The following is a 234,704-nucleotide window of genomic DNA, read 5'->3' on the forward strand; positions in this document are numbered from 1 at the left end:
GTATTTGTAATAATTCACAAGGATCAAAATACTGATCTACAATTTTGTGAGCCCAGTTTTCACACTTTGACAAGTAATAGGACTATATAAAAAGGTTGAGTCACTTTAGCATACACCGAAGAGGATTAAGGCGAAAGCCTTGGCACTCAAAATACATTAGTTAAATTACTTGTCATTCTCATTCGAATGCATTTTCTGTTACTTGTTTTCTCCTGCCAAAGACCATGGGTTCAAGTGCCTTAATTAACTCGACCTTAATTATGGTGTCTTGGTTAACTTTGCCCTAATTAATGCCAGCGGTCATGGGTTCAACTTTCACCAAAGGTTGAGGGTACAAGTGCCGAAATTAATTATCTTAATTAGCAGTGCCTTAATAAACTTCACCCTAACTCAACATCAAATGCCGTGGGCTCAACTCCCACCAAAGGTCAAGGGTGCAAGTGTCTTAATTACCTGTACCTTAATCAACTTCACCCTAATTAACATGAAATGTCATGGGTTCGAATGACTTAATTAACTCTATCTTAACTTCGCCTTAACGCCAAAGGTAGTGGGTTCGACTCACGACCTTCACCATGTCAATTCGAATCCAACTTAGAAATGTGGCCGGTTTGCCTATATCTCCATGTTGGGTCGTGGGTTCAAGTGCCTCAACATTGCCTTAATTACCACAAAAGGTCATGTGTTTGAATCCCACCAAAGGTCGAGGGTTCCACTCTCGACCTTTCCAATGTCAATTGGAATCCTACTTGGAGATATGGCTGGTTCACCCACATCTCCAAGTGAGTTCGACTCCCCTCAAAGGTTGTGGGTTAGAGTGCCCCGATTAATTCTACCCTAATGAACTGTTGTGCCTTAATTCGCTTTGCCCTATTTAGCACCAAAGATCATGGGTTCAAGCCCCAATTTTGGTGCCATTGAATTTTGGTGCCATGCTGCTGGACGTCGAATTTTTCGACCCATGAGCCATTTAAGGATTTTGCCCTTATAAGAAAGTTACCTCACGAGTTTTGCAATCTACATTTTGACATTTACATGTTTACACGTTAACAAAACATTTCGAACAAGGTCACCAGCTACTTGCCGACAATGGTGGTAACTGTGGTGTTGGTGTGCCTCAGCAGATGTACCACTGAGGACAAATCAAATGCAAACAGTAGAGCATGTGGCCAAAGAATGACTAAAGGTACAGTGCATGTTGTCGTCCAATTATCGTAGTAAGGTGAGCGCTGCTGACCTTACTACGATAAACGTCAACTGTATTTTGTTCAAAAGTTGGTTTCTCATCTCTGCGTGGCAGTGCCCTTCCCACCTGGCAGTACACTGTTATGGTGGCTAGCACCATCGCTGCATCTGTAGCCTGTATAGCTAGCATGCACCCAGTTTCCTAACGTCCGTTGCTTTGCTTTTGTTACCACCATCAAAGCTGCCAGTGTCTGATCATAAATTGAATAGCACCAAAAATGTATTGCACTGCAGGAGCAACAACAGTGCTAGCCACCTTAATGGTAATCGCAGATAGGAACGACACTGCAATGGCAGGGTGAAGATACAAGCTTCAAACAAAATACAGGTGATGTAACCGCACTAGGACAAGCAGCCCCGCATTCCGCATTGAAACCACATTCGCCTGCATGTGTACAATGATACCTGGCCAACACCGCGCGCTGTGTGCCCAGTTATGCTGTGGCCACACGCTCTGCTGTTCACATTTCATTTGTATTCGATAGTACTCTGCTGTTGCACTTGTAGGTATGCAGCTCATTATAGCGTGGATAAGAAAGATCCATTAGATGTTCTATGAACCTCCTGTATCCGTAAAAGGAACATCTATTAGAGGTCACTTATGTCCAGCTGAGACATCCTTTCAACGTTACAGCAACATGATCTGGATGGGACTTGGATTATTCACAGTACGTATGGTGAGACGAGGTTTAGGCAGCCAGCCTCTTCTTTATTCTCCTGAGTGAGAGCCCCACCACCAGGCCCCAAAACGGTGATGATGAGTATGTACAGGTGAGAATATGAAGCGTATGAATAATGCTCACACTAATTTCCCCGCGCGCGCAAGCGGCCAGCCAGGCCGCGACTTAGCCAGGAGGGAAACACCGAACGAATAGTTTTAGGCGTGAAACATGAACGATCTCTGAACTGACATCTCTTCGGACAACGATGGTCCGAAGAAACGTCTACGGGAGTAACGCCATAGTTCACGGGGGATGTTTGGCCATTAATAATGTAGGTTCCAAGGAAGCGGGATTAAAACTTCTCACACAAACCGGGTGTCCGAATGGGGGTCCAAAGGAGCACTTCCTCTCCAGGACGAAAAGAGACGTCGCGACGAGAGATGTCGTAACGTTGCATGTGATCTAGCTGACTGACTTCTGTGTTGAAGCGAGCACGTTGACGGCATTCTTCAAGTCTCGAGACGAACCGTTCGAGTATACTGACCGAGGTGTTAGTTGGGGCATTGAAGAAAACGGCGTCGATGGTGAATGTCGGTGAACGGCCATAAGCTAAGTAGAAAGTTGAGTACCCCGTAGTTCGTTGGATAGCGGTGTTGTAAGCAAAAGTCACGAAAGGTAAAAGTTTGTCCCAGTTGTCGTGGTTTGGCCCGATATACATTGATATCATATCTACTATTAGTGTGCAATGAAATCACTCGGTTAAGCCATTTGTTTGTGGGTGATATGCGGATGTCGTCTTATGAACTGCGCCACAAGCTCCGAGTACTTCTGCGAGCATTGTTGACATGAAAGTCTTGCCACGGTCGCTTAACAGTACACGAGGTGCACCATGGCGCAGCACAATGGCATCCAGAAAGAAGGTGGCAATGTCGGAGGCCAAATTAGAGCGTAGAGAGCGGTCTCTGCGTAACGTGTAAGCTGGTCAACAGCTGTCACGATCCATCGAAGACCTGCCAGCGTTATGGGCCTATGAATAATGCTCGCAGTATTTGTAATGTTGTTTGGCAAAATATGGATATGTATAGGATGCAGGCAATGCCTAAAACGGGATGTTCTATGGACATCTATGGGTCATCAATGGTTCACTAGGTAGAAGTTTCAGAGAGAGGGCGCATGTCTAAACATCCTCTCAGAGCTTGACACACGGCAAGGAGAGCGAGACAGGGAGACAGCCCGAGCGTGCGCCAACAGATGAGTGGCCACGGCTGAAAACGCGAGAAATGTCATGAAGATACCCAGCCTTTGTTCTTGCTATGGGAGCGCGACTCTGTTAAAAAGTTCGAGAAACACCGGCGGAGGCTATAAAAGCGCCATACTGGGATCAGAGAGCGGATCAGAGAGATCAGACCGCGCCAGTGAAGAGATGTGACGCGCAGCCCGACCATCTGCAGAAGAAGAGGGGATTCCTCGACAAGCTGGCCGAGGAGTTTCTCGGTCGTCTGCATTTCCAAAAGTTCCTTCTTCGAGATTTGCCGTGAGCTACGCCGAGGACGTCTGGCTCACGACCAACACGGGTTAATACGAGTGGACACTTGGTGCTCCTATTCACTTTGTACTGTACGTGTTGAACTCTTAGTGCTTGTCCATTATTTTTCAGAGTTTCGTCAACATTCGTCTGAATTTCATTGTGATGAGTCTAGCGGAAGTGCGCATGTGTGAACGCAACTAGCTTATTTGAAGAATATATTTTGTTGAGTTTTGACAACTCTGGGCTCGGACTTGGTCTTTGGACAACAACCGGCATTCGCTGGCGCACCAGAAAGCCTCTCATTAATTGTCCATGCTTTCGTGGGGTTATTTTCGGAGGCTAATTCGGCTTTGGAATTTGGCCCGGCATTGGCCTCGTTCACGAGGAGGGTGACAGTCCTTCAAGGCGTAAGCTGCGATGGTAGAGAACGTTGTTGCGGAGCATGAACATGCACAGTGTGGGCTCCGAAAGTCCAGAATTGAGATGATCGATGAGAATGTGTAAGCAGTCATCACGCCGTCGTTCAGTGCAGATGTCGTGCACATCAGAAATGGCCAGGACGCAAGAGATGGTGTCTTGCACATCATAGTCAGGGCGGTTGACAGGATGGCAAGAGAGGCAGTCGGCGTCCTTGAGCAGCTTGACTTGTAAAAACAGCAAATGAATATTCTTGGAGCCATAGCACCCATCTACCCAATCGTCAAGTGGGGTCTTTAAGTGAGGAGAGCCAGCACAAGGCGTGGTGATCGGTAACCGTGAAAAATGTGCAGCCGTACAAGTAGGGGCAGAATTTGGCAACTGCCCAAACTAACGCCAGGCACTCCCATTCGGTAATTGAAAAATTTCTCTCAGTGGGTGGCAGAAGGCGGCTGGCGTATGCAATTACACACTCTGCATTACACTGCCACTGAACAGGTACAGCCCCAATTCCACGGCCACTGGCGTCCATGTGAAGTTCAGTGGCAGCAGATGGATCATAATGAGCCAGCAATGGGGGAGCAGTGAGCAAGCGCACGCGGAGAAGGCTTTGGTTTGAGCAAGGTCCCATGTGAGAGCAACGTCCTTCTTAAATAAGTTGGTGAGTGGGCGAGCGGTTTCAGCGAAATTCTCGATAAAACGACGGAAATACGACTACAGCTCAACAAAGTTTCTTATGTTTACGGCGGAAGACGGAACAGGAAAATTCTGGACAGTGCAAACCTTTTCATGGTCAGGTTGAACGCCAGTGGCACTGACAAGATGGCCAAGAACAGTAATTTGACGACATCCTAAGTGGCACTTGGACGAGTTAAATGCAGGCCAGCGCGTCGGAAAACAGGAAGAATAGCCAATAGACACGTTAGATGCCTCGTGAAAGTTGGTGAAAAGACTATGACATTGTCTAGATAACATAGACAAGTGGACCACTTATAGCCAGGAAGCAAGGAGTCCATCATTCTTAAGAAGGTTGCCGGAGCATTACAAAGGCCAAAAGACATAACCTTGAATTGGTAGAGGCCATCAGATGTTACGAAAGCAGTTTTCTCACAGTCCAAGTCATCTACTGAGATTTGCCAATAGCCTGATCTGAGGTCTATCGATGAAAAGAACTTGGCTCCGTGCAAGCAGTCCAAGGCATCATCAATCCACGGCAAGAGGGAGACATCCTTGCATGTGACTTTGTTGAGGTGTCTGTAATCCACACAAAAGTGCTAACTGCCGTCCTTCTTGACAAAGACAACAGGGGATGCCCACGAACTGCAAGATGGCTCGATAATGCCTTTAGTCAACATCTTATCGACTTCTCTTTGTATCACTTGTTGTTCAACATGTGAAACACGGTACAGCTGGCGGCGTATGGGATTGGCATCTCCAGTATAAATACGATGGGTGACCACCGATGTCTGGGCTAAAGGGCGGCCATCAAGGTAAAAATGTTGCAAGTTTCCAGAGACGAAGGAGGTCAGCAGCTTGTGCCGGAAGATCAAGTGCAATCATCTTGCTATCGTCTGTGAGTCGGTGAATCGGAGGTCCGTGTAGAAGGCGACGAAATTTCGGCATCTAAAGCCAATATCTTACAATCGTTCAAAGGCAAGATGTCGCCCAAAGACATGCCTCTGGAAGGAATTTCAGTCGAGCAGTTAAAATTAAGGAGAGGGAGCGAAGTCCGATTGCCTGCAACAGTGAGCACGATATGGGGAACGGGCAAATTTCTTTGAAGCGCAGTATGTCAGCAGTGTGACATAGTACATAAACGCCGTCAGGAACAGATGGGAACGACAGTAGAGTGACGTAGGTAGTGGCTTGAGGTGACAGGCAGATGTCTTCGAAGAGCAGAACTGGTTTTCTGAATGGTGGACTATAGCAGCCATGGGGCAGTTCAAGCTGAATGACCCCAGACACGCAATCAAAGAGGGCTGAATGTGACAATAAAAAGTCTAAGCCAAGTGTAACATCGTAAGGGCATTGTTCCAAAACAGCAAACAAAACAGTCGTTAGGTGCTCCGCGATGTCAATGAGAGTGGTGCACAAACCAAGCACAGTAGGCGTTTTTCCGTCGACAACGCAGAGGCTGCATGATGCAGCAGGTGTGAGAACTTTGTTCAGGCATCGGCACAATGGGACACTCATCATGAATACGTGCATGCCAGCATCAATGAGTGCTGGGACACTGACGCCATCGGCTAAAATGTCTGTCGAGTTCTGTTTGGTCGGCAAAGTGATCAGAGGGTTGTGCGGTCGAGTCCTCAATGCAGTGTCACCTTTGGGAGCTACATCGCTTAGTTTTCGGGAGACGGGCGTTGGGGCTGCATCGGGGATGGTAGGCGACGAGCTTGCGGTGATAGGGATGATGGTCGACGAGCTGGTGGCGAACAGAACAGGTGACATCAGAATGACGACAAGGGACTGTTCCAAGGAGCATGAGCATCATTGTTTGACTCTTGTGGTGTCAATGGAGGCTGGTAACGACTCTCACTCTGTTCGGGGCAATAATAACTGGTGAATGGCAGACGCAAAGGGGAGGGTACAGTACAATTGTTACAATGGCAAGCAATGTGACCGCTACGCCGGCAGGCGAAAAAGATTGGCCGATCAACTGCGGTTTGCCACTTGGCAGGATTTCGGTAGCACTCAGGATACCGTGGACCAGTCAATGCACCTGGCGCATGAGACAGCTGTGAAGCAGCAATGGCACATACAGAATGAACTCCAAGATTAGCGAGTTTTTCGCGGACTTTTGCCTGCACAAATTATGCAGTAGGCAAGTTGTTTGGCTCACTGGGGTGGGCAAAAAGGGACTGCAGGACCCAGGGCTTCAAGTTCTCACTGCACTATCCACGTCAGGTCATCTGATGATGATGGTCACTGCACTCCTGGCCTGTCATCATATGAGGATGTCGCAGCTGTGTTCGGCAGATGTGCAAACGGTGTTGCAATGCAGTGCCTGCTCAAGGCGTTGAAACTCTTTAATGATGTCCTGTACTGTCTGAATTTTTGCACATGAGCAGGCTGGAAGTATCGTAAGCAATCCCCTTCAGCACATGCCCAACCTTGTCTGACTCAGCCATGTCGCTGTCGACCTTACGGCACAGAGCCAGCAGGTCCTGGATGTGAGACGCATGATTCTGTGGACGTCTGGGCGCAAGTCGCTAGTTCTTTCTTAGCGCTCTTCCACCCGACGAGACAGCCGAACAAGTCCCTCAGCTTCTGTTTACACGTGTCCCAGTCGTTAAGCTATTCCTCATGGTTGTCATACCACACCTTCACCGTGCCTTGTAGGTAGAACAAGTTAGCCAACATAATCATCGGATCCCATTTGTTGTGGGCACCTACACGCCCATAAATGGCGGTCCAGTCTTCCACATCGAGGTGGTCAGAGCCGCAGAACGTTCCTGGAACGTTCCATTTGTTGTGGGCACCTACATGCCCATACATGGTGGACCAGTCTTCCACGTCGAGGTGGTCAGTGCCGTAGAACATTCCTGGATCATGGAACGGTTGAGCATCCTGGATCCTGGATCATGGCTGAGCACGCACAATCCTCGGGGTTGTAGGCGTTGATGTGGACTGCACTATGTCAGGTCCTGATTCGTCCGTCAGGTTGTCCAGACTGAGGTGACGACAACTGTGGAACTCCGTTGTTTCTCGTGGGCACCCCGCACCTCCACCAATTTGTTACGTTGCAGAAGTCACATATAAAGATGTATTTACAATATTTACAAGAGAGACGATGCATAAACAAGATGGCTGTCAAGACCGATTCCACTTCCACATGTCAAATCGTCTTCTTCTGACTGGTGCCACACTTGTTTGCGCCATAGCAATACGCTACCCATAAAACTGAGCCTTACTTTGAGCAATATTCTAGCAGGTTGCTATCGCTGTCAGTGCTTCGCTTTTCGGGTAGAACTGCGACTTATTTTACTATATGTCTGTGCCAAATTATGGATACCTACAGAAGTGCGTGTTCAGAAAACCTGCGCCCATCTTCACATTTCTTAAAATTTAAGTCATACTTTACATAATCCATCAGATATAGCACAAAAAAATGAGCACAAAATCTGTAGCAACGAGGCATTTAAAATAAGTACTAACACGTAGGCAGCCTGCAGTTGGATCTTTGACATCATATAATGATGCACTTACTTTTGGTTGCTGAACGTGTTGAATACGTTAAACAAGCCCAGTAGAACTTAATATAACTTGGCTAGTGGAACGGTTTGCTAGCAGTCTTTACCATTAGTAATAAAGGCGCAAACCAAATCAAAGACGATTGTGCACTGCACAACATACAAACCCCAACAACAGATAAAGCCAACAGACAAAAAAGCCAAGGAAAGCATCGGGGAAATTAGATGTGGTTGAAATTGGAATGTAGAAATTAATAAAGAAAAGGGAAATTGAGTAGACGAAAAGATAACTTGTCGCCAGTGGGAGCCAAACCCACAAACTCCGCATTACGCATGCATGGCACTATCAATTGTGCTACAGCAACAGATGTCTACTTGTCCACTGACATGGGTATTTATGTTTAGTAAATCTAGCCCAAGGAGTGTTAGCCAGCACCACTCAGAGCCATGGTGGGCAGACGGGGAACATTTCTCTTGTCCGATGGCGTCACGTAACACCTAATCATAGGAGAGCAGGCAACCGACTAATAAGCCCTCCTATGCTATCTGATGACATCAATGTTGCCAGATTTGAGACCCTCGCTATGAATAAACAAGAGAAGTGGTGGAATCGAGGGGCTCAATTTTATTAATTATAACCAGATAAAGCCAACAGACAATGAAGCCAAGGAAAGCATTGGGGAAGTTAGCTGTGGTTGAAATTGGAATGTAAAATGTGGAATGCCCGCAAAAGAATGCACATCAAATTGTGCTTTGACAAACACGTCCATGGCACACAAGGGCTTGTGAATGTCACTCACACAGAGTGCAGCTGCAACAGCAGCAATGAAAACGGCAAATGCGAATAAAGTTTACAGGCTTCGTGTGCATTAACATGGACATTTCTTCTGAAAAAAGCAATGTAATATTCAAATGCATTTCAGAAAAAAGGATGAGATCCCTGGTAAGCTTTGCCCTGACAGACCACCAATCTGGGCAACTTTTCTACATATGCTTTGGCACTCACTGAAGGTCACATACTGATGGTAACTGTTGTGCCCTTGAAGTGAACCCAAAATTTGCAACAACAATCACCTGCAAATCAACCAATTGGGTTTTGGTGTTTTACGTGTCTAGACCCAAAACTTTTGCTACGGGTGAGAACACAGGGGGGTATTGCCTCACCACCTACCTCATGATAGCAGCACAGCCAGGCTATAGGAAAAAAAATTATGCCACAAATCCAATTCCGTTCCTTTGTAAAAAGTACTAACAGCCTTTTGATTTAGTGGCATTAGTTTTTAGCAAGATTTGGGGACCTAGGTATGTCAGTGTTCATTCAATTCTGTAAAATCTGTGAAAAATATGCAGATACTATTACTTCAGCTCTAAAGGCTCAAGCAATGATAAATGGTGGTGGAGCCTTTCTCTTGCTGGGGCCACACAGTGACATTCTGAGCTAATGCACTTCACGCACAATTGATATCGGTGATATCAGGAGCGTAGCTGCCGAATGTGCAGCACTGGCTTCAGTGCTCAAAATGCCCTTACTGCTTCAAAGTGTGCACTGGTCTTTAATTCATCCATTCATTGAAATGGCGAATGTCATTCTTGCGCAGCAGTCTACGGAGTGCACACAGCTGGTAAACAGCCTCGGAGAACATTCTACTAAACACTGACTGTATTGTCCAGAGCCAATTTTATTCCTGCAGAGGAATAATGTTCTGCTTTGTCAACACCAGAGGACTGTGTGTTTTTGCTGCACTTGTTACGAGTAAAATATCAGACATTATTTCAAACTATGACAGCAAATCGAGTTCACAATGACTTGCACTAACATCATGAATACATGCCCACGAAAGTTCCCAGTAAGCAGTCATCACAAAAAAAAATATCACAGTTTCGCCATAAGGGCGAAGCTATGAATGTGATACCAACATGTTAGAATATTACATGAAGTGTAAGACTTGTAGCTGTAGTGGCAGTCTGAATTGAAGTAAACGTAAGCTGACTAAGTAAAAACGAGCTGTTGTGCTAGGTGTCCTCTGTTTGAATCCTGCCATCGAACAATTTCATTTATGTTTATTAATTAAAGCCAACGTCTTTCTTAGTGACTTGACTACCACTTTCCCATATCGGGTATGTTTCAACCCTCTTTCCTGGGCCAACTGCGAAAGTAGTGCACAAACTTGCCAATAAAACCACAACATTTTCAGGTTTGAGCTCTGTTATTGTTTCACACCTTTAGTATTGCCATGGGGATGAGAGTAGCTAAAAGGCATAGAAAATAGTATTTTAAAAATTAGGGGGTTTTACGTGCCAAAACCACTTTCTGATAATGAGGCACGCCGTAGTGGAGGACTCTGGAAATTTCGACCACCTGGGGTTCTTTAGCGTGCACCTAAATCTAAGTACACGGGTGTTTTCGCATTTCGGAAATGGTATTTACAAAATATATACAGAGAGAGATGGCTGCAGGCTAGAAGGCAGAACAACAACACGAGCGCTACTCTGATCTTCGTCTTCACCGTCTTTCTGGCGCATTCTTCCATACTCAGCAGGATGCGTGCTTCAGTGCGCGGGAATAACGCGTAACATAGAACCCCCGCCAGCGAGAGTGCCGTCTCGGTGCTTAAGTAGTAGGATCGTGTCCGGCAACATAAAGCTTAAGTCGGGAGACGTGCACGATATCAGTGGCAGACGCGGCAGATGATCAAATGTCCAATGGAGCAATCTCGTACGTGACATCAGTGATTTGGCGTAGGACCTAGTAAGGCCCGAAGTAGCGGGAAAGAAGCTTGGAGGACAAGCCAACGTGGCGGCACGGCATCCAGAGGAGGACCAAACAGCCCAGAGAGTAATTAACGACTCTGTAATGACAATCGTAGTGGGCCTTCTGGGACAGCTGGGAGGCAGAAATACGATCCCTTGCAATCTGGCGGGCCATTGCGGTCCGAGAAGATGCATTGCGGGTGCAGTCTGTAACAGGGTGCACAGGTGATGTGAAAAGAGTCTCGAAGGGCAATGTGGGATGGCGGCCAAACAAGGGATGAAAGGGGGGAAAGCCAGCGGTGTCATGGCGTGACGAGTTGTAGGCAAAGGTCACATAAGGCGAGGTGCTGTCCCAATCACAGTGGTCTGCAGAAACGTACATGGAGAGCACTGTGGTCAGCGTGTGGTTGAAGTGCTCGGTAAGCCTATTGGTTTGCAGATGGTATGCAGTGGTTAGCTTGTGACGTATGGAACATGAACGAAGAATGTCGTCGACGACCTGGGACAGAAATGAGCAACCATGGTCGGTCAGCAGCTGTCGAGGAGCGCCGTGGTGAAGAATAACGTCGTAAAGGAGAAAGTCCGCAACGTCAGTGGCACAGCTTGTCAGCAGTGCCTGCATGATAGCATATCGTGTCGCGTAGTCCGTAGCTATGGCAATCCACTTCTTCCCAGTCAGAGATGTTGGGAATGGCCCGATAAGATCGAGGCCGACGCGGTAGAACGGGACACCAGGAATGTTTATAGGCTGAAGAGGACCGGTTGGCGACAAGGATGGATGCTTGTGGAGTTGGCAGGATTCACAAGCAGAAACGTATTGGCGCACAGAACGGTGGAGGCCTGGCAAGAAGAACTGATGCCGAATGCGATCGTATGTGCGAGTTGCTCCGAGATGTCCAGCGGTTGGGGCGTCATGAAGCTGTTCGAGAAGAGTGGAACGGAGTGTTTCGGGAACAACCAGGAGAAGCTCCGGGCCATCGGAGCTGGTGTTGCGTCTGTATAAGACTCCGTCACGAAGCATGAATAATTGTAGGGACGAAGCAGAGTGATGAGAGTGGAGACAGTGGATGATGGACTGCAAATAGGCATCGCGGAGCTGTTCGCTGCGTATGTCAGTTAAATCAGATATCGCTAAGACACAGGCGTCCGACTCATGCACTGACAAGTCGGGAGGATTCACTGGATGACGGGAGAGGCAGTCCGCATCCTAATGCAGTCTGCCAAACTTGTAAGTGATTTCAAAGCTGTATTCTTGCAGTTTCAGTGCCCAGCGACCAAGTCGTCCAGTCGGATCTTTGAGGGAAGACAACCAGCAAAGCGCATGGTGGTCTGTGATGACCGAAAAGGTGCAGCCGAACAAGTATGGTTGAAACTTGCCTAGAGCCCAAACTAGTGCGAGGCACTCGAGCTCAGTGATTGAAAATTTGCACTCTGAAGAGGAAAGAGGGCGACTGGCACAGGCGATGACGCGGTCTTGTCCTTGTTGCTGCTGGGTGAGGACAGCACCGAGGCCATGTTCACTGGCGTCGGTGCAAAGTTCAGTGGGGGCTTATGGGTCAAAATGGGCCAAGATGGGTGGTGACGTAAGTAAAGTCGTCAGCGTGTGAGATGCAGTGGCCTGTTCAGGACCCCAAGAAAACGACGTTTTCTTCGTCAAGAGTTGCGTGAGTGGACGGGCAACATAGGCAAAGTTCTTGACAAAACATCGAAAATAGAAGCACAAGCCGACAAAGCTCCGTACATCTTTAGTGGAACGTGGCATAGGGAAGTCTTCGACAACGCAAATCTTTTCTGGGTCAGGTTGCACACCTTCAGCACTCACAAGGTGGCCAAGCACAGTGATTTCGCAGCGGCCAAAATGGCATTTGGCAGAGTTGAGCTAAAGGCCTGCTTGCCTGAAAACTTCAAGAACTGCCGACAAGCGCCTAAGGTGGCTTTCAAATGTCGTTGAGAAGACAATGACATTGTCAAGGTAACAGAGGCATGTTGACCATTTGTGTCCAAATGTGGCTAGGGCATTACACAGTCCAAAGGGCATTACCTTAAACTGGTAAAGTCCATCGGGTGTAACAAATGCAGTCTTTTCACGGTCTTGATCATCGATGGATATCTGCCAGTATCCAGACCTCAGGTGGATAGAATAGATGTAGGCAGAGCCATGTAGACAGTCGAGAGCATCATCGATCTGCGGCAGAGGGCGAACGTTATTGCGCGTTACTTTGTTTAAATGACGGTAGTCTACGTAGAAGCGCCAGCTGCCATCTTTCTTCTTGAGTAGGACGACCGGTGATGCCCCTGGACTTGCATGAAGGTTCAATGACGTTGGTGAGCATCTTGTCAACTTCATGCTGTATCACTTCTCACTTGGCATAGGACACGCGATAAGGACGTAATCTGATTGAGGTGGCATAGCCAGTATTGATCTTATGAGTGACCACACATGTCTGTCCTGAAGGACGGTCATTAAAGTCAAAGATATCGCTGTAGGACTTCAATAAGCACTGCATATCGGTTGTCTGAGCAGGCAGGAGGTCAGACGCTATCATTTTGTATATATCACCGTTGAAGAGATTGTATGAGGAAGGAGAAGGGGCAGAGGACAAAGAAGTGTCGGTGATGAATGCAGAAATGGAACACTCATCAATAAAAGAGATGTGGGCTAGATTCATGCCACCTGGGATAAGTTGCGTGCATCAGCTAAAGTTCAATATGGGTAGAGACATTCGATTATTCGTAACTCTAGTAAGGGTGTGAGGAAGAGCGACATTTTTGGCGAATAATGCGTCAATGATCGGGGTCAAGATGTGATAGCCATTGGGAATGGTAGAAAAAGACTGCAAGTTCACATATATATAACGGCTTGAGGAAGTAGACAAATGTAATCCACTGAGCACAAGCGCAGTTCACGTGCGTGAGGAGCTTCATGGTAGCACGGTAGGTCTGGCTGAAGCAAGCTGGTTCCACAGTCAGTAAGGGCAGAATGGGCAGACAGAAAGTCAATACCGAGGATGAGTTCATGGGAGCATTTCTCGAGCACAGCAAGTAGTGCACTTGTGGATTGGTCAGCAACACTTATTTGAGCGGAGCACATCCTCTGGGAGCTGCATCGTGTAGTTTTCCCGAGAGAGTCATTCAATCGGCGACGTGGAGCGGCGGAATTGGGGCGAACGAGATGATTGGCGAAGAGACAACAGTGAACGGGACAGGTGACCACCTGGGGATTGTGAACGCCGATACGGCATGGAGGGAGCGTCATCGCCGGTGTCTTGGGGAGGCTCGTGGTAGGGCTGAAATCGGCGATGATCCATGACGGTTTGACGGTTTTATCCATGGGGCGCTTGATACCAATACCATCGGCTGCAACAATGGCGGGCCACATGTCCAATACGACGGCAGTTGACGCAAATGGGATAATCATCAGCAGTCCTCCACTCGGCTGGATTGCGAGTACGGAATGGCGGCCTTTGAACTTGGGCATGCGAAAGTGAGGAACAGAGGTCGATTGGCTGGTAATGGTGTATCCACACGACGGCCGGCTCCGCAAAAATCAGCTCCGAGGACGGTCAATCCGCGGCTCGTCCGGCTGCAAAGCGCGTCCAGACGATGGACGGGGTGAGCAGACGACCACGCCAGAAAAATAAACATGGCGGCACTGCCCGAAGTGGCTGCCATCCGCCTCGAACGTATCAACTCGTCGTCGTTCACTGCGTGGCCCGGAAGTTTCAAACTGATGCTTGTATTTGCTTTACATTTGTGTCCAGAAGCTTCGACAGCAAAGTATTCGTGATGCTTGGGCACCGTTTCCAAAAGCCATACTCAGATTCTCGGCTTGCAGTCTTAAAGTGGCTGTATTGGTTGAACATGGCCTCAAAGAATTTGCGGCTGCCCGAGCATATCTCAGTGGCCATTAGTTACAAATGCTTGCTTGTTTCTACTCTCTCTAAATAGCACCATCAGTGTAATGAAGACTGGGTCGTATTTGTTTTTCGCTCTGAATGAACATGGAGATCGAAAGGAAACGACAGTTGGCCGCAATGGCTGTTGTTTTGTCCGAATTGGATAACGAGTACTGGTTTAATCGAAAGAGGTATTGTTGGCATATGGACTATATCGCCAAGAAGCACCTGGGTATGCAAAACCACTTGTAACAAGAAATGTTGGTCAGTGACGTTGAGGAATACCGGAGGCTGCTTCGAGTGACAAGGGAGCAGCTTCTTCAGTTGCTGTCGCGTGTCATCGTATAGGAAGGCAGGACACCGTGATGTGGCGAGCAGTACCAGCAAAACAACGCCGCTTCAAGCAAAGGCCTCACATCTGTGCATTGTCGGCAGACTTATAGAGCATCCTAGGCTAAATCCACAGCATTCGATCACCAGAATCCGGATGCGAAAAATAGCTCGGCATTTTTCGTCCATGGGGGTCGCGGATGATGCGCGGACAGCATGAATCCATGACGTGTAGTCACGTGATGTGCCGTCCGTCGCGGGAAATACGGATTTAGTCCGTCGTGTGGATCCACCATAAGGAACTGCGACGCACACAGAGTCCAGGCCAGCATTGGAGAGCTCCTGATGAACGACAGCTTGGACTAGTGCACCATCTGGGAGCTATCGTCACAGGTAGACCCGCATGTAGAAGCAGGAGACACAGCCTCAAGTTCGCATCGGATGAATCTTCTTCACGTGTTCTACGGTGAGCGGTGCCGATGGCTCAGGTACATCTTCACACGACCACGTTGCTGCTGTGTTCGGAATTGAGCGAAATGATGGGCAATGCGCTGACTTTTGGCGGCCTCAAAGCACTTGCACTCTTGGATGATGGCATTGACAGTGTCACAGTCTTTGCAGATTACAAGATTGAAGGCATCATCTGCTATGCTCTTTAACACGTGGCCCACTTTCTCGGACTCCGTCATGCCATCATCGGCTTTGCAGCAAAGGGCAAGCACGTCCTATACGTAAGTCAGGTATGACTCTGTCACTGTCTGCGCATGAGATGCCAGCTCCTTTTTTGCTGCTGCCTTTCTACCTGCAGACTTGCCGAACAGGGAATGCATCGTTTCCTTGCATGCATCCCAGCTCCCAATTTCGTCTTCGTTATTCTCAAACCACACCTTCACTGTTCCTTTGAGGCAAAATAATATGTTTGCCAACATGATCGGCTCATCCCAGTGATTGTTCTTACTTGCATGCTCGTACAGGGTAGCAAGTCCTCGATGCCGACGTTGCCAGTCCCGCAGAATGTGCCTGGGTCGTTTAGCTGAGCCAGGACAATTGTTGTCATTGCAGTCTCCTCGGTGGGCGCCATTGTGGAGAAAGCCAAACGTTGGCCACTGCGGAGCTTCGTTGTACCATGTGGGTACAACGGAGCACCTCCCACCAAAATGCCATGGGGATGAGAGTAGCCAAAAGGGAAAGGAAATTGTGTTTATAAAATATATCTCCTACCTCCCACCAAAATGCCACGGGGATGAGAGTAGCCAAAAGAGAAAGGAAATTGTATTTACAAAATACATACAGAGAGAGACGGCTGCAGGCTAGATGGCAGAATAACAACATGAGTGCTACTCTGATCGTCGTCTTCACCGTCTTTCTGGCACATTCTTCCATGCTCAGCAGGATGTGTGCTTCAGTGTGTGGGAATAGCACGCAACAGTATTTAAGTCTGAGAAGATTTTCTATAAAAGGCATGCGCTATTGGTGCTTTGTTTCATGGCTGCCATGCTCAAAAGTCTGAGGAACAATTTTGTCAAGAATGCAAGACCTGGACCCACCGTGGTTGCTTAGTGGCTATGGTGTTGGGCTGCTAAGCACGAGTTCATGGGATTGAATCCCGGTCACGGCGGCCGCATTTCGATGGGGGCGAAATGCGAAAACACCCGTGTACTTAGATTTAGGTGCACGTTAAAGAACCCCAGGTGGTCCAAATTTCCAGAGTCCCCCACTATGGCGTGCCTCATAATCAGATCGTGGTTTCGGCATGTAAAACCCCATAATTTAGTTTAATGCAAGACCAGGTATGAGCAACTTTAGTGATAGAATGGTGTGGCAATATAACCCACATATACCGCATGTCATGTGACATGGCATGGAATATTGCATACATGTACCTATAGTCGGGTAAAACTTTAAAAAAGGGGGGGTGTTTGCTCCTCCAAGGCGGATGCACACGAGCCTCAACCAATGGGCACGCACTCTAGACTGACGTCATGAGCCGGACGGCCGGTGACCCTGTCGATGGAGAAGATGGCCGCACGCGCTTCGAACTGGGCCGGGTCGCTTTAGTCGTGTGCGTCTGCTTTCGTCAGAGTTAATTCCCAAACTGTTTGTGGTGGTCTATCATGCTGGAAATAATCTTGCGAGCTTATGATGCACCATTTGTGCCACGTGTGTTTATTCTGAGCCGTAATCCGGTGACAAAAGATTGCAGTGAGCATCGCTGACGTTATGCTATGCGAACTGGTGAGACTGTAGGCTTGCAAAAAAAGAAGAAAAAAACTTGGAGGAACGGGAAAAAAAGCTATCACATTTCTGAAAATTAGTTTGTGAAAACACAAAAGCAAAAAAATATAAATCTGCTATTTAGAACCAAGAGTTTCTTTAAAAATATTAATGAAGCTTTTTTTGTATCTTTCCTCCCTCAATCTTGTTCGTGCCCCAGGTTTGTAATGGTTTCGATAAACGCAGATTTTTTTTTTTTTTTTTAAAGTGCTTGTTAAATAGCAACCGATTCATCTTAAGCTCGGAAAAAGTGTAGTAAATCTGCCGTGTACATGTAAACCAGTGCAAAAGCCATGCAGAGCTGCTCTTTCATCTTTTGTCCCTTGCAATGAAGCTAAAAAGCAGACAATGTGCAGCATTGCAGAAGACACGGGGTTATTTTTCTCTCACAATCCAGCATGTGCTGTAGCATTCCAATCACGAGAGCTCTATCAAAACGGTAATCAAAATACGAAAGTCTTTATTTATACTGAAAATTACCCGTTTTAGAAGCACGAATTTTCGAGCGGGACTACTTTAGTCGCGGAGGCAATAGGCTGTCGCACTCCAATCATCTGGGCGGGGCCTCCACTTTTTTCTAAATTTGTACCCAACTATAAACATAAGAAACATCACAGCGACGGCAAAGGCGAAAATTCACTTGGCGTGTCCATATAATTGCTATCGCAATAAAATTTTCATTCATACACACTTAAGTGTGCAGTCAGAAATCGGCAATGCAAAAAGAAGCTCAGAGTGCAACCTGGGCAGTGTCTCCTTCAAATTCCAGGCTGTGAGGCCTGTTCACAAAAAAAATTATTTTTTTCATGAGTTGAGCGCTTCAAAAACTTCTGTGGGCATGTATACAGGTCACCCCTATGCCTTTTCAGAAAAGAGCAGAAGCACATCGTATAGCTCAGCTACTCACAGATGTAAACATGTGCGAAAGCTTGAAATTACTAAAAGGAAGGCCAGCTGCCACACTAGTTCAGTTGGTAGAACAATGCATGTACTGTTCTACCAATTGAACTTACTCTATTACTGCTGTACCAATTATGGGTTAACTGTGCAACTACATACTGTTCTCCTTACTTCTTTCAATGTATACCTCTATTTTATTTATAAAAGCAAAAGCTTTAACTGCCTGATTGACAAAGAGCACATTAAACATTTATTTCTGCTTTCCCCAGTCAACATACAAGTAGTTTTAAAAAAGGACACAGTATGTTTTACTAATATTTAATGCAATAAAATGTTATAAACGGATAAGAGATAAACACAAACAACCCAGGACCAAGAATGTTGGCCTGTTTTGCAGAAGTTGGAAGCGACATCATTAAAAAAAATTCACAGGCTGTTTTCACATTGTAAAAAAATCTACCGAGACCACTTGTGCTTGGTGAAAACTCTGATCACAGCTCCTCCCTCCATTGTGGCTCTTCTTGCAAAGTCTTTTGTGTAATTGGAATTTTCCCTTGGAAGATAAGTTGATCTTCTGGTGACAGGCCCTCTCCTGCAAAAAGAATTAAGTTCTGTTCTACAGGGAGTTATATATACATATATATATACTTTTTTTTTTTCAGGACAGTTAGGTGTTGCAAACAATGGTTAATAATTCAATACTAATGCAAGTAAAAGACAAGCATAAAGACATTTGTCACTGTCCTTTAATACCTTAACCATCAAGAGACTTGTTTGACCACACACAGATCTTGATCTCAGACAGTGAATTAATGATAACTTATCTTTATGAATGAGAGGTATCACCTGGAATTTAATCCAAGGAAAATCAGATCAATTTCACTTGTATTCACATGCACATACGTGCCCTCCGACTGTTGGCAACATTCATGCCTTGCATATCTGAACACCGATCATTGTTTCTCATAAAATAAAACTAATAATAGCGCAAATGATCTAAACTCGATGAGATGCAGTACTAAAGCATATTTCAGTGGTCCAACACAATTAACATGCGTGCAGGTGTGCAACATTGCATAAGTTAATTTAAATAACTAGTGGTCAGTGGAAACCGGAAAATAAATTAGTCGATGTGAAAACTTCACTCTTTTCGCACTCATGCCACCGTTCACCAGGCCCCTGCACAAATAAAGTCAACGTCCGATTTTTCAAATCAAACTCCCTAAGGGCTGGGCTACAAAAATGTTCAAAAAATCAGGCAATCCGAAAAAAAAAAAAATGAATGCATGCCTTTTACGACCCGCAAGAGCTCAAATCGCCGCAGGGAAGTCCGAAATAGCTTTGAAGGCCTGCCAGTACACTTACTAGTCGCATCGGTGCTCGTACTGTGACAAAGGATGGCGGGTGCACGCACGACTGTGTCCCGTGACAGTACGCCCCTTCCATTTCTGGTATGTTTCACCACAATACAATGCAAATGCTTCGCCGCGTTACACCGCTTTCTTGCAGCGGAGCACATATTTGGAAACCGGCATTATGCAACACTTGAATCTTGCTGTGCTTTCCGCGCTTCGAAGCCATCGGCGACGTTGACAACGGCGAGTGCTTTCATGAAAAAACAGCGCTGAACAAATGAAAGCTTGGTAGCGAACATCGAAGCAGCTAGGCCTAGCGTTAGCAGTGTGTTCAATGGGGCTGGTTGGTTCATCTTTAGAATAAAAACAGGATCAGCGCTACACAGGACGAGCGAGTAAAGAGCACAGGACAGAACGCTGACTAGCAACCAAACGCTTTATTTGCAGAAGCAGCATATAAAGACATCATTAAATGTGACATAACAGAAAAAGAAGGATAAGAAGGATAAGCGCCAGACAAGGAGATAATCCAGTTCTGTTTTTACTCTGCCGCAGTAGTGGCTACGGCTGCCAGTGGATCGGTGAGCGAGAGCGCTGGTTCGAGGCTACGAGATAATCAAAATGACGGCGCTGGCGGATTTCGCACCTGCGGTCACGGCAAAGCGTCCGGAAAATCGGACAGTGAAGGTTTTCAGCGTCCAAAATTTCACAAATTGGCTCTATGGGGTCCGCAGCAGTGCCCCGAAGGCGCTCCAATTATTCGGTATGTCCGAAAAATTGGTGGCTGATTGTATATCTAAGCACACGACTTGTCAACTTCAAGCGGCCCACCCATGGGCCTGCCTTCGAGCTGCAAAGACTGGAATGGCCTTTCCCATGACATCACTGCCATCAGACGCCCACATTTTATAATGGACACCTGTTTCTAATACAGTCAAACAAACGATCGTTATAACGAACCGGGATATAACGAAGTAGGTGAAATTCCCCTTGAATTTCCTTTCAAGATTCATAGTGCAGCTCATGCAATAATGGCTATAACAAAGCAATAGATATAATGAAGTAATTCATTATAAAGAGATTTTACTGTACTTACTTTTATGCGGGTTGACAAGTTCCAGGACTCATGTTCATACTCTGTTACTGCTAACAACAGAAAAGTGTTTAGCATGTCGGGCTAAAGCTATGATATTGTCGCACCAGTACTCCATGAAGAAGAGGACAACATGAGTAAGCAGGAGCGTTTTGTCAAGGCGCAGTAAAGAAGTCGAAGTTCCGCTCAGTGTTAAAAAGGCAACTCGCTGCTGTGCCTCCTGAATAGCGCTCTACGACCCGTTTTTGACATTATGACATTGGTAGAGGTGCTGGAGCCTGCAACCCCATGCGAGCAACCCCTGTTTGGAACCTTACACCCAGTTCTGAAGCTTCACCTCTCGTAACGACTTCAGTGCACCGTTTCAGTCAGCGCCTGCTCAACCTGAGCCCAGACTTCCCTCCTGTTGCGACTCCCACCAGCATGGCTACATCATCAGTGCTTCTTCCTCCTTCACAAACGGTGGCTAGCCTTTCCCAGGTGACTCTTGAACACCCTCACGTCCCCGAAATATTCCACGGCGATGCTTTTGAAGATGTCAAGGACTGGCTTGACCAGTATGAACGTGTCGCTCTCATAAATCACTGGAATGACCAACAAAATCTTGCCCATGCTTATTTTGCACTAGAAAATAGAGCTCATACATGGTATGCGAACAGGGAAGCGAGCTTCCAAACGTGAAGAAATTTTTGTGAACAGCTCCTCGATACATTCTCGAGCTCAGACTGGCGCAATTACGTGCAACAGCTTATTGAGGCTCCAGTACAGAAACCCAATGAAACCATCACCATGTATGCAGAAGATATGGCCCATCTATTTCGCCGAGGTGACCCCGATATGACCGAGGCAAAGAAAGTGCGTCATCTGATGCGGGGAGTTAAGGAACCACTCTTTGCCGGTCTTGTACGAAACCCACCAACAACGGTCGACGAATTCATCAAGGAAGCAACTGTCATCGAGCGGGCACTTCAGCAACGTAGCCGCCACTTCGACCGCCAGCCCAACAACACGCCAATCAGCTCCACAGCTCAGATAATTGACCACACTGCCTTACGTGTCATGATTAGAGACATCCTGCGTGAAGAGCTGCGGGCCCTCGGCATTCCTCCTACAGAGTCGCCGGTCGTTTCTGCTGCTGAAGTTGTGCACCAGGAGTTGCAGCAAGCCTTCTCCTCACCAGCCCCATGTCCAGCAACACATTCGCCAACCTATGCCAACATGGTCTGACGTCCTTCCCCTTCGCCGCCATTAACGCCATTTCAGCCACGGCTTGTTCCCGTGCCGTGATGGCAATGGGAGTCCATGAGACCTCTAGTTTGCTATACCGACTTATGGCGTGCATCGCCATCGACCATCGACCACTCTGCTTCCACTGCGCCGAACCAGGTCACATTGCCTGTTACTGCCCCCATGCAGATGCTAGAGCCAACTCCTTTTCGCCTGCCGCTTCTCAGCACTTCGATGACCGTCGCACCCCGAACAGTGATCAGTTGTCACCCCGCCAAGCAGCTTCATCACACTGTCGTTGGCAGTCCCCATCACCTGTACGTTACACTTCCCCAAACCACCAGACTTTCACCACTGACATCGGCAGCGGTGGTCGCTCCCCTAGTCCACGCAGGGAAAACTGACGGCAGTAACCTCCGGGGGGAAGGTTGCTTTGTATTGAGATACCAAAAATACTCGCCACGCTCTCAACGAAGACGAGATGACGACGACAAATGCTAATGCCGACCAAGACAACACGACAATGACAAATACTCACGCCGACGAAGACAACATGACGATGACGAATACTCATGTCGACGACGTTGCCCGTACCGATCTCAGCATTCTGGTGGATGGACATCACGTCACCGCACTTGCTGACACTGGCGCAGACTTCTTGGTTATGCGGCAAGAGCTGGCCAACCGCATTAGGAAAGTGAAGACAGCATGGACAGGGTCCCACATAAGAAGTGCTGGGCATCAGCTAATGACACTAACAAAAACATGCACCACCCGAATTCCCCTCGGTGATTCCAGCTTCGTTGCCACTTTTGTCATTCTCCCTGACTGCTGCAAAGACCTCATCTTAGGGATGGATTTTCTGCGAGATCACGGTGCAGTTATAAACATTCCGGAACATATGGTGACGTTTTCTGCCAGCCCATATGGTGACACGATAAATGATGGGACACACGAGCGTTTGCGAATCACCGACGATGTGACCCTTCAGCCACGATCCTGCTGCCTTGTCTCTGTATCATGCAAGAAACCCTACCACGGGGAGGTGATTGCAGAGCATATTGTTGCATTATTGCTCACGCAAGGCCTTTCCATTGCTAGAGGCGCACTCGACATGACTCATGGGCATGTGGAAGTCCTTTTCACGAACTTCAGCAACCAACGCCGTCACATCCAGAAGGTTACCACAATTGAATATTGCAACGACATCACCCAAGTGAAAGATTGTTTTTCTCTACAAGAAATGATCGTGCTGCCCTCGCCACCTTTGTCTGTCGACGTTAGCTCCACCCTGTCACCTTCAGAGTGGCAGCGCCTATTAGAGCTAATACACCAGTTCGAAGATTGCTTTTCGACTACGTCAAAGGTCAAACAAACACCACTGACCAAGCACCATATCAGCACAGCCGATTCGACAAAACCCCTACTGTGTAGCTCCAAAGGAGCGTGAAGAGATTCAAAAACAAATGAAGGAGATGCTCGAGGGTGGTGTGAAACAGCCTTCAAAAAGTCCCTGGGCGTCACCCATGGTATTAGTCCAAAAGAAAGATGGCAGTTTGCGATTCTGAATTAAGCCAGGTAACAAAGAAAGACGTCTACCCGCTGCCATGCATCGACGATTCGCTGGACAGGCTGCGGCATGCATGTTATTTTTCATCAATGGACCTACGAAGCGGGTATTGGCAGATCGAGGTAGATGAGAGGGATCGTGAGAAAACTGCCTTCGTGACCCCCGACGGTCTTTAGGAATTTAAGGTCCTTCCTTTCAGTTTGTTCTCAGTGCGTGGTACTTTTCAGTGTCTAATGGACACTGTACTATCAGGTCTGAAGTGGCAAACGTGCTTGGTCTATCTAGACAACGTCATAGTGTTCTCAGCTACATTTGAGGAGCCTCTAAGCCGGTTATCACTGTTCTCCAAGCCATACGCTCGGCTGGCCTGACATTAAAGCCAGAGAAATGTCATTTGGTTTCAGTGAACTGTGCTTCCTCAGCCAAGTCGTCAGTCACGAGGGTGTACGACCTCATCCAGCTAAAATAGGCGCTGTGGCCGAATTCCCCACACCGTCTGACAAGAAGGCAGTGAGGCGCTTTTTGGGGCTGTGCGCCTATTACCGACGCTTTATTGCAAACTTTTCATGTATTGTGGCGCTGTTAACATGCCTGACATGCAGCGCTGTTAACATGCCTGACACGCAACAATGTTCCCTTTCTATGGGGAAAAATGAGCAAGTAGCATTTAGCGAACTATGCCAACGCCTGCAAACGTCTTCTGTTCTTGCGCACTTCGACCAACATGCTCCTACAGCACTTCACACTGATGCGAGCAATGTTGGTCTGGATACCGTACTGGTGCAGTGGCAAGACGGCTCCGAAAAAGTAATTGCCTACGCTAGCCGATCTCTCTCTCCTACGGAGGAAAACTACTCGACTACCGAGAAGGAATGCCTTGCCGTGGTGTGGGCGGTTATCAAATTTCGCTCGTATTTGTACGGCCGTTCATTCAAGGTTGTCAGCGATCATCATTCTCTTTGTTGGCTGACTAATCTGAAAGATCCATCTGGCCATCTGGCGTGCTGGAGTCTTAGGCTTCAGGAGTTCGACATGACCATAATTTACAAATCAGGGAAGAGGCACGCCGACTGCCTCTCGTGGTCACTCGTCGAGTCCGCAGGTACCGATGACATGGACCTGGACACTGCATTTTTGGGCGTCGTCGATGCGGTCACCATTTCACAGCAGTAGCGCCACTACCCATAGTTGCTCCCACTCATTAATTTCTTGGAAGGCGGAAGTAAAAACGTTCTGCGACACTATGCCAGGGAACTGCCATCGTTTGCCTCATGAACGATGTTCTCTATAAGAAAAATTTTTCTGCCAGTGGCAGCACGTACCTGCTTGTCGTACCGGCATCACTTCGAAAAGAAATAATAAACGCATGCTATGATGAAACCACCGCAGGTCATCTAGGTTGCACGATAACATTGTCCCGACTCTGACGGAAGTATTACTGGCAGAAGCTACCCGCTGCTGTAAAGCATCACGTGCAAACATGTGCGGACTGCCAAAGTGGCTCCCGGCAAGCTCGCAGGTCTCTTACATCCGGTCGAGGTACCAGGCCAGCCATTCGCACAAGCTGGAATGGATTTCCTGGGCCCATTTCCAACTTCTACAGCTGGCAATAGATGGATTACCACCACCGATTACCTGACGCGCTGCACGGAGACGAAAGTGACACAGCGGGGCACAGCAGTTGAAGCAGCTCATTTTTTCGTTGAAAACATCGTCCTTAGGCACGGCGCCCCGAAAGTAGTCATCACAGACAGGGGAACTGCCTTCACTGCCGAACTACCTGACTCGCTTCTCAGACTCAGTGGTACAAGCCACCGGAAAACAACCGCTTATCATCCCCAGACGAACAGACTAACTAAGCGTCTTCATAAGACCCTCGCAGACATGCAATGCATCTATGTCAATGTAGAACATATGAACTGGGATCAGAGTTTGCCTTACGTAACATTCGCCTACAATATCACTCGACAAGTAACTACTGGAATGACACCGTTCAGCTTGGTCCACGGTTGCGAAGTCACGACAACACTGGATGCCATGCTGACGATTGAGTTTGACGACCTACCTACCAACGTTGACTAATTTACTCAGCGCACCGAAGAAGCCAGACAGCTTGCCCACGTACGTATCTGCATTCAGCAAGACCATGATGCGAAACAGTATGATCTTCGACACAGGTCCGTTTTCTACACTCCCGGAGACAAAGTATGGGTCTGGATACCCATACGCCGTCATAGAGTCTGCGAAAAGCTCCTAAGACGGTACTTTGGGCCGTACAAAGTAATCCGCCGCCTGAGCGACGTGAATTACGAGGTCGTTCCCAACAGTCACAATAGCTCCAGCCGCCGCAAGCACTTATCGGAAGTGGTGCATGTGGTACGGATGAAGCCATACCTGTTCACCTAACCTTTGCCTTTTTTTTTTTGTTCTCGTCGTTTATTTGTATGTGTGTGTGTGTGTGAGACTCTGTTCTGTTGTACTCTGTCAGATTGTCTCGTTGTCCCAATTGAATTGTGCATGGGTACAATGCTTCCTTCGAAGGGACGCAAATGCCGGGCCAGTACTCCATGAAGAGGAGGACAACGCGAGTAGGCATGAGCGTTTTGTCAAGGCGCAGTGAAGAAGAAGAAGTCGCAGTTGCGCTCGGTGTTAAAAAGGCGACCCGCCGCTAAGCCTTCTGAATAGTAGCGCTCTACGACCCCTGTTTTTGACGTTGCGACAATGTTCCTCTTTTGTGGGCAATGTAAAACTTTGGTAAAAATAGTATCTCTGTTTTTATAAACAGTGGTAATCAAAAGCACATGAATTCCCACATTAGACAAAGAGCAAACATCAAGTTTTGCTGTAAGATAGGGAGATCCAACCAAGATTTTCGAATTTATGAGAACATTTACCACAAGAATGCCTTATTTCATGGCCATGCATTTTAATGATGTGTCCAATTTCACGAGGGACATGAAGATGTTTGTGATGACCCAAGAAATGGATGCCTGTCAACCAGTCACAAGTTTTCGAGCACGATACTTAAAGAGGTTCTTTTTTTTTTCGAACCCTCTTTTATTCCAATAATTTTCTGATCCCCTTGGAGTTTGAATTAACAAGGTTCCACTGTCATACTGACAGTCATGTGTCCCCATGTTCACCAATATGCTGATAAATCTGGTACCGCTAGTCACCGCTTCATGAAAAAGCATTCTAATGAACACAAGGCACTGCAGATGCAACAATAAGCTAGCTATGTGTGTAAAACATTGCAAAAAGCCGTGATTCTGGCTTTGAAGCTAAAGCAATGTTCAACAATCAGTAGAAATGCTAGGCCTGATTGCACAGGCAACTTGACACCTTCCATAATAAAAGGGTCTGTGCACACATACAGCACGTTTATTGCCCTGCTGAAATCAGTGGTGCCAACACCCATTTTGTCCATTTCATGCCCATGCAGGCATCAGCAGCAAAGTGCCAGCTGGTACAAAAATGTAGCCACAGAGACTTGCATGCAATTCTCAAACCTTGGATCTCAAACGAGGATCACGTTTTGCACTTTCTTTTCAAGTGGGTTCATTTTTTAATATATATTGCACACTGATAGTTAACTAGGCTGCTTCGTACATATAAAATCTAAGATAGCGCATTATCATGTGACAGTTTACAATTTTGCATATTGAAGCTTGCTTGCTGCTACATAAAAGAATACTATATATATATTTACAAGTGAAAAATATTTTGAAGATGCTGCTCCTTTCGAACTTTCTGTTCTGCTTAAGACATGCTTCACCCTATAGTTTTTTTCTGTGTTTTTTGTATTGCAATAGCAATGATACAAACACTCCAGGCTCATTTACTTCATCGCCATACTATCCCAAGTAAAGTGCAAGGAGAATGAGCGGCAGCAGCATATGCTGATGGCTACATGATGCTGTGCGAGGGTGAGCTGAGAAGGACAATGGCTTGAAGCACACAGTCTTCCCAGATGCCCAATGTTGGAGGTCATGTGATCGAGCCCGCATTGCTCCACGGTTGAGGAAGCTAGAGGGAGAGAGCGCACCCCTTCAGGAGATGTACTCTCTCCTCCTCTAGCCTGACATTGGCTGCCTGCATATCCAAGTGCATATGCAGCCCATGGACGGTATGTTAAAGGCTATCTGCTGCGGGTGAAGGGTGAGCATGCAAGGGGGAACCAAGATGGCTGGAGACTTCATGCGCGCTGTCTTCTTGCACGCCTAGTGTTGGAAGTTACATTATCCGAGCTTTGGAGACGCAGCACATTTGAAATGGTGAAGCAAGCGGGAGCATGGAACGTTCGCTTTGGGACATGCACGAACACTCCCGCTGCCAGAATTCCTCATCCCACCAGCATTGTGACAGCAAGTGCTCATGGTCATCAAGTGAGATCTGTTCATGTTTCCTGGTGCGCGCATGACACAACGCTTGTTTAGTTAGTAAGCAAATCTGACTCTAATTTAATGGGATAGAAAACTACAAACCTTACTTCATGTATTTGTCTAATACTTTGCTATCGCTGTCAATGCTTCACCTTTGGGCAAAACTATGACTTTTTGACCTCTGTAAACTGATCTTATCTCTGCACTGTAAACTGCACTGTCAGTTGTTTCTCGTTTGCTTATTTTTGCTTGTTTCTTCAGACTACTAGCTTAAATTACTCCAACCCCTTTGCAATACCTAGGCCCTGCATGCACTCCCTTGAGTAAAAGTATACCGACCAGAGATTTCGCGATAAAGCCGATTTTCTCCTCCACCTGTGAATGTAACTTGAAATTGAGGACTGCACTCCGAACTTTGTATCGCGTGCTTTCCAGTGCACTCCTCAGTTTCACTTTGTTCATCTTAATTAAATTAAAATTACCTAGTTTTTTTTTTTCAATAAGCTTGTAATCCATACAATTTTGCTCACAGGCGTACAGTAAATCAATAAACATCACCTTTAGAAAAACACCACTCAACTTCAGCTTAAATTTCATTATTTGTACACCCTAGTTCTAACCCATCAATGCTGGAGCCACTGCAAATTTTCTGTTCCTGTCTATTGTGCTACCATAACATAATGACATGGCCAGATGCTTTCCATACAGCCGCATAATGTGCACTTAAAGGGCCTCTCACCAGGCCCCATAGCAAATCTTGGTTATACACTGGAAGTTGTTACGTGTTAGCCTCTAGGGACCATTCTGCCGCAAAAGCTTTTCAAGTCGGCTCATTAATAGCCGAGATAGAAATATTTCAGTGCCGTGAGCACATGATTTCAGCAGGTGGGCTCCAATGCATAGTGAGACTCCCTTTCCACTCGCCCCATCTAGCCTTCGCAAGTGAAATTCCTTCCCTGCGTTTCCCCACGTCGAGCCTCGAGGATCGCGTGACACATACGGCACGGGCGTCCCCTTCACTTGTTGTTTTCTCCTTGCTTTTTTTTTTTTTGGCATTGCGTGTGAGCTGTTATCGTATCGCGTAGCGCACAATTTTGCACACTGTGCACAAGGACACATGACTAGCGGTATAATTCAGTGCTACACAATTACTGCGGCAGAACAAGCGGACTGCAGAGCATGATCACGGCACCAGAACACGGTAGAAAATGGCATAATTTCAGTACCTGCGCACGTGACCGCACGACCGTGGGAACAAGCAGATGAAGCGGAAGTACATCTCCATTGCTTCAGTGCGAAGTAAAGCAAAAAACATGCAGACATTCCATTTGAGTGTTTTATTATTTCTCTAAACTTCAATTCGTTAATTCAAGCAACAGATCACAGAAATAACAGATGGTGCCTTGATACCACGAGCATCACCACGAGCGACGTCACACTGTGGACTCTAGTATGTAGGCGCACGTACGCAGCTACGTCACCCTCCGGCTTGGAGCGCGGCGGCCGCAAGAAGAAGGAAAAACGGCGTTCGGTTTGAAATTTCAGATTTTGCCGCGGCGCGTAGCGATGTAATACTTTGTAGACGTGATCATTATCACGCAATGTATGCTCTGCACTTGTAAGCTCAAAATGGCCAGACCTGGTGAGGGGCCGTTTAAGTTTTAGTGCCGGTCTGTCCGAGGCTGATAGCACTTTCATACATCAATAATGCCGACTTACAAAAGCAACTCAACAAATAAAGTTGCAGTATGTACCAGTCTAGAGCAAGAGGCTTGTGTCTTCAAGGTACTGCATCCATACTGTAACACTACACAATAACTACACAGCTAAAAGACCGAAAAGATTTTGACAAATGCAGAAATGTGAGCAACACAGCCCAGTGTCTCACCGATTCCTGCTTTTGCAAAGCGGTCCTCAAGGTCACGGATGTGCTCATCACCATCATTGTATTCCACACCTTTCATGGCCCCCTTCTTGCGACACAGCTCGATGAGTCTAAAATTAGAAAGGGTAGTAAATAAAATGTGACTACTACAGCTGGAATAGAAAAAGAGCAGAGACTATGGCTTTCATTGGCTGCTGAATGCAGATAAGTGAAAAGTTACTTTCATCTTGAAGACATGCAGCTGTATTACATAAACAAGCTACACAGACAATTTGTTGCTATATAAACTGTGAAGTGCACAGTGTGCACATATTGCATACCACCTGCTAAAATGGGAAGAGCCAGAATGCACATTTTTAATTTTCCTGAGCTGCCTTCTGCTACATGCCGATGAAAACAAAACTTTAGAAGGGTGCTGGGGCTTTCACCGGTTGATTTGTGTACCTGTGTCCATATTGAGTGCGCGTCAATTGTGCATTTCATGGATCGCGAAACATTATTAGTGGCTTCTTCGGGGCAGCATGTCATTTCTGGAAACCATGTAGCACTCACCGATGACTGGGTGAGCAGGCCTGAGTGCGCTGCTCTGCAAACAGTGTGGCCAATAAAGGCAGGCTGAATTCCGTTTGTCGTTTCTGATTTCTGCACTTGAAGCTTGCTTTTTGTATTCTTTTTACTCATTATTTAGACATTTCTCATATTCAAGAAATCGAGCACAGCCTTCTGCATCAGATTTATCAAAGCTGTGCACTCGTTTACATCGATATCTACAGCCGCAGATCATTGTTAGCGTCAAATATTGTGAAAAAGGTGCATCGCTGATATGAAATAATTTCGGAACGTACCAGAACATAGACATCTACGCAAATGTGCCGTGTTGTTCCACCCAGAGCAATGTGAGCTGCCGAACCATTTAAGCAACGGCAACTGTGATCCAGATACATATATTACAAGCCATTAATTTATTACCGATTTTCACTTTTCTTTAACTCCATCATACTTACAGTTTGCGCGTGCCATAAAACATTACAGTCTACGATCATTACAACGGGCCTGCGTACAACAGACTTTAGAATATAAAGGACCATATTTAAATCCTAGTTTGCTTTACCTGTGAATACTTTGTTTAGCGCAAAACAACAGACACAAGAAAGACGACCCCCCCTCCACCCCCCACCCCCCCATGACAAGGCGCTACTCTCAACTGACATCATTTTATTGCGTCACTCCTTTACAGACCGCTGAAACTAGAGGAACATGCTCAGTGAGCACCATGTGGTGAAATAACCAACATCCGATCACAAGAGCGCACTCATGCGACAGAATCCAAAAAACCATATTCAGCACTGTACAAGGTTAAAGAAGGCACACTAATGCACTGTGACCCCAATGACTGAATGAAGAATGCTTCCGATAACTCTCGGGCGGTGGTGTCACAGCTCTTTTTCAAAATCGCCGGATCGCAAAACATGGGTTCGCACTTGCGTATTTTACAATGCTGAGCCAGATGGGAACCTGTGCCTGTTGGTATGGATCGCTCATGTTCTCTAAGGCGCTCGTTAACACAGCAGCCTGACTGCCCTAGATACACTTTGCCACATGACAAGGGGATCTTATATACCACACGGACGCTGCAATCTACAAACTTCGCGTGGTTCTTTTCACAATCTGGTTTTTTACTTGTTTTAGAAATACAGCTGCACAACATTGATAGTTTCTGAGGAGCAGAAAACACTACCGGAATTTGGTATCTAGCGGTGACATTCTTTAGATTGTGAGCCACTCTATGGCAATACGGCACAACTTCAGGCCTCTTCTTTTGTGTAATACACTTACTTTTGTGCCGCTTCCCTTTCAGTTACTGAAGCAATATCTCCGAGATTGACGTCACCACCACACTTGGGTAACCAGCAGCCTGCAGCCTATTTAACTGTGCAATGAAACTCAGGTTCGCAGAGTGATGACAAGATTTTATTAACGAAGATTCTAGACACATCAAAGCAATGGCGCGTTTCACAATCTTTGAGTGCGCAGATGCGCAAGGTAAAAAGTTCCTTACGTGCACATGGCGAGTACATCCAACAGGCATGGCCTGTTTGTAAGGATAGCTGCAAATCTAAAAACTGGAGTTTACCGTCCCTAGATAGCTCACGTGTGAAAGTTAAACCTTTGCCATTTTCATTGAACAGAGCTAAAATGTCAGCTACCGTAACGGAGCATTCATAACGGAGAGAACATGAGCGATCCATACCAACAGGCACAGGTTCCCATTTGGATCAGCATTGCAAAATATGCAAGTGCAAACCCATGTTTCGTGATACCACGATATTCAAAAAGAGCTGTGACACCACCGCCCGAGAGTTATCGGAAGCATTCTTCATTCAGTCATTGGGGTCACAGTGCATTAGTGTGCCTTCCTCAACCTTGTACAGTGCTGAATATGGTTTTTTGGATTCTGTCACATGAGTGCGCTCTTGTGATCGGATGTTGGTGGTTCCACCCCATGGTGCTCACTGCGCATGTTCCTCTAGTTTCAGCTGTCTATAAAGGAGTGACGCAATAAAATGATGTCAGTTGAGAGTAGCACCTTGTCCTGGTCGTCTTTCTTGTGTCTGTTGTTTTGCGCTAAACAAAGTATTCATGGATTCGCACCAACTAGCCCGCCAACGCATTGTGTTTACTCTACCTATTTTATTAATGCAACGAAGTTCGCTTTTAACGGACCGCGCTACAACGAGCTATTAGCTGCCGCAGACGAAATTAGCGGCCATTTTTTTTTTCCAGAAATTGGGCGTATAAAACGTCCTTTTGCCATTCTGACACAGGCTGACAACTTACCTGCTGTTGTCAGCCGACGATTGCGGCTTAATATCGTGCATGCAAGGGTGGAAGGCGGGGGGCGGTAGCGCGCCGTCTTCACTCGCACACAAGGCACGGGTGGGAGGTGAGGGAGAGGGGGGGCATTCTACTCCAGCAATACTCCGGAGGTTGTTGCTTAAGGCGCGGCCACGTGGGTGCCATATCTTGAAAGCAATCGCGATGTGGACAAAGTACCCCCAGTACTGGTAGCTTTGTATGCTCTGTGCTTTCAACGTTTAGTTCACCTTGTAGCAAGAGACAGCACAAAGATCAATTCACTTGCTGCTGCTGCCATGCTTCCTCACTCCAACGTTTCGATAGCGACTTTCCGCAGTCATTGAGTGCAATGTGAATTGCTATCACAATCAACACTTTGCCTTTCGGGCAAAACTGCAACTTTCTTTGTTTGTTTTTTACTTTAGACGTTCGTTACTCACTCTTCGCAATAATGTTGTTAGACATCGCGATCAAAGTTTCGGAAGTGAGGCGTTTTGGATATTACAGACTTCGGATAAAACAGACATTTTTTATTGGATTATCAGGGTCTGTTGTGATGAGAGTCGACTGCATTAGACAAAAGTGTGCTCACATATGCGCTCATTTATAGGCAGTGTTCTCTCATGAAAACGTGGATGGCATCACTGACACTATTGGTATAACTTAGCGAGACGGTTGTTTGTGCTGCTATAAACCGAATGTACCGGTTCTCGTTTGCCGCATAGTTAAACAGTGCATCTCTGGTATTGAGAAATGTGTAGGCATAACAACACATACAGACCCACCCATCTGCATACTGAATGCGACTGGCAGCCTACGGGTACGGTGACGTACAGATCTTGGCACAGCGGTTTGCCTCCGCTTGCCGCTTATTGTGTACGCGCCGTACGAAGTGAAGTGTAGTTGATTTCAAATCGCTAAGTTTAGAACTGAACTATAAAAGCAGTTTCCTTCATCCTAACTGCTTACTTTTCGGTTCAGGTTCAGGAGGGACGGGGGGCAACTTCCTGGCTCACGGCCACGCATGCGACCCTTCCAAAACGTTTCAAGACTAATCCGCTAGGACACGGCACATGCGTCGTTGCACTATGAAAAAGGTGGATTTTTAAACAGTGCAGAGGAAATCACATTTTTTTTCAGCAACTAATGGCAATATACATCAGTAAATGTGTGATAATCACTGATTAACAAGGTTTGCTCATAAACTGAATTAGTTTAGAGTCCTTGTTGCAAATGCAGATGCATGTCCCCCTATTAGAAATCCTGATAGTACCTGCACCAGTTTCAAGATATTTGTCCTCAAACTCTGCAACAAAATACACTGGTAATACACTTAGCTTTGTCTTGCACTATGCAAGAGGCGGCAAACATAAATGGGCAAGGCAAAGCAGTTCTTCGCAAGCTTGGAGACAGATGTCAAGGAAATGGTAGTAGTTTTGGGATTCCCACTAATGTACTATACTCATGGAATGAAATGCGTAAATTTATGGCTAACTAATATATGTACTTTAGTTTCTACCGTCTTGAATTGGTGTTACACCAGTATAATTTGGGCTTGTATGCTTACATTAAGGTTCCTACTTGCACCTTTAGCAAACAGATGTATAGCAATGTCACACTGCACTTTTAACTGGATTCTGGGGTTTTACATTCTAAGGCTAAGTGCTAAGTTCTTAGTGCAATCTAAATCTAAGTGCTAAAAATGCCCCGATAATAACTTACGTGGGAGATTACTGAAGCTGATCTCATAGCAAGAGCTGGCAGCACGTGTCTTAGCACACCATCTTTGTGCCTATCTTCACAGGAAGTAAGATTTCTTGATCAGTTTTACTGTGACTCTGTTTAATCAGTTTAATCTGTGACTCATGATGGTGTAGTCTTCAATCGGTGTGACGTTTTGTGAAGTGTGACGACGTTGCTTGATGCTTTCTTGTGGCTATATGTTTAGTGCAACCTGCCAATAAGAGCAGTTAGAAGTCAGGGCTCTGTTCCTTTTTATGGCCTGCTCAGCTTGTCTCTTCCTTTCGATGTTGTGCTGTACCAGTTTTTGAATGCAATAGCAACTCGCCCAATCTTCAACCCTATGGGGTTTTACAAACCAAAACCACGATTTTATTATGATGCAATTTGTAATGGGGGACTATGGATTAATTTTGACGATCAGGGGATCTTTAACGTGCCCTGAATGCATGGATCATGGCTGTTTTTGCATTTTGCCCCAATCAATCCACTGTGACAGCCAGGATACATATGTCATAATTGCCCTTATTTGGTGTTCTACTTGAAACACTTCTGTCATGTTTCATACTGTGAGTTCAGTTACATGCCTTCAGCTCTAACCACCTGCAATTCCAGAATTGCAAGCTGTGCCCTAAAAATGACTGAAAAAAATTAATTTGTAAATTTGCTTAATTATTCAGTTAAAATTTACCTAGTCAGTTAAAGGGTCCATCTACCAATCGGAACAGGTGTTTCAATTGTGCTGGGAATGAGAAGATTGAGTGCTATATTGACGGAAGTGAGCATGCTTGCATTCCATAGCCAGGCTCTAAAGCAGTCCAAGAATGACATGTGGCACCACTTGACAGTGAAACAGTGCAACCAATCCGTGTAACCTCACATAACCAAAAAACCAAGGTAACCTTTTTATGCAAATTAGGGGGGAGGACATACCTTTACTAGTACAAATATGAATAATGCCCACCATTCGTCATAAATACACGTAGCCCACAAAAGAGAATTGAAATAAGGTGTACCTCACAGGTACACCTGTGAGATACACCTCTGCTTTACTTGGCAAACAAGGAACCACATCAAATGGACTCGCGCATGACAGAGGCACAGGAAGAACACTGCCAAGAACAAGTAAACAAGCGAACGTGTAAAATAAAGATTTCTAGTAGCGTTTTTTGAATGAGCTCTGGAAAAATTATAGAGAAAAATGTATATATGTTTGCGGAACAATCACAGTTCTTTTGGATTCCTCGTTTACTGCTCTGCCAATTTGAGTGCCAAAACCGACTCGTGTTGTTACTTGGGAAGTTGCGTAACGATGCGTGGTCACCAGTCCCATACAAACGCGTGGAGCGCAGGACGCTGTGGTTCTATATGTACTGCACCCACCGCAGAAGGTTAGAAAAACACTCGCATTAGCACAGCAGAGAAGTGGCTATGTCAAGCGGCTCGACTGATAACTGTAGAAGCGTCATTCAAAACACACGGAATTATTCTCCACTTCCAGCGGCCATTTTCTCTACTTCCTTTTTAAAGAAAGAGATGTTGATCCCTAAATATTTTCGCAAATGGTTAAATTTGCTAATTTTCGCTTTTCCTTCCTGTTTGGCTGTTGCCTTGGCTCTCTCCCTTAGTAGATCGCTTAATTTCTGAACTCCTTGCGACTCTTGTTTCCAGTTGCCAATTTTGCATGAAAAGTGCTGTACAATTAGGGAAAAGCCAAACGAGGTAACAGGTGACAGCCATATTACTTATGGTTTTATTGGTTATTGCAGGGTCTGATGATGGGCGCTGTTTCGCATCACTTTATTTTCCACCTTATCGAACCCATATCGTGGGTATATGGTTCCGAGGATCTGCGAGTGTCACGGCAAGCCATCACTCTATGAAATAATGAAGCACAAGGAAAAGTTCAACGCGACTGGCATTTTCTCCAGCCGCAACTCGTTCCATGAGCATACAGACCAGCTGGCTACGAACCGAATCCCCTTCCCGGTCCCTGGATCAGTCTAAGCAAAGAAGGTTAAACTAACAAAGCAACAGCGATGCGCATGATCGTTGAATAGATGGTGACAACTGAACTCATCTCGATTTAGTCATGCGGGCACCGAATTGATGAGAAAACTAGCCTTCACACCCCAGGAGATGCCGATAGCTACCGCCATGAATTGACAACCATTGCACTCTGTGAAGATGGAATGGCAGTGAGAGCTGACGACAGTCAAAGCTGTCAAACGAAAAGCAAAGTGCTTCACCTCCGCCGTGGGTCAGCCCGACGGTAGTGCAACGCCGAGCCGACCCGCAGGCAAAGGTGAAGCAGACATTAAGCACTGCCCATACGCGGGCCGATGCCAAATATAGTGCAATACCAGGCCCACCTGCAGCGGAGGTGAAGCAAGCAATGAGCACTCCGCATACATGGGCCCATCCCAAAGATTTCGAAGGGCGTGTTACAGGTTCCCAAGCCCACATGGATGATGCGCAGCTGAGCTTGGACCCTCTTTTTGCACTATCACCAGGATCGGCTCACATGATGATTTTTTTTGTTGACGGATGCCAAAAAAACTATGTAAGGTTAGTCATATACAGCTTTCAATGTAAAACGCAGCAAGATGTTGACCACCGAATAGATTGATTTGTCAGCACTTTAGGAGTGTGCGTGAGGAGTGGTGGCATGGGCTGGGAGGGGAGGGGGGGGGGGGGGGGGGCCTGGGTTGCCTGGGCCAGTCCATGGTGATTTTCTTTATGTGCAGTGAGGCTCCCCACAACAGAGGGAGAATGGGTCTGTGGGCCGCCTCTGTAGCAGCTACACAGCTGTGTGGCCAATCAGCAACTCGGAGTGGCTGCAATGGCTAACTATGACAGTTGCCACCTCTGCACTACCAGCCAGCATTGCTAGTTCTTACAGAGAAAAACCTGTGGCATAGCACTAGCAGGATAATGCAAAAAGTGCTGCAGGGGAAATTTCACCGACTTGCACAAAATTCTACAGTGCCATGCAACTGCCACACCAGCAAAACTACCGTCTACTTGGGCCTCCTCCCATGTAGCTTATGCTCAACAGCGCTAGAGGCCAGCACTGCAGCATGTTTCCTACTGGAGCATGGACTGTGCTCATAATAACTTGGAAAATTGACAGAAGGCACTGCAATGAAAATAACAGAATACATACCTTTTCCAGCAGTGATCAGACCTCAGAGTGTATGGGTTGCCAACAATGATCAGCAGAGCTTTTGCTCTCGTGACAGCTACATTGAACCTCTGCAATTTTGTTTTAAAGAAAGGGGGGGGGGGGGGAGGCATTTGTAGAAGCAAGAACATATTGACAAGATATTTCATGCATAAGAAAAACCAAGCAAACCTTGCGATTCTTCAAAAAACCTAGGCGGTGCCTAAAATCATTCTGCAGAAGATTGCTATCACTCCGAACTGTTGAGATGATCATGACTAGCCTTTCTTGGCCTTGGAATTCTTCCGTAGAGCCCACAGTTACTCCATCAATTCCACGTTTTTCCAACACAGATCTGATTTTTAAGACCTGCAAATGATAAAGCACAAGGATATATACACACAACTTCCCACACAATGAATAAACAAACCTGAAAAAAAATTTTTACATAGATGAAAACATGATGACATTCTTATGAGTGAAGCCTAAGTATTACTACCAATGAAAACAACCATGTGAAGCCAAGGAAAGCATAGAGAAATTAAATGTTAACTGCTTTTATTTGTTGAAATGGCAAATATAATTATAACTTACTACACACGGCCCAGTGTCCAATATTCTACACATGGCACATGGCTAGTAAGCAAATGTTTCAAAGTTTATACAGCCGATAAAACTACAATTCTTATTTCTTGTATAGCTGCCTCCTAATTTGCTATTGTAATCGATGCTTCACCTTTCGGGCAAAACTGCAACTTTTTTTTATTTATCGCAACTTTAGTGCATTGGGAGTAAATCTGAGTTTTTTTCCGAATGAGAGAAAGTTGTATTTCTGTATGAAAGAAAGATGCACGGTACTGCAAAGGACTTTTCTTTTTTTTAGGTCACAGCAAACAGGTGTGAGTTACAATCGAGAGCGTTTTTTTTTTTTCGTTTTTTTTCCTCCTTTTTTTTCAGTCGCAGAAAACAGGTGCACATTACAATCGAGGGCGCATTAGAATCGAGTAAATGCAGTACCAAAGGGTTATTTAGCATTGAGTACTGACTGGTACACAAAACAGTCGTTAATGAAACCATGTCTTGTCCCACATGCACAAATATTATGCACAAGGACTGCATCTACAGGATGCGAATAACTGGAAGAGCTAAGGTGCAGTAAAGCATTCACAACATGTCTCACTCAGATACTGCAGAAGTTCTTCAGCTTCTTTTCACCCGCTCTCATCATACCGGCACAGCCACAGTACACATAATGATCCAACTCTTGCCTGCTTTCGGTAGGGGGACACGATGCCAATATCCTTTCCTTTTATCTGGACACCAAGGCCACTTTTCCCTTGCAGCAGAGAGACCACGTAGTTGACGACCACCTTAATTTCCTCAGGATTGAAGTATGATGGGCACGAAGATTCCCTAAGATCTCGACCCAACACACTGTGGAAGATGAGTGGGCAGCCTTTACGAGGCAGCTCCTCCCAGTTGACCATGCTGTGTGTGATCACCTCATCCCCGTACACCTGTAGAGCAAAATGAATTGTCGGCACATGCTGGGAGTAGAAGAGTACTAAATTTCACAATTACTACTTTCAAAAAAGTATCACAGGATGTTCCACAGTTATTTCTTGCTGTGCTCCGACAAACACATTGCAAACCTTTCTAAAATAAACAATCATGCAGCAATTCCTCAGCAGCACATTTATGCAGCTACAGTCGAACCTAGCTAAATCAAACTCGCAAAAAAATGCCTATCAGTTCGGTATAGAGCATAATTCGATATAAGCCTGCTATATAATTGGATGTCATAAAAGCACATACCATTTATAAAATCACTTTATTGATGAAACTAGCGTAGTTTCGCATGAAATAGTCCTGCATTTTCTTCTGCTTGGACAATTTCACTGCCTGCAATGCACACACTTCTCCTCATTGTCTAAAGAGTCGGAGCAGCTGAGGCCGCAACCTTCCACATTCGTACAGATGCACCATGTGGGCAAAGGACCATCGCTGCTTTTCTCATTGTGCCCACTTTCACTTTCACTCGGTACGATGTCGGCAATGTAGTCTTCGTTTTCAGGCTCTCCAGTAGTCACGACACCATCATCTGCACTTGCAAACTCGTCCACCGTTGATTGATCAACAGCTTCCGGAAATTCTGACAGCTTGCTCCAAACTTCGGCAACACCAGCAACGGCTTCGTCACATTCATCAGAATTTACAGTCATCACCAAGCATGCGGAAGCTGGCACGGCTGAAGAAATTTCGGATGAACCACTTGTAGACGGCCGCGGATACGCGTCGGGCGCCATGGGCACCAGGTCATGAGTTTGGCCGTTTTAGCCCTAATCTCTCCCTTATTCTTCAAAGTCGTGCTGAAAGTGTTCCTCGGACTCTTGCATGCTGCGGGGACTTCTCACCGTGTGGACCCGATTTATGATTTTGAGCTTCACAACGAAAGGCGAATTCTGCCGCTTCATCATGGCAACACTGCGGGAGAAGGCACACAAGGGGCACACACAATGAACCAGAACAGCAGCATGACAACTCGCACTTTCGCCATCTTGCACAACGAGGGCACAAGAGCCTCTGATTGGCTGTCTGATCAAGCGCTGCGGGCGGGCCAGGATCATTTTTTGCAGGGGGAGTGTCGACCGCTCGCTCGAGACAGTGCGGTCAAGGTAGGGAGAGCGATTAGATGGAGCTGCGCCGTCGGGTTTCCCCACCACCACGAGGGAAAGCCAACTTCTGGGAGCACTTTTCCGTCGCTTGACGTTCAATATATCGGGAGTCGCTGCTATTTTTGTTCGATGAAAGTGTAATTTTTGCTATACATACTTATTGTAACTATACAGTGTCCAGAAATTGTTCAATATACAGAATCATTCTATGTAAACGGGTTTGATATAGTCGGGCTCAATTGTGCTGCCTACAGGCAATAAGAAGTGAGCCATCAACACATGTGCTGGCTATTACAATAACTCATTCACTATTCATTTCAAGAAGGCTGACCACAGTTATCACCAGAGGTGGACGAATATTCGAAGTCTCAAATACGAATCGAATATTACGCACAAACTGTTAGTATTCGAAACAGAACTATTAGGTATTTTCGAATATTTGAAACTTGGTAAATATTTTGCAACAAGTAGCATTTTTATTTATTTATATTTATTTGATAAATACTGCCAGCCTTCAGAGAAGGCCGTGGGCAGGAGTGGACAGTACATATGAAGAAATGATCAAAAATAAGAAGACAAGAACACATTGCACAAGGCTCACACCACGCACTGAAAAGCAGCGAAAGACCAATAGTTTGCACGTCGCTTGCATACAAACCCGTGCTACAAATATAAAATTGTGCACTGATATATTGACAGAGTGCCTGACAAGGAAAAATTAGATAAGAAGACGGACCATTCAAGCTGCCCATGCGCGTCGCACGATATGACAAACTGCTTTAATTCATCACTTATCGAAGCACTTTGCGGGAGAACCATAGCACATGTCGCGAGATGATAAGTGTTGCTGAAGATCGAAGGCTGATGGAAGAATTATAATGCACATAAGAATGACTGTATGGTGGGTTTCTCGACAACGGGTGCACTGAGCTGGTTCCATTCTCGGATAGTTCGCAGAAAAAATGAATTACTGAAGCAATCGGTTCTGCAGGCGAATTCTTGAACTTTTTTCGAGTGATTTTCTCGTGTGGACCGGCGAGTCACCTGTTGAATGTACAATTCCTTATTGATACGCAGGTTATCATGATATATTAAATACATATATTTCAACCTATCACGATTACATCTTAGTTGAAGTGTTTCTAAATTACCGTATTTACTCGATTCTAAGCACCCCCTTTTTTTAACGATCGTGATGCCCAAAGTGAGGGGGGGTGCTTAGATTCGAAAAATCTAGGATTACCCTCCCTCCCTCTTTTCGCTGCGACATCACGATGAGACAGGTGCGAGAAACAACATTTTATTTTGCAAACATTCAAAAGAAAAATCGGTGCACACAGTGAACCCACCGCTTGTGTCGGATGCTCATTTACTATCACTGCCACTCGTGTCCGTAGCACCGCTTGAACCGCCGCTCTCATTATCCCACAGCAGGTCGACTTCCGTTCCGTCGAAGTGGTTTGTGATCGAGCAGTTCTTAAATGATTTGACTACAATGTTCACTTGGACCCGCTTCCAATCGTCCGAAATCCACATTGCGATGGTTGATGGGGACGGCTTCTGTAGCTTTCGCCATACATCCGTACAGTCCAGCTGTACGGCGTACTCGCGCCGTGGAGGCCGTGCCACCTCGGGACTCCGACGACTCCGGCTCGATGACAAAGTGAGCAAGCGCACTTGGCGGCCTTGGCTACGCGCGCTTCCTAACAAATAGGGGGGTGCTTAGATTCGCATGCAAACTTTTTTCCCAACTTTCACGCGAAAGTAAAGGGGGGGGTGCTTAGAATCGGGGGGTGCTTAGAATCGCGAAAATACGGTAGCTTTTTCTAGCAGTTGAGTCGGAGATGTATGCCAGCTGTATGAATTAAAGACGAATCTTACTGATTTTCTTTGGACAATTTCGAGTTTTCTTATACTAACATCAGTAAATGGGTCCCATAAGACGGAAGCATATTCAAGAATCAGCCTAATAAATGTTTTATATGCCAGTAACTTTATTTCTTCTGTCGATTGACGTAGGGAACGTTTCAGATACCCAAGCTTCTTCATGGCCTTTTTTTTTGTATGTAGTTAGTAAGTGTGTTCCACCTGAGATCAGACGTGATCATGACACCCAAGTATTTATAACTCTCTACTGAAGAAAGACTGCGGCCATTTATTGAATATTGGAAGTGTAGGGGAATCTGTTTTCTTGTTATTGTCATTGATACCGTTTTCTTCTCCTTTACCTTCATTTGCCACTCAGAACACTAACGGTCCATTTTAGATAGAGATAAATTTAGAAGAGCCTGGTCATTTGGACACTGAATTACATTATACAATATACAATCGTCAGCAAAAAACTTAGTTTTCACTGGTATGCCTTGAGTAATGTCATTAATAAAAATTAAAAAGAACAGTGGTCCCAGGATGGAGCCCTGCGGTATGCCTGACAAAACTGGGGCCGGACTGGAACTATAATGCTGTCGATGGAAACACTCTGCTGTCACAATGAAAGATATGCTTCTATCCAGAATATTAATGTAGTGGTCTTGAATATTGATTTCATTTTCACAAGCAGTTTAGGATGGGACACGCGATCAAAGGCTTTCTCGAAATCCAAGAGTATAATGTCTACCTGGCTTTGCTTATCTAATGATGCGGCAAAATCATGAATGGTTTCGAGCAATTGTGTTACCGTTGACAGGTTCTTGTGAAAACCATGCTGTCTGGAATCGATCAGGTTGTTATTTTCAAGAAACTCCGATATATGTTTCAAGTGTTTTCACACATGTGCATAAAATGGAAATAGGCTGGTATATCGCAATATGTGATGGATTTTGTGATTTAGGAACGGGGACAATTCTGCCATACTTCCAATCATGTGGAAGTTCCACTCGCTTTAAGGATTCTTTAAATATTATGGTTAAATATTTCGAGCACCATTCGGCATACCTAATGAGGAAGGCATTCGGTATGCCGTCTATTCCAGGGGATTTTTTGCTGTCCACTTTCAAAAGAAGCGAGAAAATGCCTTCCTCAGTTATTGATACGTCACCTATAGCAGGGCATTCGTGAGGTAGTGCAAAGTGTGGCTGATTGCCGTCATCTTTTGTGAACACTGAACAGAAGTAATCATTGAATGAACTCGCAATGGCAAATGGATCCGTAACAGGTCTGCCATCAATACATAGATTCGATATCATACTCTTTTTTTGTTTGAAATGACGCCAAAATTTTGCCGGGGACGAAAGAAGAAAGTTTTTCATAGTTACACTGTGATAATGCTCCTTAGCCTTTTTGATAGTGTGTTTTAACTGTCTGCACATGTCGCAAAGTTTTTGCACAGTATCTTCAGAGGGACTATGACGAAGTTTCTTTCAGATCTTTTTCGTCTTTCAACCCAAGCGTACAATGTCTTTAGTCATCCATGGGTTTGAGCATTGCACACACTTCACTCGGAATGGTACGAAATCTTGTATGCACCTTAAAACAAGGTTTCTGAAGAAAAGCCACAAATCATCAACGGAAATTTTCCCAGACTCAGATAGGACAACAAATTGTGAAAACGAGATATCAAGCTGGTCCAATATACTCACATCATCAGAACGCGTAAAAATCGGAACCATAGATGCTCGTTTCTTGCTTTTCTTTATACAATTCAAATCTACATATAAACTTACTACTTATGATCGCATATACCTTCAAGAACATACGTTTTCGGACTGCGATTAAGGATACCATGGCTGACAAGAAAAAGATCTAAAATAGACATGGTTTCTGCTTGTATCCGTGTTGGTTCGGTAACTAATTGTGTTAGGTCATGGAAAAGGATCATATCAACAAAAGGCTCAGCAGTGCTGCATAAGGGGTCGGGGAATTTACTGTTCCAGTTTATGGACGGTACATTAAAGGGACACTAAACGGAAACAATAAATCAGTTTAGACTAATAAAGCATTGTTTGAGAACCCTGCAGGCAGTCATTTCAAGAAAATAGTTTGAATATTAGATGAGAAAATGAAGGTTCAAGTATCAGTATTTGAATTTCGCGCCGGAACGCCAGCGCCGGTACGTCAGCGTGACGTCAGGGATTCCAAAGTTTGTTTTCGCATTTGGGCCGCGTTGGCTGAATAAAGGTTCCCGAAACTTGGCATGTTTAATATTTGGTTCCTTTAGAACACAATGTAGTCAATCTGTACCGCTATATATAATTAGTAGGCCCTAGAAGATGCCATCAAAATCCATGACGTCACAGCCCCCAGGTGCGGGAACTTAAGTAGGCGTCGCCACCCGTATTTCGTTCTTGCGCTTTTTCTGGCTTACCGAACGTCTTATCGTTGTAAGAGTGGTGTTTTTGGTGTTGTAGAACGGTGATTTACTGATGCAGAAGAAATCACTTTTCACTTTAGTGTCCCTTTAAAATCTTTTACGTTACAATCAGAGATGTTTTTCTTGCAACTAACCATTCCACATAAGTTTACGGCACAGAATTCCTTCAGCAGCTTGTTTCCTTCTTTTATCACCTTTCGGCAACCATTCATTGAGCCTTGTTGTAAGGCTCTATTCCATACAGCAGCCATTCAATCTTGAAAGCTTGTTTGTAACCAAGCTCTAAAAATTTTATGAGGCCATTTGTGCAGTTTTTAATATTTAGTGATCTTGTTTAAAACTGATTCTGTGTCCCTGATAGTAAGCAGATATTTTTTGCACTTAGCAGTACTGGGTGCCGTACCCGAATCTATATGGCACAAGCATCTGCAGTTGACTATTTGATATTTGATTCAATATTTGATACTCATTATTTACATTCTAAAAAATTGCCATTCGCCCACCTCTAGCTATCACACATAGTTATGGCCCATGCAGTTAAAAAAATGTAGCAGTTAAGCTTTGATATAACAAAGTCAATAAAATCAGCAATTTACATCGCTGTATCAAAATTTCGTTATATTGAAGTTGGATCTTTTATACAAATAAGTACAGTCACCAACAAATTTTTCTTGCATGGAAGGGGCTGTAATGTTTTCTGAATTATTGGTGAATCGGTAAAAAACTAGTTCAAAGGCGATAAAATTTTTGTGAATTTGAGAATTGGCGACTAAAGGTACAGTTTTATGCCATGTTGATGATATCTTCACATCGGCAGTGCGAAGTGAAACTTTGACATCCACTCTACTGCCACAACTGGTACTGTCTGCTGCAATGGGATGACACTATCATTAGGAGGGCAGACAGAGTGGAACAATTACTTCAGCTGCCTCTCGCTTCAATGCATCTCAAAAACTCGAGATTACATCACCTCCAGCACCAAAGGCACATGAAGATAGGGCACAAGAAGCCACAACCATCCCAGCTCGCCCAACCTTTGCACCCACTACAGATTACCTTCCACTTAATGCACATGGGTCGCATACCACACTGACAGCCTTGGGGCCGAGCTAGAAGAGGTGGCGGCAGTGCACAAGAAGCCACAACCATCCCAGCTCGCCCACCCTTTGCACCCACTACAGATGACCTTCCACGAGGGCATATGGGTCGCATACTGCGCTGACAGCCTTGGGGCCGGGCTAGAAGATGTGGCGGCTAGAGGAGAATAGAATGGGAGGCACTCACCTGCCTCCCATTCCTGCCCCCCCCCCCCCCCCCCCCCCCCGTTCCTCCTTACCACATGCTTGATCAAGTTACCCTTCCGATTCTGTGCAGGGCTGCAAAGAAGGTACCGACTCACAGAAAATTATACATACGTCAGTAGTTGAATACCACAAATACTAAAATATCTTTAAAATGGCACCGCCAATAACTATGCTAAAGAATGTGTGACTGGATACTATCCTAGCCTTCTTTCTGATCTGACATGCTTCTTGAGCAAGCTATGTGCCATGATGGTAGGAGGAATACTAATCTGCAGCACAAAAAGAAAAAGATCAAACGGAGGCAGTACATTCAAATATCTGCTTAAGAGAATTGCAACAAAAACGCAAAACCGGCGTACGGAGAACCGATTGGATCAGCTACATCTGTGGCTATGGCCACTCCATGGATTTCCAGGATGATGCTAATCATGGCCGACAACAGCTTGCTTTATGTTTTGGTTTTAGTTTTGCTGCCAAGGCAGCACTAACGAAAAGAGGCTTTCATTCTTATATTTTATTTGGTGCAGGCACAGGACAATTTCCCGCTAAAATGCCATTTTGGAACAGGATGGCACCAAGACCACCCTTGGCATAATTTGGCCCAGCTGTTCCACCACTGTATGATGCATTGATCAATGCAACATAAAGTGAAGCGGCAACTTTTGCAAACACCAGTTGTACACAACAAAAGACCACACTGGTTGTAGAGTGACTTCAGAGAGAAAGACCTTCCTTAAATTATATACCTCAAGATATACCTAAAAAGATATTTTCTACAGCAAAGTACAGCAAGGCATAAAACTTGTTCAAAGTCATTTGCGAGAACCTTGAAAGACTTTTTCTATCTAGAGTTAACTTAGAGGCAACACATTTTCAAGACTTAAGTTTTCTCTGGGGAAGGGAAGCAAGGAACAATAAATGCACAAAATAATGTACAGCATGCTTATTGAATAATTTAAGCCCAAGCAAACACAGAGATATAAACAAAGGCTTAGAACTCGCAAGACATTCTACAATGCTATTCGATACTCCACAGTAGCAAAACCAAAAATTTACACCAACTCATTAAGGCACTTGTGTTTCTATCTGTGTGTAGAATCCCAATATACACCCCTCTATCAGAAATCAATAAGTGGCATATAGTATGTCCAAGAACAATGTTGATCACAGGCAGCACTGAATGTATTATCTTTATGTACCGTAATATATGCACCCCTTGGGACATGTTCTTGTCACATAGCAATAATTGCGATCTGTCTTGCTTTCGTTTCCTTCCTTGAAAATTTTGCATTTGCTACTTTCCTGTCAAGAATACTGTGTCATGCTGATAAGTCCTCCAAGTAGAAACCAATGTATGGCTGCAAAATTTGTCCACGTGGCTCTACGGTAATGAACTAGAGTTAAACACTAAAAAAACTAAGTACATTATATTCCGCGCTCGTAACAAATGTATAAAACAAGAAATACTTATCGAATTTCGCAATGAATCTATCGAACGTGTAGCAACACATAAATTTCTTGGTGTCATATTTCACGAGCATTTTGACTGGTCACCTCACATTGAAAAAGTTCGCACTGGTATATCTAGGTCCATTGGTATCGTGTATAAAATAAAGAACCTTTTGCCTATCTGGCTAAAGAAACAACTATACTACACACTGGTACATTCGCGTTTCCACTATTGTCTTCTTGTCTGGGGCACAGCACCTAAAACAAGCATAGAAAACATATATTTATTACAAAAGAAACTTTTGCGCCCAATAGATAATGCACCATACCTTAGCCACACTGCCACACTGTTTAGAAAACATCAACTGCTTACACTGTGGAATGTTATAAACAAAAAGATAGTGTTAGCTAGTTACCTACAAATGCATTCCGATCCTACGGCTTTTTTTCATCAGTATCTAATGAAAACACACACCTACAACACCCGGCACATATGTTACATTAAGGAAAAAATACGTACGAACTACGGCACCCAGAAACTTAGCTACAGAATTTCCAGTTTTTTTAAACGATCACCATCCTGCTGTAAACATTATCCAGGAAGTAAATCATTCAAATCTTTCAAAAATAACATCACTATGTATCTATTGTCACTGCAGGCATGACCACTCCTTTTGTTTTGTTTTTTCTGTTGTTTCTTACAGCATTTTTCCCAATTGTACATAAATGTTCAATATGAAATAACTCCCGTTTCAATGTTACCAACCACTCTGTATTTCCATCTCGTTCAGTGTTTATTTTATGCGCTGAATGTCTTGTGCTCTCAAATGGGAGAAAGAAGGGCGCAGACTCCTTGTCGGGCATCCACTTGCCTTTTGGTCTGCGCCCTAGGCAACTGTACTATACGTTGTCTGAATAAACTCTTTGACTTTGACTTTGATAACATGCATGCTGTTTGTGACCTGCAAGTACCGTGCGCACAGCGCTAGAGAAAGAAAGATACGCAAATAGATTATTATTGCTGTGTGACAAAAAGTACTCCCCAAAGGGTGTAACTGTTTTTAGAGTGCAATTATAGCTGTTTAATGCACACCAGATTGAGTAAGACAATGTCAAATTTTTCAGACTTCATGAGGACTGTAAAAATGTCCGAAAAATTGGGCAGTCCAAAAAAACAAATGCATGTCTTATACTGTCATAGTGGCTTGAAAAGTTTATTATTTAGCTTTTGTATGGCTTTCCATTTGTGCACGATGTCTGCTTAAATTTCAGCTAAGGTCGTTTCATCATTGTACACTAAGCAGCATCATCAGCGCTCACGTCAATTCGGAGCTCATCGGCAGCACAGGTGCTGGCTTTTCATTTTCGGTTTCAGAGTTGTTCGAATCCACCGTCACTTGATGGATGATTTTATCGTCAGATGATTCCGCAGAGGTCGTGCTCATTGTCAGCGTAGGCAAATCGTTCAGATGTTACCTCAGTGGAAATCACAACACCAGTCATGGACAGGTTGAACCCAATGCCATAGAAGGGGAGTGATCGGTCATGCTGTAGTTATCTTCGGACGAGATTGTCGTCTCAATACTAAGTGTGAAGTCTGCATGACAAAAACAGTTGCGAAGTGTTTTTTCACAGCCTTCCAAGCACCTGAAAGCATGCCAACAGCAAACCTGAGGTCAACATAAGTTTTGCTACTTCCAAGAAGATCACCTTATTATAGAGGAAATCCAAAATTGTCTGCTCGTAAATGGCAAACTTCTTGCTCATGTGAGCTTGTGAGCGGCCGATCTCAACTTGCTTGATGATGGCAGCTTTTTTTTTTCGTCATCAACCTACAATAGTGCTTTCCATGCTTCAAAGCCATTGGTGAGGATGACAAAGATAGAGTCGGTGCCACTGCTAACAGGGGAGCTGCACAAGGCATACAGCCATGACTGCGAGTGGCAAAGTCCTGTCCACCTGGCAGTGCATGCTCAGAAGCAATAATGTCATTCCAGCTTTCTCCAGTAAGTGGCGCTATTGGTCTCAGAAGTGCACCACTCCCACGCTCTAAACCGTTATGAGGTGCTGTAAATTTTCAGCAGGGTGCAACAAGATTGTCATCAAGTAGGTGAAGAGACCCCAAGAATCAAAGTGTTAAGCAGGAAGAGGTAGGCAGGCAAGTCACAGTAGATGCTGGCTAGCATGTGGCTTCAATTTGCACTGAGTTTTTAAAATGTTTGCCTGTATGAGATACAACGAGGTGCAAGCAGATATGTCTCTACTAGTATTACATATTTTCTTTTGTGCACTTTAATCAATACAGAACAAATTTGTTTGGTGCCAAAGCAAGCATGAGTGGCAGTAGTACAGAGAATTTTTGTCTTGAGCAAGAATCTTCAGATTGGTGGCTCACAAGCTGTGCTTGCCGGTGTGAACATCACTTACTGTGAGTCACTCCCACATCATCAGTTATCGTCCCTTGCACAACATCTGTCAGTTACCAGTGTGAATACACGCTTGACTATTAAAGTTAAATGGAACTATTTCAAGCTTTCTTTTGAATTCTCTAATTATTAGGTTGTGTTACATTCTGCATTGGTTTCTTCTTTCAAGCACACTTGCGGGCAATATTTTAAAAGAATAAAAAGCTAGTGGCTACTTACATTAAAAGAGGTACTCCAGTACACAAGTAGTCTACTACCATTAAGCACAGGGTAATAATAAAGTTACTTTGCCTCAGTGAGAGACAATAAAAGAACTGTGCAGATATAAGCACCTTGCATACATAGGCATGTAATGTGTGAACTTGGACTGAGCATACCTGCAATTCATTCTCATAAAACAACTTGTTTGGGACTTCAATGATGTCTTCATGACTTCTGAAGTTTTTGAGCAGCTTGGTTAGCATCTGTGGGTTGTAGTAACCATTCTCCATGCGTTGATATGGCCCACAGTCCATAAGACGCTCCAGAAGAGAAATATCTGCAACATTGTATTGTGCGATCACAATATTGATTACAACCATTAAAAAAAACAAGAGTGCATATTTGACAAGTTTCACAGTGACATGGCTAAAAACGTATAATTGTTTCACCCATTTCAACAATATAACATTGTGAGATACATTGCATGCACACACATTCAAGCTTAAATTGCATTCTGTAACATGTGTAATGTTTTTACGATTGAAATAATAGGAAGAACGTCCAATAGAAGTGTATAGTCACAAGACAGAACCTGCCAATAGGTCCAAATTAAATTAAATCAATTAACCAGAGTCGAAATAACATAAGCCCACTGTGGTAGTAATGCAGCAGCCATCATGGCTATAATACACCAGTGTAAGTACTGACAAAAGAGAACAGCTATAAAGCAAGTGGCTAGAATATAAAGAAAAAATAACTCTTATCCAAGCTTTGCTGCAACATCTGAACCATGATGTCCCATACAGTTGACTCCTGTTAATTTGATAATGGTTAATCCCTTGACTGCTGATGACGAGGTAACTCGCCATCACAACAAGTGTCTCTGGTGCCGATGACGAGTTAACTCGTCGTGAACGTTCCACAATTTTTGCACATGTGTATGTGCAGTTTCTTGTAATTTTGAAAATTAAATAATACACAATGACTACTGATATTTTTTTTTCGACAAGACTAGTAAAAATGCAATAGGTATTCCTGGTACCGTATTTTTTCTAAGAAAATGGCTCAATACATGCAGCTCTTCAAAATGTTCCGCACTTTAAAACATTTTTCTAAATTTGTCACGGCAGTTAAGGGGTTGATTCAATACACACTTTGACAGTGTCCCAAAAGGTTCAAATGCGAATTAAAGGATCATTGGTACAAGACTTCTAAGCTGAAATACTTGAATACATTTGTACATGTGGTTTAACTGACTGATAAATTTTAATGTCTCACAGCAATACACAGGCTATTATTGATGCTATAGTGGGGGAATGGGGGCCTCTGGAATAATCTTGACCACCTGGGAACTTGAGGAAGCCCTTAACTACCCTTCGGGCTTGGTGAAAAGTTATGCAGGTCCCATGTACAGTGGGAATCGACGTAAACGAAGCTTTCTGTGTTGGTTGCTTTGATTGACAATAATTAGCACTCACGTTGACGGCGAAAGTTTAATTTCTTCAACGTTTAGTCTAACACGAGAGTGGCGAGTTGATGTTAAATGTTAACTTGTGCGCAGCCCTGCTGCTTGTCTGTGTAGTAGACAGAACACACAGGGGAAGATGTTTGCTTGAGGCATTGTTGTGCGCCATACATTGTAACCACTGAGAGGATAGAGCATATTCATTGCCTTACATGGCACATTGCATTGTGGCAGAAGTACTAAACTTGAATTAGATTATGGGGCTGTGCATTCCAAAACCACTCGGATTATGAGGCAAGCTGTAGTGGCGGATACCGGATTAATTTTGACACTGTGATGTTCTTTAACGCATCCCAAAATCTAAGTGCATGTGCATGTTCTATTTCGCCCCCGTCGAAACGCGGCTGCCGAGGTCGGGATCAAATCCGCAAACTCAAGCAATGCCATAGCCGCAAAGCTACTGCAGTGGGCACAGAAGTGTTGATTTGATGGTTGACCGCTTCCGTAGTGTAGCCTGGACCCTACGTGGCGCTTTAATTAATACGGCTCTGCTTCTGCATTCCCTGCGCAATGTGTCCACTTAACATATTCGCATGCTGTTTATTTTTCAGAAATAGCAGGAACGTACTGAACCGTGCCCACATAGAAAATAAACTTTGGCCATCCTGCTTATCGGTGTCATAGCCATCGGGTTTCGCCAATTTCGATTAGTTCTGAATGCTCAACTAGCCTCGACCCACTTGAAACTTAAGGTCAGATCATACTCACGCCTTACCAGGACGCGCTTCACTTGTGGCCGCTTTGGATAAATGCCTTGACAGACTAATTGCTAGTGCTTCAAAAATGCGCAAGTTGGATGTGGCTACTATCTGTCAATCAAGCTGGTGAAGGACAAAGCCGGTCCACGCCATATAGCATGGTCAGACTGCTGCAGATGTGGGCGAGCACGGACTCAAGCCTTGCCATGCACAAAGCAAACACTGCGCATATGCACTACGGTTGCATGTAGCAGCAGTGTGCTACGTAGTGCAGATACTACGGCTGCCACGGGGTGCCGCGATGAGTACACTGGCTAAGCACACCACTCTAGCTCACTGAGGACAACTGCATTTGGCTTACATTTGGTGCGTCGTAGACGACAAAATCAGAAGTGGTGTCATCGTTGGCATCCAAAACCACATCTGAACTGCGCATCATGGTGACATTTAGAAGGCAGAGCATTGTGGGCACACCCCGCTCCGCTGCAGCCCTTGCAGTGCAAGGCATTGAGGAAGGAACAGGACCATTGCGGAGGCCGTGTTTGATTGCCAATAACTACACTTCTACTGAACGCACTGAAGTACTTTTGGCAGAAATGTATTTCTGAAATAGCCTATTTTAACTTCAAATACCTTTCTCCACTGCGATAAAAAGTGGTTCAGGGCTCCTTTCACAAGCATCGAATGCTCAGTATGGCAGTGTTGTTGCATTCATTCCCCATTAGTGTGGCTTCCACAGGAGAGAATCACATGCAGGGGAAAATAAGGGCTCGTCATTATAACTACTGGTTTAACAGCTACTTATTGCAGGGAAAGAAACCTTTAACATCAGCACCTCCTCAAGCCCTTCTAACTCACAAATACTGGACAATTCAAACTGATTTCACATGTCAGGACATGTGAAATTGGGGTTCAATTAAATGAGGCCAACTGTTTATGCTACAGGTCACCAGTCACTTTCTTCAATATACCTGCTACAAACACTGCTGTCACAAGGTGGTGCACAAGCCTGTAACTCATTAGGAATTACTTCTACACATGTGCAGTTCTAAAAATTATCTCTAATGTGTCATTTATAGATTTGAGAAAGGCAAGTCAACAGAGACTGACATTGAAGAAAGACAAGGTCTTCTTGGCCACATTAGTTGTATTATGTGGTTTGTTGTTTAGACTGCACTACGTACCTTCAGGATCGGTTCAAATTGTTAGACTGCACTATCTCTGGGATGGGAGCGCACAGTTTCAACGAGCGCATTTGGGTTTCATTTCAGTCTTTTTTGTGCTAATTAAGCATTATTACTGTTCTTAACTGCTAACTTGGTCTGTCTTTTTCATTCGAAGTTTCATTTTGGCAACTTTTTCATTGTCCTATGTGCACTTGAAGGCCTCAAATCATCTAATTTGATGAGATGAAAGCGGCCAGATACCCAGATCCCACGAACGCCAAATCAATCTGAAGTCTCCAAAGAATACCTTGTCTTCAATAACATGGTAACAATGCAGCGAATACATTTTGCTGTGTATGGTGGCTGCTACTAAACCAGAGCTGGTGAACAGTGACAAAATCAAATTTTGCATACTAAAGTATGCTTTACCACAAAACCACATAATGTGCAAAGCCATTTCAGTGTCAGCTTATGTTGTCATAATTTTCCATCTCCATAAGTGACCATGAGATATTAATGCTTCGGTATCCATAAAAGAAAATTTTATTGCGAAGGTATATTGTAAAGGTATACACCATGTGGCAAAAAAGTGAGTCACACAGTTCAGGGTGAACCAGCATTGCAACCAATGTTCTGCTATTGCATATTAATGTTGGAAAAGTGTTACATGTGCCGTTTCCCTCTAGGTACTTTGCGCAATCTCCAATGGATTCACAAAATGTTTCAGCAGTGGGCTGGGAAGGCCACATATGTCCATGCCTGTTCATACCAAGGTCATAATGCTGTGCTAGCCGGCTCCTGATGACAGGTCCCAGTTGCTTGGGGTCCCCCGCAAGGATGAAATGGCCACCTGGACCCCTCTTTTTCGGGTCCCAGGGTGACATGAGCCCTACGACAGGGATCAGGCACTCGGGCTCCAGAGATTGTCCTGCCTCATCCACGAAGATGTGCGTGAAATGGTTCAATGCAAAGTCAGCTGTCACCAGCCTGCAGCACAAACCCAGCAAACACTAAGCTCGAGAGAACTCCACTGTAATTCCACATTTAAAAAACTTTCTGCCCACCCTGTAAAGAAGTTGAAAAGTACTTTGCACATTAAAGGGCAATGCTCCAAGGTTCTCCGCTAGCAAAAAAAAAATCATTCTGTATCAATTGCGCCGTGCAGAGCCAAAAAGTAGACCTTTAGCAGCCTTAATAACTGCCTTCTCTTTTCATCATTATGAGCGTGTTGTAAGCTGAGACCCAGGTTTACCCAGTGATGCATCATCGTGCTCCAAGTTCTCTAGTATCTTTTCATATGGCCATGCAACTTCAGTGATTTCGCTCAGAACTATCTCCAATACCCTTCTAGCTGCAGTTCACCTTCAGTTATATTGCTTTGTTCTTTGCCATCTTCAACACATCTACATTGGCATGTCAACTGAAAGATGGCACGAATTTCAAGCAGCCACAGGGGTCAGCCATCAGCCTTTTGAGTGAGATGAGTGAGTTAGTTAGTTAAATGGGGTTTAATGGCGCAAAAGCGGCTGAGGCTATGCTGCGCCAAACACGAGGTGTTTTTAAAATCAAGTTTATGCAGGAAAAGGCTTTGTTAATCTATATTTTATGTAAAAATCCAGTGTCGTGTAGAAATTTACGGAGGTCACATAATGGGACTAGCGGATCATCACCTAAAATTAGAGCAGGGTGTAAGGGTATGTGTAGTGGATATAATTTGTGCAAAAGTGTTCGTCTATGTGTTTCAGTCTGCGTACATGTGAGTAATATGTGCATAACTGTTAGTGGCTGTTGACATTTGTCGCATGTTGGTGTGTCTTCTTTCGTAAGTAAGTAATTGTGTGTGAGGTGTGTGTGCCCAATGCGTAGTCGGCATAAAACTACTTCGATGAACCGCTCTTGATGATAACATGACTTCCACTCGCCAAGTATGGGTTTCGTGAGATGTAGCTTGTTGTCGGCACAAAGATCCCATTCGCGTTGCCATTTTATCGTTAAGGCTTTTCTAATTGCACGAATGCTATCTTTGTATGGGAGTGTTGTGTTTGTGATGTCTTTGTGCGCTGCCATCAATGCATATCTATCAGCTTCTTCGTTACCCGGTATCCCAACATGGCTTGGGACCCAGCAGAAACGAATTGACCTCCCGTATTCGTTAAGCACCACCATGTTTAAAATATCTCCAATCAAGGGTTCACACTCAGATTTAAAATTTAGAGCCTTTAGTGTGCTTAAAGAATCTGTGTATATGACTGCATTTTTGTGTTTCTCAGCGATAATCTTTTTTACAACAAGCAATATAGCGAAAACTTCGGCCGTGAAGACAGAGGCGTGTTGTGGCAATCGAATACTTGTTCCCCAATTTTCCGTTACGGCGCCCACTCCCACGTGATCTTTTGTTTTAGAGCCATCAGTGTAATATTGCATGTTATTTTGATATTTGTCCTGAAGTGCACGGAATTCTTGTGTAATGTGTTCGTGTGGGGTGTCTTTCTTCTTTAAATGAGTCAATGTCCAGTCGCACAACTGTGTGAAATCGTGCCACGGGGCCAGCCGTTGTGGTTTCTGGGCAACCTGGAGGACTTCGTGGGGAATGTCATAATCCCGAACATATTCCTCATATCGCAGGACAAGTGGTTTAATCGTGTTTGGTTTATTTGTATAGTGTAGGCGTGAGTTGCATTGTGTGAGTATATTGTAGCATATGTGTTGTGGTGATGACTGAATTCTTAGTACGTAGGAAAAAGTGAGTAATGCTCTACGCTGATGTAATGAGGGTTCATTACACTCAACATATAAACTTTGCACAGGTGACGTTCTGTAGGCGCCACTTGCCAGTCGCAGTCCAAGGTTATGTACTGGATCAAGTCGCTTGATGTATGACTGTCTGGCTGAACCGTAAACCACGGAGCCGTAGTCTAAGAGGCTGCGCACAAGAGACCGGTAAACTCGTAAAAGGCACGTTCGGTCGGAACCCCAGTGTTTATGGGACAAAACTTTAAGGATATTTAGAGCTTTATTTGCTTTAATCTTTAGTGCTTTTATGTGGGTTAGGAAATTAAGTTTGCTGTCAAAGGTTACTCCTAAAAACTTATGATCTTGTTTCACCGGCAATATGGTGTCGTTCAATTTTAGGACTGGATCGCTGTTTAGTCCTCGTTTCTGAGAGAACAAAACAGTAACAGTTTTCTGTGTGGAGAAGCGGAAACCATTTTTGTTAGCCCATTGTGTAAGTTTATTTATTGTTATTTGAAGCTGTCTTTCACAGGTTGGCAAACTTGAGGCGCGGCAAGCTACTTGGAGATCGTCTACGTAAACAGAGTGCATAAGAGATGACGGTATAATCTTATTAATTGAATTCATCTTTACTATAAACAGCGTCGTGCTGAGAACACAGCCTTGCGGAACGCCATTTTCCTGTGTAAATGTATTAGAATGAACTGAACCCAGACGTACCTGAAATGTTCTGTTAGACATAAAATCAGCTAGGCAATTTAGCATTTTACCACGGATGCCGAGGTCAGCCAGGTCTCTTAAAATTCCATATCTCCATGTGGTATCATAGGCTTTTTCTAAATCGAAGAAAACTGCAAGACAGTGTTGTTTGTGTAAAAATGCATGTCGAATTTCATGTTCAAGACGGACAAGATGGTCGGTGGTTGAACAACCCTTTTTATATCCACACTGATGGGGGTCTATGAGGTTCCTTGATTCTAAAATAAATGAGAGTCTTATATTGATAATGCTTTCATATGATTTTGCCAAACAGCTTGTGAGAGCAATGGGTCTGTAGCTGGTTGCGGATGTTGGGGATTTACCGGCTTTTAGAAATGGGACAACTATTGCTTTTTTCCACTCTTCGGGCATTATACCTGATTCCCAGATTATGTTGAAAAATTTGAGGAGAGCGTCTACAGATGCCTGAGACAGATGAGCCAGCATGGCGTAGTGAATGCGGTCGTGACCTGGCGCTGTTGTTTTCCCTGCAGAGAGGACTCTGTTTATTTCTTGTTGTGTCAGGGGGGAATTATACGGTTCATTTGACGCGCCAGTAGTGGGAAGCTTCTGTTTTTCAGCGCACTGTTTGTATTGCAAAAATTCCTCTGTATAATTCCCTGAACTGGATACATCACGGAAATGTTCGCCAAGTATATCTGCCTGTTCTTGTATTGTTGTTTGTGTGCCTGGACATGTAAGTAGTGGAATTGTGTACGATGAGTACTCTCCTCTAAATTTCCTGACCTGGTCCCACATACGTTTTGATGTTACTGTACTGTTGATTGAAGATATGTATTTTTGCCATGAAGATTTTTCAGCCTGTCTTCTAATGAATCGTGCTTTGGCTTTGGCTTGTTTGAAGTTTAAGAGGTTGCAGTAGGTGGGGTACCTCCGTAGGATTCCCCAGGCCTTATTTTGTTCTTTTTTGGCGTTGGTACACTCCTTCGTCCACCAGGGGTTTAGCCTTTTGCTCACATTTCCCGATGACTGGGGTATCGCCTTTTCTGCCGCTGAGATTATTACCTCAGTGAATTTTGTGTTAAGTTCGTTAACGCTTAGGTTTGGCGAAAAGACATCTTCTAGTTTCGAGTTTTCCGTAAAGAGCGGCCAATTAGCGAGCTTTAGTTTCCATCGGCGTGGCCTAGTGGTTAAGGTTGATGGCGATGATACGAGTTTAATGACTGCTGGTAAGTGATCACTACCATATGGCGTGTCGAGGGCTTCCCACCTAAGATCATTAAAAAGGGATGGTGAGCAAAAAGCTAAATCTAAACAGCTAAAACTGCGGGCAGTTGGTGAAAAGTACGTTGGGGCACCTGAATTTAAAAGGCAGATATCATTGGATAAGATAAAATCTTCAACCAGCTGTCCTCTTTGGTCAGTTTTGGCACTGCCCCAAAGAGTGCAATGAGCATTAAAATCCCCTACTAAAACAAATGGTTCCGGTAGTTGATCTGTTAAATTTTCTAGTTGTTTAGTAGTGAAGTGGGTGTGGGGTGGTATATAGAGTGAGCAAATGGTGATGGTTTTGTAAGACAGGATGGTGACAGCTACGGCTTCTAAAGATGTATTCAATTGGACGTTTCGGGTAGGAGTGCCGCCCTGCACAACTATAGCCACTCCGCCTGACAAACGGGTGGAACAATCGCGGTCCTTTCGGACAACGGTGAAACCTTTGAGAATTTGACTATTTTTTGGACCGAGATTTGTTTCTTGAAGACATACAGCAACTGGTGAAAAAATGTTGATGATATCTTTGATGTCACCTAGATTGTGCATGAGACCTCTACAATTCCAATGAATAATAAAAGCCATCTTGAAATTGAAAGGTAAAACTGGCACTATGAAAAACTAAGAGGTGGGATTATAGGTGACATGGATAAAAACGCTAATACAAATGAGCGATAACCTTCAGGTTATCGCTTTCTTATTTTGGGTGGTTATTGGGATCTTGTCCCTCTTACCGCGCTCAAGAGAGCGCTTGTCCTTCGGTGTCAATGACACCGGCGTTTTTGTGTCGACCTCCATCGCTCTCTCTGAGGCGCTGGAGGATCGAGAGTTAGGCGCCGAGACACGTGTCTCGGGCCTTGGGGTTCGCTTGATCTTAGGGCCCTGCGGGGCTGGTGTCTGCAGGGCCATCGAAGAGGGTGGAGCAGTACTGACTGCTTCCACCACGGGGGCGGGAGGAGTCACTGCGGCACCACTGCGCGTGGGCTCGGAGGACTCCGGAGGCCTCTGTGACGCTGCCCCCGCCTGCGTCACTTCGGCATAACTTCTTCGCGGAAGATACGAAAGCCGCTTTCGGGCTTCAAAGAACGAAATTTTTTCTTTTACAGTTAGAGCAATGACTTCTTTTTCTTTTTTCCAGCAAGGGCAGGACCGTGAATAAGCTGGGTGATCTCCCTTGCAGTTAACACAATGTGGGGAAGAAGTGCAATTCTCAGATTGGTGTTCGTTGGAGCTGCATTTAGCACAAGTTGTTTGTCCTCGACATGCATGTGAAGCGTGTCCAAACCTTTGGCACTTGAAACATCGTCTGGGGTTTGGAATATATGGTCTTACATTGACTTTAACATAACCTGCATCGAGCGAGGTAGGCATTACGCTTGTTCCGAAGGTGAGTATAACGTGTTTGGTGGGGATTTCTTGATCGTTTCTGCGGATTACTATTCTCTGTACCTTGGTAACATTTTGTTCCTGGAAACCTTCCAGCAGTTCCTCGTCGCTTAATCCAATAAAATCTTCTTCAGATATTACTCCCCTACTTGTATTGAGTGTTCTGTGGGCTGAAACAGTCACTGTCGCCTCGCCAATACTGGTAAGTTCGGACAGCTTATCTGCTTGATCTTTACTATTCAATTCTAGGAGGAGGTCCCCGCTAGACATTTTGGAGGCTTTGTATGTCTGTCCGATTTTATCTTTCAGGCATTTGGCGACCAGGAATGGAGAAAGCTTTCTAATAGGCGTGTTACTTTCACTGTGGACTACATAGTATTTGGGGAAGGATGGAGCGTTGCTTCGAAAGGAGAATTGAAACGGTACTTCGGTGCGGCATCTTTTGAGACGCCGATCGTGGACAACAGAGATTTGAGCTGCCATAGGAAAGAGTGTGTGTTCGGCAACAGCGCCGACCGCCCACCACGGAGCCCAACGAGGGGACGCGGCAGGGCTTGTGTCCAAGCCTGCACGACGCCAGCCGTACGCCGTCACTATAACCAAATATGGTGTACCCAAGGTAGGATATCCACACAAGGTTAACCCTTGCCGCCGTAGAGAAAGGAAGTAAATGGAAGAGAGAAGAAGACAGGAAAGGTAAAAAAGTGAGAGATAAAGACGAAGGTTTGAGGAGAGAGAGACAGGAAGAGGCGACTACCGATTTCCCCCGGGTGGGTCAGTCCGGGGGTGCCGTCTACGTGAAGCAGAGGCCAAAGAGGTGTGTTGCCTCCGCCGGGGGGCCTTAAAGGTCCGATCACCCAGCATCGGCTCAACCTCCAGGATCCCCCTTTCCCCGGACACGGCTAAGCCGCGCACGACTACACGCGGGAGGGTCCAACCCTCGTGTGCTCGGGTCCGTGGTGTCGCAACACACCAAACGCCTGCTGACGCAGACGCCCCTGCGGGGAGATGAGTGAGACTATAGCTTCACTGCTGTATGTGTAAATGTAGGTTATTTGCCTGAGATGCCAACAATACTAATGACTGGCAGGCTTGTTCTACTTTGTCATGTTCAAACAGTGTTGCAGGGGCCCTTTAAAGAGGTGCATGGCTTCAGGAAAATGACACCATTCATTTATCCGAACAGTACCAAAAAAGAAGTCTACTTGTTTACTTGAGCTTAGGCATCTGTGCATTCAGTGCATGAATGCAAGCTGCTTGAAGTAAGTGAGCAAATTTTACCCATTGAAATACAGCTTGCTTGCCTACAAGATCTGTCATCAGTTCCAACATCTACTCAGACAAAAATAAAACAACAATCTGACAGGCCTTGTGCACTTGTTCTCGTCATTAAAAACCTGAGCTTTGTATGCAGCCAAAGAATAAATTCAAAATGTCACTAGACAGTAGCAAGCGTGTCTGACCATCTCGCAGCACAGCTTTTTCACACTGCATCCAGATTTCTGTGTAGACAACAGCTCATGACCCTCTTCCTCCATTTAATATGTTTCTAGAAGAGCTTCCTTCAGTTTAATAATAACAACATTTTGGCAACTGTCTTTTTTTTTATTTTGTTCAAGAACAATGCCCTTCATAAACTAGAAGGCACACTGTTTACCGCTTTTATCTTTATCTTGATAATTAGCCCCCTGGCCAATACATTCATTGAGATATAGGTACAATATATGGCATCACAAAAAAGACAAAGATTATGCTAGGATTTTAAATGTGCTTACTTGCCAGTGCATGCCAATGTCGCCACAATAACTTTGTATCTCATTAGCTGTTCAGAGCATGGATAGATGAACACCTTCTCAGCATGGTTGTAGTTTGAGACTTTCTAAAAAGAAACAAGACCTCAATTTGTATTAACATCGCATGTTTCGGCATTGGTTTATAAACAGTTTGATACAAACTGCACTTAAATAAAACTTTTATTAGTTACAATTATACTTCCCACAAAACCCAACATAACATATTTAAGGCTATATAGGTCATCATTCTTTGAGTAATGTGAGCTGTGAAAACCACCATGATTCACAAAAGCTCCTACATTGAGTACATACTTATCTTACCTGCAGTTATACACATCTGCATGTAAATACTCGAAGCTTTATATAACGAAATCGTACTTGGAGCAAAATATTTCATTAAATAGAAAATTTAGTTAACTCACAGTTCTTATGTTTCAGTAATAAAAATTATTTCACAGGTTCCTATATTTTTCCTGGTGAATAGCATCTTATCAGTAAGCATGTATCAACAGAATCAACCAAGAAACTTGACCAGCAATAATGGGATCAAAAGCACTGGGGGATGCGGTAGAGATCACATCAAGGGCAAAGACTGGATCTACTGCAGGTTGGGGCAGTCACATGACACCATGCGTATCCATATGCAATCGAACTCACTGTAACAATATTCGAGTGACAAGAAAGTCCCATCATTATAACAGATAATTGTTATAACCGGGCTGCACAAAAAAGGCAGAGGAGACAAATATCCAAACATTTTAATTAAGACAGAAAGAAGCACAGTTGAACCTACTTACAGCATTACCGGTTTTAACAATACTCAAACAATTAGCAGCTGCCACACCGTGAACTTTTGTGTGTTCTATGGTAAAATAAACCACTTACTACAATGTTCCCATGAAGCATTACTGGCCATAACAATTAAATCTGCAAGGGTGACTGAACAGGCATGTTGGCAATGTTGCCCCTTTGTAGCAGTACTGTTTCCTGTCACTTTTCTTACTTCCCATGTAGATCGTGTGCCGCTAAAGAAAGGACTAAATCTGGCTATTGGATGTCTGCACCGACAAAAAAAAATACACGAAAACAAGGAAACAAAAAAAAAGAAAGCATTCAAACCACCACACTCACCTGCATGCCGCACACCTCAGCTACACCCACCGTTATGCCCGCACACCGGCCTTCATCACATTGCCCTATGCATCGCTAGCCTCATGCGCCCCGCTCTCGTCACGCTCTTACAACTCTCCGGTACACACGATGCATTGCATAGGGCAATGCAACAAAGGCATGCCACGCCGTGCAAGGTGTGCGGTGCAAGGGCAGGTGTGGCAGAGGTGTGTACACATGTGAGTGTGGCAACTCGCATTTTTTTTAATTTCTTTTTTCAAGGAATTTTGTGTTCTCAGTAGCCAGATTCAATTGTTGTCATTGCATATAGTATTCTTAAAACCGTTATCACCATAAGTGGGTTCAACTGTATCATCATGAAGGTCCACCAATGCTTGACTGCCAATTAGTTTACAATGGTAAAGTGACTCACAAGGCCAAGATTGCCGTTATGTCATTCGCGATACTCTATCCAAATGAAGAGACAACGTAACACTGCCAAGACTGCGCCCTCTACTCTCATCATCATAAAGGCTCTCATAAGCTATAAGCTTACTTCTGGATGATATTTTGCTGCTTCAACTGGACCCTGGTGCATTTAGAAGCACATTTGTGAGTGCAAATGGGGCACTTCCAGCATGGTTTTGTAGTAAAACAACAGATGGCAAAGCAGTGTGTTCCATCTTGAAGCCCTTTTCCATCCTTTGCTTGACGGCCAATGTTTTTCGCCGCTCACAGACAATATTAGCATGCAAAATAATCTGTTCAAATAATGAATTCACTGTCAGATGACATTCTCCCACTTGTCACAGGGCTCCAGGTGTGTGCACGCGATGCAAGTGGACTTCACTAAATTGATACCGTAGAACAATATTACTTTGCTAAATGGTGTTCAATGGAACCCTAGATTGGTAAACAAAAAAGGTTTGTTATAATGTGGATTTCAGTAAATCAAGCTTCGACTGTACTGCATATCAATTATGCAATACAAAACTGTCATAGAAACGCTACAGAAAGCAATGCAAAGTTTGTGTCGGTTAATGCATAATTCTAAGCTGCTTATGGTTAACCCTCCTCTCAACACTGATGGTCTATAAAATTTTACTTCTAAATTTACCTAAAGCTAAAGGCCCTATTAGCTCTCAGAATTAAAACAGCAGTGATTTATGTTTAATGTATGCTTTAAGAAAGTTAGAAAAAGCAATGGCCCACATCATCATTTATTGCTTACAAACATAAAAGTGAAACATAAAAGGTTTGGTGGAAGGTGAGAGTCGTGGCTTGAATGGGTGCTGCGATCTTAACAAAAGATTTCTGGGCAAGTTTGGGGTGACACACTATATTTATACCCAATGCGAACCCCAAATGCTATTAGCAGCTCGATTATGCACAGCAGCAACAATGTTATTTCTCTGGGGCCCCAGAATGTTTGGAGCCTCTATTCCAAAGCTGTACATTATTCCACAAACACAAACTAGAAATACATAAACTTCCAATAATTCAAAGCTTAGAATTTTTAGTTTAGAGGCTGCAGAAAGAGGTAATGCACTATAGTGAGCTTTATGAAAGGGAACACGCATGCATTTGACAGCTTTGTTCTATACCAATGAAGACTCGCTGTAGCCAAATTGAAAGCAAGGGGAGAAAGCAACGTGGTTCTGTCACCTGCTGACACTCACTGCAGGCACATGCTTCCAGTTGGCTGTCAAGAATGAAGAATGCTATGCTGTCACACTTCAGTATGCTTTGTGTAGCAAACTGAAACTAATTGTTCAACTCAAAATTGTACATCCTGATGTTTGTGACATATGATATAAACAAAAATTAGCATTCACTGCCATCTGACAGGCTAAAGCATGGTATACAGGAGTGATATAGGTACTATCAGCACACTATCTCCACTCAAAAATAATTCATCTAAAGAAACTGTTGAAAAGGAACATTGGCATGAAAGGGCTTCTATCAGAAAACTGGATTGCCTTCCTTTGTTTTCAATTTTGGCCACAGAGCATTGTGACTGGTACTGTACGAGCGTATATGCCATGCACTTGTGTAATGTTTCGTGAATAAAGCTCATGACAGTACATGCTGATGTGTTACCCACATTAAGTTCTTCAAACACATTTTACACGACAAAGCTGCAAATGTGCGTGCGATGTGACGGCAAGCAAATTAATTATGCCCCATCAACAGCACAGTGAGTAAACAAAACCATTCATGTGTAAAAGCAAAACAAATTTATAAACATGAACAGAGCGAGTACTATCCTCGTCCAAGACCGTAACATACAAAGCCTAGGCCACAGTGAATGCCAGTGTAACAGCCACATTCATCTAGTAGCTATACTCCTTGTACCCTTCTAATTCCTTGCTGCAAGCTCAAGCTGCAAGGACACTCAGTTTTTCTGGTAGAAGCTACTCAGTGAAGGTACTTGCTCTCATATACAATTATTGTTGCCAATCCATGATTCACAGTTGTGGCACTATCTCGTACTTCATTGTCACTACAACATGACAATGCATATTTTTGGTGATATTAAATGGCACAAAATGGAGTCAGAGGCTAAAAAATAGGTTTAAAATGTATGCTTAAATTTGAAACAGGTTGCAATGCTTACCACCAATTTCTTGGACATATTAGTTGGGTGCACAGATGCTGAATACATGCGGAAGACTTCTGTAGATGACATGTGGTCTATGAGCCGCTCAGCAAGGACATCACAAGCACTATTTGAAGGTGCCACAACAAGAACATGACTTGATGGAATCAGGGTGCAGACCTACAACATTAAAGAACAAGTTACCATGACACATCAACAAGAATAGAACCAAATCTGCGAAAATATTTAATATATACCTGCTTTAGTGCTTCTACAAGAGTCACAGTTTTTCCCGTGCCTGGAGGGCCAAACAAGAGGTACGGATAAGGTCGGTGGAGGCCAAGAAGAATGTTCTTCACAGCTGTAAACTGCTCTGGGTTGGATGCTATTTTCTGGTTGAAGAGCCTTGCGAAAAATTTTAAAAAAGAAAAGTCAGAGGAAAAGTCAGCTTGCCACCTCTTTACTTCCCGGATACATAAGAACTAAAAAAAAAAAAGACACTCTTACGCAATGAAATAGGCCAACAAATGAAAAACTCAAAATACAATCGAACCCACTTATAACGATACTGGTTTTAGCAGTATAGAGTGTCCCAGCTAACGTTAGCCAAGCTGTTGAAAGAAAAAAAAAAAGATTTTAAAGACATTGTGCAAGATACCACTTTAAAACCTACAGTATTCAGTCGTCAGACCTGCGACAAGGTCGAAAGTCTTTCATTGCACCATGATTTTTTAATAATTTTTTTTCTTTAAACATCTTGGCTAACGTTAGCTGGGACACATAGTATATTGAACAATGAGCAGCCGAGGCATCGTCAACTTTTGCAAGTGTTGTATGGCAAAATAAAACGCTTATGTATTACAATGCTCCCACACGGCAATATCGGCTATGACAATTAAATCTGGCTACTGGGTGTGCACACTGAAAAGCAAAAAAAATGTTCAAAATCGATGAAAAAAATGTAAGCCACTTCACCGCACCCACCTTTGTGCTGTGCACCCCAGACAAAGACTACCACTACTAATGTTTAATAGCAGGAAGGGTTTCGCATATATATGAACCTGTCATGCATGTGCGCTAAAAGAATCACAGATACCTAAAAAGAAGAACAAGCACAAGTCAAAGATGGTTACCTTCCTCTGTGCGTTGACTTTTTGTTGCGCTAATTTTCCTCATCATCAATGCCATTACAGAACCTACAGAAGCACATTTACTATGTTAATTTTCTCCAAAATGCCTACTTCTACAAACTGCAACACTGCAAATACTGCAGCATGCAGTGGTGTATTATGGTAGTGGATATTATGTAGTATAGAGTTCACTGCAATTACTTGGGCATACAGTTTGCACACCCTTCCCTTATACTGAACAAGCAATGTACATAACCAATCTGCCTATAATTTTACAGCTTTTTCACTAGAAGGGGGGCACTGCCAATCACTTTAACTCAAAGCAGCTTTTGATTTCTCTGTATTCCCAACCTCTCTCACTCCCACTTCCTCCTAAAGCTACATTTCCTTCTACTCCTATGAAGTGAAAGCAATGTAATTTGCCTTAGTTTTCCAACAGCTAACCACTTTCACACTTCCTTCCTCATAAAGGAGTAAGCCAACATCAGGGAATCCTGTTCAGCTCTTGCACAACCCGTTCCCAGCATATGTGCCTCCAAAACACTGTCAAAAGCACTGCCACCAGCCACAATGAAATGAAACACTTTTATGAAAGCACTACTCTCACTGGCAGTAGCTTGAGTGCTCATCATGAGTATTAGGGTATCATGACTGAATACATGTGCCTGCCTGCTCGTTCTAGCTTCGCCTCGGTAATCACTATAAAGGAATTAATGGATAAAAAAAACTGAATCAATTGAAAGGAGAAACATTGGCGGTAGTGAGTTTCGAACCTATGATCCCAGGCTCAGAAGCCAAGTGTCTTACCTACTGGGCTAAACCAGCGCCTCCTAGATAGCAAGCCTGTGCACCCTGCTTTATGGCACCATGCTACTTCGACCGAAATTTCCATTGCCAAGCCCGGTGTGATGAAAGCAGTAATGTCAAAATCACTGCGGCTTACTTGGCAGTGTCCCCATGAGAAAAAATTAAGTTATGGGGTTTTACGTGCGAAAACAAAGATCTAATAATGAAGCACACCGTAGTGGGGGACTCCGGAAATTTAGACCACTTGAGGTTCTTTAATGTGCATCTAAATCGAAGTGCACGGGTGCTTTCGCATTTTGCCCCCATCGAAATGCGGCCACCGTCGTCGGGATTCGATCCCGCGACCTCCATGTTCAGCAGCCCAACACCATAGCCACTGAGCAACCATGGCAGGTCATCCCCATTAGATTCTATGGCAGTCGGGCAAGGTAGCATAACGTCATGGATTGAAGTGCACCGGTCTTGTGCTATCTAGGAGGAGTTGGCCAAGCGTCTCAACACACTCACTTGCCTACAAGGAGTTCGTAACTAGAAAGACCACTTGTGGCATTCAATTGGACATTAATGCTTTCGTATTCACAAGTAATAAGAAGTGCTTAGGTGTCCTCGGATTTTTTGTGCTGTTAAGTGTTAACATAACCAGCAATTGAAACATATCATTTTAAAATGAAATCGACTGTACAACACAGGTCAGTTAAGCAGTGAAATAACAGCTTGTTACACTTTGCAACTTTTCACATTTCATTACAAGCCTCAATACCCTGTGGGACACTGACCTTACAGAAGGCAGCTTCAGACTTGAATGGACCTGTTCCAAGTGCACTGTCTAAGCATAAGCGGCTGGATTCCGTGCCATGCGTCATGGGAAGGGTTGCCATGCCATTACTATGGGGGGTCATCCGCTTCGCCAGCACCACTCTCCATGCTGTGATACCGCGCATGCCTTGTGTGTGTTCTAGTAAGAGCAACGCACTGCCATAGATTGTAAAACTAAGCAGTCAGAATGTTTATACTTCCTGCTGCTATTGTACATGCTCCCAGAAAAGTGTAGTGGGTGCAGTATTATGTATGAATGTGTTGAGAATAGGCTGGCGACCTTGCCAATGATGCAGGTAAATGAGAACAATGAGAAATAAACGAGAACAAAAGGCAGCTTAAAATTGGCAAGATACATGGCCCCATCTTTTCCTCTTGTCCTCCTGTATTGTCCGCTGCCTAGGCCAAAAGAAGCAGGTAATGTGCCGTGTCAACTAAACAAATATCCATGGCAATCATCTCGCATCCGTGGCAGGCACTTAAAAGATTATACTGTCCTTCTTATGTGAGTAAAAAATAAAAAGCCTGTTACACTGCAATCACTCTTTGGTTTCCTTAGCTCAACTGTTGAGGAAAGCCGCTATGAGGTGGTTTTTCACGACTATTTTCCTTTCCTGTCCTGTCCTCTTCTTTTTGACCTTCTGCACCACCTTCTGTATGGAAATTTCAAAGAGTTTGCATCCACTATCGCACCGCTTCTTTGGGAGATACTGACCTTTCAGCTTCGGTCAGTCGATGGGAAGGTCCCGACTGCAGATCTCTCTTGGCAGCATACTGCTATGATAACCAGTGCGAAGCTTTTTACATATATATACTCATCACCGGCTTCGAACTAATCGTGCAACACCCGTTTCCTGCCTATTATGCATCATTCTGCTCAGTCGGGGACTGAAATGTTTAGCTTATTTTAGAGATTATAATGACTGGAGTCTAACCATTGGAACCAGTTGGAAGTGGACATGAAGCATTGTCACAAAAGTGTGCATAACCAAAGCGCACATAAATAAAGCACGCACTGCCTATCACCCAAGCCAGCAAAGGAGCACATTGGCCCCGCAGCAGCTTCAACAGAGGGAGAGAGCGCATATGCCACAGACAACCAACGCGATCAAAGGAGACTAGAAGCTTCAACAAGATACGCGAATGTTACAGTATGAAAAGAGAGGAGAGGGAGAGAGGGCACATGCCAAACACCCTCTCGGACCCCGACACACAGCAAGCAGGGCAAGAGGAGGGTGGCAACCCGAACGTGCACCAACAGATGAGTCACCACCCTCCTCGAAGACGTTTCAGTGGCCACGGCCGAAGACGCGAAAAATGTCTAGATTTCCAGGCTTTGTTCATGCTATGGGAGCACGACTCTGTGAGAAAGTTCGAGAAATGCCCATGAAGGCGATAAAAGCGCCGTGCTGGAATCAGTGGGAAGTACCAGACTATGCCGGTGATGAGATGTGATGCGTGGACCAACTGTCTGCAGAAGGGGATTCCCCAGCAAGCTGGCTGACAAATTCCTCGGGCGTCTGCATTTTCGAAAGAAGTCCCTTCTTCAAGATTTGCCTCGAGTTTTGAGGCAAAACCAGCACGGGTGAATACGAGTGGACACTTGGTACTCCTATTCATTCTGTACTGTACGTGCTGAGCCTTTAGTACTCGTCATTCATTATTTTCCATTGTTTTGTTAAAACCCATCTGAATTGCATTGTGATGTGCCTAGCCGAAGTGTCCATGTGTGTATAAAACCGCCTTATTTGAAGAATATATTTTGTTTCAACAACTCTGTCATATGTAAGAGACATGTGGCACAAAAAGAAAAGGAAGAGGACAATGCGCGCGGATCTGTCCGAACGGCACGAGCCCTCGAGGTGCGTGACCTGAGGTATGATCCAAGAAGAAGCGGCGCCAAGCTGGGATTATCGACGTGGCTCTGGGCCAAGAAGGTTGGAGTGCCAGCTTCGCACTGGCGACGGGAGCCATGGAGGTTCGGACTGGCCCATGATGCTGGCTATCCAGGGTGTGGCCGTCGACCTCGGCAACGTTCGAGCGAGGCTCCCTGGACCTGCTGCAGCCTCCCACGGCGCTGCCGGGCCCTCCAGAAATTGGATCCCCCTTCTTCAGCAGACCAGCACAAACAGTAGTCCCTGGGGCTTCTCGTCGGCACTCGGAGAGGTAGCGGCGGAGCCAGGTGTTAGGCCTAGCCAGGCAGGCCGGAGTGCCAAGTCACCGATATAGTTCAGGGCACCGACATCCGAGACGGAGGAGCTGGCTGTTCGATGCCACGACAACAAAGCTTGCAAGTCGGCAGGAGCACCGACTGGGATCAAGAGCCAACGCACATCGGGCTTGGAGTTACGTGTGACAACGGAACTTTGCAAGAGCGTTCCTTTTTGTTAGCATGCAGCCATAGGCCAGGGTTGCCGGACTTTCACGCAGAACGCGCTAAGGACGAACATAGGGGAGAATAAGGACATATTTAGGCTACGCAAGTGTGGAGTTTTATCATTGTCAGTTGAGTTTTGAGTTCCATTTTGAGTGTGTTTTATTTTGGGTTCGTTCTTAGTAAAGTCTGTTTGCTGTGCTCCCCTGCGTCTCCCAACTCCATCTCTCCCAACATCCGCACGGCCCCAAGATCAGTGTCACAAACTCTGGGCTCTGACTCGGTCTTTGGACCAAAACCAGCATTCACTGGCACACCAGAAGGTCTCTTATTAATTGCCTGTGCTTTCGTGGGGTTATTTTTCGAAAGTTGATAAGACGGCTTTGGAATTTGACCTGGCACTGGTGCCTCGTTCACAGGGTATGTGACAAGCATTGTTAAAAGTGCTTAATTTAAAAATGCCAAAGTGCTGGTTCAGTTCCCTGCACCACCACACAGTTCTTTATGCTGTGTGTGAAGACAAAAACATGCAACCCATTACAGAGCTACCAATCTTCGCAGTGGAACAGCGTTTTCGAACACAACATAGCATATTAAACGCTTCTACTAGCCAAACCGTTGCAAAGCTCTCAGCACAATTGAGTTTATCATACCCCACTCAGCGACTGATGAAGCTATATAGTGCTAAATAACAAAGGAGTCATGTCTAACATACATGTATACATTATAAAGATGCTCAAATGAGGTTTATATCTTTTGCTGGCAAGCTATCACACTTGTCTGTCAATGTTTGAACGTAAAACAATCCATGACAGTACTGCAGCTCCTTTGAGATACTCTCACTTACAATCTCTCGCACCACAAAGAGTGTCAGTGGATGGTACATTTAATAGAAACAAAGGCAGCTTTCCTCTAAAAATTTGATGATTGCACTGTTGGGGGTTCGAGGAAGCAAAATAGAATTCAATGATGGGTTCACTAAGTTGGGTGCACAAGTTCATGCACTGGCTCTCCTAAAACGGGCGCAACTAGAGCACGCTTGTGCCCGTTTCAAAGAGGCAAGTCACAAGAGCACAGCACACACACACAGGAAGCATGACAGCGCACAAGCCTAGTCACACAGTGACTGCAACCAACAGAGCACATGCAGTCAGATTCGTCAAGTCATGCCAGCCTGACCCCCAGTTGTGATTTAAGCGGCAGCTGCTAGAGGCACTCTTCTGACATGGAAAAGGTCCATTGCCCAGGTACCGCCTGTTACAAACTGAGTGAAAGACAGTGCACCCGTAAGGATAGGCAGTCAATGCTACCAGCACAAAAATAAGAATAAAAAGAACGAACAAAAATTATCTATGAGATAAAAGTACTTTCACATGGGACAAAAATGAGACAGCTCACTGAAGTCGGCCAATCTTTAGGCTGGGCTGTGATGCAAAGGTGCACTTTGGAAGAACAAAGCTCCATAAGTCAACTTTTTCAAGCATGCCTATTGCACGGTGCATCAGTCGCAAAGGCAGCCGGTTGTAAGTGAATCGCACATCAAATTTCATTCCTCTCACGTACATCCTTTCAAATCTGAAACAAACACCACATATAAGATAATTATGGCCCAAAACACACAGCACACAAATGCACAGTACACAAATGCACGTAAAAAAGAAGCCCGCAAATGCACGCAAAATTGCCGTGTGACTGGCCGCTCGAGGCACTTTACGTGTATTCGCAAGCTTCTTTCACGCTCGTAAAAACCCTTTTATATAGCATGTATTGAGCAACAGAAAGCTGTATCAGGAGTTTTTCATGTCGCTCTACAATTTTCTCGTTGACACTTTTCATCTAACTATAATATCTCAGTATCTGATTAATTAAGACTAATAATGTAATTAGGTGGAATGAAAAAAATAATTTGAGTATCTCCAAGTGACGGCAAAGAACATTGCCTCAGTTCTGCCCAGCTATGTGGCATTCGTATATTTTTAAACTCTGCCTAAAGTTAGCTGGGGCACCCTGTATATGGTCAATCAACAAATGACGCATTGCTTTGGATAACACAGAACTTCGAAGAAGAATGCAAGAAGAAAACTACAACTGCTCAAACACTTACACATACAAACACACACGCACACATGCACGCATACACACAAGATGCATACATGCATGCACCCACATGCATGTACACACTCTCTCTCTAAAAAATGCATGCAATGTGAATCTGGCATAACAAAGGTTGGCCAGAACACAGGCCTACAGACAGAAATTGGAACATAGCCTACACTACAGAAATACCAATGGTGTACTGTGTGGCCTACCTAGTACTGAGTTTCCAATCTTCACACCCTAATGACTGTATGGTTTTACTGAATGGATGTGTGAAGAAGGACTCAATGAAGCTTCAGTGCAGCACTGTTCAATGCTTACTTTGTTACAATGATATATGCAACGCAATATGTACAGACAGCAACAAAATTTTGTGGGATCTGCAGGCCCATACCAAATTACATAGCTGCATCCTCTCACAAAGTAAGCTGCAGTCATCAAGACATGCAACAATGCAAGTGTGTTATTTCATGCTCGTATGTCCGCTAATTTGCCCTCTTCTGGCTAGCAAGCTGCTGAGATAAAAACACTGCAGAAGATGAAGCTAGGTTCCAAATAGTGACCTGTTACAATGTGCCACATGCATCACATGTATCCCAGTGCAAATGCTTCGTCAGCAAATGGAGAGGCTGGTTTTCTGTCCGTCAGTCAGTAAGAGCTACAAGTAATTAAAAATTACCCTCCTCATAGGCAGAGGCATTCCACTTCAACTCGAATTATGTCCCACCTAATTGGACACAATGTCATCTGGCAACACAAGTATTGTCTACTTCTGGTAGGTCTAAATCAAATGTTCATGTGTCTCTCTTTGATGCACTCTGTCTCGTTGCTGTTGCGATGGTTGGTGGCTTTAAGATTATGTTTACGTGCAATGCTCATGCCTTCGACAGGGAACTGTAGAACTGTAGACTGTTTACAAGGTCTTACATTATATTAATGCTCATTGATACATACTTTTAAAGATAAACAGCTGTCAGTATGAAAGCCACAGTATTGTAGGTCAGCATTACTGTTCAATAAGTAACGGTGCAACACCAGGAATATCAATTCACCATTGGTACCATGGGCATATAAGTAGGGTTCTTCATCTTCAGGTTTCATATTTTTCAATATTCAGGGTTTAAAATTGGGTGTTACTTTCAAAGAGGAAAAGCGGGGATAAATCTGTATTTTTATTGGCTCATAGCCCGAAGATCAGGATTTTTCTGGCAAATTTCATAAACAATTAACACGGGTAATGGTCTCCTTTTGGACACAAACATCTTTTTCAAACAAGCGAAACCACTCACAGAAACATATACAGTAGAACCTCATTCATACGTTCTCGAAAAAAACACGAGAAAAAACTTACTAACCCCCCCAAAAAGTAAGATTCAAAGAAACAACTGTAGTTGATATTTAGCGATGTGGTGTATTGTGCAAATCACTGCAGCATGAGATGCCTAAGTGATGGAGCTCGAGCTGCCTGGCCAAGACACATGTTGTTGGTTTTGCAGTTTTGGCAAGCTTATGTTCGCACTCCTCGAATTCGGCCAATGTCAGCAGCTTCTTTCAACGGGGCATTTTGGCAAAGAGTTTTGATGCGCCTACTCAGTGTAGCAAAGCTGCCAGCAACGCGGCACCATGATCTGTGATGTCACACTCCTGTTCCCATATATGCCAGCGTCCCACCGGCAATAAACGCTCTTCTTCTCCAACAACCGGCTTGCTTACATGGTGGCAGCGGTCCCTAGTCAGCATGTCGACCCCAGCGCCCCTTCTTCCACTGCCGAAGCCCTTGGACACATCAGGCAACACTTGGCCTGGATGGCAAACTTGGAAGAGTAAGTTTACCTTATTGTCTACTGCCACTCAGCTGAGCAAGCAGAGCAAAGATGAGCAGGTAACCACGTTGCTAGTAAAGATTGGTGAGGAGGTTAGAAAGGCGTACAGCACATTCAAGTTAGAAGCAGGAGAAGACAAAAACAATGTCGACATGTGGTTACAGAAATTTGAGGATTTCTACAAGCCCGAAACGAATCTAACCTTTCAGGAATTCCGTTTCGGATCAAGAAACCAAAAGGAAGCAGAGAGCTTCAGTGAATGGTTGACCAAACTGCGTGTATTATCTAAAAACTGTGAATTTGGAGAGCTAAAAGATCGCATGCTGCACAGCCGCATTATTCTGGGCATTCGAGACAAGAATTTGCAGCAAGAGCTGATCGCTGAAAACCCTTCGTATCAGAAGACTGTCGATATCTGTCACGCCCATGAGCAAGGGAAAGAGCAGTTTCGTGAGATAAGCGAAGCAGCCGCAACCGCTCAGGTAATGAGAGTTCATGCAGTAGCAAGTAACAGAAACGTCTGCAGTAAATGCGGCTACAAAACACATCGCAGCCAAATATGCCCCGCGAACGGGAAGACTTGCAAAAAGTGCGGCATGTGGAACCATTTTGCCCAAGTATGCAAGATGCCGCCGCCATCACGAGACGCGGTTCAGAGACGCAGAGATTTGCGTGAGCTGCGTCAAAAACCAGACGAGGACTATTTCTTGGAAACTTCATGAGACACGGTTCAGAGACGCAGAGATTTACGTAAGCTGCGTCTAGAAGCAGACGAGGACTATTTCTTGCAAACTTTAACGGTGCGTACCATAAGAACAGACAACTGGAATGCGACGGTTCATATTGAATGCACACCAATGACGTGCAAATTAGGTACGGGCACAAACTGCTGCATTATCTTGAAACGAGACATTGAGACACTACCAGATAAGCCAACAGAATCCTGTTGGGTCACGCTTACAGCATTTTTTGGACACAAAACTGCATCGCATGAAAAAACACAGCTGTTACTTTCAGCGAACAACAAATCTCACGAAGAAACATTTTTCATTGAAGAGCATAACGTGCCTGTAACACTGAGTGGCTCAGCGGCAGAACGTTTGGAGTTCATCAGCCGCTTGCAAAGCATTGAATACGAACATATTTACCCCCCTAGCACAGCCTTTTACGGAAGTCTTCAAAGGGCTCGGCCAGCTAAGGGACTTCGAGTACAAAATGAAGCTGAAGCCCGGTGCCGCGGGTATCGTCGTGCCAGCTAGAAGAGTCACTGCAGCCCTTCAAGACAAGGTGAAGGCAAAACTACAGCGCATGGAAGACCAAGGAGTAATAACAAAGGTAACCGAACCTACGAAATGGTCCAGTCCCATGATCACAGTAGTGAAAAAGGACAAAGTACGCATTTGCCTGGATCCAACAGAGCTAAACAAGTCACTGTTACGCGAGAACTATCCTATGCCAACAATAGAGGACATAGTTCCACGACTTTTCGAGGCTGTTTTTTTTTTTTATTTTGTAACTTTAGATGCGGCATCTGAATTTTGGCAGATTAAACTGCACGAGTCAAGCTCAAAACTCTGCACTATGAGCACAACGTACGGTCGCTATCAGTTTCTTCGAATGCCGTTTGGCATGGCCTCAGCCCCAGAGATTTTCCAAGCAGCAATGCACCGCCTGTTAGTAGGGTTACCGTGTGTAGTGGGGAAGGACTAAAGAAGAGCATGATTACGACTTGAAACTCTTGTTGACATGCTGTAAAGAACACAACCTTAGACTGAACCTCAAGAAATGCGCATTCTTGCAGGCCCATGTGCATTACCTGGGCCACATATTCAGTGCAGAGGGCCTGCGAGTAGACCCGCAACGAGTGCAAGACATACTACAAATGCCGGCGCCCAAGAACAGTAAGGAGCTGCAAGTGTTTCTTGGTATGATTAATTTCGTACAGTGATTCATTCCAAGCATTCCTGACGTTACTGCCCTGCTGCAAACCTTACTGCGCAAAGACATTGCATGGGTATAGACAAAACAGCAGGAAAAAAGTTTCCAAAAGTTACAGCAGTCCTTGGCGCAAGCACCTAGGCTATCCTACTTAGACCCGAAAAAAAAATGTTACCCTCTCAGTCAATGCGAGCCAATTCAGTGTTGGTGCGGTGCTTCTTCAAGAAGGCCGCCCTGTCACTTTTTCGTCTCGGTCACTCACGGAAACACAACAGCGCTATGCGCAAATTGAAAAAGAAACGCTTGCGATTGTGCATGGTTGCACAAAATTCCACGATTACATTTACGATCAGCCAGAAGTAACGGTCGAAACTGATCATCGCCCTTTGGTGTCAGTTTTCGAGAAGCAGCTGCACCAGTGCCCCCTTCGTTTACAACACATGAGGCTCACCTTGAAGCGCTATCCCATCAATGTTATCTACAAAACAGGCAAGGAGCTTTTTCTTGTGGATACTTTGTAACAGTTTCCTAGCAAAGTGTGCATGGCTGAAGAGACCGAACAGTTTTCAAGTATATGTGCTCGATTTTGTTTCTGCTTCCAAAGCACGCATCGAAGACCTCCTCACAGCAACCGACAGCGATCCAACCCTGCTCATGCTACGAGAATATGCGGAAACAAGCTGGCCAGATGATAAACGTGATATCACGGAAGCCGTGCGCCCCTACTGGGCATTCCGGGAGGACATACACACCCAGGATGGCCTACTGTTCTGCAGCAATAAGGTAATCGTACCACACTCGAAAAGAGCAGAAATATTGAGCCTCCTTCACGCCACACATTCGGGAGCAAACAAAATCAAAGAACGAGCGAGAAGCGTTATGTTCTGGCCCAGCATGTCCGCGGATATTGAACAGTACTGTAGAGCTTGTAAGATCTGCCAAATGCATCAATCACGGAACCCGAAGATGCCACTTGTGCATCACGAAGTGCCTAGTTTACCCTGGGAAACTGTAGGAATGGACTTATTCTCTTACGGTGGCCGATAGTTTGCCATAATCGTAGGCTTCTCCTTTTTTGAGATACGTGAATTCCAAAACGTCACTGCAAAACTGCTGAAATCATGGTGTACAGATATTTTTGCTGTTCATGGACTTCCCTAAAGCTGTGCAGTGATAACGGCCCACCGTTCCACAGTGCACAATTCAAAGTTTCTGAGCACATTAGGTATCGCACACATAACTTCGAGCCCGTATTACCCGCGCTCTAACGGAATGGCTGAGAGGGCTGTCTAAGAGGCTAAGAAACTACTAAAGAAGTGCTCGTATAGGACACCCGACTTCCAAATGGCTTTACTTAAGTGGCGCAATACCCCCAGGGATGTGGTGCTGAAGTCCCCTGCACAGAGACTCATGGGACGACTGACGAGAACCCTGCTCCCAGTACCCACGACGCACCTGATGCCAGAGACGGTGCCCTGTAGAGCCGTTCACCACCGTCTGCTGGAAATCCGTCAACGCCAGAAAATCTACTACAACTGCGGCTCCAGACAGCTGCCCCCCTATCACAGGGCAACAGGTAACAGCATACGACACTCTTCAACGAACCTGGGCACCTGCAGTCTTCCTAAAGCCAGCGAAAGCACCACATTCAGTGATCCTGAAAACGGAAGACAACCGGGAGTTCAGGCGGACCCGAGAGCATCTACGCGACGTGGCCCCACAACCACACGATCCTCTAGAGTCTGAGGTACCAGACATTGAACTGCCTTTCCCTGAGCTACGACGAAGCACACAGCAACGTCACAAGCCCTGTCTGTACCCATTGCCAGAGAGACGTTGAACTAATTGTTTATTTAAAAAATATGGCTGTGGCTTAGCTAAGGTTAAGCCCAGGATGCGAAGCATAGTAGCCTTTATTTTAGTTGTTGAACCACTGTTTAGCCTGGTGAACTGCTGTTGCTTGGCTATATTTGGTTCGGCTAGACGAAGAAACAACTCATGCATTACTCTGCTTCGCCTTCAAGAGTGGAACGCGACAGCGTTCCCGTCGACCCGCCAAGGGTCTGGCGCAGCGACTACGCGCCCCGCATCGGACGCGGTGAGCGTCGAGCAACGCAGCGTTCGGCGCGGCAACGAAATGTGCACCTGAGCAAGCGACGCACGCCTGAGCCTTAGAAACAGCTCGTTTCTAAGGCAACACCGCATTCACTAGAGGCGCTTTTGTACCACTTTGAAGCATCGCACTCGTGGCTCAGTGGTAGCGTCTCCGTCTCACACTCCGGAGACCCTGGTTCGATTCCCACCCAGCCCATCTTGCAAGAGTTGTACCAAAGCCACCTAGAAAATCAGTCTCTGTAGCACGCCGCAACCTTCGCTTCTCATTCCAACAAGCAGCTCTGTCTCCAGGAGGCATCTCACCTCGTGAGTGTCTAGCAGAGGCAAGCGCAGCTGCTTATATACCACCGCGACACCGCGAGCGAGGGTGCGAGTTGGAGCCCCGTTTCTCCTCTGTCGTGACGTCACGATGTCACATGGTATTGAAGGCGACACCGTCGCGCCTGAGGAGCTGGGTGGAGCTCTCGTAATATGCTTCACATAAAAAAGGGAAGATGTAGCAGAGCTACCAGCAATGCGGCATCGTGACCTGTGACGTCACGCTCCTGGTCCCATATATGCCAGCATCCCACCAGCAATAACGTTGTTCTTCTCCGACAACCGGCTTGCTTACACTCAGTTTGAATCGTAACAACACCACGAGACGCCAATGTGCGTCAAGCTGGTGGTGCCCAAGCAACCTGAGACGCATGTTATTGTTTTTCTATTGTGCAGTGTTTTAAAACAGAGATGGGAAACCTAAACGAAATCGAACTGGTTAGCGATGCCAGAATATGATGCCTACAATACCACCAGAGCGAAAAATGACGCTCACTTGGCAACACCTGCAGTAGGGAATGGAGGTGCGTTTGGGTTATTGCCTATTAAAGAGTGTAGTATGCTTCAAACTGCACCATGCTCCACATGCTGTGACTGTCTATAGCTGAAGATGCTCATCGCAATGTGGTTGGTGGCCATAGCTGTGAATGCAGCATGCGATGACTTGGGAAAAGATTTGCTGGTGTCGGAAAATAAAATGAGCGCGTGCCGGTGTTTACACGAGAGACAGGCTGGTGAGTATTTCAGGAAAACTGCTGCAGCGGGCGGCTATGGTTCTGGCATCTCACACCTTTCCTTCTTTGCATGGGATCTAAAGGGCAGAAAAAAAAATGTATTATACGATCGCAGTTTGGTCATGTACTGAACGTTGGTGCTGAAAGATTGTGCTTTCCGGGAACCTATGAACTGGTCAAAAAGAAGCTAAACTGTATTGGGTCATTTTTCATCTCTTGATTGCAAACGTTGGCTCCGGGAAATTGTATGCAACAGCATCATATCAACGAGGTTCTACTGTACTGACAAAAAGAGCTACTCGCAAGTCATGTGAAAAACTTATTTATACAAATATTCTTTGACATTTTAAACAAATCACATCAGCAAAAGCAAACAGATGCATGCTTGGTGATCCCCTTCTTAATTCCATCTACGCATATTTTTTAACAAAGGGGAAAAAGCACAACAAACAGTACAAACAGGCATGCTTCGCAAAAGGTGTGATGCTTGTAATTACAAGCCCTTGGTGATGTACATTATCAAATGCATTCTGATAATTTCTGTGTCATCTTAGACCTGTAAAGGCTCTAAACACGCATTAGTCGGGAAAATGTCCTCTCAATACCGTAGCTATTATTCACAATGCAGAGCAACGTCAGTGCTGTGTTCACTAGGATTGGGTAGCGGGCAGCGGTGTCCTGCCAGTTAGTCAACACAAAAGTGCTGTTCTCAGTGCTTTGTTCTATCAGATATTCTTTGAACTCATCTTTTAGAGAATGCACTTTGGGATGAACTTCAGGGAGAAATCAGGTATAACCCAACCTATTCAGGAATTCAGGTTTTACCTGAAAACAGAGGACCCATATATAAGTAAAAGTTTGCTATTAGGCCATAGAAGTAAAAGAAACATGTTGAAAATAATGCTCTATCTTACCGTTCACAAAAACTGATAAGGAGGGAACCTTTTCTTGACTCAAAAACGAAGCCTTCATACTCCAACACTTCCATTACTTGACTCGATGGTTCACACTGTTCACTTGAAATACGCACAAAGATGTTGTCTCCTTTCAATACAGATGGGCGGCCTTCTACTAAGCCTGGAACCTGAATTAAGGAATTCAATTTGCAAGAAATTCAGAAGTGCACATTCACATGCCTATATTTTTCCCCATATAATAAAGATAACACACAAAAAAGTGGCCCCAAATTACATATTTACATCAAATTCTCAAATAAAAACAGAGGCTTTGTCTCCTCCAAGCAATCGTATTCACTGGCTTAGTGCAAAAGTTACATGAAATAAGATTTGGTGTGATTTACAAGCCACACTTGTGACAACAATACCAGGAGAGAAAAAAAGTCTCAGCCTGTACACTCCATCTCAAGCCTGTACACTCCACCGAGAGCCAGATATTCACACAGATGTCATAGCCACAGGGGCAGCAAAAACAGTGGAAAGGTTAGAATGTGGATTGACCCATTTCTGAATTCTCAAATACTTTTGATTGTAGACATACATACAGACTGTAAAAAATAATGAAACCATGCTATGATTAACTACAGTCAAAACTGTGAACAACAGTCAGGCTATCACTCCAAATACACTGCTTGAAGCTCTGCCAGAGGCGAAATTCCATGTTCTTGAGAGTCTTCTAACACAAGAGTTTCACAGAAGCAGCACAACATGAGTCTGGTCATGACTCCTGTCATGTACAAATTGGCTTCGTTCATTTTGACAAAGAATGCAGACTGCAGGGATGGATATCACACAATCCTTTTAAATTAGAAACCTGTTGGTATTTACAGAAGATTCTCAGCTTCCTTTTAAGATGCAGACTAACAAGAAGAAAACACCAAAATTCACGAATTTGACAAATTCTCACTGACGTGTGCAACATTTCAGGAAGAACACATCAAATACTGCTTCAGCAGTTAACATTCACACCTTTTCTATCATGATGCACATAATCCTGTACCCATCATAGGCAAAGGTAACGCATCAGTTCTCCAGTTTACCAGATCTCCTGTCTTCCCCACATTTTGCCATTTCATTGCTCACTTCATTGCAGTGCCATTCACGTGCCAAGCCTTCAATGTATCACACATTACGACCTCACGTTGCACTGTCGCTCAAACACCAATGCACCATTCTATTCTACATCACCACCATTGCGTTCTCTCCATGCTCTTCGCTCGCTCTGAGGTCCCCGAGAGCACACCCTGCAATGACCTCTTAATCACTTATAATGGTGCAAGGTGCTTTTCAAGACCAGCATTAGAACATAGAGTGCTTCAATCAACATTGTGCAGTTTCAGCTGGATGCTTTCATCTCTCGTCTACAGCATAGCTCACAAATAAAAAACGTTTCGTGGTACACTTAGCACCAATCAGTGGCAATCAACAATTTTAGTCATTATCTGTGCTTACTCCCCCAGCACACTTTTGAAGGTACCTCTAGTCTGTCTGCATATTGAACTATTTCTGTGAAAAGCTTCAGTTCACTACCATAATTGTTCTGTCTGTAACGGTTGTTTACAAATAGCACAGACTTCTATGTTATATAGGGTTGCTTGCTAGGCTAAACAACTTTAGTAATTATATGTGCTTGTTCTGGTTACCACAGCTGATTTCTGAAAACACCTTCAGTGTGTCCACAACCCGCCACAGTAGGCTAATGGCTATGGTGTTGTGCTGCTGAGCTCAAGGGCATCGGAATGTGGCAGCCGCATTCCGGTTGAGGCAGAATGCAAAATTATCTATATATTGTGCATTGGGTGCATGTTAAAGACCCCGAGTGGTCAAAATTAAACAGAACGCCCCCCCCCCCCCCCCTCCCCGCAATACAGCGTGCCTCATAATCAGATCGTGGTTCCAGCACATAAAACAACAGAATTTTTAGTCTGTCCACACTGTATAAAATCATCATCATCTTCATGTCCACGGCAGGATGAAGGCCTCTTAAAGTGCTCTCCAATTACCTCTGTCTTGCACCAGCTGACCCCATCTTATGCCTGCAACTTTTGCCATTTCATCACACCACCTAATTCTCTGCCATCCTCAACTGCACTTCCCTTCTCTTTCCACCCATGCTGTAATTTCAATAGACCACCCATTACACATTACATGGCCTACCCACAGTGGCGTCACTAGGGGTAGGGATGGGGACAGACCACCCTGGGCGCAGCCCACTGAGGGGGTGCAACCCGGCGAGCAGCAGCTGTAATGCAGTCGCCACTCAGGCCTTTGCATTCTTTGCAGCTCGAAACGAAATGTGGTAAACATCTGCACCCAAGGCAGCTGAATGGGCCAATGAAAAGAATGGGCTAAAGGCTAAACCCCATGCGCGCGATTTTGCGCGCGACAGCGACGGCTTTGCGCAACGGATCGGGCTGTCGCTTGAACAGATCACTCGGTCTTGTCACGCGATCGCTCAGGTTTGCAAATCTAGAATCCGTCGCTCGTCGCCCGGAAGTGCTGAGAGCGACTAGCCAATAGTAGGCAGCCGGAACAGGATGTACATTAGTGACATACTACCGGTTTGCGCACGTGCACGCTTCTCAGTATACAAACGGAACGAGCAAACTACCAAATTTTGATATGTAAACAAAATAAACCTATTGCAAGACCTTCAGAAGATTTCATGTTGCTTTGTACAGCCAAACAAATTAACTTAAACAATTATAGCAAGTGCCATGCCAGGTTTGGCGCTAACTCGATCCCCTAATACCGGCAACACTGGAGAGCTGTCGCACGAAGCGGTCGCTCACTTGGAGTTTGACTTCTGGGCAACAAGCGAACGCGACAGCCATCTCCATAGTGTCGCTTGTCGCTGTCGCGGAAGAAATCACTTGCGTGGGGTTTATACTTAAAGCAGATAAGTGCTGATGGAACAGCGTGCTTGGTGTTCCTTATGTGATCGTTTTAATAACACTCTGCTAGGCTGCTTACAATAAACAAAAGCATCAAGGATAACACATATTACAAATACAACAATCGCTCATTTCCCACTTGCGGAAAGAAATAAAGTTGCCCGTCAAATGTATTGTCTCTTTCTATTTGTTCATTCTGTCACTAAAAACTGCACACACATGCCCACTGTTCTTCTTCTGTGTAAAGAGATGGCTTGAAGGCTAGAAAGCTAGAATATTTTGCTTATTATAAGAACCCTAAAATATGGCTACTACATTCTCAAAGGTATGAATGGCAGGCCATATAATGTAAGGTAATGTAAAAAAAAATTTTCACCGCAATTAACGACACCTGCATGATCTATCACTGAATATAATTTATTAGTTCTTTCATACAATAAGCGCAAATAAATCCTGGAAATTATGGGACAGGCACTGAACCATGGGCTCCCAATTATACAATAAGCGCAAATAAATCCTGGAAATTATGGGACAGGCACTGAACCATGGGCTCCCAATTATGTATATAACTCCGACCAAAATATACAAAGCAAGGTGTTTATGCAGCAGTGCTAATCAGTGTTGCATTCAATGCCTGAAACTGCAGCAAACACTAAATTCAGCAATAAAGTCGCAAAGAAAACAGCACATTGAATTGTTTGAGCGCATAAAAGACAAAAACAAAGGCCAAATTACAAGGAGAAATAAATGCCGGATTACATGCAAAAACAGAAACACTGCTCTTTTAAATCGTTTCACATTAACTCTCCAAAATGTACGGTAAAAAATGGGAGGGAGTGGAAAGAGAAGAGGCGAGGCAGGAGGGCGACACGCCAAGCAGCTTCACTGGGTGCCGGGAAGCCGAGTCATGCCACTGCCCGCCCAGCTTCATTTTCCCTCTTAATGTCAATTAGTCCGTTATACCATGTGCTTTTCGTTTTTAATTTGAACAATTGTTTTTTTAATCACACAGAGGTTATAGGGCACTTTAGCCTGCTAAGGCGAATTACCTGAAGAGGCAGGCATTACTTGTGCAACAAAATGCTCGCGCGTTCATCTTGTTCCACAGCAGGCTCCAATGCCACTCCTCGTGCTAGCATTCCCATACTGCCCTTCCCTCTGCAAAGGCACTGACGACACTGGCCCACTGCCAGTCGGTGCGGTGATTTCGGTCTCAAATTTTTTGCCCAAATATACTTGCGCCTTCACCGTCGTCTTCTTCCACAGCTGGCTCCGATGCCGCTCCTCATGCTGGTGTTCCCATACTGCCCCTCTCTCAGCTAAGGCATTGACAGCACTGGCCTGCTGCCTGTCGGTGCGGTAATTTCGGTCTCAAATTCTCTGCCTCAATATATCGTGCATTGAAAACATGTATACAGCTGCGCTCAAATTTCACTTAGGGAGTATCATAATCATGCAAAATTTTTTTAATGTTCACTTTAGTGTACATATTCCAATGGTGAAATCGAAGCCAAGCAGCAGTGAAATCATGTCTGCTTAGCAGAAATCCTAAAGTTAGCGCAAATTTCAAGATATCTGCTTTCAAGATTGGCTGAAAAATGGATTGGCATTACAGCTGTGTTCATCCCAAAGTGCTTGACATACACGTTTGGTAAATTGTTAGCTGGAATGCTCAATGTATTTGTTGCACACTTTAAGTCCAGACATCTCGAAAGTGGCGCTAGTTTAGATTTCTGCTAAGCAAACATGACTTCACTACTGCTCAGCTTTCAATTGCGACATGTGCCCTAAAGTGAAAAATGTTATAGTTAATTAGGCAATATTTTCTAATTAGCTATAAATTGCAATTTTTCGTGCAAGCAACATTTAAATCTTCAATAAATGCATCCAAAATGCAGAACTACGTTGTCCGTCACAGGCAATTCTTGAAAAATTTGTTCAAACCAAAAAAAAAAAAGCAGGTGATATATGTGCAATACTCCAGCTCACTACCCTAATTCCTCCGTCAGCAGGAATCGATTGAAAGTACTGTAGTGAGCAAAGTGTGGAGGCTAGACATGGAGCAAACACAGGCATGGTCACAATAGATATGGCACAGAACTAATATAGTAACTGCTGACGCAGTAAAGGAAGCTACATAATGCAGGCATTAAAAATCCCCTAGTCAGGTAGGCTGTATCCTATGCGAATCAAGTGACAGTGACAGAGACACATGAAGTCTGTAGGTCCCTTCATCTTTTTTACTAAGTCACCAGTTTCCTTTACGTAAATGCACACAGGCATTCAGGGGGGTAATTTAACAGCCTGGCCTGATATGGTGCTTCTTTTTAGTGCCCCTTTAAAGTACAATCGACTAAACGTAATGCCATAAGCCTTTCTGTGACAAACAAGATATACAGTAATACCTCGTTAACTCGAAGTAGTAAAAACCAGGAAAAAATTAGAGATAAGTGGATTTTCGAGATAAGCAAAATTGCACAAATCGCCGTGAAAAATCGAGTTCTTTCCAATAATATTGTTATGCGAACGAAGGATTAACAACTGGGGACTATTTACAAAGTATATTTATAAATGATAATGCAGCGCTGGCCAGTTCAGCTGACAGCTCGACAGCCAGGGAGCGTGCGTCGTCTTCGTTGGGACACCCGCGTGCATCGCCTACAAGAAATGCGCAATATGCATGTATCATTACGCCCGGCGGCAGAAGCACCATCCCGGTGCGTATAAATGTCGATGATAACAAGAGAGTAATATGGTTTGAGGCATGCGACATGCACAACACCAGTGGAATTCGCGGCAGATGGGGCACTGGTAACGACTGGGGCCTTTTTGTACGTAACTGGAGTCACGGCACACAGCACTCGATATGGGCCTGTGTACCAAAACAGAAGTTTTTCTGACAGGCCAACGTGACGAGTAGGGGACCACAAGAGTACCAGAGATCCAGGCGAAAAGTGGACATCTCTGTGTTGGAGATTGTACAAATGCCATTGTTTCTCTTGTGAGGTCAGTAGGCTAGCGCATGCAATTTTGCGTGCTTGGGCTGCCCTGGTGATGGCATCAAGTGCATACTCGCTGGTTTCTGCTGCGGCGGATGGAAGGGATGCGTCCCGTGGCAATGTGGGTTCTCAGCCGAACAATACAAAGAACGGGGAATAACCGGCAGTGTCGTGACGCAAAGAATTATATGCCAAAGTGACATAGGGTAGGGCAAGGTCCCAATCAGCATGGTCGGACAAGACAAACTTTGCAAGCATGTCTGTTAGGGTACAATTCAGATGCTCCGTGAGACCATTAGTCTGTGGATGGTAAGACGTAGTCAGCTTGTGCTTGGTTGAGCAGGACTGCAGAATGTCAGCAATGACTTTAGAAAGAAATGTCCGACCATGGTCTGTGAGCAGTTGGTGTGGAGCACCATGCTGCAGAATCACGTCGCGTAAAATAAAATCGGCGACATCTGTGGTGCAGCTCGTTGGAAGGGCTCTAGTGATGGCTTAGCGTGTAGTGTAATCTGTCGCCACAGCGACCCACTTGTTGCCAGACGTGGACAGAGGGAAAGGGCCAAGTAAGTCCAGGCCAACGTGAAAGAACGGCTCCAAAGGAATGTCGAGCGGTTCAAGGCATCCGGCAGGCAGCGTCGATGGTGTTTTTCGGCGCTGGCATTTCTCACACACCGCAACATATTTCCAGACGGAGCAGGCAAGGCCTGGCCAAAAGAAGCATCGGCGAATCCGGTCGTAGGTGCGGGAGACGCCCAGGTGACCTGCCGTTGGTAAATCGTGAAGTTCTTGGAGAACAGCTGACTGGAGGTGCTTAGGAATGACGAGGAGTAGGGCAGGACCATCAGGGCGTACATTGTGCCAGTATAATACACCATCCTTGAGAAAAAACAGGTAAAGGGACGAATCAGAAGACGAAAATTAGAAGCCATAAATGATGGTGGCATCACAATGGCAAGGTGGCATCACGGCGTTGCTCGTTGGCAACGTGTAGAAGCTAAGAAATGGAGAAAACGCAAGCGTCAGCATCGGGGTCAGGGTCGGCGGGCAGTTCGCCCACTGGACAGCGTGATGAACAGTCTGCGTCTTGATGTAATCGGCCCGACTTGTACACTACTGCATAGGAATATTCTTGCAGCCACAGAGCCCAGCGACCAAGCCGGCCAGTAGGATCCTTGAGTGAGGAAAGCCAGCAGAGCGCGTGCTGGTCCGTGATGACAGAGAAGTGCGTGCCATACAAGTATGGGCAGAATTTGGAAACTGCCCAAACGAGAGCCAGGCATTCACGATCTGTAATTGAATAGTTGCGCTCCGCTGCTGTGAGGCAGCTAGCGCAGGCAATAACGCGATCTTGACCCTGTTGGTGTTGGGCTGAGACGGCTCCAATACCGTGACCATGGACCTCTGTAGGAGAGGATGGGTCAAAGTATAGGTGGTGTGGTGAGAATGTTGGTAAGCTGAGCAAATGTGGCAGTTTGAGTGGGGCCCCACGTAAATGGGACATCCTTCTTCAGAAGATCAGTAAGAGGTCGGGCAATTGCTGCAAAGTCTTTAATGAAGCATCGAAAGTAGGAGCAGAGTCTGACAAAACTTCAGACGTCTTTAACAGACTGAGGTACAGGCAAAGACGTGACAGCACGAATTTTCTCCGGGCCTGGTTGAATACCGGAAGCGTCGATGAGGTGGCCCAGCACTTTAATCTGCCGACGACCGAAGTGACACTTCGATGAATTTAGTTGCAGCCCAGCCTCGAGGAAGACTTGAACAGCCGATAAGCACTCAAGGTGCGTCTCAGATGTAGGTGAAAATACAAGAATGTCATCTAGGTAGCAGAGGCATGTTGACCATTTGAACCCTTGAAGCAAAGAGTCCATCATACGTTTGAACGTTGCTGGGGCGTTGAATAGACCGAATGGCATAACTTTGAATTGATATAGGCCATCAGGGGTGACGAATGCGGTCTTCTCTTGGTCCTTTTCATCCAGAGAAATTTGCTAATAACCAGACCGAAGATCTAATGATGAAAAGTATTTGGCACTGTGGTCAATGTGAGGCAAGGGGTAGAAGTCTTTCTTGGTAATGCGGTTTAGATGATAATCTACGCAGAAACGCCATGTGCCATCTTTCTTTTTAACAAGTACCACAGGCGACGCCCAAGGGCTCAATGAAGGTTTAACAATACCTTTGGCAAGCATCTTGTTCACTTCATCTTGAATAACCTTGCGCTCTGAAGCAGAAACTCGATATGGCCGGCGTTGAATAGGACTGGCATCACCAGTATTTATGAAATGCTTAACAATTGAAGTCTGGCTTAATTAATGGTAGGAAACCAAAAGGCGACACAGTGCTGCTGCTTGTTCAGGCAAGCAGCAATCATGGGACGAAATGTTGCGTCAAGGCAAATAGCATCATGTGGGCATGGTGAAGAATCGGAGCAGAGATCTACGGAAAATGTCATGACGGGTCATCCCCAATAGCACGCAGCATTGCAACCGATATGGCTTTGGGTAGAACTTCCTTTGTCAGACCAAATTAACGACAAGGAGGCATGTCCATTTATCGCCGACGGTGACGACGGAGTGGGGCACAGTGATATTGCGCATCAAAAGGACATCAGGAACGAGAGTGGTGATGTAATCACCATCGGGTACAGGAAAAGATGATAGTAAATCGATGAAAGTCACGGTATTAGGCAGCAGGTAAACGAAGGCGATCGTACTAAAGTTTTTCGGCAGTTCGGCATGAATATGAGCAAGTAGAGGAAGTTCGAGGCAAAGGGTACCAGCAGAACAGTCGATCAAAGCCGAATGCGCCATAAGAAAGTAGAGTGCGAGGATTAGGTGATGGGGACCATTTCTCGGCACTGTCAAAAGAACAGGAACGTGGCAGTCGGCGATACTTATACGGGAAGTACACATTCCAGTGACGTCAACAGTGCTGCCATCGGCCACACATACGGCTCGTGTAGTAGCAGGCGTGGAGACCTTCGTCGGTCGACAATGGAGGTTAGAACTCATTACGAACATCTGTTGCACTCGAGTATCTATTAATGCCGTCAAAGGGACACCGTCGACGTGAGCAAGTAAGTTCTGGTTCGTTTGGAGCATCAATGGAGGATTTCGACACAACGACGATAATGCAGCACTACCTCCAGGAGCTGCATGGTACAGTTTTCCGTCCTGAAAGGTCCATAATTGGTCAGCGACGAATAGCGGCGTGGCTAGGGCGACGGAGACCAATGGCGCTGTGGTGACGGCGAGCGAGCAAGACGACTGCCATCAACGGATACGTCCGTGGTAGGAGGCATACGGCGAGGCGAGTAACGGCGCGGGTCGGCATAAGGGCGAGGAGACGGGGAAAAGGAGCTCGAATACGGCGACGTCCAGGAGGTGCGGCAGTGGCGAGCGTCATGGCCAATGCGGAGGCAACGGGAGAACTGTGGAATGACGCGGCAGCCTTTGGCGAGCTCAAAGCGGCGGCATTCCTTGACAATGACGTCGATGATGGGCACATTGTTGAAAACCAACAAGTTGAACGCCTCGTCTGCGATCCCTTTGAGTACGTGGCCGACTTTGTCAACCTCAGCCATTTGGCCATAGACTTTCCGGCAAAGAGCGAGCATGTCTTGTATGTACGAAACATAGGATTCAGTAAATGACTGAACTCGGGTAGCAAGCTCTTTCCCAGCAGCCAGTTGCCGACCGGTGGGATTTCCAAAGAGGTCGACGAGCTTCTCCTTGAAAGCATCCCAGCTAGAGATCTCGTCCTCATGTGTCCGGAACCAGACACGAGGAGTTCCGCCCAAGTAGAATAGGACATTGGCTAGCATAATGGTAGGGTACCAGGGGTTGTTTTGGCTAACACGCTCATACAGGTTGAGCCAGTCCTCAACGTCAACACTATCTTGGCCGGAGAATATGCCAGGATCGCGGGGATTGGTAACCGTAACGTACGTTGTTGTCGGGGTCGCAGGAGTAGGAGGAGACGAGGTGTCGTCACCGGGAGGCATGGAAGAAAGCAGGATGGTGCGGGCGCTGCGGAGCTCCGTGGCGAGGACGGGGAACAGCACCCGCCACCAAAATGTTACTCGAACAAAGGATTAAGACTGGAGACTATTTACAAAGTATATTTACAAAAGGGTAACTGCAGCGCTGGCCAGTTCAGCTGACAGCTCGAGAGCTAGAGGGCATTCATCGTCTTTGTCAAAGCGTACGCGTGCATCAGCCATAAGAAACACGCAATATACATGTATCAATATTGTTACGCGAAGGACGAGTCAGTAAGATGAGCAACTATTTACAGGTTATATTTACAACAGCGGTTGCAGCGCTGACCGGTTAGATTCACAGCGCAAGCGCAGTTTGTTCTTCCTCCTCTTTTCTCGAGTGATGGCGCCTGCGCGCTTCGTACAAACAATCAAATACCACACACGTGTAGCATAATCCCCCGGCGGCAGAAGCGACGTCCCGTAGCATCTAAATATCATCACTGGGAGGGTGATACTGCTTCAGTCGTGTAACGTGCACGACATAACTGGACTGGGAAGCAGATGGGGCATCAGGGGCAATCTCGTAGGTGACGGGAGTCACGGCACGAAGCACTCGGTATGGGCCTGTGTAATGAGACAGCAGTTTTTCTGACAGGCCGACCTGACGCGGTGGAGACCATAGAAGCACCAAAGAACCAGGCGGGAAACGCTCGTCTCGGTGTCGCCGGTCGTACAACCGCCTTTGACTCTCTTGGGATTTCAGAAGGCGGTCACGAGCAATTTCCCTTGCGTGGGCACAGTGGCCGATGGCGTCAAGTGCATATTCATTCGTCGGTGCCGCGTGAACAGGGATGGTAGTGTCGAGGGGCAGTGCTGGTTCTCGGCCGAACAGAAGGAAAAATGGGGAATAACCGGCTGTGTCGTGGCGAGAGGAATTATAAGCAAATGTGACAAATGGTAGAGCGAGGACCCAGTCAGTGTGATCTGAAGAGACATATTTCGCGAGCATGTCTGTGAGAGTGCGATTGAGATGCTCCGTGAGGCCATTTGTTTGTGGATGGTATGACGTGGATAGCTTGTGCCTCGTGGCACAGGACTGCAGGATGCCAGCAATAACTTTTGATAGGAATGTCCGGCCACGGTCTGTGAGCAGTTGGTGTGGAGCACCATGCTGCAGAATCACGTCGCGTAAAATAAAATCGGCGACATCTGTGGTGCAGCTCGTTGGAAGGGCTCTGGTGATGGCGTAGCGTGTAGTGTAATCTGTCACCACACCGATCCACCTGTTTCCAGAGGTAGAAAGAGGAAAAGGGCCAAATAAGTCCAAATCAACCCGAAAGAATGGTTCCGCGGAAATGTCGGGTGGTTGAAGGCACCCAGCAGGGAGCGTCGATGGCGTCCTGCATCGCTGGCATTTCTCACACGCAGCTACGTATCTGCGAACGAAGCGAGCAAGCAATGGCCAAAAAAAGCCTCGGTGGATTCGGTCGTAGGTACGCGACACACCCAGGTGACTGGCAGTAGGGAGGTCATGAAGTTCATGGTGAATAGCCGAGCGAAGGTGTTTAGGGATCACAAGGAGTAATGCACGGCTGTTGGTGTGAACATTGTGGCAATAGAGTACGCCATCTTGAAGTGTGAATAAGTGAAAAGAACTGTCGGCAAGTGCCTATTCCAGGTGGTCAATGATGATACGCAAGGACGGGTGACAGCGCTGCTCGTCGGCGACGTGGAGCAGTGGAAAAACAGAGAAAACACAGGCATCAGCGTCAGTATCAGACGTAGAGGTCGCATCTTCGATGGGGTAGTGAGAGAGGCAATCAGCGTCTTGGCGTTGGCGTCCTGACTTGTAAGTCACTGTGTAGGCATATTCTTGTATTCGGAGGGCCCACCGACCGAGCCGGCCAGTAGGATCATTGAGCGACGAACGCCAACAGAGCGCATGATGGTCTGTGATTACTGAGAAGGGCTTGCCATATAAATATAGGCGGAACTTTGAAACAGCCCAGACGAAAGCAAGACATTCACGCTCGGTAATCGAATTATTGCGCTCTGCAGTTGTCAGGAGCCGGCTAGCGTAGGCTATAATGCGGTCGTGTCCATGTTGGGAAGCCTTTTTAGAGTTGTTGTCCATGTATTTAAAATCCACCTACGTGCCTTTGAATGGAGACATTTTCCTTCAAAAACAAGGAATATATATAGGTTCGTCTATCGCACCAATTCTGAGTGACCTGTTCCTAGCCAAAATTGACAGAACCCTAGCTGCACGCCTCATGAATTCACAGGTTGCTCATGTGTTCAGGTTCGTGGATGATTATTTAGTTTTAGTGGACAACGTTAATAACAAGAATCAGTCGCTGTTGACACACCTTGAAGGAATTTTCAGAGAGGGGCTAGAGCCATTGGTGATCACAAGTGAAGAGCCAGACGGTGGAGCAATTAGGTTTCTTGACTTAAAACTAAGTCTGGGCTCCAGTCATTGTTGTTGGCAATACGAACCGCGTGCAAATAAGCCTCTTTTGCTCTTCGAATTTGCGCATTCGAAAATCGTAAAACGAGGCATAGTTAAGTCATGTTACAGAAACGCGTTGCAAAAATCGTGCCATCATAGCATTGCTGACAGCTTTCGGGAGCAAACGCGCAGGCTCACGGAGGCAGGTTATCCTTTCCATCTATTAGTATCTGTGACACAATGTTTGCTCAAGGAAATCGGAACCAGGGCACCGTTATCTGGAGAGGAGCCTGCGGTCCAAGCACACGAGAAAAAATAGTGGTGATGACATACATTCATTCGATCGCGCACCGAGTAAAGTAAATTGGTAAAAGATGCGAGGTAAAAGTGTTGTTTTCCGCACCGAAAAAATTTCTGAGCACGTGTGCAATGGTTAACCCAGGTGGCACACAGAAACGAGGCTGTGAAACACAACACAGAAAGAAGTTCGTCGACTGCGCTGAGGGAGTGGTATATTCCATTCCACTTCAGTGCGGCAGAAAGTGCATCGGACAGACTGGACGATGTTTAAACGAAAAATTAAAGGATCATGATTATAATGTTTCAAGAACAGTCGCCGCGCACCTTGGGATACATTGTAGAGATTGCAGATGTCCGCCTTTCATTAAGAATTGTAAGATTGTGAGCAAAGATGGCAGCCAAATAACGCGGGAGATAATCGAAGCCGCTGAGATTGCGCGTTTGGGAAGTATGTGTGTGAGCACGCCCTCAGTATCCCTTAGTGCAAAGGAATTAGATTTCCTCATGCGCTAATCTGAAATTTCGTATCCTGGTCTGTTTTGTGTGATGTCAAGTGCAGCAAAAACGATCACATGACAAAGCCGACTTGGCATTGGTAGATGGCAATGTTTGTCAAAACTATTTTTGTTTTTTGTTTATTTGTTTTTTGTCGCTATCCCCCCCCCCCCATCCCCTGAGTATTTTCCTGAATTTATTTTCACTGACAAGGGAATAAAACGATAGTTGCAAGTAGCACTTTGTGGTGCGTGTCTCTTCTGTGTGTCTCGTCAAAATGTTGCGCAATCCAACCTCTAATAACGAAATACAAAAATTAAGCTTACCTCCAAAACGTACATATCAGTCTGCGTTGCACAAGGATTGAGTTGGGCGCCAAGCATGTCATACTTTCGGATGTCAGTTTGCATCTGGATTTCCTCCAAGTATAAAAGAGTAGAGAAGCGGCCCCAATACGTGTCTTCAGAAATTGGGTCATCTAAATGTTTTCTGCAAATGAGATGGCATCCACAAACAGTTAGACTCCTCATGTGTATAAGCTAAACACTCGAGGCCGACTTACGCTCAATCCACATGACCTTACGCACACCTTCTGTACGCTTCCGGAACTGCAGAAAACTGCACGTGCCAAACACATTTGCCCTAATTTTGGTTTACACTGCTCGTGTGGACCCAGTGTAAACCGAAATTTGTGAAACATGTACACCTGTGTGCGACATGTGCAGTTTGCCACACACACGCACATGTGCGGAAGGTGTGCTGAAGGCCATGCAGATCAACCATAAGCCAGCCCATTACTCTCAACTTTTAGAAGAATGCATTTGCAAAATAATAAAATTTTCTCAAAATGTAGCTGAAAATGGTACCCGATGACTATGCCTTACCCTGTTTTGTTCATTACAAGAATTAAAGTGCCGACAATTCGGCTACACTGCTTATCCTATGGTCCGAAACATACTACAAAAAACATGTCCGTTATTTTACAATTTCCTATCATGAGCATGTCACCGAATACTATGCATGCCTGGTATGTCATTTCACAGTAATATAGGCAATTCTTTGGTCAAAATTTGGCCACCGGTTCTGTATGATACTCAGGAGCTTTAAAAATCTTGTGGATGGTAAAGTGGTGACCTTCATAAATATTTTTATGGGCATTTGCCCCATCTGCATTGGTTATTCGAGTTGAAAGGCATATGGAGTGGTCCTCATCTTCCAAGGCCGTTCTGCCATTCCCGAGTCGGCTGAGCCATTCATACGCTTGGCTGTGGACCACAACTTTATCTCCGAATACTTCTTCAAGGGGAGTATGGAAGCGCGATTCAAAGACGGGACAAAAGAAGACACAAAGGGACACACACAGCGCTGTGCGTGTCCCTTTGTGTTTTCTTTTGTCCCGTCTTTGAATCGTGCTACCATACTCCCCATGAAGATGCATTACCAACAAGCCCATATTGCAACCCTCCGAATACTTGCCACAGCATTCGATAGGTCACCACTGGCGTCTTTCCCAGTCAGAAATAAAACTTCACACAAATTCATTGCTCTTTTAACTCGCTCATTACGATCAACATGAAACACCATCAACATACCATTATAAAAGTGTTAAGTGTGAATGAACATGCTTAACAGCGAAAACATCCAGAATAGCACAATATCATCTTGATGATGCTGTAAGTATCCTCTTTGAATCAGGGCGGTAGTACATGCCACCAAGCTTTTTCTAACTTTGCTGCTGTATGTAAATATTCATTTAAAATTTTGTACCCTAAACTACGTCATACAAAATGGGAAGCTTGCATCATTGCATGCTTCCTCTTCCTTTGTGTCACCAATCTTCCAGTTGGTCCCGCAAATTTACATTTCCACTACTGTCCTTAAATCGCAAGGCCTCAGGTAGCCTAACTACTCCGACATTTATCACTGGATGGATATTGTGACATTCTACCAGAATGTGTTCAATGGTTTCTGAACTATTTTCACATGCTATGCACAAATTGCGATCTAAAAATTTTCTCCTGTAACTCCACATTCTCAGACAACCTTATTTGGCTTCAAACAGCAGGGCACTGCCTTTTGAATTACCACGAAGCTTATTCCTTCCGATTTCATCCTTTGCTGTTCGATATAATGTCATCGCTGACTTCATCTCCTTTGCACCTTTTCAGTATATTCTTTATGCATCTCAGAATTACTGTTTTTAGCACCCTTTTCTCTGCCACTGTCCATAACATTAGTATAATACTTACTTACTGTTTAGTTTCGTGGTCTTTCTGTGCATTCTGAGTCAATATTTTTTTACACAAGTACCCAAATAACCTAGTCACCTATCTATATTTGTTCTCAATCCTCAGTCATCTTTCAAAGTAGGTTTTGAGTCTCACGCACTTCGAAGGATGCTCAGCCCCTGTCTCCTTGTAATGCTTCATTTGTAGCTTTTCTATAGTACAAACTCAGCACTACTCCGCCAAATCAGCACTATTTCCTCTGATTATTCTACAATCCCAACTGCACTTCAGATTTTAAAAGCACAGCACCAAGTTAACAAATGCAAGCACAAAAACCATTACATACACCTATAATTACATACTCCCACAGCACTCTAAATACTCCTAGGTATTTGTGTACACATATCCTTGGTATATCATTTTCCTGCACTACGACTATCCAATCGCAGTAACACCATTAAACACTAAGAAGCCTTCTTTACAGTAGATTTAAATTACAGAGCTTCACCCTCCTCTCCCCTTATGTCTGCAAGAAGCTGAATATCTTTCTAACTATCCCCTTTTATTTATTTATTTTTGTTTTTATGGGGTTTTACGTGCCAAAACCACTTTCTGATTATGAGGCGTGCCATAGTGGGGGACTCCAGAAATTTCGACCACATGGGGCTCTTTAACGTGCACCTAAATCTAAGTACATGGGTGTTTTCGCATTTCGCCCCCATCAAAATGCGGCCGCCAGGGCCCCAACTATCCACTAACAAAACAATATCGTCCATGCACATTAAACATTAAAGACACTGCTCTAGCCCCCCGCCCCCCATTTTGCATACATAAAAGATAACAGTCTAACTTACTTGGCTCCAGCCCCTTTTATATGCTTATAATGTATCATCAACAGAAGTATGGACAGTGGTTAAACATGGTGCACACCCTTCTAGACACCTACTGCTGCATCATTATTTAGTCATTTCTATGTTACCTGAAACTGGATTAGCCAAGTATATTTCTGTTAGAAACTGTATAGCGCCCTTTCACAAGGCCTTCTACTGTAAGAATGTTGCACAATATATTTTTGTTTACGTTTTTGTATGCACCGCTAATGTAAAGGTGTGGCCACTGCTAGCAGGTACACAGCATCCCACAGCAGTGCTCTGCAGAGTGCCACCTCTGGCTCATCATGAAGTCTTACGGCGTAGGCACAATCAAAGTGATAGGCAGAGCAACTGGTGCGTCATCCAAATTGTGTGCCTGCATGCAGAGTTAATAACTCAGAGCCACAAATGCAGGCGATCGAGATACCAACACAGACAGTGAAGGGGAGGAACCATAGATGACAATGTGATAGGTACTTCCCCTAACACCTTGACTGCGGCTGCACCGCAAGACATTCTCGATTCGCCAGTGGTGACACTCCACGAAGCACTGCCATGGGCTCCCGTGTTCCTGCTAACAGTGGCCATGCCTGTACTACTCTTCGTCGAACCAGTGTAACCCGTTTCCAGAAACTTTTGAATTGGCCCTCCTATACATTGTAGAAAATGATGCTTTCATTGCCAAGTCAACAACAACTTGCCACAAGTGAGAACTAAACTAGCAAGTTTCGTACATTATAGCGGCTTCTTCGTTTTCCTCGGTAACAACCCCACCTGCCAAGCTCCTGCGCCATGCTTGGGCCGCTCAAAGCACGTACTTAGAGAACAAAAAAACAGTTCTTTCTTGCTTTCTATTCTGGACGGTCATCTACCTGTCGGCCTATCCCACGACATGTTCCATGGACTATAGGGCCTCGTTTCGGTCTTTATAGCATGCTAACATGGACGTGATCTAAACACACAACCTTTGGGCATCGACGCTGCACCCTTGGAATCGTCAGGCAGCAGCACGGTAAGTGATACGGTTGCCACCAGTACAGGTATCGTGCACCCAGCGAGAAACGAGACAACAGCTGTGGCCTTGGTTGAAGCTGCTTTCGACCTTCGACGCATCGCCACTCATAAAGTACCTGCCTGCACTCTCAGCCCTCTTGCCCGAAGTGGCTGGTGTTGTGGCTCAGGGTAGCATTTACGCCAGGAATCCTCCAGGCACAGAGATGAGTACATTCGCGAGTAGGAGCGAAAGAAAAGGGTTTATTTTACATTATTTACATTGGCTCCAGATATGGAAGCTCACTTCATGTAGGAGCAATTTAAATGTCTGAGCTTGCTACTTGTCTGAGCACACATCAAGACACATCAGGACACACTCAATACACTAAAGGTGTCTGCTTTTAAAGCAGTCGTCTTCTCTAGGTGACTAAACTAGGGAATCTGACGAATGTGTATCGGCCAATCATAATCACTGAAACGTTCGCAAATCACTCCCCATGACATCGCACCGTCCCGCCGGAGACCGCCTTTTATGGTGCACCACTGCCCCCGCATACGTCGCAACCACATGGTAATCTGGGAAACTGAAGTCGACGCAGTTCCCATGATAGTCCTTGACGTTGGCCCCCATTCATCAATTAGTGGGCTCTCTGTGACAGTCAGCTTGTCAGAGTTCAGTGCACAGTGGTCTTCGCGGTAGTTACTGATTCTACGGAGGGTGGCAGTTGTTGTCACCTTGAAGTGAGCTCCTTTGTTTGCACGTCACAGTCTATGTTGGGCCTCATCGTCATCTGGGCGGGTGCTGATGAAACGGCTGCCTCGTGGGAAGCATCCAAGAAATGCTCATCACCGTTTTGAGACGTAACACTAGTGAGTTCAGTGATGTTATCACCGCTGCCGATCCAAACACATCGTATGACCATTTCAAGGTGGTTCTGCTTGCACGCAAGGCTCCTTCAGAGCGCAGGCGCCTTCAACGGCTGCTCAATATCGAAGAACTCGGCAACAGGCGCCCGTCACAGCTGCTTTGTGACACGCAACAACTCCTGAATGGCTGCGGGCAGGACAGGGACAGCCGAATTTTTGTGAGCCATTTCTGCAGTGCTTGCCACAAAATGTTAGAGTGGCATTAGCCACAGCACTTAATTTGCCACAGGAAAAGCTTGCGGACCTTGCTGACCACTTCACAGATTATACCAGCACAAGCACTGTCGTGGTGACAACAACTGAAATTCCACCTCCGAATCTTGAGACCCATCAGACGGGGTTGGAAGCGAAGATTGATGAGCTCGCTAAGCAAATCACTGCGGTACAATTTTGGCCTCGTCAACGCCGTCACCCTTGAGCTCGACGACAACCACTGCTCACATTCAAGGTCGAGATTGTATGGCGATGGTTACTGCTGGTACCATCACAACTTTGGTGCCAGGGCATGCCTGTGTCGTAGTCCTTGCTGCTGGCAGGGAAACTCAACAGCGAGTCACTGATGGTGGCCCATGACTGCTGCACATCAACAAGCCGCCTCTTTTACGTCAGTGACAAGCTCGTCGGTCACCGTTTCTTGGTCGACACAAGTGCCGAGGTCAGTGTCATCCCCGCTACACATGCTGATGGTCAACATTCTGCGATTTTCTTACCACTTCCAAGTGGTCAACAACGTCAAAACTTGCACTTAGAGACAATGTTCCCTTGCACTTGACCTCGGCCTAAAGCGCACTTTTCAGTGGGTGTTTATAGTCGCCGATGTGCATTTGGCCATTCTGGGGGCAGACTTCCGCAGCGCTTTCGGCCTCGGCATCAATCTATGCTCACGTCGTCTCATAGACACTAGGACAAGCGTGTCTGTTCAAGGACTTCTTGCACCAGTCACTTCCACCACGGAAACAGCCCCACACGTGCCTTCGACGACTTTCACCTCGATTCTCGCCAATTTCCCCGCCATCACCCGGCCAAATAACCTGGAGCTTCCAGTTCGCCACACTGTGACCCATCAAATCATCACCACCACGGGACCTCCAGTTTTTTGCTGACCACAGCGACTTGCTGGTAAGTGACTTGCCTTCACACATTGAGAGTTTGACCATATGCTTCAATTAGGGATCATTCCTCTATCCTCGAGCAGCTGGTCATCTGGTCTCCACATGGTTCCAAAGCGTGATCCCAGCAACTGAAGTCCATATGGCAAATACCGCACTCTCAATGCCCGCAGCGCGCCCAATTGCTATTCGCTACCCCACATACATGACTTTACAGTCTGTCTTGCTGGCACGATCATCTACAGCAAAATTGATTTGTTTAAGGCCCACCATCAGATTCCGGTAGAGCCTGCTGATATTCTGAACACCGCCACTGTCTTGCCGTTTGGCCCCTGAGTATGTGCACATGCCGTTCAGGCTCAGAAACACCACACAAAAACATTTCAGCAATTTACCAACGAAGTTACTCGCGGACTTGATTTTGTGTATGTCTAATTGACGACCTACTGGTTGCAAGTTCATCTCGTGAACAGCACGTTTCTCATTTGCACACAATATTTTCACAGCTTCAGGAACACAGTATCGTTGTTAACCCAGACAAATAAGTTTTCGGCGTTGATGACATTGGATTCCTTGGCCACCATTTAAGACGTGAGGGCACCCAAGCGTTAAATAAAGAAGTACAGGCTCTGCAAGCGGTACTAATACACAATAATGAGAGCGAGAGCTCAACCAATAGCATCCGCGCAAGATGGTAGGCTGCGCAGCTCAGCTCGAACCTGGAAGACCAACTCTAGGCAGTCCAGTGAGGCAAGGGAGCCGCCAGGAGACAAGAACTCTTGGTGGTAACCTTGGCGGGTGCCCCAGCCCACTAACTTGCCGAACGCGAATCGTTCCGATTCGAAATAAAGTTCTCACTCACTCACTCACTCACTCACTCACTCACTCACTCACTCACTCACTCACTCACTCACACTCACTCACTCACTCACTCACCACTCACTCACTCACTCACCACTCACTCACTCACTCACTCACTCACTGTGAGCGGTCTCATGCCTAATGTCGATACGAAAGCTGCGATAGTTTCTTGGCCTTTTGAACTTCCACAGTCGTTTCTTGCCCAAGATTGCACAGAACATTCTTCCCCTTACTGACCTTTCAAGCGTGCACCATCTCCTACTATGTCACTGGAGTGGACGCAGCTGCCAAGAACACTCTCGCTGATGTAGTGCTCCTCATACATCCTCTGCCTCAAGCACTGACATGTCTCGTCACAGCTGCTTCCTCCACTGCGATGGGCACTGTTCTCCAGCAGTACCAACTTTTGGTGTCCCCTCCGGTTTTCTCGCAAAAGTTGAAACCCATGGAGACGCACTACAGCACATTCAGCCGCAAGCTTCTTGCTGTTTATCTGGCCATGCAACACTTAAGATACATCCTAGAGGGAAAGATTTTTTTCATGTCTTAAAAGACCGTAAGCCCCTCACATATGCTTTTCATGGGAACTGTGCAAGGTACACTTTGAAGGAGATTTGCAGCCTGAATTTCATCTCTGAGTACACAGTTGATTTGTGTTACATTGAAGGTCCTGTCAACACTGCCGCAGATTCCTTTTCACATATCAATGCCATTTCAAAAAGTATGTTGGACTTCAAGATCATGGCAGTGCAACAGTGGTATAGCGAGCTGGCTGAGCTATGCTCTATGTCCACGTTGCTCATACTCTGTGACATGCCGCCCTCCTCCTCGGGCACCATCGTATGTGAGGTGTCGTCGACTGGCTGCTTGCGCCCATTCGTGCCAGTGCATCTTCGTCAACGACTGAGATGTTGCACACTGCCAGCCACCCCAGAGTTCCTGCTACACAGTGCCTCCTCACCTCGTGCTTCATGTGGCTGAGCATCAACTCTGACCTCCGCTGGTGGGCACGTGACTGCCTCCAGTGCCAGCGCACGAAGATTACACAACACACAAAGCCATCGATACAACCTTTTCGCCTACAGGACGCACGTTTCGACTAGGTGCACGTTAACATCATTGGTCCTATTCCTCCATCCCATAGTACCCGATACATCTTCACTTGTATGGACCGGTATACTCGCTGGCCAGAAGCGTTCCCACTACAAGACATCCTTACAGCTACCGTGGCATCAACATTTATTAACGGCTGGATTTCCCATTTTGGCTGTCCAAGCACCGTCACCATCGACCCTGGACATCAATTTGAATGCTGCCTGTTCCGCGAGCTGACAAACCTCCTAGGACCCCCTCATATCCACACAACGGCCTATCATCCGTCCGCCAATGCTGGAGCGGCTGCATCATCAGCTCAACGCTGCCCTCACAGCACGCGATGCCAGTGCCCACTGGGTCGACAAACTTCCCCTCGTCCTCCTTGGCATCCGCTCTGCATTTAAGGAGGACCTCGGGCACACGAAAGCAGGGATGGTTTATGGCACGACCCTACGACTTGCCACCGCTCACCGCCTACGGTCTTTGCCACCGCTTAACCTGCAGGACTATGTGGAACAGCTGAGGCTACATTTACAGCGAAGCTGTATATGGCTAGCCGATTCATCTGTCCTTCTATTGCCTGTATGCCGAAAACTCCAGCACAACCCCATGCGCATGCGCGGAAAAAAAAAGAGAGGCACGCGATTGGCTGCACCAGTAGTGACATCACTGCCTTCCATCGCAGCCAAACGTGCGCGCAGCAGTTTCTCTCCGGCTCTGAAATGGGTAGGCCACGCGTCATACGTACTCCTGAGGAGCAGGCAGGTTTTTATCAGTAACGCCGTGAGCAGAACCAGGAACGAGCTTGTCTACGCCATGCTGATGCTGCAGCCCGGGCACAAGAACAGGCTCGTGCAGCTGAGTGCAAGCAGGCGTACCAAGGATCCGGCAGCCTACCAAGCCATAGTTTAATATATCGTTGGGATTAACCCAATGACGGGGCCACATGGGGCCGCATGTTTCATCTTCGCTGGTTAACTATCTGTACGGAGTGCTTGGGTGGTGATCTTTTTTCAGTGACTGCGACCAACCCCTGCACAGACGCCTTCCACTCAAGACATCTTTGTGAGCAAAGACCTCACCACGTCGAGCCACATTTTCATTCACCGAGAACTCATTCAACCGACCCTCGCGCCCATTATGCAACCCATTCGTTGTTCTCCACCGAGACAGCGCTTACAATCCATTTTAATGGTTGTGGTGAGGTTGTGGCACTTGATCGCGTCAAGCCAGCATTAAAGGGACTGACAACCGATTTTAAGGACTTAGTTTTTTATGGCACAATGCAAAGCTCACACTCAGTAGTGTCTACATCTGCAACAGTTACTTCTAAAAGTGCGTGAAAATTTAGTAAGGAGAAATTTTCAATCTGAGCAGCCTCTAAAAAGTAAGAGTCGCTCCTCCAGAGACACTGAGAAGTGAGAGCAATGTCGATAGCCCGCCTCGCTAACTGTGAAAGCTGCCCATCATTCTGCTTTCACCGGAGTGAGTGTAACTGTGGTTAACCACCTACATTTTAACAAGTTCGAGTTATTGTACAGACATTTCTTATATTAGTACCGCATTTTTCCCCAAGTACACGCCTACGTCATGGCTGGCTGGCCCCCTCATCGTTGTTCTGTTGATAGATGAGCCAAGCCAACTCATCGAAAATGAAGGCAAAGGCAACAGCACTTTTCTGCTCACTACAAACGAAGGCTTATCTGCACATTGCAAGTCAGGAAAAGCTTATAATAATGAAAAGTAGACTGCATTTCAATACTAATAAAAAGACCAGGAACCGCTTACACTAGTAGGTTACATAGTGGACCTCTTGGGCATCTTCATGTTTTTGCCTCACGGGGTGCCAAAGTTCTTTTGTGACTTTCAGTGATGAATTAAAAATATAAATCCACATGTAATGAGAAAAACTATGGGTTTTTGCCATTACGATAGGGAATCATTCCCTCAGCGGGGTTGCCTTGATTCATGTTCTGAGCGATTGTCTATCCCTTTAACGTCAAATGCAGTGCTCACATCAGCGTCACGCGACACCCTCTGCCTATACTTTCACTGTGGAGCCAGGACAATCTCCTCGAAAAGAGGTTAGCTGGGGCCCATTCCGGTGTCCCCAGCAATAGACCTGTTTTGTTGTTTGGGGGTTTTTTGTCTCTCTCTCTCTTTTCACTCTATGGGGGAGAGCGCTAGAGCAGCTCCTTCGTATTCCTCACTTGCAGCTCCACTTCACCATATTCCTGCGCCATGCTCGAGCTCCTCGATGCACGCAGGTGGGAGAATAAAAAATCAGTTCTTTCTTCCTTTCTATTCTGGACAATAGTCTACTTCTCGGCCAAGCCCACGACACGTCCCATGGGCTATAGGGCCTCATTTCGATTCCTATATACATAAATGCACATTTCTCAAACATAATGTGAATGCTCTATCATACAAACAATGCTCACTGTATATTTATGGTCGTGATACAAATGTCTCTTTATCTGCTACATGTATTAGCATCTCAATATAAAAACTTGACCTTTCCTAGGTAGTGTAACTAAGTGGTGTTATAATAACCACTTGCTGATTAAGACAAACTATTCATGGTGTTTATTAAATCACCCAAGAAACTTGGACACTACCCACCTGGAATTTTGTTGGGTTCTCATTACATTAATGGCCTCAACAATGTGTCATTCCTTGGTATAGTCAACGGTTTGACGGAAAACTGTCTGGCCAGGTAAAGTCATAGTAAAGCAATTGTATATCTTGTCAATGACCAGCAAACGGTGTGTATATCAAGACTTGGTGTGTAAAGAAAATGAATAGTTAAAGATATCATGTCAATACCCTTTTAGGCCTTTCAGTGTCATGGACATATTGGTACATTAGTGTTTCTGTCCCACCACGTCACTGACGCACCCACACATTCTCCACTTGGATGTGCACAGTAACACAAAGTCGGGAAGTTTCGAGGTTGTTCTACAATCTGTTGCATATTTCTAGAAGCAGATTTTCTTCTCTCTCTGGGTTTGCTCAGTCCAGGTTTATGTTATCAGCGTTGTAACGCGTCCCTTCACGGGCGTGGTTGCACCACGCAGAGCATGCACGTTTGCAGATGTAAGGCATGGCGCCTGGACTTTGTACACCACTATGGCAGTAATTCTCCATTCAAATATTCGCGCCATAGCGCAAAGCCACCACTCCTTGCATATTTCTGCCACCTGTCATGTTTATAGAATTTGTTTTTTTTTCGTCTGCCACTGCCTTCGCTATGTTGCAGCTCCTTTCCAGTGACGAGGGTACTGCTTTATTCAGTGTACTTTCTCCTGGATGGCTCTGCTCTCTGTCATATCTCTTTCATCTGTTGCTCTTTTTGCTTTGTCTGGCTGAGTTCAAAAAAAATTTGGCAGAGACACTAAAGACTGCTTACATGTGCATTATACTTTAGAGAAATGTTTTGGACTTATGTTTTCTAGTGGGTGGCAGCGCACTCACTTTATACACTAATGACGTGGTGCTACCTCTCCCCCATTGGCTGCTGCGTCACGTGCCCAATGACACCTGCACTAGGCCACACTATTAGTCAGTTAGATGGCTGCAACGTGATGTGTGCAATAACACATGCACTAGGCACACCTTTAGTCAGCCAGAACCATGGAGCCATCGTGACATCAGGGAAGCGTGCTCGTCTCGCACCCCGGAGGTCCGAGTTCAATTCCCACCCAGACCGAAATGTACCAAATTTTCTCCTCAAAGCTATTAATTTACTTTGTTTACAGGAACCTCCCATAAGAGAACTGACACCAATCAGAGCCTTTTTGACGTGTTCTTACTCTCTGCGCCAGCCTTTTTTGATATTATCGCTCGGTCAATGCTGCCGCTGCCAAATTTTTAAGTAATGGGACATTTAATGCTTTTGCATTAAATGCCCCATTATATAAAAAATACTGAGAACAATGGTGTTTTTGAGGCTACTGCACATTCTATTCCTTTTGTAAGATATGAATGTGAGGAAGATATGAATGTGAGGATTATACCAAGAGTGCATTTGCCATTATCCGTGTCATTTCTTCCCATCTGCATAACCAAAAATAAATCATCGTGTTCATCTTATAGCATCCAAGAAAACAAAATCGACACCGAAAAGGCTAACTCCTCAAGCGTTCTACTATTTTGACAAAAAGTGACCTTATTTTGCCTTCCTTTTTTATGGCTTATTTTCAAAATTCACGCCATTGAAAAATCTTCTAAAGCTTTTTCAACAAATTTGCCTTATGTTTGAAGTGTGCAAACTCATTTTACCTCTTCAATATGCAATATACATATGTAAGTGTCATTGTTACAAATGGTACAGTTAGAAACAAGGAAAAATGCTTTATTTGAACCTGTTTCAATATCAAATACTGTATTTGCATGATTCTACTGCACCCCCAAATTGTAATGTGCAGTATATTACCACCAACATATCCAAAAAATAACATGGTGCCAATTCTACCGCACACATCAAGTAACGAAACCTGAGTCGATGCGTAACGTGTTAAGTACGAGGGTTGTCCATAAAATAAGGTTCCCAAGGAGCTGCAGTCGCAAGGAACGCTGTTACCCGAGATTCAGCAACACTGGCATGTAGCTTAGTTCCCCTCTCCCAGTCCCCGCACCGGTGAGCTGTCTGCGACGCTCAGTCTTGGCTTGGCAGCCGTTAGAGGTGGAGCTCCCACTTGCTTCACCTGTCAGGTGCTAATTACGCTCTGTGATTCATTTTTTGTGGGCAAAAAACACTGCACCGATGGACATTCATTACCAACTGTGTGAAGTCTACGGAGAAAAGTGTATGAGCATACAACACGTGCACAAATGGTGCAGACAACTCAAAGACGGATGCACAGACGTCCATGACAAACAGCATTCTGGACAGCCATCGGTTTCAGAGGAAATGATTGCGAAAGTAGAAGAAACAATCCTGAAAGACCAAAGGGTGACGGTTCGGGAGCTCTGCGAGATAATCCCTCATGCCAGCAAGACCTGCATTGACAAAATTTTGACAGACCATTTAGGGTATGCCAATGTTAGTGCAAGGTGGGTCCCAAGAATGCTTACGGAAGACCACCAATGACAACGTGTTGAAGCAGCGTACATATTTCTTCAAGCTTATGAAACTGATGGCGAGGAATTCTTGGACTCTGTTGTCACTGGGGACGAGACCTGAGTCCACTATATGACAGCGGAAACGAAACAACAATCCCGTCTGTAGAAACATCCAGAGTCACCAAAGCTGCGGAAGTTCAAACAAACACTGTCTGCCGGCAAAGTGATAGTGAGCGTCTTTTGAGACAGGAAGGGGTTATTGTTGTGCAAATTCATGCCCGCCAGTACAAGAATCAATGTGGACCGCTACTGTGAGACATTGCAAAACCTTCGCTGCATGATTCAAAACAAGAGGAGAGGCATGCTCACGAAGAGAGTGCTCGAGCTAAAAGAAGAGGTTTTCAGCTTCCTTCACGGCGCAGCGGGAGAGTTCTATGATTGAGGCATAAAGAAAATGGTACATCACACACAAAAATGCATTGATCTCAATGGCGATCATGTCAAGAAATAGGGGAAAGTCTAAGCGTTCTAAAAATGTATTATTCAATGCCAATAAACATGTTTTTCATTGTGAAAAATCATTGAAAACCTTATTTTATGGACAACATTCGTATAATTAGTTACGATTGTAATGCGCATGCAAATTTAAACTCCCTTTTCACCCAAGAAAGGTGCACGTTAGAATCATGCAAACGCAGTATTCAGCAAAGCTAAGTTCTTCAACAAAGAATGTTTTTTGTGCATTCTAGCATGACAGCCCCACCCTCCCACCTTCCGGACATGGAGGGGGTTTGTCGGCATGCACGCTGCACCACTGTCGGGCCAAGTCAATGTTGTCTTTGCCTTCTAAAACATCTATTTCAGTAGAAGAAGCAATGAGAAGACCATCATCATCCTCTTCACTCGAAGAATAAAACTCTAGTGCACCTTTTTCACTCTCACTTTCGCTGTCAGAGTAGAGCAGCAGCTTTCTTTTGCATGCGTGACATATGCACGAGCTGTCAGTGGCAGACGCCTTTGTTCCAAATATGCCAAAAGGCACAAATTGTGCATGGTTCCAAAAATGCAGTCTTTGAGCGCTGACAAATTGCTGCCATCTGTGTAGTAGAAAACAAAGACCGCAATAAATGTGCCCCTCCAGTGGTGACGAAGTGGCTGCCATCTATGTTGTAGAACACGAAGACAACCAATGCGGCTTTCGAGATGCTGTAAAAATGCTGATATCTATGTAGTAAAACAAAAGAAGAGTAAAATAACTGCAGATTTCAAACACTGGCACTGAAACCGTCTATGTAGTAGCCGAAAAGCTAAGTGGACATGCTAAGTTATCGCTTTGAAAACGAGATGACTGCCGTTGACGAGTTAGGCTTATCCAAAACACTTCAGGGATTAAAGTGCTCACTAAATATGAAAGTCTACCTCAGCCTTTGTAATGAGCAAGTTGCAGAATAAGTTACCATGCCTGTTAAGGACTACTTATTCATGAACATCATTCGAAAACTCCCACTAAGAGATTACTCACTGAAAACGTGGTAATTCTATGCTTCCATTACTGGTTGTATTATTAAATTGGTATACAGTTGTTTTAATTAATTTGTCTCTTCATGCATTCATGTACTGTATTTTCCAGACTATGGTCTGTGAACTAAATGTTTATGAGCTGAAGTTCCACATGGTATGGACTGTCTAAAGGTGTTGACTACACACAATAAAACTTTTTGAAGATTCTAAGCACACATGAAAAAAAAATGAGGCAATACTGCAGCTGGATTTTTTTTTACTATGCTTATCCCATAGTGAAACTAGCTGATAAAGTCTAAAGACATGCAGTCTAGCAGAGGATGTATAGTCTTACTACTCGACAATAAATTATTTATAGAGTTCTTTTAACTAAATTGTCTCTTCATGCATTCATGTACTGTATTTTCCGGACTATAGTCTGTGAACTACATGTTTGCGAGCTGAAGTTCCACATGGTATGGACTGTCTAAAAGTTTAACTATACATGATAAAACTTTTTGAAGATTGTAAGAACTCTTGAAAAAAAATGACACAACACTGCAGCTGGAATTTTACCATGCTAGATCTCATAGTGAAACTAGCTAATAAAGTCTTAAGACACACAGTCTAGCAGAGGATGTATAGTCTTACTACTTCACAATAAATTATTTCACTAACTGTATACTGCTAGCACACAATCTGAAAGAAATGTTTTAAGCCAAAATTCGTTTCTGCAGACTATACAACAGGTGCAGACTATCTATGAAAGCGATATTTACTTTAAGCCCAAATTTGCACTGCAGACTACACACCCTTGGTGCAGACAAAAATATAGAAAATCCAGTACTACATCTCGTTTTTGCTTTGCAACATTGATGCATTTGCTGAACTGCTGCTTGCATTAGTTTGGTTTGTACAACTTTCACTGAGAGTCCCAGCGAGTCCCAGTACAGTCATTGACTATGGGACTCTTTCTTGTACATATACATTTACGTTATATATTCTTATAACATAAAGGATTAAATGATCGATTTAAATCAGTTATGACAGCCATCACCTTCTACTTAGTCTTTATCAACGCTCATGTAAAGTACAAGCTGTGAAAACGTCAGGAAACAACATGCTCGATATGTGTGACAAACTAGACAAACACCTTTTTGCTACAAACAACTTTTTGCTGGACAATGCACCAAAGGCCAAGGCTGCACAATGTGCCCATAACAAGTGCTTTGCAACAGTGCTAACATGGCGTGACTTTCAGCATGCAGCCTATATTCCCAACAATCTAGGGCCTCAATAAAAGAGATCATGACAGCAAATGACTGCTTTCAGCTGATGTCCCTATAAGACTTTAGGGGGGACATGACCAATTAAAGTGAACTTTTCAAACAAACCACGGCTTAATTTTGTTGAAAATTGAAAGGCATGTTTATAGTGATGGTATAGGATTGGATGGCAAACTTTATTATTGTAAAATAATTCGACACAGAGTTACAGCTTTTCAAAAGCACTTCCATCTTCTGTTCAAAATTAAAATTTGTCTTCTACAAGAAGAAACACAAAACTTATAAATCTGTGTCCACAGTAGCATTATTCTAAAAAGTTAAATGCAGAAATCTCTCTAAAACAAAGTCTGTGTAATGTAACGTAGAAAAAACAGCTTTTTCAAAACTCACATTGCTAAAATATACAAAATGAGAAAAATGCCTTCAAAGATTCACAATTGTTATTTTATTTGTACCTTACATGTGGCCTCTATGACCACCCTGAAACATATGTACGGTGTTCTTGCATTCTGTATTCTTTTGCAGGAATGGTTTTAATCTCCTGCTTTTTTTTTTTGAAGGGGGGGGGGGACACTTTTGCACTCTGCTGCATTCGCTGTCACCCTGGACACACACTCTTCTAAGCTCTTTTCCAAATTATATGCTGTATGCGTGCCACAAACAATTCCCAACTTCTTAAGCATTCTCTAAATCCCTCTTCTGCAGCATATAATTTTAAGACTGCCAGAGCTGTGGTCCTTCGAAACATCAAAAAGAAATATTCGGCATCAGGAAAAATGCTGTGGCGATCTCTTACAATGGCCTGGAAAGCCCGGAGTGCGAGCCACTTTTGCATAAGGACTTTCACTTGACACAGGCTGTGCCACTTGGCTTCGTGAAATGATGCCGCTAAGCAAAGCAGTCATTGGTGCAGAACTTCAGGGACATTTTACAGATGCAAATGTGGTCACTAGAAATGGCAAAGGGATGATAGAGCGCATGCACCAGAAACGGTGGTCGAAAATGGTTTGAAAAGCTGCATGTCGCAGGAAACCGGGTGACCATGCAAAGCCTCATGTGGCAGTTAATTGTATTCAAGTGACACCCTCTGCATAAATAGTGCCTTTAGTATTTCTTCCATTGCAGTTACTGCACAAATTTTTTTCCTTTTGACTTCATTCATCAGTCTTTGCACATATCCTATCACATCTCTCATGCCACTGCTTGAGCTTATAAAGAAAGATGAGAATGACCTTTACAGTGGCCTTTTCCTCACACCGTGAACGCACTTCCAGAATGATGGTCATGGAAACATCTCTATAATTCGAGGCGCTACCAGCCTACATAAAAGTACAAATTGCTGGTTTACGAACACGTAAATGCAGCTGAAATGTGGCAGGCACCTTCTTGAATAGTTGAGGAACATGAAACTGCAAGAAACTCTAAACGCATTTTTGGGAGAAAAATTGCTATTTTTTTGCCCCATGTTCCTTCCTAATAAAGGCTTTTTTTTTTTCAGTCAGTCAGTCAGCCAGTCAGTTTTTATTTGCAGGAAAAACACGTCACCCTGCAGGTGGCAGAGACTAAAGGCATGATTGCCTGACGAGATCTCTGCCCCCGTAACAAAAGGAGCAGTCTACAGCAGTACAGCAGAGGGCTGGTAACAAAAGAGAAGCGGCGTTACAAATAGTACATGCATACAGCCTACATCATACATACATCATACATCCTGTATAATATGGGTGTACTTAAGCACTATGGACAGTTTATTTTTAAAAATCACATTGAAGATTCACTCATATCACAAAAATACTTGGAAGTCAACAATTGAAACGAAAATTTACATTTATCATTGTAACTTAACAATTTCAACTAAAAACAAAATCGACTGAAAACAAAATTTACCGCAGTTCACGTTTGAACGTTTTTCTGGGTAGGCAGATATCCAAAATAGAAGCACAGTTATTTAACATGTCTATTACCTGATATTCCAGATCTTGTTTTCCATAATTTGTTCTGACTTTTTTATTTCTGCGTTTGGGGTTACGGATATCATATTGCGCCAAGACAGGTGTGTAAATACTGTGGAGTTTGTTTATAAATTCACTGTGCCAGTATCCATAAATAGACTTTATTTGCAGGTAAAACATCAAATTTAAGAAAAAGTGGTTGCGTCGGCAACAAACTAATAGGGCCGGTGTGGTTCACAAAAATCCGGAGGACACGTTTTTGCAGTTGTAGCCTATCATAGTTCCCTTTTGTCGTTGTCCCCCAGACCAGAATGCCATACAAAAGTTTAGAATAGAACAGGGAGTAATATAGTGATTGCTTTAGCCAAAGAGGTAGAAGAGGAGCTATTTTTTTAATACATCCAACAGACTTCGGGAGTTCGGAGAGCAGATTGACATGAGGGGTCCAAGACAACTCTTCATTAAACCATACCCCAAGGAACTTTTGCACACTTACTTGTTCTAAGTTATGTCCTCTGTACTGTAAGTTAATCATTTTTTTATGCTTATTGATTGGCTTAAATATCATATACTTTGTTTTTACTGCATTCAACTGAAGTTTGTTTTGTTGCAACCATGTGGATAAATCATTTAAATACAGATTGGCCAATTGCTCAATGTCATGCAGTGTTCTACCTGTAAAGAATAAGCTAGTGTCATCTGCAAACATGGTTATTGTGGGTGTTCTTTGTAGTTCCGTAATGTCATTCACATATAAGAGGAAAAGTAACGGGCCTAATATCGAACCTTGCGGGACACCTAGTTTAATGTCAAGCTGTTTTGAAGAACTACAGTCCATTTTAACAAACTGACGCCGAAACGATAAGTAGCTCTTGATAAGGTCCAATGTGATACCTCGAATACCATAGCAATCTAATTTTATAGCCAAGATTTCGTGGCCAACAGCATCAAAAGCTTTGCGCAGATCGAGAAATATTCCTAAGGTGAAGAGCTGATCTTCAAAATTTCTGATTATTTGCTGCTTGACGGCAAGAAGAGCGTCCTGAGTAGTCTTATTTTTCTGAAAACCATACTGTGAGGGTGATATTATAAGATAATTGGTTAGATATTTTGACAGCCTGTTATTGATTGACAATTCGTAAATCTTTGAAAACACCGGTAGCACTGAGATTGGCCGGTAATTCGTAATATTGTCAATTCTACCTCCTTTATGTATCGGAATTACTTTGGCCAGTTTTAATTTATCTGGGAAGACTCCAGTAGAAAATGTGAGACTAATGAGATAGGCTAGGACAGGGCTGATAATTAATGACACTCGCTTTACAGGTTAAACATTATTTCGTCATACCCACTTGCGACATTATTTTTTAAGCGTATTACGAGACCGTTGATTTCTCTTTCGGTAACGGCATCGAAAACAAATGAATTTACTCGACGAGAAGGCCAGTAGAGCCCACTTTGTTGAATAGACAGCTGGGGTACGGCTGCATTAATGAAATACTCGTTAATTTCATCTGCTAGCGTCTTGCCTCCTATAGAGTCATTGATTACTATTTGGTCAGCCTTAACCGGTGATGGGTTTCTGCCAGTAAGATAATTTACCTGTCTGCAGATCTTTGCTGGATCCGTTCTTATCCTAGCAAACATTGCTTCATAATATGCAAGTTTGGCTTTCTTTATATCAGCGTTTAATTGATTGCGATATTTTTTAAAATTGTTTGAAGAAGTCATCGTCTTTGCATTTTATGAATTTGTGGAACATATTATTTTTCTTCTTGATGCGTTTTAGTACGGCGGTGTCAATCCAGGGCTTTTTAATCTTCCGATTGCATTTCTTATACTCTCTCAGTGGAAATGCATCATTGTAGCAACTAAGAAAGACCCGAAAAAGAACCTCATACGCAGAATTTGCATCCTGCTGTAAGTACACATTTGACCAGTCAGCCCGCTCAATTAAAGAATTTTAATGCACAAGGGTTCCTCTAATGCATCATCCATGAACAAGTAAAAGATACAAGCAAAGTATTTTGCAGTTACTTGATGAAGATGAGTAGTTTCAACATGTCGTCATCCATGCCGTCCCACTCCTGAAGTTCATGCTTCTGGAACTCCACAAGCTGCTCATCAAGAATATACTGAGCAAGTGGCTTTTTTCGCTCCAGCTCCTGAATATTATTACTGGGGAGATTAAAGAAAGAAAAAAAGGCAGAAGAGATATTTTTAAGAAGCACCCTGTACAAAATTTTTTGCTGCAGTTCTAGCTTGAACAAGCACAGTATGACAGTGAACTGCAAGAAACATATGAATCAGTATACACTTTAGCAGAACTTTTTTTTTTAATTTTTCTGCTTTCATTTTTTTTGTGTCCTGAGAAAATTTGTATAATGCAAAGTCATCATACTGATACACTCATTTAAAATATGTCACTTTAACAAAACTATATTTCAAATGGCAAATGACTACCAGTTACACTACTCTTTGTCATGTAATTATAAATACATTATGCCTCCTACAGTGCTAGGAGCATTAAAATAGTCCCCACAAACTTTTGGAACGTAATGAACAAACCCACTAAATTGCCAGGTAAAAGCGTCATGAACACTCAGAGTCAAATAATGCCCAGCTACATAGCACAAAACCTACAAGTTTTTCACTCAAAAGAGCACATGTCCTTCACAAAGACTGTGAAAGTGACAAAAAGCTACTTTCAGCTCTTCACAGCTCTGCTTACATAATAACCCTTTGAAAGAATTTTTGTAGGAGGAAATGGGAAAGATGGTGCCCTTTCGTAACCAGAACACTTTTTTATAAGTTTATTGAAGAGTTACAGGGGTTCTTTAATAGCTTTACTAACCTAATGGTAAAATACAGAAGAATTTTTTTTTGGTCACAGACATTTTGTGCACAATCTCTGCCCATTGTATTTACTCATAGAAAATTTACTGACATTCAGTGTCTAAAGACAAGATTTCGGCAACTCAGACGGACATTTCACCTTACAGCTGCAGTGTTTCCTGCACTGATGCAGAAGGTGTTGTGGTCTTATGCTCATGGTAGTTAACACTGCTTTTAAGATAAACTGAATTGAATTCTGGGGTTTTACGTGCCAAAACCATGATTTGGTTATGAGGCACACCATAGCGGGGGACTCTGGATTAATTTCGACCACCCAGGGTTCTTTAACGTGTACCCAATGCACGATACACGGGCGCTTTTGCATTTCACCCCTATCAAAATGCAGCCTCCGTGGCTAGGATTTGATCCCACAACCTCGTGCTTAGCAGCGCGCAACACCATAACTACTGAGACCACCCCGATGGGTGTTTAGTATATATTAAAGGGGAAAAACATTCCAGTTATTTTCGGTACTCCCCCCTTATAATGCAAGCTTGTGGCTCTAATATTGATTGTGGCAACTCAGATAAGCACAACATGGCAAACAGTGAAAGTCAAAATTTTCAATCCACTAATTATTGAGCCCCCTGTCGAAGCAAGAAACTGAACCTCACCATGATATTCTTGCAATTAGCCTACTCAGAAGAAACAGTTAAACTCTACATAAGTGAGTACATTTGCACACATGACACGATGGATCCTTTCTAAGGTTGAACACACATCAAGTTTGTCCTATAAAATCTCCACAAAAATGGGTTTTTGAAACATCTAGCATTCATTTCTGTCTGGCAGTGTGCAATACTTGCGCTCAATCATAATTTAGACCAAACATTATTCCACAAACCAGGGGTATTTTATTTCACAGAGAACTATGGCAGCTTATCAGCCACAGTGGTTATCAGAAGATTAATCAGGCATTATGGTACATTTGGGTACGCAGGTCGTCTACCTCTTCACACCAAACATTAATTTCTAGTCGTCACCCTCGGCACAACCCTTCGTCATGGTGAACACACCCTGTAATTCTTAGTGCCCTGCAAACAAGTGTAACTTGTGTGTCTTCCCAATGCAACAGCCACCTAGAAAAAAAAATTTTTGCTCACTGCGAGTTGCAGACATTTCATCAAGCCTGTGCACACTCCCACTAGCAAGAAAATAAGCAGAAAACCAATACCCTCAAAAAAGAAAGCATTCAAAGCTTTCACAAAAACATACAATTACTTGTAAAGATGGTGCAGACAGACAGGAAGAAATGAGGTGGGAACAGAAAGGGTACAGTCAACAGCAGCCTGGGATCATGTGGCAAATTATCATGATGGCTTGACACACACTCACATACTAGACACACACACACACACACTAAAAGACAGGACGAGCGCTCGTCCTGTCTTCTAGTGTGTGTGTGTTGTGTGTGTGTCTTCGCGCTACAATCCAAGTTACCAATAATAGCCTTTGCAATACAACTGCTGTGAAAGTAGTTTCTTCTGACACATATCTACCTTGCCTCTCAGAACGTTCACGCAGAGTTACGGGAAATAGGCATGACGATCCGAAGACTTGTAAATCAGCAGCAGCTAGGCCATCTCGGGACGCGTAAATAAAGCTGCACGGTCAAGGTCACAAGCACAGACATTCCGCTGCAGTCACTGCCATCAATAAGTACCCGACGTCATCAGGAAGGCTATCCGTACGGGGTAGTTATCGATTAAAGGCACTTGTGTTCATAACCGCCGTTGCTTTGCCAGTAGGAATCTCCTACTGGCCCAGTTCCTAAAACGTCCACGACGAACACGAGCCTGCCAAGCCGCGCTCAAGGGCTTCTCAAAGTTAGCAATGATGAACGGAACAATTAAATCGGAGGTTCTATTTTCTAACGACACATTTCATTTTACATTCTTTTCGCCCTCTTTCGTGGGCTCGGACATGGCATGGACGGCGACGAACCCTAACTGGGGGTGCCGTCATCGGCTGGGACCGCTCGGCGCGACGCATGGTATGGAAAATGCAATGGAAAACACCGACTCAAGTCATTGCGCTCAGCGTTAGCCTTTGGATCCGTGTGCGTCGGACTTCAGACCCATTTTTTGTCTGTCGTTCCCGACATCGGCGTTCCGGACAAGGAACAACCGCAGCTTCAACAAGCCGCCGTGCGACGTCAGTGACCGTGCTCGTGCCATAAAAACCATCGCCGTATCACTAACCAATGTCTAACCAATCACTCAATCTTGCGCTGGTGCTAGCGAGGCAAATAAGCAGGCCACGCAAGTACCGATACGTCAGCAGAAACGGCTCACTAAACACTGAAACCGAACCATAAAATATGAAAACGTGCGACCTGTCAGCCAATTACCCTACCGAGTTTTTTCGATGGAACGGGCTGATAATGGGCAACAAGTCAAAGAGCAAGGAGGATATATTGTCAAAGAGATACTTGATGACATCATCCATCTAGCTGCCCATGTGAATTCCCCACCGTGCTGGTATGTGCCGACGTGTTCGTGAAAGGTAAACACAACTTTCGGTTTCTACAAGGCTGTACGGACGTGTATCCATCACAGCTAACTGACAACGCCTGGAGGAGGGGGGGGGGGGGGGGCTCCTTTAATTGAAACACAATTATGTAATCCGAACGACGCGCTACTGCTACAGTCGAAGACTACCGTCATCACGTGCTACAAGTTCACATTCCCTCCCGATTTCACCTATGTGCACCTCACTTCCACATTTGCGCATGGCTTGGCGTCGAAGGACGTGTCGTTCACGCCGCAAAAAAAAAAAAAAAACGCAAGCAACTGTGCCGCAAGAGTAACGCGATGGCAATGAAGCATTTTACAAGCTCCATCGGCAGTGACTGGCTGTAAGCACTTCGTGATTCAGCACTTCAGCAGGGCGGCTGACGGGGCATCTGTACTGACGTCACCGTCAGTACAGATGCATTTTCTGTGCGAAAAGAGCGATAAGTAAAAGCCCCACAGATACAGACCTCGCTGCACGCCTTGTGCAGAACTAGCGCTGTCATGCCTTCTTGAAATGACTGAAAGGCGTGCAGACATCTTGGCATAAAATGTTGAATAAACATTTTGTGGCAAGAGGTTTTTGAACACGTTTTCAAAACATCTGCGTCGAATGGCGCAACTGGACATTGTTGTTTTTGACCGTGAATCAATTTTTGTACACTGTATATCTAAATTTTTATAATTTGTAAACATTCAGGAAGGTTAATTTGGTTTCTAAATGTATTTACTGCCTTGATTCAACACAAAGTAACATGCATGCATATAAATGTGCTTAGGAAAACATAATTCACTAAAATATGGCCACCTAGAAGGTGAAAAAAATATATATAAAACAAACATGTAATTATGGCAGGCAAGGAAATTCTACATTTCCCATAACAGGATGTGTGCATACACATAACAGAGCTCTTGTGCAATTCTCCGTGTAGATATGTGTATATAGAGGTTTCTCATTTGCTGACAATCCTTGTAACATATATGTACTTAGGCAGAACAAACCGACAGACCACAGCTGATATTTCATTATGCGATGTGTAGCACTGTAGCACAAAAGGGACACGCAAGAGTCAAGACAACAGAGTAATCTCATCTTCTCTTTCGTCTTGCGTGCCCCGTTTTTGCTACGCATTCATTGTGGGTGAAGAAAAACCACACGGACGCTGGTGTCTGGCGTCACACAAATTATATTTTAGCAGAGTCCGCTCAATCAGGCAGAATTCCGCCGATTCCACTGCTCACACACCATCAGAGTGCTGGACGTGCCATCGTCTTTTGTTATCGGACCATTGTGGCATGTAGTTGTGCACTACAGGGCCCACCTTCTAGAGAGGAAGTCATGAGCTAGACGAATGGCAAAGTGCGGATGGCGGTGGTGCGAAATGCACGCAACGAGTAGGATTGGCCTGGTTGGGAGGGAATGTGACAGCAAAAGTGGCTAATGCGTCAGAGTCCAAGTAGGCAGGCTTCAGACGGTCGACGGAGACCGTATCTTCCTGGCTGTTGATGAGTAATAGAAAGTTTTTAGGTGTACACTTGAGTACTTTGAATGGACCATTATACAGGGACCTTAAGGGAGGTCGCACATCGTTGTGGCGCACAAAAATGTGTGTGCAGTTTTCAAGGCCAGGGTTGACGTATACACGCCGTGAAGAACGTCGTTGTCAAGGGGGAACGACAGTACACATAGCGCTGCGTAGATGGTAGGCATAGTCTAAAACGTCAGCAGGTGCAGTGGAAGAGTCATTGAAGAATTTGCCATGGACTGATAGAGTAGTGCCAAACGTGAGCTCAGTGGCGCTGGTGGAAGAGTCACTGCTAAGAGCGGTGTGGATGCCAAGCATAACAAAAGGAAGGCGCTCGATCCATGATGAAGAATAAGTCGAAGCCATGAGAGAAGCCTTCAGTTCGTGGTGAAAATGTTCAATGATCCCATTGGATATAGGGTGGTAAGAGGTAGTCTTGATGTGATTGATGCCGAGTAGCTGAGATAGATTGGCGAACAATGGTGAGTCAAATTGACGACCACAGTCAGTTGTAATGGTGGAAGAGACACTGTAGCGGCTAATCCAGAGTGTGATGAGTGCTTAAGCTATCGACTCCACCATTATGTCAAGGACGGGCATTGCTTCAGGCCATCTGGTGAACCTGTCAATGCAGATTAATAGATAGCGATGGTTCCCACAGGGAGGAAGGGGGCCAACAATACCGACATGCAGATGGCTGAAGCGGGTGTCTGGGGATGCCCATCGTGAACAATCATAGCAGTAGTAGATGGAAGCGCTCCAACGATGTTGTCAAACATGGTCAACTGCGAACTGAGGCAGTGATGAAGGAACAAGGATTCGATGGCAATGAACCAAAGTTCCGAGTCCAACGACCAGAACTCCAGGAGCTTGAGAGCGGAGACCTCGGGATCACGGGGTAGTGGTGCTGGCGGCAGTACTTGATCGGAAGAATTCGAGGCCATAGCTGTCTGCATAGAAGGCAGACTGCAATGACAGCGGGGGTCGAGTTCCTTGCGGTGGTAGGCCCAGTGAAGCGGCTGAGGAACCTGGAGCCGGGAGCGATGATGCTAAGTCCGGACTCACCAATTTGTGGGTGAAGAAAAACCACACAGACGCTGGTGTCTGGTGCCACACAAATTATATTTTAGCCGAGCCCGCTCAATCAGGCAGAAGCCTGATTCCGCCAATTCCACTGCTCGCGCACTGTCAGCATATTGGACGTGCCGTCGTCGTCTTTTGTGACCGGACTATTGTGGCATGCAGTAGTGTGCTACAACGTTTATATGTCTAAGGTTTAGTCTTTCTATGAGAAATCAGGCAGCTAATCTTTTGAAGTCGCATATGGCCTCAAGTACATGAAACGTCAGACTCCGTGCGCATAACAAACACAGTGGTGCATGCCTGCACTGAGCTGCACAAGGTGCTCAGAAGGGCCAACATGATGTAGTGGCTAAGGCACATGGGTTAAGGCATGCAACTAGGGAACATGAGGTTTCACACGTTTGAATACTGCTTTGGTGGGCTTCTTTTCTTTCCAGCTCAGCTTTCCTTTTTTCTTTTTTATGATCGCATAAATTGCTATTGTTGTTTGTTCCAATATAAATTAATTGTGATTACTGATGTTGAATTCATTCACAAATGTAAATAAAGGCCTAAAAATGATCAAGAACTTCTCCCAAGAAGTTTCCCAGACATCTAATAACATAGCATTAGCACAGGTACAGGAGGTTTTCTAGAAGTGTACATTCAAATAATGTTTAAACTGAGACTTCCTTTAAACGTTCTGCTTATCCATTAAAGTATTATAGACACTCTTTAGCTCTTTCTGTGTTTCATGGGGTTGCACGCCGTAGTGCCTAAGCCAGCTATCCTGTCCAGGAAGAGAGAAAAACAAAAGTCAGCCAATAGCACAAAAAGGCATTGTTTTCGGAATGTAGACATTTTCTATGCTGAAAGGCAGGTTGCTGTTGCTTAAAGAGATCAGTGACTACCAGTGGCATAGCTACGGGGTGTCACACCGAGCACCTGTGCCCCCTCGTTCCAATTCCCGGTCAAATTTGTGCCACCCCCCCCTGCCCCCCCCTGCCCCCCCCCGAAAAAAAAATTATGGCTACGCTATTGGTGACAACTACCATGCGTTTGCTGCCCAGCATGGAGGCAGTACAGTTGTAGTTTGCAGGCAACTTGCATGGTTGTAATTGTGGCAGACATAGATGTGATAGAGAAGAACATGTTGTTCGGCTAGTTAGCGCTTACTTAGCCTAATGATTAAAAAATTATGCGGTTTTACGTGCCAAAACCACTTTCTGATTATGAGGCACGCCGTAGTGGAGGACTCCGGAAATTTCGACCACCTGGGGTTCTTTAACGTGCACCTAAATCTAAGTACACGGGTGTTTTCGCATTTCGCCCCCACCGAAATGCGGCCGCCGTGGGTGGGATTCGATCCCACAACCTCGTGCTCAGCAGCTTAACACCATAGCCACTGAGCAACCACGGTGGGTTAGCATAATGATGGTAAGCTCTAAAATGCAAAGAAAACATGCACTTTACAATAAACCTCAGAAGTTAGCAGGAAAGGAAAATTTTCCACTATTTTAACTGTGATACCAGTTGCATGGTAATTTTAGAAGAAAATCATGCCTAAGTATTTTCAGATAAGAACAGGCATAAGCATAAGATACACTGGACAGCAAAAATTGGTGCATCACCATAACAAGTTTATCATATCAGAACAATACACCCTAGTGTTGTTATAGTACCAGGACATTGCAACTGTTTCTTGTGTAACAACTTCCATTTGTATGAAGCAGCAAGATCTGTCCACACATTGTAAATGAAACATTTTTCAATGCATGCCTCTGTTTTACTAAGCAAATGTCTAGGAAAAAGGTGACTTGTAAACTCGCTGAATGTTGAAACTTTAAATACCTTTAAATTAACTTTGTGTTATTTAATGCTCTTGTAATGCAATCAAATAAGCACTAAATTTTCTGCGTGAACATGAAAGAAACAACAAATATGGCTTCTTGAGCAGCAAGCTAAAAGAATTGGGTCTTTTTTAGTAATTCTGTTATGTACTCTAAATTTATTTTTTTCGTTGAAACCCTTCTTAAAATCTTGTGTGCACAGGCTGGTCTTACCAAGAGACAAACAGCTTCTTGAAAATTTGACAAGAAAAGAAATAGAAAGAGAAACAATGAATAGTTATGTAAAAAAAAAATTGTATATTTAGTGTTTTCATGAAAAAAATATATAGGCCTCCGCTGGCTTGTTGAATGTGTAGTCAGAGGGCCAAATATTTTGGCACATAAAAAAGGCATTCAGGGCATAAAAACAGGCACTTAAGATTGCGTGTTAGATACCAAACAAGCGAAAATATGCACCATACGTTTAGTCAAAAATTCATTTAACCTACTGCAGGTACACACGAAAGCTACGATTACAGTTAAAAGATTTAGGCTACACTTTTCCAATTTGTATAACAGATAAAAGCAAATACTTAATACTATCTTGAACAGTTCACTGATAAAACATCAAGTTAATTTAATTAATTGTGGGCCTCTATACACAGAAACAGGTCAGGGTAGTGTGGACGAATTCAGCACTGTTAAATCTCTGCCTTACAATTTCCATGTTTAGCAAATATGTTGTTCTAATGTCCAAAACTTAAGCGGCATCAATAATGTATCCATTTCTTATGTGTGCCAAACTTCGTGATCACAGTGTAGGGCTTAAATTATTTTTGTTCGACCTCCCAGATGGCAACTACCAAGAGGGGAGGTTTGACCAACACCATAGTACTACCACCTATGCCAAATGACACATTGCGAATGATGTGGCCCAGGATACATGAAATGGTTAACCCTTAAGGGCCCATTAAAAAAAAAATATTGTACTAAAATATTTCTTTATGATGTGAAATGTGCTATTTATTTATTTATTTATTTATTTATTTATTTACATATTCTTCATGGGCTCCTATTTGGAGTATTGTGTGAGCAGGGACCATACACTGACATTGTGAAAATAATGTGAGTATGTGAAAACAAACAAACAAGAACAAAGAAACAGGAATTATGCAAAAGCTAATAGCAAATAAGAACACTGTCAAGTTGCCATAAAAGTTGTCATTGTGCGAGGCAAAACTTTGCCATACTTAATTCAAATGAAATATCAAGCAATAACAGTGTATTAGCTATCACTAAGTGGTTAACATTGCGTTTCTGAATGCTCCAATAAGATATTTAAAGTGCAAGCATTTTTCTGGAAACACATTTATAGCAAGGAATAATTGTTAACCTTAATATTTATTGCCCCCTTCCCTCCTAAAACTCTACGAAAAAGAAAAAAGAAGGTTGGTTCCAGTAGTGTATTCAGTTGATTTGAAATGCACTGTTCCACAATTGATGCCATACAAACTACCGATTGCCAACAGTGTGGTGGCACTCGGCACACGACACTCTGCACAAGGCCCAGCGACTGTCTCATTCACATTTGCATCGTCCTTGGAGTCGCTGTTGCCTAGAGTTGTCAATGTCTTCACCACTTGAAGAATGAAATGACAAGTTGACATTCTCATCACTCTATCACCATCCAAAGGATAGCAATCTACTGCACTAACACGCCGTACGAATGATGTGATGACAAGTTTGTTTGACAGCAAGGGATAATATTATGCAAACAGGATGACCTCAGCACACAACGCATGCTGCCATCTAGTGTGAAAAAAAAAGTTTTCACGGTAAGCATGAATCTTTTACCACTAGCACATGACAGAGCAGTCACTAGGCAAAAGAATTAGCTGTGGATTACTGTTACCTAAAAAAATAATTAAATTTAGGGGATTTACATGCCAAAACCAAGATATGATTATGAGGCACGCCATAGTGGGGGACCCTGGATTAATGTTTATCACCTAGAGTTCTTTAACAGGTCCCCGAAATGGTTTGGGCAAATTTTGTAGACGCGTAGGGTACAGCTACAGTAAAACATTCGCGCCACAATTTTAGTGAAGCGTCTGATATGAAGAGAGCTACGGACAATTACAAATTGCTGTCCTCCCTAGCCAGGCTCTTCCTCCTCAACTCGTTTAGCAAGCGATCGGAGCTAAGCTTCACCTTCACTGGCTCTGCGTCATGATGCGACATTGTGTCGTCTACTTCCTGCATCTTGCAGCCAGCACAATTTAGTCAGCATGTGAAGCCTCACCAACTTGTCGATCCTCAGTCGAGTTATCCGAGCAGCACGCATTGCGAGTGTTCTGTGGCAGAGCTGAGTGTGTACGATATTATAGTAGACACAGGCGAGCTAGGCATTTTTACGGCTAGGTAGAAGCGTAAAAATGTAAGCGGCCTGCATGGTGCAGCCAGCTGGTGGCGTAGAGCTCAACCAGCCACACAAAGAGCTAATATTGCTGTAACCAAGTGTAAAACATTTTTAAAACTTTTGAAGACAAAATGCGTTCACAATTACGCTGTTGCTGAAAATTTACACCAGCAGCAAAGTAGAATACATTTGGTTACTGCTATATTAGCTATGCGTTTGTCTGGTTGAGCTCTGCACCACCAGGTGGCTGCATCCTGCAGGCCGCTCACACCTGCGCTGCTAAACAATATCCAGTCCACCTGCCTTTACCACAATACCAGACACGCTGAAGCTCTCTATCGTGGTAGTAATCCTGCAGCATTAAGTGACAGCTGCAAACATGTCAGTCCTGGCGCTGATCGGATGCTGACAGCCTGATGCGGTGCAGCCACTCCACTGTTACCTTGCAGAGGGACACAATTTTGCAGCTTGGCATGTTCCTTGACAGCCCACAATGAAAGAAGGCTGATTCATGGTCCTCGCGAAAAGAAGCCTCAAGATCAAAACTAACCGTGCAGCTTGCATCAACACGCAGCACTATGTAACACAAGCAGACAACACTTGCCGTGTGCCAGAAAAGCGTAAGTGTAGTGATCAATTGTTGTGTATTCTCAGTTACTTCTTTTTTTCATAGAAACAAATTAACCAACATTCTAATTATTACACACAGTATTTGTTCACTATGAAGTTGGAAAAATTATTGCTGGTGCAAGGTGAGCAGCCAATCGGATAGCTCACCCAACTGTCACATGTGCCCACTACGTAGATGGTGATGGAGTGACTGAAAACTCAGGGGAACGGTGCCACTGCGATCAGTAGTGATCCACATTTTTAAAACGTTTCTTTATAATAAATTACACACATTATGCAAAGCGCTTAAAAGTGTCAGTAATCAGAAGGACCTACCCCAATGACTCGGTATGCGGGTACAAAATTGTTTCAGGGTCCCTTCAACGTGCACCCAATGCACGGTACACAGGTGTTTTTGCATTTCGCCCCCATCGAAATGCGGCCACGGTGACCGGGATTTGATCCCGCACTCTCGGGCTTGGAAGTACAACACCAAAGCCATTAAGCCACCACGGCAAGTGTTACTGTAATCTAAAGATATGTTTGATGTTGGATGCTGAAATTACAACTTTTAGCAACTTCCTAGAACAATGACCAACCATTGGATTTGTAAGAGACGTGTTACTTTTGGTATGACCTTCAATACAAGTGTGTTAGTTCTAATGAAATATCTGTGCTCTACGCGTGGGAGAAAATAATAAAATAAATAAAGAGATCAATGCAGTAAGCAGCCAAACATAACAAACCTATCAATCCTTAGGAACCTCAGTGATGCTCTTACATGCCTGGCAGAAAAGAACAACTTTGGCATGACCACCAGGTTAATACTATTGACAATGCCAGGTACACATGCGCCACAACATGTGGTGGAATCTTTCCATGGAAGCATCGCTTTCATTTCGAAATAGGACAACAAAAAACATAAAGGCACACACAACACAAGGAAACAAAGGCACAAAGCACCTTGTTCTTCCATGCTGTTTCATTTTAATATGAAAAGCATACAAACTAGTCCAGTTCTCCATCCATTAGAACTTCACCTTAGCTGCCATCAAAAAAGAAGTTTTCAATTTACTTGCACCCTTGGCCCCTGAAGATTGTCATGGATTAACAAAGTTCATCAGAAGTTATTTGCCACCTGTCAATCAATGCCTTTATAACTTTATGGCACTAGTTAATTCACTAATAAATTATTTTTCCATTTCTTTATTCCTCGATAAATTCGTTGGCAGAGTTCATATTATGAAGTAACTCTGCTTGCAGTAAAACTCCTGTTACAGTAAACATTCAGCTCCCCCAAATGGTTCAAAGCAACAATGATCTACCATGATAAGTAAAGCCAAGTATCAAGGAAGTGTACAAAGTATACAATTTCATGCACCTAAGAATACAGTTTTAATATTTGCTAGTGCTGAAAAGAACTAGCTGATAGGATACCTTTTGGGATAGCTCAAACCTCTCTCAACCAAGAAGGGATGTGATGTAGCCACACAGTGTTAGGTGACCGTTCAGCAAACACATACAAAACTGCATCATCCCCCCACCTCTCGCCCCTAAAGAAGACAAGTCTGTTTCCAAGGGACACATTTAATTTTGATATAGAAAAAAAGGCATCTAGTTCCCTTCAAAATATTCTCCTCTGGAGGCAATACATACGTCCAACCTTTTCTCCCACTCTCTGAAGCACCTTTGGGACTCCTCGAGCATGATGCTAATGAGGGTCCCTGCAGAGCTGTCTTCACCTTGTGTGTGGGGCAAATCTCTTTATTGAAATTGTTTCTTTGTTGGAAGCAAAAAAAATACTAATAAAGCAAAAAATCACAGGAAGCTTGGTGGGTGAGGAACGTCAGCCTATCCTGAGGGGCTATATATATACCATGTCACAAACAAAGCTGTGTGTGAGGTGGGGCACTGTCATGACGAAGAAACCTATCAACCACATTCAACAACCTTGGGTGTTTCCTGCGTACATTCTCTATCAATCACCTGAACACCTCAAATTAAAAGTGCTGATCGACAGTCTATCCAGGAGAAACAAATTCCTGCTGCACAATTCCACAAACTACAAAAAAAAAAGAAAAAGAAGAAACGATGACCATCGTCTTCACACAAGCATACTTACAGCATTCTTTTTGGACATCTTGATAAAGATACGTCTTTGTTGGCTCGAAACCTGTTTGGTTTCAGTCGTACCCATAGCATCAGCTTTTATCACTCGTGATCATCTCAGATGGTTTGTGTCACATTTGACATGATTTTTCAAATCCTTGCACAAATTCAAACTAGCTTTCTTTTTCTTTTCTTTGAGCTTGCAGGGAAGAAACTTTGTGGCAATGTGTCTCACGTCCAAGTACATGCTCAAAATATACTTACAAGAACTCCAACTCACACGAATAGCTTCTGAAATAATGTGAATTGTGTGGCACTGACCCTCCTCCATTTTTTGTCAAATTTTTTTGACAATTTCAAGGGTACAACTGGTTGAAGGTCGGCAAAAATAAGGATGGTGTTTAATGCTAATTTATCCTCTTGCAACCTCCTAAACCACTCAAAACATTGTGTACAGCCGAGTGCCTTCTCCATAAGTGTCGTCTGAAGCACTGCAAGTGTTTATGTGGTCATTCTTCCAAAGAGGAAACATAATCTCAAGCAGATTCACTGTCTGTTATGAACAGACGCCACAATTTCGCAAGAGTAGACAACAGCTCGGACAACTGTCAACACAAACATGCATATTTCATGGTGACATCGCCTTAGTTACTGACTTGTGAAGTGTACTGTTAACTTAGATTGCTCAGACTTGTGTACAAATCAGCAGGAAAGTTTGTCGTTTTCTCAGAACTCTTTGTGTATACAGGATTATTAGTCTTTCAGACTGTTATATTTTTAATTGTCTCCGGCAAATAACCCAATTCCACAACTTCATTTGTATTATTTCAAGAAGCAGACATTTCGATGACAACTCCCACTGTGCAATTCATTAATTATTAACAATGTATACTACTCAGCAGTTTAATTATTCACTTTAAGGTGCATGTTGCAATTGCAGAACAAAATGTGGGTAATGTTCAAGGCATATCAGTTCAGCAGAAATACCAAGAGTGGCACCATTAGAGATATCTGTCCTTGAAATATGCAACAAAACACAATGGCATTCCATGAGGATTTGTACCACAGTTGCAAGGAAGGGCTAAATAAATACATAAAAATTGTGCAGATCCGACATACACCTTGGATTTATGTGAAGTAAAGCTTTTATGAAGGGGTTATTCAAATACTATAAGTTTGCCTATTTCATTCCTGCGTCTCGAGCGTAAAGGAAGCTGGCATGTGCACATGAGTCCTCGCATACCTTTGTTACACAATGTGACACACATAGCATTCATATCGAAGAGCTAGTCGGTGTTGTCATAATAGAAGTACTACGTGTGATTGGGGCCGAATGGTTAGAGCATCAGGCTGCAGTGTTGGGGGACTGAGGTTTGGTCCCACCATCGCCCACGTAATTCAATTTTTTTTTAAGTGCATGCGATTCGGCAAGACAGCAGCAGCACCCAGTAGCCGTAGTCGGGAAAGTCCGGGAGGGTTCGCAAATAAAGCTTCGCTTTAAAGCATTAGTATTTTTCCTCCTGAAGAAGAGGGAAAAGGGGAGAAGCACTGGGGAGAAGCAACTGCAGTGCAAAACATTTCCGTTACTTTCATAACACAAGAAGAAAGAGCCCAAAGCAGCATTTAAAGTACCAAGTGTTAAGTCTGGCTATGCAACCTGTCAAGCAAATAAGCGCTCTAGATATCTTCAAGCATGCTCATTACAGTAGGCTGCGCGGAATGGCACCAGCAAATACTACCAAATGTATTGTGGTCAAAATTCTAGCAGAAAAGCAAAAGCAAGCACAAATCCGCAGAAGCAAACTTAACAACAAAGCAGACCAAAAGCTGACAAGTAGTACACAGTACTGCTAACAGCACAAAAAAAAAAATAATAATAATAGGGGTTTTAGGTGCCAAAAACAAGATATGGTTAGGAGACACGCCGTAGCGGGGGACTCTGCATTAATTTTGACCACCTGGGGTTACTTAGCGTGCACCCGATGCACAGTACACGAGCATTTTTGCATTTCAGCCCCATCGAACTTTCTAAGAGCACAAATGAGGACAAGCAGAAGCCACTAACCTCTTAGGACGCTTCCCAGGAATGATGCGGTCTGAGTCAGGCAACTGGGGCAATGGAACAACAAACGTGTAGGGCTCCACTGGCTCCAGGTTATCTCCTCCATCTTCCCAGATGGTAGCATCAATGTATCTGACTATAGTGAACAGCCTTTTATTGGGATTGTCCTCCTGAAATTTGAATGCCAACGGTATCCGAACTCTCCCTTGTTGCTGTGCAAGGCACTGCAGGACAATGCTGTATGTTGTGCCGGCTTCAATGGGCACCTGTGTAATGGGTCACAACATAAAAAAACGAAGCATGGAATTAGCCAGTGAATGCAGCAATAAAAGTGGGGGTAACTCTGTTTTGCTGGCTTAGCTAGCTTAGAAATTGAAACCATAAGTCAAGGATTAGCAGCAGAAAAGTGTATGCCCTTCAGGGGGATGGCCATTTCTATGCTGATAAAAGTGTGTTAAGCAGCTTTTTCTCAGGGCTTATTTCTCAAGGCATAAAGTCTTGTCACTGCATACAACATTTTTTCAAAAGATGTGCGGCAAATTGCAACATTTCATGGCTACTTTGACAGTTTCGTGAAAGAATCGGCAAGTGAAGGGCTCGACTGAGTGAACTAACAGTCACCAAAAGTTAATTTTCTACCTGGCTAGAAGTCAATTGCTGACCTAGTTTCAAGCCTTTTCTTACAGCTATAGCTGTTATAACAAATTAGTAGTATTGTAACTGTAATCTATTTTGTGCCATGAACAAGCTGGGTTCGCCTACTTGTTTCTGATAAAAATGACCAAGAACAGGCTCAGCTTCTCGATTATACTTTTCACTCGCATATTGCTGTTAAGCTTCACTTTTGAACTAAATGGTTATATTTTATAAACAAATGCTTCAAACATTGTCTACATTGTTTTTCATAAAGGATTAAGCAGTAAAATTTGGTCATCTTTAGTCAGAATCCACGACAATGAAAGAAGGAGGTTTGGGCCGCTCCAATGGCAGCCATTTCCCATGTGGCATCCACCTTGGGAGCATACTCAGATTGGGGACAAACACCCCTTTTCAAACATTGAATACCCACAATAGCGCAGCACCTGGCTGGGAGCACACTTGTACCTATTTTACCGGTAGGTACCAGGAGGCAGCTCTGGTACCTACCGCATCCCACGCCACGGTGGATGCTCTTCAACAGTCATCTGTGGTTGGACAAGGGGCGCCCAGACACCCCGCACATAATCTCCATAGGGCCCCCTTTCGAAATGTAAACCCCGACAACAGCCAAGCACCAAGCCGGGGGACATCTCTACCCATTACAAAAACTGGTGAGTTTCCGGCGGCACCAGGATTTGAACCCAGTACCTCCCACATATGGGGCAGAAGCTCTACCACTAAGCCACCACTGCAGAAGTTAAGTCTGAATGCTGAAGAAGTTCACTCTGTTGCCCCAGAAGCTCCCTTCTCATATTCCAAGGCATATGCTGAAGAGAAAACATCTTGCCCCGGATACGACTCCTTCACATTTCTTACGTTTCCTGAGCAAATATATTGACAAAAATCGTAGAAGGCACATGAAAAACACTGACAGTTGAGCAGGAAAGCATGTTGGAAGTGGGCTGCCCCATGAAAATGGTTCAGAGAATACACTGAGCCCAAGCACATCTCTGCATAGGTTCGCACCTAGGCCACCTAACTTTTCCAATAGAGTTTCATGCCAGGATGAGGGAAATCAGCCACTAGTGTCCGAGTGCACAGGAATGATGGGTTTGCCTAAGCTTCATCCTTCTTACAATTTTGTGGATTCCTATATAAAGTGTTCTTGAAGCTTGCTTTTTGTTATGACTTTGTTGCACAGCAATCATTAGACTCCTTTAGCACCGCATTTCTACCACTCACAGTTTAGTTATGCACCAGAAATTATGCAACTTATTCTGAATGTAAAACACCTAACTGGTCTAAAGAAATGTTATGAGGCCAGCATGCAACTCATTTGAGAACCATAAAAACAATCGAACTGCAATGTACTTTCTCAACAAGTCCTCCCCAAATCGTAGAAAAATACATCCATTGCACCCACGATTCCCACGGTAACTGAACAATATCAGGGCCAGATTTCCATTGAGTTATCTTTGCATGTAACTCTGTGACCCTTTCTTGTCTCGTCTTTTTGACCAGCTCCAGGGCTAAGTAAGTTAATATTAGGTGGGCTGTGACACACAATGCTTGACTTCAGCACTGCAGGTTATGTGCACACTGCTTGAACACCAGTGAAAACATTTACCACAATGTTGTGCAAAACACTGACAGTCTTGCTGCACATACTACTGCACTAGCTATAGCTACCACTGCTTCCTACTACAATTTTTCTTGTGCACAAAGACAATTGAACAGTGATCATATCAAACTAGAACTACAATAAACTTGTCATCCATAATGTCAGTCAGTCATGCAAAAAAAGTTAAAGGTAGAAGTGAAACTGCAGTGGCTTAATTTTACATGTTCAAAAATGGGCGTCTTCAGTACCCTGAGAAATGCAATGCCTTATCTGCTTGGCTTTGCAACCAATGCCTAAAGGTAATCAAGTACCACATACAGTTGAAACTCGATTTAATGAAGTGATGACCATGCTAGAATTATTTCGTTAAATCAGGAAGTTCGTAAAATCAAGAGAGGAATTTTTTTGCTCCTTCGAAATCTAAAATTGTAACATAGCCACGTGCAAAAACTACCGCAGCATTGTATTTACCGCTAATCCAGCCTTCCATCACATAAACCATGAAATAATGGAAGCAACCACCGCCACCCCTACCGAGGCGGTGTTGAGTCCGCTGTTCCGTGCATGAACGCAGCATGCAGCCTTGTCAAAATAAAGCTAGGGCTGTGACTAGGGCACCTAGAAGGCTTAACGCGATAGTTTTAGAATGCATGCTCACAGAAAAGCCTTTCTGTGTCAAAATTAGAAAGAAATCACTGCCTTTTTTACTCATTTATTTCAGAAAAACTTCGTTAAATCGAGTTCGGCCAAGTTAGTTTCGTTAATTTGGGTTGATGATAACATTTAACCTCATGGGTACCTGACGGGGAATGGAAATTTCTTCGTAAAATCTGGTTTTGTTAGATCGAATTTTAACTATATTGAAATTTTAGTATCCTGTATTGCACAAACTTTTTTATACAAATATATTTTATGACAATATCATAGCTTCTTATAGAGTTGCAGGTCCAGCTTCTAGCCATGTTAGTACAATATTACCTGCACAATCTTTAGAAAGGTAATAAATATCTGTACACAATGCACTTCCAGCAGAAGCAAAATAGGCAGTGCATCATTATACAAAGAAACAGCCTCCAACATGTTTAATGTTCCTTATAAGCACCAGTTTGGCATTGGATAAGCTGTGATGCATGTCTTTATGAAATAACCTTTGTAGTTGAGAGACTAAGCAGATAAGGGATCATACTTGAGAAAGCCTACATTACACCTACCCTCTATGTTCTAGTTTCAATCAAATAAACACGGTTCTTCAATTCAGGGCCAAGATATTATAACAATTCTATTCCAATGTCATTCCTTGTCACACTTCAGTGGTAAAGGCAGGGCTCTGCCTGCATTATCAGCCGATCACCTAGCCATGAGGAGTTGATAAGTGAGGCATAGAATCAAGCAGAGGGAATGGCTACATTATGCTGACCTAGAAGTATTTTAAGGTGAAAGCCATATATGCCCCATGAAGTGAAAAATCCAGCAAGCATCTGGTATTAACATTCGATGGCAAGAAAACCATCATGACCAAGTGATGACATCACATTCCGAGTGCTGGGCCTACTGCGGCTCACACTGCAAAATCTCATGGGGAACGGCCACAGCGTCAGACGGACGCCATGGCACACACCCGAAAAAACAACCTGGCCCACTCGCAAAATTGGATTAAGGTGTATTAAAGTGGATTAAGGTGGATTACAGTGGATTAAAGTTGGTACAAACTAGAGCAAGGTGGGTTAAGGTAGAGTTTTAACTTAAGGTAATAACTTAGAGAAGTCATAATACTTTCGCATTCAAATCACATAAGGATACATAAGTGACTGTCAGTTTTTCTTTTTATTTATTTACCAGAGAGCCTTTAGCAATTATAAAAAAAGTAAAACAATTTAGTTCCTTGATTTCACGATTATTGTGCAGTAGAAATTGATGCAATCTGGCACTGTTATCTAAAGTAAATTAGTGCGAGCACAGCCATCATACAAAAGAGACATGACAAAGCACTCAGTTTCAATTTACATCTTTACTGCATCACAGGCACTTAGATAGGAATCATGTGCACAACAAACGCTAAAAAACTTCAATCACCAGCTCAATGAAAGATATGATATTCACCATTAAAGACAACAGACATCACAGCGATGCATTCTGACTGCATCTAATCTTATACAGTGCTTCAGGTAGCTGACGTGTGTGCCAGCTCCTCCTAAAAATCTTAGCTTTATAAAGCACAGGTCTACATGTACGCCATTTACATTGGTCCGGCAGATGAGATCCAGAACCATTTGACACGGGCAGCCATGTGCCCGACTAGGCAGTCATTTGTACACCGGCCTGTGTGGCAAGCATATCTGCGAAAAGTTCATAGAATCACGTGGTCATGAACTGCAGATTGTAAGTTCCATGCCCCCCACCCATTTATTCTTGAATGCATATTTTTTTTTTTTTACTAGCTGGGACAGTTGTGTACAACTTCTACAGCATTATTTATGGAGAGGGGGATTAGGGGAGGTAAAAAAGGAGTGCAGTAAATACGTAAGTACATGTGATGTGGACATTATAAAGGTGCGAGTAGTGAGTTAGTGCTGTAATGCATCTCTTTCATGTGATGATTGCACTTGCACTAATTTCATAGAACATGCCACCAGCTTGTCTTCTGATGAGCCTCACTGGAGGCCAATACTCCTACTAAGACCGCACAGTCATAGTGTAGCAGTTCCAAAAGGAAGCCCTTTTAAGAAAAAGGCTATCAATAACTCAGCGAAACATGCAAGATGAAAGCAACGAGAACTCCCAATATCAGGCAAACTGAAACAGATTCATGGTAGAATGAAAATGCCACGAGGTTTAAGACTAGCAGAACGCCAGCCTTAATGCAAGCAAGTTGTTGGGGGAGATAACAAATAAATGAGCAAGCACAGAAAAGGAAGATAGTGGCTCTGTCAAAACATGCAGCTACTTAGTACCACAATGTCATATGATGCAAACCATTACTCACACCTTTCGGAATAAATACATTGGAGGCACATGAAGTGTACAAGTGGATATAGATCATGCAGTGGTAAATAAACACTTCTCTAGTCAGAGGCTGTGATTTACACAATTTTGAGATACACATGCATGTTGGCATTTTTATCTTATTCTGCCTGGCTGAATAGGCACTAGGGGTTTGTGAATATTTGAAACTTTGGAATATTGTCCTATTCACCTCAGTTTGTGAATCGAATAGTCATTATTCGATCACGTCCTTGAGTTGCATAGCCACCATTTTAAATTACAAATATTGTTACGGTGGGAAAAGAGGGCAATGTCGACGATGGTGAAGACGACGAAGTGGCAAGAGCCTCTCACGATTCTCGGCTGCTGTTTATGTATCTCTTGTAGATACATCTTGTAAATAGTTTTACCCCTGTGACATTTCGGTGGATGTGCGGGGTATGCTTCTTTGCCATGGAGCTCCGCAGCAGACGTCGCACCTAGTCGGGTAACATGCTTCCAGCGGAAGGCTCTGCAGCTGCATTACCGACTACGCATACCCAGTACGTTGCTCTACCTCAGCCGCAAGACCTCGGAAAGTTTACCGGCCCCAATAGTGTTGGCACAGAAGAATGGTGGAAGATGTATGAGCATGTTAGCAAGGTGAGCAGGTGGGATCTGACCATAATGTGGGCCAATGTAGTGTTCTACCTCAACAAAACACAGCGAACGTGGTTTTACACACATATGGAAGAGCTAATCAGCTGGGAGTTGTTTAAAGAAAAGCTGTTTGACGTTTTTGGCAATCCAACCAGTCTACAACTAGCCGTCAAGCAACAACTCGCCATGTGTGCCCAAACTGCTACCGAGTCATATATACGTCTCCTTCATTCAGGAAATCCTCGCCCTCTGTCAAATTGACACATCTATGCCAGAGGCGGACAAGGTTGGACACATTATCAAAGGCATCAATAAAGGGAAAATCAGACATCCACCCATTCGTAGCTATTGCTACAAAGGAAACCCATACGGGTTTCTCGGAAGAAAGGCCTTATAGCTGAAGAAAAATTCGTCCTGGTCCGAGATTCGAACCCGGGACTACCGCCTTTCCGGGGCAGCCGCTCTACCATCTGAGCACCCAGGCGGCTAGCCGATGGCAGGGCAAAGTCGAATTTGTCGACAATACGAAGCAAAGGCAAGAGTTTGACGTAGTAGTTCTGCGGAAACCCGCAAGGTGAAGAGAAGTAATGAATAAAGGGAAAATCAGACATCCACTCGTTCGTAGCAATTGCTACAAAGGAAACCCATACGGGTACTTCTCTCCACCTGGCGGGTTTCCGCAGAACTACTACGTCAAACTCTTGCCTTTGCTTCGTGTTGTCGACAAATTCGACTTCGCCCTGCCATCTGCTAGCCGCCTGGTTGGCTCAGATGGTAGAGCAGCTGCCCCAGAAAGGCGTTGGTCCCGGTGCGAATCCATGAATACTTTTTTTAGTGCAAAACAAAGTATTACTGGAGCACACATATCGATTATGACCAGCCACCTACGCCGCCATTTAAAGGAAATTGTTAATTCCTGCCGTTACTCGGTTCGTACGAATCACCGACGGTAGCACGGTGACTGTGGTCGGAATGTGTACTGCACGTGTGAGCATTTCCGGCCGCCATACTGTCGTCCTTTTCACTGTGCTTGACCAATGCCCCCATGACCTCATACTAGGCCTAGACTTCCTCTCTGCCCATTCAGCACTCATCGATTGTTCCTCAAGTACTGTGCGTCTTGACCTGCCTCTACTGGATGTTCCTCCGACACTACACGAAATTCGCCTAAGACCGACTAATTTGGTTCACGTTCCACCACAGGTCTTCACATACATCGAAATGTCACCTTCTACGCCAGTTCCCAATGGTGATTACATCTCCACTCCTAAAACTGCCATTGTTCTCACCCACAACATACTGCGCATACAATACTGAGGGTCACAGACAATCACACATAATTTTGGGCTCACTAAGTGAATTTTTCCTACAGATATCACCCTGGCTACGATCACTGCTTTAGACATCAGCTGCGTTGAGACTTTTGTCGTCGACACTTCCTGCGAGTCTTTCTGGTCTCCCAATTGTACTGACAAAATTCGAAATATGATCGCCCCAAATCTCACACCTGTGGAGGCTGAACAGCTCTGCAGTCTATTGCTTCCATACAAGGACATATTCGACCTGAACAACCGACCTTTAGGCCAGACGTCACTTGTCAAAGATCGTATACATACAGGCAATAATCCACCCATCCATTGGCAACCCTACAGAGTTTCAGCTTTGGAGCCCCACGTCATCAAATGGAAGTAGACAAGATGCTAGCAAAAGACATCATTGAGCCATCGTCAAGTCCCTAGGTGTAACCTGTCGTGCTGGTCAAAAAGAAGGATGGCGCATGGAGATTCTACGTCGATTACCGCCACCTCAACCACATCACGAAGAAGGACGTCTACCCACTACCTCGTATCGATGATGCCCTCGACCTACGGTTCGGATACTGGCAAATCGCTGTGGATGATCTTGATCGTGAAAAGACCGCCTTTATAACGCCCGATAGGCTATGCAATGCTCCGGCTACATTTGAACGTATGATGGACTCATTACTCCAAGAATTCAAGTGGTCGACTTGTCTGTGCTACCTAGATGATGCTATTGTGTTCTCGCCCACATTCAGCACGCACATTGAGCACCTTTCAGCTGTACTTGCTGTTTTTCGCAAGTTCATTCTACAGCTCAACTCCAAGAAATGTAACCTCAGCCACTGTGAGATTACTGTCCTTGGACATGTTAATGTGACTGCCATCCGAATGGACTAAGAGAAAATTCGTGCTGTGGAAGAGTTTCCTGTTCCACAGTCCGCAAAGGATGTCCGAAGTTTTGTGGGCCTTTGCTCTTACTTCCACTGCTTTCTTAAAGATTTTTCCATCATAGCAAGCCCTCTAACAGATCTCCTGAAGAAAAGTGTGCCGTTTTCATGGGGAGCCTCTCAGGCCGCCGCCTTTTCTTGCCTTACCACCATGCTCAACACCCCACCGATTTTAGGACGTTTTGCTACTTCAGCCCTTACAGAGGTGTGCACTGATGCCGGTGGCCATGGAATCAGTACCACCTTGGCACAATTTGAACACGGCCATGAACGTGTCATCATGTATGCTAGCTGTCTTTTGTCACCTGCAGAGCGGAATTACTCTATTACCGAGTGCAACTGTTTGGCTCTTGTGAGGGCAATAGCAAACTTCCGCCTCTATTTATACAGCAGGCCCTTTCCTATTATAACGGACCACCATGCCCTCTGTAGGCTTTCGTCCTTAAACGATCCCACAGGGAGGCTTGGACGATGGGCTTTGCGGCTACAAGAGTATTCCTAGTCTGTGGTGTATAGGTCTGGTCGCCTACACAAGGACACCGACTGCTTTTCCCGTTATCCTGTACCAATGCCCACCAACGTTGACACGGACACTTCCACAAGTGTTCTTTCCATTTCCAAGCTTTTGGACATGACCAAATAGCAATGCTGTGACGCTACCTTGAGGACCCTCATTGACCGAATGGAATCTTCTCCTACCGATCCATCGTTACGGTGGTTCGTCCTCAAAGACGAGATATTGTACCGATGCAATTTTCATCCTGACGGTCCTCCCCTTCTCTTTGTCGTTCCTCAACACCTCCGCTAAACCGTGCTTCAAGAGCTTCATGATGCCCCAACTGCCGGACACCTTGGGGTTGCTCGCACGTACAACCGCGTGCGCCACCGCTTCTACAGGCCCAGCCTCGCACGCTCCATACGGTGCTATGTAGGTGCTTGCAAGCCTTGTCAACATCGTAAAAAGCCAGCAATGCTTCCTGCTGGGTACTTACTGCCAATCGACATTCCACTTGAGCCATTCATTGCGTGGGTTTGGACCTCCTTGGCCCTTTCCCCGAGTTCAGCTACGGCAACAGGTGGATCGCTGTCCCTACTAATTACGTGACACACTAGGCCATCACTCGGGCACTTCCCACAAGCTGTGCAACCGACGTCGCAAATTTCCTACTCCAGAATATCATTTTAGTACATGGAGCCCCGCGACAGCTCCTTACCGACCACGGCCGCCCTTTCCTCTCCCAAATCATCGCCGATACCCTAAGCTCATGTTCTACCAAGCACAAACTGGCTACCTATCATCCCCAGACAAACGGCCTTACTGTGTGACTTAACCGAACCATTTCTGATATGCTATCGAAATACGTTTCCCCTAACCACGAGGACTGGGATGTGGTGCTGCCCTACGTCACATTCGCCTATAATTCATCACACCACGATACTGCTGGGTATTCCCCCTTTTACTTGCTCTTTGGTTGTGACCCTGTATTACCACTGGACGCTTCACTACCCTTGGTAAGGGATTTGAGGACCAAGTATGCCCGCAACGCCACCACTTACACTGACCATGCTCACCAGCTTGCCCATACTGAATTGTTAGCATTGCAGAAAACTCAACAGCACACTTACAATCGCCGCCATCGTGACACATACTTTTCACCAGGCTCTCTCGTACTACTTTGGTCCCCTTGCCGCTGAGTGGGACTCTGCGAGACACTCCTTCCGTGCAACAAAGGCCCTTACCGCGTTCTACGTCAAGTGACTAATGTCAGTTACGAGATAATCCTCGTAACCTCCATCATGCTGTCGGTTTGCACATCACCTGACATTGTACACGTCTCTCGGCTTAAGCCTTACTATGCCATTACTGATGGCCCCGTCTGAAGCACCGGGGCGGTGCTTTTTCTGCCGGGGGTCGTGTTATGGTGGGAAAAGAGGACAATGTCGACGACGGTGAAGCCAACGAAGTGGCAACTGCATCTCGGGATTCTCAGCTGTTGTTTTTGTATCTCTTGTAAATACATCGTGTAAATAGTTTTATACCCGTGACAATATTTTAAGAATACTTTCCAAATACTTTACGTCATCAACTGTACACAACCAAACATAAAACTGAAGCGACGATGCAATATTTGTCATCCCGTCCACAGTGGATATAACGTACTAGAGCACGCTACATCGCTCAGTCCAAACTTTTCTGGTTAGACACGCTGACTCGCAATAAAATATTCTTTACGCATGGCAGTCACCAATGGATATAGCTTGGTACTACTTATTTGTAAATGCAGCACCTGTGTCCTCTCATCAGATTAAATCAGAATACATTTTGTTACAGCATACTTTATACAATAGCCTCGACCATCTGCCTTGACAATCTGAACTAGAGGAACAGTCCCCCCCCTCCCCCCCGCCCAACCTCTGCCATTGCCAGGGATAGCACCGCATGTATGGTTAGGACAGCATGCTCAGATATTAATTGGTCCACAAGGTTACCTTTATAAATTCATAATGCATGAGCAGGTAATCTCCTAAGAACCCCGAGCTTGCGAACCATCTGCTTAGTTGTTCTTAATGCTCCCTTTGTGGTTTTATTAAAGCATGCATTACAATATGCAGTGCAATGACAGAAACTTTCTATAGTTGTGAATACCAGTATTTTAGGCTTACATTATTCACAAACTATTCGATTCGACTCGATTAGCTTCTGGCACTATTATATTCATATTCAATTTGCTTCTGGCACTATTCGATTCGGTCTCAAAAAGTGGTATGTGCACACCCCTAATAGGTACTGAACAGTGTTAAGGCTGAAAGATCCTCATATTGAAACATAAGGACAACTATGGTAATACAGATTATTTTATTGAAGAATTCAGGTGGTGCCACCTGCGGCTGTTAATGCTGCTGTTTTCTATATTAAGAACCAAATGCATAGTACTACAGTCAATTTCGCATGCATGAAAATGGTTGTACGGATGCATCTGGTGTTTTCATGACCATGATAATCAGGTGTCATTGTGTACAAAACTGCTTATGTAACAGTTTCAGATGGCAGCACCCATGAACAATTATAAAGTCATCTATGCCATATGGTGGCAGTGCATATTCATATAGCTCTTGAACCATAGGCCAGACCAGATGGTAGTGCCGCTGCAAGCAAACTGCGCCATGTGTGAGCAGCATCAACTACAAGATTCCCATGTCCCGAAGGCCTGTTTGTATATGGTTAAAGGAACATAACTACAATATACATGCAGATTAACAGACTCATCTTGCTGCCAATTACAAGATGATTGTTTTGCATATGCATAAAGATACATTGGCACAAAAATCAATGGAACCATTTCTCGTTCAAGAAGTTTGTGGATTATGCATCAGTATACCCTTAACGATGTTAATGCAGAGCAAGGTGGATTTCTGAGGAACAAGCTTAACTGCATTTTGTTGTCCACGTCACTGCATTTTTAAGAATAATTATTGCATGTTTTAAATTTTGCTGATATTAGTGCAGAATGGGTGTTTCTGGGATAGTACTGGCTGTATTTATAAATTGCTTCTTCAAATAAAATTTCAGTTGGAAGAAACTGTTTGGTTGTCTTTTCCCTTTGTCTAACCTGTTGCACAACCATTAACTTATCGATCCTAATCAACTTGCCAGATGTCACTGTTATTATGTGACTTTAAAGAGACACTAAAGATAAAATGTATTAATAAGTTACACTTTATAACACACACAAAAAAACACTTTAATCATGAAAAGGGGCTTGATAAGCCGGAAAAGACGCAACAAGACTGGGAGCAACGCTGCCTTGAATTTCCCGCACCATATTGCTGTGATGTCATAGATCTTGAATGCATCTACTCGTGCCTGGTTAATTACTCATCGGCAAAGATTGACTGCTTTGTATTCTAAATGAGCCATCGAATGAACTTAGCAAGTTTTGAGAACTTTCACTGCACCATAATGGCCCAGAAACAAGAAAATACTTCAACATCTGTCACACTGGCATAATGACGCTGAGGTTTCTATGCGAAATTTTAAAAATTGAAGTTTTATTTCCATTTTTTTTTCTAATCAACCAATTACCACAAAATTTATGAAAATAGTTGTTAACACATACTTTATCAGTCCAGACCCATCACTGTTTCCCTTTAGTGTCCCTATCTTAATGTAGAAAATGCTTCACTTTGCTCTCTATTTCTTGGCCAAAGTCCTCTCACCACCACTTTTTATGAAGTGATTGGGCTACCAAAGTACCAAACAAAAAAATCTCAGTGCCCTTCCACTCTGTGAAGAAGGATGACCAGCGAAGCTGTGTATGTGGGCCCCTCAATGGCAAACTGCACCTCCGCCACGGGTCGGGTTGGCAATGCACTATCTTTGGGATCAGCCCACGTATGGGGAGTGCTTAATGCCTGCTTCACCTCCGGCGTGGGTCAACCCAGCATTGTACTATCTTAGGGATCGGCCAACGTATGGGGAGTGCTTAACGCCTGCTTCACCTCCAACAGGGGTCAGGTTGGCAATGCACCATCTGCGGGATCGGCCCACGTATGGGGAGTGCTTAATGGCTGCTTCACCTCCACCGCGGGTCGGGCCGGCATTGCACTATCTTCGGGATCGGCCCACATATGGGGAGTGCTTAATGCCTGCTTCACCTCCGCCGCGGGTCAGCCCAGCATTGCACTATCTCAGGGATCGGCCCACATATTTGCTTACGTTTTTGCAAGTTTTTTGCTCACACCAACGACACAAAAATTTCCTTGGACGGTAGAGAGGCATACAGCTTCGCTGTAAAAGGCGAGTAGGTAAGCTTCCTACATGATGAGTACAATGCCACCCCCCCCCCCCTCCCGCAACCTTGTTAGTAGATTTACATGCGGTTATACAGGGTATTTTATTTAATCAGTTACAGAATTTTCAGAACTCACCCGTGACATATAGCACAATTCTACTTCTTGAGGTAAATTAATCCCAGAGGAAAATTTGAAATAAAAATTGAAAGCAAATATTTGACTAATCAAACATCTTTGCTAATTACTATTTAAGCTAATTACATTACACCACATATTGCAATTTACAAATTGTAGCCTAGCTATCAAAGTCACAACTACTTGGAACGAATTCTGAGGATGACACCAGTTACGAGAAATACATTTAGAAATTTTGCATCAAAGTGCATAGATGATCCAGTAACCTTAGAGCTCCAATATATAAAACGGTGTTTTGGTAAAAAAAAAAGTGGCACAAGTGTGCATTTCTACAAGTTTCACTGTGCTCATCTCATAACTGGTGTTAGTTTCAAAATTCGTTCCAAGTGGATGAGCTTTGTGAAATCATTGGCTTCATGAATTGTAATGTGTGTGTTAAAATAATTAATTGGAAAGTCAGTTAGTGAAAACTGTTAATTAGTTAATTAGGTGCATTCAATTACAGTGGAAGTAATATATAGCTTTTTAAATATTTAAGCTCAATAAGTAGATTTGTGCTAAATGCCACAGGAAATTCTTAAAAATTCTGTTAACATTAATATGAAACACTTTGCATATAGCAGAGTGCAAAGCCAAAAAGTCATACGTAAAATACAACAAGAAATCATATTTGAAAAAGTCAATATTTGCCCTTCTTCTTTGTCATAAGACTTCACCCACTAAGTTCATTTTACTGAACTTATCAATAAATGCAATATGAAATGGATGTGCCGCTGTGAAAATACGTACAAGCTCCCACAATACATGTCCCGTCTGTAAATGTCTAATTGTAGTCAGTGACTCCTAATAAGGTGAACTACATTTCATTTGAGCATGAAAGGTAGTGAAGTTTGGCGAATGTTGTTAGGTTTTCCTGCAGAACTTGCTGACACTGGCTTTTTCACAATGCTCTGCTGGAGCTTCTTACGAGTGTGGTGACCTCTCCGTGTGGACAGCTGACTCAAAGCAAGTAGTAGCACCCAGCAAAGCATGACCCTCCAAGATCACCAGTGCAAGTACACCTCTCCATTATGTTAATAATGTCACAGGAGCATCGATTGACCTGACAGTCAGTGCTAGTGTTGCGGAGCACAGCTATGAAAGTAATGACAGCAGGCGAGTGCACACAGAGCCTACTCTTGAGTGAGTATCGTTTGCTAGGCTATTCTTCTAAGCTGTTAAGCACACGCATTTGTGCACTCACTGGCGTTACAATAAGCTGTTGCAAACTATAGACAGCAGAGGCTATGCCAGATTCAATGGTATAGCCTAGCAGATGATACCCAGACTAGGATGCTTGGCGCACAAGCGCCTACCCTTACTACATTCACAGATACACTCTGTTACTACTTACCATGACCTACCCTCACTATTTTCAAAGGTGCACTTCACTGACCGTGAGAGTCGACGCTCACCCGAATTTATTATAATATTGGAGAGCTGCACATAAGAGACCTGCTTTATTGTAAGAATTATGTGGCCCCTTTACTCATTTTCTCCGCAATCAAGTCATCCCCTAGCATAAAACAACACTGCCAAGTTTCTAGAAGGTCATCGGAAGAGTTTCCAACAAGTGAAATTCATTGTATGCCTGTAGTATCTATTTAATGTGTCCATGCACCACACAGAACGCCCTTAGCTGCTTTTCAGTGTCATCCAGACATTGCACTCAAGCTGATTTGATAAACGAACATATGCCTACACTCACTATCAATCATCAAGTCAGAGACAATCTATTCCTCCAATTATCTGCTACGGTTTCCACCATCAGAGTTGCAAACATCTTGCTTGGTTTTTAAATATGGTTCAATACACAAAGTAATGCACAAAGATTTTAAATAAAGTCCCAATAAGAAATGCTGCAATCAAATTACCTGAGCATGTCCTGCACATACACCAGCCTCATCTTCAAGTACAAACACTTTGGTCTGGTGAAGAAATGTGCAAGTCTGTAGAAACACCCTGGACGGAGAATCCTCAGCCAGGCTTACAAGCAATGTCAACTTTAATTCCTGGTTTGGCATCAGCCGAAAGGCTATTGCTGGTATGCAGTCTACAATTTCTTGGCATGATATCTTCACTTTTCTTTTGTCTCCCACAAGAAAGTCCCTGCAAATGAAGACATTGAGTCAACTTTGTCGCATCGTTGTATAAATGCCTGCGTGAACATGGCCTGTAGCTACTCTCAGTAACTTCAATATTTAGACGAGGCCACGCTCACTATATCCCAACAGTTTGCTTTTGGGCAAATTCCTTTTTGGCGTTACACAATTCTCCTCGCACGGGTGCAGAATGTTGCACAAGTCGCGGGACGCTTTTTCCGTCGCTACGATAGACTGGTTTTTTTACAAGTACTGCTCAAGGAGGCCACATGTAACTGGCAAACAGAGGTTTCAGGAGAGCACCCGAGATTATAATCAAGCAGGCGCCGCACAATCTCCAGGTTACCCAAGGGGCGCGGGGGATCAAAGCTGGAAGTAGGGCGGTCCGTGGGTCCTGCAGACGTGGAGGCCTCTGCGAGCTCCAACCCACGGTCCAGCCCGGGTTCTAGCTTTGGTGTTCCCGTTACCGCTATGGTGTCCTGGAGGCGCCGCCAATAATACCAAATAATGACATGCCGTTAAAACTAGTAAGTATAAAGGCTATTAACTCAATACAATCACGCTCAGGCACCAACTTGTGACGCAGCGCTACCGCGCCTGTGCGATAATTAAGCAACGCCAACGAGGAATTCACATGCTTTAATTGCTCCTACATACGCTTTCACCGGCCAGTCCACCGACCAGTTTCGCAAGATTGATACATGGAAAACTTACTCGTGCTCCCAAAGGTAGTATTTTAGAAATTCTACAAAATGTTTCTTTGTTTCCAAATGATTTCGCTCGGCTTCATGACTATTGCAGCTGTATTTGCATAGTTGGCACGTGTAGCGGGGCTCGCTCATTGTCGCTTGATGAGCCGATGTGACAAAAAGTTTATGTAAGTTCTTGGAGACGGAAGACGGCGCTGAGGCATATATAGTTGAGGTACCAGCATGTCACGCTTACGAATGGTCACAGAGGCACACAATACCACACGACCACACAGAACCACATAACTGTCACAAGCACTAGTACGGTGTACTGGAATAGCGCAACACGTCAGTGCTTCATCCGGCGGCGAAAGCGTGCCTCTATTTGCGATAACAGCATGATAACAGCCTGGGCCTGGGGTGCTGGAGCACGCCGGTCTACTGCAGCGCCACTTGTCGCTATAGCTTGGAGTCATTTGCTGGCAATAGTAAAAATAATGATGTAATACAGAGCCTCCGGGATTGGTAATTATGGTTGTCGCTGAGGTCATGTGTCTATTCGATTCAGCCAAGTTTCTCTGCACCTTCTGCACCTAGGTTTTCGATTCCGCGAGGAGCTGCGGTGCACTCTGCACTCCCATCTCGATTGAACGGGGTGCAAGGTAAGGTGCCACCGCGGTGCAGTGCACCCTTGAACCTGTTGAACCGTGCAGCGAGTGGGAGCAGCCGTGCAGCCCGGCAGCCTATTACCAGACGTTCATTTGAGGAATTGCCAGTCGTTTCAGTGCTGCGAGAGAGAAAATTCATCATTGACCTATGCATGAGAAACTCTATGTTCCCATGTAGGTTGAGACATAGAGTTTCCTACAAAAATTATGTGGGTTGAGGCCACCCTCCGTACGCAGTCGAGCACCAGAGGTTGAGGTAACGCTCATGAGAACCCCCTAAGACACTAGCGCCACATTTCCCTCTAGGGTATTTATTTAGGAACTCTATTATGCTATGCTAAAAGAGTTTCTCGAAGCAGGCGGCACGTGGTTTCTGCTTCCTGCCTGATCGGCGTGTGAGCGCGGCAATGTTATGACCTGTGGTAGCTGGTTCTTTGCTGTGGTGTTTACGCGTGCTCCCTGTCGTCACCGTGCTTGCCATTCATCTGTTTCTAGCAATTACCAGATGGTCTGCTGCTCAAGCTTGTAAATTATGATCTCAATTAGATCTCTGCGCCGGGCTAGCGCTGCTTCTAAGCGTCTGTGTCAATATAAAGATATTGTCAGGGCTTGTTCAAGCGATGGCGGTGGTAAAAAGTCTGATTCCATGGTAGATGATATCTCTGAGGGACGCAGGCCGTTTAATATTTTGCGGGATGAGTTCAGAGGCTATTTTAAACCGAAGGGCTCTGAAGTACAGGAGCCGCTTTTTCCAAACGAAGTGGATATTTTAGTGGTTGGTGGAGGTATCATGGGATCATCCATTGCCTACTGGCTCAAGCAGAGAGCGCCCGAGAGTTTCACTTTGGGCGTGTTGGAGCGCGATTTGACGGTGAGTACTCTAGCCGTAAGTGCATACAATTTAACCGTCTTGAACAACCGTGACATGGAAAACTGCTCTGTTTTGTGGTCGTGCTTTTAATTCCAGGCGATTGTGCTTCGAGAGCTGTGACCGGTTCTTTTGTAGAAAACGATGCGTCCAGAACCTGCACTTCAGTGCGCGTTACCATGCTTTGTGTTGAAAGACCAAAAGATGGCTAATCGGTCATATTTCTTGCAGTATGCCCGATCATCCACAGTGCTGTCAATTGGAGGAATAAGGCAGCAGTTTTCATTGCCTGAAAACGTCCAGCTCTCGTTGTTCAGTGCCGAGTTCCTTAGAAACGTCAAGCAGAACCTTAGTGTTTTGGGTAAGTTCATTAGTATTTTAACGTAGACTATATAAATCGCCAACGTTAAATAAACTTTCTATATCTGCAGACTTCGACCCACCTGATATACAGTTTCAGCCACACGGCTACCTGTTCCTTGCCTCTGAGGAGGGAGTTGGCCAAATGGTGAAAAATTCGCAAATGCAGGAGTAAGTATTAGGGTAATGACTGCAGACTACCAATTGCACAAATTGGTATGTGTATAGGATGGATATAAAATTTGCTCTTCTTTTTTGCATTTGGAGATAGTGGGAAACTTCAAAGCAAATGTAATGCTAAAATGTGTTTCTTAGAGTACTTTGAATTACCTTCAGAAGCAACAGTGTTGATAACCTTATATTTGACCTAGGTGGCCGATTTGTCCCGACATCGTTTGAGATATTAAGTACTACATTGTCGAAGTAGTGTCTTGTACTTAACACTCAAGTTAAATGCTTCACTGTTTAACATAGTTGTGCTTGGGCATTGTGTATTACATTTCATATACACATCTCTGCAGCAAGCATTAGTGCTATACAGCTTGTATGTCGGGATGATGCAACATAGAAGGTGTGAGACGTGGCATGAAGAATTAGTTAGGTTATGTTATAGCTCTATCTAATCTTTTCCTAATTTTGTGGGGAAGTACCGTCATGAAGTACCCTACACAAGTGATCATTACTGTCTTACTGCATCACTTCTTATTCACTGAAGTGCCCTGATGTTCCGGCAGGTTCACTTGATGACGGGGCACACACTTCTGGGGCAGCCATGCATTACTACTACATGCCATCTTGGTTCTGGCTTATGGATACTGCAACCTTCAAAACACTTATGGATGTTTGGCTGCTGCATCTAGTAGAGCTAAGATAAAGGAATGCTAAGAACACCAAAGAAAAATTGACATGAAACTAGTTTGAAAGATTACGCGTCTTGAGAACCAGCTTTTACACCAGTCAGATGAACACATTTAATGTTTATTTGAGTAAATTCACTTCACTGAGTGCCATTTTGGCAGCTGCTGCAACAGCAAGACAAAGTATCATTTGGAATTGATTTCAGTGGCAGTTTGGTGCAGCACTAGCACATGAAGTGGTTGCTAGTATGTATTTGGAAAAGGGCAGTAATGTTGATTTTATACTATAGAAAACAGATCTTAAGAAACTGCTTGGACGGCAACTCCATTGCGCTCCTGGGAAATTTTGTGATTCCTTACAATGTATGCAGGCGCCATAGCAACAGCTGAAGTTGAGGTTTGGATCTATAAAAGTCTGTTTTCTAGATTTAAACAAATGCAGTTGGACGTATGCTTGTACGAAGTGTACTATTTTTTTTTTTCTTGTACAGCTGCTGTTGTTGAGGCTGTGCAATTTGAAGGAGCTGGTTGAAGTAAATTCAGTTTGCCAAATGTATTCGCTGTTGAGTACAGTCCACAGTGGGTGTCTCCAATCTTTCATGCGAGAGCCTCTGGATGACACTAATGTCGATTGGCATGTGCTCAAAAAAACGCTACTTTTGCTCATCTGTCGAGTATAACACTGGTGTCGCATGTCCACTTTTGATGGCGTCAGCCCGATTTGGATCGAAATTCTCCACCGCGATTGGCTCTTTCCTGCAGCTTGCACAAAGAGCCAATCACGGCTGTGAAATTCAATTTCAATAGGGCTCAATTGTGATCGAAAGTGCACTGTATGGCACCCGTGTAAAATACTTTTGTCAAGAGCAAAGGAGTGATATGCCAGAAGTCCATGTGAAAATGAAAGATGAATGGTGACACAATTGAAAATTTCCACACCACCTCACTGTGATGTTGTAGGTTGTAGCAGTGCCTGGCCCAGACAAAGTAAATATATAAATGTAAACATTAAATATAAATTATATCATATTTAAACATAAGAGAATGCTTAATGTGTTAATTCTTGTTGATTATTTTCTGTTTAAAAAAAAGAAGAAAAAAAGTCAGAGTTTGAAAAACCATTGATGTAATTTGTGCCATTGTTCACGCATAAAAGGGAACTTGGCATTTGTTCTCTTCCATAATGAGCCACCTCCTTCCCTACCTGCTAACAAGTGCAAAGGGAGCTTCAAGAAAACTGACTTACTAGTTTTCATCTTAGTGTGCTTTTGATGCATTAGTGCAATGCTGAATAAGTCTAACTATTTTGAACTAATGCTCTCAATTAGTGGTATGGTTGCACAGCTTTAGTACATGAAAGGAAATACCAGCAAGTGAGTGTGAAAATACTAGCAAGTGTCGGCAGGCTGTACATTTATACTCTTACATAGCTTGCTTTTACCAAGAGCAGGGGCTTCATATGGCAGAAAAGGAAATTATTAGAATTGCAGGTGGCAGCACCTTTGATCTCCCTGTGATGTCATTAATTGTAGCAACCTCTAGCTGAGTCAGTTTTGTGGCACTACACTTCGTTGTGACACTGCAAATTGTGACATTGCGTTAAAAATAAGCACATACCCAACCTGAAAGCTTTTCTGGATTTAAAACGCTACAGAATCTTTTTTTTTTTTTTTTTGCGCACTTGCACCATTGCTCCATGGTTTGGGTGCGTGATTGAAAAAGGGAATAAATTGGTATTCGTTTAGTCTGTTAAGACCCGCTGTGGTAGCCAAGTGGCTATGGCGATGCGTTGCTAAGCTGAAAGTTGTGGGTTCAATCCTGGCTGCGGTGCCTGTGTTTTGATGGTGACTAAATGCAAAAACGCTCATTTCCTTATAGTTAGGTGGTGCATATTAAGGAACCCCAGATGGCCATAATTAATCCAGAGTACCCCCCCCCCCCCTTACTACGGCATGCCTCATAATCAGATTGTGGTTTTGGCATATAAAATCCCATAATTAATTTTTTTTAGTCTGTTAAGCTAGCCAAGCAGACATGGAAGAAGTTGTCAGAAAGTAACCTTCTTGCCTAGTTTTATTAAACGTTTCTTTTTAATGTGAATTTAAGTCTAATATGGGTGCCTCTAGTTGCTTTGGTACAATTGTGCACAGAAATGTGAAGCACCACACTGCACTCCCAGGCATTGTGGAGTAGCTTGGTGTGCTATATGTTGGAAGAACTATGAATTGGGTTAGTTGGTGCGCATTCATTTTCCTTGTGCTATATACTGAGAGACACTAACAGGGACGAAATTAACACTGGTTGTAAAGAGGATACTTTACCCGTGTCACTTCGTGTCCTCTTTACAACCAGTGTTCGTTTCGTCCCTGTTCATGTCTTCCAGTACATAGTGCAAGGAATATAAATGCCAGCTGTTGGGCTATCAGGAGTGCACAAGTGAACACTTCCTTCTACAGCTTGTGTTAAATACTTGTCTAGTGCATGTGATTGTGGTGATAGAAAACTGCTTGTAATGAATGAAAAGATATGCCAAAGAACTGCTGCAAGTGAACAACTTTGTGCATGCACTATGCATTTATTTGCTTTATGGAGAGACATTTTGGGGCTGCAGGTGCGTAGTAATTACTGTTATAAACTTTATTCTGACTTTTTTTTCTAGAAGATGCTAGCGAAAGTAATTTCTCTAGACATCTGTGCATGAACTTCAAAATTTAAGGTCTAGGTAAAATGGTCAAGGTCAATTCTATAAGTTCATCTCTTTAATGTAAGCATTTATAGTTTGTGTGCTTGGCATAGTGACTTGCAGGGTATTATGTTCACATGCTTGTTGAGAACACCACAAATGCAAACTGGCACCAAGTTTTAATTTTATACTAGTGATTAAAAGAAATTACGTGCTGAATACCTGCTCATTTATTTAGAGGTGTCACATCTTGATAAGCTGATAAAGCAGATGTCTCTGCTTATAGGTAACACCTACGAGCTTGTCTGAGTTGTCAGGTGTTTTGGGGACATTAGTACACCAGCCTCATAGCATTATTCTAGTGGCAGTGGATGTGGAAACTGCCTTGAGTGCAGGTGCAAAGCTGTTTCTCTTTGTAATCACCCTTTCGCAGTGCACGCTCTTGACCACACTTGCATTGGGCAGCTCCAGCAGAACCTTATCAAGGATGCAATTGTGAGCCTTGTTTTAGAGCAGGTGCTGCCATTGTTTGAGCTAGCCTTAACTTTTGTTACCTCCAGCAGCATTACGAGATCACTTCCATGTCAGTCATAATAGCTTGCCTGGGTCCTGGTAACGCAGAGGCCTGCTGCTTCTGATTATTGCCCACATGTGACAGTTTGGAACAAGCTCGGAAGGGCAGTTGTTTACGTGCCTAGGATCTCTCAACAAATTATATATATACTGCTGCTCTCATATTGCTGTAAGGCCGATGATATAGATGAAATAGGTTTCACTGCTGGCAACAAGCGCTATGTTCATCTAAAGCATGCAGAGCTCTTATTGAAATGAACCACTATGTTCTGCTTACCTGCTAGCATAAAGGTTTCAACAGCAACATTATCTTCATGAAGGTACTTGTCTCCTTTTTTTATCTTATAACAAAAATTCATGCAGTGTAATGTTTCTGATGTATTATGGTGCAAAACAGGATCACAAGATATTGCCACAAGTGTTACTGTTTCTCTGTAGTAGTCATTATCACAGGAATATACAGAAAGGATGATAGATTGTGTGTGTATGTATGTGTGTGTATATACAGGGTCTGTCCTGAAAGTAATGTTAGTGAATTTATTGTGATGCGACCGTGCGTCGGAGCGCGGTCTAACCATCTGAAACTGGTAGTGGGGGAACCCAGCTAAGCAGCGCTCCGTCGCTCAGTGTGCTCCAAGCATCGGAGTGTGTAGGACGGGCTTGTCCGGAAGAGTTGTTTTTTATTCTTGTGCAAATTAAAATACAGCACTCATTAGAACAAAGATTTGCGATCAAGTTTTGCGTGAAACTTGGCAAGACCACTGCGGAAACTGTTAATATGCACAAGACTGCTTACAAAAAGCATGCCCTGTCAAATCGGCAAGTGTTTCAGTGGCACAAGGCCTTTTTGGAAGGCCAGGAAGGAGTCGACGACGAGGACCGCGCCGGACAGCCATCTGCGACCACCACAGCTGACAATGTGATGCGAGTGAGGGAACTGTCGAACTCAGACCGACGATTAAGTGTTCGTTGACATGTTAAACACTTCGAAAACTCAAGTTCATGAAATCGTTACAAACAATATCGGCATGCGGAAGGTGTGCACAAAAATGGTTCCAAAAGTGCTCACTGACGACCAAAATTCACGCCGCATTGAAACGTGCCAAGAAGACCTCGACATGTGCAAACGTGATGGAAAATTTTTGGACGACGTCATTACAGGTGACGAGACTTGGGTATTTGAATATGACCCGGAGACCAAAAGTCAATCGCCAAAGTGGCACACACACTCGTCCCCTCGCCAGAAGAAAGCCAGGATGAGCAAATCAAAGATCAAGATCATGCTCATCGTTTTTTTTTTCTTTTTCGTTTTTTTTTTCACATCCATGGACTGGTTCATCACAACTTTGTAGAACCTGGAACCATTGTGAACTCCAAATTTTATGTGGAAGTCCTCAAAAGATTGAAACGCAGGGATCAATGCATCCGGCCGAACATTGCAGACAACTGGAAGTTGCACCACGATAATGCGCCGACCCACAGTGCCTTCATCGTCGCAGACTACCTGGTTAAAGCAGGGGTGCCAACAATCCCCCAGCCCCCTTACAGCCAGGACTCCCCCCAACTTTTTTCTGTTTCCATGCCTCAAAACACCCCTGAAAGGCAAGCATTTTGGGACAGTGGACGGGATCAAAGCAGCTTGCACCGCAGCATTAAAGGCCATTCTGGAGGAGGACTACTGGAAGTCTCGCTAGAGCCGATGTATCGACGCAAAAGGAGAGTATTTTGAAGATTTTTAAACACTTGTAACAATAAATTCAATGAATGATTTTTAATGGCCTTAGTGGCATTACCTTCAAGATAGACCCTGTGTGTGTGTGTGTGTGTGTGTGTGTGTGTGTGTGTGTGTGTGTGTGTGTGTGTGTGTGTGTGTGTGTGTGTGTGTGTGTGTGTGTGTGTGTGTGTGTGTGTGTGTGTGTGTGTGTGTGTGTGTGTGTGTGTGTGTGTGTGTGTGTGTGTGTGTGTGTGTGTGTGTGTGTGTGTGTGTGTGTGTGTGTGTGTGTGTGTGTGTGTGTGTGTGTGTGTGTGTGTGTGTGTGTGTGTGTGTGTGTGTGTGTGTGTGTGTGTGTGTGTGTGTGTGTGTGTGTGTGTGTGTGTGTGTGTGTGTGTGTGTGTGTGTGTGTGTGTGTGAAAAATGTCTACCAATTGTTCTCTGATTGCAAAGTGATATTACCATGTTCCAGTTTATATGTGTCTTTGTGAAACCTTGTTTGAAAACTTTCTTTCATGTGTAGCAAGAGTAATAACTCAGAATCAAAAAAATCTTTAAATGAGCTATAAGCAGTAGAAAATTATTCAGGGCAGCCTAAAGGAACACTAAAGATGAAAATGAAGTTATATTTTGCTTCTTAAGTACATCAAATTGCCTTTCTTACTGCGGTAGGAGGCTTGGTAAGCCAGAAAAGACAAAAATCAAAAATAGTGCATCTCCCATGCACTGTGGTAATCAGCATTATATGGAGCATTTTGCAGGCAGCTGTTTATGCAGCATTGTGTGGGGTTCTGCAAAGCGTTACCAGGTGACCAATCTGTTTGTGTAAATCCAGTATTTGTGTGTGTGTGCAAGTACAGTGAACTACAATTAATACGAGAGTGTGTGCGTGTGACGAAAGCAGCAAAACGACAGTGACAGTAACGACAGTTGCCTGATTTCTACAAACGATCTCATTGATGTGAATGAGTGGCATGAAGGTGCAAAATGGGTAAGAAACGCAGAAACTAAATGTTCAATGACGACAGCTTGTGGTATCACTTGGAGGACACAGATAGATGACTGAAGCCTGTGTCCTTTTATAGCCATTTGTATGAGTGGCGTGTTGCAGCTGCTCGTGTTGGCCAAGCCATGATAATGCTGCCACAGTGGAATATGATGCAGTCTTGATGTACACGGACACTGTGCATCAGGAAAAGAGCAGGCCTCAGTGTTTCATCAAGTGGTGTGGTAACGATGAGAAGGACCATGAAAGATTGGTATGAGCTTCAGGAGGAACGAGGAGGCGGCGCATTGTTGTCTGGTGCTTGAAAATCAATGCTCGCGAGAAACTTGCTTTTCAATCGCTATCTGAATGCATGCAACCACCACCTGTTGTTCTACTGCTGAGATGCCGGGATCTTCTTTCGCATGCCATCTGGCTCGAGCGCAGATAACATGCAAGAATAAGATGTGAACACGAGCATAGAGGCGTCAGCCCAAGTTAATGGGCAACCTGATCCACTGGGTAAGCACAAGTTCTTGTAATGGTAGTAATGTCATGCAGTGCATGTATGCATGCATGTCAAGTCATGGATTTATATCATTATTGTCAGGCATGTCATTACATTCATGGGAACCATTTCATGGCATTCAGGCCGATCATGACATGCATGGCTTGACATGTCGTTAACCCTTTCAGGTGCCAATTATTTCTATTTAATAAAATCTTACTTTCACCACCTTTCTCGCATCTTCAAAATCATAAAAAGTATACAGCTGCAAAATAGGTCTCAAATTTTCAATTCTTTAGTGAGCTTCGTCAAGTTTACAGATGTGATTCCATGCGAAGCTCTCTACAGGAACATCAGATATAAAAATAACAGCTATTTTATGATTAACAGGCTTGAAATGCACTTATCTAGCAACTTGAAAATTATGCCTGGTGCAATACATTGTGAAATACAATGAAAGAAGTGAACCAGCTACATACAGCGACACATACATTGAGCAAGAGTACCCGGCCATCTACCTTTCTACTCATTTTGCGCACATTATTCAAACTTGCAGCACATTTCCACTCGGAAACATTTCAAGATGTATGCCACACATTTTAAATATCATTACTTTTATTAATGCTTTTGCTGTTGATGCACTAATCTTGTTGTACAAAATTGTGTACAAAGCACCTTAAAGGATTGATGTCACACATGCGTGGCACGACATGTATATCCAGAATATATCCAGTTAATGCTTTTATGGTCAAAGACTTAACTATACGGTACTGGAGCAAGTTCCAAATAATTGATGCCGTATATTTACGACGCTGTCTGTGTGTTCGAAAGACAGCAATTTTTCAACTCTCCGTTGCCCCCCATATGCTGCCACCCTGTGTGCATACAAGAAATTCTTTATCACTCTGTAGTCTCTTGGTTTTAATTCCACAGCTTGTCTATGCTGGCATGCGGTGATCAGTTATGGTTTTGTCTCCCGGGCTGTTTCTGTTTGTCACACTCGCAAAAATTGATATGTATGTGGTTTCTAATCTCTCAAAGGGTCACTGCTAGATGCTTGCTCATTTATTGCTCACAAGAATACGATTGCATCTGTTCACAGGCAGGCATTGGTATTACAATTGTCGTATACGAACGATACTGCCATGCCTGTGATTTTTTTCCTTGAAACTCGCGAAAACTGGTTGCCACTTGTTGGTGATAGGACGAACAACTATTGCAAGTTTCTCACCCGTTCGGTTTTTCTGCCGCGCGCACAGCCATAGGGATTTCTTGTGTGTACTCATTTACACGGTTCGATGGATGTGCACGCTGGTTACTCTTCTGCAAGTGAGTCGAGTGCCAATTCCTTCGATGCAGACTACTGCCCAAGTGCTGAATCGCAATATATATATTCTAGTGTATCTACTTTTTTATTTTAAATATCTATACAAGCCCATCTGCGTTCATCTATAAACAGTGCGTGTTTACCTATGGAAAATATTTTTCGTCACTTTATGGTCACTTAAAAAATTGATTTTTTTTTCCGATATAGGTCACTGAAAATTTAAATATGCAATAAAAAAAATCGACCCTAGGGGTAGCATTTGGCAAAAGAAATTGACCTTCAAAGGGTTAAAGAAATGCGTGTCATTCATTCCATTAATGTCATCTCATTTATGACAGTCATGTCCATTTTCTAGCAGGTTATGTATCTGGATATCCATGACATGAATGAAACATGTATGTCATGATGCGATTATCATGCATGACATATATGACATGAGAGGATGGTGTCGTGGTCATTTCTTTTTCTGGATACGTATCAGGATGTGTGACGAAGTGTGCATGACATGACAAGAATGGCATGCCATGACATGCTGGATGTCTTGTCATTAATGTAATTGCGTGCATGTCATTCATGTTATGTATGGCATGTCATTCATGTGATATCATGCATTCATGTCATGTCATTCATATCCAGATATACGCTGAGTTAAAAAAAACTGCGACGACAAAATCAAATTATTGATACCGTTTACGTCTTGACAAGCACGTGATGTCAATGATGTCATTCATGTTATGTATACGTGGACGTCATGCCCCCTCCATGCCTATTCTGATATATACCCAGTTGAAATGACCAAGACGGCACCATGACTAGGGGCCTGGATATATAGATAAATAAATAGATACATTCAAAGCGCCTGAAGTTTGCAAAGACTGCTTTGCATTAAAAGCCAGTAACCAGACTGAAGTTCTTGCTTCAGCTTGTTGTGACGTCGCGGATTTTCACGGCGTGTCTACTCGGATCAGTTATCAGTAAAGGTGGACTACAGTACATCCTAAAGGAACTGCAGACTCGACCTAGCAATTTTGATAACTCTTCTTGTACATAAATTACTCAAGCATGAGAAAATCTTTTGAAATATATGATTTTGCAGATGAATAAAAGTAGTTGTGAAAGTATATTTTCCAGTCTTAACCAAAGGAAAGCCTGTAAGTCTGCCAACAGGCTCTCCTGAATGGAATGGGCATTGCGAGCAACTTCGTGTAGGTTAGAATATTGCCAGTTGTGTAGAAATAGGCAAAACTGCAGATGACTTTGCCTTTGTAAACAGCTCACCTGCTTGGATTCTGCGATAGAGCTCCTGTGTAGCTCGCACACAGGCTTTTGTTGGGGTGTTCAGTATGTAAGTCAAGTTCTCAAAGGATGTGCAATTTGTAGCCCAGCAGTAGGAGCTCTTTCTGGAAGCTTTGCACTCGGGACTGAAGGGATGACTGCAGCTGCCACAAAGCCCTGAAAGACTTGCGATAAAACTTGATTTAGCATGTGCTTCTTCAATGCCCCCAATGGCTGCCACATACACGTGCAGCTTGTCCAGGACATTTGCAACCGACTTTTGGCAGTCGTACCCTTTGTAAAATGGAGACCGGTAGTTCCACTCAAGATAACAACTCCTTGAAGAAGCTGAGATGCCGAAAAATTCCGTCGCACAAATTATCCACACTTTACAGTGTCGCACCAATACTTCGGTCAAGCCTAAGGACAGTGCCAACACAGAGCTTTCTTCCTTGGTCCTCATCTTTGCTTATTTCTGTGAAGGAACTCAAAAAGCAATGTTATATGGTACATGGAAAAACAGGTAGCAAAAGCATGTTAGATGCCACTGTTGCGAGTGCAGCCTTGCTGCACTTGCAAAGGGAATCTTCCACTCTCTCGCTGCCGCTTGCTCTCCTCCTGTTCAGTTCTTGAAGGTTGCTGAAATATGTCCACAGGTGGAATGCGCAGTATGTGGCTGTGCTTTGTCTGCGTGCCACTATTTACTAGGTACATTTTCAGTCTGGAATGTTGTGGCGTTCCCTGTAGTCTTTAAAGGGCCTCTCACCAGGCCACGTAGAAAATTTTGTTTTGTAGGGGTTCCACTCTGCGTGCGGCTAGGGCTGAAGGCGAGCTCCGGATCTAGCCCCACGCAGTCGCTTCGTGGTACTCCCAACCCGTAGCGCAAAAATCGCGGCTACGCCGGGTTCGAACGAATAAGGCAACCAGCGGTGTCAACGGTAATAACGTTTATTGCTATTCGCAATAGCGAACACTCGCAGAGGGACGTCCTCTCAGTAATAGTAGTAAATAGGCTGGCCTCGTTGCCCGGGATAGTCAGGCAACGTGGTCACTCACGGGTTGCGGCAGGTACTCCAGTCCAGCAGGTTAGGGGTCCAGCCTCAGAGAGAGAGGGTCTCTCCCGATCGCGCTGTTTCATACCTTTTTACCTGGGCGAGAGAAATGCCCTCCTCGTCCGTCAGCTACCCGCCCGCGAGTCGGGGAGGAAGGGCGCGCGTCGCGAGAACGAGGGAGAATCGGGAGAGGGCATGGTGCGCCTCTCCCCTGTCTATGCCGGCTCTCGACGCAACGGTGCAGGGGAAGATGGGCGCGTGTGCTCCCCACAGTTTATACACTAACTTGTTACATGCCCTCTTGGGAGCATCCTACTGCAAGAATTTTTAAAATGGCTCATTAATAGCCGAGATAGAAGAAATATTTCAGTGCCATGATCAGGAGCCGAGTGTCACTACTAACAAGGGCACTCCTCCACTTGCCTTATCTAGCCTCCGCAAGCAAAATTCCTTCCCTGCATTCTCCCATGCCAGAGCTGGAGGAATGCGTGACACATACATCACAGGCCCTGCCTTCTTAATCCCCCCCACCCCTTCCCCCGCTTTTTTGCTGCACAATGCATTTCCCCTGACTGTCGCGTGCGCGAGCTGTTGCATTTGATTCGTTTCATGCAGTGCACGGTTTTGCGCTCTGTGCACAAGACTACCTGACTAGCGGTATAAGTCAATGCTACACGAACACTGAGGCAGACACAAGCAGATTACAAAGCATGATTTTGCACTGGAACACCGTAGAAAATGACAATAGTTTCGCTCTCAGCGCACGCAACGACTGCACAGCGTGGGAACAAGCAGATGAAACGGTAGTACATCTCCCTTGCTCCAACCCCCTGTGGTTGCTTAGTGGCTATGGTGTTGGGCTGCTAAGCACAAGGTCGCGGGATCAAATCCCGGCCATGGCGACCGCATTTCGATGGGGGCAAAATGCGAAAACACCTGTGTACTTAGATTTAGGTGCACATTAAAGAACCCCAGGTGGTTGAAATTTCCAGAGTCCCCCACTAAGGCGTGCCTCATAATCGGAAAGTGGTTTTAGCACGTAAAACCCCATAATTTAATTTTTTTTTCCCTTGCGCCAGTGCGAAGTAAAACAAAAACACACAGACATTTGGTTTGTTTGTTTTATTATTTCTCTAAACCCTAATTCATCTATTGAAGCAACAGATTACACAAATAACAGATGTTACCTTGAATAATTCTCAAAGTGTGGCGGGTCACTATGAGCGACGGCAAGGCATATACGTGCAAGTAGGCGCACTTGCTGACGTACGTCATCCCCCCTTCTTGGAGCATGGCGCACGCGAGGAGAAAAGCAAATGAGGTTTAGGTGGAAATTTCAGCTCTTTCCACAGTGCAGAGTGAGTAATTCTTAATGGACACAATCACAAGCACGCATTTTATGCAGCTCAATATGGCCAGACCTGATGAGGGGCCCTTTAATGCAAAAATTGTTAAAAGCTTTGTTAGAATAAAATAACTTGATGCAAATAGTTTTTCCATGGATACCTCTGTTGTGCTGCGTCGTCTTTAACACTCAGTGAATAGTATAGCTCAGGCTAATAAATTGTTACTTTATACAAGAGTGCATTACATTATTGCGTTTCTTTTGCTAGGTTAGCTGCAAGTTTTAGGTCTCTGCACCATTTTGTGCGATTGTTTCACATCCCTTTATTTCTCTTGTGTTCCAAGGGAACTGGGGGCCAAGATTGAATTGCTCAAGCCTGATGTACTTGGGCAGCAGTTTCCATGGATAAATACTGAAGGTATCGCACTTGCATCGCATGGTATGTAATCATTATATAGAAAACCATCTCTGTTATCATGTTTGGCAGGCTGTCTGTAGTACTCCATGAAATCAACATGGAATGGCTGGAAAGAGACCCTGTAGCCTTTTTGCGTTGGGGAATCTTCTGTACTCGAGCTGTTTCTGTTTCTGTATCATAGGTAATCAGTTGTGCAGAAGCCCATAAGGCAGAGGAAAGTTCGTGAAAGGAAAATTTGTCATCCAATGTCAGTAGAACGAATCTGCAAAGAACACCCATGCAGGCTTCTCGGGAACACAAGCTTCACAGTTGAAAAAAAAAAACTGTTTGAATCCGGGGATGTTTTTTCTCTCCTGTATACATTGCATAATGGCCATGTGTCAATACTGCATGGTGTATGAAGCAAGCAGGAGAATAACTTCACCCCATAATAAGCAAATTGGCATTTACAAGGTCTTGTCAGAAATTGCATGACTCCATTTACTGTTGGATCCCGTCTTTCCTTACTACTGGCAGTCTGCTTAATTGCACTGTTTTTATGTTATGTCGTTCTATTTTAAGACATTGTTCAAACATATACCATGATACATAAAATTTTAGCCGGATTGATGTTTTTTTGCACATTGAAATACACATCATTTTCACAGGACCACAATGCCAGTTTGAAATAAACGAGTTTGAATTAACAGGATTCTGCTGTAATAATAAAAAACTGTAGATTTGTGCACGAGAATTAGTATTAGTGATTCTCATGCTATGCAGGAAAGCCCTGGCTTCAAAAATGTGAAAACAGGAATGTCCCTATTGTGCAGAGAGCATTTATTTAACTGTCTGCAGCAAGTACTTGGTTCCTTTCTGAATTCTTTGGGCTCTTGAAGCACTAGTTGTCATGTTGGGGAACATCCACTAATCTCCTCATGCTCGATTATTGTTCTTGATCAGCTCCCCCTCTCTAACTAGCTAATTGTGCACTTAGAACTGACGTTAGAGCCTTCGCTTGCTTTGCATGGGCAGTGTTTCTAGTAATGTGTAAGGGGGTATGCACAGATTGTGTTCTAATATTAAGAGACAAAACTGCTACTCAAGCATCTGCAGAAGGTCAGTGGAATTTACTGCATGCTCTTGTACAGGTGAAAACTCCACACAATGGGAAGGATTTTGCATAATGCACTATACATATGCTGTTGAAACGCTTATGGATAAATGCAACCCACTGAGGGAAAAAATGAAGTTCCAATATTAGTCAAACATAATAAACTGCTCAGCATGTGTCGACATTGAAAGTGTTCTTAAAGTAGCATAATTGTCCGTGCAGAAAATCAGACAGCCCAACTGAAGCGCCTGTGTCTTCATGAACTGCTGCCTTCATCTAAAGATTATGTGCTGTGATTTGACCAACGCGCACATTTTGTGTTCTTTGATTTGGGAAGTGCTACAAGTAGTGGGAGCCGAAGTTTTATTTTTAAAGACTCCCCAATGTTACCTTTCAGGGAAACCATTTTAACACTTCATGCAGAACACACACAGACACAATCCCCTATGAAGAACACATCTGGCATAACCTAGTGCAAATCAGCAGACACCTTTGCCTTGGTTTTTTTTTTTTTTTTTTAACATTGCATTGCTCACATTTGTTCATAGCAAGAATAAGCATATTCTCAAGCGCTCACATAGCTTCCAAGGAAACAGTACGTTGAAGGTGCAGGAAGGACACTCACATATTTTACAATTTTATCTTCCTTGATAATGCCATTGGTACCTGGCCATTGAGAGTGCCACGGCTTTGGCTTTCATTTTGGTCATTCCAAGGTGATGCTCATGGTGACTGAGGACAACACGTTGCAAATCTTTTGGTACGACCAACCTTTTCATTCAAACAATGCAACCCTGGTCAATGGAAAGTTTCAATCTGTGAGCCAAGAATGCCTGAAATTGTTCCGCTGTGCTCTGAGGCCGGCCATTCCATGCCATGTCTCTAACATTTCTCAAAAGAGGATTTATACTTGTTGTATGCTGGATGTTCTTGGCACTGTGTGGCAAATTCAAACAGTCACAAAATAAAGAAGGCTTATAGGGGGCTGGTGGTCTCAGGGTGTCTTCCAACCTGGAAAACCGGGAATTGTCAGCGATTTTGCATAGCCTGGAAATACTCAGGCAAAACCCATGGAATCGGTGCTTATATCAGGGAAAATTAGCTATAATCTTATTGAAAGGGAACGAAAATCGCTAGAGTAACAGAGAGGAATCATAACGATTCGACTTTGACGCCGCGTCGTCGGCTGGAGGAGTTGCCAGTGTACAGTCAACGACCGATTTTCCGAACGTCCGGTTTTTGGTACATGCCCGATAATTTGGACGGCTTCGCGGCACTACCACGTACCCTATAGATTGTATAAGAACGCTAGGTCGAGCTGCTTCGACGTTCGCCATTAAGCTTCTTGCTGTTCGGTGCCGTATTTTTCATTCAAAGAATTCGCCGCTGTCAGCAATGGCACCGACTCCGCTTTTGTAATCCTCGCGATTGACTTCTAAACCCGGAAAGCACGGCGCGTTGCATAATGCCGGTTCCCGAAAGTCAGCTTCGCCTCAACACAGAAATGTTAGACAGTGAAGCATACGCCAAGTATTGCGGTGAAGCTTAACAAGTGTGGGAAGGGGTAATGGTCACGGAACACAGTGTGTATTCGTTAATTATACACGCGTGCTTCCGCCGTCTCCTGTCACAGTACGAGCACAGATATGCCTCGTAAGTGTATTGGCAGGTCTTTAGAGCTGTTTCGGACGTGCCTGAGCTGATTTTAGCCCTTACGGGCAGTAAAAGACATGCATTCGTTTTTTCAGACCGCCCGATTTTTCGGGCGTTTTCGCGACCACTAGGGAGTCCGAAAAATCGGACGTTGACTGTACAACTGATCAAGAGAATGTTTCAAATGGTCCATGGGGCGAACGCGCGACGGAGGAGCACAAGAACAGAAAGGACCAATCTATTGAGGAATGAATGGCAAAGGAAGTGTGCCGCCGCTTCTTCTCAAGAAACAAAGTGTTGGCTGACGCCGAGATGCAGGTGTCCCTCATCCAAACCAAAATAAACTCATTAAAGCAGTGAAACGCAAGACTGAGATGATGTGCGCAGGCTGAGAGAATGTCATACCGGTGTCGCATGGCCACTCTCGATCGCAATCGAAATTTTTGACCGTGATTGGCTCCCTTCTGCAGGTTGAGCAAAGAAGCCAATTGCGATGGAGTAATTTGATCTGGATAGGGCATAATTGCGATCAAAAGTGTGCATATGACACTCATATTAGGACAGTTGAGGTTGACTTTGCAGTTGCTGAGAGAAGATCTAACTTGCAACAAAGTTCGAGCCTCAAACCAATGAGCTTGCTATCAGTTGATAGAAATAGCTCATATTTGAAAATATTTGATTCTGTATGCACTCTTTTTATTCGTATTTGAGAATGTTTGACTTGATTTGCAATGGGCTTAACCATTTCTTTTTTTCAAAAATATTTTATTTGCTTTGCGTTTTGCCATGCCTCCCTTCTGTTTTCTTTTTGAATAAAATAAACACTACTCCTCACTTTTCAAACTGGATTAAGTCATTTTTTTATTTTTTATAACATGCTTGCAACATGGTGTTAGTCTGTCTTGACATAAAACAGAGTTCTATGCCACTTAGGGAATTTTGCAAAGGCACTTCGGGAAAACCTGGAAAACTCAGGGAATTGGGAAATAATGTCAGCTTGACAGACACCCTATGGTCTATAGAAACCTTAAACAGCCTTCTGAACAAATATTTATCAAATTTCTTTACTTCGAACACAATTCTCAGAGCCTCCTTGATTTTCTATGTGCCAATAGTTTCTCAGATGCAGAAAGTAATCTAAAAACAGTTGGGTCGTTCTTCGCTGTTGCACATGACAACACTGCCTTTGGGCCATATTTCAGAGCATCACACATAAGCTGTATCTTTTCTTTAGAATTGTACAGCTGCAAGATACATTCAACTGTCACCATACTTTTGCACCTTTCAAGAGTGTTGTTGCAATGATATGCTCAGTACCATGCTGATTCTATGGAATAGTTCATGCAGTGGTTCTAATAGTGTCACTAGTTTAGGAAACAATTTCACATAGAAATTGAGCAAGCACAGAAAGACTTTCAACTAGGTCACATTGACCTTCTTGAGTGAGTTCTATATTTCTAACATATTGTTCTTTGTAGGATGCAAACCTTGGCTATCAATTCTCTATCCTATATGGGCGTGACCTTTTTCTAACAGTTGGCATTTGTTGGCACTCATTTTGATGCCATGTTTTCTCAAGCACATGAGTGTGTCCACTCCACTCTGTGTCAATACTGCTTGCAAGTATTGCCTGCCCTGATGTCATTGTCCATATAGCAAGCCGTGCCAGGCATTAGCTGAAGAATGTGGTTCATCATGCTTGCATGCTACACTGTATGGCAATCACTGGAACTTGTATAAGTCTAGATGGGTGCTGTCCATGAGCAATTCCTCAGCTTACACATCCAGTTTGAGCTGCAAATGCGAATATAATTTTGCTATTGTACACTATTGTATACAAAAAGAAAAACTTTACATAGTTTGTGTCTGTGTCTGTCCTAGTGGTCCCCGTCTTCCTTTTATACGTCATACTCTAGTCATCATTCTGCTTCTTTAGCATTTAGATTGCTTCTATAGTCACCTTGCTTGGCAGTTTCGGTAGCAGTGGGCTTGGAGTGTGATGCATGATTTCTCACCAAGGAACAAATACTTGTCTCAGAACTTCAATGTACTTGAATGCAGCATTAATGACTTGACCAGGAGGAATAAACTTTTTACACACAGTTCCTTCATGGTTAAAGGAGAAGAAAAGTCAGCAATGATTTAATGTTGCTTTTTATTTGCCTTCTCTGGTTGATGTGAACCAGGACTTCTTTACTCTCTGGATTGCCGTATGGTTTCTGGGTTGTAAATCTAAATTAACCTATTTTTCATTGCCCATAATGACAATCAAAAGAAAGATGGGATCACTAGGAGGAGTTTGTTTCAGATCTGAGTAAATGTCAGTTGCTCTTATTGATTAGCACAAACTTTGATACAACAAGCATCACCTTAAAAACTTTAAATCTTGTGACAGCCTGCATGACTAATTTCCACTAGCTTGCTGACTTCATTAGTGGTATGATAGTCCTTGTACGTAATTTGACACTCGCATTCAATCATTTCTGGCATTGAACTGCTCATTGGTTAACCAGACTTCTTGTCATAATCAGTTGAATTTTCATGTTCCTCACACAAAAAAAAAACAACACTCAAAAGCGTATTCTTCCTCAAAAGCCATGTTTACCCTTTTGTAATATTCTGCAGCAGCTAAAAACTTCTATCATAATTTGCTGCAAGCACATTGTTCACTGGAATCCACCATGAAGATATTTGCTGAGAGCACTTTGTTCCTTTTTGTAACACCACCACACATGACATGCTCAAAACCCTCCCCAACCCATTATACAATTCCCCTCGCAGCTGGTGCAGGAACATTGACCCGTGATTCGGTGATCAAACATATTCATTTGCATTTAAACGAGCAGCAATGATGACATGCTGTAGCTGAAAGTGAAATTGAGGAGAAACATTATTGTTCTACTAACTTCTAGTAGCCTCTACATGTTAACTGGCTGATCCAAAGCTAACCAGAAGGGGAAAAATTCAACACCTTGAAAAGTATAGACAGCAGCATGGTTTGGTTTTAACAAATGGGCCCAGGAAGACCTGGTTTCTTTTTGAGATGCAGAACGTTATTGCCAGAATGGCTGCTTTTGCCATCCACAAGTGGCACTTCAGTTGTCAGTAGTTTGTGATGATGATGATCACTAATGGTATCCCTGTTAAATGGGGTGACAATTGGGCACCTAGCGTGCGTGAGCTAATTATGTTTTACTGTATATATAGTTATTGCCAGAATGGCTGCTTTTGCCATCCACAAGTGGCACTTCAGTTGTCAGTAGTTTGTGATGATGATGATCACTAATGGTATCCCTGTTGAATGGGGTGACAATTAGGCACCTAGCGTGCGTGAGCTAATTATGTTTTACTGTATATCTATTGCAATCTAGCATTTTGCCTCACTATACTACGTATGCCTTGTAAAGTTACTTCGAGCTGTATGCGACAACCCTGTCCTCATCTCTCCAGTGCTTTTTTTTTTTTTTTTCACCATGGCTCCAAATGTCTTGCTAATTTCCACTGCTGGCCAGTTAACACTCCCATCAGTTTGAATCAAACCCCACTACCTCTGGAAGGTGGACATTGTATACATTCACATTCTATTACAATGGGCTGAGTCATCTCCTTGTCCTCACCCAGCCAGCTTGTGCTTAAAAAAAATAAGGCACTGCCCTTTGTGTTGTCATACAGATTTTCATTCCTAATATTTACTTTGTAAGGAAAGTTCATTACAATTTATTTAAATATAGATACTGCAGTCGTAAGAAGGAATTTCAGCGGGTTGGGATAATATAATCAGAAGTGCAAAGAATTGGCATGAAAAAAATAAAAAGTATAAATAGTTTTATAACAAAACCAGAGTCAAACAAGGAAGCAAAAAAAATATCTTGTTTGTCGTCCTTGTGAAGGCTCTATGGTCTCTTTTGTTTCCATTTTTCCCATCCAATTAATCGTCTTTGCTTCTCTCAATTTATTTTGAATGACTTCAGGATGTCTACCCATACCTCTGGTTACCCTGTACATACTTGGTTGTGAGCTTTCTTTACCTTTTCCTCCATTTTGTGTCTACGTTTTTGAGGTACAGGTATTTGTGCACTCTAGCTGCCCCTTTCTTATCCTCCTTATTCCTGTGTCTCATCAAAAGAAATTTGGTATGTGCTTCCCTGACTTCAGAGGTGGCCCAACCCATGTCTCCCTGTACTGCTTCATTTGTTTTACTGTGGGCACCTAATGCCAATTGGCCCACTGCCCTTTGATTAACTTGAAAAGCCAACAAGGTCTGTGATTTAAGCACAAGTGTGTCATTTTGCAACTTTTTGTTGCAAAATGCCAGTGCTAACAGTTCGCTGGTTAGCACTGGCACCCTTATTCGTTTCCATAGGTTAGGTTGAAACCTCTTTACGCAGTGAGTAAAAAGACATCGTCCTCTAGGCATGGGCACCCCCAATTTTTATGACCTGCATTGTCATTTTATAGATAGCTGGCATTACTTAACTGGTCTGTACAGGCTTCTCTAAATTCCTTTACCTTTGTAGACTAGATTTAAATTGCTTTCATGCTACTGTTGGAATTTGCACTGTTTTAATCAGAGTGCCAAACTGAAAAAGATACCGTTCATTTTCAGCTCTGATTTCGTTCCGGTTCAGAGAAATAAAGATTTATAATGGTTGACAAACTGGTTCGGCACAGTCAATTTTATCCTGCCCCATGGTGATATGCTTCATTGTACTATCGACTTGACTGCATAAATATGTTTCAAGAGGAGGCAGAAATTAATGAATGACACGGAGGAATTTTTGTGTACACATTAAAGACAGAAGTAATTAGGGAAAATTCCTGCATCACTGTAAGGTCTGCATTACTTTGCTGTTGTCAAAATAACGAGCTCTTGTTAGAGTCAGTTAATTTTCATTTTGTTTCTGGATTTTACTACAAGACTGGTGGTGAGTGAACAGTGGCATGTGGTGCATGGTGTCAAAGACAGTGCAAATTCAGACTGTATTACGTAAATTACAACTTCAAACTTCTAGTCTGTGGCAAGGAAAGAAGCGAGCATTTGATATTTTGCTCAGTTTGCATCTTTTTTAGAAGCAGGTAAGGACATTGATGCTTCTGAACAATGAATAAGGACGGTTTTTGCTGAACCATACATCAATTTCTCTTGCACATCTGCACATTGTGCGTAGTCTTGTGCTGGACAAAGGTGGACAATGAAGCCTGAAGATTGGGTCGGCAAAATAAATCTAACTCACTCAGACTCGCTCACATACTATATATTTTGATTAGGGCTCACTTGGACTCATACTCGGCAAAGTTCTACTCAGCCAGGCTCACTTAGACTCAGCCTCCCCAAAATTTCACTCAGCCATGCTCACCAGTCAAACTCACTCACCAGAATCAGACTGAAGCAGGTCTGCTTGGCCTACGGGCTCTCGCAAACTTGGTCTTGTGAATAGAACACATCACTGACTAAAAGAGCTTTATACGATACTAATATATCACACATGCATAGCAATTACAAATGCTTAACATTTAGAAAAAAGTATGCACAATATGGTGGTGGTGTAGCAGCAGGCAGGGTTAGCCTGGCATGCTTAGCCAGCAATTGTTTTGCCTGAGCATCTCATGTTTCCCCGCAGGGGCGTCTGCGTCAGCAGGCGTTTGGTGTGTTGCGACACCACGTACCCGAGCACACGAGGGTTGGACTCTCCCGCGTCTAACCGTGCGCGGCTTAGCCGTGTCTAGGGAATCTGGGGAAAAGGGGATCCTGGAGGTTGAGCCAATGCCGGGTGTTTGGACCTTTACGGCCCCTCGGCGGCGGCAACACTCCCCTTTGGCCTCGGCTTCACGTAGACGGCACCCCCGGACTGACCCGCCCGGGGGAAATCGGTACTTGCCTTTTCCTGTCTCTCTCCCCCTCCTGCCTTCGTCTTTCTCTCACTTTTCATCTTTCCTGTCTTCTCCTGGCTTCCCTTTACATCCAATTTTTCCAGGCAGCAAGGGTTAACCTTGTGTGAATAACCAACCTAGGTTATTTCATATTTGGTTATAGTGGTAATGTACAGCTGGCGTTTGCAGGCTGTGTTGTGCAGGTCCTGCAGCGTCTCCTTGTAGGACTCCACGGTGGGTGGCTGGCGTTACTGCCGAAATTACACTCTTTTATGGCTACTTCCTTCCCCCCACTACCTGATCGCTCCCTGGAAAGGGTGCGCACCGATGATGTCTTTGAGTTTTTTGCCCACCAAAAAGAAACTTTCCCTCATTTCCACGTAGTCCACTCTGAACAACCAGACAAACCCGGGCGAATTATCTCACCATTCCTCGTGTCTAAGTCTCTCACCCAAGTTTTTGGTACAGGTTATAAAGCATCCAGGATGGCAAGCGGTGATATCCTCTTGGAGCTCCGCAACCAGAAACAATATGAAAAGCTACCCAATCTAGTATCATTTGGGGACACCCAAGTAACAGAAACTCCACATTCTACTATGAATACCACCCATGGCATAGTCTCCGATGATGATCTCTTGCAGCTGACTGAAGCTGAGCTCCTGGAGGGCTTCAGTGAGCAGAACGTCATCAACGTCAAACAAATCTAGATGAGGCATGACAATAAGGAAATACAGACCAAACACCTAATACTTACTTTTGGCACAAGTGTTCTGCCCGAGTCCATCGGGGCCGGGTATATCAAGCTTCGTGTTCGGCCATGCAACTCTAATCCCCTGCGATGCTTCAAATGCCAGCGTTTCGGTCGCAGCTCACACACAGCCAAGGCCGCCAAACTTGCGCGAAATGCAGTGCTCATGAGCACACCTCTGAATCTTGTGAAAACTCTCTCCACTGTGTAAACTGTGATGGGGAGCACGCTGCATGTTCGTGGTCGTGCCCATCGTGGAGGAAAGAAAAGGAAATTGTTACAGTTCAAGTAAAAGAAAACATAAGTTTCAAGGAAGCACGCAGGCGGGTATCCTTCTTGCCCAAGAAAAGAACACCTTTGCCGATGTGACGCGTCAGGGGGCAGCGACACAACGGCTTCCGGCAGCTGTCCGACCCACAAGCAGTGAGTCGGCAGTTACGCCATCTGCCCCCGCAGCGGTTGCAGCTAGCGCTGCTCCGTCAACCCAGCAGAAGGGGTCATCTACCTCTGGGCAGGTGGCCTCAAAGGCCTTCACTCTTAAAACGGTTGCACCCTTTGGGGTGTATATTTGTCCCACAACAATAATCGTCATCTGCCTAGCTTGCGTTTCCTTTCCTGAAAACTCGGGGCTCGCTACTTTCCTGTCGAGAATGCTGCGTCACACTGATAAGGCGCATGCCGTTCGTGACTGGAAAGTACCGTGCTCGCAGCGTTCAAGAAAGGAAACGCGGGCAGCACGGATGACGATTATTGTTGTGGGACAAGATACGCCCCAAAGGGTGTAAATTTTTCTAAGAGTGTTGTCCAACGTGCCGAGGCCTTCACGTCAAACAAAGCGCTCGGAAGAGCGCGTGTCCAGCGCCTCGCAAGAGGCGATGGACACAACCACTAGCATGACAGCGCAACCAGCGCCTAAGGAGCGGCGAGGCTCTCACGCTCATTCCAAAAAAGACAAAACTCTCGTCACGGCGCCTGCAAAGGGCCCGTGAGCAAACCCTCGTCTCTTAAACACACAGCACCCAACACATATAGCATAATGGATACACAAATACTACAATGGAATGTTAAGGAATTCTCCATAACCTCGACGACATTAGAGAACTCCTACATAAAGACAATCCCAAGTTTCTGTGTGTTCAAGAGACACATCTGAAACCTGCGAACACAAATTTTCTCCATCACTACACAATCTATCCTAAAGACAGCAATGAGGCGAATACCTCATCTGGCGGTGTAGCAATAGTTGTGGACAAGTCCGTAGCTTGTCACCATATCGCCCTTTAGAAGCCCCTTGAGGCAGTGTCGATTCTGGCAATTCTTTTTAATAAATTGATCCCTGTATGCTGCATATACATACCCCCTAATTATCATCTCGGAAAAAGTGATTATTATAACCTAATTGATCAGCTTCCGGACCCATACATACTCGTAGGCGATTTTAATGCCCACAACACTATGTGGGGAGACTCGCGATGTGACACGAGAGGTCATTTCATTGAAAATTTTCGTGTGAACTCCGGTGCATGCCTCTTCAACAAGAAGGAGCCAACGTATTATAATATTCTTCATAATTTATATTCATCAATAGACCTGTCGATTGGCTCTTCTTCAATTTTCCCGGACTTGCAATAGCATGTAATCAAAATCCCTATGGAAATGACCACTTCCCTATAACGTTAAATTTAATACATCAACATGAATGCCATCCACACACCCCTCGGTGGAAACTAGCCTCCGCCGAATGGAATCATTTTAACGCATCCACATCACGAGATCTTATCAGCGATTTTAACATAGATGAAGCACTAGCATATTTTACTTGTTTTATACTCGGCGCAGCTGAAAAGTTTATTCCCCAAACACAAGGTCTGTCTTGTAAAAGATGGGTACCCTGGTGGAATGAGCAGTGCAGACTGGCATCCGGAGACAGGCAAGGAAGGCTAGGTGGGAGGGGTTTCTCACGGTCATCACATCCTACACTCAAGAGTCTAAGGTATGAAATGGCGTACGAAAGCTAAAGGGGCAGCAAATCCACCCATTGCCCTTAGTTGACCCCCAAGGGACTACCTTGGAAGACCAGGCCAACGCTCTGGGCGAACACTTCGAGCATGTATCAAGCTCCACACATTACACAAGATCATTCCTCAAGTATAAACAAATAGCTAAACTTAAGGCTCTGGATCGCAAATGCCGTCTGGATTAACCATACAACCGTCCTTTTAATATTGCCGAGCTTAAAACTGCCTTGAGCACGTGTAGATGCTCAGCACCGGGAGCTGATAGAATCATATATGACATGATTAAAAACGTACACAGCGACACACAGATGACACTTCTGAGACTTTTCAACTCTATCTGGGCTGCCGGATACTTCCCATCCTCGTGGAAGGAAGCTATTGTTATTCCCATCTTGAAGCTGATAAAGACCCTTCCTTGGCGGCAAGTTATCGTCCGATAGCTCTTACAAGTTGCCTGTATAAACTATTTGAAAAAATGATTAATCGTCGACTCGTACATTTGCTTGAACTTAACAATATGCTTGATCCCTATCAATGTGGGTTCAGAGTAGGGCGGTCTATGACTGATCATCTGGTGCGCATTGAAGGAAACATTCGCGATGCATTTGTACATAAACAGTTCTTCTTAACGATATTCCTCTATATGGAAAAGGCGTATGACACAACATGGCGATACGGGATCCTGCAAGACTTATCGCGAATGGGCATCTGTGGAAATATGTTAAACATACTAAAAAGCTATCTGTCCAAACGTATCTTCCGCGTGAAAATCGGCAATGTATTGTCGCGACCTTTTATACAAGAAACTGGTGTACCTCAAGGAAGTGTGCTTAGCTGCACGCTCTTTATTGTGAAAATGACCACCCTTCGTGCTTCATTACCGCCAGCCATCTTCTATTCCGTTTATGTAGACGACATACAAATAGGTTTCAAATCCTGCAACCTTGCAGTGTGTGAGAGGCAAGTACAACACGGCCTGAACAAAGTGTCCAAGTGGGTAGACGAAAACGGATTTAAAGTGAACCCGAACAAAAGTTCTTGTGTGCTTTTCACAAAAAACAAAGGGCTTATTGCAGATACCAATATCAAAATGTATGGTCAGCAAATCCCTGTGAACAAAGAGCACACGTTCTTAGGCATCATACTTGACTCTAAACTGACATTTATTCCACACATAAAGTATCTCAAAGTGAAATGCTTAAAAACAATGAACTTACTGAAAATTTTATCCCATACAACATGGGGCAGCGACAGGAAATGTTTGATGAATCTTTACAAGAGCCTCATACGATCACGATTGGACTATGGTGCCGTGAATTTATCACCCTGCTGCCCCGAGTGCACTAAAGATGCTAGATCCAGTCCACCATCTAGGAATCCGACTGGCCACTGGTCACTTCATCTGCAGAGAACATACATCAGCCAAACATATTTTCTGAAAGTTCACTCTAATCCTCAACATCCATGTTTTAATACCATTAACGATATGACATATGCTACACACTTTCATAATCGTCCCTCTGTAAGACAGCCTTTTTCGCTGCGCGTGAGGGAGCTTAGTGATGAAATGCATGTCCCACTCCTCTAGCTTCGCTTAATGCATCCAGCCAAGCTGCTACCTCCTTGGGAGTGGCAGTTGATACAATGCGATATATCTTTCATGCAAATTACAAAGCACACTCCAGAGATTGAAATACAAATGCATTTCCTGGAAATCCATTTCAAGCACTACTGCACAGAGTTCTACACAGACGCATCGAAGTCACACGACGGGGTGTCCTATGCAGTCATCGGTCCATCCTTGTCAGAATCCGATGTACTGCATCCGGAAACTAGTATCTTTACGGCTGAGGCCTATGCACTATTGTCGGCTGTGAAGCATATCAGGAAATCAAAACTCCAAAAATCAGTTATATATACGGACTCCCTAAGTGTCGTGAAGGCCTTGATGTCATTCTGTAAGCACAAAATTCAGTAATTAATTAACTCTTTTTCATTCTGTGTAAAGCGTGTATATGTAACCAGCATGTCATCATATGCTGGGTGACAGGTCATAGGGGCATCGAAGGTAATGTTCTGGCGAATCAGATGGCCACGTCAATTGCATCGCATACTGTTAATCCCACTGCTGCAGTCCCTGTCACAGATCTGAAGCCCTTCTTACGGAGGAAACTACGAAAACTGGCAACGCATGTGGGATGCAGAAAAAGCAACCAACTGCATGTTATAAAGCCACAGTTAGGTTCTTGGCCCTCCACAACAAAATCACGGTGAACAAATGTCCTATTCTGTCATCTCAGAATAGGACACACATTTGGCACGCATAACTTTTTACTCACTAAAAATGATCCTCCAACCTGTGGTAGATGCGGGGAGAGGCTGACCGTGCTCTACGCCCTCCTGGAGTGTCGGGCAGCCGAATCTGAGAGAAAGAAACATTTTCCCCTTGCATACCGGCAGCACATCCCCCTTCATCCTGTAATGTTACTCGGCCCAGAACCGCTCTTTGACACTAACGCGGTCCTAGGTTTTCTGAAAAATGTTGTGTGGCATGTTATTAGCCCCACACATTCGTAGTGTCTCCTCTCTTTAGAGGATGCCACTGTGATAGCTGTTTCGTATAGCACATGCCTCTAGGCCCTTGTGTTTCAAGGGCTCTGGCGAGGCAGTAGTGCTCCAGGTAATTTTACCATCTCACATATTTTCTATTTTGCATCATTCTTTCACGATGCATTTTAATGCTCATAGAACACGTCATTTGTCATCGACATAATCTTATTACAGATAGGTTTTACGCACTCTAGAGTGACTATATTTAAGGCCACTTTACAGCCACGCCACATCAACTTCATAGAACTACACTGCGAACTACACTGCGAACTACACTGCGAACTAATCACCACGGACCTGGCGCTCTTTGGCCATACCTGGCCCTTGTGCCAATAAAAACCATACATTCATTCAGTCATCTCGTATGTTTAAACATACAAGCGAGTTACTTATTTTCTGTGCATCACAATGTCTTGTAGAAGACAAAGAAGTGTGACATGCAATGTCTGCAGTGCTGGAAGTACTTCCCCTAAGCATTAATAAAGTGTGCTAAAAAGACTTTTAACAAAATGTGGAGATATTTATTTGTGTGTTCGTGCACGCATGCATGCACGTGTGCATGTGGTGTGCGCATACATTTTTGGCAGTTCAGGATGGAACTCGGCCCCTTCTTTCTGACATTGTGCAACATGAAGGCCTGCCTTGTAAATAAACGTAGACGTTGATAAAATTGTGCACACACGCACACACAAAAAGCTAGTAATGCCACTTTAAACTACGATTCACGATCCACGAGTCCGGCTCGCTGTCTTGCTTTTTGAGTTGTTGGACATGACGCTAGGTGCTGACAATTTCGTAAGTCTTGATCGGTCTAGAAAAGTAGCTGTAGTTTTGTCTATGGCACATAGTGCCATAAGTGCAGATGCGCAGTTCTAACAGTGGGACTGCTGACATCCATATTTACTCTCAGTCACACTGAACTCGAGCATCAAACATGGAGGAAGGAAAAGGACTAGGAACGAACATCATCTTGAAGCATAGTCAGAAAAATATAAAGGAAAGGCTTATGGGAAATAAGCCCTCACCACGGGATGCACAAGCAGTAATATCTAGCCGTTGAGTGCACGGAGTGTATGCAAGAAAATAGACTGGAGGGCGTGTGACGAGGGTCGATTGTGACAAAGGCGCCACCAAGAGCTACTGCATACTAAACAGTGTCTTTAAAAGGCCCGGAAACCATGGATGACTTACTCCCTAACAGACATCGCGCAGATAGGCCCCAGAGAGAAAGAAGTGGTGGGTGTCGGAGGTTGCTTGCCTAGCCCAGCTGCTTGGTGTCATGCTCCTGCTTACCTTTCTTTTTCCCTGTCATTGAAGCCACGCAAGTGTCTGCGTGAAAGCTACTTAGCTGACGTTCACTCGAACTACAATTCACGAGAGCACTGCTGAAAATCCAGCTCACTTCATCATTCTTGAAAGTTGTGCTGGACACTAAGCACTTGGGAAGTCCAGTCGCTCCCCAGAAGCAACAGGAGTACCACTTATTGAAATTGGCACAAGCATAGATGTGCGGCATGACCAGCAAATGAGCAGCGCCATGATGTCAATCGTCAGTTGCACTTAACACCAGCCATCACCACTTTCACATGCAAGCAAGAGCGTAGTACAGACAAAACATGGAAGGGGTCAAGCGAACACTTAACGGAAACAATAACTGAGCCTACTAAACTCGAGGAACTCGGAGACTTCGATATCGCTCGCTTCTCGCAGCATCGCAACCCACAGCACTATAGCGCCTCACTTTGTCTGACCTTGGCCACAAGAGTAAAAGGGAAAGCTTACACAGCACACACTACTCACCTGTACCGATGTTTCACGCTTTGCAGCTAGCCGTCTTCCACTTCCCTTCCAAACCTACCTTCAGCATCCCATGGAGCTCCGATTTGTAGGCAAATGTGAAGCACAGAGGTGCATGGAAGAGGTGTAGAAGCAGGGCTCCATGAGTCTGGACTTAGCAGTGCCAACTTGCATTGCCGATGCTATGCTAAGGACGGGCATAAACCTGGCAGAGGGCGGTGTACATGCAGGAGGATGGCTGGGTGGAGAAGAGAGGAGTTGCAGGTGCCACGCAGAGCCGAACACAGTAAATTTTGTACTGTAATATGCCATGCATTTTTTGTTTATCTTGTCTGATTGTAATTTTTTGCAAGCTTTTTTTAATTATCTTCTGCGAAGATTTGCAAAATATCTGTTCCTTAGATTTCACTATATATCAATGGATTATGTATAATAAAGGAATGCAATAAGACCATCCTTGATGTTTTGCTTTACCTAGAACACTAGCTGCGAGGTATTGAATTTGAAACTTGATAGAGTTTTTCCGGCACCTAACTTAAGTCTCACAACTCTTGTCCTAGGTAAGGCAGAGCAATAAGGGCGATCTTATTGCATTCCTTGAATCATACAAAAGCCATTGATACACTGTTTAATGAAATTGCAGGAACTGATAATTTGAAAATCATTGCAAAAAATTATTTAAAGGAAGCCCGCATAAAATTAGAACCAGAGGAGAACAACAAAAAGGCACTGCATATTCAAAATAAGCACATAACACTGCATTCATGTAAATGTTTTCAGCACCATATCACAAACAATAATTTTTTTCCTTCTAAAACCCACCTGCGCCATTAAAGGGCCGGGCCCCTCACCAGGCCACATAGAAAATTTAGTTATATGCTGGAAGTTGTTACGTGCCCTCTAGGGCGTGTTCTGCTGCAAGAATTTTTGAAATTGGTGCATCAATAGCTGAGATAGAAATATTTCAGTGCCTCGAACCCATGATTTCAGGAGTTGAGCACCACTGCCAAGAGAGACACACTCTCCACTTTCCCTGTCTAGCCTCCACAAGCGAAATTCCTTCCCTGCATTCTTCCATACCAGTGCTAAAGGATCGCATGACGCATGCATCAGGGCCCCACCTTCATTTTTTTTTCCCTCACTTTTTTGATGTGTGGTGCACTTCTGCTGATGGTGTTGCGCATGAGCTGTTGCATTTGTCCCGTCTTGTTCAGCGCACGATTTTGTGCAGTGTGCACGAGAACACCTGACTAGCAGTATAAGTCAGTGCTACACGAACACTGCGGCAGACACAACCGAATTACAGACCATTATCGCACGCTGGAACACGGTAGAAAATGACATAGTTTCAGTGTCTGCACTCCCAGCAGCACGACATGGGAACAAGCAGACGAAATGGAAGTACATCTCTCTTGCTGCGGTGTGAAGTAAAACAAATACACGCAGACATCCCGTTTGTGTGTTTTATTATTTCTCTAAACTTTAACTTGTCTGTTGAAGCAACAGATTACACAAATAACAGATGTTGCCTTGAATAATTCTCGAAGTCATGTGTCACTTTGAGCGACGTCACAGCACAGGTACATGTACGTAGGCGCACTTGCAAATATACATCAACCCTCCGACTTGGAATGCAGTGCCCGCAAGGAGAACGGCAAATTGCGTTCGGTTTGAAATTTCACTTCTTCACATGGTGCATAGAGATGTAATACTTGGCAGACACTGTCGTTGATGTGCATTGTATGCACGGCACTCATCAGCTCATAATGGCCAGAACTGGCGAGGGTTCTGGTGAGGGTTGTGCACTGAACCATGGCATTTAACAAAAGCAGATTTCGCATGCCGTTTACAGCCACGATTGCCACTCACTGAGAAGGTGATGGTATTCTTTAGCGGCAGCAGTGTTATGATTACAATAAGTCATACAGCTGAACTCATTAGACAGTTTTAGTTTAGCGTACGCTATACGCTATAATATAGCGTACGCTAAGCAGCGCACGTTTTCTACAATTTTAGTTGGCCGACGATATCTTCGGATCTCTGAGGCCATATTCCGTCGTTGCGGCTATTTCGCGCCTGTAGCGATAGGTGGCGCTGACATCTCAAACGTTTCTTTCGTTAGGCTTCGACTTGTTCGAAACGAGAAGCGATCTCGAAAACACCACGAAGTTATCCATAATACTCTGTCGTCGAAGCGGCCTGAGACTAAGCGAAAGCCGTTAACACAGTCATTTGCTACGAACGAAGTGCATTTTACAAAAGCAACCCCAAATTCAATTCGAAGCGGGCAGCCGGGATCGCCGCCATGTTTCCCGCAAACTCCGCAAACCCCGCAAAAACGCTAACGCTAACTTGTTTGTGTTGCGTATGCCCGCTATACCCGCTATTTCGTTTAGCGTTCAGCGCATGCGCAGTGACGACCCGCTATTTTTTAGCGTACGCAATGGAATAGCGTATGCTATACTAAAACTGTCTATTGATATTTATCCTCGAGGACATTGTATTTTCTATTGTTCGTGTTCATGGAATTTATTTAGTTTTGGTAGCAAGTTGGACAAATTGGCAGCGCCAACAGAAATGTTGGTTCCATGGAGCCCCTGAAACAGCTTTTCGGCCATGGAACACAACTGGCATGGCTGATTTCATAAGTACAAGCACCTCTGCCGAGGTGGCCGTAGTTACCAGCAAATACCTATGGTCTATCCTGATTCTCACACAAAATGTGACTCATGAGTCGTAACGATTTGCTAGTAGGGCGCTCCGATTGAAGAAGTATGGTTATTCGGACAATCAGGCATACTGTTGAGCACCTGTTGTTGCCTTATATGCTTGAACCATTTTGTTCCAAACGGGTAGCCATTAATTTTTCCGGTTCAGTTTGGTTTCCAAAAATATCAGTTTGGGTTTGGGTTCAATTCCACTCAAAATTACGGTTCGGGTACAGTTTTTGGTTCAGCATCGGTTCAACACTCTTCAATCACTTTCTCGATGGCGCTAGTCAGTTGTGCCTTTATCTCTGTACGAAGCTATTTGATTAGCCATACTTAGGTTTCATAGAGTCCTGCTGCTGTTTTATTAGGGTGACTTCCTTTTGCATTTTTTCATTTGAAGCTTTTTACATTAAATTTCGTACTCTCCAGCATCTGTCTTGCTGCATCTGTCAGAACTGGGAATACCCTTTTTTATTTGCCAAATTCAGGGGCATATTATCCCCTTTTTATATGTTGCCATCTTTATTATTTATATTTTATCTTTATTTATTTTTGCTAGTGTCCTCACATGGTTCCAGGTGGTGCGTCTTTATGTCTTTTGTGAATATCATGCATCTAGCGTCCATATCGCGTATTTAATTCTTCCTTGGTCTTTTCCAGGTACTGGTTCCATCTGATTATTACTTCTTTGTGTAAGCTTATCTTTTTGGGCTTCTATGTGTTCTCTAGACATCCGTTTATGCTCTTCTATAGCTTGTTTAGCTTTATGGTTGCACCAACTTCATGGTTTCATCTTTCCACTCCAAAAGTTTTTGAGCCTTGTTCTTTGTGATCTGTGCTAGCTCCGTGTAATCCCAGACACCTGTAGGAAGGGCCTCAATTTGCTTCTTTATGCTTTGTAATCTGTGCTATTTGTTTTCCTTTTTCTTTCTTTTCTTTGCATGTATATATTTGCTGTTTTTGCCTTGCGTTGACATCTTGTGCATCTTGTGTTGGTTTTATGTTTATGATCTAAGCCATCTTTTCCTTGTTAACCTATCATCATTTTACCTAGCCATTTATAAAATGTTCCAGAGACTAGGGCATAGTCTATACATGTCTGTCCATTTCCATATTGTCATGTTATCTGTCCATCACATTTGTGCTCCCAGCTAACTACTACAACGTTCTGTTCCTTGCACAAATCTAAGATTAGAAAACCGTTGTGATCAGTACATTTGACCAGGTCCTCCATGTATGCATTCATATTTTCTACCAATATTAACTGACCTGATTTTCTTAATTCATGTCACTTCTAACGCAGTCACCTGACATTATTTTCCTCTCTGCTGCAGTTGGTATGCTACTCCCAGCTGTGTCTTCTTTCCTTCCTATGTGATGATGGCAGTGATTATTTATTGGCATCCCCTTTGAAACGGGGTGATGACAAAGTCACCTGTTCTGTTTGAGTACAATGGCACTATAGTGCCTCCTATCTGTGACGAATACAACTATTCTGGCAATAAAAGTTTTTAATAAAAAAATACAACTTTTCTCTGTGCATTTCTGTGAAAAACCAGTGCGCGCTACTGCCTATACTTTTTGAGTGCTTGCAGTTTTCTTTTTCTGTTACTTTTTGATCACCTAGTGTACACACCCTTGATGTCATGCACAATGTTATGCATGAACTGTTATAAGTACGAAGTGTGTTCAAAAAGAAACTGAGCTTTTGCTATAACACCTTTACTGCTTATGGTACAACATTTTAAGCGCTGTCCCCTTCAAAGTAGTCCTTTCTACTGCCAATGCACTCTTCCCATCTTTTCTTCCATTTTTGGAAAGCCTCCTGGAACGCACTTTCTGGAATGGTGCGCAGGTCTCTTCTTGCATTGTCCTGGATCTCCTCTATGGTTTGGAAATGATGTCATTTCAAGGTGGTTTTCAGCTTAGGGAATAGAAAAATTCTGCTGGGGCTAGGTCCGGAAAATATGGTGGGTGGGGCACAACAGGAGTGTGGTGTTTTGCTAAGTAGCTGCGGACAAGGAGCGACGCGTGAGCTGGGGCATTGTCATGGTGCAACGTCCAAGCCTGATTTTCCCACAATTCAGGCCTCTTACTGTACACAGAATCTCTCAAACGTGCTAGGATTCCCTGGTAAACTTACCATCTGACCATGTGGCACAAATTCCTGATGGACATGCCTTTGCAGTAAAAAAACACAACCAGAATCACCTTCATTTTTGACCGACTCGTGCGTGCTTTTTTGGGGCGATGAGAACCTTTGGCCACCCACTGCGATGACCGCACTTTCGTTTCAATATGGCCATAAACCCATGTCTCATCGCCTGTTATGATGTTCTTAAAGGGACACTAAAGTGATACAATAAATCAGTTTAGACTAATGAAGCATTGTTTGAGAACCCTGCAGGCAGTTGTTTCAAAAAAATAGTTTGATTATTAGATGAGAAAATTAAGGTACAAGTACCAGTATTTGGATTTCGCGCCGAAACCCCAGCGCCGGTACGTCAGCGTGACGTCAGGGATTCCAAAGTATGTTTTCGCATTTGGGCTGCGTTGGCTGAATAAAGGTTCCCGAAACTTGCCATGTTCAATATTTGGTTCCTTTAGAACACAATGTAGTCAATCTGTACCGCTGTGTATATTTAGTAGGCCCTAGAAAATCCCATCAAAATCCAAAACGTCACAGCCCCCAGGTGCGGGAACTTAAGTTGGCGTCGTCACTCGTATCTTGTTCTTGCGCTTTTTCTGGCTTACCAAACGTCTTATCGTTGTAAGAGTGGTGTTTTTGATGTTGTAGAACGGTAATTTACTGATGCAGAAGAAATCATTTTTCACTTTAGTGTCCCTTTAAAGTTTTCATCGTCATTCGCAGCGGCGAGCAGTTCCTGGCTGATTTCAACACGGTTCTGCTTCTGTTCGTCAGTCAACAAATGTGGCACAAATTTTGCACTGACACGACGCATCCCTAAAGTTTTCCCAAGTTTATAGCAGAACTTCACACACACACGCGCGCACACACACACACGCACACACACACACACACACACACACACACACTGTTCTTCCAATGCCATTCCAAAAAACAGCTTGTTCGTGTGCTCACTTCAGCGGGTGGCTGTGGCTCGCCAACTAACGGTCAAAGCGAAACCCGGCAAATGGCCGTTTGTTGTCTAAACCTGCCGCTACATGTGCTCAGTAGCCGCTGCGCGCTCCCTCTGCCAGTTGGCGCGCAATTTCAAAAGTTCGGTTTCTTTTTGAACACACCTCATATACTTGCTTATACAGCTGTAAACAAAGCAAAAAAAAAAACCTACATGTAATCATAATGCCACAAACTTATTCGAACAACTTCGGAATATACTCTTACACATAGGTACACATTTGGAAGGGAAACCAAAGGACTTATACATTACCTGATTGGATACTTAAGAAACGTGGTTTTGGATCTACAAATTTTTACATATGACGTGCATGTGTACTGGAGTATATCATCTTTATCAACAGGGCATATAGGAGGAAAAGGAAAGTATAGTCTGAGACTACACTGGCTTCTTCAAAATGTTTTGACGAGGATGCATTCATTCTCTGCTTTTCAAGTGAACTCTTGCCTCTTTTTTTTATCTGGGTTGGAAAATGTTAGTTGAAGCTTGCCATATCATGCACAAATACCGGTGGAGTGCAGAAGCAGAAAAAGTGGCACTGCTCCCCCATACCTTAAGTATTGGCTGCATGCCATATGCTTGTGTATGCTATCATACAATATTTCACAGTTCACTGGCATGGTCTTAATAACCTTATGGTATGTTTTCTTTCTCTTTTTTTCCCCCCTTTTTTCTTGTAACAGGTCTAGAGAATGAAGGCTGGTTTGATCCATACGCTCTTCTTACTGCCTTGCGACGAAAAGCAGTCTCTCTTGGAGCGCGGTATCTTAATGCAGAACTTGTAGGGTTTGAATTTCAAAGTAGGGCTGCACATCCAGGACCCGAAATGTCGTACGAGCCTGTAAATCGGGCATTGGTAAGTATTTTAGTAGTTTTAATAATGGCAGCTTTAGTGTATGTCTACTAAGTGATCCTATTTGATATGACCACAGACAACCCCCTTTAAGTGGCAGCCATGTGGAATGTACGTTTCACATAGTTGTCACAGCATTGATGTGCTTCTTTTATATTGCATTACTAAATGCTGTAATCATGGCTCATGTGGCTGCTGCCTGCGTAGCACACGCACACTTATATGATTGTGTGGTCACAGTAATCTGGGCCTAATATTTTAATGTTAGCTTATGTGAGGGAATAACGCATAAATAGTGTATTCTGTATAGTTTCTCATGCAGACACATTCCAGATTTGCCTCAGACCAGTCAGGTGTAATGTACTCTTTTTTTTTTTTAAGAATTGGTTGTGAGATTCTAGTTGCAGCAACATTAGTGGTCAGCATAATGATAACCTTGTTGAAAAAAACTTTATCTTCTTGCATGCAAACAAAACAAGATTATTTTTCTTTCACCCTTCAGTATGTGGCATGCTGAACCACTATATGCTATATCTAAGCTTTGCAAGCTATGTGGCTAGGCGGACATTAGCAGCAAGAAAAATGTCAACGGTAACTTTGCTAATTTATATGTGCTGATTAACTATTTAATTACCGTATTTTCAGACTAGAGTCCGTGGACAAGTTTGAAAGTTGAATTTTCATGGAGTGCAAACTGTAAATAATGTTATTTCTTAAGATCGAAGACATGCTTGAAGATAATGAGGTCAGACTGCACCTGCGAACGTTTCCTGCGCTAAACCACCTAGCAAAATTAGCTCTGCAATGGTCATCACTGCGCATGAGCAGTATTTTCAGCTCATTCATGCAGCTCAGGATATTGTTAGGGTGTATGAAATATACACCATAAATATGAAACACCGTGGCAGTATGCAAGTGAATGGCTGCACCTTCACGGCAATGTTGAAGCTTGTTGTAGTCAATTGGTGTGCAAGAGCTGAAGATTCTGAAGGCTATGAAGAGATTGTGGAGCTGTTCGTTGACTCCAACAGGCTTGACTTTTTTCTTCTAGTAGCCCAGATGAGAGTGATTTTTTGACAGCCTTTAGTATTGACTTCTATATAGTCTAATAAAGAACCCAGGCTTTTACTGGTTGGCAATAAAAGTATTGCTCACCTACTGCTTACTGGTTGCAGGCAAGCTAAAACACTTAATTTCTGTTGAATTTTTCCCCTGCGCACTATGCAGCAGGTGAGTACTATCAAAGAAAATTTTTTTATTTTGAGCCCAAATTAAGCTGCAGCTTAGTTGTCGAGCGCGAGCCTCGGCTGCGGTAGGTCATGGGTTCTATTTCCACTACTGCCAGCAATCCAGTGGTCCAAATGGGCACAAGCGTACCCTGACATGGCATTCGGCTTTTTTTCTGGGGTAATATGGAAAAGGAGCCTGCTCGCTACATTCCCGTCGAAACTCTCTCTCTCTCTCACACACACACACATACACACACACAAAAGGAGCTTCTAATCACCTGGAACTCCTGTAGTTGCCGAGCACCGAGCCAGGAGCACACTTGTACAGTCATGAGCATGCTTAGCGTAAACACAGGAGCGTGTGCCGCACAGTGCTATCAGCGACACCTACCGATGTGAATGCGAAGCTCTGCACGTGCACAGTATGTTTGTGGCGTGGCTATTTCACCATCACGCGCATCGCGTCATCTGAGCGCACCGTCGTCTGCTATGTTTTGTCTTTGCTGCTGTCAATGGGCTTACTGCAATCTGCCAGTTAGGGTCAATGAAACAAGATCCTGGCTAGGTCTGTAAGCGCCAGTACCGGCCTTCGATTTACTTTTTTCTTAGACTTTGCGTGTCTGAAATACCAAATAAACGTCCATCGAACCTACGTTTTAAAGCAGTACTACTACATTACTGTGTTTTTTGCCTGCTTCTAGTGCTACTACCGTTCTTTCTTTTTCCTTGTGTCATTATTTCAGAACATTTGCGTGGGTTCCAGCTTTTGCCCTGCATTCCACAACAATAACAGCAAAACATGTAAAAAGTAAAATGGAGTCGGTACTCTAGTCCTCTAAATTACGTATCGCCTTACTGGATGTGACTGAAAGTATAATGCAAAAGAAACTAGCATTGCCATGTAACAACTATAAATCGTTTATATGCTTCAAACGTGCATGAGAAATGACATGTCTCAACAACGCCTCAAAAACACAAGAAATAGCAATTGAAGAACAAAAAACTATGGCAGCATTTGAGTTTAGTAGCGCGTCATTTCATCATTCTTAGCAATGACAGCTGTCATTCGAGATGGTAGCGAGGCATACAGTGCTGGCACAAGTGACTGGTCAGCACGAAAGGCACTCCACTGCTGTTGAACTTCTTCCCATAAGACATCTGCAGTCGTGGCATAAATTGGTTTCTTCGCAATGGCAGCTTTCATAGGCCCCATACATTTTCTATTCAGGTCTGCGCCTTTCGGACACAACTCCAGCAAGGGGATCTGCTTCTCTGCGACATATTGTTTCACAATCCTTCCCATGTGAACTGATGCCTGGTCGTGCTAGGACAAGAAATTTCGGTCAGGAAAACAAGTTTTCAATGTAAAGCAACAACAGATCGTCCAGACTACGACAATACTTCGTCGACATCAAAGTGCCGTGGGTACATTGCAATGGGCCCAGACCATGTTGGGACATGAAGCCCCATATATTCATGTTTGTTCTTCCACTGGACGACACACTTCGCACGTTTTCAGCATCATATCTGTAATACAATGTCTTGTGAAAATTTACCTGGTGGATGAGGAACAAACATGCAAGTAAATCAGCCTTACGTGCCTGAGAGTTGCCAAACACACACCCTCTGGTCCTGTCGCATGGAAAAGGTAGATTCATCAGAAAAGATGACGTGACTCCAGTCCTCGCTTGTCTGTGGAGCAAGCTGCATAGCAAATCGCAGCCTTACGTTCTTGTTCGCTGCTGTCAGTAATGGCTTTCGTGCTGCCATGCCACTGCGAAACCTGCATCCTTCAGTCAACGGCAAACTGTAGAATCTGAAGCATCGAGGTCTAAGGCTTCACAGATTGCTCTAGTGAGAAGGAAAGGATCCTGGACCACGGCTGCAATGATTAACGCAGCTTAATCCTCCCGTCGTAGATCTTGGTGGTGGCGCCTGGGGGGCATCACGGATGCGTCCTTCATGCTTAAAAACCTGAATTATTCTGCTCACAATCTGCAATGGCCTGTCAGCCAATAATCTTATTTGACGTTGGGTATACCCTTTATATGCAAGGCGTTTAATTTCACGCCTCTGCTCCTTGGGAACCCTAGCCATGGCAGTATGTCATCACATGTGGGACGTGCAAAAACAGCGTCTCTGTTTGTATTCTTTCTTGTAGTATGCTGGGTGGCGGTGTGATCTTTATCATAAAATGTACTGCAGCTGGTGTGCAACATAGCAGATGACGAAGGCACTCTCCGATAATGTGATGCGCTCAGTGGTAAAATAATCAAGCCGCAAACACAATACTTATGTGCAGTGCTTTGCGATGGTATAGGTAGGTGTTGCCCATAGCACCGTGCGGCATGCGCTCCCATGTTTACGCTAAGCATGCTCACAACTGTACCTATTTTACTAGTAGGTACCAGGCAACAGCACTTGTCTGCCTCCCACAGCAGCAACGAATACTCAGCAATTTCACGAAAGCTGTGGCACTGACAAGGGGCCCCCAGAGATGTTTGCAAATTTTTATAGGGCCTCCTTTTGAGATGAGAACCCAAATAAGCAACTGAGTGCCAGGTCATGGTACATCTCTACCCACTAAAAGAAACTGGTGGATTTCTGGCACCTGGAGCTGGAAAGGGCTGCGCAAGAAACAGTATATGGTTTAAGAAATGTAACATGAACTGCATGATATAAGAATACAAAGCTAGGAGCAAGAAGGGAGTCAAACATTAACAAACTGGTATACTAATGACATGCACTGACAAGCTGACCCAAGCCGAGACCGGACGCAGGCAGGGTGCATGCCGCGCACACATGCACTTCTTGCAGTAGTTTCATTGTATCCTTTTAAAGAGACGACTTCCGCGCTTTCTTTGACATGTGCGTAATATCATAGGAGGGGTCCTTTGCCAGCATTGATAGCTGCTTGATTGAGCATGCTCAGTGCATTGTCATGCCGCAGCTGTTGTGTGTGATCGCTTCTGCTGACAGCTGACATGACATTGGCAATCCCGGCAAGCTTTAAAGGTGTTGAAAGATGAGGCAGTTGAAGACTGAAAAAAAAAAAAAAATGCCTGTGAGAAAAAAATCCGAGGACACCTAAGCACTTCTTTTGAGTTGTGAAAATGAAAGCATTAATGTCCACTTGAACACTGCTGAGCAGTCTTTCGAGTTTTGCACTGTAAGTAATGTTTTAGATTTTTGCTGAGGGGTATTTTATAAAGCTTTGCAATTAAATTGGTACTTTTTTTTTATTTGACAATTTCTATGTTCGCACCGTAATTCATGGTCGAATACTTGAAGTGCATCAAATTCCAACACAAGGGCAGCGCACATGTGCATGTTCTGCTATGGCTGAATGTGGCACCTGATGATGGACTGTGCCCGCTCATGCAAGCCTCAACGGTACAGAGCGGGCGAAACGCAGCCCCTGCTACTGCATTAGCGTGCCAGGTGTTGCATGAGGAGAGAGGGCATCGCCGCGATGCGCCACTGCCTTTTCACTCGTTTTGCTGCATTCTTCCACTCCCTTACTTCGTCTGTGGTGTACTCGTGTGGACAACCTCATTTCCCGACTGCGGAAGTTGTGGCCACTAACGATGTTGATGCTTCAGACTTCATAGCGATACATGCTGCCCGAGGCAGCAGGCAGCAGTAATTTGCGGTGCCAATGCCACATGCCACTGACATCCTGTGCAATGAGAGACCGAGGAAGCAGCAGCAGCCACCAAGGCCGGCAGGCACGTCGTGGCAATGACCTCTCCCCTCACCCAACACGTGGCGAGCTATTGTGGTAGCAGGTGTCCTGTTTTGCCCGCTCTGCTCCGTTGAGGCGCATTCGTGACGTGGCATCACAGCCAGTGGGAATTTAAGTGTCGTTTCCCTGCTAGAGATGCCGGCTTTTTCGCTCAAGATTGCATTGAAAGCATCAATTTATTGTGATTGTACCTGCGCTGCTATCTTATCGTAGTGCAAGGCACCAGATGCCAGAGGGCTACTTGTTTTGAGCAAGTTTATTCAGACAAGTTCCTGAAGCAAGTGAAATTGGCAACAGCATTGTAGCCGAAAATGTCACTGTTGATTTAGAAACAATGTTTTACTTGTCAGTATTTGCTCATCCAAGTTTTCTGTTGCTTGTATGCTGCATCTAAAAGTGAATAATTCGTAATGAACTGCACATGTATCCCACAAAATGTGTGTGCTCAGGGCAAACTTTTTTTTTAATGTGTTCTTCCTCTCCTTTATTGTGTCCGTGGTATTCTTAAGAATTGTAAAGTTCACAGGTTGGCATGTATGAATATTGCCGCGCCAGTGCTCCGATGAAGAAGAGGTCAACGCATGTAGGCATAAGCGTTTGTGTCAAGGCACAGTGAAGAAGAAGTCGCAGTTGCGCTCAATGTTAGAAAGGCGACCCGCCGTTGTGCCTCCTGAATAGTGCTCTACGACCCCTGTTTCTGACATTGCAACACTGGTGAAGGTGCTGGAGCCTGCAACCCTACGCGGGCAACCCCTGTTCGGAACCGTACACCCAGTCCCGAAGCTCCACCTCTCATGACGACTCCAGTCCACCATTTCAGTTGGCGGCTGCTCAGCCTCAGCCTGGAGTTCCCTCCCATTGCGACTCTCACTGACACGGCTACATCATCGGCACTTCTCCTGCCTTCACAGACGGCGCCTGGCCTTTCCGAGGTGACACTTGAACACCCTTGTGTGCCCGACATCTTCTATGGCGATGCTTTTGAAGATGTTGAGGACTAGCTTGACCAGTACGAACGTGTTGTCCTGGTCAATTGCTGGAATGATCAGAAAAACTCGCCCATGCTTATTTTTCACTTGAAAACAGCGCTTGTACGTGGTACGCGAACAGGGAAGCGAGCTTCCAAACGTGGAACAATTTTCGTCGTGAGCTCGTCGATACATTCTCGAACTAGGGCTGGCACGATTATGCGCAACAACTTATTGAGGCTCGAGTACAGAAACCCAACGAAACTGATTGCCATGTATGTGGAAGATATGGCCCATCTGTTTCGCAGAACTGACCCAGATATGACCGAAGCAAAGAAAGTGCGTCATCTTATGCGGGGAATTAAGGAACCGCTATTTGCCAGTCTTGTCCAAAACCTGCTAACAATGGTCGGCAAATTCATCAAGGAAGCGACGTGTCATCGATCGGGCACTTCAGCAACGTTGCCGCCACTTTGACTGCCAGCCAAAAGCACATCAATCAGCTCCGCAGCTTTGATTGTTGAGCACACTCTTTACGCGACATGATTTGTGACATCCTGCTTGAATAGCCGCGAGTCCTTGGCATTCCTCCTACGGAGTCACCGGTAGTTTCTGTTGCCAAAGTTGTGCACCAGGAGTTGCGTCAAGCCTTCTCCTCACCAGCCCCATGTCCTGAAACAGGTCTGCTGACCTAAGCCGACATGGTCCGACGTCCTCCCCCTTCACCTCCGGTAGCACCATTTCAACCACGGCCCGCTCCCGTGCCGTGGTGGCAACGGGAGTCTGCGAGACGACCTCCAGTTCGCCGTACCAACTTGTGGCGCGTGGCCGACCGTCGACAGCTTCCACTGTGGCGAACCAAACCACATTGCCCGCTACTGCCTCCATCCAGACGCTAGAGTCGACTCCTTTTCACCTGCCGCTTCCTTGCACTTTGACGACCGTCACATCCCACGCAGTGATCAGCTGTCGACCAGCCAGGCAGCTTCACCACATCGTCGCTGGCAGTCCCCGTCCCCTGTGTGTTACACTTCCCCAAACTGTCAGAGTTTCACCACTGCATCGGCAGGAGTGATCGCTCCCCTAGTCTGCGCCGGGGAAACTAATGGCAGCGACCTCCGGGGGAAAGGTTGCCCTGTGTCGAGACACCAAAAATACCCCCCACGCTCCCCACGAAGACGACCTGACAACGACTGCTCACGCTGGCGAAGATGACCTGACGATGATGAATACTCATGCTAACGACGATGATATGACGACGACGAATACTCACACCGACGACGTTGCCCGTGCCGATCTCAGTATTCTGGTGGATGGACATCACATCACCGCACTTGTTGACACTAGCGCAAACTTCCCGATTATGCGGCAGGAGCTGGCCGACCGAATTAGGAAAGTGAAGACGCCGTGGACAGGGCATCACATCAGAAGTACTGGGGGTCAGCTAATGACACCAATGGGCGCATGCACAGCCCGAATCCACATCGGTAATTCCAGCTTCGTTGCCACTTTCGTCATTTTCCCCAACTGCTGCAAAGACCTCATCTTGGGGATGGATTTTCTGCTAGATCAAGGCGCAGTTATAAACATTCCGGAACGTATGGTGACATTTTTTGCCAGCCCATACGGCGCCACGATGAATGACGAGCAACATGAGCGTTAGCGAATCGGCATCGACGTGACCATTCACCCACGATCCTACCGCCTTGTATCTGTATCATGCATGAAGCCCTACCACGGGGATGTGATTGCGGAGCAAATCATTGCACTATTGCTCACGCAAGGCGTTTCCATTGCTAGAGGCGTACTCGACATGACTCATAGGCCTGCGAAGTCCTTCTCATGAACTTCAGCAATGAACGCCGTCATATCCAGAAGGGTACCGCAATTGTGTACGGTGACGACATCACCCAAGTAAAAGATTGTTTTGCTCTACAAGCAACGACCGTCCTGCCCTCGACTCCTTTGTCTGTCGAAGTCAGCTTCACCCTGTCGCCTTCCGAGTGGCAGCGCCAATTGGAGCTGATACACCAGTTCGAAGATTGCTTTTTGACTGTGGCAAAGGTCGCACGAACACCACTGACCAAGCACCGTATCACCACAGATGCTACTACGCGGCCGATTTGACGAAATCCCTACCGTGTACCTCCAAAAAAACACGAAGAGATTCAAAAGCCAGTGGAGAAGATGATCCAGGATGATGTAATACAGCCTTCGAAAAGTCCCTGGGCGTCACCCGTGGTCTTAGTCAAAAATAAAGATGGCAGTTTGCAATTCTGCCTCGATTACTGCAAATTAAACCAAGTCACCAAGAAAGACGTCTATTCACTGCCACGCATCAACGATTTGCTGGACAGGCATGCGCATTGATGCACATCGCATGTGCATTATTTTTCATCAATGAAACTACGAAGCAGGTATTGGCAGATCAAGGTCGATGAAAGAGATCGTGAGGAAACTGCCTTCGTGACCCCCGACGGCCTTTACGAATTTAAGGTCCTTCCTTTCGGTTCGTGCTCTGTGCCTGCCACTTTTCAGCATTTAATGGACACCGTACTTTCAGGCCTGAAGTGGCAAACATGCTTGGTCTATCTAGACGACGTAATAGTGTTCTCAGCTACAATTGAGGAACACCTAAGCCGGTTACTCACTGTTCTCCAAGCCATACGCTTGGCTAGCCTGACGTTAAAGCCCGAAAAATGTCATTTTGGTTTCAGTGAACTGTGCTTCCTCGGCCACGTCATCAATCACGAGGGTGTACGACCTGATCCAGCCAAAATAGATGCTGTGGCAAAATTCCCCACACTTTCCTACAAGAAGGCAGTGAGGTACTTCTTGGGGCTGTGCGCCTATTACCGACGCTTTATTGCAAATTTTTCATGTATTGCTGCACCATTAACACGCCTGACACGAGACGATGTTCCCGTTCTGTGGGAGGGAAAAGGAGCAAGTAGCATTCAGCGAACTACGCCAATGCCTGCAAACGCCTCCTGTTCTTGTGCACTTCGACCAAGATGCCCCTACAGCACTTCACACTGATGCGAGCAATGTTGGTCGGGGTGCCGTACTGGTGCAGTGGCAAGAAGGCTCCGAAAAAAGTAATCGCCTACGCTAGCTGAACTCTCTCTCTCTCGTACGAAGGAAAATTACTCAACTACCGAGAAGGAATGCCTCGCCGTGATGTGGGCGGTTATAACATTTCACCCGTATTTGTATGGCCATTCGTTCAAGGTTGTCAGCAATCATCATTCTCTTTGTTGGTTGACTAACTTAAAAGACCCATCTGGCCGTCTGGCGCGCTGGAGTCTTAGGCTTCAGGAGTTCGACATGTTAAAAATCAGGAAAGGATGCGGCAAAAAGGACGTCCCACGTCCGCCGCCAAGGTCTGTGTGTGGTGGCGCTGGCTAACACTCCCAGGGTTCTACTAGGACACATAAATACCCAAGAAAGTGGATGGGAAAACAGCGCCGCGGTAGCTCAATTGGTAGAGCATCGCACGCGAAATGCGAAGGCTGTGGGTTCGGTTCCCACCTGCGACAAGTTGTTTTTTCATCCACTTTAATTTCCATTAATTCTTCGTTTCTTTATTTTCATTTATTAAGCACAAGTAATTTCCCCTATGTTGTCCTTGGTGTCAATGTTTGTTGGCTTCTTATGATATGACTAATAGAATTGGGACCCTTGGTTAACCCCCTTTCTTCTCGTTTATTCATAACGAGGCTCTCGAATCCGGCTACATTGATGCCTTCAGGTAGCATATGTGGGTTTATTGACCAGTTGCCTTCACCCAAAAAAAGACCACGTTCTCGTGACGCCTGCGGCAAAAAGGACGTCCCACGTCCGCTGCCAAGGTCTGTGTGTGGTGGCTCTGGCTAACACTCCCAGGGTTCTACTAGGACACATAAATACCCAAGAAAGTGGATGGGAAAACAGCGCCGCGGTAGCTCAATTGGTAGAGCATCGCACGCGAAATGCGAAGGCTGTGGGTTCGGTTCCCACCTGCGGCAAGTTGTTTTTTCATCCACTTTAATTTCCATTAAGTCTTCGTTTCTTTATTTTCATTTATTAAGCACAAGTAATTTCCCCTATGTTGTCCTTGGTGTCAATGTTTGTTGGCTTCTTATGATATGACTAATAGAATCGGGACCCTCGGTTAACCCCCTTTCTTCTCGTTTAAATCAGGAAAGAGGCACGCCAGTGCCGACTGTCTCTCGTGGTCACCCGTCGAGTCCGCAGGTAACGATGACGTGGACGTGGACGCTGCATTTTTGGGCGTCGTCGATGCCGTCACTATTTCACAAGAGCAGCGCCACAGCCCAGAGCTGCACCCACTCATTAATTTCTTGGAACTTCGGCCTTGCGACCCTATGCCAGGGGACTGCCGTCGTTTTGTCTCTGGAACGATGTTCTATATAAGAACTTTTCTGCTAGTGGCAGCACGTACCTGCTTGTCGTACCGGCATCACTTCGAAAAGAACTACTAAAAGCATGCCATGATCAAACCACCCCAGGTCATCTAGGCTACACGAGAGCATTGTCCTACCTCCATTGGAAGTACTACTGGCTGAAGCTACCCGCTGCTGTAAAAGGTCGCGTATAAACATGTGTGGACTGCCAAAGACGCAAAGCGCCTCCTGGCAAGCTCGCAGGTCTCTTACATCCGGTCGAGATACCAGGCCAGCCCTTCGCCCAAGTTGGAATGGATTTCCTGGGCCCATTTCCAACTTCTACAGCCGGCAACAGATGAATAATTGTTGCCACAGATTACCTGACGCGCTACGCGGAGACGAAACCTACTCAGTGGGGCACAGCGGGGCACAGCAGCCGAAGCAGCTTATTTTTTCATTGAAAACATCATCCTGAGGCACGGTGCCCCAAAAGTAGTCATCACAGACAGGGGAACTGCCTTCACTGCTGTACTTCTTGACTCGCTTCTCCGACTCAGTGGTACAAGTCACCGTAAAACAACCGCTTATCCCCAGACGAACGGACTAACCGAGCGTCTTAAGAGAGGCGTGATTTAGTTATTCATCTCTCAGACTGTGCGGGTAAGAGACCGATCCGGGCCAACGAAATGTGTAACGGCCAGCACGAGGCGCAGGAAGACGGCATAAAAGGGAGTGAAAAGAGAAAGCGCCGCAGAAGTGCGGTAAAGACCGAAAGACGGTGACTAATGTAGCGCCGCCAAAGACGGCGAGAGACCCAAAAGGGCAGGGCGCAAGAAAAAGAAAAGTGCGGTCGTCGTTGACAACGTGGGCGTATCAAAAACGTTCGGGCCACCGGTCAGAAAGTGACCGAGAAGCATGTTCTGCACGGACGCGGACACAGGGCACGGGGCAGCTACATTCCTTGTCGGTCCGTCATTCTTTTCGAAGCTCAGTGTGTAGTACAAAGAAGCGCAAGGTGGCAAGATGAGACCAGGTGGGGAGTAGCGACGTGGTCAGTTGAGTTCGTGAGGAAAGAGGGGCGCCAGGACGCAAATTGGCAGGAGACTAACGTCTTGGAGGAGCTGATAGTGAGTCGGCTCTTTCGTTGTTCCTGGGTAGCCAGAATAGCTTTCAAACCGCGACCACCTCGAGTACAGCTCAAAAGTATGAGTCAGTTGTAAATGCTTGGAACGGGAGGCCAAGGGAGCTTCCATAGAAGTGAAAGGTGTTGTTTTATTTTTGAACATTTTGGAAATTTTCGCGATTTGAGACTAAGAATTTCTTTCTATATGTAAGGTATGAGCTCTGTTTATGTTTTGTTTGAGAAGCTCAAAATTTGAAAGATGCGTTTTTTTTTTGTAAACATGTATCGCGAGGTGTTCATTAATAAGTATATAGGCTTTCTTTTTTTTGTGTGCGTGAGTAACCTGAAGGTCAAGGTTATCGTTGAGAGGCCTATCGTAACGCATGTGTGTATTAGTTAACCTTCTTTTATTTTATGTGTTTTTTTATTTTCAAAAGTTAAGCGCGTAGATTTTCAGTTAGTGCATCATTTGCACTGAGAAGAGCTCTTAGGTCCATTAGCGCGTGTCCTGTGCGGACGGAAGGAAGCAGAAGGTTTATGACTGAGTGGCTCGTGCGTGTCGAGGGCAGCCATATTCTGACTTCTCTAGTACGCGTGCGTAGAGCTAGTTAGTAGAAGACACATTTGTTCAAAGGTTCCTTTGTGTTGTGTAAGTTATGCAAGTTTGGTTGTTCCTTTAAGGAATGCGTCCTGTGTGGACTAAAGGAACAAATGTGAGTAAGCATGATAAAAACTTTGTGTATGACGCAAGCATGTGTTCGGAATAGGGACCACAAAGCTAGCGCGATTGTATTTACGTACCTGTGGAGTTGGCCAGACTGTTCAGTGGCAACAGTACGAGATAAGTACGCCACTGTGGTATGATAAGAACAGGCTGTTCGCGAAGTTAGGCTGCTTAAGTTATGCTTGGGTATTGGTGTTTGAGAGCATTCGGTTTAATTCTGCGTAAACCTTTACTCTTGTGCAGCGCGACGGTCGGGTTTGGTCGAACTCAAGAGGAACGTGAACGCTCGCTTTGACGGCACAAAATTTTGGGGCAAAATTTGGGGTTCCCAGTTGAGTGACTTGCATTGAAATTTTGATAGAAAGCCTGGCAGGTTAACAGCTAATTCCGGGCGTTTGAACGCTGAGCGGTATTGTGTTGCCGGGATCGACTCTTCTGTGCCAGTTGTTGTGAGATGGTTGAAGGCATTCCAAGTATGCAGGGGTTGCAGAGAGCAAAGCCATCGTCTTGCTCACCAGCCATTCTCTTCCTGCCTAGCGGTTGCCAGCACTGGCCAAGCGACATTTTCCGGGCCATAGAGGAGCTGTTAATAATGGCCGTACGGGGTGACAACGTGCCAGCTATTTCAGCCCGCTGCACGTGTTCCTATCCAACCGGACGGGGCGCACTTCAGAGAACTGCGAATAGCCGGCATCCACGTGGTGCGGGGTCAGCTCAGGAATGTGGTACCTGGCCGCGCCACCCGGGACGAAGCAGAGTTCTACGAAGCCCCTCTGACGTCAGCTCCGGACCTTTACACCTGTGTGTGTGTGCGGCACTGAAACCTGTGCAACACGTGTATGTGAGCCCGCCTCCTCCAAAAGGGCGGATCATCTTCAATGACGTCGAACTATGACGTCGAGCGGAGAGGATATAAGCAGCGTTTCTCGGCTGCTAGTGTGTGCTCGTTGTCGTGCTCGAGATGTACTAGTGAGCTGCGTGCTCGTTGTCATGCTCGAAATGTACTCATGAGCTGTGTGCTCGTAAGCTGTTTGCTGTATGTTAGTCTTGCGGGCTCCAAATGGGAGTCGTGCTAGACTGTCGACATGTCTTGTCTAAGATGTAAATAATGTAAATAAATCCTGTTCACCGAGTTCCCTTCTACGACCGTCAACTCCTTCAAATGGTGGCAGTGGCGAGATCGTCCGACGACTCCTACATCTGGTTGACAGCGGTAGGATCGTCCGACAACTCTTACAGTGTGTGTGTGTGACGCTGTCTGGTTGTACTCTGTCCTGTTGTCCCGATTAATTTGCGCATCGGGACGATGCTTCCTTCGTAGGGACGCAAATGCCGCGCCAGTACTCCGATGAAGAAGAGGTCAACGCGTGTAGGCATGAGCATTTGTGTCAAGGCACAGTGAAGAAGAAGAAATCGTAGTTGCGCTCGATATTAAAAAGGCGACCCGCCGTTGTGCCTCCTGAATAGTGCTCTACGACCCGTTTCTGACATTGCGACGATATGCTTATGTGGCCCTTTACGATTTCTTTTATCTTGTGAACAGTCGTGCCATCTTATATATGTGGTTGTGTTATATATATGTTGAAATAAGAGATGCCGTAACAGTAATGCTATGATGATTAATTACTATGCATTAATTGATCATTGGGTACTGGAGCGAAAGTGAGCGTTAATTGTGATGCTTTGTATGTTGCCCAGGTGAAGACACCAGATGGAGTGACACGCAAGATTACCTTTGCCATTTTGGTGGTGGCTGCAGGCCCACACTCTGGTGAAGTGGCCAAGTTGTTGCGTGTTGGTACTGGACAAGGTCTTCTGGAGTTTCCTTTGCCTGTCGAACCTAGGTTGGGCGTTCTAGAGTCCCACTTTTTTTATTATTATTATAGTTTAACAGTAGCTTGAAATTATTATGTTTTCCAGTCAGCCTAGTGCATTGTACAATGCAAGCCAAATTTGGGCTCTTTTAATGTTATAAGGTGTTGGTAATTGAAAATGTCATTCTTAAGCTGTGAAAGAACTTGTTTTTTGCTTTGCTTTTTAATAATTAAATCTGTGAGGCAAGGAAAGTTGTTGTGGTTTCTATGCGAACATTATTCATATTCAAGTACATTTGAGGGGCTTCAACAATACGAATGTTTCTTTTTTTTTTGTTCTTTTCTTTGAGACAAGTACTTACATACAGCTCACAATTGTGAAACTACCTTCAGGTGAACCTCTGGGTGAAGCTCCCTTTAGTGGTAGGTCAGGACCAAGCTAGACAGACATGTTTGGCTATGAGATGATTCGAACCATGATGCATGCAGCAGTTTGTGAAATAAGGAGCTGAGGTGGTGCTGATTATTAATTGGTTGCACTTGATGGGCCAATTGACCATTGTCCTGCAGCACAAGCAGAGCAAGCAGGACTGGACTTCACCGTCCTGTTAGCTGTCTGCATCCTCTATTCTGGCTAATGTTGACAGTTGCATTGGGTGTCCTTTGTTGTCAGTTAGTATGATGTTGCATTTCTGCTTACATGCTTTGGTTATGCTGATGTTTGGCTGCTCACTCCCAGGACTTCAGAAAAAGTCAGACTTGCCATCATCAGCGCTCAAGCAACTAACTTCTCTTGTACGAGAAATACAGCGACTGTACACACGTCTACACTGATGGATCAACTACATCAACCAGTTCCGGTGGCACTGTAGTTATACCGACAATGAGAATAACCCAGCGGTTCAAGACTTCCCATGTCACTACGTCTACAGCTGCAGAGCTCACGGCTCTCCGCGACGCGCGTCATGTGATAAAGGCTGAAAGTCCTCGAAAATGGGCCGTCTTCTGCGATTCAAGGCCGGCCTTGCAATGTGTGCAGTCTTTCTCCGACATGCAGCTGACGATCAGCTCACGTGCGAAATCGTGGAACTTGTCCATCACTTAAGAGAAAAAGGCCATGATATCTCTTTCCAGTGGATACCAGGTCATTGTGGTATCATAGGAAATGATGACACCGATAAGGCAGCTCGGACATCAAACCAAGAAGACCGCTACGTCCCCATTCCTCTCTCAAGGACCGACGCCGCAAGACAACTTGGCATTTTAGCACGCACGATCTCCTTAGCAGAATGGAACACCGCACATACAAGGCGCACAAGACTGCACAGACTAAACCCGTCACTTCAACTCGGACCTCCAGCCGGTCTACACCGACGTGAAGCGTCTCTTCTGTGTCGGTTATGGCTTGGAGTTGCCTTCACGAATGCCTACTCAGCACTAATTGGAATGGCTGATAGTCCTGCATGTGATGTTTGCGGATGCGAGGAGAATATTGAACACTTATTGTGCCATTGTCCTCAATTTCAAGCACAAAGACAATCTTTGTCCAACACATTGAGGAAATTAGATGATCATCCTCTGCGTGAGCAGACGTTACTAGAGCACCATCCCGACCGATCATCGGCTCAGAAGGCAGTGAAGGCACTTTTATGCTTTCTCAGAACTTCTGGTTTGCGCGAGCGTCTTTAACTCAATTTCTGTCCGTACACGTATCTACACCTTCTCTCTCCCTTCTCCCTTCCCCCAGCGTAGGGTAGCCAACCAGACTATTGACTGGTTAACATCCCTGCCTTCCTATATTATTCTCTCTCTCTCTTGGCTGCTCACTCTGGTATCCCTTGACCCAGTGTGTCCAGAACTTTTCTAAACATCCTTCTCCTCTTTGTTGGGGTGCTGTGGGTGAGTCTTTCATTGAAGGTGTAGTTCGGCATAATGAACAGTGGCAATGCTTAACGTCTCTTCCAGTAAGGAAGCATGTACAAGACAATACAAAAAACATTTTGGCATTATTGCAGACGTAGGTTAGTGGTGATGAAGATTACTCTGACTGCTTTCACTTTTGTCAAAGGGGTAAGCAGCTCTGTTTCACTGAAAAGTCTTCTTTTGAGCATTTTTCTCAACGAGGTCTTTGTGAAGTGCACTAGTCTTCCATGCAACTTTGGCACTATCATTTTGGCAGATGAGCGTCTGTTGAATGGTGGAAATAGGGCAAATAGAAATGTTGGCTGGTGCATCATTACCCACAGTTTAATTTCTTTGGATGCTTTGATGAAAGTTTAGGAGTTGTTGCTGGGAATAATTTGACAAAGTCCTTGGTTTTGATTGGAAATTTTGGCAGTGCAAATGAGAAGCTCTGCAGTTGTGCTTTCTATGTATACCGCATAAACAGGTCTTCAGGACAGAGAACAGCAGTGGTTTGATGTACACTTACTGCTGTCCCCCATCCCTAACATACAGATGTCCCTCAAAGTCAGTCAGATAGTGGATCCGTTTCTTGCTCAAATGGTTTTAACTGCCGACGGTGAACTACTACATGTGTAGCTGGTCTTTTTTAGAAGTTGATGTTGTGAGGAACCTGAAAGATACCTTTGACTTGGGTTATGGTGTATTGAACTCTACGAAGCCTTTGGAAGTGATCTGGTGAAATGTGTGCTCATCTGCAACTCCTTTGACAACAGCATGGAATCCACCATAGTGGCATAGAGGCTTTGGCATTGTGCTGCTAAGCCTGAGGGCATAGGATCAAATACTGGCCACAGCGGCTGCATTTTGATGGGGACAAAATTCAAAAAACGATCATTTGCCATTCATTGGGTGCACATTAGAAAAACCCCAGGTGGTCAAAATGAATCCGGAAGCCCTATGATGGCATGCCTCATCATGTCATGGTTTTGTCACATAAAGCCCCCCAATTTTTTTTTAACAGCATGAAGTCATGTGTTCTATATTTATCTGCTGCAGTCTGTGTTCTTATGACTGTGCAAAGGATCCCCTGTTTGTTAAAGAAGAACTTTAACTCTCTCACTGATCTGTTGAAAAGAAAAGGTTTCATATGTCGAGCGATCGAATGACACAGCAGCCAACTCTCTAGGTGGGCAAAGTGCCCAACAAGGTTTATTCCGCACTTATATAGTCATGGATGCTGTGCTGCCATCCAGCGGTACTGCCGTACACTACACCCTCCCTTCGGTAAACCAAATAACAAAACAGAGGAACTATTACTCCGAAAGAAAATGTTCACAGATCGAGCCTGCAGATGTTTCTGTTGAACCTTGAGACACGTAGCATAGAAGTAGAATCGTGGGGTGCCTCTTCTGTGGAGGTGCTTTCCTGAGGCAATGCAGTTTTCTGGTCTTGGGCTGCTTGAGCAGCTCCAGGCGTTGTTGTGGACATGGCGGTCTGCACTGCGGTGGGATTTCCAGGTTAGCTGGTAGTGCATTCTGCAGGATGTCCCGTCATTGGAACCAGGTGCATCCGGTTACGCTGGAGTACAGCTGTCGGAGTCTCCACCACGTAGGAGCGTGGGTGTTGAGCTCGCCCCATGATGGTCACGGGGGAGTTGATGTCCCATACCCAGACCCGCCCACCAGCCTGAAGAGGCTGCAGTGTGCGAGCCGTGTGTATTCGGTTGAAGTTGGATGCTTGGCGCCTCCGGTTGTCCTGGTCACGCCAAGTGAATGGGACCGATGGGGACCAGTCTGGCTCCAGCTGGTACGATGTCTTGAGTACCCAGCTCTGTAGGCGCCTGCCCATGAGCAGCTGAGCCGGGCTCGCTCCGCTTACCCCAGGGGGGTGTCCCGGTATGCCTGAAGCTCCAGGTAGGGATTATCCGCAGCAGGTAGTTGACCGTCCTTATCCTTACCGTCCTTAGGTACTTATCCGTTCCACCTCCTCGTTCGACTGTGGAAAACGGGGGCTGCTTGGGATGTGGCGGATGCCGTAGGATTCAATGAAGGCGGAGAACTCTCTTGCAGCAAATTGAGGACCGTTATTGCTGCGCACCAGCCTCGGGATCCCATGGCGTGCGAAGATGCTCTTGATGACGTTGATGACAGCAGGTGCTGTCATCGAGCGCAGGCTGATGACTTCCGGAAAGCATGACCGGTAATCCACCAGAAGGATGTAGTCCTGGCCATTCAGATAAAGAAGATAGACACCCACCTCTTCCTAGGACAGAGTTGGAGTGTTTGACGACAGCATGGGCTCCGAACACTGCACCCTGGTTTCGGCGCATGTGGTGCAGTTAGCCACCAGTATCTGGTTGTTGACGCCCAGCCACCAGACTGATTCCCGAGTCAGAGCTTCGCACCAATTGATGCCTTGACGACCGTCATGGAGAAGCTCGAGCGTGCAGCACTGAAGTGCGGACGGCACGACGATGTGAGACCCCTTCAGAAACAGTCCTTCACAGATGTTAAGGTCCTCTTGGTACTGCCAGTACCTTTTCACAAGGAGGGACAGGTGGGACTGCCAGGGCCAGCTGTTGGCGCAGTACTGAAGCAGCAGACTGCACTTGCTGTCGTTGGGTTGGGCCTGACACAGATGCTCAAGCTGGGACGAGAAGAGGTCTGGGAAGGAGTGGACGACCTCTTGTTGAAAAAGCTCGACATGATTTGCCCGGTTGGATGGAGGGAAATCTAGCGGGGCTCGCAAAAGCGCATCGGCAGTTGCCAACAACTTCACCGGTACGTAAAGTACTTAGTACTGGAAACGCATGAGCTTCAAGCGAAACCGCTGGATCCGTGGTGGCAGCAGGTCAACGTCCATGTACCCCAAGAGCGCCACCAGAGATTGATAGTCTGCCTCGAGAAAGAACTGAAGTCCATGGCCGTATTCCTCGAACCTGTGCACCGCTAAGCTGGCTGCCAAAGCTTCTTTCTCCATTTGGCTGTACCGGCGTTCCGTGGGTATGAGGGACCGTGATGCGAAAGCAGTGGCCCAACGCTCACCGGACTGCTGCTCCTGAAGAAGTACTGCCCCAAGGCCATAGGAGCTGGCATCAGCCAAGACCGTGGTCCTGTATGCGGTGTTGTAGCGAGCTACGCAGAGGTCTGAGCACAGCAGCTTCTTCACTTATGAGAAGGCAGACTGCTGCACATGGTCCCAAGTCCAGGCAGAGTTCTTGAGCCACAAGGCTCGGATCGGTTCGGTCATCTCCGAAACGTGGGGTAAGAAGCGCCCGATGTGATTCACGAGGCCCAGCAGACGACTGACCCCTGCAACATCTTTGGGTGTATGCATGGCTCGGATCGCCGCAACCTTGTCTGGGTCTGGAGAGATGCCTTGAGCACTGACCACGATGCCAAGAAACTTAATGCTGGAAGTGGTGAACGAGCACTTCTTTTGGTTGAGCGTGACTCCTGCCTTCGCAAGCCAATGCATAACTTGTCGGAGACAGCGGTCATGCTCGGAGTGTGTCTTCCCAAGGACGAGGATGTCGTCGATCATGTTCACAACACCCGCTTGGCCTTCGAGGATCCGGGACATCCGCTGCTGGAAGTACTCCAGTGCTGACGTGATCCGAAACAGTAGCCAGAAGAAGCAATAGCGGCCAAACGTGGTTATGAACGTGGTGCATTCTTCGCACTCGGGAGACAGCTTGACCTGGTAGAAGCTCAACGTGGCATCTAAGTTGGAGAAAACTGTGGCTTCTCTGAGCAACCCAGGGCATTGTTCCACAGTAGGAAGCACGTGACGTTCTCAGAGAATCAACTTGTTGAGGTGAGTCAGGTCCATGCAGAGCTGATAGCCGCCCAAGACCTTGGGGACGACAACCAGTCCAGCACACCAGTTGGTGAGTGTGTCCACCCAACGAAACACGCCCTCTGCTTTTAGCTTGTCTAGCTCAATCTTGACGACATCACGGAGAGGGAGTGGAAGGCTCCAGGGTACACTCAAGGAGGAAGGCGTAACGTTGTGTTGCAACCTGATAGTGTAGGCTTTGGGGAGCACCCTAAGTCCTTGGAAGAGGCTGGGATCGAGACACAAATCGCCTGTGGGCTGTGGAGTCCCCGAGACTTGGTCGACAAACATGCAGATGCCCAAGGCTTGGATTGCCAGGAAGCCCAGCAGTGGGACCATCTTGGTTTCCAGGACGTAGCGCAGCTGCTTGGTGGACTTGCCGTGCCACGACAGGGTAGCGACATAAGTGCCTATGACTGGCAAGATGTTGTTGCCAGGGCCTTTCAACTCGCTCTTGGGGTCTTGAAGCTTTGAGGGGACGCCAAGAAATGTACTGGGTATGACAGTGACTTCAGTGCCGGAGTCCACCTTGAAGGAAAATGGGCACCCGTTGACGAGTACCTCGACGAACTTCGCGTTCGGGTGCTCTCCCCCACCTGCATGTAGCTTGATGGAACTGGCAGAAGGCTTCTGTGTGTGCTTGCCGTTGACGCTCTTCTTCTTGAGGCACACATTCTCGAAGTGGCCACTCTTGTGGCAAAAGTTGCAGGACGCTCTGCAAGCCGGACAGTTGGCGCAAGGGTGTGATGCACGCCCGTAGAATGGGCACAGCTGCTGGGTTGTCTTATCAGCTGGCGCTGGCTTTCCCTTGTGAAGGCAAGTGGTGTCGACGGCGAACGACAATGAACCAGCCAAGCGCTTCGTGCAACGTAATTCTCAGCTGCCGACAAAGCTGGTTCGAGAGCTTGCGGTCAAACAAGCCCACGAGAAAACGGTCTTGAACGAGCTACTCTTCGATGTCAGGCAAGGAGTAGTTGCTGCGCTTGACCATCTTCCGGAGCACAGTGAAAAACGCGTCGGCCATCTCACCCGGTTGCTGCGTATGGCGGTGAAAGCACGCTGACTCGTACAGTTCTTTAGCAGGTGGACGAAGTGGTCAGTAAACGCCTTCTTCCCGGCGGCGACATCCTTCAGGTCTGCCTCTCACAGCGTAGTGGATGCGAGGACAACCCTGGCTTGCGGGCCCATGCAGTAGAGCACGGAGCACACTTGGACCTCCTTCGGAGTAGTGTAGTGTCCAGTGACAAACGAGCAGTCCTCGTACTGCAGCAGCCATGAGGGCCAGGAGCTGGAGTTGTCAAAGTCAAATGTCGGCGGTGGGTGCAGCTGAGCCATGCCTTGTAGGAACAGAGCGGCCGGCGATGAAGCGGACGTTCCAGCGGAGCCTTTCCTGGTGGCCATGACGGAGGGAAGGTGACTTCTGTGACGGAAAACGGTGGTGGCGGGGCCAGGCTGTGTGTCGAAGCCGCAAGTACGGGATCAGCGGAGGCAGATCTCACCCACTTCTGACACCATGTCAAGCGAGCAAATGACACAGCAGCCGACTCTCCGGGCGGGCAAAGTGCCCAACAGGGTTTATTCCGTCCTTATATAGTTGTGGATGCTGTGCCCATCCAGTGGTACTATCGTACACTACATCGTTAGTGTGCACAGATCAACTCTGGCTCCAGGATGGCAGTCCTGTTTAGAATACTATAGCATTCAGCCTTCCGAACCTTGGCCATAGAAAATAGTCTGTTTGCTGTGTTCAGCTTTTCAGGTTATTCATAGTGGGACACCCAATGCTGTTGTTCACAGAAACCTGGTAATTTTACTGAAGTGTGTTATATACATCAGTGACATACTTCTGGAGGCTTTGTGTTCCATGCACATTAACTGTCTCTGCTTGCTGTGGTATGTCTGTAAGCTGTATGTCCTTGTAGCCTAGAGGTCGTATTTTGCCACGATTCTTTTCATTTTCTGTTCATTATGCCCTTTATCATTGCACCCTCGCTATCTCTTAGATCTGCCACTTGCTGACACAGGTTATCAAAGATGAATAGAATCGGAGGAAAAGAATCCTTATGAAATACGGCTCCAGCTGTGACTTTAAAGGGGTATAGTAGGGCAAATCAACCAAAAAACTGATTTTTTGATTTCATCAATAAAAAATAATACACACTGTGGGGAGCAAAACAGTGGTGCGGCGAGCGCGTAGGAGCACTCTAAGCCATTTAAAAATGGCGCCAAAAAGCGCGCCGCCTGGTATTTAAACGTGACAGACGCGAGGGTTTATTTACATGTTATGTTCCGTCATTTTTTCAGTGTTTACGTAATTATGTTTACTTCATGTCGTAAACATGAAAGGCTTTGGGGAAGACATGAAAAAAGCCAGAAAATTTCTGTACTCTGCTGGTGCATGTTGAACGGTTGTAGTGAAGGTGCAAACATAAAAATGCGTTTTTCTCAAAATCACTTTTTTCAAAATTTTCGGAACTTGATGTACCTTTTCTGGAAAACTACTCAGCCCATTGCGCTGAAATTTTCCCAGAATATACTCGCATCCCTTCAAGTAATCTGAACCTAAATGTGTGAAAAAATCACTCAGTTATAACTAAAAAAAGAAAAGATTATTAGAAAGACCCTCCACAGTACGAGACGTGTGACGGCAATATTTTTTTTCTTGTGACGTAAATGTAGCAAAGCATTTTTTAAAGGTTCCAGCTAAACCCACTATTATACAGAATTATTGTGCGAAATTTCACGGTCATGCTGTTTTTTGTTTCTGAGAAAAGGTACATTTTATTTTCCATCATAGCTTAAAGTTTTGTTCTCAACTACACAAAAAATAAAAAAGGCCTGCAGTAAAAAATTACACCAATTAAGGCCAACGCCATTGCTATTGAGCGTGCAGAATTTCACGCTAATGTATAGAACAGTTGTTGAGATATAAAGCTGAAACCAAGATAGTTCATGCACCCTACCATACCCCCTTAAGCTGGGTCAGTAATCCAATGGGGTACATGCTAACAGTGACTGCAGTAGCAGATTGACTGAGATCCCTCTTGTGAGATTCTATGGGATCCTCTTTGCTGGCCAAAAGTGCCAGCATATGTTCAAGAGGATTTGAATTTCTAGGCGTCTGTTGCATACAACTGGTTTTAATGTGGACAAGTCATTTCAAATCCAGCACAGTGGAATCTGTGATACAGGGTGACTTCATTGGTGTCAAGATCACAGTTATTACTCATGAAATTCCACAGTCATGTGGATGGCAAAGCAGACATCAGTTCTAGTCGGAATAGAGTCACTTTCATTGACAGATTTAGTTGCTGCTACCAGTTCCTTGAATGCACATGTAGACAGCAGAAGCATCAGTGCACTAGCTTGCATCAGCAGCAAAGATGTTCAGGTCTGTTCTGACAACTGTGTCTTCGATTTCTGCACACCATAGCGTCAGAATTATGAGATTGTTTAGACTGGCTGCTGTTTTAATGTTTATGCCAAGCTTTTGCTAAAGGCTCAGGCTAAGAATCTTTGCAACTGAAGTTTTTTCTTGATAGATTTTGCATGAACAACTGAACAGTGACAAAATGGCTTAATAGTATATCAGGGCTACAGCTTGAACGAATTCCTTCAGGCAAATTCGATGCTCTCTGTGAGCAGTGTAGCTGCCATTGTGACTTGTCTAGCCTTGCTGTATGTACTGCGTTTTGTAGTGCCCATGAATCAGGCTTAATTAGAAAAAGAATTTATTTATTTTAATCAGTTACTTTTCTTTAGTCGGTAATGTTCACTGTAACTAAGTTACCTTTTCAGCAACCAATTACATGTAGCCAGATACTTTATTGGCCAGACGAGCTGTAACAGGCGACATACCTCTGAGCGCTTGTATTTGGCGAGGACTACAGTAGAATTTCCATAGTCGTGGCAAGCAGCAGCTTCGTGGATGCGCATGTGTAGATAGGCAAACACAGGCACTCAGTATTTGTTTACTCATCTTAACGCCCCAACAGATTTTGGCCGCCAAATTGAACCGGTGCTGATATGGCTAGATAGCAATGACCACTTTGGACATTAATGCCAAGAAATCTTCTATAGATGATACTTATCAGTTTTCATTGGCTTAACCAAAAGCAGCTTATCCAAGCTCCGGAAACAATGAAGCACTGCGCTGTATAGAGGATGCAAATGCAAGCAGTGTGGCATTTAGTAAGCACAATCTTGTGCGCAAGGTTTTTGTACATTGCAACATTTCCCTTCCCTCCGGCACACACATTGAGCAAGTTTTGAATCGCTGTTGATCTTTTCACACGGAAACGAGGGAAGATGACCAAGGAAAATATTGAAAAGCAATTGTTAGCAAAGGTAAATAACATGCGAAGGGCTGTAGAGAACGCAGTGAAAGAGCCAGGGCAGCTCGTTCAATTTATTGTGCTTGTGCAATGTTAGTGAAAGTTGGGAAGAAAGTAATGTAAAATGAACCGGTTACTTTTTGAGCAATTGCTCGATTACTTTCATGGGGCAGTAATTGGTCACAATAATCAAATAAATTTTTGAATGAGGTAAGTGTAATTGTAATTGGTGTATTTCTTTTTAAGTGTACAAGTGTGCCATGAATGTAATTTGTTTGTTCCTTGTCAACAATGTAGCAAGACACAATGCTGCAAACAGTGCCAGGATAACATTTGCTTCTGTATTTTTGGTGCAGGAAGCGCTATGTGTACGTTGTGCACTGCCCAGATGGCCCTGGGCTCAACTTTCCACTGGTTGTAACACCTAATGGAGTGTACTGTCGTCGAGAGGGCCTTGGGGGCCACTTTGTTTGTGGCAAGTCGCCTGCTCCTGTAAGTTGTGCACCTTAATTTTTGGTATGTGCTGTTTAACCAGCGCATTACTTTGCCCAGATTTTGGCTTTTCACTTAATTTCTAAATAACAATTTGTGGAAGTGCTGCACATCAGAGCACTGCACTAGTCAGGTCAATAGGCTTTCCACTGTATGCTCCAGTTGGTGGACATGTGCTCAAACGGCCTTTTTGGACAAGGTGTTTGCATTTCAAGAGTTTGGTAGGAAGATGCATTTGTTAAATGTTGTGTGTTTGTTCAGAGTGGCTGCATCATCAAAATAGCAGGAAAGTAATATTACACTCAAAATGCATTGTACATCACCTCATTTCAAGGGTGCCACTCTGCCTAGCTGTTCTCTATTAGGGTAGTGGCTACAGCTGTTTTGTAAAAGTATGGGCATCTCAATTTTATTTTCATGGTTAAGGCTTAATGGTCATCAGGAGGTCTTTAAATGTGCAAGTGAGAATTTTGTGGTGGTACAATTCTTATTGTCCCTGTAAAACAGAATACTTATTCTGTGGTTTAGTGCACAAATTTGAAAATTAACTGCAGGCTTTACTAATGTTGCCAAATCCAATGCCTTCTCTGTGTACTGCTGTCAAAGATTTTGTGCTTTTGTTTTTGAAGAAGGCTATGTCAACGTGAGATATTTTGCTGGAGTGTTGGCACTTCAAGTACTGGTTCGAGGATACGGGCGTAGTTAAGAGAAATGGTGATATTCCATTCTATGGCGAAAAATGTTCTTTCTTGCATCATACATCTCGTACTCCCCTGAGCAAAAGTATACCGACCAAAGATTCTGCGACAGAGCCAATTTATTCTTCGTCTATGAATGTAACTTAAAATTGAGAACTGCAGTCCAGACTTGGCATTTCGAACTTTCTATTGCACTTGTCCATTTCAGTTTGTAAAGAAAGTCAGTTTTTTCGGGGAGCCTGTGGTTCATATATTCACGGGTGTACATCATTCTATACATTCTCATGTGTGAGGAAGATTTTTTTTTTTTTTTTGGTGGTGACATGTGTTTGCCATTGGTAGGCAGTGAAATGCAGGTGAGGGTTTTCACATATAATGTTGCGATTGTTTGCTGTCCATATACTTCATGTGCTCTGTATAAAGTTTCCAAGGCATTTCATGAAAGAAAAAGTGGTTTTGACCAGGAGATGGTATGAAGCTACAATTGGAAACTCAAGGGTTCTTCAAAAAACACGCGCAAGAAAACAACTAATCTTTGCAGTTGAAGAAATAAGTTTGTCTTGGTTCAAGGATAAATCCTGGTACTAACAACTTTCTAGTGCAGTCACTGTACTGTAACTGAGCTAGTAAGGAGGCTAGTAGGCCAAGAGCAAATCTATTATTTACTACTCAAAGCGCAGGATCACTGATAAGCAAATGAGTTTTGCTAAAATCTGCAAGCGGAAGGAAGTTCTATGTCATCAGCTTAAAGTAGCCACGAAGGTCCAAAAGAAATCTATACATGTTCCTCAGAAAGCTTCGCAATTGAAATAAGTTTTATTCTGATCCAAGTGTTGAGTGACTGCCTGACAAAGGTGGTGGTGCCAGGCCTGGTGCCCAGATCTTTAAATGTGGAGTCTTGTTATTATAATACTTTAGACGAGATCTAATGTCAGCTGTTGGTCCCTTTAAAGCTTGTGAAAGGTTGGTGGGGCCTTTATGTCATTAGCAGATGTAGTTAATCATATCTTTCTTTCTCAGTTGCATCCATTTCACTATTCTGGGTCCACTATTATATGTTTCCACTCTATGTGGAGAAGCAGAGCTTTTTCAAAAAGCCTTAGCTTCATTATTCATGCAAGGACTAATGCATTTTACAACCGTAGTGTGAATATGTCGCAAAAAATGACTACATTGAATGAAAATTGTGAACGCACCCTATATTGATTGAGTCCGCTCACTGCCAAATGGCTCCCTAAAGTGGCTTTCTTATGTGGACAAATCAAATGTTTTTTCCATGAAGGGGGAAAAAAAGTTGCATGTCTATTGGCAGGTAGTGGTGTGCATGGGCCTGTACATGCTGGTGTATAAACGTGGGAGTTCATGATGCTAGAATGTTCACGTAACATTCAGCCAGTGTCTTTCCTGGTGACATAAGCTTTTCAAAATGGAAAAGAAAAACATTTTTTTTTTTTCATAGTGAAGCTTTTGGGCACTGCATCAAAACCCATGTGATCCTTGACAGAGCATTTAGTGCGACTAACTTTTAAAGGGACACTAACGGCAAATATTAAGTCAAGCTAAAGTCATAGATTAGTGCTCGAGAATCTCTCAAGGCATCAATATTATTGCAAACAGAGGCTTAATAATTGAGAAAGTAAGGTAAATGCGGGACATGATTAGGGACTGCCCCGGGGCATTCAAGTACTTGCTTAGTGATGAAAGCACTCCCGAGTTAAATTCTGTCAATAAAAAAAACGTAATTGTATTGTATTATAAGATGTAATAAAATGCTGCTTGTCCAGTTCTATTTTATCTTATGAAAAAATAACTCATTGAAATCGTTGACAACGACGCGAGTGGTCGAAAGATTTCATTTTCGCTCGACCCTGCGCTGCCCACGCATTCACGTTTCAGTAGATTTGTCATTGCGTAGTGCTGTGCTGGTTTTGCTGGCTCGCGAAACTTGCACATACTGCAAGTAGCAGACATTTCAACTTCTATGTGATGTCATGGGATGCCCAAATGGTCTATGCCACTTGACCAAAAAGCAGCTGCAGCGGCGAATCCACGGTCTTGGCTTGGTACCGCCGTCTGTCGGGTGCCGTTTTACTCACCGGCGGCAGCAAAGGGTGGTGATGGTGTATGCAATGTCACCGGTCCCCCGGTTGGGTGGCAAGAGATTTGAATTTTGAAAAAGGTATTCGGACCCTTCAGATGCAATTTTCTCATAAACTAAGTCTTTTCTTGGCACAAAACAAATGTTGCAAGGTTTCTGGAATGGTATTTAAACAGTTCACGTCGACTTAGTATTGGCCTTTAGTGTCCCTTGAAAGCTTTGCTTTCCTTGTCATACTTTTGCCTTGATACATGTAGAAGTTTGCTTGTAGTTGAGGTGAGCATCTGTAACATGATGAGCTGCAGGTGGGTGTGGTGTACTTGGTTCATGGTGAAACTGTGTGACTGAAATATAGTTAGAGGCATGTAGCAAGAATTTTTCAGAAGGTGAAACAGCACTCACTCCGGCATCCCAATATAGTCGTGGCGTAGGGCACGGTGCTGATGTGCCCTCTGTTGTATGAGTCGGCTCTCAAGGAAAGGGAGGATGCGCACAGTGTGCTCGGTATGCTCACGCTTCAAGGCTATCTAGGACTATGCACCACTAGCCACGTCTATGCGTGGATGAATGCACTCGTTTATGATATCGGCGCTTACTTCCCCATATTTTGAAGCAGCGGCACAAACACAACAGTCTGCAGACTCGTGACAAACGTGGAAAGCGGCGAGGTGTTCCATCTCATCTTGCTTAGCATCGCAAGCAGCGTGCATGCTCCTATCTTGACTCGCCAAAGTCTCTGTCTTAGCACACTTCATGTGCGTCACGTTGGCTTTTATTTGTTGCAAACTGAAGAACAGTAGCTGGGACAGTCTAGAAATATTGACGACGGAGCATCTGGCATGGGGCTGACAGACGTCATCTGCACAAGGATACTGCTGCAGTGGTGGAACATCTGCACCAATTTCATCCATATACTTCACGTCGCGTCAGTAGTGGCCTTTGTGCCATCCTGTGCCAAAACGGCATTTTAGTGGAAAATTGAACCGAGCCTGCGCCAAATTATAAGAAATCCTCCTTCCGTTAACGCTTAGCAGCTAGAAAAACTGAAATCAAAACCAACAGCATGCCATCATCATCATTGTAGAAGAAAGCAGAGGCCTGCCCATAGAGTTCTTCGCTATATAGAAGAAAGAAACTCTAAGGCCTCGTCAGAGTTGTTCGGTTTGTCATTCGTGCATTTCTCTCTGATGAATGCACAATGTAGTGCCGCTGTACCGTCTTGCTGGTGTTTTATTTTGGTGGTCATCGAACCCAGTTGCATGTTACCCCAGTGTTTGCTGAAAGAGTATGTCACATTTTAGGATTAAAGGTGAGCTTTTTCGATGTTTGGGTGTAGCGGGCTTTGCAAAACAGCCGCTGCAATCAGAATTGCACGTGGTGCATGCTTAAGCATGGTATTAGCGAATGAGGTCGAATGTGGTACACCGTGAGAGCTGGCACTTCGATGGGTGTTGCCATGCTGGTTGACGCATAACTTTTGCGTCAAGCTTGGGTCGCTGCGCTATTTGTCGCAGACGCAAAGCGCTCTTTGCGTCTCACGCAGGCGCGCTAGTGCTTACGCTTTTGTGTGTGTGTGTGTGTGTGTGTGTGTGTGTGTGTGTGTGTGTGTGTGTGTGTGTGTGTGTGTGTGTGTGTGTGTGTGTGTGTGTGTGTGTGTGTGTGTGTGTGTGTGTGTGTGTGTGTGTGTGTGTGTGTGTGTGTGTGTGTGTGTGTGTGTGTGTGTGTGTGTGTGTGTGTGTGTGTGTGGCCGCAAAACCTTTGTGGCCCCTATTCGAAAACTCTGTAATGTGCATGGCATGAGTATATTGCATGACGTCATGTTGTGGGGCTCTTGCACATGCTCTAGGGACAAAGGAACGACAACACAGCAGTGCAAACAATCACAAGGGCACTTATTGCACCTTTTATACACTAATGCCTGCTAGCCGAATTGCTATCCACAGAATGTGCCAATGGGCATGCTACAAATACAGGAAGTTCGACTCACCGCGTCTGGATATCGAGCGAATATGTTTGCCCCGTGCTGGACACTACCGCCTGGTTGTTCGCGTGTACGGTCATGCGAACGGTGGTGAATTCGAACGATCGTGTTCTTCCATTCCAGTATCCTGCTCCTATGCCTCGTGAGACGGTCTCACAGAAGCATAGATCAGCACACACACGGAACGTCCACGCTGCTTGCTGACCCCGAGCCAAAGAGGAAGAACTTCCACGTTGTTGCGCCTGACTAACCCCGCCGTCAGGCGACATTAGCAGTGCAACACTTGCACCATCTCTCGTAATATGTTGCAACCGCACCAACCGTCGCCGGCACTTAGCTACAGGGAGAAACCGGATTACAGGAGATGCGAGAACCATGTGGGGAAAACAATATCAGGGGAGGCGTGAGAGTCGAGCATCCCCACAATGTTCAGTGTAGGTGCACATACTTGATCGGTCTTGCGGTGAGCCTTTGCCCACAAGCCGTGACTGTCGCACTGTGTTGCATCCTGGGTTAATAAACGAAACACACCTTTGTTGGCGATCTATATGTGGTGCTACCTCTGCGCCGCATTGACGAACCCGGCCGTAGCACCTTTTGTGGTGTGGAGGAGCATTGCGTCCTTTCCTGACCACGCTTGCCGGGTAAGCTTCGCGCAAACCCATCTCCACAACATAATGACTATATCAGTTAAAATTTGCATGGTATCTGGTAAGCACACGTGCATTGGACCATGCACCAAAAGTGCTTGCTGCTGCGCCAAATTGGCTTATTGCCTGCGCTAGGACCTGTGCCAAAAGATGAAATGGCTGTTCCACCACTGCTGCTGATAGCTCATTTCAGGAGTAGCACGGCATGTTATTTGAGCAGTACTAAGCAGTTACTGCTGCTTAAATATTCATCACTTTTGTTTCTTGACACTGTTGATTGAAATCAGCGAAAATTTACAAAATCACAATTTTTTTGCGTCGCGCCCATAAAAGAGCACGTAAACGATAAGAACACACCTGCTGCATCATCTGTCGTGCTGTGATGAAAACTGCATTTTCCCTCACCAAGCTGTCCTAAAATACTTCGTGCTCAGAGGTGTATTGCAACAAGTGCAAAAAAGAGACTAGGAATGAGATACTGTTATATCCAGCTCTTTTTCTTGCTCTTTTTCATCACAGGATGAAGAACCAGATGTTGGGGATCTTGATGTGGATTATTCGTTCTTCGATAAAGCAATTTTGCCAACACTTGCACACAGGATTCCAGCTTTCAAGTCCTTGAAGGTGAAACTTCATCTATAATATGTGCAAGTGTTATTACATGTAGTTGGTACATCACTATTTTTTTACAGGAGCCTTGGTACATTTTTTAAGATGTATAGAATATATGTCTTGCTTTATCTTGTTTTGTGATTTCTCTATTTTCTTTTATCAAGTAGCACCCCAGCGACCACCTATCTAAAGTGGTAGTTGATTACTAAATTCTAATATTTCCCTCAACCCAGTTAATCAAGTGAAAAACTTCCTATTTATGATGAAGGGCCAACATTTGGCATGACAACACCTTGGCCTCTGTGGAGATGCCCAGTGGTTGCACAATATTTACAAATACAGAATGGAGCATGCAAATTTGCAGGGATGGACGAAAATAAAAACATTTACAATGACAGTGTTGTGCACTATGGAGGAGCCAGGATCACTTCAGCAGATAGGTAAATCGCTACCATAAGTGCAAAGCCAAGTTCCTTTATTGGGCTTTTTTAAGACTGGATATTTATAAGTTTTATTTAGCACAGTCGAGTAAATCTTTTTTGCTCTATTTCAAGGCACCATTTGGTCATGATGCCTATAGAAAGCCGACCAGAGGCCATGGGGCCTTGTGGACCGCCATAAAGATGAAAGGTGGCAAAGCTTTCAAGAGATTTGAAGCAAAGAGAAGGGCAGTCTTCAGAGCGGAACTGTAGGATCCTTGTTATGTTTACAGCAATAATATTTGGCTTAACCTCTGCATGGGTGCATTGTCTGTACTCCGTTTCATACTTAGCACGCAACGCTGTCAAAGCTACATAAGTAATGTGGACATAGAATTTTCACAAACAAAAAACAAACGAGTGGCATATTTTCAATTGCGGTGAATTTGGATTGACTTTCAAACCAATACTGAAACTTTTATGGATTACGATTGAATTGCAATTGGTGAGTACTTGGAGTACAATAGGCACAAAACCCTTGTTGATGCCTGCAAGCTGTCGGCACCAAGAACCTACCATCCAGCCTTCAGTAGAGTCATTGCCAAAGAGCTAGTGCCCCTATGCAACAGGCTATGCCAGAGCTCCTTGAACAATGTTTGAGGATGCAGACACAAACTGCAAATTATTCATTCAATGTGTTAGTGTGAAAGATGTGCCCGAAGATGGAGTTTGAATCCCTTGGAACAGCAGAGATTTACAGCAGCCTTGGCTATGCTAAAGTTCAATGAGAGTGCATGCGGCATATCAAGGGAATGCTAGAGAAGCAGGAGCTGGATTATGGAGTCCAGACAAAAAGGCACATCCAGCAAACAACTAAGGGAAGCATTTCACATGCACAGACAGGGGTACCTGACAGCTCTAAAGCTGAAAAAACGAGAGGATGACTTGAGGCAATTGCAGCTGAGTAGCGTCGTCTTGAAAAGGGCCCAACTTATGCATTAGGGGCCTTTCATTAATTGCTATTCACCGTAAAGTAGCATACTCTACAATCTGACCTCCATGCTCCTCCCTGTCGCAGTGTGTTGGCTGCCCGCCGCTGGGTGATGGAAGTAGAACATTGTCTTGAGGGGTGCTGGTTTGCACTCGCAGCAGTCTCCCAGTTTCAGTTTCACGCGCCCTAATAGTCGAATTTTGTCGTGCTGCAATCCCGCGGGTAATCACATTTTTCTAGATCCAAAAGTTGATATCGCTTGTATTGAGAGCTCGCCTTAATTTCCCAATTACGATGATCCCGCTGAAACTAAAAGTTCTAAATTTAATGCATTTTTAAAAATTAGCAACTAAATGCCATGTATCACTTGTCACCTCATAGTTGTCATCACTGATGGTATGTCTCCGAAGGAACCATCATTTTATTTCAAAATTGGCTATTTTTAAACATTACTTAGTCTTTGTAGGAACACCCTGTATATATGGCAGCAAGTCCAAGTGTGTTGCTGAGTAATGGTACACACATTTCCAGGCGGTGAATGCGCAGCGTAGTGACCCATGTGCTCCAATGCTTATTTATGAAGTCCATTCCTTTGCTAGTCATCACATCTCCTACCTTCCAGTCACAGTGTTCTTGCAGGTGTTGAATGGTAGGTTCTGACCTGTCACTGCCTTGGGAAATTATCACAACCCATGCAGCTGCTTCAATTAGAGTCGACACCATGTTTAATGTACTGAATTCCTATGCTCATACCGAACCCTTTTGTTCTCCCTGCAGTTTTATTATACCCAGGTTCAGCTCTAGTGATCTCTATTTCTTCATTGGACTTGTGCAAATAAAGCTTGCTTGTAATGCACACAGGTGCATCTCAGCTTGTAGCTTCTTGTAGTGTGGCTCTAGTTTTTAATTAATAGATCCACAATAGGCATTCGTCGGGTGTGTATGAGGAATTAAGATGTTATGGTGGCCTATCTTATCTGCAGTGTCAAGTGCAAGCAGGAACTGCTCACAGGTGTGTGTGCATACATACACACACACACTCTCTCTCTCTCTTTCCGACATTGTTGTATAATAAAGATTTTTTTGGCATGTAGAGAGATGTTGATGTAGCAGCATAATGGAAACTCAATCTTTTTCCATTGATTTCTTTTACGACTGCTACAGACCTTACCTTCAGTATCATCAAGCCGAGTTTTTAGCAGAACTGTGTGCAGCTTGTGTATGCACCTTGCACCGACAACTCTGCACGGAAAGGTCGGGTTGGACAGATTATTTCTGCATACAAATAGCACCGCACAACAGTTTGTGATAATAAGCAGTGCGCAAAAGCCACGCCTTCGGCTCCTTAGCACATGCTCTTTGATTGGCAACATCAGGCAAACCCATGCAGCAGAACAAATGCAGCAGTCGCCACCAGGGAAGGCAGCATGCCACATATGTGGGCCCACTTGTTCATTTTGCAGGCAGAAGTTGTTCATTCATATAAATGTGTGAACACGTAAGGTGCCACAGTATATTTTATGAAGTAGATAGGCTTTTCTTTAAACGTGGGAAAAAGGTAGGTGTGCAAAACATGCTCGCTTTCTGCATTTTTTTTTCTTTTAAATAAATGGTTTGATATATATATATATATATTGTGCCATAAACTTATGTTTCCGGTTGGACTCTAAAGCAATGTATTATAAATGCTTGCTAGGCAAGCTGTTTCATGGTACTGATTAAGACTAAACCAGTGCAGAATGCATTTGTCATATCCACATCTCTGATCCTTGTTCATTCTTTTTCTGCAGTGATTTGTTTGTTTTTTTGGTTTTTTTGCTTGTTTTTTTTTTCAACTGACTTAAAACATAGTATTGATAGAGACCACAAAGCTAATAAAAAAAAAAATGCTGATTTTTTAAGATGAGTGCCAACAAAGTACAGTTGGTTTCTTCCATGTGGAAGGCTTTGTTCTTTAACTTGGTAAATGTTAGCTGAAACATGCTGTGAAACATATTTCGAAGGGGGATGAAAGTATTCTGCCTTCTCCTGTAAAATTAGCAATAGTGAAAATGTTCTCGTGTTTTGCTTTTATGTGGGTAATGATGAAGCGTGCTTTACTAATCAAGGGTCGATAGATTATCGCATTTTGTGTATTCTCTTTATCAACTCCTACAACATCCTTGAATTATTTCACTTCATATCTTTTGCTGCATTATTGTACAATTGTTACTACCGTATTGTCCAATGTATAATCCTTGTTTTGTTTTTTTTCATCGGTGCATTTTATAGAACGGTATGAACTATATACATTCTTTCTTTTTTTCTTTCTTTTTCCACGGAAAAAAAAAAACACTTGTCAAAATTGGATTGGATGCTTGGCCACGTGAAGTGCGCTGGGTTGATGTCCTCTGGCAGTTGTGTTCAGGTTGTGTGCGCACTATGGCAGTACTGGGTTCTTGTGATCGAGTTGCTAAGCAGCGTGCGAGAAGGATGGAGCAGCAACACAAGCGGCGGCAGGCCGACCGCAGGTTCGACCGATTCCGAAGTCGTCGCCACCTGCAGGTCGCTTTGAAAATACGGCACATGCCGCAGCGCAAACTACGTAGTTACTCGCTGTGGTTGCTTAGTGGCAATGGTGCTGGGCTACTGAGCACGAGGTCGCGGGATCGAATCCCCGCCACAGCGGCCGCATTTCGGTGGGTTCGAAATGCGAAGACACCCATGTACTTACATTTAGGTGCACATTAAAGAACACCAGGTGGTCCAAATTTCTGGAGTCCCCCACTATGGCATGCCTCATAATCAGATGGTAGTTTTGGCACGTTAAACCCCATAATTTAATTAAACTATGCAGTTGCTACCAGAGTACAAGCCACCACCACCCCTCCCTCCCACGCTGCCTTCCCGCTTTCCTCCCTCGTGCGCGATTCGACTCACCGTCGCACGCTAAATCACTCGCACATACAGCATACGGCGCGCGAGGACGATGTTATCACCCTTAGACTTTGTACGGAACATTGCAGTGACCATGACAGCAGAAATGTGCCCGGAGTGTCCATATTAGAGCGTTTTAGTTGAGCGTCCTTACGGTTCGCTCCGCTCCGAGTTGTTGCCCTGCTAAGCCACAGCGGAGTGGCGAGCGATTTTCACATCTTAATAGACAGTTTTAGCAGAGCATTGCTTACGCTCCGCTCTGTGCCCATTTCACGCGCACCGGTGGCTGCATAGAATGCATTGACTTAGCTTATCTAACAAGCGTGTCTCCCAGAGACACCAGTTACGTGCTCTCAGCTGGGTTGTAAAACAACAAAGAAAGCAACTAGATGCACCCCGACGCTCTGCAAAATCGGGTTCCTAGTGGATTGTGGGCAGCGTTCTACGTTCCGCTGCCGCCATGAGCATTGTGCGCAGGCGCATCTGTGTTCCATGTAGTGTTCTGCTGAGAGGCTGTGTGCAAATTGTTATGATACGCCGGTCCGGGTGGAGCAGACCGTAAACGCTCTCCTAAAACTCTCTAGTTATAAGTTTAGCTTAGCGGAGCGAATCTTTCGTAGTTGCAGCACCCTCTGGCCAAATTCAGGGTAATGAAAAAAAAAGAACACCCATTGATCACTTTCATAAAGTAAAACGAATATATATAACTAGTTTGTCCACGAAATAAGTAGATGTGCACTTGTAATGCATTACTGGTCCATTTTATACAGTGGAAAATAAAGCGCAGTCTTGGGGAATGCCATGTGATAGCTAGTGAGCTTGCTTTTGCATCCAATTCAATCCTTTCTGATGCCAATGCTAGCCAACACACTGTGCAGCGTGCTTCGCTCAGGCAGCTTGTAAGCGTACCATGTTTGTCACTCCACTAACCCGCTTGTGGCTAAGTGGAAGGCACATGCTCATTCATGTTTCCGCTCCGCTCAGCTGCTGAGCGGACCGCAAAAATGCCAAACGAAAACACTGTTATTGCGTGTTCGTAATCTGCGTTAATGAAGTGAAACGTCACTGTATCTTTTTTAAGTTGCTTACCGAATGAACAGGTGCATCTTGTGCACCTTGTATACGTTTTTTTCTTGAAAAACTGCCGTTTTGGGGAGGTGCGACTTATACAAAGGCAAAGGTGCGATATAGACCGGAATATATGGTACCTGTGGCTTGGCACATTTTAGAAATATGCTCCCATGGGATTAAATGCACATCATGAAAAGCTGTTTGCTTATCTTTGTATTACAGGTGAAAAGTGCCTGGGCTGGATTCTACGACTACAACACATTAGACCAAAATGGTTGCGTGGGACGGCATCCTTGCTATAACAATGTTTTCTTCGCAACTGGATTCAGTGGACATGGCATCCAGATGGCACCTGGGGTTGGTAGGGCTATTATGGAGCTCATACTTGATGGCAAATATGTCAGCATTGACTTAAAACGTTTTGGCTTGGAGAGATTTATACATCAAGAGCCCATTAAAGAGGCTAGTATTGTGTAGTACGAGTGCTAGCTGTCTCAAGGCCACAGTGTAATATGTTATATTATGGGACTTGCACAGTAGAAGTGCTGTCTGCCCATTTCAAATTCCAAATGAAAGATTTACCTGCTGTGGGAGTATAGTCAGCCAGTATGTTTTATTTCGGTACTGCTGGAGACAAATGTGAATGCCTTTAAAAGCGTGCATCAACTTTTTCAGCTTGTTCAGAAAGTAGAAGCTCGAAAAATAACCATCCTAGCACATCATCTTCACATATGTCAGTAGTAGACATACAGAATGTTCTTGATCTCAAAGTCCAAGTGTAATGTGTTAGGTTATGAAGTGCTATACACCTATTTTAAGTACGAAACAAAGGGCTTGCCTGCAGCAGTAGTAGTATAGTCATTGTCCACCCCACTCTTTACATTTTTGGGGTGCTGCAGATAGAGCCGAATGTCAAGCTTAAGATTTACTTCTACAGAGCTTTAGAAAATACCTTGAAGCTTCAAGGTGAAAAAGAAAGTGCAAAGCTTTTAATTTGTGTTGTGAACATGCACATGCATAGTGGCAGCAGCCACCCTAGCACATCACATTGACACCTAGAAGTTTTTGAGGTAGTACAGCTATGCTTTAGATATAAATAAATCGGCCTTTAATGTCAAATGCAGACACATTGGATATTAGGAATTCATTCACATGGATGTAAATTATTGAGCAGAAAATTTTCTGAATGCAAGGTGCCCTGAACTCTGATTTTGTTGGCCGTTGACCTCCCCCGAGACTAAACCTTGTGCAGCCAATAGAATAAGCCCATTTCGTACACGTAGAGGAAGTTTGAATCTGCTGTTGCCAGCTTGTTGACTATCTCCATGAGTGCTGCCGACAGGTTCCTTGCTACAGTGGATGCGCATGAAGTGCATGCAAATAAAGTTTTCTTATGACAGGCTCCTGTTACCAACACAAGCTGAGAACTAGCATTCTGAAGTGTCTGTTGTGCCACAATAAAGAGATGCCATTGCCATTACTTTTCCGTGCATTATTCCAAAGCCTTGCATGACACGTGCTGGCAGCATTGGTGCATATGCACTGCATTTTTTCTTCCTTCACTCCACTAGCACATACTGTCTACAAAGTAGACTGATGAAACAAATGACAAAAAGGGGCGAGGGGGGGGGGGGGGGTATTCTACCTCCAGATTCATGCCGTAGTAGAAGGCTCTTGCTGCCGACACAGCTGCCTTTCAACAACCTTGCAATGCATAAAACATCTTTGTCTGCTACAGCATTGCCAGCTGTAAACACCACTACATGAACAGATTCCTCCACTCCTAGAATTGCATTGTGCACAACACCCTGAACTAATTCTATAGCGCCTAAGCTGCGCAGCGGTTAACGCACCTGCATTTCAACACGTATTTGTTTTACACCATCTCAACTGCACATTGCCACAAGGAAGAGTTTGCTATTGAAAACAGAGTGCAGTGTTTTGAGCTGTTTTCCATTTTGAATGCCACAGGGGCGAGAGTTTGACCCACAGTGAAAGTGGTGAGCGAAGGTTTATTTTTTTTTTACCATATCATATGACAAAGGTGATGCTGACTACAACGGTGTAACAAAGAACGGACAGGCACAGGAAACCCATTCTCAAACTCATAAAAGCTGTAATAGACATTTCTGTGCGTGTGTGTGCACTTGGGCAGACAATGCGACATCCACACCACATCCATTGCTGTTAACCATCACTGCATGGCGATACCATTGGTGCCACGGCCAGTTTGTGTTGGAGGGCCCCTTTAAGATACGCCCGACAACTTCATGCACTATATTGACTGAATACAGTTAAATCTCAATATAACAAACTTCAATATAACGAATTATTAACTTTTCATAATTTTTATGCATATCTTTTTCTAGCACGACCGTGGCTGTACATGGCTGTCAGCACAGCTGAGCACCGTTTTAGAAGCAATATGCTGCGTTTGCAAAGAGTGGGCATGCCGAGATGGCGTGGCATCATATGCGCCGTCTTACAGGGCATTTTGTATGGAAGCTGCATAATGTCGAGATTCGGAGACTCGAAGCAAGAGGTAGACTGCTCCCAGCTGCTGGCGCTCTTCATGACAGCGTCGACACTTATCAACCGCGGAGGTGGAGTGGATGTGAAAGTGTGGCTGGCTTCACTTAATTTGTACTGCCGACATGAAGATATTGCTGAAACGACATGAAACCATATCTTTCGTCGCTGACTCAATTTCAACAAAATGAATTTTTTTTCCTCATTCAAGTTTGCTTTTCTTGATTGCCCAATAATTCAGAAAATTTTACGACCCCTTCTGGGCAAGAAAAATCTACTGTATTTATTTGGATAAAAAATCTAATTTCAACACAACGCAATTTTGTTATATCAAAGTTTAACTGTATATTTTATATATATAGGCCAGCATGTATTCGTTCAAATGCCAGTCTAGCTCAATATTATATCCAGCCATAAGCACAAATGGTGACCAAAGGTTTGCTCTCATTTTGCTTCAGCAGTATGAATTTTTTCCTGCTGAATTGTAATTTTGTTGCAACCCCTCCATTTTCTGCTATAGTGCTGTCGTAGCAACTGTCTACTGATATAATAGACACACAATCTCTCTAACTTAGGAATTCTATGAGTCACTAGCACACAGGGTATTCATCACAAATAAAAAGTTTTATTTCCACAATTTTGGACAGGCAAGTTTGTTATCTGGTCAATTGCTGAGGCCCTGGTGAAAAGAGGGTACCACTCTGCTTATTTGCTGTTCTAGAGGGAGCAAAGCCAAGCAGCTTCTGTGTATTCTGAAAAATAATTTTTAAAAATGCAAATTGGTACACAGTTTTGATTCTGTCTTTCTCTTACCACAATACTTATGCTGCACTTTCAAACCTAGCCCATACTTCCAGGACATTGAATTGCACACGCTGCAGACTACACATTTAAATTTTTACTCTGTATTAAGTGAGCATTTGCATTAAGTGAGCATTAAGAGCATTTACTCTGCATGCTTGAAAAAATTAGGCTTGCACACAATATACTCAACTTTTTTTTGTAATAAAAATAAGTCTGACAAACGTAAATTGGGTCAATGACGGATATTTTTGCTTGCCAATTATGCAATGGCCGCAGAAAAAAATATCTCGAACCACTGCTCACTCGTACAACTGCAGGCCCTGTGAGGTTGCACTAACTGCTGATGTGATGGGACTACTACAGAATGAATGTTTGCACCACACAAACGTTTATACTGCCTATATTCATGGCTCTCTTTTCTCAGCCTGGTAACTTGGTACAAATCTGGGAGCCATTAAAAATGTGACGTTGCAGTCGATCACTTTTGGTATTGAGCATTATGGACACAACAGGAGACCTCAAAGTGAAATTTATTTGGGACTGTCTAAAATAAATGACGCTAAAATCTCTCCCCCCACCCCCCACCCAAAAAAAAAGAATAAAGCAGTCGGATGTGGTCTCGAAAACATTGGTAAACAAGAAGGCTACACATTTCACTACCAATGAACTGCAGGTCAGCACTCACCTGTCTGATGGACATAGTGCAAAGGATGTAAAGAAAGATAAAGGAACAATCTGTGTAGTCTTCTCCAGGTAGATTTCTGTGCGAGAGGCTCTGAATCCAGGAAATTGGCACAAATGGCAATTTGGCAACAACCCGGCCATCAAAGCTGAAACAAGCACATCATTTCCTTAGTTACATGGGTCTTGTACAGGGTGGCTCAAGATAGACCAAACCCAAAGCAAGTGAACACATGAACTATAAAGCAATATTCATACATGAAACATCATTTGCCTGGCATCCATTGCTCTACAAAGGGCTGGAAGATAGCAGTACCTGTATAGAATTGTAGAGATGGAGGAACTCGTTTAAGGCTTTCTTTAATCAAAATTTTGTCTTTCATTTACTTGTATATTATCACGTTACAGTTCATGTGTTCCCATGTTTTTCGCTTGCTTTGGGTTTGGTTTATCTTGCGTCGCCCTTTATAACATGCCTTAACATGTGTCGCACACTGATCCCTTTTTTGCTGGAATTGTGAGGACATGACTGGCTAAAGCTTCCCTTAGTGGCGCTACCTTCTAGTAACCCCTCTTTATCAGCTGCCTGACAGCCACATGTTGCCTAATACCCTCTAGAGTGTCTCCCTGCTTCATTGGCTTACCCGTACCATCCTTGCATGGTCGCAACACTGATGGCTGCATCACAAGGCATCAGACCTTCTTTGCTCAAGTAGTTTATCCATGTACAGGCGGCAAAGTCAATTAGTGCACCATGTTCCGAACCTTGAAACTAGCTGTTGCCTGCTGTTGCCACAAGATGCCATGGCATCAGCCTTTAATGCCACAACGAAGCTGCAAGAGCGACCCACCAGTAAAGGCGCAGTAGTGTTGTTGAAGCACCATTATTTAAAGCTGGATGGGCCAGGTTATTAAAAGAACAGGCTACAAGGTTCGAGGATGGGACCAAGAGTATTTTGTTGGCAGGGGGCCTTCTGAAAACTGCAGTGTCTTTTCTTTTATGTTTATTTGCTAATCAGCCAAATTTGATTAGCCAATTTAATAGTTCTTGGTCTAATGGTGCAAGTTCAAACGACAAACTGTTCTTTGCATTTCAAAACTGGTGAGAAATGCAGAAGAAAATATCAAGCAGAGACACACAAGAGTGCTTACATGTGGGAATGCCAAAGCATTATACCGTTCATAGATTTCGGAATGCCACAAACGCGCTCATGTTGTACACGCATGACGTGGCGTCACCACCTCCTCCCCACACACACACTAGGCCACATCTTTAGTCAGCCAGATGGCTGCGACATGACGTGTGCAATGATGCAGGCACTAAGCACACCTTTAGTCAGCCAGAACCGTGGAGCCACTGTGGCGTTGGGGAAGCGTGTCTCGCACCCCGGAGGCCCATGTTAGATTTTTACCCAGACCGAAATTTACAAAATCTTCTTTTCAAAGCTATTAATTCACTTTGTTTACAGGGACCTCCCTGAGAAATTTGACGTCAATCTGAGAATTTTTAACCGGTTTTTACTCTGCACTGTCGGCCATTTTTGGTACTATCTGTCGGTCAAGCCGATGCCGGCAGGATTTTTACGTAATGGGGCATATAATGCTTTCGCATTAAAAAACTGTGAAGCGAGTGTGCTTGTGCATGACACAATAACTGACTTGTCTAAATGGCAAACTTGCCTACCATGTAGAAGTGACAAGGCTGGTGTAACTGTTGGCTGATGCTAAGAGGAAGCAGCTGCATAATGCTGTAAGCATGAACAGTGCTCACTGGCTTAGGGCAGTGGTAAGTAAAATTGATCTTGGCAGCAGCCAACAGTTGCTCGAATGACTTGTCGCTTTCACACGCCTGCTAAGTCGGCCCATTTCGTAGAGTTGTTTGAAACACCCTTTCAGAGTACTGTTTTTATGCATCTGAGGCGCACGCTCACAGAATTTTTTTTTTTTTTACATATTTTGTGCTACTACAACGTTGAAATGCCAAGAAAGTAACCAAGAAAAATGTGAGCTATAACCTGTTCGATCTGATGTTTTCAAACACGAAGTAACATATGGCATTTGACCAGTAATTACAACTTTAATAATTATTATTTGCAAATTAGCTAATTAAACATAAGCAATACTCCAGTTTTGGGAAGATGTTTGCTAAGTTGTTGGCTCGTGTATCTCGTAACCGGTTTTTAAATATAGGTTGGCCAATGTTAGCTAGGACACTTTGTGTAATGCTCAGATACTTTTTAAAATGTTAGCGCTCATACTTTTGAAATGAGTTGTGCTGCTAAAGCTTCACTACTACTGGTCATCACACCCTTTACTATCCTCAATGACAGTTTCTCAACCTCTCAATTTGTTTTTATAGCAACAGCCATATTTGCTGGCAGTACATCCACAATAAGAGTCCACTTATACAAAAGGTAAAATACTGTACTGATAATTTTTGCATGACCAGTGCCCTAGAATAAAGCCCCTCCATCCACGCGCCACCACCGCTGGGGCGCGTGGATGGAGGGGCTTTACCCTAGAAAAGAGTTGCCTCAGTGTCGAAGCTTATCACAAGAGTGACTTGCAGGGTTTATTTTCGCTTAGAGGACAATAATTCAGGGGTTTTCAATAGGGTTGTGCAAATAGTGATATTGGAGAACAAATTGAATACGAATCGAATAGTGCCAGAGGTGAATCAAATATGGAATGCTTTTCAAATAGTTCTCAAATAATGAATAGCCATTATCACAATTAATATGAAGCGATGTTCACATCACAGTATTTCCAAAGTTAGCAAGTTTCTGTCATTACATTTTACTTTATGAAGCGTTTATCAAAAGCACAAATAGAGCATTAGGAGCAAACAAGTGTAGTTCCTTCACGTGCACAGGGCTCTTCAGAAAGTGCAAATGATCGCTGTACAGCCTGAAAAATATGGATATCCAAGTGACGTAGCCTGCTCCACTATGCAAGTTTTCCATGTTTTATGTCTATTACTGTGGGGCTGTAAATGCACAGTACTTTCGCTCCAATTTTCTGTTCATTTGGGCACAGTTCACATAATCAAATATTCAAAAAGTATTTAAAAAATACTCTCATTTATGAATAGTCACTAGTCAATTTTAAGACCAAATGGAATAGTATACTATTCTATTTGTTATTTGAAAGTTCTGAATATTTGAACACCCCTAGTTTTCAAGGACCAGTTTGTACACATTCAAAGTTGCAAGTGATTCTATGAAACGTCATTTTGAACAAAGAATTTAGACTTTAGTGCATTCCCTTTGGCTTGCCCCCTGTAATTAATTGCCTAGAGGGGAGGTCATGTCCACCAACACGAAGCTGTTGCTTTCTCTTTTGATGCCAGAAGGGCACAGTAATGCTGCCTCACAGATGAAATAGCCATCCTAAGTTTTTTATTGATTGGAACATTGAGAATGCCACCTACTCTGGGGACTGCATTGCATGCTATACACTGCGCTATCACAGGAAAGTTCCTTTAAGTTCTCTACAGCTATCGCATGGTTAAGAAAAGCTTCACAACCCCCTAGAGCTCAGTGTACAATGGGCTGTTCCTCAAGAGGTCATAAAAAAATTTTTTTTAACTTTTCCGAGTTCTCTGAACCTCTTTCAAACAATTTCAACTGCACTTGCATTCCTGAAAAAACTTTTTGTATTCCATAAGTCTCTTTGATGGTCACTTTCAATGTATTAATAGCAAGACAGTCGTGGGTGGTTTTTGAGTACTTTCTGCTCGCCACTTCTTGTTCAATTGACAAGGAGAGGAATTGTCAAGGGCTTGAGAACCACTGCATGTGGACTGCGAGGACAAACATGCTGCCTACATTGCACCTGTTGAATGTGGATTTAGTGCAGGGTTGCAGGCACTGACTAGTTTCATCTTGACATAGGTGCAGGTGTAGGAGCACAAAGCAATGCATTTAGCTTTTCTGGCCTTTTGCAGAGTAACTGTACTCGTCTTTTGGTGAATCTGTTCAGGCTCCTAATCAATGACTTCTTGGCAAATGTATTTCATAGACTAAATTCAAGGTTTTTCAAGGCTCATTAAAATTACAGGACTTTCATGCCCTTGAAAACATGGTTCCTAAATTCAAGCGTTTTCAAGGGCCGACATGGACTCTAAAACTGGGCCATGAGAGATGTGTGAGTGCACCATTGTTGCTGTTAACAAAGAGCCTTCACACAATGACTCCGCTTGATAATGCTTCCTCTGTGCTCTCCTATGCCAAATTGTGTTGTGCACATGCTGCTTTTTCCTGTGGTGTAAGTCTAGCACTTGTTCACTTCCTCCCTTCTGCATGTGCCAATTGTCTGGCTTTTCTTTTTGTTCCCCATGTGTCAGTGTCCGTCTTTTGCCAGTTCACGGTTTCTTTACTACAATAGATTACCCGTTTTCAGAAACATATATTTCTGCACAACCCTCCAGTGTGTGCAAGCAAGTTGTTGTGAAAGCACTGCTAAAAAACACTTCAATAATGCAGATTAACTAATGCGTTAACCATTAACTACAGAAGATATACAGTCATCTCATTATACTGAAATGGGTTATAGTGAACTAACGGGTATAACGAAGTAATTCTAATTCGCTTTAAAATTCTTATAGAAACCCATAAGAAGCCAACCAACACTGACACCAAGGACAACATAGGGGAAATTACTTGTGCTTAATAAATGAAATAAACGATAAATTAATGGAAATGAAAATGGATGAAAAAGGTGGATGCGAAGGTTATGGGATCGTTCCCCACCCGCAGCAAGTTGTTTTTTATCCACTTTCATTTTCATTAATTTATCGTTTCTTTACTTAATTTATTAAGCACAAGTAATTTCCCCTATGTCGTCCTCGGTGTCAGTGTTTGTTGGCTTCTTATAATATGACTCAAATAATGCAGACACTTTGCTGGCGTGACACCACCTAGACACATGTCCACAAAAATACAGGTGCATGAAACAACATTGGCGCATTACGGCGAAATACATTGCTATATGCCACCATAACATGGCAGAGACGGCTAGCTTGCACAACGCTAGTGCTGTTTGACACCACAGCCTCGTTGGCTCTTACAAAAGAAAAGAAAAGGTCATGCACTCACATTGAATTGAACATGCTGAGAAGTGCTGTAAAGGCAAAGCCTATTGCAAACATTGACTTCATTTTCACCTGCAAGCAGACAGACAAGTGGTTCAAGCCAAGCGTTACAGCGCCAAAATAAGAGACGGAAACGGAAGATCGCTCACGAGTGAGAGGTCCCTGTTATTGTTCTTCAACTTCTCTTCTTCCCGCTCTGTATCATAGACAATTATTAAACAACAAAAACAAAACATAGTGGTGAAGTGCAATCAAGAAGCATGAAACCCTTACCTATTTTCTTTTTCTGTTGTCGGGCGGCTGCCTCACCGTGGGCCTCTTTTTTCTTTTCCACTGCAATAACGAACATGCTGCTGTTAATTGCCGATAAACGAGCATCACGACAGTTCGTCACCAGGTGCACTCCTACGATGATTGACTGCTAACAAGCGGACAAACTTGTACTACATACGCACCACGGTGTAAGAGTGATACGCACATAAAAAGCGCACTTACGTCGTTTGCTTTGTTTCTCCACTTCGGCCTTTAGTTTCTGGTACTTGTCGGTTCTGTACACCATCAGCCATGTCAAACCTTCAAGGAACAGCAAAAACCGGCTTTGAGCAGACGCAAGGGCAAGCTTCTCGCGAGCAAAGCTTCGGCGCATACCGACCACGCATGGCACACGTCGCTTCAACTGTTATGGTGGATATCGTATGCTGAAACATAACGTACCTTCGCTCAGCAAGGCCGTGAATATGGAAATTACGAGTATTAATAAGGTGTCTGACCACATTCTGGAACCAACCCTTGACCAGCCGAGTCAGCCTACCAAAACGGAAACTGTACAGAACGCAGCAAGTAGCAATGTTTTATTACATTGTTGCTTGCCAGGTAATGTTTCTCGGCTAAGGCCGCTAAGGTCTGTGCGGTGCCGCCGGTGGTGCCAGGCGTTTGCAGACAGTGGCACCACAGAACATCTGGGCGGCCCGGGAACCCACAAGCGCTAGAACACTAAGGAACGAAAAAAAAAAGAAAGAAAAAAAGAAATGCTACAACCTATGAAATGAAATTTTGCGAATGTTGCAAGTTTAACGCAGGCATAAATAGTTCTTTAACTTGAGTTTAGTTTGGGATTTAGCGGGGTTTTTGGTTTCGGTGATCTGTACTATTACTAGCCCATACATAAATGCACACGCACTCATGTTAAATCAGTGGGAGGCATGGCTTGAGGACGAGGGAAAGGAGAGCCAAGTGGCTCTCGATCCTGGACCAAGCCCAATGAGCCGCTCGCGCCAGTGGAGCCCTGGACTAAGGGCCCAACCACGCTCGCCTACTTTTCTTTTTGAAAAATGATATTTCTTTCATTCCTTCCATAGAGTTTCATATTCTTCCTTCCTTCCTTGGTTTCGGCTGTATGTCCTCGCGTGTGCGTCCGTGCTGTCCGCCATGAATATGCTACAGTTCTAATTCACTGTGTTTACGGTAGATATGCTATCCGCATATCGCCCTGCTTGCCTGCTTGCAGGGGAGCACAGTACAGGGGAGTGTATACCTCTCGTAGACACTAGCGCGAGAGCATGGCCATATGGCCCGCATGGCTGCCATAGAATAAAGAACCAAGAACCAACTTGTCTTTCTCCGTGCACTCCGTGGCATAGAGTTTCGTTTAATTCCTTGTAGGAAACTCTATGCTCCGTGGTACAGTCATAGAGAAAGAAATTCAACAAGAGGGGACACTCTTCAAAAACTGGCAACAGGAAACACGTCACGCCTGGTTTCAACAACAACCGTTAGTTGACGCGAGCATCAGACAAAAAGAATGTGAAATAAACTTCCAGACAACTTTTTATTTTTTTTATTCCCTCGCACTAAAAGTGAAAAAGTTTTGCGTGTAAATAAACTTATACTTTGCAACTTTTTGTTGCGTTGCCTAGCAACAAGCTAGCGGCACGCCAGACACGCGTGCATACGTCATGCGCGGCGTCAGATAAGCTGCAGGAGTGAGCGAGGACGGTCGTACGTGCGAAGCTCGCGTGCTCGGCGACCCGTCTGTTTTGGATTTAGCCCATTTCATTGGGTTCCCGGCCTTCTCTGTGCTTTTCTTGCGTATCGTCTGCATTTCGACACGGCACCACTGCACTATTGGACGACGGAAAGGTGAGAAATTCTGTTTGACAGTGTGCTGCGCAGTTTACTCACATTTAGGCTTAGTTCGAGTGGCGCAGTTAGCGAAAAACAGCACCGCCGTCCTGGCGCAGTTAAATTGAGTTAATAGACAGTTTTAGTACTGCGTCATGACGATACGTACGCAGCACGCAAGGGCTTTGCGGAACGTAGGAGCGCGTGTCGCGTTGGGGCTTTTAGTACTGCGAAATGCCTACGTACAGCCTCCCTGATTTTTAATAATATAGCGCGAGCGTCGACTGAACTGCTTATAACTGCTTTAAAACGGCGATGGGGCTCTTGCATTGCCCAGGGGGCGCTGCGAAAAAGGTGCTAAAAAGCGCCCTCTGCGCTAAAATGGGTCGTACCAAGCTCGGTCGTCTGCTTCGGAAAGCACGTTTACACTATGGACCCGCAACTTTCGGTTGTGTTGTTTCACGGCCTGCAGCGAATATCGGGCGCCGAAGATTTTTTCAGGGGTGGCACGCTGCGTAAAGGCAAGAAATTATGCAGTGCCGAATACGTGTACGCCGTTCAAGAATTGGGCGGCGAAGTTTTAGCACCGTGTCAATCGCAAGTGAAGCGAGTCGCGTACGAAGTGGAACTTCAGGTAAGGTTTGCACGCTAGCTGCTAGATTCAGGTGCACAAACGCGAGGAAATGCTTGCTAGAAATGAATCCACAGCGGCGATAGGCAGACATCATGTGTACGGAACTGCTCGAGCACACGACGGTACGCGCCGCGTTGTACGAACTGCTCGAGCGCACGATCGTACGCGCCGCGACGGCAGCGGTCTTTCGACATGCCGCGAAACGGCGGGCCTCCTGTAATCTTTGTTGACTGCGTGCCGCTAAACAAGTAGTTATGCCTGCGTTGTAGTAGCGGCCATTTCTTCTTTTTAGTAGCTGGTAATAACTGATGCAATTACATATGAGCTCGCACGTACGTGCGAATCGCGCTGCAGTGCGAGCTCGTACGCCGCTTGCTTGATGTAGGTTTTAATGACAGCGCTCGAACATCGATGTGTTGCAATCAATACTGCCTTGCTGCGTTGCCTCAACGTGCTGGCTTGAGATCAAGGATGAGCGCATTTAACTCTCTTAACCTGTGCTGCTCGTAGTGGAGTAGTGAAGTGTCATCGAATGAGCCCGACCATTTGTGCTCATTTGCACACACCTGGTCACTTCACCACTTCGCATCGGTCGAATTGTTAATTGTCGCTGTGGCCGGGTCTCGAATCGTGAATTACCAGCCATGCCTGCTGCTATGTCGGTCTGCTTTCGGGACTGTAGGTGCAAAAGACCGAACATTAGAACGCAGATAATCAAGCAAGCTTCAAGACAGGCGAAGCAGTCAGCATGGCGCGAAGTTTCGCTTACTCAGTGCGACGAACTGCAGCTATGCAGCGCGCCCGACGCTCCACTTCGTGAGGCCTTGAAGGAAAACGGCAGAATATGATGTTGGGATTCAGGCCTTCTTGTTCATGGCAGCCCACGACGCAGAAGTAATGACGGTGACGCCTTCTCGAGGCTGGGCTAGGTCTCTCCGGATCGGCGCCACCGATTTCGTCTGCTCCCAGCATTGCGTCCCACGGCACACGGAGAGCCCGTTTTCGTTAAACTATAGGCTGCAGCGAGCTCGCAGCGTGGTCGGCATGGTCTGCGAGAAGTGACGAGCCTTTTCGCACTCGCAACAGGGCAGAAAAAAGTGCGAATCAACGCAAAACTCGGCCTAGAAACGTGCTTCGCCACAGCCAGGGCTCAATACAACCCAAACTGGTACGACCCAGATGTCGTTTCCCACGCCGCCACCAGGCGCCGCTACTATACCTCAAACTCCAGCGCAAGACGCCCATAAGCGTGCAAAAAGAGCGTGCAACAAGGCGAGTGCAACAAGGCAACAAGGCTCGTGCGCGAACTCTCGCCTTGTTGCACGCTTATCGCCGTTATAAGCAGTTATAAGCAGTTCAGTCGACGCTCGCGCTATATTATTAAAAATCAGGGAGGCTGTACGTAAGAGGGCGAGCGTTAGACGCCGGGCGCGTCGGAGCGCATTGGCCGTGTCCACCAGTACGTCGAACCGTCGGCCAAACTAGACGCTGTTGATCTGACTAACGTGATGTAACGTGTGGGCGCGTTCCCGCTTCGTCGAACTATATTTAGGCCTTTAAGAGACTCTACTTTTAATGCGGATGAAATGCACGAATCACATAGAGAAAAATAAAGAGCAAACACTTGCTTTCTGGGGCTGGCACGGTCATTTCCGATGAACTGCGCCAAGAGTAGGTCGAGCCTTTCGCGCAAACAGCGCACGCTGAAGACTTTCGTAAAAGCAAAATTCATATTTTCGGTTGCCGGTTGCCGGTTTCGGATGCACGGTTGCCGCGCCCGGCTTATTGACGCAGTAAGCGAAAACCAGCTCGGCCGTGTGACGCATTTGCCGTGTACTACGTCGTAGCGCCTAAGACAGGCAAGTTTTCGCGCATTCTGTGGCCCCCAACGTTATTGTAACGAACGTCGTTATATTTGGGGGTAGTTTAGAAGCACGGTTGCCGCGCCCGGCTTATTGACGCAGTTGCGAGTGTACTGAATCTTAATGCGAGAAGTTCGTTATTTCTCAGGCCCCAATATTGTAATTTATTTTTTTATACTTAAATGCTTAAGTACCAGAACTTGCTTAAAGCTAATTGCCCTTGAGCGTAATTTTGGCGGTTCACCACTTTCGCACGTATTGCCTTCCCGAGCTGTTTATGTAAGTATTATATATGTTGTAATTAACGTTTTTCAACAGATGGCCTCCTGCAAAGCCTCGTACGGCAGCTACTGTTGTGTAGCGTGGTGCACAAACAACGGAAGAACGCGAAAGAAGCCCGGAACCCACTTTTTTCGAATCCCACGGGACCACAGGTTTGCTGCGTTAAGCGCTGTTTCTCCTGATTTAAACGAAGATATCTAGCGTTTTTGAAGTACTTTCGCCCGGTTATAACCCGCGTTGCGCCGGTGAGAGGCATAACGGATCAGTTTGGGAGTCTTAAAAGTGGTGTGCATTTTATTGTTGCAGCAAATGCATTTTATTTTTTTGTGGTACGAGCAGTATAACCATTATACTCTTGCACGTCACATGTTGTGCCTCTTTGTCGGCATTTTTTGTGGTTATGTAAAATTTGCAATATGAAATATTGTATCGTTCCAAGCTAGACATGGTGCACCCTACATCTGTTCGGTAATTGCAAAAGCAGTGTACACTTGTTTTTTTTTTTTTCAGAATAATGTATGGATTCTTAAATGCCTGATGCATCATGCGTGTACGCACTCGTGTTGGGCTGTCATGAAATATTGAATGATTACTGATTGAGTGATACAACACACTTTTTCTAAAACGTGCGCAGGTCGACGGCATGGGTGACATACACCCGAAGGACTGACCTTATGGAAAAGCCAGTCAATCTACTGTACACATCATACAAGATTTGCAGTGACCATTTTACTGCGCAAGACTTCATGGACCCAGGGCACACACGGCTCACTAAAATGGCCGTGCCAACAGTTAACCCAGGTGCGCAATGGAACAGTTGCAGCACTAGCACTATCTTAATGCACCTTTGCCGTGGTTAACGTATGTGACAATGTCTTCATAAAATAGTTAGCAATAGCAGTTTTTGTAGCTATAATTGCAGCATAAACCAGCATCACGTGGACATTTATTTCTATTTAAATATTTTATATTCTGCTCGTGCGGCACCTGCCAAAGCTTTTGTATTTAATTAACCTGAAAACAATGCACCAGAGGACTATCCGGTAGAAGCTTTATGCATCAGCATGTAGTCTGAAGGCCCTGCCGTGCTAGGTGCTAGCAGTTCCTAGTGTTTGCTAATGGCAACCTCACTAACATGCAAATTTTTAAACCCATGCAGGTTACGTCCATCCTGTAACTGAGGGTCAAGCTGGCGAATGTGTCGTGCAGGAGGACAAGAAAAGATTCATCGTGACGGCGAGCTGTGTTGCCGAAGGTGAGTTTGGCGTCAAGCTTTACTTGACAAATTGGCAATGACGAGTCATTTTCCAGGAAACCTACCAGGCTACGTTGCTCCCGTGAGCGAGCTAGATCCTGCAGACTCCCAAATGGACATCTCTGGCAGCAGTTCGACTGGAGCTGAGTTTTGTGCTGTTCATGGTAACTATCACATCAAGTGTCACTCTCAACCTCTGTGTAGACACTACAGTGCACGGCACCCTTGCGTAAAGCGCGGGAACGTCGTTCCCACGCTCTACACAAGGCGACACGTGCGGTAACCGGAAGGTCAAGGTGCAATCTATACGCAATGCTATACCTAATTAGATGTGCTGATAACTTTATGGTAGCCTCGAAAAGGCCAATATATTTTAGGGCGATTCTTGATACGACATAATTTTTTATTGATATATAGTTTCGTATTGATGTATCTGTATGTTAAGGCTTCATGTGTTTGAAAGGAGCGGCTGCACAATTTCTAGCACTACTCCTCGTATCACCAATTGACGTAGCTTTATAGCATGAATTTGTGCAGGACCATGACCTTTGTAAATGCATAGGGCGATTTCTGTTTAACGAATTGTATAACCACATGGCCTACAATCTATAAAATTATGCAATGTATTCTTCGTTTGAAGACCATGATGGTAACTGTTAATGCTTTGGGTTTGGTTATCTTGTGGAACAATTTAGAAAATACTTGCCAACAAGTGAGCTACCATTGCTGTGTACTGTCGCATATATAGGCAGTGGGAGTGAAGTACCGCAAAATTGTGCTGGACATGTTCTTGTTAGTGTTGTAGCCCGTGGAATGCACGTGACACATAAGATTTTCGGTAGTACGCTTGCACTGCAGTATATTACCTGTAGGATATTCAAGTTGTCTGCCAGCGGGGCAAATTATCTTGTTCTTTGTGTTTGTGCAGATGATGCGTCCGAGGTCTCCCCAAGTTGCAGCAGCTTTCTTGCCTCTGAGGTCTCCCCAAGTGCCAGCAGCTTCCTTGCGTCTGAGGTCTCCCCAAGCATGTCCCCAAGTGCCAGCAGCTTTCTTGATTCAGCCTCAAGCTCAGTAGGAGGCTTCCCTGGTAAGTGTTCTTGTAATGCTAGTAAATAGATTTGTAGACTACCCAGCTAGAGGAATGTGCACCAGGCCGACCTATTTGTATTGCATATCATGAAACTTTTCTGTCTGTCTCAGTAAGATAGTGGCTGTTATTTGGCTCATTGTGTTAATGCAAAGTTTGAGGAACAGTCAAACCAATCATTTGATATTCTTGCTGTGTAGTCAAGTATTATCACGAGTTAATACGTACGGCTTTGACAAAGAAATTTTGATCTAGTTCTGATTTTGGTCATAGTGCCTCTATTTAGGAATACTGTTTGTGAATTAAAACAATTGCTTAAATGTCTGTTTCTGCTTTAGTCTCTTATGCACTCTTGCAAATGAGGCAACCAATAAATTAGGATTGTATCAAGGACTAGTACCCATAACTTAATACATGCATACTGTTTGTCTGTTACAGTTGCTTGCAACAGTGCAGCAAAGGGCTCTCCATCGAAGAAATTTAGGAGGACCATCCGACGACTGCAGTCTAAGGTAGCAAGCTGCCAGCGGACTATCTCACGGTTGCGGAAGAACCAGCGCAAGCTACCACCGTCCATTTCAAAGGCACTAGGCATTATCCAACCGCATGTGACAGAGGAGGTTTATAAACTGCTGTGTACACACATGCGGTTGCAGCAGAGGGGCAAAGGCAAGCGCTTCCCTGTTTGGCTTAAGAAATTTGCATTACATTTAAACTTTCGGGGACCACGAGCATACCGTTTTTTGGCACCAATTTTCTCTCTACCTACACAACGGTCACTGAGACGTTGGTTGAGCAACATTAGAATGTCACCAGGTGTAATTCCTGGAATAATCCAGTGTGTTTCAGCTAGCACTCGGGATTGGAATGCGCGCGATCGAGTGTGCACCCTGATTTTTGACGAAATAATCTTAAAAAAGAACTTGTCTTATGATGCGGGTCAGGATGTTGTCCATGGATTTGTAGATGATGGCATGGAACGGTCATCGACTATTGCTGACAGGGCACTGGTTGTGCTTCTCGCTGGTGTTTCCAAGAGGTGGGTGCAACCAGTCGCATTTACAGTAGGACACACACTGACATCAGCAAGCATTATGGCTAAATTACTCAACTCAATTATTATGCAACTGAAAGCCGTCCAAATTATTGTGAAAGCAGTAGTTTGTGATCAAGGTACATCTAATGTAAGCCTAGCTCAGCAGTTGGGCATTACTGTTGAAAAACCGTTTTTTGAGGTTCTGGGTGAGCGAGTCTATTTCATTTTTGATGTGCCTCATTTGGTCAAAACCACACGTAACAATGTCCAAGCTCATAAGCTACTAATTGGGAACGAGGTTGTCGATTGGTCGTAC

General features: G+C 44.6%; 3 protein-coding genes across 7 annotated transcripts; 1 reads left to right on the forward strand and 2 right to left on the reverse strand.

Moving 5' to 3' along the window:
* Positions 1–18,498: 18,498 nt before the first annotated feature.
* On the reverse strand, positions 18,499–144,292 carry LOC135906378 (putative helicase MOV-10). 4 transcript variants are annotated; one of them, XM_065437750.1, is made up of 17 exons: positions 143,891–144,289; positions 142,949–143,183; positions 127,981–128,243; positions 112,991–113,131; positions 93,396–93,558; positions 79,900–80,069; positions 71,359–71,535; positions 65,091–65,238; positions 64,852–65,013; positions 61,107–61,210; positions 53,990–54,207; positions 50,008–50,168; positions 38,736–38,984; positions 37,660–37,836; positions 37,471–37,559; positions 29,712–29,818; positions 18,499–18,788 (listed from the first exon to the last, which is right to left on the reverse strand). In XM_065437750.1, the coding sequence occupies exons 1-17, from the start codon at positions 144,016–144,018 to the stop codon at positions 18,688–18,690; spliced, it is 2,793 nt and encodes a 930-aa protein (XP_065293822.1). In that variant the 5' UTR covers positions 144,019–144,289; the 3' UTR covers positions 18,499–18,687. The 4 variants fall into 4 exon arrangements, with proteins under 4 accessions (XP_065293822.1, XP_065293840.1, XP_065293831.1 ...); XM_065437768.2 differs by lacking the exon at positions 71,359–71,535 and having other exon boundaries at positions 143,891–144,292; XM_065437759.2 differs by lacking the exon at positions 112,991–113,131 and having other exon boundaries at positions 143,891–144,290.
* A 570-nt stretch (positions 144,293–144,862) lies between these two features.
* On the forward strand, positions 144,863–218,485 carry LOC135906406 (FAD-dependent oxidoreductase domain-containing protein 1-like). The gene is made up of 9 exons (XM_065437793.2): positions 144,863–145,404; positions 145,633–145,762; positions 145,833–145,932; positions 158,422–158,516; positions 180,841–181,013; positions 194,886–195,031; positions 205,434–205,569; positions 211,516–211,620; positions 217,228–218,485. The coding sequence occupies exons 1-9, from the start codon at positions 145,066–145,068 to the stop codon at positions 217,480–217,482; spliced, it is 1,479 nt and encodes a 492-aa protein (XP_065293865.1). The 5' UTR covers positions 144,863–145,065; the 3' UTR covers positions 217,483–218,485.
* A 1,654-nt stretch (positions 218,486–220,139) lies between these two features.
* On the reverse strand, positions 220,140–227,048 carry LOC135906365 (calcium load-activated calcium channel). 2 transcript variants are annotated; one of them, XM_065437718.2, is made up of 7 exons: positions 226,826–227,048; positions 226,607–226,684; positions 226,385–226,444; positions 226,261–226,307; positions 226,116–226,183; positions 221,024–221,168; positions 220,140–220,286 (listed from the first exon to the last, which is right to left on the reverse strand). In XM_065437718.2, exons 1-7 carry the CDS (start codon positions 226,884–226,886, stop codon positions 220,191–220,193), a joined length of 555 nt encoding a protein of 184 aa, XP_065293790.1. In that variant the 5' UTR covers positions 226,887–227,048; the 3' UTR covers positions 220,140–220,190. The 2 variants fall into 2 exon arrangements, with proteins under 2 accessions (XP_065293790.1, XP_065293798.1); XM_065437726.1 differs by lacking the exon at positions 226,826–227,048 and adding an exon at positions 226,764–226,785.
* Between the last annotated feature and the right edge of the window lie 7,656 nt (positions 227,049–234,704).

The sequence above is a fragment of the Dermacentor albipictus genome, chromosome 1 (assembly GCF_038994185.2).
Source record: "Dermacentor albipictus isolate Rhodes 1998 colony chromosome 1, USDA_Dalb.pri_finalv2, whole genome shotgun sequence".
Taxonomy (NCBI): domain Eukaryota; kingdom Metazoa; phylum Arthropoda; class Arachnida; order Ixodida; family Ixodidae; genus Dermacentor; species Dermacentor albipictus.

Coding starts and splice junctions, on each gene's coding strand:
- LOC135906406 (XM_065437793.2), top strand. CDS start 145,066: ATGATCTCAATTAGATCTCTGCGCCGGGCTAGCGCTGCTTCTAAGCGT. Junction 195,032..205,433: donor CCTTTGCCTGTCGAACCTAG/GTTGGGCGTTCT, acceptor TTTTTGGTGCAG/GAAGCGCTATGTGTACGTTG. Junction 205,570..211,515: donor GTGGCAAGTCGCCTGCTCCT/GTAAGTTGTGCA, acceptor TTTTCATCACAG/GATGAAGAACCAGATGTTGG.
- LOC135906365 (XM_065437718.2), bottom strand. CDS start 226,886: ATGTGGTCAGACACCTTATTAATACTCGTAATTTCCATATTCACGGCC. Junction 226,685..226,825: donor CACGGCCTTGCTGAGCGAAG/GTACGTTATGTT, acceptor TGTTCCTTGAAG/GTTTGACATGGCTGATGGTG. Junction 220,287..221,023: donor GCACTATGTCCATCAGACAG/GTGAGTGCTGAC, acceptor ATTATTTTTCAG/AATACACAGAAGCTGCTTGG.
- LOC135906378 (XM_065437750.1), bottom strand. CDS start 144,018: ATGAGCGAGCCCCGCTACACGTGCCAACTATGCAAATACAGCTGCAAT. Junction 128,244..142,948: donor TATGTGCAGGACATGCTCAG/GTAATTTGATTG, acceptor CCCATTACACAG/GTGCCCATTGAAGCCGGCAC. Junction 38,985..50,007: donor TTTATGAGAATGAATTGCAG/GTATGCTCAGTC, acceptor TTTGCTCTACAG/GTGTACGGGGATGAGGTGAT.